The 284,378-nt window shown below is 47.0% G+C and overlaps 6 protein-coding genes, 2 long non-coding RNA genes, 1 other non-coding gene and 1 pseudogene across 27 annotated transcripts; 7 read left to right on the top strand and 3 right to left on the bottom strand.

Annotated features, from left to right (window-relative positions):
- Positions 1–13,453: 13,453 nt before the first annotated feature.
- On the top strand, positions 13,454–15,361 carry Bloc1s4 (biogenesis of lysosomal organelles complex 1 subunit 4). Its single transcript, XM_021163291.2, has one exon. It carries the CDS (start codon positions 13,472–13,474, stop codon positions 14,117–14,119), a length of 648 nt encoding a protein of 215 aa, XP_021018950.1. The 5' UTR covers positions 13,454–13,471; the 3' UTR covers positions 14,120–15,361.
- A 34,652-nt stretch (positions 15,362–50,013) lies between these two features.
- On the top strand, positions 50,014–58,702 carry LOC115031114 (uncharacterized). The gene is made up of 4 exons (XR_003836722.2): positions 50,014–50,334; positions 51,860–51,913; positions 52,547–52,637; positions 57,236–58,702. It is a non-coding gene; the product is annotated as an uncharacterized LOC115031114 (long non-coding RNA).
- A 6,438-nt stretch (positions 58,703–65,140) lies between these two features.
- Positions 65,141–129,920, top strand: Kiaa0232 (KIAA0232 ortholog). 10 transcript variants are annotated; one of them, XM_085836645.1, is made up of 11 exons: positions 65,731–65,937; positions 81,718–82,011; positions 88,595–89,089; positions 100,958–101,092; positions 110,603–110,669; positions 111,508–111,589; positions 113,777–117,071; positions 118,366–118,434; positions 122,320–122,428; positions 125,794–125,891; positions 127,599–129,920. In XM_085836645.1, exons 3-11 carry the CDS (start codon positions 88,859–88,861, stop codon positions 127,776–127,778), a joined length of 4,266 nt encoding a protein of 1,421 aa, XP_085692771.1. In that variant the 5' UTR covers positions 65,731–65,937; positions 81,718–82,011; positions 88,595–88,858; the 3' UTR covers positions 127,779–129,920. The 10 variants fall into 10 exon arrangements, with proteins under 10 accessions (XP_085692770.1, XP_085692775.1, XP_085692771.1 ...); XM_085836646.1 differs by lacking the exon at positions 81,718–82,011 and adding an exon at positions 68,979–69,082; XM_085836644.1 differs by lacking the exons at positions 65,731–65,937; positions 81,718–82,011 and adding an exon at positions 65,141–65,267.
- LOC115031216 (small nucleolar RNA SNORA17) lies at positions 90,046–90,167 on the bottom strand (annotated as a pseudogene).
- Positions 95,346–95,449, top strand: LOC115031159 (U6 spliceosomal RNA). The gene has a single exon (XR_003836782.1). It is a non-coding gene; the product is annotated as a U6 spliceosomal RNA (small nuclear RNA).
- Positions 129,921–139,572: 9,652 nt separating the features above from the next.
- Tbc1d14 (TBC1 domain family member 14) lies at positions 139,573–241,213 on the top strand. Of its 6 annotated transcripts, none has more exons than XM_085836641.1 (15): positions 139,573–139,627; positions 145,563–145,617; positions 158,565–159,306; positions 187,057–187,177; positions 205,727–205,845; positions 207,793–207,875; positions 210,156–210,273; positions 211,345–211,451; positions 217,942–218,022; positions 219,499–219,593; positions 223,612–223,683; positions 224,343–224,471; positions 226,871–226,980; positions 236,564–236,822; positions 238,723–241,213. In XM_085836641.1, the coding sequence occupies exons 2-15, from the start codon at positions 145,575–145,577 to the stop codon at positions 238,786–238,788; spliced, it is 2,145 nt and encodes a 714-aa protein (XP_085692767.1). In that variant the 5' UTR covers positions 139,573–139,627; positions 145,563–145,574; the 3' UTR covers positions 238,789–241,213. The 6 variants fall into 6 exon arrangements, with proteins under 6 accessions (XP_085692767.1, XP_021017900.1, XP_021017901.1 ...); XM_021162241.2 differs by lacking the exon at positions 139,573–139,627 and adding an exon at positions 144,208–144,386; XM_085836642.1 differs by lacking the exons at positions 139,573–139,627; positions 145,563–145,617 and adding exons at positions 148,576–148,712; positions 152,825–152,911.
- A 4,137-nt stretch (positions 241,214–245,350) lies between these two features.
- Cfap184 (cilia and flagella associated protein 184) lies at positions 245,351–247,860 on the bottom strand. The gene has a single exon (XM_021163125.3). It carries the CDS (start codon positions 247,809–247,811, stop codon positions 246,051–246,053), a length of 1,761 nt encoding a protein of 586 aa, XP_021018784.1. The 5' UTR covers positions 247,812–247,860; the 3' UTR covers positions 245,351–246,050.
- Positions 247,861–248,226: 366 nt separating this feature from the next.
- Tada2b (transcriptional adaptor 2B) lies at positions 248,227–256,371 on the top strand. Its single transcript, XM_021163681.3, has 2 exons — positions 248,227–248,675; positions 255,269–256,371. Exons 1-2 carry the CDS (start codon positions 248,406–248,408, stop codon positions 256,259–256,261), a joined length of 1,263 nt encoding a protein of 420 aa, XP_021019340.1. The 5' UTR covers positions 248,227–248,405; the 3' UTR covers positions 256,262–256,371.
- Positions 256,372–260,554: 4,183 nt separating this feature from the next.
- On the bottom strand, positions 260,555–266,579 carry Grpel1 (GrpE like 1, mitochondrial). The gene is made up of 4 exons (XM_021163847.2): positions 266,461–266,579; positions 262,656–262,818; positions 261,553–261,634; positions 260,555–261,198 (listed from the first exon to the last, which is right to left on the bottom strand). Exons 1-4 carry the CDS (start codon positions 266,520–266,522, stop codon positions 260,852–260,854), a joined length of 654 nt encoding a protein of 217 aa, XP_021019506.1. The 5' UTR covers positions 266,523–266,579; the 3' UTR covers positions 260,555–260,851.
- Positions 266,580–266,743: 164 nt separating this feature from the next.
- LOC110295334 (uncharacterized) lies at positions 266,744–277,860 on the top strand. Of its 5 annotated transcripts, none has more exons than XR_015046921.1 (3): positions 266,746–267,338; positions 268,444–268,604; positions 273,124–273,847. It is a non-coding gene; the product is annotated as an uncharacterized LOC110295334 (long non-coding RNA). The 5 variants fall into 5 exon arrangements; XR_003836703.2 differs by lacking the exon at positions 273,124–273,847 and adding an exon at positions 276,963–277,860 and having other exon boundaries at positions 266,751–267,198; XR_003836704.2 differs by having other exon boundaries at positions 266,752–267,198.
- The last annotated feature ends 6,518 nt before the right edge of the window (positions 277,861–284,378 follow it).

Genomic DNA, 284,378 nt, shown 5'->3' with positions numbered 1-284,378 from the left:
TATCAGCCCTAACGGTTACATGGCCAGGCTTCCAGAGCCTGCACCAGGCTTGTCCTCTCCAAAAAGACCTGGAACCTTAGCAGGGGGCTGGAGCAGCAAACAGAGCTTCTGTATAGGTTCCTTGGGCCCGACGGTCTGTTAGTCTTCATCCCTAATCAATGTAAGTGAGACAGCCCCCTGGCCTTATATTTGTGAAGTCTGCAGGCTTGTGGAAAACAGATACTCCCATTGAGAGCACAGTAGAGGGGCTAGGAAGATGGCTCAGTAAGTAAAGAGCATATGGAGCTGAATTGAGACAGCACCGACATAAAAGCCAGGTGTGAGGGCTTGAGACACGGACCAGCACTTGAGGTTAGGTGGAGTCCTGTCACTCCATTCAAAGCATCTAACAGCCTGTATACACCAGTGTGTCATTGTGTAGACACAAAGTGTGGCTGGCCGCCATGTGGCTCACGGGTGGGTGCCTTTCCCCTCCCCTCTGACCCTGAGGCTGGAGCTGACTGAGGACCAAGTCCCACTCTGCATTCCTGTTGCTGACTCTGTCCCTCCCTCCTCTGGCTGAGATGACACAGAAGGTCTGAACAAACAAACTGCTTAAGGAGCTAGACTCTGACGGAGATGCCCAGGTAGATTTCAGGACGTTCATAGTGTTTGCGGCTGTGTTCACCTCTGCCTGTCACCGTCAGTCAGTTCCCAAGGGAAGATGCCAAATGATTCAGAAAGATGGTGTCTGGGATGTCAGATTCCTGACAGAGTCCCCAGGAGGGCCTGGCAGTAAATCTCTGGATTCTGGAAAGTACTTGTTAGCAGTTACTTCCTTGGGCTGAGCTGGCCAGTATCCCTCTGGTTAATAAATGCTTATGAAATTCTCATTGGCTCAGAGAATCCAGACATTTCCTTTAAACCTTGAAGTCTTTGCCCAACAAAGAGACACCTCACTGGAAGGACCCAGCAGGCCATACATGTAGCCATCTTCATGATAGTCACATATTGCTGGACACATGGTCCTGCCACACAACCCAAGCCCCGCAGTTATTAAAATGGTTAGTCGTGGAGTGCTGGCCCGACAGCCACTTGAAATGTTTGTAACTGATGCTGCTTGTAACTGTTTTATAGAGGGGCCAGGTGCAGCCAGTGACAGACTGAGAGACAGCACATTACAAGGGGTGTGTGTGTGTGTGTGTGTGTGTGTGTGAGAGAGAGAGAGTGAGAGAGAACAGCCAACAGACCACGGTTTTTATTCAGGTCAGTGTCCTGACACTGTCTTTGGAAAGCAGACAGTGGCCAGGGTGAGGTCACAGAGAGACGCTGGTGACTTTGGTTTCAGGGTTTTCCCCATCCTCTGAGCAGCCAGCATGAAACCTGTCTAAGCATTCTGAAGAAACCCTGAACTTCAAGAGGGCATGATATGGGGGCTACCCATGCTAGGGAAAAGATGCAGACATATCTGTAAAAGGGATAGCCCGTGGGTTGGGTGCACACATCTCAAGGTGGATGGCAGGCGATGTCAACATGACACGCTGGGACCTAAAGGACTCACCAGAGCAGAGAAGAGCAGAGCAGAGATTGTTTTTTCTTTTCTTGTTCTGCTCAACAAGTCAGCGGCCATGCTGTGGGTGGCAATCTCTCAGCCTGTTAATTTTGGAAGGAGGTGACCCCTCAGAAGCTGCTGCAAGTGTCAGCTCCCCCTCTTCACTGTGGAGCCTTACTCAGGCCTGAGGTGAGGACACCTCACCTAGCTCCCCCAGACTCTGCCCTCACCCTGGGTATGGGATTCAGCAATTGATACGGAGAGGCAGGCCACACAAAGGTTGCATGGGTATTGTAGCAGACTGCAGGGTGCTTCAGCTGAATCCAGAAGACTTAGAGAAGACTTCTGGAACTGGGTCACTGAAGGTGGACTTCTATGTTTTCCAACTAAGCCCTAGAAGGCTGTTGCATGGAAACTGTAGTGTGCCATCTCTGCAAGCATCCTTCTCTGGCCTCTCTGACTGTACCTGGTAACTCCTACCTTCTCCTTGTCAAGACACAGGCCATTCTCTCTTAGTCTCCTCCTCCTCTTCTTCCCCTTCCTCCTCTTCCTCTTGGGACAGGGACATGTGCATACCTGACTGGCCTCAAACTCTGTGTATCTGAGGGCAAGCTTAACCTCTGATCCTCTGGCATCCACCTAGAGTGCTGGGATTACAGGTGTTCTCTATCACACCTACTTTATGTGACATTGGGGACAGAACTCAGGCTTCATGTATGTCAGGACAGCACTCAGGTGAGCCACACCCAAAGTCCCTCCTCCTGGCTGCCTGCAGAAGACAGTTCCCTTCTGTTGCCTGCAGATCAAAATGTAGAACTTTGGCTCCTCCAGCACCATGTCTGCTTGTATGCTGCCATGCTTCCTGTCATGATGATAATGGACTGAACCTCTGAAACTGTAAGCCAGCTCCAATTAAATCTTTTCCTTTAAAAGACTTGCCTTGGTAATGTTGTCTCTTCACAGCAATGAAACACTAAGACACTGTTATGCTGTTATTGTTATTTTGATGACCAAATTGTCACTAAGCTAACAAGTAGAAGGCCACCTAAGCTGTCATCTCTATGCTCTTCCCTGTGCCCAACATTCTTTGACATGTTTTCCTCACCTTGTCTCTAGGACAGTGTACTGGTTAATTTTGTGTCAACTTGACACAGCTGGCGTTATCTCAGAGAAAGGAGCTTCAGTTGAGGAAATGCCTCCATGAGCTCCAACTGTAAGGCATTTTCTCAATTAGTGATCAAGGGGGAAAGGCCCCTTGTGGGTGGTGCCATCTCTGGGCTGGTAGTCTTGGGTTCTATAAGAGAGCAGGCTCAGCAAGCCAGGGGAGGCAAGCCAATAAAGAACATCCCTCCATGGCCTTCTGCATCAGCTCCTGCTTTCTGACCTGCTCGAGTTCCAGTCCTGACTTCCTTTGGTGATGAACAACAATATGGAAGTGTAAGCCGAATAAACCCTTTCCTCCCCAACTTGCTTCTTGGTCATGATGTTTGTGCAGGAATAGAAATCCTGACTAAGACAGACAGGCCTTTTCTCTAAGCAGTCCTGAGTCCCTTTAGTGAAATGTGGTATCTTAAAGCCAAGATCTTAGAAGTAGGTGTGCTCCTGGTCCCTCTCAGTGGACAGAAGCAAGGGACAGTTGTAGGTATATACATAAGCTTCTATGCACACACAGAGCTCTACATCCTTTACATACATTGAATTCCTAAAACTTACCACTGACACCTCCTTCCTAAGTAGTGTCACAGGGTTCATTCTACATGATGGACTTTCACTTTGCTCAAGACTCTGGACCCCTGACAATCCTCCCCTTAAAAGACTCTCTCCTCATCTCCCACGTGGCAATTTCTAAGGCTGCCCTCTTCAGTTACGACCCTGGTCTTTCGGGTTCAAGCAGCAGCATGATGCTGTCCCATGTGTGGACACTGTCTTTGCTCTACTGAGTTTGACATATAGAATTCCCCTGAGAACTGGCTCCTCCCTCAGTCTGGGCTCATTTCCCAGGAAGGATTTCTGTCCTGTACCATAAGCTCTCTACCCCTCACCGTGGTCTGAGGAATCTGACACCGATGGGGATTCCTCTCCGGCCCACTTGGACTGGGCCCTGACCTGGATGCTAAGCCTTGCAGCTTCTCATCAGAATACCTTAGACATGACCATGTGTGAGTAAGGGGGTACAGCTGGTCTGTCTTTTCTGTGGGTTTTATATTTGAAGGTTGTATTAGTTTTGTTTCCTGTCACTGTGATAAAATAGCATGACAAAGCAATTAGAAGATCAAAGGGTTTATTTGGCTCCCATTTCCAGGTGCAGTCCATCATGACAAGGAAATAAAAGTGACAGGAATGAGAAGCAGCTAGCCATATCAAATCCATGGTCAAGTGTAGCCTCCCCCAGCCTGAAGTGGGCTGGGACAGACCTTGTCACCACTGAGGTGGGGCCACCTGCAGTGCAGCTTTCTGACTTGGCTGGCTTCTTTTTTTTTTTTTTTTTTTTTTTTTTGGTTTTTTTCGAGACAGGGTTTCTCTGTGTAGCCCTGGCTGTCCTGGCACTCACTTTGTAGACCAGGCTGGCCTCGAACTCAGAAATCCGCCTGCCTCTGCCTCCCAAGTGCTGGGATTAAAGGCGTGCGCCACCACGCCCGGCTTTGGCTGGCTTCTTTTGAAGTGTCAGCTGCCCTAAGATTCTGCTACCTGCCGAGAGGCTGAACCTCTCTTCCTGAGACATTCCTGTATAAGCAACAGCCTGGCGACCAAGTGCTGACAGGCTGGCTCCAAGCACCAAGAATGGAGTTTACTATTAGTAAACTCTCGGGCCTTGATCAGAGAAAAATCTGACTTGGCCTAATGCTTCTCTCGCAGTCTAAGTCTCTCTCAGCCCCAGCCTGCCTTCCAGAAATACCCGGTTCATGTAGGCCGCAGGCCGGCCTCCTACCACAGTCAAGAGCAGAGACCAGTGAATTAGTGTATGCTTGCATATGCCCAGCTCAGTTTCTCTGTTCTCATATAGTCCAGGATCCCCTGCCTAGGGGATGGAGCTTCCCACCGGTGGCAAATCTATCCGCTTCAATTAATGTAATCAGGACAATCCCTCATAGGCCAACTTGATCTAAACAATCCTGAGACTCTCTTCCCTGGTGATTTAAGATAATGTCAAGTTGAAAATTAAAACCATCCACTACTCAAGTGTACCACTTATTAACGTGTGAGCCCTCAAATCAGCAAATGGGAACAGTAAAACCTCTGACTTATCTGACACTGGAGGTCTTCCTACCTGTTCCTCCTGCCACTCTCATGATGCAAACAAGTTTCCTTTACATCACTCAGAACCAAGTGGGGCCTTTTGTGTCTGTGTGTTTGTCTATTTGGTGGGTTGTTACTTCATTGTTTAAAATAGCCATCTTGATTCTAATGCCATGAGCAAATAAAAGCATATAACACAAAAGGATTTATTTCAAAACAAGGTATTATGTAGCCCTTGCTGTCTCTAAGTAGACCAGGTTACCCCCAACACACAGAGATCCATCTGACTCTGCCTCCCAAGTGCTGGAATTAAAGGTGTGTGCCACCATCTCAGCAGAAAAATGTAAGGGTCAGTAGGGAAATGAAAGCCCAGTTCACTAAAGCTGATCTGCTGACAGGAGTGAGGTAACATGGAAAGCTGAGATCCTGAGGTAACATGGAAAGCTGAGATCCTGAGGTAACATGGAAAGCTGAGATCCTGCTAGATGGTTGAATGCTAGAGGCTTAGGTGAGGTGAAAACAAGCTGATGAAGCCAAGGTGCAGGCAGGATCCACAGGCCTCGCTGACAGACTGGAGCCAGGACATGCTGAGCAGGGGAATTGTCAAGAGCAACCCAGATTGCCTGGCTGAGGAACCTCAGTTAAATCTTTGCAAAGGTTTTCAGAAGCTGGGCATAGTGACACATATGTCACTGCTGCTATCCAGTAGAGACAGCAGGTCCCCAGAACTTGCTCGCCATCCAAGCCATGGTACCAAGCCTGAGGACTTGACTTAGATCCCCAGGACTCACATGATACACAGATACAATTGTGCAAGTTGTTCTCTGACCTCTACACTCATCTCTTGATGTACAAAACAAATACATACATAATACATACATACATACATACATACATACTTATTACACACATAATACATATACACACACATACAAATAAATAAATATGCAATTAAAAATTTAAAAATCAGATGGAGGGGGTTGGAGAGATGGTTCAGCAGTTAAGAGCACTGACTGATCTTCCAAAGGTCCTAAGTTCAAATCCCAGTAACCACATTGTGGCTCATAACCATCTGTAATGAGATCTGACTCCCTCTTCTGGAGTGTCTGAAGACAGCTACAGTGTACTTACATATAATAAATAAATAAATCTTTTTTAAAAAATTAGATGGAAAGCAATATAGAAAGATACCTAATATTAATCTCTGTCCTTCATACACATGTTCATACATACACATACTTACATATGGGTACACACCTGTGCTACACACACACACACTTTTCATGCCCTATTGGCACTTGATTGTCCTGAGTATTTAGCACTACTTACATGTCAGTTACACACCAGTCTAAGTTCTGGGAATTCGACAGTAACCAAGTCTTTCCCCAGAGGCTGATAATCTACAGAGAAAAGCCAAATGACTTTTTTAAAAAAAGATTTATTTCTTTTATGTATATGAGTACACCATTGCTATCTTCAGACACACCAGAAGAGGGCATCAGATCCCATTACAGATGGTTGTCAGCCATCATGTGGTTGCTGGGAATTGAACTCGGGGCCTCTGGAAGAGCAGTCGGTGCTCTTAACCGCTGAGCCATCTCTCCCGTCCGCCAGATGGTTTTTTAAAAATCATATTTTAAGTATTAGTAAGAAGAATAGATGGGGCTGGAGAGATGGCTCAGCAGTTAAGATTTCTGTCTGCTCTTCCTGACGTCCTGAGTTCAACACTCAGCATCCACATGGTGACTCACAATCATCTGGAGTGTGATCTGATGCCCTCTTCTGGCTTGCAGGTGTACATGCAGATACACCATTCATCTACATTGAATGAATGAATGAATGAATGAACCTTTTAAAAACAAAGAATAGAGAGAGAAGAGAAGATGGCTGTGCTATTGGATTGCAGTGGAATGGGAAGATCTGAGCAGATTTGAAAACTGGTATGGCAAGTCACATGAAGGTTTGCAGAAGAAATAGAACTCAGTGGTCAAGTCAGTCACCGGCAACCAGTGCAGCTGAAGGCAGTGGAATCTGCTGAGTCTTTTGGAAGACTGCTTGAAAGCCCAGATTTTAGAGAAAGAGGAGTTTGGGGATGACAGATACCTACAGGATGGACTAATGGCTGCTAGAGGTGCTGACAAAGCCGTGACAATATCAAGACGATTTGGCAGTTGCTCAGATTCTCCTGCTATGTGACCTAAGAAATGAAGATGTGTCAAATAAATACATATGAAACGGCACATGTCCCTAAAATCATCCATTTCATCAAGCAAAGGCTATGACAGAGTCTCACGACAACACTCTGCCCCAGAGGCCAAGGTTAAGAATGATATCAGAGTATCATTAATAGTGTTGAGATTGATGCTTGCCCGTGGGATGGGTCTCAAGTTGGGTTGGTTACTGGTTGTCTGTTCCCCCAGTTTCTGCTCCATCCCCCTGCCTGCATTTCTTGTAGACAGGATACATTTTGAATTGAAAGTTTTGTGGGTGGGTTGATGTCTCTAATGCTCCAATGGGGTTCCTGCCTGGCTACAGGAGGTGACCTCTTCTAGTTCCATATCCCCAGTGTAGTGGGTCACAGCTAAGGTCACCCCTATTGATTCTTGGGCACCTTCCTTATCCCAGGTCTCTGTCTTATCCTGGAGAGATGCCCCCCACCTCCTCAGCCCACCTTTTACGCTTGCAGACAGGAGCATGTTGTCCTCTGAGAGGCTCCATCCAGCAGCTGACTCAGTCAGATGCAGACACCCACAGCCAAACAGTGGATGGAACTTGGGGACTCTTTTTTTTTTTTTAAAGATTTATTTATTATATGTAAGTACACTGTAGCTGTCTTCAGACACACCAGAAGAGGGCGTCAGATCTCGTTACAGATGGTTGTGAGCCACCATGTGGTTGCTGGGATTTGAACTCTGGACCTTCGGAAGAGCAGTCAGGTACTCTTACCCACTGAGCCATCTCACCAGTCCGCTTGGGGACTCTTATGGAAGAGTAGGAGGAAGGATTGTGAGCCCCAAAGGGGATAGGAACTCCACAGAAAGACCAACAGAGTCAACTAACCTGGGCCCTTGGGGTTCTCAGAGTCTGAACAACAACCAAAGAACATACACAGGTTGGACCTAGGCCTCCCTGCTCATTTGTAGCAGATGTGCAGCTTGGTCTTCATGTGGGTCCCAAACATCTGAAACCTGGGCTATTCCAAAAGCTGTTGCCTGTACATGGGATATGTTCTACTAGCTGGGCTGCCTTGTTTGGACTCAGTTGGAGAGGATGCACCCAGCCACACAGAGACTTGATGTGCCAGGGTGGTGGTGGGGATAGCCAGGGGGCCCTCACCTGATCAAAGAAGAACAGGAGGGGGAGTGGGGAAGGAGTGGGGGAGAGGGTGGCTGGAAGAGCTGTGAGAGGAATGTAAAATGAATAAGTAAAAATAGATAGATAGATAGATAGATAGATAGATAGATAGATAGATAGATAGATATCAGAAAAGGCTGGAGACACCACGGCCCAGTGGTTAAGAGCGCTTGCTGTTCTTCCAGAGGACCCGGGTTTGCTTCTCAGCACCCATTTCAGGTGTCTCCCAGCCTCCTATGATTCCAGTTCTAGGGAATCCATTACTCTCTTCTGGCCTCCATAGTGATCTTCACACACATGGCAGACACGCACACACACACACACAAATATTTTTAAAAGATGACTCAGAAAGCTTAAATCTCTCAAAGCAAACAAGGTTAGGATGATGTCTGGGGTACTGGAAAATTAAAAGCAACTGTATATGAATGTTATTCATATATATCTATTATCAGCTAGTCATGGGAGACCTGCACATCTATTTATAGTATACATACATGTGAATGCCTACTTATGTGCTCAACTTCTTTTGTTTTAAGATTTATCTGGGGGCTGTAAAGACTGCTTGGTGGTTAAGAGCAGTTATTCTTGCAGAGGACTGAGGTTTGACTCTCAGCACCTACATGGTGGCTCACGATGCCACAGGATCCAACATCCTCTTCTGATCTCTGCAACCGCTAGACATGCACACGGAGCACAGACATGCAGACAAAACACTTAGACACAGGCAAATGATTTAAGGTTTATTTTTATTATCTCTGCATGAGTGTTTTGCCTGCAGGTTTGTCTATACACCATAAGCATACCTGGTGCCTTTGGAGGGGGTAACATCCTTTAGAACCAAAGTTATGAGCCATGTGATGTGAGTATGAGGAGCTGAACCCAGATCCTCTCAAAGAGCAACAAACACTCTTAACCACAAATGCCGTATCTCCAGCCCCTATGTTATCAGCTTTTAAAATATGTATATGCTGGGCTGGAGAGATGGCTCTGCGGGTAAGAGCTCTTCCAAAGGTCTCGAGTTCAAATCCCAGCAACCACATGGTGGCTCACAACCACCGGTAATGAGATCTGACACCCTCTTCTGATGTGTCTGAAGTCAGCTACTGTGTACTTATTTATAATAATAAGTAAATCTTTGGGCCAGAGCAAGCAGGGACTGAGTGAGCAGGGCCGACCGGAGTGAGCGGACTTGTCCAATGAACTCGATGCCCCTAATCAGCTGGGAGTAATTTAAAGTGACCTAGGCCCCTCCCTCTAACCTTCTTTCTGTCCTACCTAGCGTCGGTGTTGGAAGGGGTTGGTGTGGAGAAGGGTGGTAGACATCAGAACCCAAATAAAATAGACTAAAAAACCCCACACCTACATTGGGCTGAGTGGTTACAGTACTTTTTTGACTGATTGACAGTGCCAGGAAAGGCCACTTGGACCTTCCCAGTCCTCTGCTTGGGTCACACCCAGTTCCCACCTGTACTTCTGTGTGGTTTCCTACCTCCTAGTCTCCCGCTAACCCCTAAACTGAAGTTGAATAAGCTTTGTGATCCACAGGCATGAGCAGCGTCCCCCAGATAATCAGAAAGTATCGATGGCCCAGCAGTGCCTGTCCATTAAAGAACACGGGACCAGGGTGCAGGGCATGGAACATGAGGCGGAAGCAGCCACACTATGTGATTTCATTTTGCACACCAGCCCAAAAGGGGTTCCTGTGTTTATTACAAGCATGTATTTACTCTTATCAAATAATATTTATCAGTTCTAGGATCCAAAGCCTGCCTAGTTGGCTATGACTGTACACATAACTCTGGAGTGAAGAGACCCCACTCAAGTGCAGCCTTGTGACAATGAACAATATTCTCAATGAAGACCTCCTACCCCTGCATACCTCCATGGCCCTGTCTCCCAGAGCACCTCCCCTCTGTAAAATTGCCACCCAGCAGCCATTTCCCAGTCTGGAACTAGGGGCTTCCACTCAGGCTGTTGTTCCCTGCCCCTCGGATACGGCACTGTTTCCCCTTTCAGGGTCACACTCTGCCTTCAAGGCCCAGTGAAGTCACTTGCTCTGAAAAGCTTCCCAATGTTCCCGTGCAGAAGTGACTCCCTTCTCTGGTTCTTGGGATACACCATAAAATCATGCCTACTTTTCATTTCTGTCCACCTCTGGCCAACCACATCTTGTGTTTGCTGGTGCCTTAGATAGGATCGCATCTCATCAGAAACCACCCCTGTAGAAAGGGAAAGGCTTGGGTTGGTGGAAAGCCTGAAGCTTGTTCCCACCGCATTGCCATGACTCCCAAAGCCATTCTCCCCCACAGTACTTACTGGGAGTCTCATAAACTGTATGAAGTTCACTCTGCTTGACTTTGAGAACTCAACGAAGAATGTCTTTTTGTTGTTGTTGTTGTTTGTTTGTTCTTTTTTGAAACAGAGTTTCTCTGAGTAGCCTTGACTGTCCTGGAACTCCACCTCTGCCTCTCAAGTGTGGGGATTAAAGACACATGCCACCACCTCCCAGTCAAAATTCAGCTTTCTAGAGAAGTCTTTTAAGTCAAAGGCAAATGAACACTCAGCAAGTGTTCGGTTTGGATCTTGAATGCCTGTCAGATCTACTGCCTGGGCCCTGATACTCACTGTCTCTCCCCCTTTCTCCCTCATCTCTGTCCACCATCCATAATGTTTTTCTCTGAAGCTCCTCTGACAGTGAAGACTTCATGACAGTAAGATACTGTTGCTCCTTCTCCAAGCTTCATTACTATTTTGAAGAGAGAAATATAGCCATGTATTTTGCTGTCATCTGTGTGATCTGATCATTTTCTTCACAGGCTGAAAGGTGCCAGAAGATGATCAGGTCACACAGATGAACACAAAATACACAGCCGTGTTTCTGCCTTCAAAACATAGCAGAGCACGGAGAATATCTGAAACAACTTCCTCTAATGGAAGTTATCTTTGAAGACCCAAATGCATTGGAGATCTATCTTTGAATCAAGGTCACCATGCAGACACCATAAGGAAGATTATCAAACCGCCCAATGGAACAAAAATGTTGGTTCTAATAGGACAGTCACCCGAGGTGTGCCGCCTAAGCATGGTGTGTTGGGAAATAGAAGAAAACCTAGACCACACAGCAGAACAGAGGAGAGTGTGAATGTAGCAAAGAGAAATAGGCAAGAATAAACCAGAAAGACGCTGCTACTAAGCCTTTCCAGGTGTTTCTAAAAGGCAAGTATGCCACCAGTGGCTTAAGGAAGTAGCAGCCTTAAAAAAAAAAAAAAAAAAAAAAAAAAAAAAAAAAAAGTGTACTCTATCTGCAGTTACATATCCGTGCCAGGAGAGGGCATCAGATCCCATTACTGATGGTTGTGAGTCACCAAGTGGTTTCTGGGAATTGAACTCAGGAGCCAATGCCATCTCTCTCCAGCCCTGGAAGTAGCATTTTTAAGAGCAGTTATTCTTCCTTCCTTCCTTCCTTCCTTCCTTCCTTCCTTCCTTCCTTCCTTCCTTCCTTCCTTCCTTCCTTCCTTCCTTCCTTTCTTTCTTTCTTTCTTTCTTTCTTTCTTTCTTTCTTTCTTTCTTTTTTAATCCTGGGCTATGAAAGGCTGATATTTTCTGTCTCCGTGGCAAGTTCTCCCCGCGATGTGTTTCAGGTTCACAGTGATGGACTCCAGTCAGCTGACCCAGATGGACTGACATGATGGAGAACTGAAGCAGCTTGTAGCTTTCTCTATTTTGTTGCTCAAAGTTGTTTTTCTTCTCTAATTCCTAATTCCCAGTGGGAAAAGAGGTCATGTGAGCTCTACCCAGAGAGAGGATGTGTTTAACACCTAACAAAACTCCAACTGTCTCCACCACCCAGTCTTTTGCAGGTACCTGCCTGTGTATGAGTGTGTCAATAGTAAACAGCCAACACTTTTCCTAACTGTTCCCTATTGGGGATCTGGTTTACGTCTCCTGACAATGGGGTCCAGGCCATTTGGACAAAATACCCACTACAAATCCCATCAAGACAAGGCCATCTCTACCTTATGCCCGTCTTCACTTGACAACGTTGAAGAATAAAGCCCTAAGTTTCCCATGGACCTGCCAGACTGCATGGGTCTAGGAGACACCACCTTGGATGTTTCTACGAATTTTAAGAATTTTATTCGTATCTTGTTTTTTTGTTTGTTTGTTTTTCTGGTAGCATTGTGATGGAATCCATGCTTGAGTGACAGTACTTCTTTTGTGAGGAGGCTGAGATGACCACTCGTTAGGATGACTTTTGTGTTCCACTGTTCTTGCTTTTGCTTACAGTTTATTTTGCTATCGCTGGTAAAGGAAAAGAGGCAGGCTGGAGCCTCACATGGGTGCTGGTGGGTACTACACAGTGGATAGATGTGGGAACAAGTCTAAGAGACCTGTGAACTTACTGTGAACTACGGATAGGCCATTGTGTGGAATGTTCTTCCCACAAGGTGGCCTTCTAGAAAGAATTACATAAACTGTGATAAGAGGATACAGTTGAGAGCAAGGACGCGCAGGGAATGCCCTGGCATGTCCACGTTATCTCTGTGGGAAAGACAAATAGGAGGGATATTCTTGGCTCTTTTCACAAGACCAAAGATGATAACACCAGGTATATTTTCTGTACTTGTATTTGCTTAAACTAATTATAAATGTCACCTCATATTTTGCTTCCTTTAATAATAAAAATGAGAAGTTCTTTGTATTATTCTTGAGCTCAAACACCTGGAGTCCCCCAGTTCCTAAACAGGGCTTTGGAATATCCTTCCATCTATGGAGATTTAGCCTTGGCTGGCTACAGGGCAGGTGGAGAAACAGAGGTAACCTGGCTGTGAAGGTATGAACAGTCTCAGCTCTGCTTCAATGTATTTCTCTTACACTAGCATTTGTCAATTTACCGTCAATCTACTTATCATTCCATTATCTATTGATCTGTCTGTCTGTCTGTCTGTCTGAGACAGGCTCTCACTACAGGACCCTTGGTGGCCTGAAACTGGCCAGACTGGCCTTGAATTTAAGAGATTTGTCTGCCTCTGACTCCTGAGTGTTGCGACCAAAGGCCTGTGCCACTGGTCTAATCTATTTGTCATCTATTATCTATCTGCCATCTACCCATTTTTCTATCTATCCTCTAATCGTCTGTCACCCTCTTTGGATTACTAACATGTGCAAACTCTGCAGGCACACACTACGAACGCACCGACAAGCCAGCCAGAAGCACTTTGGGCTCTCTGGGCATGTGGATAGTAGGATTGGCTGCTTGGTAGGGGCGTGACGTGTTTAGGAGGCGCCGGAAGCAGGCATCTCAGACCGTAACGCAATCGCTCAGCACCGGAAGCGGCCGAGCGGGCCATGGAGGAAGGACCCGCCGTCGGAACCCTGTCTCGAGAGGTCTCGACCGAGGAGGCCGAGCCGTTGGGCGCCGCGTGGAGCGGGGACAGCGGCCACGTCTCGCAGAGCCACAGCAGCGCGTCCGGGCCGTGGGACGATGACGGCCCCGAGGACGCGCCGGGCCGCGACCTGCCGCTGCTGCGCCGCGCCGCCTCGGGCTACGCTTCCAGCCTGCTGCCCGGCGCGGGACCCAGGCCCGAGGTGGAGGCGCTGGACGCCAGCCTGGAGGAGCTGCTGGCCAAGGTGGACGAGTTCGTGGGCATGCTGGACATGATCCGCGGGGACTCGTCGCATGTGGTGGGCGAGGGCGTGCCCCGGATCCACGCCAAGGCGGCGGAGATGAGGCGCATCTACGGCCGGATCGACAAGCTGGAGGCCTTCGTGCGGATGATCGGGAGCAGCGTGGCCAGGATGGAGGAGCAGGTCGCCAAGGCCGAAGCCGAGCTGGGGACCTTCCCGCGGGCCTTCCGGAGGCTGTTGCATACCATCAGCGTCCCCGCTCTCTTCAGGTCGGCGCCCAGCGGGCCCCAGCGCGCGGCGTACGAGCCGCCAGTCCTGTTTCGGACCGAGGACCACTTCCCTGGCTGCGGTGACAGACCTCAGCTCTGAGCGTGTGCGCCTCCACCGCAGGAGGACTCCGCGAGACTCTTGTCCCAAGTGTTAAGAAATCCTGTGAACTGGCGTATGTGATGCCGGGATGTGAAAGGTTAAAGTTTATTTTCTGCAAACGACTTGACATCGTCAGTATTTGATGCTAAGGGTGTAGGTCTCTATGTCTTCCAGTTCGGATTCGAAAGCTCTTTGGTGGGGACCTGGGGAAGCCAACTGAGTTAATTTATCGGTGCAATACGGCAGAGCTGTTATTTTTATGTCCTTTATTACAGTGAACAGTGTTACCTTGTTAAGATTTATATATTTATATGATCAAAAGTGCCCAAGAAATTAAAGCTGTATTATTAAATCCTAACAGTGGTTCAGTTTTCTGTAGCCTTCTGGGATAGATAGTAAATTGTTTTGTATTCTATTCAATTTTCTATGGTGTAGACTGTAAGCCAAAGGAAAGAGGACAGTTTCTTAAGATAGAAAACTGGGCGTTTTGTTGCAGGGAGTTCTGAAGCTGTATTTGACAGTTTGACTGGAAGCTTAGTTTATCAAAGCAAGAATATTAATGTATGATTGTCAGTGTTCTATTTATAGCACATCAATTAAAATGTTAAATTTCTTTGGCAGAGATTTCCTTCTGGAGATTATTTACCATGGCTTGTTTGGAAATGAGTCTGTCGCTCATGTTTTTAGTAGTGGGGTAAGAAAAGGCCACTTCCTTCTTTGGAAGGATGCTCTTCTCACAGTTCTGCGATCCTTCCCCCGAGTCTCATAACGAGCAGAAGGGTTTTGTTCTTTCACTTTGGGGCACACAGGTCCCTTACCAACAAACTGCTATTTCCTAAGTTGGTTCCCCCAGGTAGTACTCAGCTGAGTCTCTTGCTGTCTGTCAGGGTAAAATCGGTAATGGAACCAGACATGATAGCACACATTTGCAATCCCAGCACTCAGGAGTCGGAGGCAGGAAGATCACAGTAGCAGGATAACCTGGGCTGTAGAGTAAACTCCAGGTCAGCCTGGGTAGCTGAGAAGACCATATATCAGTAAATAGATGACTTAGCCAGATATGGTGGTGCACGCCTTCAGTCCCAGTACACAGGAGTCAAAGGCAGGTGGATCACTTAGTTTGAGGCCAGACTGGTCTACATAGTGAGTTCCAGGAGAGCCAGGGTTACAACCCTCAGTAAATAAATCTCTTCTTTTGCTTTTCATGGGCCTTCTGTGTTATATGGTGACATTTTTTTTTTTCATTTGATTTGTAGTTCACATCAAGAAACAGCTAGGTTTAAAAGCTGAGGGGACAAGTGACCTACATTTACTGTTCAGAATCTAGTGGGTGCTACTAGAAATTATTAATATATTTTTATGACAGGCAATGAATGTGAAAATAGAGTTCCAGGACAGCCTGTGCTAAAGAGTAGCACCCTGTCTCAAAACACACTAAAAAAAGATTGCTTACATAAGGGTTTGGAGAGATGGCTCAGCAGTTAAGAGCATGGCCTGTTCCCACTTGGTTTTGAAGACAGGGTTTTTCTGTGTAGTCCCAGCTGTCCTCCTGGACCAGGCTAGGCTCCAACTCGGAGACCTTCCTGCGTCTGTCTCCCAAGTGCTGGAGTTAAAGGCATGGACCACCACTGCCCAGCTAGCCCACTTCAGTTTGGTGAGCGCTCACAGTGGTCTGTAGCTACAGCTCTTTTCTTAAAAGGTTGTTCACTCCAGGCAGTAGAAACATGACTTTAATACCAGGACTCGGAAGGCAAAGGTAGGCAGATCTGAGTTTGAGGCCAGCCTGGTCCATAGAGCAAGTTCCAGAACAGCCAGGACTACACAGAGAAACCTTGTCTTGAAAAACATCAACAAAAAGTTGTTTACATATCTGTACAAAAAGTTTTTAAGCAAAAAAAAAAAAAAGTTTTTAAGCATGCTTAAGGCAGAATTAGGACAAATTATAAAACTTTTAAATCTTAGATTTAATATCTGTACAATAAAACAACATAAAAGTGCTATGAAGTACACATCGATTGCGTTATTTATCTATTTACTTAGAAAATCATAAGCTAAGCTGAGGAGAAGGTGGTAAGCCTTAGAGAGAGTCTCAGTATTTTAAAGCTAATCATAACCTTCAGAGAATACATGGAGAAGTCCTGGTCCAGATGATAACATGTGAACCTGGTTTCTAAAACGTCCTGGCAGCTGGCATCCCAGTTAGTGGGTGCCTCTGGGGTTTCTAAGTAGAAATTTGTGGCCTTAATGTGGACAGTTGCTGGCTTCCAAAGTACCGGACATTAGATGAAAGTTCTTTGTTGACCTCAAAGATGAAAGTTGTAGTCATATGTGAGTCTTCCCTCCCTGTCATCCCAGCGTTCAGGAGGAATAGGCAGCAGCATCTCCAGTTTGGAGCCAACCTGAGCTGCATAGTGAGTTCCAGGGTAGGCTGGGAGTATGATCCTGTCTGTAAAAACAAGGAATGTAGGTGCTCCTGTACTGCTTAGCAAGGCCACCTTCAGGCCTCTTGGCGCCCTCTTCCAACTCTGGATCTTTGAGAACTGTTTCTTCTGCCTCTTGCCAAGTTAATAACACCTAGAAAAAGGCTTCCTGGCCCATTCATTAAATACAGGCCTGGGGCTGGAGAGATGGCTCGGCGATTAAGAACACTGGCTGCTCTTTCTAGAGGACACCAGTTCAATTCCCAGCAACCCTGTCGAGGCTGACAATCACCTGTAATTCCAGTTCAGAGGGCACCAGGTGTGCACATGATGAAAAGAAATATAGCACTCATGCACATAAAATAAAAAGTAAGACTAGATACAGGCCATCTTTGCTGCTTGGGTCTGGAGCAGCCCACTTCATATAAATGGATGGGACTGGCAAAACAAGGGAAGGGCACCCCACCAGTCACCCTTGGATCAGTCTATTTTGCGTGCAAAAGCATGCCTGCTAAGATTAGCAGGGTATAGGATGTTTCTCAGCTGATATCAGCCTCTGGCAACCCTGACTGGACTTATATGTATGAAATGCTGGCCACTGAGGTGCCAGCAAGCAGTCTGTGACTGCTTCCCATGCCAGAACTTTCAGGGGTCAATCGAAAACTGTTCCTAGTGTCTAGTGTGCACCTGATAGGGAGCAGTCAGTACTCCTGAAAAGGCCAAGGTTTTAAAATGGTAGGCATGTGTTCCCATGACTTCACCTGCTCTTGTAGTGCAGAAACAGCTGGAGATCATGTGTAAACCACCATGCGTGGCTGTAAGCCATTAAAACAGTTGTTCTTGAGACATACAAGACATGAAAGGGCTGGGTGGCATGTTTGCTATGCAAGCTGGTGACTCAGTTTACCTCTCCAGCTAGGCATAAAATCTAGGCATAGAGGCATGCATCTGTAACCCAGTACTGAGGGGCAGAGACAAGTGGATACCGGGGTTGGGGGGTCTCTAGCTATATTCCTGCTGAAACAGCTCAAGGACCCAGTAAGACACCTCGAAGGGGTGAGAGCACACTCTGCCTTCCACCCAGGCAAACTCCCACATTTGTGAGCCTGTGTACACACGTGCACTTGAACACACATGCATGAGGGTGGGGCTTAAAACCAAACAGTAGAAAAAGACTAGTAATGGCCCGGAATTTGAAGTTTGTAGCTAGCTTGGCTCCGTAACTTTCAGAAGGGACCCCATGGGAAGGTGCAAAGCCAGTTCCTAAGGATGTTCGGTTTTTTTTTTTTTTTTTTTTTTTTTTTTTTTGTTTTTTGTTTTTTTTTCTGTTCAAAGTGAACAAGATGAAAGAGGGGCTCAGGATGCCTGGCAGGGTATGAGTGTAGGTCATATAAGAGTGAGTCACAAAAGAAAAAAAAATGGAGTCCTACTTTGGGGTCTTACCTGATGAATGTCTAACTTTCTGAACTTGCTCACAGGAATTCCTTCTAGAGTTCTGTGGTTTAGAGTGGCCTGATGTTCACAAAGAAAGGGGTGGCATCCAAGTTGTCACTGGAGTGTGTCCCGGTGCACAAACCCCCATCCCATCTGCATTAGCATCGTCCCTTGCCAGCAGTGTGTTGATCCAGCAGCTCGGCAGCCCCAGGAGGTCCCAGGCAGTCCCAGGCAGTCCCCTGCTTCTTCCTTGCTGTCCATTTGTGCACACAGCCAAGGGGCTTTAGAAATCTGAGTCTGGCTGCGAAGATGGCTGTGTGTATATGTACATACTGTGTGTATGTGCAGTGTTTGACCTGAGCTTGATCCCACAGAAGAAACCCCAGGCATCATGGTGTGCACTTGTCATCCCAGTATCAAAGGCAGAGGCAGGAGGATTCCTGGGGCTTGCCGGCCACCAGCCCAGCCTATTGGGTGCACTATGAGAGACTCTATTTCAAAAGAAACAAAAACAAGGTCTCTTGAGGAATGGCGCCAAGGGCTGTCTTCTGTTCTCTCCATGCATGGGCTTGTACATGCACCCCACACACATATATGCACACATGCACATGTACCACTACCCCTCCCCCCCAAAAAAAAAAACACCCTTGAGTCCCATGCACCAGCCTTTACCCAATGCTCTCAGTAGTTGATTTGGACATAAATGGAATAAAACCAGAAATCTGCTTTGTGCGCAGACAGTTCCCCTAGGGCTCATCCCCATCCCCACAAATTTGCAACAACCTTCCTACTTCTTTTTGGATCCTGACCTGGAAGCAAACCAGCAGTCCTGTGTAATAGCGGCTGTGGTATTATCCAACTAGCTGCCTCATCACCTGTGCGCATGACTAAAGATGCTTCCTGGGACCTGCTTGGTTTGCCTGGATTCTCATCAGTAACAATGTGCTAGGGACATTCAGATGTCTGACAAGTGACTAGCAGTCAGACTGACCCAGTGAGCAAGCTATACCATAGCTGGGTACTCTATCAAAACAGAAAAGCAAAAAAAGTCATATGCTGGCTAGGAAAACACACAGGCCAAGAACACAGAGAAAATATGTGATTTCTAGCTCAAGAACAGGGCAGACTAACAGCTGAGGTTGAATGCCAACTTAGTCCAAATCATGGATCCAAGACCACACTGGTTAAACACAGTACATGTACTCCTAGGGAAACCATATGGGCTTTGTAGGAACACCAGACATAAGGGCAGGCTACATGTGGAATTCACCTTTTCTGAGTCCCTAAATGTGCTAAGAGGCTGTAGAGAACTTTTTCCAAAGTGGCTTAAACTATCAGTCCCATCAATAAATGTGAGAACATTTATTTTAGGCCCCTCACCGACCAAAGGGAGAGGGATTCTTCCCGTGTAGTGAAGCCCAGCTTGGGGTTAGGGAGTGGAGACAAGACGAAAAGATGGTTATGGAAATAAGGCATCTCTGGACCATTTGGCTTGCAGAACAGCGTCTTCCCACCAGGGGGCGATGTAGGGGCAGGGAAAGCATGAAAACTGCGAATCTAGCCATGACCTTAAGGAATTCAAACTCGGTCATCTAAGATATGCAGAAGAACTCAGCCACAACACTCCGGACCTCCATGACAGACACACAGAGCACAAACATAGAATAAGTGGAAGCCAAAGCACAATGTCTGTTCCTCTTGCGTGGAGTGGTGAGCGGAGTGAGGCGGAAGCTGCATGAAAAACATTTGAAATCGCACGGCAAGCACCATGATCGGCACGCTCCCCACCCTTCACTGTTCTCAAAGCTCGACCTTCCTCCAAAAGAAGCAGGGTCATTTATTTACTTATTCCTTGTCTCCTGGTTAAGGGAAGGACTTGAACTTTGTCCCTTTTGTCCATTCTGAACCAATGGCACCCAGGGCTAAGCCAATGATGACAGCAGGCACTATCAGTGTACCTGGAATGAATGGAAGGGGACAATGGGGACAAGAGAGCAACTGACAGGGAGGTGGAGAGGGTGCCTGGTGCCTCCAAGACTCTTGGTCCCCATTGTGTATACTGGCCTCGACTTTGGAGACATCTTCCAACCTCCTCCTTTGTGTCTTTGGGTTGTAGCCATGTCTCATCCAGCCTGATGTGTGAGTTACTTGAAGGAGCCAGTATCCCTCTTATCCATCCTGCCACCCCCCTTCCCTGGCTCCATCTCTGCCACACTGTATCAGTCAGGTTTCTCCTGAGAGGCTGAGGAACCAAGAGGATGTGCACATAGCTCTATGGGAAGGGGTTATCGGGGGAACTGGCTCTTGAGGTTGCAGGGGCTGAGAAGGCCCCAAGAAGCCAAAGGTAGGCCGGAAGTGACTTTGTCCAAGTCCAGCCCACCAGGGCAGCAGAAGGTGGGTGAGCTCAAGAGCCTGGCTCTATAAAAGCCTAGGGAAGGGGACTCTTTATTCGTCAGGAGCAAAGTACCCAGTGTTGCTTTAGGGTGGTCCAGGATGATCAGGGCCATTGGCAAGTAGTGTCACCTATACTGGGCCCCAAGCAAGGACCAAAGACATGCAGAACATGACTGGGCTCAGGGCCTAAGAAGAAGCACATTGAAAGGCCATGAGGTGGCCACGAAAGTATCATCCTGCCTCTCCATTAGATCTCTTCCTCTTCTTCCTCCTCCCCTCTCCTTCCTTCTCCTCCCTCCACCTCCTCCTCCTCCTCCTCCTCCTCCTCCTCCTCCTCCTCCTCCTCTTCTTCTTCTTCTTCTTCTTCTTCTTCTTCTTCTTCTTCTTCTTCTTCTTCTTCTTCTTCTTCTTCTTCTCCTTCTCCTCCTTCTCCTTCTCCTTCTCCTCCTCCTCCTCCTCCTCCTCCTCCTTCTTCTTCTTCTTCTCCCCTCTCCTCCTCTTCCTCCTCCTCTTCTTCTTCTCTTCCTCCTTCTTTTTGAGACAGGGTTTGATGTAGCCCTGGTTGGCCTCAAACCCTTTTTCTCCAACCAAGAATGACCCAACCCTCTACCTCCTTGATGAGCCCTGGGGGACCGGGCATGCCATTAGGTTTTCCTGTGAAGACAGACAGTGTGCTGGGGCTGAAACAGTCTCTATGTGTGGACTCAACATCTCAGTCATTTAGTCTGACTGGTGCTGGGTAAATCCGGAGAGGTGACAGTGGAACGCATAGGAGACCTCCATGTAAAGAGAAATATCAGGGCCTGGGCCAGTGTGATGGCACGTGGCTGTAATCCAGTGCTCGGCCTGATCTACATAGAGAGATACTAACTAAAATACCAGAGATTGAAAGAGAAGGTCAAGGGGTGGGAGAGAGAGAAAGAGAGAGAGAGGTCAGAATATCTTCCTTTTTCACATAAGAGACATGTATGTATGTGTCTCCTTGTGTAGAGATATATTCCTGAGAGTGAACACAGAGGGTGCCATGGGTCCAAGAGGAGGCTGCTGGGTTTTCTGGGAAGGAAAATTGTTGTGGGTTGCCATGGAGCTGTTTGTATTCTCATGCTAAATCTGCTCCCTCCAGAGAGGCTGCCCGGAGGAGGAGTGGATCAGGTACCCAGGTGATTCTGTGTGAACCTTCTCCCCATTCTAACTGGTCAAATAAAGGCTGGAACCTGTGATTGGGCAGTAGAAGGGAAAGGTGGGGCTGGAGGTTTTAGAGAGTGGGGGAAGGGTAGGGGACAACAGAGGAGAAGGACAGAGGAAAAAGAGATGGAAGAAAGATGGAGCAGAACCACATGCCCTGGAGAAGCCACAAGTAACAAGGGCTCTCATAGCTGGGGAATAGCTTAGTACAGTGATAGATCTGCCCAATCTAGACATACAACTTATAATAACTCAGTTGTGTGTTTTTGCATAGACTTATTGGGGTTGGAAGTTTACTACAACAGGAAAGAGGAAAGGAAGGAGCCATGGTCAGGTAGGAGTGGATACAAAGCGCCCCCGTGTTCAGCTCAGCCTCTCCTGTCTGTACAGTCCGTTGTGTGGGGATTTTGATGGAGAGAACCAGGTGAGGAATCACAGAGCTTACCTGGTGCAGACCCCACTTCTCATGAGCACCGACAGCAGACACCACCCAGGACTCTGCCAAGGCTATGGATTATCCACTAGCCCAGGAGGGCCTAGCTCCACTAATGCCTTAGAAGCGCTGGCCTTGTGCACCAAACATGCTACCTATGGCCACCAAGGGGCAGTATGGTGTAGCATTGCCCAGCAAAGAGGTCTTAAGCCAATTATCCAGCTCCCTGGACCACCTCAGTTTCCTCCTCTGGAAAGAAAGAAGGAGAATCCAGGAGTTCACAGCCTCCTGAGGGCATGCTGAGCCCCACCCTGTGCTGGGCTGAGAAGTCCTTTCTCCAGCTCTCATCTTCCTGTGTGGCCGACACTGGGTCAGTGTTCCTGACCAGCAGCTACTACTACTCCCTCTCCCTAAGGAGATGCTTAGCTAGAGGGCTGAGTTCTCTGAGGAAGCTCCTTAACCAGCTCCCAGGAAGCGCTGTGGGGAGAGGCTGGAGGAGGAGCTGAGGCCCCTGAGAGACCGCCTGATCATTGCAGTGAGGACTGATCAAGGCTCAGCTCCTCCAGCACAGGAGACCTCCAGCAGAAGCCCAACACAGAGGGAGGCTAGCCATCCATCCCCTCTGAGCCCCAGGATCTTCATAAACAGCTCTTTGGCTACTCGATCTTGAGTGATTTTTCTCAATAGCCAATGTGATAAAGCACTGCCGTGCTCCAGAGAGAGGAACTGTCCAACCGCATCAGTGTGAACCAGGCCTGGGCTCCGGCAGGTCTCGGCTCCCTGGCTCATCTGTCTTTTATCAGCTATGAAATTGGTCACAGGACTGCTGTTCTCTGATCCCCAGTCTCCAACTCGGTCTGAGGGGCTGCCAAAGCACTCCCCCCCCCCCGGACTGATGGAGGAGCTGCCCGCTTCACGACCTGAGCACAGAGCCCCCCAGGGTGTTCTCATTGTCCACTGGCTTTAGTTGCCTGTGTCCTGGAATGGGAGGCAGAGGGGAGGAAGCTGGGAGCTCATGCCGCTGCAGACAGTCTATCTGAAGCTTGTTTGCTGCATGTGTGCATGCCTGTGGGCCACCCAGAGCCGGAGGCCTGTCAAAGGCTGCAGAGGGATGGCAGGTGTACACACTCTCAGTCCGTGCCAAGCTGGGCCTTCCCCTCATAAAGACCTGGTACTTGTTGGCTACTTTCCTGCCCCCTCAGAGCCAAACTCAGTGATCTATTCTAAGCAGGCTGCTGTCCCTGGGCACACTCAGGCCTTCTGTTTGTCCACGGCCAGCCTGTGAAAGTCTCATAATGTAGCCTTGTTCTCCTTACCACACAGTGGCTCGCTGCTCAGAGCCTGCCCGGGGAGGAGGCCGTGCCAGCTGCATAGAGCTGGTTTCCAGGAAGACACAAGCACTGTGTGTGGCCAGAGATGGAGACACCTCTCTGTTGGCAACCCCTTCAAATTAGGGTCAATTTGTTACAGGCAAAAGGCATTTTCAACAAGCAGAGAAAGCAGGCTCCAATACTGAGCTCCAATACATCAAATGCACAGGGCCTTTGGGAAGACCGTCTGGCCCTTATAACATGGCCTAATCGTTCTTCAAGACTAAGCCAAAGTCCTCCTGTTTCCTGCCTAATGGACATACACAGCTGAAGGCCTCATTCTCTGTCATCTTGCCCTGTTGGTTTTCCCTGTGTGTATTTTCTGTCTTATCTCTAGACTCTCAAGTGCCCACCCAACCTGAGGCCCTAGGGCTGTTTGCATCAAGGAGAGCCATCAACAGAGCGTGACACATAAACTACAATATCAAATCACAATGTCAGAAGGTAGGACATCCCTGTAAAGAATAGGCCTAAGAGAAGAGGGAGGACCTATATAGGTCCCACTACCCTGGGGCTTAGTATATTTCCAGGCTCAGAGAAAGCTATGGCCAAGACTGGCTCATCAGAGGAACAAACTAGCCACCAAGTTAGTCTATGAATCCATCAAGCAACCATGGCCATCTGCTTAACTGAGGAGACAGGGGGACAGGAGCAGGAGAGGGACTGAGTCCCCATCCAGCAGGAATCCTTGCCTATAATGGGGTTTTAACCACATAATCAGGTCAGAGGCAGGGCAGATTTCTGGAGCAGATGCCAGTCCTAGGCCTGACACTCACAACACTGCACCATGAGTGTGATCTGAGCAACCTCGTCAGGGTGGCATGCAGGACCTCAGAATCCCTACGCCTGCTACTCACTGGGCCTGAAGTACCTCCTAGGATGGACAGCTCTACCTGCATTCTCTACTTCTCTCCCTATCCCCTCTGTCTAGCTCCTGCCCTGCCCTTCTCCATGGAGACAGCAATTCTACCTATTCCCATTACAAAGGCCTTGGGTTAGGCTAGGCCTGCCCTGGCTTGCCCATCCTCTGTCCCTGGTATTCAGTAAAAGCAACTCGGGGTACCCACCTAGTGACCATTTCTGTGGAGTAAACAATGAACCTGCTACCTCTAGAGGTTCATGCTTAGGCTGGGTAGGTCAGAACCTTAGTCACCAAGTGATAATGTGATAGAGTTTGTAGTTTTGTTGGTCCGTTTGGTGTTGGGGATCAAACTCTGATCTTCGGCATGTCAGGAAAGGGCTCCTCTGCTGAGCTGCACCTCAGGAATTTCTGGGTATAGAGATAGCTCTGAAGCCTCTAGCCTGCCACTGGTGATGGCAGGGAGAGGGATGGGGAGGGGAGAGCAACAAGTGAGTACTGGGTGATGGGCTGGGCCAGGGGAGGGGGCACAGGAGTACCTGATCCCTAAGCAGAATGACTGAGAAGGGCCAGGCAGGCAAGCACTGGAGTCCCAAGAGAGGGACTGTGATTTAGTAAGTAGAGGCACTAACAGGTGTTATGTGTGACAGACTGTGGAGGGGCAGGGCATGTGGAACTGGCCTTAGGTGTGCAGGGTCTGGATTTGGTCTGAGTCAGTAACAGGTGTCAGCAATAAAGATCAAAGGCACAGGCTTTTTTGTTTGTTTGGTTTGGTTTTTCCAGGCAGGGTCTCTCTATGTAGCCTTGTCTGTCCTGGAACTAGGCTGACCTTGAACTCATAGAGATCCGCCTGCCTCTGCCTTCTGAGCGTGGGATTAAAGGTGTGTGCCACTACCCTCCAGCTTGGGCACACGCTTTATTTGACTCAAAGGGCTCATTTCCCAGAGGCAGGACCATGAGACCCGGGAAATTCAGAGGCAGGAAGGAGATTCCCCTTCCTGGGCATTTGTAAGCCAAGCTGTGGGAAGAAATGGACGGCTTGCTGGAAGAAGAAGCCTGCCAAATCATTTGACCCAGAGAATCTAGAGAGGTCTGTGACTGAAAACGGCCTCACGCAGGCCCAGAGGTATTCAGCTGGCAAGATTGGCTTGGCTTCATATTGCTACAAATAAGTACAATGATAATCATTATAGTGCTTTTATTGTAATAGGAGAAGCAGTCTCAGAAATCACAGTTTCAGAAAGTCATCGTATTGGTCAGCACCCCTGTCCGCAGCTGACATCACTTGCATGTCAGTAACAGAGGGAGATTAGAAACCACCTGACTGTTCATCGCACAGGTGTGGTCTCTCTTCTCGCAGCCTCTAAAAAATATACGCAAAATAAGACTGTTTGCAGACGAAGGAATTAAAGCTAACTTTTGTCAGGTCTTCACCTTTTTTCTGTTTTCTGTTCTGTCTGCAATAAACTCGTAGCAATTTTTAATGTGAATAGTTTCAAGGACAAATGAATACTGGGGTGATAAAAATAAAAATATCCTTCATTTGCCAAGCTCCAAGAGTGATTTTAAAAGCCAAGCTGTGCCGTGGCAGCCCATCAGAGCATCTTCCAACATCTGTCTGCTGTTGTACCACAGTAACCCAGCTTGTTTGGGAAAGAAAATTATTTTCTCCAGGGCCAGCCTGCTGCCACCAGCCCTGCCCTCCAAGATGGCTTCCAGAGTTGGCTCAGGACACAGGCTCCACCCTTATCTGGGCTCCCAAGCTGTCCTCACTGTGCCCCTCCCACGATCCATTTCTTTCTGCTACTACAGATAACGGAGTCTCTGCTGGGAAAAATCCACCTTTGAATTTGGCTTCCAAAACAATCACTTTCAGGGTTGCGGGAGGGGACAGAGGGAACAACCTATTTGAAATTGTTCAAGGCTGTGAACGGATGCTCTCCTGTTCTCTTGGACAGCAAAGGCTGGACTGGTATCAAAACTACATGCCACGGTGAATGTTCATCTCCCATGGAAGTTGGGAGCTTCCTGGTTACTCCTGCAGATGTGTAAGGCCAGGCGGGCTGCCCCTTGCCATGACTCATCCTGGAAATTAGAGCTCACCTGGGGTGGGTGGATACCGTGGTCTCCACCATCCAGGTGGAAAACAGTGCCATGTAGGGGTCTCCCAGTGACTCCTACAAACAGATTCATCTGATCCTGCTTCCCCAGACTCTCCCATTCCCACCCATTCAGAAAGAAGGGTCTAGGACTTTGCAGAGACACTAAGATTGGATGGAGGAGGGAGAGGACTCCAGTGTGGGACAGGTAGGACATTTGCTGGAGGAAGGATAAGAGTACAGAAGGCCCTCTAGTGACAGCGTGAATCTGAGTCTCAGTGGGGTGTATCTGTGGATGAATGATGAATCTGTTGATGGATAGGCAGATGGATGGATGGATGGATGGACAGGTGGATGGATGGATGGATGGGTAGATGATGGATGGATGGGTTTGTGGGTGGAAAGATGGGAGCTCAGCTGTGGTGGGGAGAGCAGAGGCTTCAGAACACCCCAGAAGAACAGCCTATCTGTTTCCAGTCCAAGTGGATGGAGAAAGAGCAGGGAACAGGAGCTCCAAGTCACTGTCCTGTGAAACAATGCTGTGTCACTGAGTGCTCACTCAGGCACTGGTGTACACATACACTCACTACTACTGCTGGGCACACTCAGCATTCACACCCAGCTGCCCTCTGTCTGAGATCAGCCTCAGTGCCCTGCGCAGGATGACCATGAACAGGAGTTTTTCTTCCTTTGCTCAGGGCTGTTTCCTGTAGCTCACACCCTCCCGTGTCCTGTTTCACAGAGACGAGTACAAACACCACCACGGACTCGTGGGAGGCTCTAAGCTTCAGTGATTGAGAAGAGACAGACTGCAGGGAGAAGGCCCGGTTCTCCAGAGTGAGGGTCTAGCCAAAGGCCTGAATCCTACCCACATCGGGCTCTTGTCAGTGGGACAGCATCTTTCAGGAACATTGACTCAGGCAACTCCAGGATTCTTGTCTCCAACACAGAAAAGAATCTTAGGGCAAGCTGATATGAATCAGAGCTAAAGTTTGATTTAGAGAGAGAAAGAGAGAGAGAGAGAGAGAGAGAGAGAGAGAGAGAGAGAGAGAGAGAAGAAAGGCATTCAGGGGAAGAATAAATCATCTGAGAGTACTAGTGTGGGTTTCTCAGAGAAGGGTATGAGTTTACTAAAAACATTTAAAAAAAAAAAAAAACCTTTTCTCGTGGCTGGCAAGATGGGACAGCGGTTAAGAGCACTGACTGCTCTTCCGAAGGTCCTGAGTTCAAATCCCAGCAACCACATGGTGGCTCACAACCGTCCATAATGAGATCTGATGCCCTCTTTTAGTGAGTCTGAAGACAACTACAGTGTACTTATACAAAATCTTTGGGCCGGAGCTAGCAGAGTTGACTGGAGGGAGCAGAGGTCCTAAAGATTCAATTCCCAACACCCACAGGAAGGCTCACAACTATCTGAAGGCTACAGTGTACTCATATGCATAAAATAAAATAAATAAATGTTTTTTAAAAAACCCTTTTTTCTTTTTAAAACATCTTGGTTAACTCTTTAACAGTTTCATAATGCAAACATGTGCACACTAAAATAAACAGAGATAGATAGATAGATAGCTGTGTGTGTGTGTATATGTGTGTGTGTGTTTGTGTGTTTGTGTGAGTGGGTGGATTGATAAATAGGTAGGCAGGTTAGTAAATAGGTGAATAGATGAAGGAATTGATGGTTGGTGGATGCATGAATAGATAGAAGATAAATATAGGTAAGTAGATAGATAGATAGATAGATAGATAGATACATACATACATACATACATACATACATATATAATGTTTTAAATGGTTTAAATTGGAGTTGGAGAGGAAACTTGGAAGTTATAGGCACTGACTGGTCTTGCAGAGGTCCCTAGGCTGCTCACAACTACCTGTAACTCCAACTTCAGGTTATCTGACACCCCCTTCTGGCCCCCTTGGGCATTCACGTGCATGTAGCATACATACGCGCACTGGTCCTGATCGGTACAGCAGGGGCTTTATCCACTGAGCCATCTTCCCAGCCATCCACTTATTTGCTGGGAAAACTCATTTCTAGACATCCCTCACAAGGAAACATGTAACCTGCCAAACAGCATTTCCCAGCATCACAGAAGCAGCAAGAGTCCACTCAACGGCAGGGCTCTGAGCTGCTCCCTTGAGAAGGCTTTATCACAGGACAGCAGGCAGGAGTGGCCCCAGAGTGATGCAGAGGATGCGAAACTGGAAACCCCAGGATACAAAAGGATTCACACACTCTGTCCAATCTCTTAAAGAGGCGCAGCAAAAGTCTCCAAAAGATCCAACAGCAGGGAAACCTCAACCTGGGGTTTTTAGTGAAAGAATCAAGAGGGTCTGTGAATCCCCAGAACACTGCAGGATACAATCACAGACGTGTTAGCAGAGACTCAGCTGTGGTACAAGGAATCATTTTCTTTTTTTTTTTTTTTCTCCTTTATCTTTTTTTTTTCTTTACATTTTTGCAATGAGGTTGTGTGACTCCTTTGTAGAAAACTTTTATGTCTCTTTGATAATCCTACTCTTCTCAGATACTCCCCAACATACATCATACATGTCCCCTTCCTACTTCTCTCTCTCTCTCTCTCTCTCTCTCTCTCTCTCTCTCTCTCTCTCTCTCTCTCTCTCTCCATATAGTCCTGACTATCCTAGAACTTGCTTCCCTGAAATTCACAGAGATCCATCTGCCTCTGCCTCCACAGTACTGGGATTAAAGGTGTGAGCAATGGTACTTGGCTGTTTTTGAAAATGTGGTTTGCATTGAATACATCCTATGTGCTTGACGTTTGTAATGTACCGTTTATGCTTAGAAGGCACAGGAACTCTGCACCATCCATGCCCATGGACGTGTCCAAGCCAGACAGGCCCCCAGCTCCTCAGACATCTCTCTCCTCACCTTTCCTTTTTCCTTCAGTGTTTTGAAACGCACAGAGTGATTGTATCTGTAAGCTCTGTACTGCGCAGGTGCACTCCAGAGCATCTTCCCTGACTTGAACTGATAACTCACCAGACTCACACCTTGGCCTTCCTCCCACCGCCCCTGTGGCAGGCTCCATTTCCAGATGCAGGTGACATCAGTGAGTGGCCCCGTTGGTGCTGTGGCCTCAGTCTTGGAGCTCAGGCCCTTGGTTGGTGCCTCCTCCCTTATTGTTTTCTGCAGAGAGCCAACCCAGGGGAGGAGGAGCTGGAAAGAATGCTGCTTGGGGGCTGGAGAGATGGCTCAGCAGTGAAGAGCACTTGACTCCTCCACCAGAGGTCCTGAGTTCAATACCCAGCAACCACATGGTGGCTCACAGTCATCTGAAATGGGATCCAATGCTCTCTTCTAGTGTGTATCTGAAGATAGCTATAGTGTACAAAAAAAAAAAAAAAAAAAAAAAGAGTGCTGGTTGGGCTCCCAAAAACATCTTGCTGGAAACACCACAGCTGAGCTCACCAGCCTCATGACAACACCACAGGAAAGGGGCTCAGGCTTCTCCCTGGGGCAGAATATCCTGTCTGAGCTGTCACCTTCTGTATAGAGCCCTGGCCTTTCCAGCCTACCCTGAACTCTGAGGATGCTCCCAGGCACTGTGAGGCACTATCTTCTATGAAGGTCCTTCCCAGAGTGGGTGGACGGCAGGCATCTCTCCTGCTACTGTCCTATGAGGCCCCTTACTTCCTGCTTGGCTCCCCAGGTTGGCAGAGAACCAATGGTGGGTTTGCAATATAAGCTAAAGCTGAGCATCCCTCCAGGGGCAAAGGGGACCCACAGCATCGTACAGGGCCTGAGGCGCTGTTAGACCCAGAAATCCTGCATGAAAGGACACCTCTGGGAGGTTTGACCTTCCTCAGAAAAAGGACATAGGTGACTGTGAAGGGACAGCCACCTGCTGATGTCTGGGTGATGGAGTGAGTGGAGGGTATGAGAGATCTGCTCTGGAGCTCAGGTTGTGTGGGCTGAGGGAGCATCTGCCATGCTGAAAAATCCAGAATGTTCCAAGGCCACACTTGTACTTTAGGCTTGGACTGATAACACCCTGAGAGACCAGAGTGCTAGCCATGGCTGCTTATGTGCTGGCTCTGTGCTTGCTCCCTCCCCCCACTGCCCAGTTAACCATTGCTAACCTCCGTGTGCACAGTTGAGCAGAGGAGCTCAGCTCCCTATGTTGTGTGCAGGATGCTCAATACTGTGTCAGCAGTGCTGTGTTCTGAAGGTGCATACAGTGGGAAGCCATGCAGCAAGGCAGAGCTGTGTGTGTTACCTGTGAGAGGGGATATACAGGCGGGCTCCCAATGGGACAGTGACAAGGACATCAAAAGGTTTTCCTAGCTGTTTGCCTCCCCTCCGCCTCCCACCACCTGCCTGGGCATCAGACTTGGGCAGGGCTGACCAGGCCTAGGCCTAGAGCCTCTGGTGTTCAGGGCAAGCTGCTTTAAGATGCTTCTTAAGGCTCACACCTCCCTGTCACATGTCCCACAACCCCTCAGAGCCTCATCTCTTTCTGCCTTTGTCCCTGTTTCTGTGTTCCTTACCACCTCAGTTTCTCCCCCATCCCTGTCTCTCATTCACCTCCCTTTCAGGAGGTGTTGGCTGCAGCCCTGTCAGGACTTTCTGGCAGACACAGCCTCTCTGTCCTCACCCCTGTTGGAGGAGGGCGGGCTCCTCCCTTGTTGGTGATGTAACTCCCTGTCACTTCCTTCTTATGGGGTTTTAATGAGTCCATTCAGTCAGATGGAGCAGCAGCAGGGCGTGGGGACAAGACACGATAATTAGAGAGGGTGCCAGTAGCCAGCATGGCTGGCACCTTGGTGCTCAGGCATAAATGAAAAGGGAGCCTTGTCATAGGCCCTGAGGTGTGTCCTTTTGGGTCCCAGAGTAAGGTCTGAGCAGCTGTGGTCTCAATAAGGCTGCCACTCTCAGGCTTCTGGGAGCGAAGGCCTCTCTCTCTCTCTCTCTCTCTCTCTGTCACACACACACACACACACACACACACACACACACACACACACACATGACACAGCAAGCCTTTGTGCCAAGGCCCTGCCTTGGCTGTTCAGGCTGGGGGGAGGCAGGTAGCTGAACCAACCACCAGGCCCAGAAGTCAAGCGGGCTGTCCACCAGTGGGACATCAAACCTCCCCAGACTCTTCCTTACTCCCAAGAATCTAGAGTTTGTCATTTCCTACAGTCAAGGGGTTGTTTGTTTGTTTGTTTGTTCCATGGAGAACAGTCTGGAGCCTGATGGGATAATGTGGGTCTCTCCATCTTGTCTTCTGTGTGTCCACGTTCACCTCAACCCTAGCACTCAACAGCACTGAGATACTTGCTGTGCTGGAGCCTAGGGGCAGGCAGAGAGGAATGAGAATGTGCAAGGTGCAGAAGCCAGCTAAGGAGCCCTGAAAGGCCCAGGCTAAGGCTGCTCCCTTAGGACAGCCCTGAACCCCTGGCCCTGAGCCCTGACCTTTATGCTTTGCCCTTCTGCCCATCTTGGTGGCACTCACCCAATGTGTTGGTCACTGCCCTCCACTGGCATGTTTCTTCTGAGACCACAGCATCCAGTATGGACAGCAAGAGACCTCATAAGTAATGGGGTTCACGCATGGGGCTAGGGCTGTAGAAAGGCCCTTGAGTCTGCCTTTAGCCAGTATGCTCTTGGGAGACCAGCAAGACAAGGAGGCCTCTGGAGGCCAGGGAGTGGCCTGGCCTTGGTCTCTGAGGATGCTGCTTACGGCTACCAAGAAAACCTCATGTGGCCCTAACCTCCTATGGGACGACCCTTTCCTGAGGCTTGGCTACCCTAGAGCCCAAAGACTCCTCAGCTAGAACATTTACAGGTAGAGAAACTGAAGTTTGACAAAGGGTTGTTCACAGCTTCCCAGCCTCTAGAAGCAGAACCTGGGATTCAAATCTCTGACTCCTCCTCCTCCTGAATCTCACAGTCACCCTGCATCAACCCCAATAATAGGTTAGTAATGGGCATGACAGCAGAGTTCCCAGGCTGAGCTGTTGAAAAACACATTCTCCATCCAGCTCCCGGGGACCCAGTGAGGCAAGAGCTCCTACCAAGTGGGAAACTGAGCCTCAGAGCCCACTCTACCTCACACCTAGTGAGGGAATGAGGCTGGGCCTGCTTCCTGGCGGGGCTTTGTCAGGGCAGCTGAGCAGGGTCAGGGCTGCCATCCACCAGAGATGCCTCAGCTCTGGGACTGGCCTACAAACATGTTGGGTGGCCTGGTCCTCGGGGCGGAATGACAGATCCAGAAAGGGCAGGGTGCTCCCAGCCAGCGCCCTCCCACCAACCCTCTGGAGCCAGCAAGGAGGTCTCTAGTGTCATCCTGCCAGGGTCCGCCCTTTCTGACCTGTTTTCCTGGCAGCTGTGGCTCAGGGTAGGTCGGCCCAGCCCTGGTGTCCTGCCAAAGTCAAGGTGGCTGTGGGGTCAGATGCAGAGTTCTCTGGCCTCCCTCTTCCCTGCCTTTGCTCCTACTCAGGTTCTACTATGAGGAGACTTCCTCCCATCCATCTGTCACCCACTGTTGAGGTGGCATCTCTGCAAACTGGCCCCGGAGCTCCCAGACAAGCAGTTGCCCCACTGTAGCTCCTTGTATGTTCATGAAAGGCTTGGCTGTCCCTTTCCCTCTGCTTACAATCCAGCTACTCAGAGATCCTCAGTCCTGTGCTGGAGTCCTGACCTTTGCCCTGTAAGGGGGTGTCATGAGTGACTGCCCTCTGAGGCAAGCAATGGCCATTCAGGGGGAGCTCAGCTGCACCCCTACATACCACAAAAGGCCATCCCAGCTGGTCTATATTGATATGTACACTCCCGCATACAGGGACAGAATAAGGCTGAGGGTCTCTCCTGAGCATCTGCTGTTTCCTGTCAGATAGCAGGTAGCCTCGGGTGGGAGCGTGTATATAGAGGCCAGGGATGACTAGAACAAAGGCCCCATCTACACAGCCATGTGGAATCTGTCATGTTAGTTGAATAACACATTTCAGGTGCAGCAGGTTGAGGGAGGGGTGCCCACACCCCTGTAAGTAACCCCAAGAAGGCTCTGTCAGGAAGTTCCCTAGACTGAACTTTGGCAGCGCCATGCCTCCGTTTGTTGCTGGAACCTTGGAGGAGGAGGTAGACATTGCTTTATGCTTCCCCTAGGGAATCTGAGAACCATGGGGTCACTTTTAGTAAAGGCAGATGGTGGCACGGGACTCTGTGTCTCAAGATGCTTGCAAGATCGAAGGAATCGGTCCAATCAGGGGGTCCCAAAGCCACCCCTAAAATGAGGATGACCAATTGGCACCTGCCACTCTGGAAGTTACAGCCTGTCCCAAGATGGGCTTTTGGCAGGTGGCTCTTCCCAGCTGCTCAGCAGAGAGGCCCAAGAAGCTCTGATTTTATTTTAGCAGCAGGTATCTATCAGGTGGGCTATGGAGGGGTATGGCTTATCTTCTCCTCTCAGGAGTCATGCCAGGAAGGAGGAAATGGGTGCAGAGGGGTCAGGAAACTTGTCCAAGATGGCACAGAGAATACATGGCAGACCCAGGTTAGAGCACTGGCCATCTGGTGTGAGAGTCAACTCTCCCACCGTGCACAGATGGCTCCTTCGCAAGGAGCTCTCTGCATGTCCTTGAAGATTCATTCCCATTGGAAACCAGAACCAGAACACGGAGGGCTACATGGGGAAAGAGCTCAAGCCAAGCCTCCCACTGGCTGCACTTCCTCAGATGAGTCGCTTGAGCTCTCGTCTCAGAAATCTCCTCCTAGTACAGGGATAGCAGCAGTGTCCCCTGGGTGTTTTCTAATGCTATATGTGAGGCCCTTTATGCCTGAGGGAAGCAGGCAAGAAGAGAGAAAGCAATTCCTGACTCACAGGGAGCTGGTGAGGACCACCCAAGACAAGGGCATAGAAACACCCATCACAGGGCAGCCAGGGCCTGCACACTGTGCCTGCTGCTGGCTCCTGGGACCACTCCCCTGGGCACTGCTGGTTGTGCCTGAAGGATGATGGAGACTTGAGGGTGACCGAGCTCTGGGTAGAAGGCAGAGCATAAGCAAATAGTTGGGGGAGCAGGTGGATGGCACCAGGAGAACTTGGGGCCCAGGCTGGGATGCCCTGTATCAGAGCCCGCTGGAGGTCTGAGGTTGGAAGCTTTGATTTCCTCTGTGGACTCTGTGCTGACTCTAGATCGGGTATGTTATACTTTCTCTTCATGGCTCTGAGGTTGCTGGAGTGGAGTGGGGTGATACAGGGCCGTGTTGGGAGGTCCTAAGGGGGAAGGCTATCGCATAGCAGGTAGTTTTAGTGTGAGTTCCTGAGCTCTTGGCTGGCATGGGGTTCAGGTTCACCTGCCAGCTGGATCCAAGGCAGAGGGTATGAGGGAGGAAGTTGGACTTCCTGTGTGAATATATAAAAGGCTCTTGTTCATCTGAGGAGCAACGAAGAAGTGAGTTCTGATGTGAGATGCCTAGAATCCCAGTGCTTGAGGGGCAGAGGCAGGGGGATTGCAGCAAATTTGAGGCCAGCCTGGTCTACATAGAGTTGCAGGCAGTTAGGGCTACACAGTGAAACCCTGTCTCAAAAACAAACAACACACACACACAAACAAAAACAAAACAAAACAAAAAACAACAAAAACAAAAAAACCAAACAACCAAAACAAACCAAACAAATGAACAAACAGTCCAAAAACCCAAAACCAACCTATCAAACAAAAAAACCCAAAACCCCAAAACAAAAAAGAACCACCAAAGAAGGGTAAATGTGCAAAAGCTAAAACTATCTTATATTGTAGTCTTCCTGCAAGGCAAAGGTGCCCTGCCACCCTGCTGGTGCAGCCCACTGGGTGGGTCTGCCACGTGAGCTGGTTAAAGTCCAGCTTTTCTGGAAATTCACCTTCAGCACTTTCATTCCCCCTCCTGACTCATTATGCTTTCTGTTTCCGATTGGTCACTGTGAAAACAAATCAATGACTGAAATGAAGCAGAGAGCGAGCCCTGGGGAAAAGGAAAATGAAAGTCCTTCGGGTTACTGCCCAGGGTGAAGTCTGCATTCGTCCACTCAAGGGCGTACACCAGGAGCATGCGGGATGTGAACTGGAGCTGGCCTGACTTAAAGTTCTCCTCTATAGATAATTCCTTAGCTGACCTTGTTCCGGCCTCTGAAACTGATCACGTGAGACCCACGCCAGCTACTGGAGGGACTGAGGATGGACAGAAAACACCACCGTTGAGTGAAAACATAAAACATTCAGGACATTATGCAGTAAGTGCTCAATAAATGCTATAGTGTGCAGTCGACACTCATTGGAAACAAGGATGAGAACCACGCGCTCCATAAGGACTTTATGTGTGTAAGCATCGGGTGGCTGATCTGGGGAACTTTTACTCTACCAGAAGCCACTGAGAGAGGCCACGGGTTAGCGTACTGATCCCATAGCAGGAGGAAAAGGCAGAGAAGACCCACTGAGTGGGACCTCGGGCAGCCATGGAAGGTAGCAGAGTGCAGGTACCTGCTACAAAGCCCGTTGGCCTTCCAAACAGGTTCAGTGAGAAAAGCCAGTCACCAGAAGCCAAACAGTGTGTGACTCCCACGGGAACCCAGCAGTTGCCAGGGATACAACAGACAGGAAGATGGGGAGTGGCCAGTGGTAGAGATGGAGTTGTAGCTAGGGTAGGGGCTTAGTTATAGAGTGCTTGTCTGGCATGTGTGAGGCCCTGGGTCTCGTCCCTAGCACTTGAAAAGTATAAATAAACAGAGAGAGAGACAGAGAGAGAGAGAGAGACAGAGAGAGAGAGAGAGAGAGAGAGAGAGAAGAAGAAGAAGAAGAAGAAGAAGGAGGAGGAGGAGGAGGAGGAGGAGGAGGAGGAAAGAGAAGGAGAAGGAGGAGGAGGAGGAAAGAGAAGGAGGAGGAGGAGGAGGAATGAGAAGGAGAAGGAGAAGGAGGAGGAAAGAGAAGGAGAAGGAGGAGGAGGAGGAAAGAGAAGGAGAAGGAGGAGGAGGAGGAGGAAAGAGAAGGAGGAGGAGGAGGAAAGAGAAGGAGAAGGAGGAGGAATGAGAAGGAGAAGGAGGAGGAGGAGGAAAGAGAAGGAGAAGGAGGAGGAGGAGGAGGAGGAAAGAGAAGGAGAAGGAGGAGGAGGAGGAGGAAAGAGAAGGAGAAGGAGGAGGAGGAAGAAAGAGAAGGAGAAGGAGGAGGAGGAGGAGGAGGAGGAGGAGGAGGAAAGAGAAGGAGGAGGAGGAGGAGGAAAGAGAAGGAGAAGGAGAAGAAGAAGAAGAAGAAGAAGAAGAAGAAGAAGAAGAAGAAGAAGAAGATAGAGAAGAAGAAGAAGATAGAGAGGGAGGGAGGGAGGGAGGAAGGAAGGAAGGAAGGAAGGAAGGAAGGAAGGAAGGAAGGAAGAAATGGGGGTGACGTCTCCTTTGGAGAGCAGGACACATTTTAGAACTTCACAGAGGTGACAGTTATGCAGTGCTGTAGGTGGATAAATGCCACAGAACTGACACTTTAAATAGGTAAATATCTGTGGTGTGAATTTTACCTCAATTTAAACAACGATAGCAAATGAGTCTCAACACATAGCCCAGGCTAGAATAGAACTCACAGTGATCTTCCTGCCTCTACCTCTTTTTTTAAAAAAACAATTTATTTATTAAACTACTATGCTTTATGTTATGTTACAGAGTGTTTCTTTTTTATTTATTTATTTATTTACTAGATATTTTCTTTATATACATTTCAAATGCTATCCCGAAAGTTCCCTATACCCTCCCTCTGCCCTGCTCCCCTACCCACCCACTCCTGCTTCTTGGCCCTGGCATTCCCCTGTACTGGGGCATATAAAGTTTGCAATACCAAGGGGTCTCTCTTCCCAGTGATGGCTGACTAGGCCATCCTCTGCTACATATGCAGCTAGAGATATGAGCTCTGGGGGTACTGGTTAGTTCATATTGTTGTTCCAAATATAGGGTTGCAGACCCCTTCAGCTCCTTGGGTGCTTTCTCTAGCTCCTCCATTGGGGGCCCTGTGTTCCATCTTATAGATGACTGTGAGCATCCACTTCTGTATTTACCAGGCACTGGCATAGCCTCATACAAGACAGCTATAACAGGGTCCCTTCAGCAAAATCTTTCTGGCATATGCAATAGTGTCTGGGTTTGGTGGCTGATTATGGGATGGATCCTGCCTCTACCTCTTGAGTACTGGGATTACACATGTGCACTTCCATGGCCAGCTTAATTTCAATGTATAAAAAGACTTGTCACAAAGGCAGGCTTCAATCTGTCACTGTGTTCATCACAGTGCTCCAGCTCCCAGGCTGAGTCACCAAGTTAAAGATCACCAGGTCAAAGGTACACACACGGCCACTCATCTCAGCAGTGGCGTGGGCAGGGGCTGGTATTACACAGTTCAGAGTCACTGCCAGAGTCCCAAGGGCAGAGGGTGGGTGGTTCTTTGGCCTCTGATTTCTACATCTGCCTCCCGCCTTCCTGGGCTATGGTTAATCCTGCCTGCACACCTCTGGAAACCAGGACTCAGCACAGCCTCCTCCTCCAGGCTCCAGAGTCCTGTGGACACATCACAGAATGGCTTGGGTGGCTACATAGCATCCAAAGCTAACTCTGCTCTGTGAGCCTCTGTTTCCACAGCTAAAAACACATGTAACAGTCATACGAAGGTCGAGAGGGCACAAAGGAACTCGGAGTCGTGGGGAGCTGGGCATGTTGGGAAAGGGTACCAGGGACTGATACTCTCACCTCCTTCTTCCTTGGCAGCTCTCGTATATCTTCAGAGGTCACCTGAATTAAGATATGTCTGAAGTCACTGTAGCTGTTCTTCTGGCTATTTTGTGGGTTCTTCTTTCTCCCACCCTTCTCCATCCTTTTACTTCTTCCCTTTCAATCCCCTAACATTAACGTAGGAGAGAAAAAAGGATAAGAGAAGAAAGAGTCCACAATATCATTAGAACACTTCCTGTTAACTAAGGGCATCAAGTTCCTTGGGGCAAGTTTGATCTTTGCCATCCGGATATCTGATTTCTTCTTTCTTCTTCTTTGCTCACAACTAGTTAGCAAACTGTGGCCAACAGAAACCAACAGCATTCTGCTACCAATCAACCGTTTCCCAGCTCTTGGGACCCAAGTACTTATCCTCTAAAGAGCCCCCAGAATTCCAAACATCACACACTTGCAGAAACGATCTGCAGCTGGCAAAATCCCACCTCTGCCAGAGCACGAGGCAAACCACAGTCAACTACTGTGGGACATTTGGAAGGAGCCTCACATTCCACACCTGAGATTAAAACAAAAACCACATTTTTATAATAGCTCTGTGTTTTTAAAAGAAGCCAACATTCTTACTACAGGTCACAGCTCAGGGAATGAGCGCAGTCTGACCACTCAGCAGGCAGCCACAATGTCACGGATCCCAAGCCTTGACTGCACACATGAGCTTCCATACTCGCAGATGGTTCCCGAAGCTCACACTGAGAGCTTGTGAAGAGCCACCAAGTCCTCCTGGGAATGGCAGGGAAGGAGGGTTCTCAATGGAAAGTGTTCAGTTTTCTGGAGTGTTTCCACCACACATGTGTACTGCTCATATAAGCACATCATAATTTAAAAATCAACTAACCTCTGAGACAAACTCGGTTCTTCTATCAATGGAACAGAAGAGGACAATGACTCTTAGTCTCCCCTCTTCCAGGGCCCCTCCCCCTTCTAGCTGCCGGCTTTTTCTGTCTTAAGGGCTCACAGTGTCTGTCACTGTCTCCCTGTCCATTTCTCTCATAAAACTCAGAACTAGGAGCTGGACAGTGATGGTTGCACGCCTATATCCCAGCATTCATGAGGCAGAGACAGGAGAATCTCTCTGAGTTCCAGGACAGCCAGGGCTATACAGAGAAACTCTGCTTCAAACACACACACACACACACACACACACACACAACCCTCAGGACTAGGAGGGCTACAGAGGACTTGTCTGACTCATCCTGGATCTTCACTGACCAAAGGATTGAGTGTCAGGTTTAGCTAGCTGTGTGAGATCACAAAGTAGGTAGCTCGACTAGTCTCTGGGCGCTAATCACACCACACCCCTGACTTCTTTAAGACAGTACACTCCTACTCTTCAAAAATGTCTCCAAAGGCCTACCTGGATACTGTCCAGATGGCCTCCAGCCATTGTACAGATGCTGAGTCACTTAGGAATGGGGAGGAAAGACTCTTCTGGCCTCAAGTGGCAGCTGGAAACAGCAGCTGGGTGTGTGTAAGATTCTAGGCAGCACCCTAAGCAGAGGCAACCAGAAAAACCACAAAAGACATGTGGTTTGCCCTCTCAGGCTTCCTTATCTGTCACTTCAAAACTAAGATCTCACCCTCCCAAACCCAGGTACAAATTCTCCTGATGCTGGCAGGGTCCTCCAGGCAAAATGCAGCCGCTGCAGCCACGGAGCCCCAGTAAGGCGGATCAGTGAGAAAACAGAGGGTCAGAGGGGGAGGGGGGGGAACACCGTACCTTAGATCTCAGGGCCATCAGCACAAGACCAGGGTCTCAAGTCAGTCCTTTGGAGCTTGAAGCCTGTGTGCACAGTGACATGGCTTTGCCTGGCTGACTTTACGATGGCTCTCAGGAGGAGAAAACAGCAAAGTATACAGAAATACTCCAAGCCTGTGCCTGGCATCAGTGGACAATCCGGATCATGACTGTGGCTGATGATGCCCTCCCGGAGATGGCCTAGGGTGTCCCTCTTTGGAGCCCACAAAGAAGGCAGCAAGAATTGGGAAGAGGCTCCTTAATATAATATAATATAATATAATACATATTTACATATATATTATATTATTTATTTATTCATTTATTTTGAGACAGGGTTTTTCTGTGCAACCCTGGCTGTCCTGGAACTCACTCTGTAGAGCAGACTGGTCTTGAACTCAGAGATCCACCTGCCTCTGTCTCCCAAGTGCTGGGATTAAAGGCATGTGCCACCACCACCCTGCCTAGGCTTCAGTCTTACTTGAGGTTGGAGTGTGGCCTCTGTGAACCCTACCGATGGCAGGAGTGGCACCCAACCTGGCTCTATAGCCTGTACCCGTGCTGTACTGCCCGCTTGCCTGCTGGAACATCTGAAGCCAGCTGATGGTTACTCAGAACCACAGAAACCTGGCCTGTCTGGAGAACGCTGACCTCAGTCTTTCAATTGGACTTAGCTGATTGATCTCTGTGAACTTTCTTCCAGCAGCAAGCCTTCCCCGTGTCCTAGAACCAGTAAACTCAAATTTTGCTCCTAAAATGAAAGGACTTGAAGAAGGCTTGTGATTTCCTTTGAAAAGACTGTCCTCAATGTCCTGATCGTTGACTCACATGGGCTTCAAGATTTTGAAAGTAGAGAGTTATACCTACCTGTCTGGCTGAGACCCTCACCATGTCTCTCTCAGATCAATGTACCAGCTTTCTGCCTGCTTCTCTTACTTTCTTCTCTTCCTCCAAAATCTGACCTCGAGTTTCTCTGCTTGAGAATATCTCCAGGGAAGCCACACAGCCTAAAGATGAAGTCATCCCCCAGTTGAGGAATTTTGAGCCTGGGCCTGCTGTTATCTGGCTCTGCCTGGGCCTTCAGCCTTATTTCTTCCCAGCTCCACCCCCCACCCCCCCCACCCCCGCCTCATACCACACACTGGCAGGCTCCTGTTCTGCAGATGAGGGGCCCCAAGCACCAACTCTGCATCTGTCTATCCTCAGGTGCTGTTAGAATTAAACAAGATCTAGAATGCTGGCCCAGAAGAGGTGTCTCGTGTGTGGTCGGTGTTTATGTTCCACCCTCTAGCCACCAACCTTTCAGTCCCCATGCTGGGCCATTGTGAACTGTGCTTGCAGAATGGAAGGATAGCTGACTACAGAGAAAGGTCCTTCCTTGTCTTAGTCACGGTTTCTATTCCTGCACAAACATAATGACCAAGATGCAAGTAGGGGAGGACAGGATTTATTTAGCTTACACTTCCACACTGCTCTTCATCATCAAAGGAAGTCCCCACTGAACTATAGCCAATCGCTTCACAGATCTGACTGTGTCCTGTGATCATTTTATGGATTTGGCACTGGGGATTGTACCTAGAGCCTCGTGCATGGTAGCTAAGCACTCTACTGATGAAACTGTGGTGGTTTTAAATCATGTACCTGACGTCCTTGGTGCATTTTTGCATTGCATTGAGTCTGGGGTTCCCTGCCTTTGGTGGTGATGACTTACAATGGCAATACAGAAGACAGAGGGGACCTGTCCTGTGAGCCCTGGACAGCTTCCCAATTCATGCTGACTGTCACCCCCAAATTCACATGTTGGCGTCTCACTCTTTTTTTTTTCTCCTTTTATTTATTTATTTTTTTAATTTTTAATATTTTTATTACATATTTTCCTCAATTACATTTCCAATGCTATCCCAAAAGTTCCCCATAGCGCCCCCCACTTCCCTACCCACCCATTCCCATTCTTTTGGCCCTGGTGTTCCCCTGTACTGGGGCATATAAAGTTTGCAAGTCCAATGGGCCTCTCTTTCCAGTGATGGCCGACTAGGCCATCTTTCGATACATATGCAGCTAGAGACAAGAGCTCCGGGGTACTGGTTAGTTCATCATGTTGTTCCAACTATAGGGTTGCAGATCCCTTTAGCTCCTTGGGTACTTTCTCTAGCTTCTCCATTGGGAGCCCTGTGATACATCCAATAGCTGACTGTGAGCATCCACTCCTGTGTTTGCTAGGCCCCTGCATAGTCTCACAAGAGACAGCTATATTTGGGTCCTTTCAGCAAAATCTTGCTAGTGTATGCAATGGTGTCAGCGTTTAGAAGCTGATTATGGGATGGATCCCTGGATATGGCAGTCTCTAGATGGTCCATCCTTTCATCACAGCTCCAAACTTTGTCTCTGTAACTCCTTCCATGGGTGTTTTGTTCCCAATTCTAAGAAGGGGCACAGTGTCCACATTTTGGTCTTCATTCTTCTTGAGTTTCATGCGTTTAGCAAATTGTATCTTATATCTTGGGTATCCTAAGTTTTGGGCTAATATCCACTTATCAGTGAATACATATTGTGTGAGTTCCTTTGTGATTGTGTTACCTCACTCAAGATGATGCCCTCCAGGTCCATCCATTTGGCTAGGAATTTCATAAATTCATTCTTTTTAATAGCTGAGTAGTACTCCATTGTGTAAATATACCATAATTTCTGTATCCATTCCTCTGTTGAGGGACATCTGGGTTCTTTCCAGCTTCTGGCTATTATAAATAGGGCTGCTATGAACATAGTGGAGCATGTGTCCTTCTTACCGGTTGGGACATCTTCTGGATATATACCCAGGAGAGGTATTGCTGGATCCTCCGGTAGTACTATGTCCAATTTTCTGAGGAACCGCCAGACTGATTTCCAGAGTGGTTGTACAAGCTTGCAATCCCACCAACAATGGAGGAGTGTTCCTCTTTCTCCACATCCTCGCCAGCATCTGCTGTCACCTGAATTTTTGATCTTAGCCATTCTGACTGGTGTGAGGTGGAGGCGTCTCACTCTTAAGGTGCCATAGCAGGTGCAGGTGGGAGTAGGTTCAGAAATGAGTAAGTCATGAACTTCATGAGTGGGTTAGCACTCTTGATAAGGGAGATCCCGAGTGTGGGGATGGGGCTCAGTTGGCAGAGTGCTTGCCTAGCATGCACAGAGTCCCCGTCCTATCCTCAGCATACCGCAAGATTGAATATGGGGCTGGTAAGATGGCGCAGCACATAAAGGTGCTTGCCTCAAAGTCTAACAATCAAAGTTCCACCTCTTGAGCCCACATGATGGAAGGAGAGAGTTGAATTCTTCAAGTTGGCCTCTGACCCTCGCATGCTGTGACCATGCCCCACCCACCCACCCACCCACTCAATCAATCAATAATTTCAAAAATAAATAAAAAAAAAAACTAGATGTGGTGGCATGTGTCACTCTAATCCCAGCACTAGGAAGATAGAGGCAGGAGGATCAGGTTCAAGACCACCCTCAGCTATATGAGGAATCTGAAGATATAGGATATCTTGTCTTCAAATAAATAAATAAATAAATAAGAGCCTAGAGAGCTTCATGCTCCTTCCAACCATATAAAGACACAAAAAGAAGGTGCCCTCTGCCCCAGAAACCAGGACTTTGCAGATGACAAGGCTGCCAGCACATTGATCTTGAACTTTCATCAGCCATTTCTGTGAGGAGTGGCTGGCTAACTGGGACAGAGCTGTAGCCCTTATAAAGCCAAGGTTGTGACAATGCTTTGCTCAGAACATTCCTGTGCTCAAGGGCTCATACACAGAAGGTTTGGAGTCAGCCAAGATCCACCAGCCCATCCTTGGGCCCTAATGGGGTCCCTTTCCTTTCCCGCTTGCTTGTTCCTACCCCTGGCCTGCCACAGTCCTTCTTTCCTCTTGCTCATGCACAGCTCACCTTCAGAGTCTGTACACTTTCTCCTACAGCCCCTAGCTCAGCACAAGTGCTGAGCACTGGTGAGCAATGAGCAAGCTCTCTGGGAACATGATGTGTGCCCAACTCACCTGGCATTGCCTGAAGCTGTTAGCCCAAAGGGCCCAGGTGTTGAAGGTAGCTCAACACACTAGTGCTTTTCCCTGAGTGTGCGATGGCTGTGAAGTGAGATTTCAGGCAAGGGGAACACTCGGCAGCCAGCTCCACAGGGGAAAGTGGGTCAGTGTGCTGTGGGGAGGCTGGGCTGAGTGAGGACCCATGGAGATGTGCACATGGAGGGACATGTGGCACAGAAAAGCTGTGTCCACAGCTGGCAGAGCTGACCACAGGTGATCCTCATATGAACTTCTAGTCTCACACCACCTAACAATTAAAGCTGAATGAATGAATGAATGAATGAAGATAAGGAAAAGATCAGCCTGCATCTATTCATATGAAATTCAAAATAGGCAAAAGTAAGTGAAATCTATGGGGACATGATCAGAATGGAGCCTGCTTTGGAAGGGTTAAAGGGAAGGGATTTCAATAAATATTTCAGGTGACCGCACTGTCCCGTTTCTTGGTTGGAGGTGTGGTTACAAGAGTCTGTTAAGCACAAAAACTATGTTTTGGGGTTGTTTGTTTGTTTGTTTTGTTTGTTTGTTTTAGTTTTGCATTTAATTGTGTGTGTACGTATGTGCATGTGTTCCTGCCTGCCTGTCTGCCTAGCAGTGAAGGTGCCAAGGGGTTCAAATGCATGGGCTCTCCCAGGAGCTGGCATCACGGGCAGTCCTGAGCCACCTGACGTCTTAGGAATTGAACTAAGGTCTCTGGAAAGCCAATCTGTGCTCCTAGCAGCCCCCTGTTTTGTTTGTTTGCTTATTTGATTGTTTTGCTTTGTTTTGTTTTTAAATCTAGTCTAACTAGTCCAAAAAGGAAGGCCGAGAGAAGAAGGAAGAAGAGAAAGAGAGAAAGAAGGACACGGGGAGGAAGAGATGGGGGGAGGGTAACGGTGACAGAGGATTGAGTTCACTGACCTAGGGCCCCAGACAGGTCCCATCTTTGAAACTGAGTTTCTCTAGTCTTAAAACTGAACAATCACCTGGTCTTATGGAACTCTGTACCCTGTACCTGGTGGGTGAGGATCTTCATCATTTGTTTCCCCTCCCCCAGTTGCTCCCCAACAGCATCATCTTTGCCTATGAAAAGGAATGAAAGGCTAATGGTAGCCAAGAAGCCATTGCTGGCTGTAGGGAACCCTGTCTGCGATTGGCCTCCACTCAACTTCTGCCCAGCCTAGGCCAATCTCTGTCCCTCTGTCTCTGTCTCTCTGTGTCTCTCTTTCACTCCGTGTGTGTGTATGTGTGTGTGTATGCATGCGCGCGCACACACACACACACACACACACACACACACATTCGTGTGTTTATTGACACGGGGCCTCTCACTAAATCCAGAGCTCCCTGATTCAGCTAGACTGTCTGGGCAGCAAGCCCAAGGGAATCTCTTGCTTCCACCTCTCTGGGGCTGGGATTGTAGGCACACACTGGTGCTCCTGGGCTTGGCATGCTGGTCTTCACACTGGCACAGTATTCGCTTCAGGGACTGAGCCACCTCCTCAGGTTTCTGGCTAATCTTCACAACACAGGCAGATGCTGTGTAAAGTGCACACTGCATTCTAGATCTTTGTTTAGAATCATGTCTGCTTCTGTCTCTTACCCAGCTCTTTTGTTCCCCTGAACCTGGTTCAGAGTCCCCCAGCATCTCTCAGGCTCCTCCCTGACTGCTTCCATGTGCAGGGTAGGGTCTTGTGTAAGAATGCACAAAACCGTATTTCAAATACTATTTACAATCTCTAGGTCTATGTGCAGTTCTAGAAAGGAATAACTGAGCAGAGGGCTGTGGAGTCACCATAATGCTTTCTCCTGGTGCCAGCCAGGCTCTTTCCAGGCATAGGAAGGCGTATGCAAAAGAATAGGCTTTTAGGACCATGGCTGGCTGGGCCATTCTGGAATGTGCAGGACAGGCCAGCAAGCTGCGGACTCAGGCAGGATTCCTTCTTCCTTAGGGAAATCTCCGTTTTTTGCTGCTCAGACCTTCAGCTGCTTGAGTGAGCTACGAGGGCAATGTTCTTTGCTTAACTATGGATAGTGGCTACAAACCACAGCTGCAGAATACCAACAAACAGTGCCTCTAGTAATGGCTAAGTAGGACTACAGCTTGTCTGAGTTGACACGTAGACCAGCCTGCCCCTCCTGAATGGAGGTTGTTCCCTCTGTCTCAGACATCACTGCTAGAGCAATTTCCTTAGGGCACTATTGCCATTGGTTTCTTAGAGGGTTCTGGGGTACCCAACTGTCTTCCCTAGTCCAGGAATCTGTCAGGGCACAAAAGTTGGGAACCCACTCTCTCCTCATCTGGTGGGAAAGAATAAGTGTCCAGGTTCTAGGACTCCAGCCTCGGCAGAGAGCCCAGCTGGGACCCCATTCCCTGAGCTGTCCAGATGCCTCTGTTTCATAGCCCTACAGCTGGAGGCCTGTGGGATGCCACTGGGCACCCATAAGAACCAGTCAGCTGCTCAGAGCTGTTACTGTCTTGGCCCTATAGGCACATGCTCTGTTCCCTCCCACAGGCAACTGTTCCCACCTCCTCTCCTCCACCTCCCATGTACTCCTCCCCCAGGAATCCCTTTTACTGCCTGACTGTAGCTATCTCTCCCTTCCTAGCCCCAAAGATACCTGCTTGGCCCATTCTGAAAGGATACAAGCACAGTTAACTGGGGACAAATGTGAACACAGCTCAAAGTTCAGACTGTCCCCCCTGTAGCCCACTTTCCTACAGGATCCTGGGTGCATTGCAGGCTGCAGGCTTCCCCCTGTAGTCCTGTCCTTGAAGAAGCAAGCTCCTACAATGGAGGAGGACTACAGACTCAAACCCAAGATCTACCCAGGGCCCTTAGTAAAGGAAGCCACTATCACTTTAGTAGAAATAAGTACCTGCCACCAACCAAAGAGTACACATGGAGGGACTCAAGGCTCTAGATGCATATGATGACCTTGTGGGAGGGACATCAATGAGAGGAGAGGCCCTTGGTCTTGTGAAAGCTAGTGTAGGGGAATGCCAGGACAGGGAAGCAATCAGGGGTAGGTGGGTTAGTAAGCAGGGGGTGGGGTAAGGGGGTAGGGATTTTTTTTTGGAGGGAAAATGAGGAAAGCGAATAAAATTTGAAATGTAAATAAAGAAAATATCTAATAAAAAAGACATTAACTTAGCATCACACACACACACACACACACACACACACAAAGGACAGACAGCAAAGAGTAGAATATAGGAAGGTTTGGAGGGAGGAAAGGGAAGAGGAAAATTACATAATTATAATCTAAAAACTAAAAGAAATAATAAAACAAGCAGAAAAAAAGAAATAAGTAGCTGTCGGACTTAGTGGGAAGACATTAAAAGCCCACCTCTAAGGAGAAATATATTCATAGCTTCTGGTCCGCCTCCTTAAAAGACAGGATCTTCCTCTGTAACTGTGGCTGGTCTGGAGCTCTCTCACTCTAGAATCCAAGCTGGTCTGAAACTCATGATGGTCCTCCAGCCTTAGCCGCCTCAGTGCTGGGATTATAGCATGAGCCACCAAGCCTAGCTTGTCTCCCTTCTCCTTTCCTTTCTTTTCCTGTGGTACCGGGGACTGAACATAGCACAGGCCCTTATGTGTGTGTCCCACTGATCCCCTGTCCAACCCTGACTCCCCTTTTCCTATCACCTTGCTCACCATGTCCATGGACTAATCTACATATGAGGAGCCTGCCACAGGTGGAAAGTGTCAGAGACAGGCCTATGTGCCACCCACCACACCACCCCCCTCTTTTGAGCCATACCCCAGCCTCTTCACAGACAAGTATCCAAACCCTTTAAAAGAGATCCTAACTCCTAGGAAGGCAGGGATCTACCCAAAGGTCATAACTGAAATTTGAATCTATTCTGAAGAAGTGACCATGAATAATATTCTCTGCTGAGCAGACCCAGAATAGCCACTGGGTCCTGGCTATTAGCAAGGGGATTGGCCCTTCAGAGTAAGTAAAGGTGCTTTCTGGGAGCTCTGCCTTCTCACAAGATATGGTCATGCATAAGGGTGGTTGGGCAGGAAGGTCACTGTCCTAGGCATCCGCAGCTTCTGTGTGTATTCCCCTCTCCTCCGGCCTCTCTAGCTTGCACCCAGCCTAGGCAAATGGAGTTGTGTATCAATACAGCCCAGTAGGCATTTCATCTCCATGCATTTCCAGAAGCCAAGAGTGGTGCTGATGACAGCGTCCCTGGGTTGGTCTCTCTTAGGACAGAGCACTGTTTTGGATGCCGTCAGCCAGGCTGGCTCCCCATGGGCAATGCTGTTTCAATGGGTCAGGTGCCACTTGCACAGGGTGGTGAGCAGAGCCTGGAGCTGTTCCCTGCCACTGTCTTCTCCACGAAAGTACTTTTTCTAAGCAACCCCAAGGGGTAGCTCCTAAGCACTGCCCTTGTACAATGAGCAAACCAAGAATCCAAGAGCTTAAGTCGCTCATCTTAGGCCACAGAGCCAGTGACTCATGGAGCTGGGCTGTGGAGCCTGGAATTCTGGCCTAAGGCAGGCCACCTTCACATTCCTTGGCCCTCTGTTTCTTCATCTATAAAATGTAAGAGAAGGGTGCCTCCCTTCCCGGTCCCTGGGTGAGCTACAACATCTTTCATGAGTATGCTCAGCTGCCAGTTTTAGGAACAGGACCCCACAATGCTCTGGGGTGCCACCCATTCCTGGAGCAGGGAAGGGCAGGGCAGATTATGTTCCTCACAGTGTGTCACAGGGCAAGGCCCCTCTCTGAACATGGGACACTGTGAGAGATGTGGTCTGCCTCTGCCTAGTGAAGGTTCTATCAATCCTGGGCCTGGTGCCTCCAGAAGGCAGGCAGGCTCACAGGTAAGCTAGGGCCAGACCCTCACATTCCTCCCTGTGCTTGTTCATAGGATGAGGGGACCCCACTGGGATGGCTCAGGGCAAGTGTACTCAGCAGTGATTGTGGAGATGGGCTACTGCACTCATCCTGGGATGAGGTTCTCCCAGAGGTCACAGAAATAGAGTCAGGTGGCTCCAAGGGCAGATTTGGAGTCCAAAACCAATTGGAACAATTAGGGACAATTCCTAACTCCACCACCAACCTGCTGTGCGAGTTGTGTCAAGTTGCCTGGCCTCTCTGAGCTTGTTTTCCCTATCAATAAAATGGGGGTAAATTTCAGAAAGCAGAAGGCAATGCTGTATGGCTGCTGAATCTTGGAAAGGTCTTTGAATCCACTAATTATGAATCCGATAATGACAGGTGCCATATAAACATAGCCATCTCTGAACCCATTATGTGCAGAAGGATATAGCATAGCCCAGGTGTTCCATGACAGTCACATGTGTATAAATATGTTACTAGAGGGAACATTGGCTGACTTCCGGAGGGATAGCCACTTGGGACCTTGCGGGTTCCATGGAGGCTGGTACTGAGTAGAGGCTTTTTTGCTGTATTTTTAATTTTGCATCACGTAACTCCGTGGCTCCTCTGCTCTAGATCTAACACTTAGAGTATGGTGAGCCCTCGGTAGGGGCGAGAGAGACGGCTTGGATGGTAAGAATGTTTGCTGAGCAAACGTGAAGACCTGACTTCAGGTCCTCAGTACCCAGTTAAAGAGCCATCGGACATGTTTGCAAACCCAGCACTGTGGGCGGCAGAGATAAGGAGGCTTTCAAGGGCCTGCAGGCCATTAGCCCAGTTCCAGGTTTGGTGAGACTGTATTTCAAAGGAATAAAGCAGAGAGTGGTAGATCAGGACACCTGACACCGTCCTCTGGCCTCCTGTGTAGCCACCCTTCATCCTCCACAGGTACATATTACACACACACACACACACACACACACACACACACACACACATACACATATATATATATCATATATACTCTCACACAAAAATAAACACGAAAATATCAGTCCTAGCGATGTATCATTTGACCCTTAACATGGCCTGCCAGAGAGCTTGATCTCCATGCATTTGACAGAGAAAGGTGACCTGACTTGTTTGGAGTGACAAAGCAGGCCTACCGAGACGGGACTTCCTGGTGACTACACAGCTAGAGAGCTCCCTGGCCTGCGAAAAGGAACCACGTGGCCACACCCACGGGACTCAGGGAGGCGTGACCCAAGCGAGTGTCCTGGATCTGCAGCAGGTTTCACTGGCTGCGGGCGGAGAACCTGTCCCCCTGGGCCTCAGCTCTGCAGGGGGGAAGAAATAAAAATAGCCCGGGAGAGAGGCCAGCGGCTGGGCTGTGGACAGCATGCATGCCTTTCGCATTACTCTCTTCGGATTGCCCTGAGAGGTCCTGGGTGCCAGGCCCTCGGCTGGGCCCCAGGAGGCAAAGCCCAGCAAGCAGGGCCCTGCCTCCTGGGAGAGACAGAAGCTCGCTCCAGAACCGCAGAGAGATTTGAGTGAGACCTCTCACCCACTCCCTCCTCCCAACGTGAAAGCTTCCAGAAGAGTCACGTTGGAGAAAACGGTAGCTAACGCAGAGGTGCCCGGCCTTCCAGGAAGTGGCAAAGGCTAGCAGAGTGACAAATGTGACCCCGGAGAGAAAATCAAAGGGCCAGGGGCACACGGGGAGGATGCGCAATCCTGGTTCGGAGCCAAGAGCTTCAGAACTGTGGGGCAGTGGGGAGCTCAGGGAGGTTGAGGAGCAGAGGGTGTGGCAATCTCACGTAAGCCATCACAAGATCCAATTACTGTAACCTCCATCGGATACCTCCCTCCCTTTAGCCTCTTGAGTTCCCGGGGGCGGAGATCTCACATCTTTGCTGGGTCACTATTGTGGAAACTTGCTTGCTTCCAACTTACCACCCTCAACACATGCTTGTTTAGTGGTCAGATTCTAAGGGCCTCAAGCTAAGATACCTTACCTTGGTCCTGGTCACATGCAGGGCTCCACATCCTCCACAGGGTCTGGGCTCCGAAGGTCTCTGCAGGTGGGTAAAGAGGTTCGCAAGGCAGAAAGACAGTAGAGGAATGAGCTACTTAAAATAGTGTAGAGAGAGGTCTTTGTAACGATAGCAAGGGCCAGCCATGGCTTACAAATAAGGTAGCTGCAGGGTAGAAGGGGATGCAGGGAAGGAGGCCGAAAGCTTCCTTTCTGGGTCCTGGATGGGCCTTTGTTTGCTACTAATGAACAAGTAATTGTGAACAGCGGATGAGAGAATGCCAGATGATGAATAAATATCCCCTAATGTCCCCAGTCACCAGGAGTACACAGGGTCTGTGTGGCAGTGGCAGGGATCTCGGCTTTAGGTCTGGATTACTAAACAAGTACTGTGTTTCTGAGAAATCTTGTCACTGTGTAACCAAGATGGAAGAACTTTTCAAATGGCAAGCATTCCTGACTTGTTTCCACAGATAGGCAGGGAGGGAGGGCGGTAGAGGTCCATTCAGTTCCTCCTTTCTTGGATGAGGTCTGGCAGCCTCCTCAGGAGGCTCTTGGGACAGCTTACTAATGGAAATTTGAAAGAGGAAGCTGTGAGACAGAGGGCAGGGCTCTTCCTCAATGGCCTCCAAGTCTGCTAATCTCTGACTCGCTGCCTAATGTTCTCTGCCGGAGAGTTGACACCTTGAAGTCATTTAGGAGATGGATGGGCAGTCATCTGACTGCTCCTGATTGACAGCTTTAGGGCCTCTGTTCTTGCTGATTTTCAGGTACTGGAAGGTGGAGTTCCATTGCTACTGGATTATCAGAGTGTCAGTGGGCTGCAAACAAGGCAGTAGTTGAGTACAGGAGGCCCAGAGATTAATAGATGAATAGATCACTACTAGGTTTTAACAGACTAAACCCATTTTTACGACGAAGATCCAGGTTTGGAGCTGTTCACGGATGGGATGGTGCTATTTGGGGTGGCTATAGTCTGAGTTGTTAGACTGAGTTGCAGATAAGAGAAGAATTATTATAAAGATCTGATAAGAGCAGAGTTATCGGAAATATATGAACAGCAGCATGACCATGCCAGGAAAAACATGAGGCTCTTTTGACTTGGTTACAGCTTGGGTGGCCATGACCCCTCCACCTGGCACATCAGCAGCCCTTCTGGAGACAGGTAAAGCCATATCCATTGCTCATTTGTTTTATATTGTTACCAATTGTTTTAACTTTGGTTACACTTCCCTGCTGGGTGGCTAAGACCAAGCAGGTGGCCACAATCACTCACCCTTTCCTATCAGGGCCACGTGAGGGTCTGAGCCTCAGGGACCTCCTGTCCTCACGGACATGGGGTCCATGTGGTGGGGTCTCCACAGTCTTCCTGAACAAGATGGCAGGAAACTCATTAGGGCTAACCTGGGACCTAACTGATCTTAGATGGTAAAGGGGCAAAATAGTGTCCCTTCTAATCCCTCTGTCTACATTGGTGTAGGCCTTGGAATATAAATTGTTGAAAACCCAGGAGGTCAGCTATACTCATCTGGCACTTTAAAACTTCTGTGTAATGTATAGATAAAGCTTACCATTGAATACTTTTAAATAAATTTCAAACAGAATACATTTTTTTCTTTTTGAGCCAGTGCTTGTGTTACCAAGAATAGAACAATAACTTAAGAGAACTATTAATTTAAATAGATCTGGATTGAATTTTGACCTTAGAAAAGCTTCCATGACTTGCTTAGGTGTTCCGGCTTTCTTTTCCATGCTGGAAAAACATCCAGACTTCTTAAGGCAAAATCTTATCCCACAGAAATCATGGAGTTTGGTATTCTCTCCTTAATCCAACATGGGAAATATACGGACCTCACTACATGACAATAGAGACACCCAGGAAACATCTTGTAAGTATAAAACAAGACTGGGCGGGGCTTAGAGACACAGTTGAGTGGTGCCCATTGGGGAGAAAGTGTTTGTTTTGTGAGTCAAGTGGATCCTGGAAATGGGGGAGGGGGCAGATAAACATCTGTGAGCCTCAGTCTATCTACCTCTGGAAATGGGGGAACTCATAGATCAGGATAATGGACAGTGTACAGGGGTTCGGAAGAACCTAGAAGCTTTTCAGGGTGAAGGGAAGGAAGAGCAATGGCTCTGGTAAGGTCAGGAGCCTAAAAAGAAGGAACTGGAGCCCCAGAAGTAAGGCAAAGAGCCCAGGAAAGAGGAGATGCCATCAGCGCCTTAGCAGTAGGGCTAAAGCTCAGAGAAGCTAGCCAGAATCCCCACAGAAGGACTAAACCTAGAGCGGCCCCCAGAACCTCAACAGAATGTGAGCTTAATGAGAGAAACGGGGAGAGGCATGGCTGTAAAGATGGGCAGAAGCAATGAGGGGACAGAGAATAAAAAGGAGAGTTAATAGCAGAACAGGTACCAGGTATGCCTATGCAGTTGGATGTTTTTCCTTTAGAGGAGATCATAGGACAGACATCAGTGAGTACGGGTTTTAATAGGGCTGTTGTAGGTTTCTTTAAAGTTAAACCCCTTTAGTAGTTTACAAAATGTTGTCATATACATGGGAGGGTAACAAATTGGCTATTAAAAATATTAAGAAAACCCAGGATAATTTTGGCTTTGGGCCTGTGACAGTTTAACTCTTTATACTCATAATTGAAGTTTTGGTGATACAGGTGTGGCTAGTTGGTGTTTTAACATAGCTATAGCCTAGAAATAGTGTATTTGCCATGAAAATAATAAAAATAAAAAGATGAAGGAGACAGGTATTCTAACTTAGATTAGAAGGGTTTAAATATAGATGCCCCAAAGTGGGTTAATTAAGGTTAGGGTGTCTGGGTAAACAAACACATATCCAGGAAGATCTAAAATTGTTCTTGCTTGTGGTCTTATGAGAATCAAGATTAGTCATTATTGTCACTAAGGAACATCCTGGAAAAAGTTAAATATCATGTAAACATAGCAGTATTTACAAGGTATAAAAGTACAGTCTTTCCCCTTTAGGCTGAGGGAAGTCACAATTTATTAATAGCAATAAATATATAAACTCATGATCAGCAATGAAGGGAGTCTCCAGTGCTCTCACCGGGGTAGCAAACTGGGTGGAGATGGATTTCTCATTTTAGAAGGGCTGAGAATTCAAGACTTGCCTTGATCTAAGAGTCTAGCTGGGGAAACTGCAGATGGAGGTGAGGTGGGCTCTTTTTCCCCAGAAGGCAGGTTTGTTCCACAAGCCCATTGGGGAAATGAATGGCCACTCCATTGTGGACTTGGTGCTGGTGGTGGATGAGTGTAGAGGAATGGGAACAGAAGGTAGTGGGGAGATTTGGCAGAGATGCTTTCAGAGGGGAGGTGGGCGAAGTTCACCCCGTAGATCAGGGTGGAGGATAAGTCAGACCACAAAGAGAATCCGAGGCTCTTCATCTGATTAGATCGGAGAGTTTGGTTAAGCGTGGTGAGGTTTCCCAATAAGACGCAATGGCTGGTTCTTAGGCTGACAGCTCTAGAGATGGGTACCACACATGAAGGAAGGATGACCAAATAGTAAGTGCCCCTGCTATGCCCTGATAGGAGAAATGTAGAGTTTTGCCAGAGAAAGAGAACCTGGGTGTCCCCTGGAGAAGCTGGAACTAGGTATGGCAGGGAGATGGGTTAGGAAGCAGGTTTTGCCAGAGAGAAAAGCTATGTAGGGCATCTGCTGTAATGCAGGTGGCCTCCAGAAAGAGGTTTTTCTGGAGACACAGATCTTCAGTAGCAGGCTTTGGAAAGCAACATACAGTTGGCAGAGAAGGCAGTTTTGTGGTGAGAGAAGAACATGAGCAGGAAAAATGAGGAGGGACCAAATCTAGGAGACAGACTGATGGAGAAGGATGAGGGACCAGGTCTAGGAGACTGATGGAGAAGGATGAGGGACCAGGTCTAGGGGACTGATGGAGAAGGATGAGGGACCAGGTCTAGGGGACTGATGGAGAAGAATGAGGGACCAGGTCTAGGAGACTGATGGAGAAGGATGACCTCAGAGGTAGAGCAGGCGAGCAGAAGAATGGAAGCAGGGACAAAGGTGGGACTGCAGGAAACTTTGGACTGTATTCCATCATGTTAATAATTCAAGATCCTTTTAAATCTGGAAGTTGGACATGTTGCTCTCTGGCCAGTGGTAGCCATGACATGTACTGTTATCCGGCCAACTACATATGAGAGATTTTGAGGAGACATGCCATAAAAGACATGCCATAAAAATCCTCTAGGCGGTAGGAGGATTGCTGGCCTATGGCTGTAAGAAGGGGTGAGAAAGGGAATTCTTCCAGGCAGAAAACAGGTCTGGCATCACAGGGAAAAGGGGTCCCCTAAGCAATGGCTTGGTTCAGTGAGACTTTCAGGAGGACAGAGATGTCTCTGCTAAAGCCCGCAAGGAAGATCATAGTTCCATCCAGGAGTTTTTCACCCGATCCTGGGGCTTCTGAGAAGCCTCCCTAGCAGATGCCAGAATGAGACAGTTCCAAAGAAGGAAAGGAAATCTCAAAACTCACATAAGGTCAGAACAGACAATGGTGGATGTGTGCATGCAATAGAAAGATTGCGGCTGTTAAGTCCCTCAAGGAGAAAAGTAGGTGTGAGGAATCAGAGGGAGAAATAAGGAGTGAGGAGAAGAGAAGCAGAGGGTCCCTGTGAGAGCCACCAACTCTCTGGACAGACAACCTAGTGGAAGTTCAGCAGAAAAAAGACAAGGGAACATGTGACTTAAGACCATGCACACATTTATTTGGGGTGGGGGTTAGGGGGACGACCTGCACAGGGAGTGTGGTGGTCTGAATGAGAACAACCCCTCCACCATAGGCTCATGGGTCTGAAAACTTGGTCCCCAGTTGGTGGAACTGTTTGGGAAGGATTAGGAGATGGGGTTTTGTTGGAGGAGGCTTTCAGATTTTGATAGCCCACACCATTCCCAGTTCGCCTTCTGCTTCCTACATGTCCATAAGCTACTCCTCTAGCAGCCATGATCCTCAACATCATGTTTGTGGGCTCTCTGCAAGCAGCTGGAAGCAAACCTGCAATACATTTTTATAAGTTAGCTTGGACATGGTGTTTTGTCATGGCAATAGAAAAATTAAGAAGGTGTGTGTGTGTGTGTGTGTGTGTGTGTGTGTGTGTGTGTGTGTGTGAATCAGAACAAGAGCCTGCCATCTCCCTCCAGACAAGATAGTTGTAGAGATACCTACAGAGAAGAGAGTGCAGGGAAGGAGGCTGAAAAGCTTTCTCATTTGGCTTGAGATTGGCCTTTGCTACAAGTGAACAAAGACTCGCTAGCTGTGATGTCGGGTGATTGTTAAGCATCTCCTATGGCCAACCATCCTCAGGATATGTGGCAGGAATCTAGACTTTGGTTCTAGAATGCTAATTACTGTGGGTTTTTGAGACATTGTCAGTATTTAATGAAAAAGAAGCAACCAGTCTTCACAGATGGGGCTAGGTTCCAATCTCTTGTAGGGTGACTCTGTTGTCTTCTTGCTTTATGCCTTTGAGGAACTTGCTGCTCTCTTTCAGAGTCTATTTCCTCATCTCATAAGAGGTGAGGGCCTTAGGGATATCTAAGCATGACACAGAGTTGTGTACCTACTATGTCCCCTTGCACACAGTAGATACTTGAAAACCAAGACCCACTGAGTTGACCTTAGTTCTGTCTCTTCTGCTTTTCCCAGTGCAGAAAACCTAGGCGTTACTGTCCCCTGAGTTGTCAGCCCTCCTAGGAACAAAAGGAGCTTGTTTTGTTTCCTGGATTTCAAGTGCCAGCCAATTTCTTTTTTCAAGCCTGACTTTCTCCAGGCAGGCTCACTCCTAGTAACGCTGGTGCTGTCTAGGAGACTGAAATTTGGGAGAAGGCTTTTCTGGGCACCTCAAGATGAGGGGAAAACACAGGCCCCGTGCCAGCCCGAGGGACAGTGAGGCCCGAAGGTTTCCAGGTGGAAATGGACTGTCCTGGCATGCTGTGAATGAAGCCATCATGGGCATGGCCATGGTGACTAGGTCCCATTCCCTTCTCTAGGTCAGGCTGCCATGTGACACTGCCAGTCTTCGTTCCATTTGACTTTGGAAATGAATGAGATATTAGATGCTGTTGGGTTTGACCTTATATTGAGTGGATTTCCCGTGGATGATGTTTGGTCCTCTTCTTGATCATCCATTTTAAAAATAACTTTATTACACTTTATGTCTGTGTTGCGGGGCACATAGCACAGTTGGAGAGTGGGTGTCAGAGAACAACCTGCAGCAGCCTGTGTGTCTTTCCACGCTATGAGTTCAAAGGATCAAACTCGGGTTGTCACACTGGGCAGTGAGTGCCTTTACCTGCTGAGCCATGCCAAGGGTTCCAGCATGTATTCTTTGTTTGTTTGTTTGTTTTTGTTTTATCATGCCTTCAAAGGAGATGTGAAACAGAGCTTTCATATAATTCTTGCATGTGTTTAGTTCCTGGTTTGCTTTTGTTTTCCAACAGAACAACTAAGGAGCGTGCACTCCTCAGGGGCTGGGCGCTATTTACTCACTAAGAGGAACAGCAGCTACTTGGTGTCTTCTTCATCTTTTCCCCAGGGAATGGAGGATGGGTCTGTGCTGTGGCCCATTTCTCACCACTGGGAACACCGGGGACAAGCCAGGCTCCATGGTGCTGGCCTTGACAATGCGCTCTGTGACTTCACGAGTACATTGCATTCCAGATGGGAAAAGCCCTGTGGAGCTGCGAGGCCCTGTGAAGGAAGAGGCCCTGTGGAGGATAGATGCCTTCTGAGGAGAGAGGTTCTTCCCCCTGTGGCGAAGCCCTGTGGAGAGGAGCCTAGTAAGGAGAGAGGCCCTGTGGAGGAGAGAGGCTCTGTGCAAAAGAGAGGTTCTGTGGTGAGAAGGAGCTCAGAGGAGGGGAGAGGCCCCGTGGAAGGGAGAGAATCTGTGAGGGGAGAGGGCCTGTGTGAAGACGGGCCCTGTAGAGGAGAGAGGTGCTATGGAGAAAGAAGGAGTTCTTTGGATGGGAGGATTCCTGTTGAGAGAAGTTCCCCAGAGGGAAGACTTTCTGAGGAAAAAGCCATCATGGACAGGAGACACCCCATCGTGTGCACAAAACAGTGTTGAGCAGCTGGACATGGAGCCCTCTCTGTAGATCTACCACTTCCTGGCTGTACAACCTTGGCCAAGGTCGTGCCTCCTACCAAAACCAAGGAGCACAGGCACACTAGGGCCCTGAGCACTGGGTGCTGTAACTCCTTATAATGTGCGGTGGCTTGTCTGGCATGTGTCTTGAGACCCCTTTGGCTGGTGAAGCAGACAGCAGCAAAGTCATTCTTTAAGGATAGGAGATATAAAAGCTGCTCTACAAAGAAGGAATGACGCTGAAAAGAGAAGAGTCACTTTAGCATTATTCCCAAATAGCGATTCTGAGCATAAGTACAGGAAAGAAATACCCCCAGCCCAGTCTGGGAGTGAGGGGAGATGGCCTCTGAGTACACACAAAATGGCTGCCTCGTGGGAACCAGCGGGCGCTTCAATAGTCCCTTCCTGGGGCAAGGCTGCAGTGGCCTAACCACCTTCTTCAGACCTCCTCACGGTTCTGTCATTTCCACATCACTACACTAGAACCCAGGATGGAATTTCAGCATGTGAACCACCAGAGTTAGCCATATTCGAACCACACTAGTGGTCTGGCATGGGTAGAGCGCCTGTTCAAGGCTAGAAACCTTGAGGGTCCATGAGGCTATGGAAGCCTTTGTGCGTTGGTGGAAAAGGTGCCTCTGGTCACCTTGACTAAAGGCTTACTCTGGGCAGGCCTCATGCCAGACAGTCGCCTGGGTTGGGTGGGTTAGGAGCATCAAGTCTCCTTACCTCAGGTCACTTCTTCTTGGTAGAGACTACTTCCTGAATTGTCATAGGACTGAAATAATTATGGTGTGTAAACATAAATATTATGTCCATTTTAATAAACATCAATTATATGCACTTCCCCTATAAAGGGCATAGCATCATTAGCTGTTAGCATCAATTCTTTATAGCCCAAGCAAGGTTGTAAACCCGTGGCACTCCCTGGGTAACCACTACCCTCCTTTCCTACTCCCGAGAATCTGGCACCATGAATATCCCCAAGTCGTCCTTTAAGCCTAAGATCACACAGTGATAGGGATCTTCAGATAGCCCCTTGTCCAAGCCGCATCTGGTACTGCAGTGTCTGTCTATCATAGATTGTAGGGAAGTGCCACCCAAGTTTATGATTATCACTCAGAGTCTCTCATCAGTCTCAAGGGCACTCTTGGTGTTCTCTGGACACCCACAGATATTTAAATCGGAGAGGTCACCGGAAGGGAGAGTGTGACTGGAACATAGGACTTTGCAGATGCTAGGCAGTCTACTGTCACAACTCTGGCTTTTGTTTTGAAAAAGAGCCTCAGACAGCTCAAGCCGGCCTCAAGCAAGTAGCCAAGGATGGTCTTCAACTGCTTCCACCTTCTGAATGCCACCCCACCCTCCCTGTTTATATGGTGCAGACCTGGGACTTTGTTCCTGCTACAGAAGCACTCTACAAACGGAGCTACATCTACTGACAATCTTTTTTTTTTCTCTTCCCCCCCTTTTTTATTTTTATTTTTGGAGAAAGATCTCACTCTGAAGCCAAGGCTAGCCCTAGCCTGGAACTCACAGCATTCACTGTGTAGCCTAGGCTGACTTCAACTTTCTTCAGTCTCTCATCCTCAGTGCTGGGGTTATGGGTATGAGCCACCATATCTGGCTTACAACCCCTTTAAAGTTTTTATTTATCTGCTACTATTATTATTTTGAGATAGAGTATTGGTATGTAGCTCAGGCTGCCCTCAAAATCACTGCAGTCCTCCTGCCTCTGCCCTTTGAGTACCAGGATTACAAGTGTGAGCCAATGAACCCAGGGTGTACTTTTATTTTGAGACAGGGTCACACTAATATTGTCAGACTAGCCTTGACCTCTCAGTCCTCTTGCCTTAGCTCCCCAAGTACCTGGAATTGAGTGCAACCTCCCCCCCCCGGCCCCTAGCCCCTGCCACCATGCCTGCCTTCAACAAGGAGCTTCGAGAATGGTAGGTGAAGTTACAAAGAAACAAAATGCATAGAATTTTTTTTAAAGAAGTCATAATTTTACTCATGAGTGGTACAAGTGCACTTGCGTGTCACCTTTTCATGGACTCCTAGGCTCAAGCTAGGGTTGTTAAGTTGGCATGACATGTGCCTCTATCTGACCAACTGGCTTTTCTCCTTAAAATGTTTATTTATTTTTTATTATCACACACACACACATATATACATGCGTAAGTGAGTTTATATACACCACATGCATACAGTTGCACTCAGAGGTCAGGGGGAATCAGATCCCCTGGAAGCGGAGTTACTGGTGTTTGTGAGCTGCTTGATGTGGGTGTTGGGAACTGAGCTCAGGTCCCCTGCAAAAGCAGCAAGTTTTCTCAACCATTGAGACATCTCTGCTCTGAGTGTTTAACAGCCTCAGTGTGAAGATGAAGAAATGAAGCCGCATCTGTGGCCAGAGGTGGCTTTTGGCACTGTATAACTGGACTTCACCTGCTGAAGACATTATCAGGGATAAAGAGCAAGTCACATCTCCCTCCTTCAGAGGTTCTAGGAGCACACTAGGGAAGAGGCAGAAGTCCTGAAAGGGACAAAGTTGTCCTGGAATATCTCAGCAAGAGCAACCCAGAGGTTAGTCCCTCTTCCTGTGACACAGCTCTTTTGATAGCTGGGGGCTCATTTCTGAATCATAGCCTTGCCTAAAGGACATCTTCACACTGAGTTGTAAACTAGGCCCGAGAACACCCTCAGTGTGGTCTGAACTCAGCTCAACCACAATCGAAACTGGTAAATTGAAAGAGGACTTATCCACAGTGAACTTGGCGCACATTTTTCATCAGCATTCTTAGCAAACTTCCAACTCCACCCCTCAGCACAGAAGGCCTGGCTTATCTGTGCTCGGTATGTAGATAGACATTCCTTCCTGGTCAAAGTCACCTGGACTCCCCTCAGCTGTGTCCAGTTGCTTTCAGTTTCTCAGTGGACTGTGCCCTGTCCTACCTCAGGAGCCTGTCCTTGCTTTTCCTGGTGTCTGATATATTTATTCCCTACAGCCTGTCCTCCCTTCCTGATTGGAAAGAGTTGGGTCTCTTCCTCCCTCCCTTCCTTCCTTTTCTCTTTTTGGGTATGTGCACATGCACATATGTGTATGTGTGTATGAGCCTAAGGCGGCCAAAAGATATAGTGCCTCAGAAGCCATGAGGTTCTGATGGGGGATCAAACTCAGGTCCTCCTGCATGACAGGTATGCTGCTGTCTGTCTCCCCAGCCCCAGGAAGAGGTGGATCTTTCTCCTTCTAGTCTGTACCACAAAGGTCCTGCCCTAAAGAAGTTTTTTGCTGACACTGCCACTAAAGAGATTCCACATTTGTTTTTTTATTGTATTTCTCAGGGTTAATAACATTGTATCTTAACTTTGAATAGTTCTCTCCAGGAGAGTCCTTGGACACACTGTTGCTGCTGTGTTTATCAAATACCTCCTAAGAATCTAATCCTGAGTACCCTGCACTGTTGGAAGGAGAGATGATAGGATTGAGGCAGGACTTTGTTTTCCAGTTCTGCCCGTATACCTGAGCCATGACTTTTGGTGGGAAAGCAGCGAATTCTCTTAAGCCTCAAGTTTCCTAACCTGAAAGACAAAGATAGTGGTAGTTTCTCCTTTCCTGCGAATTGAACGAGATGGGATTGGGCAATGTCAAAGACCTGGGAACATCATGGCAGAACTGTCCCGTAAGACAGATACATTGAACCCTCACCCCTAGGACCTCTGTGTGTCTCTCCTCCTTGAAAAGCAAGACTTTGCAGACGCCATTAGTGAGGATGAGGACAGTTCACTGGACGCTGAGTATGCTGTGGGACTGGTAGGAGTGCTGAGGTATGGAAGTCACATATAGGCACCTCGTGGTTGGAAGAAAGATATGGTCATGATGGTGCCAACCTGAGAGTGAGAGTACCACTTTACCCAGTACCCTGGAATAAAGCCACTAACTTGTTTAGCTCCAGGCTTGGAGGTCCGTGAGAGGGGTCTAGGTCCAGCCCAGCTCTGGTGCTGGGAGCTGCTTCTGTGCAGTCTTCTCTCTGCCTTGCTGAGCTTAGAGAGAGCCGAAGTGGTTCTGTGGAGAGGCTACCTTTTTCCAATGAGGTCACCCAGTAGTCCTGTAGGAGCAGCCTGCTCTACAGAGGCCTGGCTGCCATGGCAGGCTGCAGGCTCTGAGGCTGCTTTCATCAGCCTCCAGGTCACATAGGGATGAGTGGAGTGAAGCAGAGGGAAAGGAAGGGACAGGGAAGAGGAAGCATCGAAGGCAAGGTAGGATCAGAGCTCTGGAAGCCTGGAGCTAATGCTGGTGTTTGGCTTACTGTGAATAGGGTACTGTTTTGGACCCGGTAGGAGGCTCATTCCCTTCAAAAGCAATCCTTGATGTCTGATACTCACGATTATTGTGAGCATTTTAAAGATGAGGATGGTATTAGCTTTCCTGTGGCAGTGAGCTAAGGCAAGTGGGGCCTGGTTTCTACCCAGTAACCCAGTTCATGCCTCCCAAAGTCCCTTGCTATATAGATGGGGAAACTGAGGCTCAATCAGGGAGATTGGATAAAGAAGATCCAAGCTCCGAGGAGACTTGGCCCTGCCTTCAATTCACCAGAGTGTTATCGAATGCCACAAAACACCCTCCAACTCTAGCCTGTCATTCTCCAGGCATATGTGTGACAGACTCTGCCTCGGCTGGTGCCCTCCAGGACCCCTACTAAGGCTGAGAAGATCTGAGTCAAATCGGGGGTGGGGTGGGGTGGTTATCATTTCCACCCATCCCTCATGTGTCTTTGTGCAGGGGTTAGATAAGTGGTTTATGTCTCTGAACCTGAGATTCTCTCTCTCTCCCTCTCCCTCTCCCCCCTTCTCTCTCTCTCTCTCTCTCTCTCTCTCACACACACACACACACACACACACACACACACACTGGCAGAATGAGAGTGAGAGAGCAAGAGAGAGAGAGAGAGAGAGAGAGCGAACAAACACAACTATGATGATGATTTTTTTCAGAGATGAATGGGAGTTCTGCCACTGTTTCTTCTTCTGCTACTCTGTTTCAGCAGGGGCCTCTGGCCTCATTTGTGTTCCCTGGGGACCATAGCTATGGCACCAGAGCCGAAGTTATCCTGAGTTCACCTCAGCTGATCTGTAGGCAGCAACTTTAAGGAAGATGCGTGTAGAGTGGCAAGTGGAAGGCAGGGTACCTCTGAGTCTGAGCTCTCTTTCCGAGTAGCCATAGAAGACCAAATTGCAGAAATGAACCCCCTGGACAAGGACACCGCTCTCCTAGAAAAAGGGTCTCAATGAGAAAACCAACACACAAACAAGATACTCTCAAGTATTGCTCAGAACTGGGAGCCAAGAAACAACGTAGGACTGGGAAGCAGACTGCTATAAATTGGCATCAGGGAAAGTATATCTGTATGGCTGACACTGGACCTGACCTTGGAACGGGAAGGAGCCAGCAAGGCAAAGATCTGGAGAGCCTGGGCAAAGGTCCCACAGGTGTAAAGGTCCTGAGACTGCAGTCCACACACCTTCCGGAGCTTCCGATCAGTACAGTCGGAATTGCAGGCCTTACTTCATTAAGACAAAGGAAACCACCTTTTCAGTCTTCTGTGACTTCCTCACTGCCTCCAAATCCTCCAAGTTACTATGATTTTTTTTTCTTTCAGGAAATTCTTCAAGGTTTAGTAATCAGTGGTTTATAAAAAAACTGGCCTGTGATTGAGTAACAAAAGTAAAGGTTTTTGTTTTTTGGGTTTTTTGGGGGGTGGGGGTTGGGGAGACTGCCCAGTTAGTAAAAGCACCTACATGAGTTTGGATCCCCAGTACCTATATTTAAAAAAATATGTGGGAGCAAGAGTATATGCCTTTTTCTTTTCTTTTCTTTTCTTTTCTTTTCTTTTCTTTTTTCTTATTGAGATAGGGTGTCACTATGTACATCTAGGTGTCCTGGAACTCACTATGTAGACTAGGTTGGCCTTGAACTCACAGAGATCAGGAGGCCTGCCATTGCCTCTTGGGTGTTGGCACACTACCACACCTGGCCTAAGGAGTGCATGTCTTTAATTCTAGCACTGGGGAGGGAGCACAGGAAGCTGCCCCACCCCCACCCCAGAGCTGGCTAGCAAGCCAGTCTAGCTGAACCTATGAGCTCCAGGCTCCATGAGAGGCAATGTCTCACAAGGTTAAAAACCAAAACACACACACAAACACAAAAGACAGAGGGCCGATGAGAGATTCTTGGTGGGTAAAAGTTTGCTGCCAAGCCTGAGAACCTAAGTTTGATCCCTGGAATTCACATGGTAGAAGGATTGAAATGGACTCTTGTGGGTTGTCCTCTAACCCCACACTCCAGCTGCGATCCATTAGTACATATCAATAAGTCTAAAAAACATAAGATGGAGTGTGATTGACGATAACTGATGTTACCCTTTGACCTCCAATCAAAGGGTACACAATCACCCGAGGAACACATACACACAGATTATAGTCAACAGGATGGCTACAAAGTGGCTGTGTTATCTTTCCTTTCATATGTTTGCGATACTTTGTTACTCTTTTAAAACTGCCCTACTATCGATTTGCCTTTACAGAAGGTACAGACTAGGAGACACGAATGTTATTATGGATGTATGTACCAAAAAATGTGTGCAAATTCTCCATATTTAGGGAAATGTTTCCCTGGTCTGTGCAACCCTGGCTTCTGAGGTCCTGAAGATCCTGACACCATTTATGCCCACCTTCGCTCCCAGATGACCCTGGATTTTCCACTCTCTCATGTTATATGAGTTTGCCTGGCTGCCCGCCCTGGAACAGGTAACCAAAAGATGTGTAGTAAATAAAACTGTGGTTTGTGACTCACCTCAAATGAACCCCGAGGCAACAAAAGGGGGAGCAAATTAAGGAAGGGTAAGACTTGGGTGAAGGAAAAGATCCCCGACAACAGAGCCAAAGGCCTGTGCTCAAATTCTGCCTCCATCCTGAGGCGCCACCCACTCCCCAGCCTGTTCTGGGTCTCTCCAGGAAGGCTTTACTTTGGGTTTCTCCGGGAGAGTGAAAAGATGTTGTAGGTACAGTATGGATTCCATGAAAGGACAGTTCTTTTAGGTTCCTGACCTTGGCTTGCATACAAGAGTCCAGCCTACCTCAGCAGAAAAGTACTTCCAGTTCTCTGCTCCTCCCAGAAGCCTGAGCTGAGCTTGGGTCTCAGACTCTGAACCCAAGAGCACGGCCTGGTGCCTGGCGGTGCTCAATGAGTTTGATGAACTACATGCAGGTCACTCCCCTACGGGACCTGCTCTTGCCTTTGTATAGAAGGCCCATCTCTGGCTTTTCTTCCTGGTACTTCTGACATCTACATCTGCTTTTCTGGAAGAGCCTAGGAGTCACATTTAGGGAAGGTGAGTAGGTGGGAAGAGGCTTTTGACTAAAAGGTTAGTGCACATTTTTGGCTCCCACTTCCGAATCTTCCAGAAGGTCTTTTATTTTTTGCCTACTTAATAATAACATAAAAAAGCCATGTCACTTTTTTTTTTAATTGAAGTCTTTATGTTAAGCCGCCCACTCCAGCCATTCCAGGACATGGCGAAGAGGGGGCGCGGACAGGTGTAACGCGGGGGTTTGTGTTGGAAGGGCTCTGCAAAGCCGGGTCTCAGTGCCCCAGCGGGGGGTCACCGACCCTGGAGCCCTCTCTCAGGGCCTGGTAAAGCTTCAAAGTCTCGGATCCTCAGGTCGGCCTCGTGGTGTCAGGATCTTCAGGACCCCAGAATCCAGACCTGCGCGCCTGCTGCTCCCCCACCCACACAGCACGAGGGCGGAGCCCCGGCGCGCTGATGTAATCCCGGCGCCTGGGCGGAAGGATATGGAACGCGGCGTTGGCTGGCTGGGCGCTGAGGCTGTTGCCAGGTAACGCAGCGGAGCGGCTGCCGCGCGCCGCCTCCCGCCCTCCGCCGCCTGGCGCTGGGGCCGCCGCCGCTTTACGTAAGGCGCAGGCCAGGGCCGCCCGGCGCTCGGCAGCCGCCTGCAGCCCTCGGAGCGCAAGGAGAGGCGCCCACCCGGTAGCCTTGGCAGGTAGGCGGCGGCCGGGAGCGGGGCCGTGGCGGGTGGCCGGCCGGAGGGATGTCCGGCTCGAGGACCCCGCGAGCGGCGTGCGATGAGTGCGCACAATGGGCCGCGGCGGGCTGAGGCGGCCCGGCCTGAGGACAGCGGCCTCGCCTCGCCCCGCGCCCTCAGCTTTGTCCTTCGGCGGTCGGGGGCGGGCGCGGCGCGGTGAGTGGCGGGCACGCGGGCCTATGGCGCGGGGTCGAAGAAGGTGATGGCCGAGGGCAGAAGTGACAGGCCCCGGAGTCGCCGGCCTGCGCGCGCCACCGCCCGGACCCTCGCGGCCCGGCTTCCGGCCGGCGTCCCGGGAGCTCCCGGTGGACGCCGGGCCAGGGCTGAGCGCTCTGCGTAGAGGCCAGGACAGGGCGAGCAGTGGGGAGCAGACCCCCGAACCTGGCAGCCCCTCCCTTCAGTGTTTGTCCTTCTGTAGACAAACCTTAAAGGTTTAACCAAGAAAAGTGAGATGGGGATAAACGGGAGGGGGACATGCGACTCCGGAGTTCTTGGGTCTAAACGGGGTTCTTGGGTCTCATCACCTGCATTGTAGACTTTGCCTCGTTGCCCAAGTAACTGACAATGCATTTTGCGTTTCTGGCTCTTGGCTTGCTAAGGAAACGGTAGGAGAGGATTGCCGAGGAGCTGGGGACCTGCAGTTTGGATAACAGGTGATGCCATGGAAAAGCCTATGCAGTGAAAACCCCACGCAAGATTTCTGCCACCAGTATAGGACCCGTTGCATGAGACTTTGTCGTTTTTAGAGACTTTAGATTTAAAAGAAGGGGAAAAATATCTGTCACTCTGCATTCTGAAGGTCAAATATTCGCCCGCAGATGTTTTGGGCTGAACCATTCTTAACTAGGTCTCAGGATCTTTACGACAAAAACCATTCTGGAACTGTGCATTTGAAATACCCATGGAGGCTTCTTGCAGTTGATACTTATTATTGTAGATTTAGTTGCTATTCTTGCCAAATGATGTACTTTTAAAATGTGTTCTTTCACAAGTTCATTTATATATCTCTATAATGTACTTTTATCATATTTCCCCACTATCTTCTCTTAGACAAACATTGAATTGTAATTATATATTTATGTGTGTGTTTGGGTGCATGTATATTTACGCGTGGAGGCCAGTGATCAATATCAGGTGTTTTTTATAATTGTTTTAAAAATATTTATTTGATGTGTATTGGTATTTTACCTGCATGTATATCTGTGTAAGGGTGTCAGACCCCCTGGAACTGGAGTTATATACAGTTGTGAGCCACTGTGTAGTTGCTAGGAATTGAACCCCGGTCCTATGGAAGACCGGCCAGTGCTCTTAATTACGGAGCCATCTCTCCAGCCCTAAGGTGTTACTTTTGAGATAGGGTCTCACTAGGTAGACTAGGCTGGCCAAGAACTTTAGAGCTATGTCTGCCTCTGACTTTGAAATGCTGGGATTTGAGTCATGGTCTCTCACTGAACCTGGAGCTCACCAGTTCAGCAAGGGTGACTGGCCAGCAAGCCTCAGGGGTCCTCCCATCTCAGCCTCCCCATCGCTAGGACTCCACAAATGTTTAATCATTTAAAAAGTAGTTAGGGCTGGAAATGTAGCCCAGATGAAGTCCGGTAGTAAATTCTCAGAATGTAAATCAAAATAGGCCTTCAAATTGACTGTAACAGGTTTTATATGAGTCTATTTTCATTAAGAAAGTAAGAGAGTTTTACTCTTATTTAGTGTCATAGAGATACATGTATTGTTCTTTGAACATAAGGATAAATATTTTTAACATGGCAACATTTAACAAGGCAAATTAAGAATTTTAAAGAAAGATTGATTTGATATACAAATTATGAACATTAAAAAAAGAAACTTAATGATGTTTTTGCTTGCTCCCATTTGTTGTGTAGCTCCATCTGTGCCTGATTTTATTCCTGGGCTCTTTAAAAGTGTTGGACTTGCTCTTCCTCTTTTGTGTGGAAATGCACCAAGCCTGAGCTTTGCCCCTGTTTTTTTTTTTTTTTTTTTTGCATCATTTGACTTGGAGCAGCTAATGGCTTCTGAGCTAGTTTTGTCATCTGTGAAATGGGAAGAATGCTGAGACCTGCCTTGCAGGATAGAGAGGCAGAGGGGGCGATGTGAAGTAATGTCATCCTCACTCAAGCTCTTAAAATGCCGCTTAGTGCTGATATGTCTGAGTCCTCAGATTCTCCTGCAGGCTGGAAGCAGTCAGTTGTCTTCAGGTCACTGTTGCTTTCTCTCTACTTTGCCTGGTTTCCAGGATTCTCTTTCCCAGACACATGGCAGCCTCTGGTCCTGCAAGCGTCTAAGCACCTGGGATTTGGAGCTTAGAGTGCAGTTATAAACACAGTGCCGGAGGTCCCTGGCAGTGCAGCGCAGTCACCCTGTCCTGGCCACCTCCTTTCCACATTATCTTGTAAGACTACCGTTGCTCTGATCACACCAAGCAGTTTCAGATGTTCTTGATTTATACTCTTTCTTCTGATTTGAGGGTCCCCCACTTCTGCTTTCTCTAGTTTCAAAAAAATTCTTATAAGATACTGTATCTTCTCTGGAGCCTTTGGAAATCCTTCAGAATGAATTCCTCCTTGCTGTAGGCCTTGTGGTTGGACGGCATGCTTTTTCTTAAAATGTTTCTTTTGTGGAAATTAAATATAAAATATTGCTTTCAAGAAGACTTATTAACTCGTTAGTACTGGATTGGAAAGACTGGAGTTACATTCCAGCCCCCCTCTTGCTTCCTGGGTCACTGTGGGCAAGCTTGTTATATATCTCATGACCTTCAGTCTCTCTGTGAAACGAGAAGTCTCATCTTATGTATGTCTTTTGCTTTGTAGTGAGCTGGCATCTAGGGGTTGAACTCAGGTTTCCAGGCTGTCTTGGCAAGTGCCTTTATCTACCAAGCCATCTTACTGGTCCTGGGAGCTGTTTTGATTACCAGTTTTTTTTTTTTTTAAAGAAAGCTTTATTTTTATTTATATGCATGTATATGCATATTCTTCCCTTAGAGACCAGAAGATGGTGTTGGATTTCTTTGAAGCCATAGTTCCAGGCAGTTGTGATCTGCCTGACTTGGGAGCTGGGATCTGAACTCTAGTCCTCCTGAAGAGCAGTGAGTATAATTACTTAACTGCTGAGCCCAGGCATCAGATTTTTCCCAGCTCTGTATTCATGCTTTTGTTGTTCCTGCTCCCTCCTTTTTTCTTTTTCTTATAGTGTTTAGGATTAAACCCTGGGGCATCATGTATTCTAGACAAGCACTCTACCAACCCACTTACATCCCCTGCCCCTCTATGCACTTTTTAATCTACCTTCCTTGAATGTTTTCTTGCCTGGTTCCCCTGCTCTACCCTCTGAAGCTATTGCTGGTCTGTAGGAAAGAATGTACACTCTCTTCCCTTGACTAAGAGGCAGTATAGAAAGGGTTAAGAATGTACCCTAAAAGCATTGTCGCCTGTGTTTATTCTTTTAGTTATGTCTGAAACTATATGCCGTCTTGTACTTCACATGCTAGGCAGCTCCCAGAACACCCTCTGGGAGGAAAGTTCTGTTCTGGCTTCCGGTTCTGAGAACCCAGTCCATCATGACAGAGGATAGATATGGTAGCTTAGAGAACTCAACCTAATGGAAGCCAGGAAACAGAAAGACAGACAAAGGGCAGAGACAGACATACAAAGAACCTGCCTCCAGCCACCTACTTCTTTCTACTAAGTTTCACCTTCTGATGTTTTTAGCACCTTCAAAAATAGTGCCCTCAGTTGGAGACCAAATGTTCAGATAAGCCCAAGGGGCACATTTCAGATTTACAGCTTTCCACCCTGGGCCCCAAAATGTATTTATATATTTACTCTATCTCAAGAGTCCCCAATGTATTATATTTCAACATTGCTCAAAAGTCCAAAGTCTCTTCTAAGAGTTGAGGCAATATCTCAGCTATATGAGTTCCTGTAAAATAGAAAAAAAAAAGTTACACAAGGGCACAGAGTAAACATTTCCATTCTAAAAAGTAGAACGGAATAGCCAGTAAGGATTGCATGGACCCAACAGGGCAAACTTTAAAGCTTGCTGCACCATGTCTGTCTTCTGAGGTATGTTGTAGGCTCCAGAGGGCTTGGGCAGCCCTGCCGTTTGGCTTTGCTGTTTGCATGCAGCCCATCTGAACTTTCTTGGGTTGGTTCCACTCAATGACGTCATAGTGCAGGGACTCTCTTCTTATCACATATTTCCCAACCTCTCAGGCTTTTCTTTGAAATCTGGGTGGAAACCTCTATGGCTCTACTTTGCTTACCTGCTAACTCAGTATCACTTGGAAGGGCAAGGATTGCTGCCAGTTGCAATAGTAGTGGCTCCCTGAGACCATAGCAACAGCAGCCTCAAGAGTACCTGGGTGCCTGAGCACAATGGACACACCCTGGGGAAACAGCTTCCCAGATAGATGGCCTTGTCCTTGTCCACTCACGATATTTTCTCTCTTCTCAAGGAAGATGTTACTCAAATTAGTTTATGCTTTACTGTCCTTAAACCTGTGATGTGTGGGTTCTGGCCAGTTCCTAAGATGCCCTGGAGACACCCTTTGTCTTGATGATAATCCTCTTCTCTTATAATTAATGGCCCTAATTTCTTCAGTAGTCACACTTTCTTTGACCCCAACTTTTCTGACCATGTTGCAAGTTTTTCAGCCTTTGCTGCTTTTTTCTCATTATAAATGCTCATAGCTGTTAGTAAGCCTCATTCCTTTGGAATTGCCAGTGGATCACTCATAAACTCAGCCTGTCATGGAGTTTAGTGTTTTGATAAATGGATAAAATTTAGGTATCTTTATTATAATGTAACATAAACAGTTTCTAGTCCAGTTTCCAGCAGTCTTTGCTGTCTGAAACCTGTCTTTAATGTCCACATTCTTAGTGACTTTTGGTCTTCTGAGCTCCCACCAAAATTGTCCATTAAGTTCTGCTGACAACACTCTTGGCTTTGGCTTGTTTTTCTTTCTTTCTTTTTCTTTTCTTTTCTTTTTTTTTTTTTTTTTTTTTTGGTTTTTCGAGACAGGGTTTCTCTGTGTAGCCCTGGCTGTCCTGGAACTCACTCTGTAGACCAGGCTGGCCTCTAACTCAGAAATCCGCCTGCCTCTGCCTCCCAAGTGCTGGGATTAAAGGCGTGCACCACCACTGCCCAGCTGGCTTGTTTTTGTAAAGTCTTTAATATTCCTCCTGTAAGACTGGGTCCAAAGGCTTCTACCTACACCAGCAGCAGACAGCAATGACCTCACTTTTCTGGGGCCAATTTTCTGTTTTAGACTTTCATCTGACATACACATCTTAAGTGGGAGAAAGGTGTGTGTTTGTTTGTGGTTTCAGTACCCTCTGGTAGAAGACATATAGTGGAACAAAGTTTCTCATCTCCTGATAGCTAGGAAAAGAGAAGGGGAGAGGAGGTGGGCAATGAGAGATGGACAGGTAAGGTATCTCTAAGGTATATCAAAGTGACCTACTTCCTCCAGCTAAACCCTCTCCTAAGATGTCCAACATTTCCCAGTAAAGTGCCACTAACCTGCAGAGGACCAGTACATGAGCCTGCAAGGGACATTGCAGATTCAAGCCACAGTACCTTATACCTTAGCATGGAATTGCTGGCTATCTCATGACTGTCTGGTTCCCTTTCCATCCATCAAGCTATTGGAATCTTGAAGACTTCACTGAAATATTCTTTGTATCTGATTTTCAGAATTAACTCTTTACTCTCTGATACATTTTTCCATCTTAATTAGTGTTGTTTATTTTATGTGCATGTTTGAATTTGTGTGCACCACATGTGTACAGGTGAAAAGAGCATCAGATTTACTGAAACTGGAGTTACAGGGAGTTGCAAGCTGCTCAGTGTATGTGCTGGGATACCTGGATCTTCTGTAAGAGCAGTAAGTGCTCTTAATTGCTGATCCATCTCTAGTCTAGTCACTCAACTTGTTTTGTTATTGTTGTTTGCTTATGACATTTTAGGTTTTTTGTTTTGTTTGGCATGGAGGCATCTCCTGGATCTTAATGTCTTAAGGGAAGAGAAGAGACTCCTACTTGATGATTCTTTCTAGTGTGCAGTATAATCTTTTTGCACAGTATCCATTCATTAGATATTTGACTGAATTAACTCAGAATCACTTCGTAATCTGATTTCAGAAGGACTGGGCTTGGGTCAAAGTAGCTTTCTGGAGAACTTTGTGACTCAATGCAGGGCCCAGTAGATAGCAGATGTATCAGTAAGGGGTAGCTTTCAGCTCGTTTGAGCAGGTGTAGAAAACACTAGAGCTTGGTGCCTTAGTTACTTTGGTGTTGCTGTTACCACAGTACCTGGTGGTAACATGGATTTATAGGATTTTAGTTCCTCTAGGGACAGCATGTGAGGACACATCACTTCATAGAGGCAGGAGCGTATGGTGGAGGCTGTTCATACCACAGCAAACCAGCAAGCAGAAAGCCAGACAGAAAATGGACAGGGATAACAGAATCCTAGAGTCACTCCTGCCCAGATGGCCTTCTTTCAAGTAGTACTGCTAGCTAGGGACGAGACATTCAGAACATGAGCCAGTGGGGGATAGTTCATATTCCAATCCAACATTTGGCCTTTGAGGCCCCAAGATTCATGGCCATCTCATATGCACAATGCATTTAATTCAAGTTCAACTTGTTAACAGTTTTAACGTTCTTTATTAGTCTGGTGCCAAGTGGTCAGCCCTGAGACCATATATACACAGATAACGTACAGAATGAACAGGTTGTATTTATATATTTAGAAAAAAATACATGTATTTGCTTATATATGTATAGTGTGAAAACAAGAAAAAATGTGAAGAAAAAAATCCATGAATTTGAGACACAACAAGGGAGTGCCTGGGCAGGTTTGGAAGGAGGAAAGGGAAGGGGAGAAATGATACAGTAATACTGTAATTAAAAAAAAAAAGTTTCAAAAAAGTCTGCTATCTCTATAAGATTCAGAGTCATCTCTTGGTTGTTAGTGCTTCCTTTTGTAATGATTAATCCTCATTGTCAATTGAATTTAGAATTACTTAGGAACAAAGGTCTTGGCCATGTCTGTGAGAGTGTTTTCACAGAGATTTAATTGAGGAGGAAAGACCAACCCTGAATGTGGGTGGTCCATCCCACAGGTTGAGGTCTATGACTGGATAAAAAGAAAGCCAGCTGAGCACCACTGCTCATCGCTCAGTTCCCTGCCTGTGGATAGCCCACCTTAGACTACTGCCATGCTTTCCCTGTCAGGATGGACTGGGTCCTCAGACCGAGCCAAAGCCAGTCCTTCTTAGATGCTTTTGTCAGGTATCTTGTCACAGCAATGAGAAAAGCACTTAATGATACTGTGTAAAATCACAAACGAAGTTACACTTTTCCATACAATGACATAGTAAACATGATCATTCTAAAAGGGAGGAAACAGAATGGAGGAATAGCAAGGAAGGATGGACCAAAGCAAAGTTGAAACCCAGGTTGGCAAACAATAAGTCCTGTCACTCCTAGGCCAGGTGGTGATGTGATCTGAGCTTCAGTGGCCCAGGTAGCTCTGATTTATGACCTTGCCATCCCACTCCATATGATCCTTTGGAACTGGTTCCACTTGGTATCTTTCTTTGGCAGATGTTCGTTGCTTCTGGCATCTTCAATATCTTGATGTCTCTGCTGTGACTTAGGCTTCCTCCTTAAAAATTTTATATACAGTCATTCAAGGAATCTGACCTTGTTACTCACTGTCTGGTCTTCCTAACAAATCTGAGTAGAAGCAAGCCTCAATATCTGTAACTGTAGCCTTCTGCATACCCGCAAAACCATTATCCATCATGTGGCTTGCCTCCAATTCAGTCAGTTACAGGTTTATTTGGAGCACGGATGTAGATGGCTTTTGAGTGCTGGCTGGACCTGGGAAAATTGTCCCCTAGGTAACTTCAATCAAAGTCTTTCACAGGAGTTTATAGTTATATTCCCCTGTAACCTATCTGTGATGGTTTGTGTATGCTTGGCCCAGGGAGTGGCACTATTAGAAGGTGTGGCCTTGTTGGAGTAGGTATGTCACTGTGGGCGTGGGCTTAAGACCCTTATCCTAGCTGCTGGAAGTCAGTCTTCCACTAGTAGCCTTCAGATGAAGATGTAGAACTCTGTCTGTATCGTGCCTACCTAGATACTGCCATGCTACCACCTTGATGATAATGGATTGAATGTATAAGCCAGCCCCAATTAATGTTGTCCTTTATAAGACTTGCCTTGGTTATGGTGTCTGTTCATACAGTAAAACCCTAACTAAAACACTGTCATAAGTGAGTTTGGCCAGTTTCCCACTCTCTAATGACAGACCTTATGGCTTCCAGTCTCTTTAACAGTAACACACTTTTCTTGTTTTGTTTTTTGTATTTTGAGACAGGATTTTTCTGGGTAACTCTGGCTGTCCTGGAACTTACTCTGTAGATCAAGCTGGCCTCAAACTCACAGATTCTGCCTCCTCTGCCTCCCTAGGTACTGGGATATTCTACTACGGCCACATACTTTTTTTCTACAGCTTCCAACTCAGTCCTGTTCTGGGTAGATTTCACATTTGTCAGGTCACTGTAAACCTGGCTAGAAGCTTCAAGCAGCAGCATTGCCTCAGCCCAGATGCTCGTCTGCTCCAGTAATTAACCCACTAGGTTTTCTTTTGTACCCCTTATTTTTATGTTATGTAGATAGATGTTGTACCAGGTGTGAGCAGCACCCAAGGAAGCTAGGAGTGGTTGTCTGATCTCCTGGGACTAGAGTTCTAGGCGGTTGTGAGGTGCCCTGTGGTGCTGGGAATTGATCTAGGGTCCTCTTAACCACTCAGCTGTCTCTTCAAATTCCAGTCACTTTTAAACTCAGCCTTCCACAGAGCCCATACGAGAATCATGTACTATGGTCTTTTACCATTTTGTAGCTTCTCTATCCCATTCTATAAACTTTTAAATTTTTGCCACCAACCAGTTTCAGAAACTACTTGAATAGATTTAGTCTTAGCAGACCCTCCTTTTGGTATCATTTTTCAGTATCAGTTTTTCATTGGTTGTAACCAAATGCTCAACAGAAACAAATTACAGGAGAAAAAGGTGAGTTTTGGCTCATGGGTTCAGTCTGTCAGGTCAGAAAGACATTGGCCAGGGAGTGTCAATAGAAGCATATGGCAGAGGCTGTTCCTATCATGGTGGATGAGAAAGCAGATGATGTATGGTCAGGGATAGCATCCTCCTAAGGAACCAGGTCCCCCTTTCCTGTGACCTAGTCCTCCAACTAGGCCCCCTTGCTGTAATTTCTACAGCCTCCCAAAATTATGCCACCAGTTAGGAACCAAGCAATTTAAACAGGACTCTGCAGAGGATATACCAGATCAAATCATTCTGTTCAGTTGGTAATTGTTTATATTTGTCTTGTTTTTGAGATAGGGTCTCTATGTAGCCCTGGCTGTCCTAGAATTTGGTATGTAGAACAGGCTAGCTTCAAACTCACCAAGATCTGCCGCTTATGACAGTGCCCACAGATATAGTTCTAACATATATATATTAAGTAGAAGTCATCTCTCTAGCTGTACCTACATTTCTTCCTTATTTGGCTTAGGGATGAACTAGAGAAGGCTTTTGTATGCAGTCAATATGGAGCCTTTTTTTTTTTTAAGATTTATTTATTTATTTATTTTCTGCATAGGAGTACACCATTGGTCTTTTCAGACACACCAGAGGAGGTCATCAGATCCCATTCCAGATGGTTGTGAGCCACCTTGTGGTTGCTGGGAATTGAACTCAGGACCTCTGGAAGAGCAGTCAATGCTCTTACCCGCTGAGCATCTCTCCAGCCCCAATATGGAATCTTGAACTATCTTGAAAATAAGGTCATCTGTAGGTAAACAGGGTTTTGTATATGGAAGTTTAGTGGGGATCAGAGTTGTTTGATACTGCCGATTGTTTTTAAACTTTAATCTTCCAAGATGTATTTGGAGTACCTGTTGACACCTCTAAAACGTTTCCCTGTCGCTAAGCATTGTCCATACCATTCTGTCTCTTGTCACCTCACCCTACCCCACCCCCACTGTTGGCTTGGGAGCAGATAAGTGAGAAATTACGTTTGAATGTTGACACTTTAAATATTGATGATGCCGTTTATGTGCCATACTGATTAAGTCTTCAGAAGTGTATCTGTTGGATCCAGTATAATATGGAGCGCCTTCTCCGGAGCAGCATAGTAGTGGGAGTTTCTTGTATTGGCTATTTTATGATTATTGCTTTTCTTAATCATTGGAATTTGTGTGTTTCTAATCTCTTAAAACCAGTTCCAGAGAATTGGGAATAATAGAATTGTTCCAGAAGATGAACTTGTGTTGCTAGTGTCTGAGTTACAAATAAAGGCATTGGGGCAGCTGATACAGAATGCTTGATAATCTTCTCTGTGTATGCATACTTCTAGCCTGAGTAGTGAATGAATGAATTCTAAGAACCTGGGGGGCGGAGGGAGGGTATGGGGTGTGGCCAAGTAAGTATTTAACATGAGTCATTCGGTTCTATGAAATGTAAAACACATAAGAGTAAATGAGTTAAAAGAAGATAAATAAGTTAAAAGAATTATGCCGCTGTGTGTGTGTGTGTGTGTGTGTGTGTGTGTGTGTGTGTGTGTGTGTACATGAACATGTTAGTGGTATGTAGTTGGGATAAAGGTGTTTAAATGAGTAGGGAGGGGTTTGTTTTGCTTTCACCCTGGAGTCTGTTTCTCACCCAGCTGTGTTTACTAAAACACCTTTGAAGTAATAACAGCCAATGCATTTCTATTTAAGAGTTGAGTTCAACTGCATCTTTGGGGAGAATGTTGGGGGATTTTCCACATGTATCCCCAGACTTGGGCTTTTCCTGCCCTATCTTCCCAAGTTGCAGTCTTTTGCTAGGACTCTGAAGGAATGCTGGGAAAGCCTAAAGTTGAAGTCCAGTTTGCTAAAGGGTATTGTGTATGTGTTAACCAGTTTCTTTTTTGTTTAATGTTTGCAAATAAAAGCAATTTATTTGGCTCACAGTTTTTGGAGATTCAAAATTAATATAGGTAGTCCCATTGATTGAGTGTTTCATATATTGCCTTATGGTGGAGAGGACTGGCTGGTGGCTAAGGTTAGTTTTCCATGATGTAGTTTTGGGTATAAGTAGTTGTTAGAAAGCTTACTCGGTTTTTGTTGTTTTTGTTTTTGTTTTAATAAAAGATTTGCTAATTTACTTGTGTGTGTACATCTTTGTATTTGCAACACATGTGCAGATGCCCAGCCTATAGGCTGGAAATACAGGTGATTGAGCTGCCTGATGTTGTTACTGGGACCTGGACGGGAGTCCTCTGAAAGACTAGCAATCTCTCTCTTTTTATAGGATAATTTTTTTAAACAGATTAATTTATTTTATTTATATGAGTACACTGTAGCTGACTTCAGACACACCAGAAGAGGGCACCAGATCCCATTACAGATGGTTGTGAGCCACCATGTGGTTGCTGGGAATTGAACTCAGGACCTCTGGAAGAGCAGTCAGTGCTCTTAACCGCTGAGCATCTCTCCAGCCCTAGTAATCTCTCTTAACTGCTAAGTCACCTCTCCAGCCCATAAAACTTATTCTTTATTTTATTTCATGTGAATGAATGTTTTGCCTGCATATATGTAGGCTTAGTATATTTTACAATTCACAGCTATAGAAGTTTTATGCCTAGGCACTTTAACAGGATACAGTTTTACACTGAAAATTATATGTACATTATGAGCTAATATTTTATGTGATAAAAGGTTTTCAACTTTGACAGAGTAAGTTTTATGGAGGAACATCCATGGCTGAGAAAACAGAAGGATAGCAGGTCCCTATGGAACAGTTTCCATAATGCAAGACTGGTCCAGAAAGACTGGTCCTGGGGGGAAAAAAAAACCCAAAAACCAAAAAACCCAAACCAAACAAAAACAAAAAACAGTACCACCTTTGCTGTGGATCAGGAACAACCAAATGTATTGATTGGATTAACAGCTTTCAGTTCATTGCAACCCTATTTTGTAGCATCGACCAGTCAAAACTTTCTTCATTTGCACGGCCAGAATTGCTTGTCTGGTCATTCCCTTTGCAAGAAGATAGCTCTTCAGTCTCTCACCTCCAGCAGGCAGGCTGGTGGAAGGTCTGGCAGGTGTTCTTCTGATCCTGTCTTCCTTGTCCTGCACTGTCCTGGGTGCTTGTCCTTTCCTGCTCTGCTGTGAAGGGTTAATTCCCATACTTGCCAGTTCTCTTCTCAGGTTTCATGCTTTACAGTTACAGACATTCTGAAAACCTTTGTTTCTAGGTAAACTTGCTTAGAAAAAAAAAAGAATTGAGATAAGGTTTCACTCTAGCTCTGACTGTCTTGGAACTCACTATGTAGATGAGGCTGGCTTTGAACTCACAAAGATCTGCCTGCTTCTGCCTCCTTAGTCCCAGGATTAAAGGCATTCATTTAAATGTATTTTTCAGAGTAAAATTTTAATTCCTCCTAATTCAAGTTTTAATTTTATAAAATTTAGTTGTTTAATTTTCTAGTAGTCTTCATCAATTTCATGTTTTTAAAATTAAAGACAATTTAATTTTTTATTAAAAAATTAATGTATGGCCGGGCAGTGGTGGCGCATGCCTGTAATCCCAGCACTTGGGAGGCAGAGGCAGGTGGATTTCTGAGTTCTAGGCCAGCCTGGTCTACAGAGTGAGTTCCAGGCCAGCCAGGACTGCACAGAGAAACCCTGTCTCAAAAAACCAAAACCAACCAACCAAACCAAAAAAAAAACCCAAAAATTAATGTATGTTATGAGTATATGTGTTGATGCATGTGCCTTGGTGTGTGTGTGTGTGTGGGTGGGTGGGTGGTGTGTGGGTGGGTGTGGGTGGGAGGGCAGTCAGGATAATTTTATGGAATTGATTCTCTCTGTCTTTCTATGGGTTTTAGGATTGAACTCAGGCTTCTGGTCTTCTTCAGCAGGCACCTTTACCTGCTGAGCCATCTCACCTACCCTCATTTCATTTTCATTCATTATTTTTCCAAAAATCTTTTAGGATTCTATCCCACTGACCTTTGTTTTGCCTTGAAATTTTGGTTGGTAGCTATGACTTTCTGCATGGGCAGAGTTGTCAATCTCAGTTATATATACATTTCCCCTTCCCTTTAGCCATCATCTTTTACTTGAGTTTTTAATTTTATAAATTGTTGAATGTGAAGTTTGCCCCTGCTAGAGAAAAGGAACATTTTTTAAATGGCACATAAACTGCAATTTTGTAGCCCTACTGAAGTACTTAGCATCTAACACATCTAAGCAAACTGAGCATCTACACTGGTCATTAAAAAACAAGAAGGTGCTCAGGTTTTCTTCTGTATGTAGCTTTCAAACCAGAGACATTAGTAGACATCCACCAAGGCTTTTAGAAGTGCTTCTAAAAACAAAAACAAACAAACAAACAAAAACCCCAAAGCTCCTCCTCCTCTTTCTTCTCTTCTTCCTCCTCCTCTCCCTCCTCCTCCTCCTCTTTCCTTCTTTCTTCTTCATGCATATTTTTTAGCTGGGCATGGTCATACTTGCCTTTAATCACAGTGCCTGCTGAGTCAGGCAGATCTCTGTGAGTGTGAGACCAGCTTGGTCTACACAGTGAGTTCAAGGACATCTCTGCCTGTATGGCAAAACCCTATCTAGACAGACAAACAAGCCAACCCTTTTATTTATTTTTGGACAATTTTATACAGTGTTTTTATTATATCCACTCCAATTCCCTGTCCTACTTCTTTCTAACACCTCCTAAAGCAGTTCGATTCCTGCTTCCCTTCTTTTCCTTATATTTATTTCTGTATCACACTGAACCCAGCAGTGCCGCTTGTTGCATGTTGCCTGGTTGTGAAGGCCCTGATCCTTGTGCAGGGTACTGTGGCTACAGCGAGCTCTTGAGTCCGGTCCAAGTCCTGCCACAGCACTTCTCCTCATCCCCTAGCTGCTGCACTTCCAGCCTCTCTTCCCTGGTTCCCTGAGCCTTGGGAGAGGGAAGTGACCCAACTGTCTCATTAAGGGGAGCAGTCAGCAGTCACTCACTCTATGAGTCTGCATCAGCTGCTGCCCAGTGCAGAAAGGAGCTTCCCTGGCCACCATCCTTATCCTGAGTGTAAAGATCACGCAGACCTACTATAGGCTTCCATTCTATAAGATATTTACTAAGTACCACATAGTAGTCTAAGACCAGTCCTGTAGTATAAAAAGAATTTTACTTGTCATTGAGGCAACTATGCTTCCTAGTGTAGATCATCAGTTTGATTCAGCTACTTGGCTGGTAAAAGTGGAGCTTCTTAATCTTCATGCAGCTCTTCCTGCCGACATGGAAAGATTGTGGCAGCATATACTAGGTTACTTTTTTTTTAAATTATATTATCTTAAAAAGAAGCTTTATTCGTTTCCTAAGACTCAATGTGTTTCTAGAATAGGGCAGAAAACTATGTCTAGAAAACTGTCCATTTGTATTTAGTTTTTCAGATACGTAGAGGAAGCAAGCCAACAGGATCAGCTGTAGCCCTTTGCTCTTTGCTGTTTTCAGTGTTAGTTTTAGTTTGGGTTGTAGATTCCTCACCAGTCTTCTTTTGGTTATACATAGGCTTTAGAGGCTGGGCCCTCCTATAAAGAATGAGAAGTGTTGGCTTCAGATTGTTTGCCAAGGTCAGGAATAGCAAACAAGATTTGTTTATGAGTATGAAGCTGCTTCATGTATGGGCACACTTCATGCCTTCCAGGCACAGAGTGTGCTTAGGTTGGGGCTAGCAAGCAAGGCTTGTTTACAAGTAGGAGAACTACATCATGTTGAGACTTCATGCTTTCTAGGCAGCATTGCTTAGAATTCTCAGACCCCTCTCCCCGCCAAAAAAACCCTAAATAAACAAAGAGCCTCTGAAAGCCTTTGTTTCTTTTCCTTCTCTTCTTCCATCTCCATTTATTTATATTTCAGAAGCACATTTACTTGTATATGTGTGTATGTTTCTGTAGACATGCATCTGGAGGAGAGTGGAAAACTTGAGTCAGCTTCTCCTTCCACCATGTGGGTCCTGGAGATTGAATTCAGGTCATCATAAGGCTTGGTGGCAAGTGCCTTTACCTGCTGAGCCATCTCTCCATCTACCTGTTCATCTAGCCATCTGTTTGTGTAAAAGTCAATTGCAAGTAATGTAGACCTTTGAGAACCAACTGTGTTAACCAGCAGTGCACTCTTTGTAGTCAGGAAGGACCAGTTACAACACAGACTGGGGGCTTGTACTGCAGAAGCACCCCATTAGATATAATAGAGAAGCATACTCAAGAGTAAAACCAAAGCCTACTAGTAGAGTTTGGAAAATACGGAGGGGAAAAAAACCTGTCGGCTGTTGTCTTTGTGTTGCCAGTGCTGTGCAAAGTGCCTGGCGGTAGGGAGGGAGCCTGTGGTACATGCAGGGTGGTAAAAGGTGAGTTTAAAAACCTGGTCGACAGTCTTATTCCACTACTGGTAGACACACAGTGTAACCACAGCTGGTTTTCCCATGTGCTAGTACATTGTTACTTCCCAAACGTCTCTTTGAGAGTTTATTCTCTTTGTTTGGATTCAGAAAGCATTAGTTCAGCACAGTTTTAATCTCCTGCTAAGGCCTAAGCATTCTGCTAAGTAGGACATGGAGAGTGTCACAGTTCCCACTTTTTTTTTTTTTTTTTTTTTTGTAGCCTCATTTGTGAAGAAATCTACCCCAGAGGCCAGAAGTAGTTTGAAAGGATGTCATAGACTCTGAGTTTCTATGACTGCCTTGTGAAGATGGTGCTGCCTGTGAGCTGGCAGAGATGATGGCCTGCAAGGGTTATGGGGAAGCAGACGACTCCCATTGCTGGTGGCAGGAGCATTTCAACAGCACTCACAGTGTTTGAAACCTTTCTGAGATTACCTTTCTCTTTTACGAATCTCTTTTCTTTTACAGTTTTAATTTTTTGGGCTACTAAAACTTCCCCTGTCTAACCAGATTGGTAATTTTTTTTGTTTGTTTGGTTTGGTTTGGTTTGGTTTGGTTTTTCAAGACAGGGTTTCTCTGTGTAGTTCTGGCTGTTCTGGAACTCACTTTGTAGACCAGGCTGGCCTCGAACTCAGAAATCCGCCTGCCTCTGCCTCCCGAGTGCTGGGATTAAAGGCGTGCGCCACCACGCCCAGCTCCAGATTGGTAATTTTTAACAATGCTATTTTTTTTAACTAATATCCTCTTACTTTGCCCCTTGACGTCACTGTGGCTGGTGACACCTGTTCTGTCAAAACAGTGGTTCTTGACCCTTTAATACAGTTTCTCATGTTTGGTGACCCCAACCATAAAATTATTTACTTCGTAACTGTAGTCTTGCTACTGGTATGAATTGTAATATAAATATCTGATAGGCTGGATATCTGATATAAAACTCTTGTGAAAGGGTCATTTGTCCCCCAAAGGGGTCAAGACCCACAAGTTGAGAACTGCTATGTTAAAAAGTGTGGCTTGGAGGCTTGCTTTAACTGACTGACTATGAACAACTCATATCTAAGAAGAAACTTTCTAGCATCAGGACATACTTTGGCACAGACGTTGATATCTCTCTCCCTGGATTAGTTGGATTCCAGATGATGACCATTTTGTCACCCATGTCCCAGGTGGACCACACTTGGTAACGATGTCCTTGAGCATCCCTGCCAAAGCTAGACGAATATGTGGCACCCCCAAATTGCAGCCCTTTTGAATTAAGACATTAAAATTTAAAGGGTTGTGTCTCTGCAGCATTGTGTACCTCCCTATTTTAACTGAACCCCTTTTCCTGGTTACACTATCAGTGAGCTTCATTTGTTTCTACTGTTCCATACAGTGTGACCTTGTCATTGAACCATGTATAAGTACATTTTGCCAGCGTGTAATTTGACCTGTTGGAATTTAGTGCTGCGAAGCATGATTTGCACTGTCTTCACAGGGAAGGGCTTGTAAACTGTTGGAAAGAGAACTAGTCATTAGCTCAGAATGGTTGTTTGCAGGAATGAGTCAAAGCCAGTGTCCAGGAGAACTTGTGTACAGAGTGAATGTCCCACATTCTCACAGTAATCACCAGCTGTATGTAGTCTCGGGGCACTTAAAGTGTGGTTGTAGCTAGTATGATAGAAAGACTGGCTTTTTTGTTGGTTTTGACAGGTATCAGCTCAGGCTGGCTTCAAACTCGAGATTCTCCTGTCCAGCTTCCAGGACACTAGAATTTTAACATATGCTGCCATACTCAGCTCAAGAAACTGATTGTAACCTGGGGGTGGTGCAATGGTACTCCAGCAGTGTGGTGACAGTGCTGCCGGGAAGGAGGCAGACATTTGCATCTGTGTTAAACACAGGACTTAATGAGATGCTAAGCTTTCAGGTGCAGAAATATGTGCTCCTATTTCCGAAACTCTTTGAAACTTACAAAAAGTATATAAGGTCAAGGAGCAGAAGGAAACAAGTGTATTGGTGCCAGAGTAGTTAGGTTCTCATAGTTGTCTTTTCCCCGCTGCTCTGAATGGCTTCACAGGAACACAAGGGAGTCTAGAAGCAGTTCAGAAGTTGCTTGTGATATCATGCCATAAACATACTGTGATTGGGAGATGGCTCAATTCATCACATGTTTGCTGTGTAAGCAGGAGGACTGTTTGGTTCTCAGCACTTTACATTAAAACGACAAACAAACTGAACGTGGAGGCTGGAGAGAGAGGTCACCAGTTAGAGCACTTGTTGCTCTTGCAGAGGACCTGAGATCAATTCCCTACACCCATATGGTTGGGTGCTCACAACCTCTGTAACTCCATTTCTAGGAGATTCAACATCCTCTTCTTATCTCCATAGACCCTAGACCTGCATGTGGTTTAGAGACATATATGGAAGACATAAATCTAAAGAAAAAATAAAAAGGGTGTGGTAGTATACCCTTTTAATCTCGGTGCTTGGGAGAAGAGGGTGGTGAATCCCTGGTTCTTATTATCAGCCAGTCTAGGTTAGTGAGCCAGGCCAGTGAGATACAAGCATTTTTAAAAAGGTGGATACTATGTGAAGTGGAAAAGCACCCAGGTTCTCCTGTCTTCCACACTCATGCATACATACCCTACCTACTGTCCATACAAATGCACACTACTTTGTGAAATAAATGTTCATGTGTTGATAAAACTGAAGTAGACTGCACTTCAAGCAAGGGAAATAACCTTCCTATTTTAACTAAGTAGGTTATATGATCCCTGAATTTTAAGTGACAAGGGAGAGTGTCTACTGGATGTGGATTTGAGGGGGAAATATCTCTCTCTCTCAATCTCTCTCTGTCTCTCTCTCTCTTTCTCTCCCCCTCCCTCCCCCTTCTCCTCCCCCTCCCTCTGTGTGTGTGTGTGTATACGTATATATATATATATATATATATATATATATATATATATATACGTATACACACACACACACACATATATATATACATATATATAATGTGGTGGTGGTGTTTTAGGATAAGGTCTTACTCACGTAACAGCGAGTTGGCCTAGAACTTGACATCCCTCTACAGCTTGGGGAATATAGGGGTTACAGATATACACCACTATACTTGGCCCTTTGATTTTATTTAGTTATTTTAGAAGCTATTTAATTTTTTAGAAAAAAATTATTGCACATTTGTTTGTATGCATGTGTGCATGTGCCTGTGTGCCACAGCATGCATGTGGAGGTCAGAAACAGCTTGCAGGACTCAGTTCTCTTCACTTTCCATGTGGGTTCAGGGATGGGACTGAGGTTTCCAGGCTTATGTGACAAGTGCCTTTACCCGCTAAGCCATCTCACTGGCCCCTAAAGGTAATTAATGAAGTGGTGGTGCACACTTTTAGTCCTAGTACTGGGGAGACAGAGGCAGGTGGATATCTGAGTTGGAAGCCAGCCTGGTCTACAGAATGAGTTTCATGGTAGCCTGGGCTATGCAGAGGAATTAAAAAACAAACAAAGACAAAGATAGCTAATGAAACAGATGTAACTGTAACTGCATCTCTGGCTGTCTTTATTTCCTTACGGGGATCCACATTTTGTGCTGGAATACTTTTTTTTTTAAAGAATTATTTAATTACTTTATGAGTACACTGTAGCTATCTTCAGACACCCCAAAAGAGGGCATTGGATGCTATTATTGGATGGCTGTGAGCCACCATGTGGTTGCTGGGTATTGAACTCAGGACCTCTGGAAGAGCAGTCAGTGCTCTTAACCACTGAGTCATCTCGCCAGCCCTCTGTGGTGCAATGCTTTTTCTTCTGCCTAAAAGACTTCGTATTTCCTGTAGGGCAGGTTTGTTGGGAATAGTTCAATTTTCATGTGTCTGAGAAATCTATTTCATCTTGGCTTTGGAAGCCAGTTTTGTAAGTATGGAGTACTAGGTTGACGAGGTCCTGGGTGTTTCAAATCTTACCCGATCATCTGCTCACTCACACTGATTTCAACAAGAGCCGGATGCTGTCCTTACCTTTGCTAGTATACTTACTGTCTCTGCTTCACCCTGGCTGCTTTAGGATTTTTATGTTGCTTAGAGGCTTGAGGTTTTTTGTGCTGTGCCATTTTCTTCACTCATGTGCTTGGAGTCTGACTATCTTGCTCATTTAGTTTCTATCAGTTTTGAAAAAGTGAATATTAATTAAAGTACAGATATCAGCTTTTAGTCTATTTAAGTGGATTTATTTTTCTCATTCTTGTCTCCTATTTTGAATAGTTGTCAGACATTGTAAATTCTAATTTCCCAGGTCCTGGTATTTTTTAATTCCTATAAATATCTTTGAGTTTTGTTCTGATACCACAGTAAAGTTAACTGAAAGCAGTTTGGTTCTTTGGAGTCTTGTAAGATTTGTTTGGGGACAGACATGGTTACTGAGACCAGGTTAGAGAGACGGAGGCTGGAGATTCAAGGCCAGGCCATTATGATCTACATGAGATGCTGTTTCAAGACATTACCACCACCACCAAAAAAAGAACCAGCAGAAGATTTGTTAGGCTGAACCAAACCAGTATTTACACAATGGCTAATTCTTGCCAAATACAAAGACCAGACTTCTGAAGTTGTGAGGTTCCTGGCTTGGCTGGAGGTGCTGCTTGCTGCTGTTGGGGATCAGGTACTGATTCATCTTTCCCAGGGATTCATCCTTGCTGTGGGGGTCTCTGTGACCACCAGACCCTGCAGAGTAATGATCTGCATGAGGCAAGAAGGGAATCTGACTCAGCATGACTCATTAGCTGGTGTTGATTCAAACTTAGATAGTTTAACACTAGACAGTTTATATTAGACATATTTAAGTACAGTACAACTTGGAAAAAAGTTTTATAGTATAATACATCCCCCATGCACAAAGAGGCATAATTACATTGAAAGTTTTTTCAAAGTATATTTCTTCTATGAAGATGGGTTCTAGATATAGCCTACCTGTGTTATCTTAAGGGATTCGGGGAGGATCTGGTGTGGTCTAGGTCATACAGACAGCATACAGGTTATTTAGACCATCAACCACCTCTGGTCCTGTTTGTGGGAGCTTAGGTGAGCCAGGTAAATCCTGGCCCTACAGATAGCACAGGGGTTTACCGAGGCCAGTGTTTCTCAACCTGTAGCTTACAGTATCCTACATATCAGACATTTACATTATGATTCATAACAGTAGCAAAATTGAAATTATGAAGTAGTAAGAAAAATAATTATGCGGTTGGGGTTACTACACCATGAGGAACTGTATTAAATGTCACAGCATTGGAAGGTTGAGAACCACTGACTCTAGGCAGTTAGACCCCCCCCCCCATTTCTTGTCTTTTGGGCAGAAAACAGGTTATACATTTTTTTCCTTTCACAAAACAGCTCTGAGTGTTTAACATTCCAGGTTTCTTTAGTGCTTATCTGTGAGCACAAGGACCTTTGTGCTCCCAACACTGTGCCTTAGTTCTTTACATGCTCAGATCTTTCGGTCCTCTGCTGTATTCTCCAGGAGAGCTCATTGCAAGTCTCTGATGTTTGTGCATGCCTTTCTCTAGGTCTCCCGTGAGTTCAAGCTGCCTGAATTCTCTTGCTCCCTCTTCAACTGTTTCAGGGCTCCTCAGTCTGGCTGGTTTTCACTAAGTAACTTGTCAGCTTGATTCAAGTGGCTATTGTTAATTGGTGGTCTGTCTAATATCTTGCCTGAGAACCAAACATTTATTAAATCATTTATGGAAAATGTTTTAATTTTGAGAGACAGCTGGGAAATATCAGCTGGTGAAAAGTAGAAAATTTTTGCTTTAATTTAACTACCTTTCAAAGTTTAATAAAGGCAGTATATTAGTGAGGATTTTTGTAAGTGGCAAAATACTTAGTAAAACATTTTATTCTAGTTGTACAATGAATTTAGAATTGTCTTCTGTGTATTTAATGTGTATAAATTTTACTGACACCTAGAGAACTCAGGCATTTGTAGAGAGGGTCTTCCTTTCACTCATGATGCTGCTCTGAGTTATATGTGGCGGCTGAATTTAATGAGCACACTGGCCTGATCAGTGTTGCTTTCCCTGTTTGCATTTCCTAGTGGGCTACATAGCTAGACTCTGCATTAAACAAAACAAAACAAAACAAACAAACAAAACCCAACCCAAACCCAAAAGATAAAGAACAGTTTTTTACTCAATAAACCCATTATTGGACATAATGAAAAGTGTTTAAAGGAAGATCGTCACTGAATCAGAGGTCTAGCTAGGAGAGGCCACCGCAGCTCTGACAGGGTAGCCTGTGGCTGTGTAAGACAAGTCTTCCATACAGCCTTAGGAACTCCCTGATTACCATCCTCAGCTTCTAGCCATACAAAATAATGACCCGTGGGTCTAAATATTTTTGTTTGTTTGTTTTATTTTTCTAAACAGAGCTTCTCTGTGTAGCCCTGGCTGTCCTGAAAAGATCAGGCTGGCTTTGAACTCAGAGATCTGCCTGCTTCTGCCCCACTTGTGTTTGGATTAAAGGTGTGTATCGCCACTGCCCAGCGTGAATTTAAATTTAAAGATTGTTTTTGCCAGTGTTTTGAAGAAACTGCTATTTAATTGTTTCCATTGAATTTAAGTATGAACCTAATGATTTTCTGTAAGCATTTTACCAGTCCAGTCTCTTGAGATAGGAAATGAATGTTTGCGTCATTGGGGAAAAGCAGAGAATATCACCTTCTTTGTTCTCATTCCAGATGATATCAAGTTTTAAATTTTACAGTGTCACTCAGTTTAAAATGCCAAATACTCCACAGGGAAAACATTGTTTCAAGTTACCAGCTACATTTTAAAAGGAGGAATACCTTCCTTTAAAAAATCATCCCCACTTGCAGGGTGGTGGTGGCTCACACCTTTAATGCCAGCACTTGGGAAGCAGAGGCCAGGGATCTCTTGAGTTTGGGGCCAGCCTAGTCTACAGAGTGAGTTCCAGGACAGCCAGGGCTAACAGAGGGCTAACCCTGTCTCGAAAATATCAAAATAAATAACTAAGTAAATAAACCAATAAGATAAAAATCATCCTCCTAACTTTGTGTGTATATATAATGTGTTCATTTCTTTTTCATTGCTGCAGGGACTGCCAGAGACTGACGTTGCCTCAATGTGAAATGAAAGTTGAAAATCGCATCTCCTTGTGTGTTGCTATCATGGTGTTGATTCACTGGTCATGCCTGAAGAGGGAAATTGTGTTGTAGAGAGCTGACTGCTGCGCGGTCACTGCCTATCCTCCATGTTCAGCTCCTCTCCTTTCTGCTGGAGTGAAATCCTCTCCGGATACCAACAGAACGTCCACTGTAGAAAATGCTTTGCATTTTAAGAATGTCAGCAACCTAAGTTCATGCGCCCTGTCTGTACAGTTGTTGTGGATGGTTTGCCATCTGAAAGCACCTCAAGTTCTTATCCAGGCCCTGTGTCTGTTTCTGACATGTCGCTGCTTCATGCATTGGGCCCAGTGCAAACCTGGCTGGGACAAGAGCTGGAGAAATGTGGCATTGATGCCATGATTTATTCACGGTATATCCTCAGTCTTCTGCTGCATGACAGCTATGACTACGACCTGCAGGAACAGGTAGGTATTGACGCATGTTAAGTGTTTTCTGACGACAGTTGATGATGACTATGTCTGTGTCTAGTTACATTCTGTTGTTGTGATAAAATACCCCAACAGAAGCTTAACTTAAGGGAGAGAGTTTATAAGTCCAGATTATGGCTCATCATGGCTGGGAAGCCACAGTGGCAGGAGCCCAAGAGAACTGGTCATGGTATGTCCAGGTGAGCAGAGAACGATGAATGCGTCCATGCTAGTGCTCAGCTTGCCCTCTCCAGGCCATTCAGTCCAGGGTCCTTTGCACAGCAAATGATGCTGCCCACGATTAAGATGGGTCTTCTCACATGAGCTCAATCAAGATAATCCTTCACACATTCTTAGAGATGCCTTAATGTAGACCAGTGTTTCTCAACCTTCTAAATGCTGTAATCCTTTAATACAGTTCTTCATGTTGTGGTAACCCCAACCATAAAACTAACTGTAATGTTGCCACTGTTAGAATCATAATGTAAGTATCTGATATGCAGGATATCTGATGTGTGACCCCCAAAGGGGTTTCCACCCACAGGTTGAGAACTAATGATCTAGGCAGTCCCTCACAAGTGTACCGTTAGGCTTGCCTCTCAGGTATCAAGTTGACAGTATTAACTGTATTTGCATATTCTTTTATTTATTTTTGAGGTGGAAGGGAACATGTGCCACAGCAATCGTGTGAAGATGAGAGGACAACTTGTAGGAGCTGACTCTCCTTTCCACCTTGTAGGTTCCAGGGATTGAACCCAGGTTGTCAGGCTTAACAGCAGGCACCTTTGAGGATCATCTTCTGTCTCAGGCTCACTCCCTCTTGGGGCCTGCCATCCCACTCAGTCTTGGGTTTGCTCCTGGCCCCGAGACCCTGGCCCTGAACTCAAGCTAGCTTCCTGTCCCAGCCCCCTGGTGCCAGTCTGGTGGTCATCTGAGGCTCACTGTTTCCAGGGAATGCTAGGCTACTAATCATCCATTCAGATGTTCACAGATCAGAACATAGCCTCTGTCCTCTCTGCCACCTACTGATGCACATGTGACACAGCAGCCACACCTGTAACACTCTAGGGAAGGAAGAACAAACTTATATTGACAAGAATTTGGCTTTACCTTTCCAAACTCACACAAAAGCCCTAGAGACAGTTGGCTGCCATGCCTGTGTAGCTTTTAACTTAGGTTGTGGAAATCTAAACTCTGGTCCTCACACTTTTCCAGCAAATGCTTTTTCCACTGAGCATCTCCCCAGTTGCCAAAAATACTTTTCTACTTAGCTGTAAGGCAGAGAATACCATGGCTTGTAAGGGAAGGTCAAATAAAAAACCAATTTTATTGTTAAATTTATTTGTATTCTGTTTTATTTATGTGAATACCCAAGAGGGCATTTTGGAACCTCTGAGCTAGAGGTACAGTCTGTGAGACACTCAACGTGGGCAATAGAACCCAAACTGGGATGCTCTTCAAGAACACAGGGCTCAGAAACCAGTATCCTGCAGCTGCCAACCCCAGGGATGGTGATAGAAACAATTTGTGTTTAAAATTAAAACTACCCATTAGGTATATGTAGAATTACCCACAGGAGCATGAACTGTTGATGGAAGATGTTAAATGAAGGAATATATGTGAGGAATGTGCACGGCAGAGCAGCATCAGAACTAATGCTGCTGGCATGAGCTTAAGTCCATAGTAACCTAGGCTGGCCTTGAGCTCACTGTGTAACCAAGGATGACCTTGAACTTCTGGTTTTTCTGCCTCTACCTTACAAGTGCTGGGATTATAGTACTACACCACCATACCCAGTTCATGTAATGGCTATTATTGAGCCCAGGCTTTCCTGCATGCTAAGTCAAGCACCCAACCAACTGAACTACCTCGTAGCTCTTTTGTTTATATTTTTTAAAAATTGTTTTTAATCGTGTGTGTGTGTGTGTGTATGTGTGTGTGTATGTGTGAGTGTGTGTGTGTGTGTGTGTGTGTGAGAGAGAGAGAGAGAGAGAGAGAAAGAGAGAGAGAGAGAGAGAGAGAGAGAGAGAGAGAGTGTGTGTGTGTGTGTGTGTGTGAGTGAGCGTGTGCCTGAGGAGATTAGAGGCGTCAGATCCTCTGGAATTAGAGTTAGATGTGTAAGCCACTCACTTGATGTAGGTACTAAGAAGAGGACCCATGTCCTCTGCAAGAGCTGTAATAGGCTTTGAATCTTACAGAGGCACTTGTTTACATTTGTGTGTGTGTTTAAGAATACTTTTAATGGCACAAAGAAGTCTTGATAAGTATTAGATTTTGAAGATTGAGTTTCTCTATTTTGCTTAAATGTTATAACATTATACATACCCACAGCATTGGGCACAGAGACAACTAAGGATGGGTTCCTGAAAGGCATTTGACAGTTTGTAGAGCAACAAAACACTGGGTTGGGCAGAGTTTGGGGACAGGGATACCAGGGGTCCATGAATGGGTTAGGAAATATGGTAAATAATAAGCAATGGGGCTGTGAGCTGAGAGCAAGCAGGGGAAGATGCTGCAGAACCAGCTGCTGTGGGTTAGAGACTAGAGACCAGCATTCCTCAGCCAGCAGGAGGAGCTACATGGTAGTGGGGATGTAGACTTCGGGTCACTGAAGTTAGGGAGCCACTGAGGAGACAACCTCTGTTTGGTGACAACATAGAGGATAGAAGTAGATCCAGTTGCCCTGAAGAGTCCACTTGGAGATTTCTGTCTCTTCTAGCAGGTATCTGTTTTTCAAGCAATGGGGTGAAAGGTTAGTGGATCATCAGACAGCTTCAATGCTGGTCATAGTTGCTATTCACAAGTGCCTAAAAGTTCTGACCTGAACTGGCCTCAAGGAAGTCACCTAGCTAGCTGCACATGCAGAAGTAGGGCTGGCCCTTGCTTGGTTTGTTTCCAAGCTTCAGTGTAACTGGGGCTTCTGCTCTGACTCTCTGGCTGCCTCTTCCTTCCAGCTTGCTTCTGACCTAGCTCTCTGTAGGGCAGACGGTGGGGACACTAGGCATCATGTTTTCACGCCTCTCTTGAGCAGATCCTTGAAGGCAGGCCTTGACTCTTCGCTTTTGGTCATCTAGGGCCTGAAGTTGATGATAGTATGGGAACACAGTCTCATTCAGACTCACCCGGCTCTGTTCATGAGGAGGCTGTTAACAGGAAGTTGTGGGAGGCAGGGTGGGTGCTTAGCAGCAGACGGCGGTAACACCAGCTGTATTTTAGAATACCGTGTCCTTTTTCTTCCTCCAGTTCCCAATCTCCTTTTTGAAAGAAGACAGCATGAAGAAGTCAGTCAGAGCCTTACTTAACCTTATGTCACCTCACCAGTGTATCTAGAAAAGCAGCTGCTAAAAGTCTCCTGAGGAGCTCTTCTGCCCCATCTGCTTTTGGTACTTGATAATCTTCTAACTTCCAGAATAGGACTGTGAAAAAACACACTTTATCTTATCAGTGTTTTGAGTAGATGTGGGGTGGTGAGCAGTGAGCAGGCAGCCTGGTCCACAGTCCAGCTCAGGCTTAGATCTGTACAGACCCAGCAAGTGACTTTCATCTGCAAGGGATAGCAGGGTTTGGCCACGCTCCTTGGATCCCTGGCTACAGCCTTCCACAGACCGTCCCCCCCCCCCCCCACACACACACACAGAGGTGTGTGGCCATCAGCACCAAGGCCTCCCACATGCAAATAAGGTTTCCCCAAGCTCTCAAACCAAGCCAATGAGAAGTACCTGTTGTCAGACCCTGACCCACCCCAAAACTGTATATAAGAATCCTATCTGGAAGGATTAAAGGTGTGTGAGTCGTCTGAGAGCTTCTGTCCTAAGAGCTGTAACACTTGGGAAGAGGTCTGCTCTCCTGAAACACCACCTTAAGCTCTGCTACACTCCTCACTGGCTAGTCGGTCACTTGTTGGCCCAGCCTGACCTGGACCCTTCTCAGCTCAGGGCAGCGTGGAGTAACTGAGACAGCACAGTGGAGACAGGTGGAGCCAACTGCAGCAGCAGAAGCAGCAGAAGTGACTTCCCCTCCCTGCTTGGAATCACTTCCCTTTGCATGAGCTCTCGCACCAGAGACCTCTGTGGAAGGCCTCTGCTCCACAGGCCCCCAAGGAAACTGGCCCATATCTACTGATTTACGTTTATCAACCAGTCAACTTTTAATGGAGCATAGAAGATAGATAAAAAGTATGTATCAGTGAACTTTCTGTCGCTATGACAAAATAAGCACATATGTACATACATACATACATCACACACACCCCCAAGGAACAATCTGAAAGGGGAAAGATTGTTTTGGGTTGGAGTTTGAGAGATTGAGTCCCTGGTGCGCTGGTCTCATTGTTTTACACTGTGTGGCCTGGTAACAAAGCCTGGCAGTGGGAAGGAAGCTTCTTTGTCTAGCGTCTGGGGAGCAGAGGAGGAAGTGAGTAGGAAGGGCAGTGGGGAAACAGACACCTTCAAAAGCACACCCCAGTGACCCCCATTCTCAAAATCGTCCCTACTTCTTTATACCCTTGCCCCACTTCAGGCCCTAGATGACTAAAAGCGAAGAGTCAAGGCCTGCCTTCAAGGATCTGCTCAAGAGAGGCGTGAGAACATGATGCCTAGTGTCCCCACCGTCTGCTCTACAGAGAGCTAGGTCAGAAGCAAGCTGGAAGGAAGAGGCAGCCAGAGAGTCAGAGCAGAAGCCCCAGTTACACTGAAGCTTGGAAACAAACCAAGCAAGGGCCAGCCCTACTTCTGCATGTGCAGCTAGCTAGGTGACTTCCCTGAGGCCAGTTCCACATAAACTCAGCAGTGGGAGCATTTATATTCAGTATAAAATAGAAGGATTTTGGGGTCTTTTTTTTACTATATTGTTTTTAAAATATTAATTCATTTTAATAAAATGTTTAATTGCTTGTAATACATTATACAATATGTAAAACAAAAATATGGAGTGGGAGAGCTCTTGAAATCAGTGGAAAGAACAGAAATCAAAGGTCTATGTGCTATGCTGTATTTTTATGTAGCGTTTGTTACAGGTTTTATGTTTTCTAGTGAATTCAACTTGAAACTTAGAGGGTAAACACTCTGCGTGTCTGTAATGCAGTAAAACTTTCAACAGATTTTTTTAAGTCGTAAATCATGCTAAGCTTCTTTGTGTGCTTCAACAGCACACCTGTGTATTAACACGGAGGCGTCAGGGAAAGATTTGGTTTTACAAATACCTTGTAAATAAGCAAACTTGGCCTTGCTGTAATGACAGAATTTGATAGTATCTGTTTGAGGACATTATCAAAGATAAAATACATAAAATCCTATGTATGACTGGCCATTAACAGGACAGTTAAGAAGAAAAGGCATTCGTATTGGAAAGGAGTCAAACTATCTCTAGTCACTAGCCAATAAGATGCCCGATAAGGAATGGATATCTGGATTGGTGTGGCGGGGCACTTGGCACTAGGGTTACATTTCAGTAGCAGAGCACTTGCTTAGTGTATGGAGGCCTTGGGTTCATCCCCAGTATTACAAAACAAAATAAGAAATGGGGGAGAGACAGATACGGGGGGTATCCTAAAAACAGTTCCATTTATAGTAGTTTCAAAGACAAAATATTAGGAATACACTTAGCAGAAGTGTGAGACTTGTGTAAGAAGGCATTAAATGTGTAAAGACCTCAAAAGCCGAATGGGAAAATGTGTTCATAATGAACAAACTCATTATCATTAAGATGGCAGTACTCGGGCTAGAGAGATGGCTCAGTGGTAAGAGCACTGACTGCTCTTCCAGAGGTCCTGAGTTCAAATCCCAGAAACCACATGGTGGCTCACAACCATCTGTAATGGGATCTGATGCCCTCTTCTGGTGTGTCTGAAGAGAGCAAGGTGAAAACATATAATAAATAAATCTTAAAAATAAAAAAAGAAAAGATGACAGTACTCCGAAGACTGATCTCTACATTCACCAGTCATTATCAGAGCCCTTGCCACCTTTATATTACAGAGAGAGACATGCTGGTCCTAAAATTTATATGGAAACACATAGTTTGCACAATAGCCCCAAATCCCTGGAAGCAACAAACAAAAAGACAGCAACTTGAGAGGGTTTACTTCTTGATTCCAGATTTTCCTACGGGGTCTGATAAGATAGGTTAGTCCTGGCTTATGACTATGAGCCTTAAGTCATTGAGAGCCCTTTTGTCTGTGGTTAACAGCAATATGGAAAGAACATTCTTTCAGCTAATGGTCCTGAGGCCCCAGCACCAAACAGAGAGTGAAGGTGTGTTCATTTCAGCAGCACATGCAATAAAATGGAGCAATGCAGAGAAGATTAGATGCCCCTGTGCAGGGATGCTATGTAGATTCATAAAGCATACTGTTTTTTTATGTCACTAAAAAAGAAAATGAAGCTTAACTCTTGCCTCCTACCACATTGAAAAGTTAGCTCACAGTAGACCAGACACTTGAATATAAGGGCTAAAACCTTGGGTTAGGTAGTGGTGGCTTAGATGTGAGATAGAAGTGTACGAATCCATAGGGTGTATAAATGAATCAGACCTTACCAAAGTAAAACCTTTGGCACTTCAGATAATACTATTATGGAGGTGAAGAGGCAAGTCATATTCTGAAAGATGTGCAGGCAGGTAGGTTAGGACCTCTTGCATAGAGAAAGGCCCCAAGGTACATTTGTCAGAGACAATGTGCTGATGAAGACTCAGTCCACTGGAAGGAGTTAGCTTCAGTTGTTACTACAAGGTGGCGACAGTAAAGAGCACAGTCACAGATGATGGCAAGGTGGTGATGTGATTGTATAGCATCAGCTTTGGAAAACAACCAAGTAGGTCTTCAGAGATTAAACACAGTTCAAATGTAGTCTAATACGTCTGTCTGTTTAATTATTTATCATCTGCCGGTCTGTCTATCTTCTATCTATACAGAAGAGCATTGAAAATCAGTGTCTATGCCAAGACTTGTATTTGTGTGTCCAAAGCAATGTGGCTGCTAGCTAAAAGTGAAAATAGCTTTCAATAAACATCTGTGGATGAATAGGTAAACAAAACACACTCCAACCATACAGTTTGTATTAATTTGGTCCTAAACAGGAGTAAAACACTGATCCATGTTATTACAGCATGGATGAGCATTGGAGACCTGTTAAATGGGAGGCTAAACCAAAGGGCAGGCATCACATGACTCTGTTGTTAGCATCTGGCACAGTCAGGGCTGTGCATGAATGGAAAGTGCTCATAGGCACGGGGTTCCTTTTAGGTTGAGGAAATGTTTAAAGTTAAATAGTGATGTCTGTGGTGTAGCTTTCTTGGTATACAAAACAAAACCTGAATCATGTTAAAAGTAAATGTTTGTATGTACAGGCTCTGGGTTGCCTATCCTTGTCTTAGGGTTTTTTTTTTTTTAATCTTTTTTTTTTTAATTTATTTATTTATCATATGTAAGTACACTGTAGCTGTCTTCAGACACTCCAAAAGAGGGCGTCAGATCTCATTACGGATGGTTGTGAGCCACCATGTGGTTGCTGGGATTTGAACTCAGGACCTTTGGAAGAGCAGTCAGTGCTCTTACCCGCCAGCCCCGTCTTAGGGTTTTTACTGCTGTGAAAAGACACCATGACCAAGGCAAGTTTTACAAAGGACAACATTTAATGGGTTATAACCTGGCTTACAGGTTCAGAGATTCAGTCCATCATCATCAAGGTGGGAACAGGGTAGCATCTAGGAAGGCATGGTGTAGGCTGAGCTGAGAGGTCTACATCTTCATCTGAAGGCTACTAGTGGAGGACTGGCTTTCAGGAAGCTAAGATGAGGGTCTTAAAACCCACACCCACAGTGACACACCTACTCCAACTAGATCTACTCCAACTGGGTCACACCAGTGCCACACCCTGGGCTGAGCATATACAAACCATCACAATCCCTGACCAAAATTAAACAAAAATTTAATTATGTGAGTTATGTCAGTGTGATACCTAACCTAAAAAGGTGGTATGTATGGATGTTTGTGGTTCCTTCCTTACTTTGTTGGTTTGTGTGTGTGTGTTTGGAGGCAGGCGTGCCACAGTCCATGTGTGTAATCAGAGGACACCTTTCGGGAACTGGTTGTCTCTTCCCATGCCATGACTCCCAGGAATCCAACTCAGGCCTCAGGCTCAGCAGCAGCCTCCTTTACCCAATGAGCCATCATCTCACTGGTGGTGTTTCTGTTTCTGAGACAGTCTCACTCAATAGTCCAAGCTGACCCAATGCTCATGATCCTCCGGCCTCAGTTTCCTCAGTACTGAGATTAAAGATATGTGCCATGATACCAGGCTTCTGAAATGGTTTATTTTATGTGTATCTTGCCAGATTTGTATCTTTCTGGAAAGGGAAAAATAATCACTTTTAGAACTGAATATTTGTGGTCAATTCTATTTTGTTTTCTTGAAATAGTCTTGTTTTGTTACCCAGGCTGGCCTGCAACTCTTGGGTTTCAAGTCATCCTCCTACCTCAGCCTTTGAGTATCTGATATCTGGGACCACAAGCTTTTGTGACTATGCCTGGATTGGCTTGTTGGTTTTCATGTGTAGGAAATGCTCACTTTGAACTCCCATCAGTCTAATGTTCTCTTCTTCCCGATGAGTTAGTTATCTTTTAGAATAAAGATGGAGTCTAGGACCTCTCTGCTAGAGCCCCTGCAGCTATGGTCCCAGCCTACAAATCACATTCTTATTAGTACACAGAATTGTTCCTGAATTAAGATTTAAAATTTCATCAGTACAAATTTTGGAAATATTTCTCTTTTTTTCTGTTATTTCCTTAAATTATCTATTCTTTGACCTATAGATATTTTTAGACAGACTTCCTACAGAAGAGCATATTTGCTGTGCCTTGAGTTAGCACATTGTTCTGCACATTTGCCCTCTCAACTGGCTAGACTTGTAGTCAGTGTTTAACTGCATTAATGACTTTGCCCCTTGGAAACCTTTATCTCCCAGACCAAAAATGGAACCTGCTTCTTAAGCATTTCTTTAATGATTGCCATCTCAGAATGGTTGGCTCAGTTCCTCCTGCTACACTGTACCACTCCAACTAGTGGAGGTGCTGTTGAATTCAGTGTGGGACCTGATGCCAAAGGGAAGACACTCTGTAAGAAGATGGCTTTTTCTCCAGGTACAAAGGCCTGCCAGACATAAACCTAAGACTTGCCAGATACCAGGTTCAGGCCTCTTCTTACTTCTGTCTACTTAGAAGCTTTGAATGTAAAGCTTTCTTGCTTGGATACGACTCAAGACAGTATATATGATAAAGATCTTGTTCCTTGGGAACTTATTTATAACATTCTTCTCAGTTGTTGGGAGTAGGGTGGGCACAGAGAAGCAAAAACTAAAATAAGATCACATTGTATGAAACTATTATCTTACCATAGCTTTCCGTGTCAGTTCATTTCAGATCCCTTAGTAGCTTCCCTGCCCAGTGTCCAGTGTCCAGTGCATGAATCACAGCTTAGTTAGCCATTGCTCTCCTATTTGACATTGAAGGTATCTTCCCTTGCTTGCCATTATTGACAGTGATAAAATTAACATAGCTTTGCTAAACTTTTACATTAGTGATTATTTCTTTAGGAATTCCCAGAAGTAGATTTAGTGGTTGAAGTACATGCTTAAGGTGTTTGACACATGCTTTCAGATTGTCCTTGTGAGTTTGCAGTTCATACTACTGAGTGTATGTCACCTCTGCTGAGCTGTAATAGATTTCAGGCTCTGAATGCTCTTTAAGAGGAAAGGTAATCTCCACCCAGATTGAACTAAGCTCTGTCCATTTTACAAATGATGATCCTGCATGTCCTCTTTCTTTTCTTCCCCCCTATTTTTTTATTGTATGTGTATGAATGTTTTCCATCATGTATGTCTATGTACCACTTGCGTGCCTGGTGCTGAGAGAGGCCAGAAGAGGGCATTGGATCCCCTGGAACTGAAGTTACAGATGGTTGTGAGCTGCCATGTGGGTGATGGAATCAAACCCAGGTCCTCCAGAGGGGCAACCAGGTCTCTTAGCTGCTGACTTGCCTTTATCTTATTTTACTTAAATACAGTGCAGACCACGGGAGCTTAGAGCACGTTTGTCATTCTTGACGAAACTTTGAGTCAAGACTGTTAAGGGTCTGACCCATGCTCTTGTTATAGTACACATTCTGTTTCCAGAAGATAGAGATAAGAAGTGTTGGGTTTCAGATGTAGTTCAGCTAAACACAGTTAATAAGTGGAAATACTGGCCATTCTTATTTGGCCAACAGAATTGTTTCCTTGGAAAATAGGTAAAATATCATTCATCTAAAAAATGAGATCTAAAAACATGGCCAGCAAATGCCCATTGAGGTTCTGAGTGTGTGAGATGTACAGGGACCGTCTGCTCTTTCTCATATTTGGCAGCCTAAGAGTCACTTTAATGTTTTGGTTCAAAGTGAAAATTGGGTTAGCAGTTGATAATTTGCATTCTGCTCTTTTCAAAGATGGTTTGAATTGTATAGTTGTGGTTCTTTTCCTTCTATAGCCCATGCCTATCATTTGCTTTGTTCGTTTCCTGAGACCTGGCCCTTCTGAATAGGAACGTCCCTCATTCCACATCATCATCTGCCCTGTCTGCTCTTTTCACATCTTGTCTTTCTATTGTCTAATCACTTTATCAAATGAAGGGCCTTGCAAGCAAAACAGATTAGCACAGGAATAGAAAACGATTTTATAAATTTCTGCTTTACGGAAAGAGCTAAGTAAACTTATATTGCAATGGTATATAGCCAAAGAATTTGTGTCATGGGTAATGGTCAGATACAAAATTATGCAAGCACTACTACAAATCCTTTAAATGCGGCTTCCTTTAAATGCACGTGGGAAACTAACCAAAGCACACCTAGTTTTCAGGGTTTTTCTGTGTGGTGGTGTCATGGCTTATGAACCCCTCTGCCTTCTTGCTTCTGAAATTGACTTTAGATTTTCATTCTGACATACATAAGCCAGGGAAAATAAAAAACTGGCAATCCCTATAAAATGTTTTACATCTGTTGGGTGTTTTTTAGACAGTAAGACAGAGGAATGGGAATTTAATAATTAAATTCTTATATTACATCTTTTACATTAGTGATTATTTCTTTAGGAATTCCCAGAAGTAGATTTAGTGGTAAGATGTAAAACCTTACCATAATCTGAATATTTACTGCAAAGTAGGAGCTATTGGAGAGTTTAGTGTATAGCATAGAATTTCTATTGGAGAAGTTAGTGTATAGCATAGAATTTCTATTGGAGAAGTTAGTGTATAGCATAGAGTTTCTACTGGAGTTTTGTTTATGCAGAAGCATGAGCTGACTTGTTTGCCAGTTAGCATTCTTACCACTGCACGGAGTCAGGTTACTGAGATGAATAATCTAAACAGATTCCAAGTGAATGCAGAGCTCTAAGGTGCTCATCTGTGAGTGAATATTTAGTAGGAAATGGACATGTGATGGCTTGTATATGCTTGGCCCAGGGAGTGGCACTATTAGGAGGTGTGGCTTTGTTTGGAGTAGGTGTGTCACTGTGGGCGTGGGCTTAAGACCCCTACCCTAGCTGCTTGGAAGCTAGTATTCTACTAACAGCCTTCAGATGAAAATGTAGAACTCTCAGCTCCTCTTTCACCATGCCTGCCTACCTAGATGCTGCCATGCTCCCATCTTGATGATAATGGATGGAACCTCTGAACCTGTAAGCTAGCCCCAAGTAAATGTCCTTTATAAGACTTGCCTTGGTCATGGTGTCTGATCACAGCAGTATAACCCTAACTGATGGTACGTGTAAGCTGTTATGTGCAGGGCTCCTTAAACTTGTTTTCTAGTCTTAGTCATCTAACCTGGTGCAATATCATTGCAGGAGAATGACATCTTGGGCTGGGAGAAAGGAGCTTATAAGAAATGGGGAAGGAGTAAGAAGAAGTGTTCTGATCTAACGCTGGAGGAGATGAAAAAGCAGGCTGCTGTCCAGTGTCTGCGCTCTGCTTCTGATGAAGTAAGTTCCTGCCTTCTCATGCTTGGGGAGAGTGGGGTGGGGATACATATAAATATCTTTGTATGTAGCAGTCTAATTAGTGATACACCATTGTTTTAGACTCAGGTCTTTGAGAGTGCTCTACTGAGCCATGTATCCGAACTCTATGCCTTTAAACAAGAACAAACCAACCAACCAACCATTTATTTCATCTTGTTGAATTTCATCAAATAGTATTACAGCAGCACTGTAACATAGCGATCACTTCTCGGTAGCTGACTTAGACCTGATTTTCACTGTGCTGTCTGGATGCTATGTGGGGCCTCTGTGGTGTGTTTGCTTCTTTTAGATATATTTCTAGAAGTAGGCTAGAATTTCTTATGTCCTGAGTACCATATTTGTTTATAACTCAGATTTGTTTTCTTTTTTTTAGAAAATGTGCTTTTACTTTATTTTTAAAATATCTTTATATAAAAGTATATTCTGCTAAATTTGCTTTAGAATGTGATCATCTGTTTAAACAAATACTATTTTGTCACCCACTCTTAAGATGAAACCTTTGAAATCTAACTTTGTGGTGAGATGGTGAAGTTTTAAATACTGTCACAGTGGAAGGTTGGGTTGAGAGGGTCCCAACCTCTAGACTGAACCAAGGTGTCCTGTGCTGTATCCAGTGCTGTGCTTGGCAGGTTGCTTCATTTGATGACCTGTGTAGTTTATTTGTTTGGCTATATCTGCTGCGCTGTATCTGCTGCGCATGCCTTACTTGCTCTGTGATAGTTCTTGTCCCAGTCCCTGCCCTGTCCTCTTACACCTATCTCCCACTGTGTTCTCAGCCAACTTACAATTGTCTGTAAAAACCTGCTTTCCTGCCTGGGTATCTGTAATGGCTATTCCTGGTTGTCAACTTGACTATATCTCGAATGAACTATAACCCAGAATTGAAGAGCTCACCTGTGATCCAGATCTTGAGGCTGGAAGACAAAAGTTTTTGACCTGGATCTTGGCATGGAGTTCTTGAGGATAGTGGCCATGAAAAGCTTAGGTCCTGTCAAGGTAGTACAGGCCTCTAATTCCAGGAGATTTCTGAGTTCAAGGTCAGCTTGGGGCAAAACAAGTTTCAGATCCAGGCATGGTGGTATATACCTTTAATCTGGGCCACACCTTCTGCTGGAGACCTATATGACATTGGAAGAAAGAAGATTCCCTGTTCTTTGCCTGCTTGCATTTAGTTGGTAGCACATCTGTTGGATTTACTTCTTCAGGACTCCAGCTTATATAGAAGACCAGGGGAAACAAGCCTGTAGGACTGAACAACTACTAGATTCTTAGACTTCCCATTCACAGCTGACCATTGTTAAGATAGTTAGACTACAGCCTATAACTTATCACAATAAATTCCCTCTATATAGAGATATTTCCTTAGTTCTGTGACTCTAGAGAACTCTGACTAACACAGTATCCTCCACACTAGCGCATCGCCCTGGGTCACAACCGCTAACCCTAGATTTTTAATTTGACTATGCTCTTTGGAAGTAAGGATGGTGTTTCTTCTTGTCTTCTCTTTAAGAGCTCTTCCATCATGGGAATCCTCTTCCCAGCTCTTTTTCTTTCTTCCTCCCTTTGGACTTTTAAAATTATAAACTGCCTGAAGTCACTGCTCTTGTGCTGTGGGTTCTGTGGACAGTGCTGGTTACTCTCCCCCGAAGTCAGGGCACTGCAGAATCTAGCAGCCCCAGTGTTAGCTTTGGTTCAGGGTTTTGGGGATTGCATTATATCAATGGTGGCAAAGGCATGGTGTGGAGAAGATTGTGGGGCAAGGAGAACTTGAGGCTTGGTGTGTTAGCTTTTGTAGAATATAAGGAGACAAAAGTTTGGTCCGGCTAGAAGCCTTCACAAGCCTGCTCATGGGCACCATGTTCCAAAGGCTCCATAACTGTGTTTGGCACTGCAAGCCAGGGGGATGTTCTCATACACATGAGCCCCTGAAGTATTTTCCAGATCCAGACCATAATATATAGCTCTATCATAGCTACCATTGCATTACTCAGAGCAAGAACAACCTTCATCTAATTTTTTTTTTTTTTTTTTAAATAGAGTATAGGGATAAGATACAGGAATGTCTCACTGAATCTATGGGCTGGAAGAGGATCCTGATCTAAGAAGTGTGAACTTTAAACAGAGAAAGCCATTGTTCCTAATAACCTAAAGTCTCCCATTGCCTTTTTCCCTGCTTGGGGGCCATTCTGTTCTTTGTGAATTCCACCTTTACTATAGCATACATGTGGTGAAAGTGGCCATTCTAGCCCCAGCTCATCATGACTTCTGGAGTATCCAATGCGTGTGTCCATTCCTACTGTGAAGAAGTGTGGTGTACAGACAGCAGAGAAAGATGGTGTGAGTAGACAATCACAGATGTGGGTTAATAAAGTGACAAAAGTGTGAACTTGCTTTCTGGTTACCGTTTTCACATTATAAGAGGTGTGACGACAACCAGGCCAGGAGCAGAGAACACTCAAGGTGCGGTGTGGTCCCAGCCAACCCTGTCTGGGAGACTGGTCTTCTTTTCCTGGGTGCTTGGTTGGAACTGATGTATGTATGGTCTAAGAGTCTTTGGCTTTCTTCTGAGAAACTCTGAAGTATTGGAGGGTTTGGAGAACAGGATAATACGGCATGACTTAATGCTTATAGCTTATGGCTGCTGCCTAGGGACTGGCCAGTGATGAACTGACTACCTGGGCAAAGTGCAGACAGACTAGGTAAAGTTGGTGAAGAACCTCTGTGGAGGCAGGGGACCGAGGGTTGGAGAACATCCTGTGCTACATTGAGACTGGGAAAGCGAGGTAAAGCAGCAGCTGTTATAGTGGCCCTATGGCAGATGACCCAGTTGGGCTCTGTATTGAGGACAGAGCTGACCAGAGTGGATGGGGGGGGGGGGGGTGTAAAGAAAAAGAAGACAGTCTGTGGTCTGAGTACCCCTGGAAGTGGAGTTTCCTGTGTTTGGCGAAAGGAACAACAGGAAGGTACCCATCTGGTGGAGGAAGTGTGGGCACCTCCTGGGAGCCTGAGGGCAGGTGGCTGAATGTGCAGGTTCACTGAGCAGCTGTGGGCTTCAGAGGCCTTAGATAGGAGAGTACATTCATGCTGTGTATGGAGCCTGGAGCTTCTCTCTCTAGGAAAGGTGGAAAATTGAGTTTTCTGCAGAAACTCTTGTTCTGCAGAAACTCTTGATCGTTCAAATAATGAAAAGTGAGGCCCTGAGGAAAGTGGGAGGGGCTGTTCTAAAACCCTGCAAGTTCATTAGCAAAGGACATGGAAACAGGCCTGTGCCGGGAGCAGGATGAGGGCAGTTATACAGCGCTCTCAGCTTGAGCCTCTTGCCCTCCTCTCCTCCCAACGCCTGCTTTCCTCACTTAGGGTTACTTCACAGTCTCCAGTCTCACATAAAGGGCAGTGAGTATTTGTTTTGTAACTTTGTTTTCAACATTTGAAATTTTGTTTTTATATTCAGTCTTTTCATCCTTAAAGAGTTATTGTAGTTATCATCTTTGAAATATTTATTCTCTTACTAATTGTGATGGTTTGTATATGCTTGGCCTGGGGAGTGGCACTCCCCTCAGTCAGTTAGGAGGTGTGGCCTTGTCTGAGTAGATGTGTGACTGGGTGTGGGCTTTAAGACTCTTCATCCTAGCTGGTTGGAAGCCAGTCTTCTAGCAGCCTTCAGATGAAAATGTAGAATTCTCAGCTCTTCCTGCACCATGCCTGCCTGGATGCTGCCATGCTCCTGCCTTGTTGATAGTGGACTGAACCTCTGAGCCAGCCCTAATTAAATGTTGTCCTTATAAGAGATACATTGGTCATAGTATTTGTTCACAGTAGTAAAACCCTAAGACACTATTGAATCTTTCAACCTTTCCTATCACTATGTTCCCTTCTTCCTGTATATTCTTTGTGTGTGTGTGTGTGTGTGTGTGTGTGTGTGTTTTGTTGAGATAGTATCTTACTTTGTAGCTAAGTCTGGCTGCACTGGAACCCACAGAGACTCAACTGCTTCTGTCTCCCAAGTGCTGGGATTAAAGGTGTGTTCCACCACGTAGGCTCTTGTATATTTTTCGCAGTACCTTTTCTAGCCTATATGTTGAGCCATTGGCTAGATTGAAGTCTTAGATTCTGGTATTTGACAAAAACTATAGACCTGGCCAGGAGGAAATGTAAGCCTTCTCTGTGCAATAATTTTCATTCCTATTAGTGACCTTCCCTAGTCATACTTCATAGATGAAAGTGTCTCCTCCAGCCTGGCATGGTGGGTCATATCTGTAATCACAGCATTTGGGACATGGACTGGAAGCTGGTAAGTCTAAGGTCAGCCTGGACTGTAGAGTCAGACCTGCCTCAAAAATAAATTAGTGAATAAGCAAGGTTAGTGGCTTTTTTTTTTTTAAGAAAGTATCTTATTGTATAGACCAGGCTGCCCTCAAACTGGCCATCCTCCTATGTCATTCTCCTGGTGGCTGGCATCTATCTCGGTGTCACCATGCTTGGCTGATGGTATTATTTTATCATCACTTATAGCAGATGGTGGTAACCTTTCTTTTGAGGAAAGGCAGTGCTGAACTGGGACCTGGGACCCACATGCCTAGGCAGATACTCTACCACTAAGCTGTGTGCTGCCCCAGATTTAACCTCTCCTCCTCATGTGCACCACCTCAGCACTGTGCAGTCCTCCCTGGCGCGTGTTCATTCAGCAGATGCTTCTCTAAGAGCTGGAGCCACTCTGGAGATCCTCCTGGGTTCAAAGATGGCAACTGTCAATCCTCATGGGGCCTTAGAGCAAAGAAACTTTGGTTTGGGGATTTTAAATTCTTGTACTGCTTCTTGGCCCTGATGGCAGGAATTTGTGAACTGGCTCTGTGTGCTCAGTCTTCAGTCAGTAGTCTTCTGTTTACAGCTTAGCACTGACAGTTCCAGATTTTGAGGGTTTTCAAACCTTCAGGAATTAAAGTCTGAGGCTGGTCCTTGGCTCTCTTGTGTGCTGTCACTAGCAGCCATTTTTCCCACACCTTGCCTTGGTCTTTTCATTCCCCTTCCAGCTCTGCTGTAGAAATGACATATTCTAACCATAAAACTAAAAGAGAGCCCTGTGCAGCATGGGGCTAAAAGGACTGTATTTGATTTCAACTCTGTAGGTGAGTGGAGTTTGCTGGGAAGTTTCGCAGGTCTTTTTTGTGGTACCTTGCAGCTGCAGTAGGGCAGGACTGACTCCTGTTCTCACAGCACTGGTGCTTTAGTAGGCATGATCTGTGGAGCCAGGAGTTGGCATTCTACAAGTCCATGTGCCCCCATTGCTAAGGAGCCAGTGCTGGACAGCATGATTTACTGTAGTACTGGAGTAAGGGGCAGCCCTCTGACACTCATGTTCTGGAGAAAAGGAACAGGCTGGGCTGTGAGATATTGGGCTCCTTTGGGAGAAAGCATGAGACTCCCTGCCCCTTGTTGGTGCCTGCTGGCCAGATACTGGCACACAGAAGGGTGATCCAGCAGCAGGAAAACAGAGCAAATAAAAGACAAGGCAACCTCTGACAATTCTAAGCAGGACAGTAAATAGGAAACAAACTTAGCTGAAAGACTTAGAGTATGCAGCCTGTGGCACTAGGAGGGACAGAGAAACAGAGAGATGAGGGACCAACCAGCACAGGAAGACCAATAATCAGCTACTACAGCTGGTTTCCAGATGTGGAAACTTAGGCTGGGATAGGTAAGTTGCTTATGTGGGGCCACCTAGTTTACCATAGCTTTACAGCGGATATCTGAGTTACCGCTTTGTGCCATGTTCAAATGGAAAATTTAAGACTGAGCTTTCAGCCTGGCAGTGGTGGTGCACACCTTTAATTCTAGCACTTGGGAGGCAGAGGCAGGCAGATCTCAGAATTTGAGACCAGCTTAGTCTACAGATTGAGTTGAAAACTCTGTCTCGAAAAATGAAACAAAACAAAAGGGATGTGCTTTCATGCTGGGTGCTCGCTCTCCAGTAGCTTAGGGATACCCATCTCACACTGGGAGACTGTCCAGTGCAGTGAGCTCTCCTTGAAAGAACAACCTAAGATGCTTACTGCAAGGCTTTGGCTATGGAGAGGGCAGACAATGAGGAGACCAGGCCAGTCACCTCATCCTGACTGATACAGCTTTAAATTGAGAAGCACAGGAAGCCTAGAGACAGTTGGAGATGTCTGAGAATTCTGTGGGATGAGAAGCAAGGGATGAAGGAAAACCTCCTAGAAATAGCAGTTACAGCAGCTGTAAGCCGTGACCAGACTCGGTTTATATCATCAAGTAACAGACCTAATCTTGTCACGCAGCCACCAGCAGAGGAGGACAGAGGCCAAGACCAGGCCAAGGAGGCTGCAAAGAGCAGCCCACAGGGGTACTTTGTTTGCTAGAGGCGGTCTTGGTGTTGAATAGGCTAACACTGATAGTAGTCGAACTCAGCCCCTGAGGTCTGGCTCCACATCCAGATCCTCAGACACTGAAGGCAGTTTTGAAGGAGTGAACATACAAAATTTAGAAATGACACTGGTACTTAAGTAACCTGGATTACAATAAGCTCTGTCTGACAGGTGCATCACCCGTGTGCTAACTAGGTGAGCTTTGAGAGAGAACTGGAGGTAGTCTTAGGTTACAGAGCTGGGAAAATAGGCATATCCCTGTATGCAGTAGGACAGGAATTCAGAGCCAGATGTGGAGAGTCCAAACTAAATCTCTACCACCTACCTCTATTCTCAGAGAAGTAAGAGATAGTACATGTACTTCTAGGAGGACAGGTCCTTGTTGTCCATGGAACCTGTTGGGCATGTGGGCTACCAGTCTATATCACTTGTACACTGGGTGAGAGCAGATGACTGTCTAGTGAGTGTCTAGCCTTGCTTCCAGGGGCTGCCTTCTAAGTAGCTCCAGTTCATGTCCACCCTGCTCATGCTAACTGCATGTTAGCATGCTCTTGCTCTGCACAGCACTTCCCAAATGCTTTGGACACTTGATGGTTGAGTTTGGTACAGTGAAGAGAGGCCAGGCAGGGTACCACAGCAGAGTCACCGAATCTTGTTCCCACAGGTACTCCTGTGGGCTTTCTAGAGCATAGTACACTTTATCCTTTGTCCCTTCTTAAGATGCCTTTAGATAAGTATTTTCTAGCAAACCTATGGATGTGATAGACTATGGCAGTATAGGTAGAAATGGAAATGAAATTTCTTAGTTTTAAATGAACTCTAGAATACTTGCCAGCATATGATAGTATGACGGATGACTTTATGCTTCTCAGTTTGCTATTAGAATACCATGATGACCTAATGATTATTAAAAATAATAACTAGAGTAGGTTCAGTCTCCAGTACTGTTTTTAAAAAAAATGTGTGTGGTATTGGTGGTATGTGTTTCTCTTGTGTGTGTGTGGGGTGGGGGTGCATACACACATGCAGGTAAAAAAACACATTAGCTAAGGAAAGAAAACAGAAACTTGGTCAGTAAAGCTTGATTTACACGAAGGAAGGAGTAAAGCACCGTTTCGTACTGCTGCTTGTATTTGAAAACATAGGCATTTTTATATATAAAGATATATACATATGGACATATACATATGCTCTATAAATGAATGATAATATATTGTTTATTGTTTGTATATATATATTGCTTTCATGTGTACTAGTTGTGTGTCTATGTAGTTTATACTAACTAAAAGATAATATGAGTACCCTGCTCACAGGTTGTCATGGCCATTCTGCAGGCCTGAAAAATAGTAGCCTATTTTAGAGGTTGGAAGGAGTTTGGTAAGCAGTCCCCAGAGGTTCCATGTTCTGCACTGGAGATAGCCCCAGGTTTGCAAGCAGTGACATAGGCTTGTTGTACAAGACAGCGTGTGGCGTGTCAGCTGACACCCGTGTTAGTTTCCGTATCCTGGAGAAGTAGATTATAATTGCGGGCCTCATCACACCTTGACCGTTATGGTAAGCAGACTTCAGTGATGGATTGTGCAGTCTACCACTGTTGAACAATTGTCTGCCTGTTTTTTAGAGCTGTAAGAAAGAGGCAGCTGTCCTCTGACCTATTTTCTCTTTTCCCTCTTAAAGACTGGGATATTCTGCAGATAGAGAGTAACTGTGGGTACTTACAATTTACCTTTCTATCTGAAATCTGTTTCTTCTAGCCAGAACTCTGTAAAGGGGGCTTTTTTTTTTTTTTAAAGAAAAAGGAAAAAAGAATATCTGCCATACTTTGCTGAGTCATTTTGAGTTCGGCGAATGGGTAAAGTTTATTTTTAGCTCTTGGAGTCACAGCGGAGGCACAGGAACTTGGGTGGCTCTTCTGTGTGCATCTGGCCAGCTGTGTCCTTTCAAAGAGACAAAATCCAACCCAGACATAGCATGTCCCTGAGTAAATCCAAAGTTTCTAAGAAACACTGTAACTCTTCTGTCCATTGTACAATATTTTTTCTGTTTTCTTGTAGAAAAAAATGAGAATTTAGAATGAGTGAAAGATATGTACTTGTGCTGTTTCAAGTGTACATTTTCTTTGAAGCTTGCCTCACTTTATCCTCAGTACCAGATCCTTTCATGCCCTCTCCGTATGCCTGTGGAACTTTAGAAACATGCTCTGTCCTTGCACACTTGTTGGTACTGGGCATTGAACTCTGGTTGTCTGCTTGGTGGCGAGTATCTGTACCACCAGCCAAACCGCCTCACTGGTGGGCCCTTGGCCTTCCTTTATAGAAGTGCGGCTGGGTCCATCTCTTAAAATAACCGAGAGCTCCCATGTGTGCTTTCAGCATTGGCCTGTGCTCTGTATGGCTCTTTCTGCTGGAGTTGTGAGAGTTCACTCTAAAAAAAAGAAAAGAAAAGGAGAAGACAAGGAAGGGAAAGGGGAGGGGGACCTACTTTGTTTTCTTTGGGCTCTAATCTTCTAGAGACTAAGGAGGTTTTGTAACCCCTGTGTTAAATTTGTATAAAACCATGATTATAAAGAATCTTAAGGTTGCTTTTGTGGGTGACTAACTTTTGTCCAATGATGGACACATAGATCTTTGGCCTTGTTGAGCAAGACAGAAGCCTTTCTTGGAGAGCATTCACATTGCCACAATGTATCAGTAAGTCCCACTTAGTGTCCTTCATTAGTAAGATGCTTACAGTAAGCTGGGCAGTGGTGGCGCACGCCTTTAATCCCAGCACTTGGAAGGCAGAAGCAGGCAGATTTCTGAGTTCCAGGACAGCCTGGTCTACAGAGTGAGTTCCAGGACAGCCAGGGCTACACAGAGAGATCCTGTATTGAAAAACCAAAAAAGAAAAAAGAAAAGAAAAAATGCTTACAGTAGGTTAGCTTTACAGGTTTTTAAGTTTGACTGTTTTTTAAACTCTGGGATTCATTTAAGAATTGATAATGTATTCCTTTTGGAACATGGAAACTTGTGGTCCTCCATAGTGACATTAAAATAATTGCCTGACTACTGCACCTGGTAGAAAGCTGACTGTCTTCTCTCTCACACAGAGCTCTGGGATCGAGACTTTAGTAGAAGAGCTCTGCTGCAGACTGAAAGACCTACAGAGCGAGCAAGGTGAGCAGACTGGGGCAGCTAGAGCCCTACAGGGTCCTTTTCAGTGTTGAGTGTGTCACCAAGCCAGCATTCCTCATTACCTCAGCTCTGCACGAGGCTTCAGTGAAGTCCTTAGTGGCCACATGGGAAATCCCTGCTTCAGAGGAAGGCTGTAGTCCATGGGCACCTTCTAAGGCTTCACTTGGGGGTTCAGTCATTTAGGTTCCTAAGTGTTCCAGGACTCCAGGAAGGGGCTGCATACTCTGAAACCCTGTTCTGTCCTTGTCAAGGTCATTGTCAGCATATACTCTTGAAGCCTTGTGTTAAGGGTACACCTTATTTTTAATTTAAGGCACTAGCCTGGACCAAGTTCAGTGGCTACCCTTTGTTTCTGTTGGTACTGAAGCACAGAGTGTGCTTAGCGCCATGTCACGTCACAGGTCTAACTGTAATGAGGAGTTTTCTTTACAGATTAGTATTAATCAAAATGAGTCAGTACAAAGGCTGTGAGTCAGAATTTTGTGAGAATGTATTTTTGGAATCTAAACAGATGTTCACTCCTTCTGGTCTAATTAATAAGTACACAGGGAACGCCAGGCTCTCAGTTAAGAACCTCCACAGTGTGGCTTTGTGATGAGTTAAAGCACTCTCATTCAGCCTGCAGCCTGGTGCATATGTAGGTTAGCCAAAGAGTGCCTTCTGCACACTCAGTACGTCAGTGTTTATTAAACTGGCCTGGAGTTCTCTCTGTAAGCCACAAAAGCCTGTATCATACCTGATTAAAATTACTTGAGAAATGAGTTTAATGTTTACTAACTGCATATATGTTAACTTTTTCTGAATTTTTGTCTTATAACAGAAGAGAAGATTCACAAAAAGTTAGAAGGTTCTCCTTCTCCAGAGGAAGAATTGTCCCCTACAGCAAAAGATCAAGTGGAAATGTATGTAAGACTGCTCAGTCTGAAGTATGTATTGTTAAAACCAGTCTCACTACTGCCACACGGTTTCCATTTCTGTCATCTGTATGATTTCTTAATTTAGGAAATGCATGAATACTTAGGTGCTTCATTCATAGTGAGAGTGCAAAAGTGAGTAAAACAGTCTGATTGCCTAATGTGTCTGCAGTCAGTGTTTGTGAATGAAGGAAACAGGATGGCGGCTGCTGCTTACTAAAGCACTTGCCGTGCATTCAGACTGACACAGTCTTTGAGGCAGCTGAGAGAGCTCATGACATTCCCTCTACACAGACAAGAGAGCTGGTGTACCTTATCCCACAGAGGACCTGGTCAGACTTGGTCCCTGTGTCTTTAGTTCATCTCTTGTGAGTGATTAATAGCACTGTCATCTCTACTATAAACAGACTTCCTTGCTAGACATTTTATTTTAATCTTCTGAATCTCTACTGAAGAAAAAAATTGCATTCATTTGGTTCCATTGTAAGTGTGACATTCTCAGTAGAGATTAGGAACAGAATAAAAAATACAAAACAGTGCATTAATCAGTTTAATATCAATTACATGTGGAAGTGATAACATAATGCTGATAAGTTATTAGAATTAATTTCACCAGTTTCTTCTTAGACTTCCAATATGAGTGCTAGATGTTGAAAATTGTGTGTGGGACTAGAGAGATGATTCAGCAGTTAAGAGCACGCGCTGCTCTTCCAGGTCCCAGCCCCGTGTCAACTGGCTCACAACCACTCGCCACTCCAGCTCCAGGGAATTCATTGTTGTCTCCTGGCCTTCTTGTCTAATCTCACACACAGACAACATACACTCACACACACACACACACACACACACAAATAAAAATAATTTTTAAAGAGAAAATTATCTATAAAGCTTTTAATAATTTGTACTATACAGCTTTACTACAGATAGTCGCATTGAATACCTTTGTAAACATAGCCCTTGCCACTTAGTGGGTGGCCTTAACGTCTAGAAGAGCAATACCCTAGAGGCAGCATAGCTTTGGACATCCTTTGGGGATCTATTTTGCTCTCAAATCTTCAGCAATTGCTATTTTTTTCTAGCAAGTTTCTTTCTGTGGTATTCTAAGCATGTTTAGGGGGTTATGGTCCAATCAGGCTTCCATCCTGGAGCACAGCATGTGTGTAGGTCTCACCTCTCCCTGTTCACTAAACCCAGCTGTGATCCCTGACTCTGATTGCATCGCATCCTCACTTATGACCAATTGGATGTAACCATCCCACCATTCCTGAGCCTGCGTAAATGCCAAGTTCCATGCTGTTGCCCTGATAATCTATCAGGAACGAGGGCATGGAGTGGGTGATGGTCTAACTCATTTCTTGTCCTTTACTCCTGCTTCTGAGGTGGACTCTTCTTGGAGTGCTTGGAGCCACTGCAGGGTTATGTAATGGCCTAGGGGTGCCTAGAAAGTAAACAGGAGAGCAGGGTCAGACTTGGGGAAATGGCTACAGAGCTGTAGTCCTGAGTCATCTGCTCAGTGACTTTCAGTAACACTTATTTCCACTATTCACTACTGTGAGGTTCTTATGTGTTCACTATTTTAGAGGGAGGAAAAAGACTCAAATATCAAATAGTGAGTTTAATGTCACAAGCATTGTAAGTGGTCAAGATGAAATTCAAGTTCAGACATGTCCTATTAGCCTAGTACATTCTTCCTATTACATTGTTTTTGTCATTTCTTCCTAGATGAAATTGAAGCTTTGCTTTGATGACAGATCTTAGGTATTTTCATAGTATTTGCATAGTGCCTCTCACAGTCCAACCAGTGCTAAAGTGCTTGGTCTGGAGGACTAATTTTTTTTTTTTTGTTTGTTTTTTTAAGACAGGGTTTCTCTGTGTAGCCCTGGCTGTCCTAGAACTCACTTTGTAGACCAGGCTGGCCTCAAACTCAGAAATCTGCCTGCCTCTGCCTCCAGAGTGCTGGGATTAAAGGCGTGCGCCACCACGCCCAGCTGGGGGACTAATTTTAATGCACAGCACTGTTTACTGTTTGGTAATTCGTTTCAAATTCTCGCTTCCTTGATGGTGTGATTGCTGACACTAGTGAGCTAAGGCACTGCCTCTCAGGCTGACGTTGCTGTCTGTGTCATGGTGACTATAAAGTGTGGCTTACTTCTGAACTCTTGCTCTGTTTTGCAGGTACTATGAAGCATTTCCACCACTGTCTGAGAAACCGGTTTGCCTGCAAGAGATCATGACCGTGTGGAACAAGTCCAAACCCTGTTCTTACTCCAGCTCCTCGTCATCATCCACAGTCCCACCAGCAAGCACAGATACATCTTCTCCAAAGGACTGCAACAGTGAGAGTGAAGCCATCAGAGAGAGAAGCAGTGTCGCCTCTGTCACCATACATGAGAAAGCCCAGAGCAGGAGCAGACACGAGAAGGAGAGCAAGCTGAGCAGTAGCACCATCGAAGAAAAGCCTGCCTTTTACAAAAGGCAGATCCGACACAAACCTGAAGGGAAGACGCGCCCTCGCTCATGGTCATCTGGCTCTAGTGAAGCAGGTTCAAGTTCAAGTGGTAACCAAGGAGAGTTAAAAGCATCCATGAAGTACGTTAAAGTCAGACACAAGGCACGAGAAATTCGAAACAGAAAAGGGCGGAATGGGCAAAACAGGCAGTCACTGAAGCATTGTGGAAAGGCAGAGAGAGGAGTCCATGCAGGCAGTGGTGGCAGCAGCAGCAGCAGCAGCAATGGGTCCATCAGGCAGCTGTGCAAGCGGGGTAAAAGACCAGCAAAGGAGACGGGAAGGAGCGACTCTGGGAACACTGCAGTGAAAGACCTGTATGTGGAGAGCAGAAACAACAAAGAGTACAAGGAAGAGCCACTGTGGTACACAGAGCCCATTGCTGAGTATTTTGTTCCTTTGAGTAGAAAAAGCAAACTAGAGACCACATACCGAAACAGGGAAGATACAAGTGCTCTGACAGCAGAGGCAGTGGAAGACTTGTCTGACTCTGTGCGTGGTCTGTGTATCAGTAACAGTAATATCCACAGAACATACCTCGCAGCAGGTACTTTCATTGATGGTCATTTTGTAGAAATGCCTGCAGTTATAAACGAGGATATTGACCTCGCTGGGACCTCATTATGTTCTCTACCAGAGGACAATAAGTATCTAGATGATATTCATCTATCAGAACTAACACACTTCTATGAAGTGGATATTGATCAATCCATGTTGGATCCTGGTGCCTCAGAAACAATGCAAGGAGAAAGTCGGATTTTGAATATGATTCGACAAAAAAGCAAGGAGAATACAGATTTTGAGGCAGAATGTTGCATAGTGTTAGATGGTATGGAGTTGCAAGGGGAACGTGCAATATGGACAGATTCTACCAGCTCTGTGGGTGCTGAGGGCTTCTTCCTGCAAGACCTTGGCAATCTGGCTCAGTTTTGGGAGTGTTGTTCATCTAGTTCTGGTGATGCTGATGGAGAGAGTTTTGGAGGAGACTCTCCAGTTAGACTCTCTCCTATCTTGGACAGCACGATGCTCAGTTCACACATGCTTGCTGGCAATCAAGAGCCCTTTTCCAATATTAATGAAGGATCTGGTATAAACTCTTGTTTTTCAGTATTTGAAGTGCAATGCAGTAATTCTGTTTTACCATTTTCTTTTGAAACACTCAACTTGGGAAGTGAACATGGAGATTCTAGTGCTAATATGCTGGGGAAAACACAGTCTAGATTGCTCATATGGACCAAAAATAGTGCCTTTGAAGAAAACGAACACTGTTCTAATCTTTCAACAAGAACTTGTAGTCCGTGGTCCCATTCGGAAGAAGCACGCTCAGACAATGAGACACTAAACGTTCAGTTTGAAGAATCGACACAGTTTACTGCGGAAGATATTAATTATGTGGTTCCCAGAGTCTCGTCAGATTTTGTAGATGAAGAGCTTCTAGATTTTTTGCAGGATGAAACTTGCCAGCAAAACAGTAGAACTTTAGGAGAAATTCCTACATTAGTTTTCAAAAAACGATCTAAGCTAGAATCTGTGTGTGGTATTCAGCTAGAACAAAAGGCAGAAAGCAAGAACTTTGAAACTACACAAGCATGTAGTGAAAGCAGTCCACATGGAGATGGCTACAGCTCAGGGGTTATTAAAGACATTTGGACTAAGATGGTAGATAGGAGTTCTGTGGCTGCAGTAGAGACAGAAAGAACTGGGGAGGAATTGTTTTCCACAGATGTAAATAACTACTGCTGCTGTTTGGATACTGAGGCTAAGATGGAAGCCCTTCAAGAGCCTAGTAGGGCTGTGCAGAGATCAGAGTATCATCTCTGGGAGGGACAGAAGGAGAACATGGAGAAGAGAGCATTTGTCTCTAGTGAGCTGTCCAAGGTGGATGGTGGCGATTACACCACACCCTCTAAACCTTGGGATGTGGCCCAAGATAAGGAGAACACATTCATTCTTGGAGGAGTTTATGGAGAGCTCAAAACGTTCAACAGCGATGGGGAGTGGGCAGTTGTACCACCTGGTCACACAAAAGGGAGCTTGCTACAGTGTGCAGCCTCTGATGTGGTGACAATCGCCGGTACAGATGTCTTTATGACCCCTGGAAACAGCTTTGCTCCTGGTCACAGGCAGCTCTGGAAGCCCTTTGTGTCATTTGAACAGAATGACATGCCGAAGAGCGGGGAAAATGGAGTAAACAAGGGGTTTTCTTTTATCTTCCATGAAGACTTGCTAGGAGCCTGCAGTAACTTTCAAGTTGAAGATCCTGGCCTTGAATACTCACTCTCTTCCTTTGACCTAAGCAACCCCTTCTCACAGGTTCTCCATGTAGAGTGCTCATTTGAACCAGAAGGGATTGCATCTTTTAGCCCCAGTTTCAAGCCGAAATCAATCCTCTGCTCTGATTCAGACAGTGAGGTTTTTCACCCCAGAATATGTGGTGTCGACAGGACACAGTACAGGGCTATTCGAATCTCTCCCCGGACTCACTTTCGCCCGATTTCTGCATCTGAACTATCCCCTGGAGGAGGAAGTGAGTCAGAATTCGAATCTGAAAAAGATGAAGCAAGTGTTCCCATTCCTTCCCAAGTTGATGTATTTGAAGACCCACAAGCAGATCTCAAACCTTTAGAGGAAGATGCAGAGAAAGAAGGTCACTACTATGGAAAGTTAGAGCTTGAGTCTGGGAAGTTCCTGCCCAGGTTAAAAAAATCTGGAATGGAGAAGAGTGCCCAGACATCACTGGATTCCCAGGAGGAGGCAACTGGGATTCCGCCAGTAGGAAAACAAAATCAGTGTTTGGAATGTAACTTTAACCAATCTCTAGAAATAAATTTAGAAAGCTCAGCAGCAAACTGTAAAATAATGACACAATGCGAGGAAGAGATGAGTGAGTTTTGCAGTTGCAAAGCAGGTTGTCAGTTCCCTGCTTGTGAAGATAATCCAGTTTCTTCAGGACAATTGGAAGAGGTATGTGTCAGTATTGAATAAGGGATTTGATCAGACCTTAATGAAAGGCAGCCTTATCAGACAAGAAAAGTGGGACTGGATTACTAGGAAATTAATTAAAAATTTTTTGAACTTAAAAGTCATAGTTTACATTTAAGGACTTAAAATGGATTTGCTGTTTACAAATTTGAAGTAAATAATTGACTCTGCATGGAAAAGGCATACTAACTCTCAGGATGCGAAGTTCTTGTATAGTATGCATGCAGTGTGGACAAAACGTAAGGCCTGTGTGTAAGCATTTTCTCGTTCAGAGTCAGGGAGCCAGAATGAGGCTGTGAGTAAAGAATGCTGGTTAGTTTTATTATAGTTGTGTATTCCATGTAAAATACTTTACATCTGGACACCATTCTCAGACGTGCGTTGTGATTCATGTGTAAAGGGACCAGGTGAAGGGACCCGTCTTCTTGGTGCTCATCGAGAAGGGGCTCTGGGTGGGGAGTTTCGTGTGGACCTGCTAGGTGATGTTAGTGTTAGCAGTTTTGTTAGTGGAGTCATCATTCCCCTTGAATGTGTTTCTAGGAAGTCCCTTGAAGTTAAATTGGCTGTACCAGAGCAGACACAGCAATAAGCTGTTCCACCGGAAAGAGCAGAGCTGCCTGCCCACTTTATTTGATGATTAGTTCATACAGCAGTGCCTGGCTTTTTTCCAGAAGCAGGTTGTTAAACAGTGTTGGAGGCAGTCTCAAGTCAGAGCCACCTGATGCAGATGGATATGTGTGTCCTTCCTCTCATCCACCCTGCTTACTGGCTCCCACGCATCCTGTGAGGCCCTCAGATCTACCTCCTTCACGGATACCTCCCTACATCCTGTTCAGTCCTCATCCCACCTCATATCAGAATTAATTTCTCCCTTTTCTTAATTTACCTGCACTCTCAGCCTCTTTTTTAATTGCATTTTATGTCTCATGAGTTCCTTGCCCTTTTGCCTTTACCTTTTTCTTTGGGGGAGGAGGGTGGTACTTGGCTATTGGCTTCTGTAGCTGGGAACTGGGCGCTGAGTCATTGGAGGCAGTGTACCTAGAAGTACAACTGCTTGCCTTTGGATGGTTGCAGACCCTCAGGGGAACTTGAAGATTGCTGCTCTAGTTAGCATGCGCCTTGGTCTATAAAAGGCCAGGTTTAACCCCATTGAATCCCTGAAATCTGAACTGTTAAGGAAACCCAACAATGTTGTTAGCCTTTATGTGTTGTTGTGTTGCCCCCATTTCCTTCCTTAAATGTTCCTTTATGTACTTTGTATTTCACCTGGTTCCAGATTGGGAAGAAAGAAAATGAGGAAAGAAGCAAGATTCTACCTACTACTACCATATTCCTTCGCTTTCTAGTATGTTGATGTATTTCCGTGTTCTCAGATTTGGGGTTCCTTTCTTTCTTTCTTTCTTTCGTTCTTTCTTTCGTTTTCTTTTTTTAAGAGGTCTAGCTTGCTGCAGACTTGTGGGGACATCTTGAGCGTATGGGTGCTGTCATGCTGTTAGTATCACTGCATCACCGCAGTTGGAGCTCACTTCATAGGCTGGCTTGAGGATCAGTGTTGAGAGTGGCTTGAAGGAACAGTTTGTGACCAGGCTGAGGCTAGGACCTGTGTCTTATCTACCCATTGTAATGTCCAGGTCAGTTATGAGGAGGTCCTAAGACTGGCTCCACTTAGGCAAAGGCCTTCTGTTTCAGTGCAAGAGAATAAAAATCGAGGATTTTCCTTAGAATTACCAGTTAGGAGGACCTTGGAAAGAATTGGGTTTACTTCAAAGTTGAGTCAAAGTGGGCAGACATGATTTGGATTCCTATTGTGTGCCTATCACTAAGGGGAGGACCCAAAAGTGTGCGGTGCCATCCTTGTCTGTGAGAAGTTCAGTCTAGGCAAGAAGCCCAACTTGTAAATCTCATCTCTCATCTGAAATGGGCTGTTCATATGAAATTACATGAGGGCATACTCATAGTGATGGCTCCTCTCACCAGCCCTCTGGTAGTACTGGCTGTGGTAAATCCCACCAAAAGTACTTCCTGCATGGTATATTTCCCTTTCAATGGCCTTTATTGTAATCACCCTTCCTTTTATTTCTCATATACTGTTCGCTGTAAGGGTTTTGCCTCAGTTTCCTTATCTTTTAGGACATCAGGGCCAGTGTAGTTGTGGGTGAGGTGGTAGGTGGAGCAGTTGCAATGAGCCCTGGAGCTGTGAGAACCTCACCAGAGCCGTCCTGGGGTGTAGACACTGCAAGTGTTTTGAACACACCTGGACGTGTAGGAGAGCAGAAGGAGGGGCCATGGAGCAGAAGGCCAGGTCGAGAACCTGAGCTGCAGGAGTGTTGGTCGGGTACTGGTCATCCAGTTATAGCTAAGGGCAAAAACTAGCACAGAAAGCGCACCCCATGTGTGTCTTGCACAGAAATACGGCTCGGGTGTCCTCTTCTCTTGGGCTTTTAATGCCTGCTTAAGGCCAAGCCCTTTGAAAATAGAAAGCCAGATTCTTAGTCCCTATCCTTAAGGACCTTGCAGTCTTGTTCAGGAGATGAACTCGTTTTGTACCAGTGTAACCAGGAGTGTTACATTGTAAAGGTCAGCAGCTCTGGAGGTGGGAGAGGTAGCAAAGGTCACTATGGCTTGTGGCACACATCTTCCTGGCCCAGTTTGTCAGTGTCATCCTACCAGACAACCAAAGACTGGTTTCCTCACCTGATAGCTAGGGATGTTTAAACTTCAAAAAGAGACTGACCCAGTCCCACAGTGAGGAGCAGACAGCACTCTCCTGGCTCCGCACCTCCGGAAGTAGAGAGCAACAGCAGGCCCTTCCAGTCTCCAGTGGATGTTCTCTATCTACATTTCTTTAAAAGAGAGGTCCACAGCACACATTCTCTGCCATTTGGGACCCAGTAATGAAGAAGGACCAGTGGGAAAGGGGCGCTGGACCCCCATGAAAGGAAACCTTCCTTTTCAGCAGAAATAGACTAGTTAGTGGGAGTGTGGACAATGGAGTCTTTATCCCCTGACTGCCAGCTTCTGAAGAACTTCCAAGAATTGCTAAACCATCTGTGGTCACTCTTTTTGGATGTAGTTTGTGCCTTCCCTCCCTTTCGTTGTCCTGGTCATTGCATGTGTGGAGTGCCCTCTGCCCAGTGCTGTTGCAGGTGCTGGAGTCATTAGCTGTGAGCCTGTGAGAAGTTCTGCAGGCTTGGGGCTAACAGCAAACATGCTAGGTTAATGCTGTGTGAGGATATAAATAAGCATTTGAAGAAAGACAGAGCACTGGATGAGACACTGAGTGGAGAGAGTGCTGGAAGCAGCTTGCTTTGTTAAGTAAGGAGCCAGGCAGGCTTTCTCCCAGAGCTCCCTTTGAGTATGCACCTGGGCAGAAGCAGCTTCTGTGGATGGTAGGACTCTGTTCTGTCTTTTCCCAGTTCTTTCTGTTCTTCTCATGTGTCCCATCCCCTGGCTCTATCTCAGGCTGGCCTTGAACTCACTATGTAACTAAGGGGTTACGTTGAGTTTGTGATCCTCCTGCCTCTCCTCAGTAGTCTTTATATTCATTGAGTTAAAACATTAAACAGCCTCAGATGAGTGAACTGTTGTGGAGTTTGCTATGCTCCCCAAAAGCTGGGAATAACTGAGTGGAATGGTACTATGAAATTGTGCACACGTATGGAATATGGATGGAGAAGATAAGTCTTAGCCATAGGAATTGGCACCCAAATGGGAGATTCAGAAAGGACTCCTCAAATAATGCAGACTCTTGCCTTAGAGCCACAGCAGAGTGAAGAGAGGACTTGATGTGCTCTGGAATCAGAGACATCCTGGGAGCCAGTTTCTGTAGTTTGTAAACAGAGTGCTCTGCCTAGAGATGCGGAGATAACCCAGATAACAGTCTTGTCCTTAAACTTCCAGGGCTCTCACATCTGACCACATCTTGGTGTGTACCTAGCTCCTGGGTGGTGTCTTGACTGGTCAAACCTGTTTCCCTCACCACACCTATCTTTGATTGACTTTGTGTCTCTTTCATTTCACAAGGGGATTAGAAAGTAGCATAGTTAATCATTCAGATAAGAACTCAGCAACCTGCTGCCTCCTGTCTATTCAGAAGTACTATAGGGTAATAGAGATACCTCTGGCCCCTCTCCCTTGCTGCCTGCCCTAAGGAGTGCCAGCTCATGTCCCAGAGTACAGAAGGCCTTCACATATTGCAAATTGGTATCAGGTCCTGGTACTTACTTTTACTGCAGACCTTGTACACTGCTGGCTGGCTTCATTTGTATTTAGCTCCCTCAGCCTTCAGAGAACCTTGAGCAGTACTTGTGTTTAGTAGACCCGTCATACAGGGAATAAGAAAGGCTAGTTAACTACTCTGGGCAGACAGTACAATTTTCTTTCAGTTCTAAATTTGGAACTATTTCTGAAAAGTCATGTTAAATGAAAATAAAGGTTTAAAATATATTCCCCATTTAATTCTCAATATATTCCCATGTAATTCTTAACTTATTAGATAATGCAATTTTAGACCCATAAAATAATTTATAGTTCAAACCACAACAAAACCCCTTGAGAAAATATATGATTGTTAACTCTTGAAACAAGGTTTTGAACTTGGACAAATGATGTCATGGAATTGTACACAGTTCACAGGCATTCTGGCAAGAGCACGACGTAAGGACTGGGGAGGCAGGGAAATGGAGAGCCAGGCTTTGCCCTGGGGAACTGTTGGCAGGCCTCTCGGGCCCAGTGAAGAAGGGGGCCTCCACCAGCGTACCAGGATGCATTTGTCAACAGAAGTTGCCTGTGAGGTTCATGACCACTCTAAGGACTTGTTGGTCACCAGTGACAGCTTCTGGAACCTGTTCTCACTATCTAGAGGGCGAGCAGGGTCTGAGCAGCCTTAAACATTCTACTTGGAAGGGTGGAGCCTGTCTCTCCACAGCACCTCAGGCTCAGGCCTGAGTCTACCTGTTGCACTTCAGTAGGCTAGGAGAATTTCCTGTCTGCTGTTTTAGGTCTTGTAAGAGGTTCTGTCAAGATTTTTGTTCCACTTAGAGTTGAAGTACTTCTTACGGTTTCCTTTATTTACAGTAAGGCCTTTTTCCTGTACAACAAAAAACTTTAGATTTTTTTTTTTTTAACTCACCAACCTAAAGGCACTAGGTATGTAGTGCTTCAGTAATTCTTAAAATTTTCTGTCCTGAAGGTTTATAAACATGCTCTGTGTTTGGCTTCATCTAAACAGTTTCCTGTACTGAACACTGATGTGCAAGAAGTAACAAGAAATCAAGAAAAGCAGAGCTGGTGGGAAAAAGCTTTGTACTCTCCCCTTTTCCCCACGTCAGAGTGTGAAGGTAAGGAGACTGTGCCATTATTCTGTTCACATTTCTGGTTCACCAAGAGCAACGGGTTCTTTAGGTATGAATACAGTCCAGAAAACACCAAAAAAGTTCCTATGGCCAGCACTTTGTAAGACCCTAGGGACACCTGGGTGATTGCAAATCGGACCCTGCTCTTAAACCTAAGCACTGACTGGTAGAAGGGTTTGGAAATTCATTAGAAGCATAAATGGCATGGACCTTTGAAGAGATGTGTGTAACCATCTTGACCATAGCGAAGGGAGTCCTCAAGGCAATCTTTGTGCAAAGAAGGCCACAGGGTGTGAGGCAGGGTGAAAGAACCACGTCCTATCAGGCTTAGCTTGAAGGTGAACCAGAAAGTCTGATGAGAAGGAGCCTACATGTATGAGAACCTGGCTTCTGGCTCCAGTTTGGTGTGCATTGAGGGGTGGCTGTGGGAAAGACTTGTTTGCAGGGTGTTTAGGTCAGATGTGTGCTGGAAGACTTGTAGCAACAACAGAGACAAAATTTAAGCTGGGGAGTTAGGTGATGGGAATAGGATGGGGAGATTCTGTAGTGGTTGCACCTGCCCTGAGCCTGCAGTGTGAGCAGCAGGAGGGAGTTAGGCTCTAGAGCAGTGGTTCTCAGACTGAGTTAGGAAGTACAAGGCAATCATTTTATGGTTGGGGTCACCACAACGTGAGGAACTGTTAAAGGGTAGCAGCATTAGGAAGGCTGAGAACTCCTGAGCTAGAGAGAAGGGTGGTGAGGAAGATGTCAGGGCCATGGAGTATCCACCCAGCCTCCTGAGTGATCCTTCTAGAAGCTGGATGAGTTTCAGACAGGTGCACCTAAGAGTCCAAGTCAGAGACCCCCATAGCTGTGCCTCAGAAGCTCCTCTGCATAAAGAGTGAGGAGAGGAAGAGGTCTATCACCGTGTAGCAAAGACGCTACTTCCTTGGGGATGATTTTTAGAAGCACTGCCTCAGTTTGGTTCACTGTGTCATTCGTTAGTAGGAGCCAGTTCCAGTTGAGCTCTGCATCTTGGGTATGCAGTCTGTTGTTGGCAGGGGCCAGTGAATGGATATAATGCTTTGTATGTGTATGCGAAATGCTGCATAGGGAAGCTGGGTGGAGAAGGAATGGTAGCCAGCCTTCTGAGTGGCAGCTGTGAGTTTAATCCTTGGGAAGCTCCCTAAACAGTGACGTATGAAGTACTCTTTCTGTTACCTCACATGGAGGCTATGCAGGAGGATAACTAGCTGTTCACCCCCTCGAAAGGATAGGCATTCCTGAAGCTTCTAGTATTAGAAATGATTAGTAATCAACATGTGCTGCTCTGGACACTGGCTAACTAGAACTCTGAGCATCCCAGGGGAGAAAGACTGTCTCCTTGTTGAGTAGGCTGAGGAGACAGGGTGTGTCCTGCTGAGAACCCTGCCCTGTGTACTTCTGTGTATATGTGTCTCTGATCAAAGTGCTGCTCTGGGGATGTATAAACACACTAGCTGCCCATCCTGGATGTGTGTCTTCTCGGTGGGGTTGGAGGCAGGGCACAGAGCACAGCAGCTGGGATTGGAGGAGCAGTGCGGGGTGGGGCACAGGTAGCGTGCTGAGGAGACTGCAGAGGGCTTGGTGGTGTTCTCCAGTGCTTACACTCTGGCTGTGGTGTGCTTGGACGCTTAGTTGCTACTGGCATGCATTGTCCAGGCTGTGTAGAGTGAACCCTCTGGGGAGCTGCACAGACTGTGATGGGGAGCAAGGCTAGCTGGAGCCTCGTGCCTCTGTGGGTAATTGCTGGGTTTCTTTGCTCTGTTGTTGTCTGCATTTGTAAAAGGAAGCCATCCCTATTGGGATGATAGGAATAAAGATGCCTCTTCAGCAGGCAAGGTTCCTGTAACTGTAACCCACATACAGTGATTGCTCAACAAACTATAGCTGTCACTGGGAGCATTAATAAGCCCATGGGATGAGCTCAGTATGATTCTTAGCCAAACCCCAGAGTGGAGGTGTGAAGATGAACATAGCATTTCTCAACCAGAAAAGAGCCACCTTCCCTTGCACAGTCTCTCTTCTGGCCCTGCTGTGTGTATGGAGTGAATGGGATGAAATGAGGCCACTCGAGCTCAGTGGCTTCCCAGCCGCCCAAAACCCATGTTCCAGGTTGGTGGTTATAGAAAATGTTGCTGTACCTGTCCACTTCTCACATAGCACCTCCTTGAAGAGGATGATGTTGCTTCTGTTTTAAAGAGGATGGATATGTGGCTTGGAGAGTCATGTCACAAGTAAGAAGCAGAACCTGGCATCTATTATGGCTTTTGTCACTCCAAGCCAGGGTTATTCAAGTAATGCCCAGGACTGATAGGTTATGAAGAATATCCACATGGCAAGCAAAGTCTGCACTTGGTGCCCAAGAGTATAGCACTCACTAAGGCTGGCCTTGTCTTCTGTGACTCGGGCACATGGGAGCCAGAGCATCCATTGACACCTGTGGTATAACTCTATCGAGCAGGGATGCTAAAGGATCAGCATTTCTGAGCTCTGTCAGAGCCAGGTCTGAACTAGCTTGGTTGGAGTCTCCATCCTTCTCTCTGACTCCATCACAGCTATCTTCTTCTTGGGTCAGTGGACAAGAGGCTAGGCTAAACCAAGACTAGGTTCAGCACAGGGGCTGTGCTCAGGAGTCACCTGGAAACTTCTCAGAAAGACTGATGGTCAATCTCCTGAGGCATAGGCTTCATAGTTCCTTAGGTGGCTAAATATCATAGTGCATAGATAAAACACAGTTGAAGCTGCTGCTGGATTGGATTCCTCCAACTCCAGTCCACATTGCCTTCTCATTCTGTGAGCCTTGGCTAACTGGACCATGAGCCTCCATGTGCACAGGTGTTAACAGGCTCGTGGGCATGCTGTTGAGTTATAACAGGCCAGCTGGTGACCTGCTTTGCTTTCTCATTGGGCTGCCTGTCTGGAACCTCTGCTGTTCCATGAGCATATCTGTGGTGCATTGACCGTCTCCCTCCACTTGACACTCATTCTTGAGAGCATGGGTCTCATGGTCTTTTCCCCTGTGTCCCAGGACCATTACATCATAGATCTGTGTATATATTTGTTGAATTGTTGAGATAATGTTTTACAGTAGAGTATGCTTATGCTGGCCTGGTTTTTATTATTCATTACATACTTGTAGCTGAAGTTTTCAGCTAATGTCATGTTTTCTCATACACTTCAGACTGGCTGTGCTTTCAATGACAACCTAAACCTCCAGAGGGTGGGGAGGCCTAGCTTTTCAGTGAGGTGAAACAAGGGTGTGTGTTTCAACTGTCTTAATTGAATTTCCCCCTTTCCCTCTTTTCCCTTCTCCATTCAAAATGATTAAGAATGTTATACAAATGCCAAGGGAGAGAATGGTATAGAAGAATGTCCAGATGCTAAAGAGACACCCAGTCGTGAAGAGCGTCTGTTAGATTTTAATAGGGTAAGTGGACTGTCCTCCTCCCTTCCATTCTAGTCACACACTTGAGGGTCCTGTGACCCACCCCTGGCCCATGTTCCCAGATCCTGAGTGTTGCCTTTCTCCTCTTGGCCCTTTTTTTGGATCTGCCTAACCCTAACCAGAAGCCCCAACCATTTGCCAGACCTTCATGAACAGCCCCTAACGTCCCCACTGACACTACACTGCTGGCACAGGGGGTCTTAAATGCTGTACTAAGCTGTTGTTTCTTGTTCAATCCTGGGCAGCATTTTCCTTCCAGTATACTTTTCCAACCTTTGTGGGACAGACCCTGCCCTTTCTGTGCTCTTGTGTACTCTCTGGGTGGAGTCCCACCATCCCAGACACTTCTGTCTCCCCAACATGCCTGTGAGTACCATGAAGGCATTCAAGACCTTGACCTACTTTTAGCTCAGACTCAAGCCTTCCACTGTTAGGCAAGTTAAGACCAGTGAATTGAAGGAAACCTGTTTTCTTCTCAGAGTTATCAATGTTAGCTCAAGCTCTGTAAGAATTTTCCAGAGCACCATATAGTGCTAATCCCACTGACTTACCAGTTTGTGTTAACATGTCAAGCCCACATGTGAGGCCTCCCCATAGCCTTCCTCCCTCAGGGTGTCTCTTTACCTGTCTCTTCCTCTCACCTCTGCCCACAGTGTCTGCCGGCCTGTTAATGTATCTCACCTCCACTTTCCATCCATTTCTTTATTCCACACCATCTTTTCCACTGCTACTCCTCAACAGCAGCCACAGCTTTTCTTGTCCTTGCGTCTGCTTGTCCTTGACAATTAGTGCCATTCTGCAAGACAGTGACCTAAAAACACCCCTGTGCACACTCATTCTTGGCACACTCATCCATTTTCAGAGTACAAAATGGAGGTATGTGGAGATGGAGCATAGGGCTGCTTACCCCAACAGTCTGGCTGTGGGATCCGTGCTCCCATGCTGTGCACTTGGAAGATTCTCTCCATGCCCGGAAGCCTTGTGTGCTTTGCTCTCACATAGCTTTTCTGTGTATCCACCTTGAGCTCAGAAACAGGGATTGTGATGGGGTGATGCTAATGGTGGATATTGTGATGCACTGGGAAATAGTGTTAGTTACTGTAACTGATGAAAGGGCTACTATTGCCGTCGAGTATTTTGGGGCTCCAGATGCCAGCCTTCCTATAAACACAAGAAGATGCTCTATACCACACTTGGTGATCCCGGCACTGCTGTGCAGAGCACCAGCCTTTGCTCAGGAGTGCCACCTTCTGGAGCACTCTGCCCCTGTTCAGAGTGCCCCTTAACCAGTATCCTCATGTCTACAGTATGAACCTCTGTCCTTTGGTTTGTTTGTCTGCTGGAACTGTGAGCCCCTGTGTATTACCATGTCTGTTTACTTATGGGAGCCTGGGCAAAGCTTCATGGGCTACCCTGAACCAGGTACTCAAAGACTTGCTGAGAGTTAAGGAGTCCCGTTGTCCTACCCTAATGTGGCACATAGATTCTTGTGGCTAGATGTGCAGAATTAGGATTGGACCCTTCAAGAGCAAAGAAGAGGTTCCTCTGAAACAGTGCGACTTCACGTTTTTATAGATTTCTATAGGAGATATCAGTGATTGCTACTTCATCTCTGTCTATGAATAGGATCAGCCTTTGGGGGGGATTGTCTGATTTTTGGTGTATTGAAAATTGTTTCTTGAATTGTAGGTGTCTTCTGTTTATGAAGCAAGATGCACAGGAGAGAGAGGTTCTGAGACAAAACCAAATGGCCTCCACAGGAAGATGTGTTCCAGTGCCAGCTCTGACACGGGCGACACAGGCTCCGAAGCCGGCGGAGAGTGGGTGGGCCCCAGCAGAGAGGAGCTCTTCTCCCGAACACATCTCTGACCCTGCAGAGTAGTGCCAGTCATTGAAAATGGCTGTGATGGGCAATTGCCTTGTGTGAGGCCTGTTAGTCTAAAGCAGCAACTTAGGTTTCTTCTTCAATTAACTGATCCACATCAGTGATTACCTTTCTCTTCTTGCTTATTTTAGCGTTGAGGACGGCTGTCCTGTTGAAGATTTGTTTCCAAGCTGTTAAGTTCTTGCTCTCTGAAGTAGACTAGACTGTGCTGTCCATGAGGAATGGGTGTGCATGTGCTTGTCCTAGTGCGTCCCGCTTCTGCATCGCAGCTGCAGGCCTCCCTCTGGCGGCTGTGTCGCCATCACCTTGTCAGCACCGTGGCGACAACCGCCACCGTCCAGAGACTCTAGCTCTGTTCTCTGAGCCAGGAGATCAGTCCTCCCCTGCAGTGGGTCAGGGCCTTGCTGAAGGAGGAGGGAAGCATGGTGACTCATCTGCAGGCTCATTCAGAAGATCTCATGGACATTGCTGTAGGAACACAAGGGTGTGCTTTAGAGACTTACAGGATACTGTGCTTTCTCTTAGGATTCCCCTAAAGTACCATGGAAGTTACTGTGGCTTGTGACTTTCTTGCTAACTGAAGAAGCCAAGGATTTGAGGCCCGGGTTAGGATGGGTGAGTTCTGCTACTGCAGTATGTCCATAGCAGGCACAGTGGAGTTCTCTGAGCTGCCTCTCCAGTGCATAGTTGAGGACCTTACTTGTAAATTGTTATCTGGTGACTACATTGAACTTAAGTCTCCAAGTGAACTTCAAAACATTGGACATGCAGTGAGGCCACCTCTTACCCCCAAAGAAATCTTTGGCTGCTGCAGCTAGCTGCTCTCGTGGCTGTGATGTAGTGTAGCTTGTATCTCATTTTGTGTTTGAGAGAATGCTCTGGGCAAGTTCTGCTTGTGGGCTGGGGTTGGTAGAGGAACTTCCCACACACTTCCCTGTGTGATTGCTGTTCTGATTATCGCCTTGTGGGACTTGGTGCAGCAGGCAGGCAGCAGGCCTCACACAGTTGCATCTAAGCGTGCTGATCACCTCGGATCTCTCTCGCAGCACTGCCACAGGTGCTACTAGGGCCAATTGTGTAAAACCTAAACATCCAAAATTATTTTTCTCTTTTAACCAACTTGTTGTTTTTAAAAACACCTTGTCTGTGACATGAGTTCAGCATGTCCAGTACATCAGGAGTGGCGGAGAGGTCTTAAGTAGTTGAATTGACCTCACCAGTAAGTGGGACAGCACTGGACATGTGTGTGGCTTCTTAGCTGGGAGTGGAGCTGCCCCTCAGGCCTTGCTGGGAGTACTTGAGTTTGTTGCCTGTTTCTCAGGAACACAGGAGACACCGTGGAGCCTGTGCAGGCACTGTCGTTCTGGCTTGCTGGCTCTTGCCATCTTAGGGTTTGTTTCATACAGCACATCCTCTGACACTGACAGTGGTGTGTGTGCGTGTGTGCATGTAGAAGGGTTCATGTTGCTCTTATTTATTTACAGGTATCAGATACATTTTATGTATTTTTTTCTTCTGGAGCTTCCTAAAATCTGATTAACATCTGCACTGAAATATAACCTATCATCAAAGGCAAAAAGGATTCGAAGTTGTAAATTCCTAAAATCAATGCCATCAAGATTACCCTAGAAATTGTTGCTATGACCAAATGGATTTCATACTCAGCCATGAGCTTGGGTGACCTGGACAGCCAATGTTTATCAGGAAAAGGCTCCAGGTGGCAAAGAAGCCTACCTCCTCAGCTGTGGGTGTGGGGAGAGGCCCCCCACAGGGGATACGGTGGGTCATCAAAGGCAAAGGGATAACTAGAGTCTGTATTTGGTTTCTTTTTGTAGTAAGTGGCTAAAGCTCAGAAGCTTTGGCACAGAATTAAAGTGTGGTTTTAGTTTCATGAATGGATGATCACAAAAAAAGCATTAAAAAAAAAGTTGGCAAACGCTGAAGCGCACTGTGGTATGAAGCGCGTTGCACATCCGTAGCACTGAAGTATCAGCTCCATTCCTGGGCTGATTTTCCCCCCGTGGTTGTATTGTTCTGATTTCACGTACACCAGAGTAACTGATTTTTTTTTTTTGTTTTGTTTTGTTTTCTTGTGGAGTTAACACCAAATAAAAATTTCAAAAATGTTTGTTGTTTTTATTTATCATAGCAATCTTTTAAAGTGAATAAGCAGTTTCTTCTGAACTGAGAAGAACAAGAGAGAGCCCGATCCTCTCCTGAGGACAGTTAGCCTCCCAGAGCTGGGAAAGCAAGTAGGCAGGGCCATATCCCCAACAGGTCCTGTCCCTCCCTGATAGACAAGTCTTCTTCATTGTGTTTTATTCTGGGAGGGGAAAAAGTCTCCATGTTAATGTGAATAGAGTCCATTGTACACAGAAGTCAGCAGGATGGCTCAATGGGAAAGGTGCTCACTGAATGGAGCTTGATCCCCAAGATCCACGGAAAGATGGAGACAGAATGACCTACAAAGTTAGCCTCTGACTTCTGAATGCCTGCCTGCCATGTACTGTACTCACACACTTACGCATGTACACAGTAACACATAAACACAATGTGTATACACAACAACAATAAACAACCAGTCAGTGTTTGAACAAGAGTAAAGGAAAACTTTGTAGGTCCCTGTAGGTATCCTTTAGATACCTGTCTCTAGGTCTGGGTGCCCACAGGGGCACAGCCATGCTACAGACTTCCTAGGCTGCCCTGCAGTCAGAACTGAGGCTTGAAAGTCTGTTACCCAGCAAAGATTGAGCAGGGGCCTCATTGACAGATAGAACATTCCTTTTTGTCTCTTTGATCTCCTGTAACTGATACTGAACTTCCTAGCTCAGTGCGGGACTAAGGACATGACATTCTTCCTGGGTACCAGCAGGCACATCCCATGAGGTGGCTAAGCCCCTTTCCCTGTTGACTTGCCCTGAGCCCAGATGTGCCCACAGGTTGTATTGACTGCCCCCTCTGCTTTCTATGTGGTTTCTTTACAGACTGTCAGCTCAGGTGCTTTACAGATGCTCTGCCTACAAGAGCAGGGACAGTGCTAAGTAGCAGTTAACCAGCCTTCACCTGTTCCTGTCCTTGGGAGTATGACCATCCCAGCATCCAGAAAAACCTCCACCTCTGTTGTCTAAGCAGCCGGCCACTTCTGTAGCCACCAGTGCTCTGACACTGAGCATCATATGGTGGGTTCTAGACATATGGTAAGTGGCCAACTACAGTTCCGGAACTGCAACCTGCTAACCCCCCAGGAGCCTAGGAACAGAGAGCATGGCCCAGACCTTGAAAGCTGCTCATTGAGTGCTTGCTTGTTGAAAGCACCAAGACCAGGAAGCCCTGCTGGCCCAGCACTGCCTTGCACTGTAGGCTCTTGAGTATTTTCAGAATAGTCACCTCACATGGTCAGGCTGGCAGTCACTGACTGCTCCAGTGACACTGATGGTACCAGCTGGTTCTGGGGCTCAGGGTTCTAGGTGTAAATGGTCCACATGGCCAAGAGGATTGAGAGATGGTGTGGCTACCAGGTGCTTGTTCAAGATCTTGCACCTGCCCTCTGCAGTCCCAGTGGCTTTGACATGCTAGAACTGCCTCATCCCAGTTCATGCAGTGTGAGGGGTTTGGTCAGGCCCTGTAGCAAGAATCTGGTCAGCTCAAGGCCCTAACAGGCCATACTCAGTGGCTCCTTTGGTTGTCCCTGACTTTCGAGTAGTAGTGGCTGTGCTCCAAGGCAGGGGTCAAGGACAACAGGAACCAGGTATGCAAGGAGAGCCTGGCCAAGGAGCTCAGAGCACCACGCCACCCTGGAGAGTAAATGGCACAGCCTGGTACCTGGACCATAGTTCAGGTATTACTTGGAGACCAGGGGTGGGAAGGCCTTATATCCCTACAGGCCCTGTCACAGATGGAGATGGTGTCCCCATCTACGGTATCTTGAAGGTTAGTTGAGAAGCACCAAAGCTGCCAAGGATATTGGTCCTCAGGAGAAGCCAAAAACCAGGAGCCCATATCATAGGGGTGCGCTGTCCATTCGTCACCTTTGTTGCCACCTGGTGTGGCATGGTGGAAAGACCCTCTGCCCTACTAGCTGTTCCTCCCTCCCTGCCTTGCAGCAAAAGTTTCACCTCACCTTGGCTGAGCCTAACAGGCTCTGAAGCATTCCTAGCCCTTCCTATACATCTTACCCTAGGAGGAGTCATGTTCCTGCCCTGCACCCCCATTCCCACCAGTGCCCTACTATAACCAGTGCACAAAGCAGATCCACCTCACACCCACCAGTGCCCCCAGCAAGCTCTGAGGCTGCGAAGTCTCAAGCACAGGGCTATGCCTCACAACAGAGAATTCCAAGCTGGAAAGAATTCCACCATTGGTGCCAGGGTCCTGGGGTGTAGGTCTCCCTCAAGGGCTTCGAGAACTTTGCTGTATGCCTTGGACACAGGTTTGTCCTCCAAGAGACCTCAGGCTGGGGACACATGGGCAGTAGCCCAGGACGTCTGTTTGCTGAGAATATTCAGGAAGGGGAGTGCCAGCTGGCTTCAAGGACAAAAGTCCATCCTTCCTCTGCTGAGGACGTGGTATTGAAAGAACCTGAATCCTGCCACAATCTTAGGCTGAAAAACCAGTAGAGGGGAAGCTTTTGTAGAGTGAAGAGCTGGGTCTGGTGACTCTTATCTATGGAAGTATTCAGGTCGGGTTTCCTTGTGGTCACTGATACCAAACCATCACTAGATCATCCCACAGCAAGCTGCAGACCAATGATAACCATCAGCCCCTTGTGCACTTAGGCCCAAGGCTGCCTGATGTGAAAGGTCTGGTCACATGCACTCTCCCCAAGGGTTCCTACAGCAGGGCAGTGAGTAGGGTGCCAACTGCTGGGAAGGGCAGGACCAATTAGATGGGAATGGTGCAGTGGGCACCCTCTGGAGCTGATCTCAGGGACATCCCAAGAGCCGGTAAAGGCCTACTGGCAGCACTCTGCTGCCTCATCACTGTGGTTCCCCGAGGCTTGGGATTTCTCAGAATCCAGACTTTGAGTCCTGGATTTGCCTGACTTCAGTGGAGGGAGGGGGAGACAGGAAGAGGATTGGAGCGGCCTTCACAGGCCTCCAAGGTTGAGTAGGGATCTGAGCTCAGGCGGAGGAGGCAGAAAATGCCCTGGGAGTCTTCTAATCAGGGACCTAAACCACCCTAAAGTTGCACCCTTTAACACAGTTCCTCCTGTTGTGGGGACTCCCAACCATAAAATTATTTCATTGCTAGTCCATAAGTGTAATTTGGGCGGGGGGGGGGGGGAGGGGGCTGGAGAGATGGCTCAGCAGTTAAGAGCACTGACTACTCTTCTGGAGGTCCTGAGTTCAATTCCCAGCAACCACATGGTGGCTCACAGCCATCTGTAGAGCAGATGCCCTCTTCTGGTGTGTCTGAAAAAAGCTACAGTGTACTTACATATAGTACATTTTAAAAGTCCTTAAAAAAATAAGTGTAATTTTGCTGTGGTTATGATTCATAATGTAAATATCTGATTTGCAACCCCAAAGGGGTCATGACCCACAGGTTGAGAACAACTGCTGTGCACCAACCACTTCCCCAGGACCTGTGAAGGAGCAGCATGGGTGCTTTTGTATCCCTCTCATTCATGGGGATGTGAGGGGTTTTGCGGGTGGGGGTGGGGGTGAGATGAAGGGAATGTATCCCCCTTATTCAGAGCCCACAGGGCTTAGCCACTTAGTTCACTGGGCAAGCCAGGGCCTGACATTCGGCATTTTGCACCCCCACCAGCTGGTTTCCCAGCTCCTGAGGGATTGACTCTAAGGGTTTATAGGCTCTCCATACTTCCAGTTTGCTCTGTTCACTTCCTCAGTGGTTAAAAGCAGTCTCTCAACTTTCTGCCCCAGCTGTCTGTTGCCATGCCCCCCACCCTATGCCCACACCCGCCATTATGGACTCCGAGACCCTGAAACCAAACTTTTCCTTAAATTGCTTCTGGTCATGCTAATGCAGACTCTTTACAGAGAGGAGAAGGAGAGACAGACAACAGAGAGCTGAATAGCAGGAGAATGTGCTTAAACCTGCTTAAGCAACTTAGCCAAGGAAACTCTTAAAATAAAAGGTCTTGGGGCCAGAGAGATAGATGGCTCAGTGGTTAAGAGCACTTGCTGCTCTTTGGAGGACCCAAATTCACTTCCCAACTCCCACATCAGATGGTGAGACTCACAACCATCTGTAGTTCCGGCTCCAGGGGATCTGACACCTCTACCTTTCTGAGAGCAACTGCACTCACATGCACAAAACCACATGCATATGCATAATTAAAAATAATAAAAAACATTTTTAAAAATAAAATCTTGCCAGGCGTGGTGGCGCATGCCTTTAATCCCAGCACTCAGGAGGCAGAGGCAGGCGGATTTCTGAGTTCGAGGCCAGCCTGGTCTACAAAGTGAGTGCCAGGACAGCCAGGGCTACACAGAGAAACCCTGTCTCGAAAAACCAAAAAAGGGCTGGTGAGATGGCTCAGTGGGTAAGAGCACCCGACTGCTCTTCCGAAGGTCCAGAGTTCAAATCCCAGCAACCACATGGTGGCTCACAACCATCCGCAACGAGATCTGGCGCCCTCTTCTGGAGTGTCTGAAGACAGCTACAATGTACTTACATATAATAAATAAAATCTTTAAAAAAATAAATAAATAAAATAAAATCTTTAAAAATAAAAATAAAAAACAGGGTTCCAACTTACTCTCCACTACCACAAAAGATGGAAAAAAGAAGAGGAGGGGAAGAAGGAAGAGAAAGTTGAGGATGATGATGATGAAGAGGAGCAGAAAAGAGGAAAAGGACGATAAGGAGAAGGAGCAGGAGGGAGGAACAGGAGCGTGAAGAGGAGGAGGGGGGAAGAGGAGGAGGAGCAGGAGGGAGGAGAAACAGATGACTGTGGTATTAGAAGACAGAACTATCCTATGTCCTTAGTTATGTATGCTGGCAGTGTAGGAATAGTGCCAGGAAAGCTGTCCTACTTCGGGATTGTGTGGAAGAAGTGGAGATGTTTACTGTGGACTGGTAACTCTTGAGATGTGCTCCAGGATTCAGGCAAAGTGAAAATGTGTAACTACGAAAAGTGAGCAGAGCTCTGTACCATGGCATGGCATGAGCTTTCCACTCTCTAAGTGTATTTGATATTCTCCAGCATAATGTGCCCTGAGACACATCTTGAGGTGTTATAACTGAGCCTCTAGGTTTGGACCAGCAGCAGAGCTGGGTTCTGAAACATTCAGCTGGAACAGGAGGAGCTACATCCAGGTCTTGCTCGTAGCTTCTGCCCTCACAGACTGCCACCAGCTCTGCGGGGAAGAGATACTACAAAAGCACCTTCTTCCACTGAGCCTCCACAAGTCTTCAAGCTGTTGCAACAGGCCTGCCTCTAGGGCAGCCTCTCCCAAGGTCAGAACAGAGCCTATTTGCCACACCTACTCACTTCCAAGTTAGAGTGCTGTGCTTCTGGGAGGGTAATTCGGTGTCCATGGCCCTCTGAGTTTCCTGAGCCTCACTAAACTGAACCCAGGGCTCTCTTCTATTCCCTGCCTCCAGCTGCTGAGACCCATTTAGGGCCTTTGCAGGGTGTGTGTGTGTGTGTGTGTGTGTGTGCTTCCTCCTGCTGTTTAGCATCTCAGTCCTGGCGTTTATCTGCATACCCTGGGGACATGCATCCATTTCTTCACAGATAGGGGCTGAAAACGAGTTCCAGCCAGCTCTCTAGCTCCTGCAACCAGAGCAGTGGCACAGAGACAAGAGATAAAAAGCTTCCCTTAGCCGGGTATGGTGGCAGCACTTGGGAGGCAGAGGCAGGTGGATTCCTGAGTTCGAGGCCAGCCTGGTCTACAGAGTGAGTTCCAGGACAGCCAGGGCTATACAGAGAAACCCTGTCTCGAAAAAAACAAAAAGAGAAAGAAAAAAAAAAAAAAGAAAGAAAAACTCCCCTTGAAGCCCTTCCTTGCCATGCTATTCCAGAGCATTCCTCAGGGCAGGTACCCTCCTTTCTGTGCAGACACTAAACAATGCTGTACATCATATAGGTCACCCTGTCCCAGGGGAGCCCAGTGATGCTGCCTTTTCAGCTCTGAGCAGGTGGAAGCTGGTATCTGCACTGGAGAATGGGACCAACTTATGCAAATATGTAAATCCGACCTTACTCCTTCACCTCAGCGCTATACATAGGTCCTTCCATTGCTGTTCCCAGTAGCTGTGACTGTGTCACTTTAAGTAATAGACTTGACAGAGAATCTCACTGTGTGCCTGAGCTGGCCAGTCACTGCCATGGGACCATCATGCACAGCAGGGGAATCTAAGGGGGATTCAAAGACATTGAGGCCACGATGGATCTAGGAGAGTAGAAGTGAGGGGCAGATACAATTGAAACATGAACACTGGATCCATAACTGGGGAAGTTCTGTTCCAGGCTAGATGGGCCTTTGTGGGGCAGACACACCTACCTGCAAGGTGACTGTCAATCACTCTACCCTGTGCTTTCTGTGGACTGAGGCTTGCCTGCCTAACTGAGCGATATAGTTCTTCCAAGGCATTATGGGTAAGGTCACCTCCTTTACAACCTCCTGACTTGATTTCTTGAGTATTGACAAAGCAATTTTATTTTTATTGATAATTTTCCCATCTGTGTTCTTCCCTCCAAATTAGTATGCTGAGTCTTCCAACCTTGTGAGGATCAGAAGATGGGGTGGGTTAAAGGCACGGGTCGTCTGGTTGGCAGCAAACACCTTTACCCACTGAGCCATTATGTCAGCCAGTCAGAGAACCAGCTTGTGAACAAGATGACCCTTGTCTCATTCATCTTCCCTAACAGGAAGGATCCAACTATCTGTGAAGGTCCCACAAGTTGGCCCTGCACTCAGCGTGGAGCTGCCCCTCTGGCTATAAGTACAAGGTGGTGACCTCTGTGTTACAACAGCCTTTTTTTTTTTTTTTTTTTTTTTTGGTTTTTTGAGACAGGGTTTCTCTGTATAGCCCTGGCTGTCTTGGAACTCACTCTGTAGACCAGGCTGGCCTCGAACTCAGAAATCTGCCTGCCTCTGCCTCCCGAGAAAGGCGTGCGCTACCACACTCGGCTTTTTTTGTTTGTTTGTTTGTTTTTTTTTTGTTGTTGTTTTTTTGGGGGGGTCAACAGCCTTTTTAATAGAGCTGCGCTAACACCTGCCGCTGGGGGGGGGGGGGAGAAGGGGAAAGCCACGCTGATGGCTTTCAGGTGTCTCCAGGCCCTGCAGAAGAAAGCCAAGCCCTTCAGAGGAAAGCCAGGCCCCTTCAATAACCACTGCTGTGGGAAGCTTGGCTGTAGCCAATCAGCACATGCTTATGAGGAGTCTTTCAGGAAGCTGGGCCAAGGGCTGGGGGAGGGTCTTGGGAGGGAGTCTTAAGTGTTTCTCTCCTCCTGGGGTGGATGTGACAGCAGAACCTGTCTGCAGTGAGCAGCAGAGGCTAGCATTGAGCAGTAACTCAGGTACCAGCCAGGAGGTTCCAGACTGTGCCAGTCCTGGGGGCCTGTCAACCTCTTCTCTTGTTTTCCGACTCCGAGGAGGTCAGGTGAGTGGCCTTTCTCTTGCCCTCCAGCACCCAGGCCAAGTTGTGCTTGGCATCAGGTCAACCTTTTCTGGTCCCCCTTAGGGTAAGGTTAGCTTCTGTCTATTGGGTGATGTTTGGCTCTCAAGAGGGCTGGGACCCCTGGGCTTGGGGTGTCTGGAAATGAGACTTCATAGCTGAAGGAAACAATCCTCCATTATTTTATTTTCCTTTTCCTGGTGGAGACAAGAAGACACAATACAGAGAAAACTGAGTGGGGCCTAGGACAGTTAGTACAGGCTGAGGAGGATAGGAAAGGGCCATCCTGAGAGAATGCCACAGGGCTGCACTTGGTGCCCTAGATGTGGCTTTTTGGTACATATCCTCCCCCTATTTTGGAGGTTTTGTTTTGTTTTGTTGAGACAGGGTTTCTCTGTGTAGCCCTGAGTGTCCTGGAGCTCACTCTGTAGACCAGGCTGGCCGGGAACTCAGAGAGATTCACCTGCCTCTGCCTTCCAAATGCTGTGATTAAAAGCCTGCACTGCAGCCAGGCATGGTGGTGCATGCCTTTAATCCCAGCACTCAGGAGGCAGAGGCAGGCGGATTTCTGAGTTCGAGGCCAGCCTGGTCTACAAAGTGAGTTCCAGGACAGCCAGGGCTATACAGAGAAACCCTGTCTCGAAAAACCAAAAAAAAAAAAAAAAAAGCCTGCACTGCTACTGCCTGCCCCCACCCCTATTTTGGAGTTTAAAAGAGGAGGCAGATGTGGTCATTTAATGGGTATTTCTGATTGAGCCAGCTTGGTGGGGGGCACAGGGTACATTGGGCCACAGACTCCATAGGAATAACTGATTCTGCCAGGGGTAAGCCCCTCCCTCCAATCCAGGGGACTGTCACAGAGCAGCACTGGTGGGGAGATGGGCCAGACTGTGGGGAGCAGGACTGACTGATGCTGGTGTGTGTGGGTGCTTTATGGCTACAATGAACTTTGCTTATCTGGCTTTATAGGGAAGGCCACTGGAAGCCCTGGGAACATTCTGGAGGCCATAGGTTGGCTGGAATCAAAGCAGCAACTTCTTGGAGATGGGTTGTACCCTTAGTCTTTTTTGTCCCCTTGGTCTGCTTCATCCCCGTCCCCCGATACTGTTGGGGCACAAGCACAAAGAAGGCCTTCTAGACACCAGATACTGTTGGGGGGCACAAGCACAAAGAAGGTCTTCTAGACACCAGCTACTACCCTGTTCTTCACCCTTCCAGGACATGTCCTCTGGATCTCCATTTTCCATTCAAACAAGGCCAAAGTAGGGCACAGCGACGCGTGCTTATAAACAGCATTCAGGAGGCTGTAGCAGGAAGATGGCAAGTTCAAGTCCAGCCTGGGTTACATTGGAAGCTCCTGTTTAAAAACACAGAGTTTACTCCCCTTTTCTTGTCCTGCAGGTAAGCATGTAACCTTACGGGTAGGGTGGCCAGTGCTACCTAAGGTTCTGAGAGACTGGAGAGGAGAGGGGCCCAGGCCTTGCTTGTTTTCCTGTCTCTGGTGTTAAGCACAGTGCCAGGCACAGCGGCAGATGGGAGGGAGGAAAACGTGCAGGAGTCAGACCGAAAGGTCGGTTGGCTTCAGCTGGTTAAGGGCTAAGACCTGTGGATTGAAGAAGCCGAGATCTGTTTTTGACCCAAAGATGAGGGGCAGCATCTGTGGAGATAAAAGGCAAGAACCCCAAGAATATTTGCACTTTAGCCCCTATTCCCATTGGATGGACCCAGCTATGGCTGCGAATCTGGGATACTGGGAGGTAAAATAATGTGCAGTGTGTTGTAGGGGAGGCTTGAGAATGAGGTTGGAGAAAGAGGGGAGAGAGGTTGGAATGGGTAGATGGGGCAGGGAGAGGTCATGAAGGATGGCAGCAGTCACTGACCACCGCCTCTGAGTGAACTGAGACCCCCAAACTGAGACAGGAGGAGCACCCTTTCTGAAAGAGAAAGCCAAGGTTCAGAGAGTCTGAATAATTTCCCCAATGTTACACAGGACATACCAGAGCTGGGGTTCCAGCCTAGGATGTGACAGGTACCTGTTCGTGTTCAGCCACACACTGCCCAGACACTACCACAGCTTTCTAGCTCTCTGCAAGCCTCTTGATTCCAGGGTCCTGGTTGGGTAGGAAAGCTCCCCAGAGAGCCTTCATTTCCCCACGTGTGCTTCAGCGAGTATGAGGAGAAAGGAGGCTGCACAGAGCGAGCCCGCAGAGGGTCTTTGTGAGGGTATCCTTCTGGGGGGCAGGTAGGTGATTAGAGAGTCGGGGCTGATTTCATGAGGGTCGCAGCACCTGGTAACAACCTGAGCAAATCATTTAAGGGAGGAGGGAGATTGGGAAGCAGGTGGCAGGCAGAGCAGACGCAAGGGTATACCCAGGAGTCCCTCCTGAAGTAGAGCCTGGAGCGTGGGTGTGTGGGTGTGGGTGTGGATGTGGATGTAGCCTGGTGAACAAAGCCCTGGGGGTGGAACTGGCTGTGGGCTAGCAGGTGGTGGTGGTGGGAGCTGGGCCTTTGTCTCCTTCCACCTCCTCACCTCCATGGTGCCCCACATGGTGCTCCACATGAGACCAGCTTCCTGCACACATCTAAATCGGGCTTTACTCTCCCTGGTGGCAGTGGCAGGCAACTGGGTGATGCTTTTAAAAGCAAAGCTGTTCGGAAAATTCCACTTTGGTATGCTGTGACACAGAGCCCCATTCTTAGCTAGAGTCTCTCAAGCCCGCAGGCTTTCAGCATGGTCACTTCCTGGTGATCGTGAGGCTTAGCCACAAGCTATCTGCACCCCTTGCTCCCCATCCTGACCTACCCAGGCCATAAGGCAACGCTTTAAGAGGACCCGTTCCTTCTGCTGTGACTTAGTCTTTCTGTCAGTGACTTGTGACATACAAGATATAAATGACCTGGGGTTGTGAGTCAGCCCTGCCTGGATCAGGGCTCTCAGGTGGCCCGTAGGTACCACTGGGCTCCTGGACTGGCTAGAGTCTGGAGTCCCCCAACCCAGCAGGCACCCTGCTTGGATGGTTCTCATGATGGAAGTCAATGTTGTCAGGTTCTCAGGTAGACCTTTTTCCTGTGCATTGAACAGGCACAGGGCTGGGCTTGCTTACTGAAGGCTCTGGTGTGATGGACTGAGAACCTCAGCCTCATGGCCTCAGGTGGCTGGGTGAACCCAACATTGCTTCCTCGTGAAACAGCACATGCCATGTGGAAGTTTAAAAGTTACAACACATGTGCATACCCAAGACGCTCAGATATGGCTCGGCTCTTGGTCTCCTCCCCCTCGACCCCTGTTTACTCTTGGAACTGAACTCAGGCCACTGAGCTATTCCCCAACCTCTCTCTGTCTTCTTTCATCCCTAGGGACAGTGTGCATTTCATAGCCTTTGAGTATAGTCAATTTTGGTCTGTATTAAGATTTGTGCAAAGGTCTGGCCAGTCCTCTTTGTCCCTATTATATTGTTACACATGGACATTGGGAGGTGTCAAAGCATATTGACACACATTTGACAGAGTTCTTCAGGGGTTGAACCATCACCTCAAACACTTATCATTCCTTTGTATTGACGACTAAGTCCTCTAAATTAGCTGTTTAGGGACCTGGAGATATGACTCAGTGGCTAAGAGCACTGTCCCCTCTTCCAGAGATTCTGAGTTTATTTCCCAGCAACCACATTGCCAAGAGCCATCTAGAAGAGGCTAAAAACTAGCAGGTGCTATTCCTGAGATGGTTCTGCCATGGATTAAAATGGATGACAGATTTGCTTCTCTAGGCAAGGGTGAGAAGAATTTCAGTTTAGGAAAGATTCCTGCTATTAACATGATTATCTGTTATTATTAAATATAGAACACTCACTAGTTATTGACCCACCCATTTGAGCAAATTTATACAGACTTATGAAGATGTACATTCTTATAGTGTTGCTAGATAGACAAGTAGATAATGATTCTATAGAATTCCTGACTGGATTCAAATAATCTTAGGAAGAAAGTTTTTTAGACATGGTCTTGGTTGCTAGAAAGATGTAATAAAGTTAGAATCAAGAATAGAATGTGCCCACTCCTCAGAACAGTAAGTAAAGGCTGCATAGTAAGAAATACAATGAGGTTTCATAATCACACTAAGAAAAGAAATAGACTTGGGACAATTTTGTGTTCAAGGAAAAACATTTAGGTCTAAGGATAAAGCCACAGGTGTGCACTTGATAAGCCAAGGCCATAAGAAACTGTTGCTTTGAACTTTTTTTTTTTTTTTTTTGGTTTTTCGAGACAGGGTTTCTCTGTATAGCCCTGGCTGTCCTGGAACTCACTTTGTAGACCAGGCTGGCCTCGAACTCAGAAATCCGCCTGCCTCTGCCTCCTGAGTGCTGGGATCAAAGGCGTGCGCCACCACGCCCGGCTGCTTTGAACTTTTAATGAGTATATTATAATGAAACACTGCTTTGAACTTAGTATCAACATCCTTCTGTAACTCCCATTTTACATAGCAGTTTATCTCTGAGATAATTTTCTAAAGAAATTTTAGTCTAAAAAGGTATAAAAGATTAGAGAAAAGAAATAAAGTTGTTGGTTGAATGGTTTGGCTTGGGGAGCTTTGCCCCATTCAGTCATTCAGCCATCCAAATGTACATGTCTGTTTGTCTGTTTGTGTGTAGGTATATGTGAATATATGTAAGCATGCATGACTACTTGTGGAGTTAATTGTGACAGACGGTCGGGCCCAGCCAAAGTGGATATATGAATATTTGAATGTATATGTGTCTGTGCATATTTGACTGTATAAAGCATCTTAATGCTCTTCCTCTCCTTCCTCTCTGGTTCACAAAGAGTTAACCAGCTTAGCCAGAGAGGCTTCTGGCTGACTCATCAGAGAAAAGAGCACTGAGGATAAATCCTTTTCCTTAATTCCCTGCTGCTAAACGGCATGTGTTAGCCACCAGATATTAGCACTTATTAAAGCACAAGTAACAAGGAGTTAATAAAGAGTTAAGACTTTAGTGCTCAATGAAGCACAAAACAGTAAGAGCGAGTTAAGTTCTTAGCACAGAACAGTAAGAGTTACATTTCCCTAGAGCTTATTTGAGCATAAAGAGTTAAACAAAGCACAGAGAGTTATAATGTTCAGTAAAGCACAGAGTTAAAGAGAAAAGAAACCAGCATTTGTTTAATAATAGGATATGCAAGGAAGTGTTCTTTTTAAAGATGTATTTATTTATGATATCTAAGTATACTGTAGCTGTCTTCAGACACCCCAGAAGAGAGCATCAGATTTCATTACAGATGGTTGTGAGCCACCATCTTGCTGGGATTTGAACTCAGGATCTTTGGAAGAGCAGTCAGTGCTCTTAACTGCTGAGCTGTCTCTCCAGCCTAGCAAGGAAGTTTTCAGAATCTTTTAGAAGTCATCAGCAAGCATTCAGTATAGTTAGAGAGCTAGAAGGCCAGAGACCATCAATCTTTAAAGCAAAGTCGGATGCTGTGTCTCACTTCAAGCTCATTTCAGGCCAGGGAGGCTCCTGGCACCACATGGTGGCTCATAACCATCTATACTGGGATCTGATACCTTCTTCTGACATGCAGGTATACATGCAGATAGAGCATTCATACATAAAATAAATCTTAAGAAAAAAGAAAGAAAGAAATGAAATACACAATTAAACAGGAGTGGTGATATAGTCCTGTAATCCCAGCACAGGCAGGTCAGGAGTTCACAGCCATCTTTGTCTAGGTAGCAACTTTGAGGCCAGGCTGAGCTCCATGAGACCCTGTCATTTAAAAACAAACGCTTTTTAAAAAACGAACTGTTATCAGCCATGCTGACCCTACTGTCATGTGATAGACCATTTGAGACTATGCCCCCTCATCAGCTACAACCCTAAAGATTTCCTTGATGGCTGTGTATTTCATTTCATTTAGTAAATCTCCCTGTATTATGGGGCATGTACACAGTTTATCTTTTTTGTAAATGACACCATGGTGATGTCTTGTTACCAAAGAAACTGGGTTTGCAGGTGATATTGGGTATTTCTCCTTTAAACATGCCATCAAGTGGTGGCCCATGCCTTTAATAGTGATGGCACATGACTTTAGTAGTAGTGGTGCATGCCTTTAGTCCCAGCACTTAGGAGGCAGAGGTAAGCAGATTTCTGATTTCAAGGCTAGCCTGGTCTACAGAGTGAGCTCCAGGACAGCCAGGGCTACACAGAAAAACCCTGTCTCGAAAAAATAAAAAACAAAAACCTATGTCTTCAAACTGAAGGGATTCTAAGACATAAATAAATTGCCCTTTGTGTTCTTTGATGGGGTTGGATCTCTGAATATCGATGTTTCTGATCTGTTTTAGGCCAGGAAGCTGGTAACCATACTGATTTTTAAAAATGAGGAAAAAGCTGGTAATGGTGGTGCATACTTTTAAATCCCAACACTTGGGAGGCAGACAGATCCCTGAGTCAAGGCTAGCTTGGTTACACAGTGAATTCTAGGACAGTCAGGACTAAACACACACCCTGGAAAAAAACAAAAAGGAAAATTCTAGTTGATAGGCCCTGGTGTAAGAGTTCAAGTGTAGAGAGGGGTGTGGATTGCCGTAGCTACTCTGGCTGCCAAACGCTGTTCTGTTGGCACTCTCTACCTGCCTCAGGTTGCTAATCACTAGTGCACTAGCAATTCCTGTCTTTTTTGTCTTTGTTTTTGTTTTTCTTATACAATTTTAAGAACCAACCGAGAAATCCAAATTCCAAGCATTGTGTCCTAAAAATGGGAACTGTGGTCTCCATGGTGTAGGAGGTAACACTCCAACAAGATGGGGAGGGAAAAGACTGGGTTTGGGAAGGGCTCTGAGGGCCTTCTGGCTGGAGACGATGGACAGAGACAGCAAAGCCCCGGGGTGGCATGTGAACCTACTATTACTGTAACCATGCTATGCCAGGAGCCAGTGGCATGGGAAGCAGGTTTGGGCTGGGCAGGACCTGACCTGGGGACAGTGAGCTAGATCTGCGACACCACGGGTGAGTGGCTTCACCTCCTATCCTCCTCTGTAAGGTGAGAGGCACTGAGTGAGCTTGGCAGGTTGTGGAGGTCAACCTCTTGTCACAGAGGTGAGGTGCTGGCCACTGCCAGGATGACTCAAGGTAAAGCCAAGTGTGAGTGTGACTTACGTAGCTCATGTGTTGGTAGCATTCACAGAGATTGAGAAATATGTATGTGTTCAGGAGATGAGATCCCTCTGTCTCTGGAAGGGAGGTTAGGGATTCCTAAAACAGCTATTTTGTGCCTGCTACCCTTCACCTGACTGAGGATTCTTCATCTTTCTCTCTTGACCCACTTGCTCCCCAATAACTAAGAGGGCTGCCTTCAGGTCCTAATGAGGACCCTCCTGGTTAGATAACTCTTTTCCTTATAAGAAGTCATGGCTATAAATTGCAGAGCACTGCGTCTGTCTGTCCCAGGAGCCTCCATGAAAGCAGTTGTTGTGAGTGGTGTGTCCTGGGTGTATAGCAGGTGCACAGAGATGGTTTCTATGGATACTGGACATCTTGAAGCATTCCTGCTTCTCTAAAGAGATGCTCAGCAGAGCACACGGAAGTCATCCCTGGCAAGGTCTCCTTCGTCCTACAAGGCTCCTTTGTTCATGTTGTATTGTTAGGGGTGGCTCAGACAGTTCTAGGAGGGCTCCAAGAATGGGGGAAACTGACAAAGTTGGACAATTTTTCTTCTTGTATGACCATTGCTTCAACTATTTTGACCTTGTTCAATCTTCAAATAATGTGGGGAAGGGAGAGGCTGTGTGCTTCAGAGATGGGGATGGAGACAGGGACAGAATCTGAGGAGTTAGTCAGCCAGAGTCTCTGAGGAGCTGGTATTTCTGTCCACAAGTGAGAGGTTTGCAGCCATCAAAGAAACCATGCACCAGCACCAGGGCAGTCCTTCTGGAACCCTCCAGCAGAGCCTGAAGGGGAAGAGGTGGAATAGCTCCCCCAGGGTTCTGCTGGGAGAGCTGTCAACTTGAGAGGGGTGTTTTCTCTGTATCTGGGAGCTAGAAGTGTAAGGTTCTGAGGGGGATAAGTGTTAGGTTCTAAGGGGGTAAGTGTTAGGTCCTGAGGGCGTAAGTGTTAGGTTCTGAGGGGGTAAGTGGTGGAAAGTGACCACAACCCTTAGTGTAGTTCACTCTGTTTTTGTTTCAGACGCAAGTTACAATGAGGCTTTATCTAGACCACTTCTGGGGACTGATGGCAAAAGGTAAGACATAGGTTACATCAAAGGGATGCAGGGTAAGGAGGAGTTCCCAGAGAGACACCAGGGCTCTGGCACCAGGCTACTGAGGGTGAGGCAGGGTCAGAGGGTGCCAGCTGCAAACCTTCCCACCACAGAGAGTTGTTGATTCCAGAGACAGGACAATGGTCCCTTGTCATCTCAAGGTTTGGTGTTTGTTTGTTTGTTTTTTCTAATATTTAAAAAAAAGTTTTTATTTCTTTAATGTATGAGTGCTCTACTGCATATGCATCCACAGGCCAGAAGAGGGCATCATATCCCCTTGTAGATGGTTGTGAGCCACCATGTGGTTGCTGGGAATTGAACTCCGGGTCTCTGGACGAAAGGACAGTGCTTCTAACTGCTGAGCCATCTCTTGCCCTTTGAGGGCAGGTTTTTTAAACTGATACTCGAGCATTATGGCTGGAAGGTGAGGAGTTGTGAGGACTCCTGTGCGTATCCAATACGAACGAATCCATTGTGCTGAAGTTTGAAATGAGACTGAAGCCAGTTCCTGCTTCCCAGTCAGTGTTTAAATCCAGCTGTGAGGGCACCAATGGGTGTGATGGAAACCTGGCATTGTTTTCACTTCAAACTGCCAGGAACTTAAGCACCTTTGAAATTTCTATTATGTAGCAAATCCTGAGGGATGCCCTGCAAGTCTCTCAGCTCTCTGCAAGCCGACAAAGGACTGCCCAGTCCATTTAAGCCTCTACCCTCCTGCCATCGTAAGTTGGTGCTAAGAGTAATTACAGTCATGATCCAGGGAGGGAAGTTGAAGCCAGTGTCTATCAAGTAGTTTGTAGGCTCCTAGAATGGCTAGTCTGGAGTTCAGCCCAGCAGGCACCCTGCTTGGATGGGTCTCACGACGAAAGTCAATGCTGTCAGGCTCTCAGGTAGACCTTTTTCCTGTGCATTGAACAGGCACAGGGCTGGGCTTGCTTAGCTGAAGGCTCTGGTGTGATGGACTGAGAACCTCAGCCTCATGGCCTCAGGTGGCTGGGTGAACCCAACATTGCTTCCTCGTGAAACAGCACATGCCATGTGGAAGTTTAAAAGTTACAACACATGTGCATACCCAAGACGCTCAGATATGGCTCGGCTCTTGGTCTCCTCCCCCTCGACCCTTGTTTACTCTTGGAACTGAACTCAGGCCACTGAGCTATTCCCCAACCTCTCTCTGTTTTCTTTCATCCCTAGGGATGGTGTGCATTTATTAGCTTTTGATATAGTCTTGGTCTTGTAAGCCCTTCCTCTGGACTGTGTTCAGATTTGTGAAAATATTTTAAAATATTTGAGAGAGTTGTACAGAGGCTGAACCATCACCTAATGTTTTGAAATGAATGCACAATTGAAACAAAAGTGGTGGTGCATTCCTATAATCCCAGCACTGGGGAGGTAGACTCGGGAGGATCAGGACTTCAAACTCATCGTTTTCTAGGTTGCAACTTTGAGGCTAGCACAAACTGAGAACTGTAACCAAGACAAATGGATTTCCTCCTGCATGCTTCCAGGTACCTGCCAGGGCAGGGAAATTCCTCTTCCTGTAGGACTGTGATGGTTCCTGGCTGAAATGCAGTCAGGTTTTAAAGGGGCTTGTTTGTGTTTGTAAAATTTCGGGGTCTGACAACTCCTAGAATAAACCCAAATCATCCCAAGTACCCTTTGTATGGATCCAACAAACACTCTGTCTCTGCTTTTTGAGGCTTAGGAAACAACGAGTGCAGGTGAGTTCAGGAAGGGAAACGCAGCTCAATGACCTTGCCTGGTAGAAGACATCCTCCATAGACGTCTGGCTTAACTCTTCTCAGCTCTAGCTGACTTCTACCTCCTGAATTATACTTTTTCATAGATAATGTCTCTGTAATTTTTGCTACTTAAAAAGGTAAAATGTGCATAAAGCCAGGTGTGGTGGCACACACCTTTAATACATAGGTGGATCTCTGTGTCTCAGGCTAGAGAAAGATGCTGTCTAGTGAGGCCTCATCTATTTCCTAAGCGAGTCCATCACACAACTTTCAAAACACACTGATGATGAACCCTGTCTTATCACCTCCTGAGGTCCAACCTGCTGGGCGTTGTATACTGAAATATTAAAGTGAAGACAAAAGTTGGCGAACTACAGCGCTAGGCACTAAGCGCAATGAATCAGTGATCCGAAAAGCCCGTTTGACAGGTGACAGGCTAAGGCTATACCGGGAGGGCATTCCAAGGTCAAAGATCTGTAACCTGAGCTCAGGTATACCCCTACATACTCCCGTGGGCTGTTAAGACTCCCCCAGCTGCTGGACAGGGGCGTCCCATCGATGCGCTCCGCTGCTCGGCTCCCCACGCCTGGACCAGCCCCATGCGCTGCTTCCCCCCTCCCTCCCACTTCCCACTTCCAAGATGGTCGCGGGCGGAGCCGACCAGGTAAGGGGCCCCCGCCGGGCGTCTGCAATGCCAGTGTGGACACTGTGACTCTCTCGGAGCTTTCCTCGCAGCCCTTCTTGGGCCTGAGGACAGAAAAGGGCCAGGGACACAACTCCCGAAACCCAGGACAGATACTTGGCAGGCCGGAGGAGCAGCGGCAATAAATAGCAGGCTCCTAAGCTCTACGGAGCTGCGGCGGGGGGCGAGAGCCCTGGCGGAAGAGCAGTGGAAGCCTGGCGGGGGCGTGGCTAGGGAGCGTGAGGGCGGCGATAAGGGAGCGCGGGGCGGGGTAACGCTCCTGTCCCCCCGGAGTGTGGCTAAGGACGAGCGTGGGGTGTGGCTAGTGAGCTCTCGGGGGCGTGGCTATGGAGCGCGGGGCGTGGCGGTACGCCTGAGGCCCTGGGAGCGAGCGATTTGAGTTGGGTGTTGGGCTGAAGAGGCTCAGCGGAAGGGAAAGAGCAGTGGCCTTGTGGGGGCGTGGCTGCGTGGCGTGGGCGTGGCGGGGGTGGGGTCTGGCGCTGGCTGCTTTTAGCCGCGGGCGGCCGGCAAGCACCTGCCGAGGCCGGGCGTCTGCGGAGTCTACGCTCCTAGCCCAGCGAGTTGCGGGCCCCACGGGGCCTGGGCTGCGGGCCACGGGCCGGGGAGATGGCGTTGGAGCTGCGGTAGCTCGGGTACTGAGGGGGCTCTGCAGGGTCAAGCTGAGAGGTTGCGGATGGCTGACCGCTGCCACCTGCTGCTGCGTCGGCCAGGCAGGGCGGTCTGAGAGGGCGGCTGGGAGGGCTGGTGTCCGGCTGACACGCGACTGCCCTCGGTCAGCGCTTGTCGCGACGTGCGCCTTTTCCAGAACTTGGTGAAAAGTTTTCTCCTCAGATGTGGTGCTGCGAGCTGTAGAGGTGTCTGCTCTGTGCGCCCTGAGCCAGCGTCCTCAGACCCCTGTCCTGTCAGATCTCTGCCTTTACTCCTTTTCAGACAGACCCTGTGGTATTCAGATCTCTGTCCTCCCCAAACCCCTTTCCTGTTCAGATCCTGGTGCTCCTCAGACCCCTGGCCTCTTCAGATATGGTCCTCAGACCCCTGATGTGTCTCGGATCTCCATCCTCCTAAGACGTTTTTCCCCAAATCTTGCTAAAGTTTTCTCAGACCGGAGGCTATGACTGGCTCGTCCAACTTTCACGGGGCTGTGGGCTGCCAACCGAGTTTGCTCTGAGGGTCTGAGCCTGAATCCTCCTTAGATCTCTGACCTGTTCAGACCTCTGTCCCCTTCAGTCCTTCCTCCTCAAGCCTTTGTGGTGTGTTCAAATCTTCCTCCCCATGCCCAGTTCTTCTCAGACTGTCAAACCTCTTAAATCTCCTGACCCACTGGGTCCTCTCTGACCTTAGGCCTCCTTATCCTGGTCCTGGACTGCAGAAGGTCCTTCAGGAAAGGACCGTAGACCCCACTCTCCTCAGACTCATTTCCTGGGTTATGTCCTCCTCAGATCTTCTACTCTCTGGCTGTAGGACCCGTTTTATCTCTAGAGACCCTCACAGTACTGGGCATATTGGGAGGCTAGAGGAACAACCTGACCTCTGCCCCAAGCCCTACTCAGGATCTTGTCACCCCTTCTGGGGCTTGGCTAGATTTCCAGAGGGTGCTAGCCAGCACAGACTCCTCATGGAGCCCCAGTGAGGCTGAGAATGTCAGAGATACCTCCTGGCCAGGCCTAGTGAAACTTGAAACTGCCTCTCTCTGAAAGTAACTTAGATAGGATCTTTATCTTCCAGGAGGAATTATAAGATTTGCTCTGTAGGAGTCTGTGTGCACTATTGCAGTTTGTCATTTCTGGAGGTTCTGGGTTATTCTATGAGTATTTTATGTCCTCTGACTGAGGAGGGAGTCCTGGTGTTTGGGGGCAGACTTTGGGAGGCTGGGTTGCCTGTGGCTGTTGGCAGATCTGCTAAAAGGACTTAGCTAGATTTTGTATCAGTCTTGGCACACTTATGTGCCAGTGCCAAACTAAGACTCAAGTTTGGTACTGCCTCCCGTCCTCCAGCTCTTAACACCTTTGTGTTACAAAGCCCAGGCAGTTACTCTGTGCACACAGGGCTTCTTCCTGCTGCTAGCATCTCTCCTCACACATGCTCTGCTTGCTCTGTTGTGTGGGTTTGACCCATTGAGATCTGAGCTCCGTGATCCTGATGAGACCCAGCTGTAATGAGAACCTGGCGAATACCTGCTGCTCCTGGGGTTATTGGGTGCACTCTTCTGGAACAGTTAAGAGAAGGAAGCGTGACTGTGGGAGATGAGGTGAGGGAGACAGGGATGCAGACTGAGGCTGGTGTTACAAGACAAGGCTCTGCTTACCCAGATGTCCTCGGTGGCCCCAGCTGGCCATGGTGTGTGTGTGTGTGTGTGTGTGTGTGTGTGTGTGTGTTTAGCACCTTTCTTGCATGAGTTAGGCTTGCTTTCTTTTTGATTTTGTCCTCTGCCCTCAGCCCATCCTCTCACATTCAGCATCTCACTTGGCTCCTGGGGCTCTGTGTCTCTTTAGCACCTTCAGTTAGCTCTGACTCCTGTTATGCAGAGAGAGTTTCTTCTCTCCCTCCTCTACCAGGCCTTGTGTAAGCCTCTCTAATAGTGAGGAGGACATGGCTTCAGGGAGCCTTGTCTTAGAGTCTGACTCCTGATGGGTCAGAGATCCTTAACTTCGTGTTCCCATCCTCAGCACTGAGCATCTTTGCCACATGATGTGGGACCTTGGAGAGGATTTGCTAGAATGGGCATTTATATATGAAAAGAGTTTAGGAAGTTGTGTATGTATTATCCTGATGTTTGCTTTAGGACTAGATATAAGTAAATGTCTTAGGCCAGGAGTGTTGATACTTTTTGACCGTTGAGCTAGAAGACTCTCAGGAGTAGATCAATGTGGGTAATTTCATTTTTCCTTGGGAAAATTGAGGCCCAGAGTTCAGTCATTGCCACAGAGCATGCATGAGGAGAGATGCTAGTAGCAGGAAGAAGCCCTGTGTACACAGGGTGACTGTGTTGGGGCTTTGTAATGCAAAGGTGATAAATAGTGGGCCTGAGCTGGCTGTCCATCTTGTGCCAAAAAGATGCCAAGATCGTCTAAGGCTTAGCTTAGGCCAGGCATGGTTCTGAAAGCACTGTGTGACTTTGTTCCCCTAATCTTGCTAACTGCCTGATAAGGTTAAGGTTCCTCTTGACTTCATTTTGCAGTGGAACAGAAGCACATGAAGTTAAACTAAACTGAGGTTACATAATTGGCAAGTGGAGGAGCTGGGATTTGAATCCAGGTAGTCTGTTCCAGAGTCTAGAGCTCCTCCCATCCTACTTATTTTAAAACTATCTTATAAAATTACATTTATTATTTATTTGTGTGTATGTGTCAGGGGACAATTTCTAATCAGTTTTCTCCTTTTACTTGTGGTCCTTAGGATCGAACTCAGGTCATTAGGCTTGGCAGCAAGCACCTTTACCAACTGAGCCATTACTATGGCCTTAAAAACGTTTATACATTTTTACTATTGTTGTGTTTATGTGGTGTGTGTGTGTATGTGTATCTGTGGTCGAGTGTGCCTATACTGCATATGTAGAGTTGGAGGACAGCTTTTGGAGTCAGTTCTCTTTGTACTTTTCTGAGCATTCCAGGGATGGAATTTAGGTTGCCAGGCATGCACAAGAAGTGCCTTTACCAACCGGGCGTGGTGGCGCATGCCTTTAATCCCAGCACTTGGGAGGCAGAGGCAGGCAGATTTCTGAGTTTGAGGCCAGCCTGGTCTATAAAGTGAGTTCCAGGACAGCCAGGACTACTGAGAAACCCTGTCTCGAAAAACAACAACAACAAAAAAACAAAACAAAACAAAAAAACCAACAACAACAAAAAAAAAGAAGTGCCTTTACCCACTGAGCTATCTTACTGGCCCCACTTTTAAAAGTTTTGGGGCCTAGAGAGATGGCTCAGCATTTATAAGCACTTGCTGCTCTTCCAGAGGGCCTGGATTCAATTCCTAACATCCACATGGCAGTTCACCTGTGTAACTTCAGTTCTAGGGGACCCATTGCTCTCTTCTGACCTTAGTAGGCACCAGGAACTCTGGTGCACAGACATATATGGAGGCAAAATACTCATATGGGTACAATAATGTTTAAAGTTCATTTCTATTAGTACTACCATATAAAATAGTAAAAATTGTTAAGTGTTTGGCTTACCAATTATCACAAAGTTGAGGATGTGTATTTTTGAGTATTCCAGCAGGCCTTGTGTGGGGCTCTGATGTCATGCCTGGCATGAACTATACCTTCCCTTCAGCAACTTGGAACAGGTTGCTTTCTTTACATTTAAGTGTCTACAGTGTACTTAGCATACTTGTGACTAGGTTGTATGGCCCTCACATGTACAGCATATGGTGAGAGCTCAGAGTGGTCTCTTCTGTTAGGAGTTAAGCACGCCTTACTCCCAGTGCCCTGGAAGTAGAGGCAAGCAGATCTCGGAGTTTGAGGCCAGCTTTGTCAATTAGTGAGCTCCAGGCCAGCCAGAGCTACTTACTGAGTGAAAGAGACTCTTTCTCTCAAACAAAGAATTAAAGAGTTTTAATTACTGTTGCCTTTGTGAAGTGGGCTGCATAGCTTCCTAATCCATCACAACTTCACAGGTGTCTGTTTAGTCATTAAATGTGGCTAGGGAAGGAACACTCCATATATTCTCTCCTTAACCTTAAGGGTCTCATGTTGGTCTTTTAATTATAGCACCTATGGCCAGTGTAAGTTAGTGTCTTTCTTTAGGGCTTTGAGGGAGCCTTGGGGATTCTCAACAGTTTGAAGTCTGCAATGCTGAAATATACGGATGAAATGGTTCACCCAGAACTTCAGGTACGTTGCCACTCACCCTCCAGAGGAATATATATGTTTAGGAAATGGTTTTAGGACTGTTTTTGCCTGAAAAATAACCTATGTAAAAAGAAAAAGACTTTTATAATCGACTTCCATTCTGCACAGTGGCAGTACAAAGAGTGACCAGGGGGCTGCCTCCCACTCGAGTCAGATCCAGGTTAGCCCAGCATGGCTGCTTTCTTAGCCCCACCCGGTTCTTAGTCTGGAGCTGAGATTGCTGGCACTTGGCTGAGTAGATGAGTGTGAAGGTAAAAGGGTGTAACGCTCAAGCCCTCGAGACCTAGGACTATCCTGGTCCCTCTGACCTTCCTACTTAAAGAGACTTAAAGAGGACTTCAGAGAGACTCTCCCCCTGGTTAGTTCCTGTGGTGCTCTCTGCAGTGCAGGAGAATTCACACAAGTGAAATGTCTCTGTGGGACTCTGGTGTTAGACCTCATTCCTCGCCAGTCCTGAGCTAAAGTTTGTCCTGAACACCCTGTGTTCGGGGCTGAGATGCAGCCTGGTGGAACCACCACTTCTGCGAAGAAGCAGAAGGCCTCGTTAGAACCCTCACTGTTAACCACGGGGTACCCCAAGAGGCTTTCTCTAGACTGTTGCGGGCATTAGATACAGAAGACTTGTGGGGCCTGTTCAGCTCAGAGCACCCTGGTGTGTATTAACTGGTAGCTATGCAGGTAGAGCTGTTACAGGTGATCCTGCTTTCCTGGTACTGACCCTGCTGTATGTGCCCTCAGGCATGGCTGAGGAGAAACAAGCTTTGAATGTTCTGCCCTTAGAATAGGGACCTGGAAATCAGGTAGAACTGGACTGAAGGAAGACAATGCAGCTAAGGTGAGTGTACTGTCCTGCCCTTTGATGGTCAGAGAGAACAGCAGTATTCCTTTGGTGGCGGTGCCAGGAACCCCCTTTCCCCAGGAACATCCAGAGAGGGGCTGCTTGGGCCCATAGCTTTTGGGGTGGGGGCAGCCCCCAGGATTGGTGCTAGGGGCAGTTTGTTCTTTTACAGCCAACAGGGAGGGGATTTCCCTTCCTAAGGACAAAACTAACCATTTGGTTTTTGTTTCAGAATTGATGTGTGTGTGTGTGTGTGTGTGGTGTGTGAAGATTCTGGCTATGTCCCAATTCCTGGATTTTGGGGAGGAGAAAATCAAGTGGTTGTGACTGGATCAGACTGTCTCACATTGCCCTGTTCACATCACTAGTAGAAACTGGTTCTCTTTTCTTTGTTATGTGTCTTCCACAAAAAACTGCTCTATGGGGTGAATTTAGACTATTCCAGAACCTCAGACAGTTTCCTCTTTGCTTCCTGCAGAACATATGAAACTCACATGGTCTTGCTATGTGTTAAAAACAGCCTTCCTCATATGCCTGCTTCATATCTTGTGTGTTCGACTCTGGTCTGGAAAGTGGTGACTGATCACCATGTACCCTGCATTTTGTCCCTCCCCTGGCAGTGTGCTCCTTCCTCCCCAAATGGACTCAGTTAGAGCCTTGGTCTGCTCAGGTTAGAGTGCCTGCTGTAGGCACATTGTGTTGCTCTGATGTAGATGCCAAAAAATGACTATCATTGTGGATAGTGGTTCCCATCATTGGTCTACATGTAACCTGTTGTACTGAGTGGACTGCCCGGTTGCAGTGTCTGGTATGTGCACGTGTTACCAGGACTCAGTGGGATTTTCCTACTTGTATTGCTTCTGTTAGGGCTGCCTTGTTCTTAGAATATAATCCAGATTTCAGTTATGCTCATGGGAACAGTCTGGGAAACCTGCCCACTTGAGGACTTGGCTGGTAGCAATTAATTCAGCACATACTTTTAAAAATCCTTAATCTATGGTAGATGCTGAAGTCCAGAAATGAGTAGAACTGTTCTTGCCTGAAGTTTAGGTTCTAGTGGCAAGAAACCGAACTGTTGTAAAATCTCATCATTTTCGGTGGGGTGTGGCAGAAGAGCATAGAAAGAGCTTTATAGCTTCCTGCAGGAGCCAGAGATGGAGCACTGTGCAGAGGAGGAAGGAGGTGGCTAGTTGGAGCTTTCCATGCCATAGATTGCTAGAACCCAAAGCCCCTGATGACCTTGCTGGGCCGGAGCTCCTTGCTTCCTACAGTGGCCCCAGGTGGGCTGCGTGTTGAAAGGTGATGGGAGGGCCTTTGTATCTGCTTAGTGTGGGGAATTAGGGCTCAGTCTGTGCTTAGAAAGCATGTGACTTGGAGGCAGGCCACCTCCTTTAGGCCAACTTCCAAAGATCACCCTACAGCCTTGTCTCGGAAGCATGCACTTTATGCAACCTCTCCTTACTGGGGCACTGGCAGAAGGCAGGAGGCCTGGAGCGTGGCCTCTGGTTTTATGGCATTGGTAGAACCAGGTGGAAGGGCTCAAGGACCAGATGCCCTTGGCCCTTTGTAGAAGTTGGTTCTAGAGTATAGTTTTAGTTAGGATTAATATTGCTGCACAAAACACCATGACCAAAAAACAAGTTGGGGAGGAAAGGGTTTAATTGGCTTACACTTCCTTATTGTTCTTCATCATCAAAGAAAGTCAGGACAGGAACTCAAACAAGGCAGGAACCTGGAAGCAGGAGCTGATGCAGGGGTTTTGTTTCTGTCCTGCTCCCCTTGGCTTGCTCAGTCTGTTTTCTTTTAGAACCCAGGACCACCAGCTCTGGGATTGAACCACCCACAATGGGCTGGGCTCTCCCTTGTCAATCACTAATTAAGAAAATGCCCCACAGTTGGATCCTATGGAGGCATTTTTCTCAATTAAGGGTCCCTCCGTTCAGATATCTCTAGTTTGTCAAGTTGACATAAGAGTAGCCAGCACAGATATGCTGCAAGCTGGCCGGAGCACTCTTTCCCTTTTAGGTTTATTTCCTCAAAGACAGACACTCTATTCCTGAGACTTAATGAGTCACCAGAGGCCTCAGAGTTCATCTGGCTTTTCCCTGAAAGAGGCCCCAGAGACAGGGTACAGCATGGCTCTGGGCTCACAGCCCTGCTCTCTTTCCCACTTCTTGGTTAGGTTTGAAAGAAGGTCCTTGAAATCAATTCTGTGAATGAGGCGCCGTTGTCTGAGTAAGATGGTTTCTCACCCTCACAGACGGCAGGCATTAGCTAGGTGCCTTGTTATTTGTCCAGGCAGTGACTGCTGTGCACTCTGAGAGCAGAATCTCTTGATGACACTTGAACTGCATGTCTGCAGACTCTCCCAGATGCAGCTAGAAAACAAGGAAAAGTGGCTGTGGAGCACCTGTGAGGTCTGGTGTCTAGCTTCACCACACCTCCTTGTGTCTTTTGTCTTCAGACCAGCCTGTAGTATAGTATTATTAATATTCACTGCTGGGGAGGCAGGAAGTTGAAGCTCAGAAAGGTTAAGCACCTCTTGGTAAGTGGCAGAGCCAGAATTTCAGCTGGGCCTGTAAAGATTTCCTCTTCCGCCTGAGGCCTTGTGCCAGTTTCATCTGCTGGAGTCCGATGGTGTTTTGATATAAAGTAACCTTTGCCTTTGTCAAAGATTAGCTCTTAACTATGTGATAAAATGTTTCTTCTTTTATTTTTGCTTTAATTAAAAAAGACTGCAACTTCCAATTTGTGTGTATTTGAATCTACTTGTTTCTTTTTGCGATTGTTTCTTAGCTTAACAATTGGTTAAGTTTTCCCACAGCAGGGAACACAGATAGTGTGTGGTGTCCTTGAGAGACACAGGGCTGTTGGACTCCTGGCGGACATCAGGGTGAGCCATGCAAATTAAAATATGCTAACACCTTCTGAGGGATGCTCAACTCCCTGAGAATACATTGAGTTTTTGTCTGTAGGTTTAAAAACTTTTTCAGCCCTTACATAATTTTGTTTCTGTAACAAACTAAATTTGCCTGTGTTTTTCTTGCATTGTGGTACACTGTGGTTCTAACTTGTAAGAAAAATAGGTTATTATTCAGAACACCTCTGGAGTTAAATGAACTTTACTCGCAGGATCATAGTTTTCTGTGGCTCTGGCTATTTCTGAATTCTGCCTTTCCATTCACTCCCTCCGGTTTCCATTTTTGCTCTTTGCTGCACTGTCTGCCTGACTCCTTCAGTTTCTGGGAAGAGGAGATTACTTCCTTCCCTTCCCCCCTTTCTGCTTTTAATCAGTTTGCTTGTGCTGCACTTAAGAGATTGGCTTCCTGAGGGCTGCAGGAGGTTTCTTGTAGACGCTAGGATGACATCTTAGCAAGTGAACTTCCATGTCTGCTGTGCCTTGGAGTCTTGAGCAACTTCTTGTTTGATGAGAGCAGTTGCTCCTCCAGGGCCGGGTGCCCATTCATTGCTTTCCTTGCTACTTAGTTCATTTCCCCAAGGCTGTCTGGAGTGGAGCTGGGGTTACAGTCTGGAAGTGGCTGGAGTCTGGAGTTCTGGTCCTCAGATTCTACTCTGTGGTCAGGTTAGGGTGTACTATCCGATCTCTAGTTTTGACATTTTAAAAGGTGAGGGTGACAGTGTGCTAAGGGCCATGTTCTTCAGACTGGAATTTTCTCCTGACTTGTGCCTGCCTCTTTGACCTTTGAGGTGTGTGTGTGGCCAGTGCTTTAGATTCTTCTCTCAAGCCCTGGCTTTTGCTTTTCTATTATTAACATATCTTCTCTGAACTAACCTCCTGTCCTGGATTTAAGGAACCTGTTCTAAGCCATTTAAAAGTAGGTATGGCCTTTCCTCTGACCCCAAATCCTCCCTCTCTAGCTAAGTCTGATCTTGGACTATTCTGAGTGCTTGGCTTCTGTTGTGAAGGAAAAGCATTAGTCTTGGACTTGAGTGAGCCTGGTAGCGCTGTGAAAAGGTGTGGCCAGTTGGGGTATGCTTGGGCAGTCTTACTGTAGATGGCATGTTTGTAAGTGAATAATTCACTTTTGCTGTTACTTGTAAGAATGAAAAGCTTATTTCAGCTCATTGTTTCAGAGAGTTCTTCAGTCCATGGTATTTTGGCTTTGTTCCTTTGACCCAGGGAAATACAGAATGTCATGATAGGAGCAGGTGACAGAAGAATCCTGATTGGCTCATGGTACCCAGGAAACAAGAGAATCTAACTTCATCCATCCTCCTAAAGGCTCTGCCTCTAGTTGCATGGCAGCCTTGGGACCAAGCCTCCAACATGTGGGCACGTAAGGTCCAGAATGTAGCCTATTTCCACAAGAAAATATCTTTCCCACCTGGCACAAATGTTTTACCTTTTACCTCCATTGCTGGCTTGGATGCCAGAGATGTGACTGGGGTGGGAGCTGATGATGAAGCTGATAGTTTTCTCTAGATGATCTCTGTGTGGGTTATTGTCCTGCTACTTCATGTCATGAGAATGTTCAAGCGTTTGCTCTGGGCCTCAGTTAGAGCTTGAGTGCAGAGGACATCTTTTATTTATTTATTAAAATTCTTTTTGACATGGGGCATCACACAGGCTGGTTTCAAATTTACAGCTTCTTGCCTCAGTCTCCCAGTGCTGGTTTTCCGAGGGTGTGCCACTACGCCCAACTTGTAGGACTATTTCAAAGGTACCTTTTAAGTGGGACCATCCAGCCTTTGGAGTTCTGTGTTCAAAGATGCCCAAGGGATGGCAATTTTGGATTTATATACACATTTTTAATTCCCATGTCTGTATTTCTCTAGTTTCTTCTGGGACCAAGATGACTGATGGAAACCTTTCCACCTCTATGAATGGTGTAGCATTGATGGGCATCCTAGATGGTCGGCAAGGAGACTCCCTTCAGGACCTACAACACCTTAGTATCAAGGCGGCACCCAGATCCCTTTCAGTGCCTGACTACGGACCTTCACTAAAACTTGGTGCTTTGGAAGATCGACACAGCCTTCAATCAGTGGACTCGGGCATTCCTACTCTGGAGATTGGCAACCCAGAGCCTGTTCCCTGCAGTGTGGTCCATGTGAAGAGAAAGCAGTCTGAGTCAGAGATCGTCCCAGAGCGGGCCTTCCAGAGTGCATGCCCCCTGCCATCCTGCACACCCTCAGCTCCCACCTGCAGCGAGCCGGAGCAGGTTGTGCGGAAGTCTTCCACGTTTCCTAGGACAGGCTATGACTCTGTGAAACTCTACAGCCCCACCTCCAAAGCCTTGAGCCGAAGTGACAATGTCTCTGTCTGCAGTGTGTCTAGTCTTGGCACAGAGCTGTCAACTACGTTGTCGGTCAGCAATGAGGACATCTTGGACCTCATGGTCACGAGCAATTCCAGCGCCATTGTGACCCTGGAGAATGATGATGACCCACAGTTTACTGATGTCACCCTGAGCTCCATCCATGAAACCAGTGACTTACACCAGCAGGATTGTGTTGCTGAGACTGAGGAGGGGAGGAAATTGAAACTATTGCAACCATTCAGTCACTTCTTTACAAGGTAACACCTTTGCTATTTGGAGCAGAGACAGGGCAACAGATGCAGACCTGTTGCCTTGTCCCTCCTTGCTAACTGTCTGTGTCTCCTGTGCATTGTTAATAAGAGCTGCGTCCTACAGACAGCTGTGCCTTTTCCCGGTGCCTTAGTACTGTGGAGTAGTGTGTGGCCAGTTGTGCTCACTCTGCTGTTTGGCTGCTCACTGCCATCTCCCCTTCTGTGTCCTTGGCTCACGGGAATAGTCTTGGTTGCTTTTTGACCTCCTGCCTTTTGAGGGTGGAGTCTCCCACAGGCCCTTAGCTCCCTTACTTTGTCACTCATTCATTAGTTACACTAATTCACTAAGAAACTAAGGGTTTCTTAGGTCAGGCAAAAGGGTGCTGTTAAGATTGGCACCAGCATTAGCAACTCTGTTTCTAACACTGCTGTTAGTGGCAGACACTGGGGCTGGCATCTCCAGATGCTCCAGTCATGCTGCCAGTGTACCTGTCTGGCCCTGCTGGTGAGGGCATGTGCCTTGGCTGCCCTGCAGTCACACATCTTACTGTGTTGATCCTGCCATGTGCATCCTTCCTGTGGTGCCCTGTCACCCAGGTCCCCAACAAACCTGCTAGACTTCCTGTAGTGTGCTATGAGGAGTGCTGCTTCCATTTCTTCCTCTTATTTGTGTTTTTATGCTTTTGTTCAGCAAGAGTCTGTTTAAGGCTCTGTTCTAGGCAGGTCAAATGGGAGTCATAGGGTGATAGACATGATCGTAGGTCGCGGTGGAGGGTGAGTTTACAATCCAGGGTTAGTATACCCCCACCAGTCAGTCACAGAAACTGAGGTCCTCTACAGAAGGGTGGTGGTTTACCGGTTATATATTTAGAGTTGTAACCTGCCCCATATTCGTTCTTTAGAGGCTTCTGGGCTATGAACTTGGCAAGTAGGAACACACAGCACATGTTTCTAGCAAGTCATTGTTGGACTTTGCAGTACTTGGTGTGGCGTGCTGTCTAGAGTTCACCAGAGACATCTGGGTCTGGGGACATGTAGTAACTTAGATTTCCCAGTTGCTTCATCGGGCAAATGTGGAGTATCTCCGGTCAGCCTAAGGCCAGTCCTGAGTGAGATGGTCTTCCCATGGCACACAGTCTTCTGGGGATACCTTTGGTCTTGATGTGCCTGATGGAGGTACCGTGCACCTCCAGTGGATTCCTGGTCACAGAACTTGTTATTCAGTGATTGCTCTGGAGCCCTTGTGTGTCAGAATCCTTCCGAGGCCTCCCATGCAGGAGTGCTTGGGGTCTCATCTGTGTAGCTGGCTGGATCCAGTTACTTGGATAAGTGTTTGCAAGTTTTCCATGTTGATGAATACCAGAGTGCCTTATGTGTGAGTCCTCATCTCAATCTCAGAGGGGAAGTGCTCGCCTAGGAGACAGGTTTTCATAGTCACCTAGGAGACAGGGGTTCTTAGCAAACCTGGAAACCCTTTTTGAAATAGAGGTGCCTGGGAAGTCGCACAGTGGGAGCAGCTTGGGTTCGGAGGTCAGTTACATCCTAGCTATGAGACCGTGAGCACCACTCACCTTCACTGAGGTCTCTGAATCCCTCACAGAGCACTGAGGAGGGCCATGGGTGCCTGATGTGTCTTTGGCTTTGCTTCACTCATCTCTTGTCCCCTTTGTCATGGGGCTTGCTGCCTCCGCTTATTTTCCCCAGAATTGGAGCGAAGAGTTCCTGTTGTGGCTGTGGAGTTAGGTGGGTTAATACGTTTAAGGCTTAGTACAGATGGACAAACTGACACGTGGACGATGTCTTCATTAGGGTCACTATTACTGTTAAAAGCCCATGACCAAAGCAGCTTGGGGAGGAGAGGGTTTGTTTGGCTTATACTTCCACGGCACTGTTCATCACTGAAGGAAGACAGGACAGGAACTCACACAGGGCAGGAACCTGGAGGCAGGAGCTGATGCAGAGGCTATGCAGGGATGCTGCTTATGGCGGCTTGCTCAGCCTGCTTTCTTTCTCAGAACCACCAGCCCAGGGATAGCACCCACCACAATGGGCTGGGTCCTCCCCGCATCAATTACTAATTAAGAATTAATCAATTACAGCTGGGTATTATGGAGGCTTTTTTTTTTTTTTTTTTTTTTTTTTTTGGATTGAGGTTCCTTCCTCTCAGGTGACTTTAGCAAGTTGACATAAAATCAGCACAGATGACTTTACATATCAGCAGCTTGGGTGATCATGGCCATTCCCTGATCTGTTGCTACCTTTGTCTTATGGGGAAATGGGTAGAGTTGTCTGTTGAAGCCTCTTCCCCTTTAGAGAAAATACTTTGCATTTTGCAGTTTCTAGACCCTCCTATTTCTTGTTTCCTGCTTCTTTATCCTTGTTTGGCAGCTCTGACACTGTGACAAGGAGCCACACTGAAGCGCTGAAGCAGGGGGATATAAAACTCAGTGAGTGAGCGTGCTGCAGCAGCATACTGAGTCTAGCGTTGCCCCATGGAAGCTGGAGGTGTAGCTGCTGTTGGTTTGCCTTTCTTGTTGTAACATACACCTGTGCATCAGATTGCCCTGAGCTCTGGACTGCTTCCTGCTCTCCTAGACATGGTGGATCTTCTGGGAGGGTGGGCACCACAGTTGGGAACACTGGATCAGGGCTCAGGTGAGCTAGGTTTATTGTCTGCTCTCTTAATAACTGTGTGACCTTGTATAGCTTTAGTGGGGAAAAATGGCTCAAGTAAGATCAAATAGCTAGGGCACCTGGCTTCCTGAGATCACTTACATCTGGCTTTCTCTGGTTTGAACAGAACATATTTTGTTTCTTAATGCTCTTGTAAGCGTTTGACCCTGTATTGTACATTTCTTCAGTTGAACCCACTGCCCAGTAACTTAGAACAGAATTTCTGCACCACACACTGTTAATGTTTGAGATGTGTACTCCTGTGGGCAGCTGCTCAGTGTATTGCAACATTCCTGACCTCTGCCCACTAGATACTGGCCCCATTCCGCAATGGAGGAGACCAGAGTGTCTCTAGACTTTGCCACATGTTCTGGGATGGAGATGGATGAAGTCTTTCAGATGCACTAGGTTAACTGGTGACAACTTTGATGCTGAATAGCTTTCTCCAAGATTACTTATAGTGTAATTTGAGCAGAATCCTCATCGGACATGGAAGAGCGCTGTGTTAGGGGATCCTCTGAGTCCGGTGTGATAGAACTCAGAGGTGGCATGCTTGTGGTGTGGCTGTTTTCCTTGGGCTATGGGGTTGGTTTCCATGAAGTCAAAGGTTTAATCTGCTAATCCACATGGGTATAGGAAGTAATAATTAGCTTTTCCTGCTAATTATTATGGGGGTAGACACAGCCTTTGGGGATGCGCTTGCCTGTGCTTAAAGGTCTAGAGCAATAGATTTTTCTAGTCTGCTTCTTGACCTGGCAGAGAGCCCTCTGGGGGCACAGTCTGTGTCTGGCTAGCTCTGTTTTTACTTGTAATTCAAAGATAAAGTGCAAGGATCGTGGTTTGAGAATGGGGCTGGGGCCTCACTAGCTCTGTCATTTTGTGCTGTGTGACCCTGAGAAAGTCATTTAACCTCTGCAGCCTCTAGTGTGTCCTTGGGTGACCTGGGACTAATTGCTCCTCTAGTAAAGAGCTAAAATGAGAGGGACAGAGCTATAACTCAGTGTTAGAGCATTTGCCTGGTGTGTGTGCGGTTTCCATCCCTGGCGCTGCAAAACAACTTCAAAAACCACTCAAGCAAAGAGCTAATAATGCCAGTGTTAAGTGAGGAAATAGAAGTTAACTCTCAAGGCAGCGTGAGCTCGATACATATGCTGATTTTGGCTTGCTTTTCTTTCTTTTGTTGAGGTTTCGTATGAGATTTCAGTGTTATTTTTAAAAATTGTCATCTGTGTAAAGATGTTTGCAACCACAGTTTAAAAGTGAATCTTCAGATAGATACTTTGATACGATATGAATGTGTCTAACCACGTTTTCAGTTCCTGTACAGAGCTAGGCTTTTGGGATTTGACCCATTGGCTGGTGATCATAGATAAATAGGAAATTTGTGGACCGGAGGCAGCGTATGAAGAGGAGGTGAATTCATTTCCTAGGATGCGGTGCACTTTTGTGTGCCTGGCGCTGTTCTTTGTTTTGCGTGGCTGCCTTTTTCAGGCTGCACAGTAATAGGAGTAGCGTAAGGTCGGACTCAGGGCTGCCTGTTGATCTGTTGGGCTGCTTTCCTGGACTTTATTAGCTGCAGAGCAGAAGCCTGTTCCTAGTCTCTTGCTGCTAGAGTTTTGGACATGACTTAGGACCATGCAGTTCTCCCACTGTGGGAGGTTTGAGGCAGAAATGAGGTGCAAGCTGTTTTCCTTCTCTTTGCTGCTCTCTGGTACCTACTGATGTTAGAGAGGTGGGAGGCTTTCCTGTAGAGTTGACAGTGTCTGGTTGCCGCTTCCTGGATGCTGAGAGCAGTTGCTGTGCAGGAGAGCCCTGTGCTCCCTCCCAAAGGCGGTGATTTTGATTGCCTGCTGGGTTCTTGAGTTCAGCAAGTCCAGTAACAGCTTCCGTTTGCACCTCAGTTATATCAGTTTTATGTTGCTCAGGGACCTGTTCCTAGGGTCAGGGGATCATTCAGAACCAACTTCTTCCTATGATCTTGAAATAATCTTATTCCTTGTGTTAAATCCATTTCTGCTTTAAATACCTAGAATTTTTTTTTTGGATTTTGCATTGGAAACTTACTGATTTAAGAACATGCTGGTAATTCTGCTTCTCTGTGTAGAAACCATGTCAGAGGTTGATTAACTTGCCACGGGGTTCACAGATGGCGCAGGGCTTGGCACTCTGACCTTTAGGTTTATGAGAAGAACAAGTTCACATCAAGTGTTGTTGGATGAATGAGAGGAGGTATACCTAGGTGTGGAATAGATGTGTGGCCAGAATAGTCATAGTGATTCAGCTTTATGTTGTTTGACTTATTTTCTAATGCTATGACCATTTTAGAATTAGCACTAGAGAAATGAGAGGTAGCATTGGATTTATAATTAGGACTTTCTTATGCACTCTGCTTGCTGTTGTCCTGTGTCCTGAGCTTTCTAGGTGCACCAGATCACGGGCTGTGGAGCTGCTTCTGGTGTGGACACACGCTTGTGCATTGCTGAGAAGCCTGGGAAGGAGGGCTGGCCAGTGATTTCTTAGCTGTGTCATGGTGTGCTGACCTGTGGTCTTGGGCAAGGTAGGCACTCAGGCTCAGTGTTTGTGTGCTTGTCTGTGAAATAAGCTGAGGTGTTCTACTTAGGGGTCTGTGAGAATGAAAAGAGCCATCTCATGTAATCAGCATGTTGAGCTCCGAGAGCCAGGCCGAAGAGAAGGGAGAACATTTCAAGATGGGCAGACTGGTGCACAGGTCACTGGGTTAAATCTTCCTGCTGTGGGATGAGGACAAGGAAAAAGATATAATAACAACATAAGACAAAAGCTAATAGACTGGAATAGGACAAACCAAAAGAAGGAAAAGAGCCTGAGAGCAGGGACACAAAGCAGGAACAGATGCAAAGACCATGTATCATCCAATCAGGAGTCCCACGGGAACCCTAAACTGGGTGCCATCATATATATGCGGAGGACCTGTGGGGTAGAGAGGAAAAATGTATATAAATAAAATAAAAGTAAAAATAAACCTGACATGGAAAAGGAACCTCCAGGGAGGCTGTTGAGTTTGCCGCCTGCTGACATCTACCGCTGGGCATGCAGCCTGCCCTTAAGAGGAGTTTGTTCCCCAGTGAGACTGCCTGGGAGAACTAAATTTTCATTTGCAAGCTGTTGTCAACTGGAGGTAGCTTCTGGGCTAGGGATGGGGGCATGCGTCCATTTCTTTCAGTCCTACAACTCAATCTGCTACAGACCTGTGCAGGCGCTCAGTCTCTGAGTCCATCTGTTCTCCAATCCTGCTCTTTTTTAGAGGGCAGAGCTCATGTTTAAATCCTGAGTGATATTCCCCTGTATGGATTTGACATAGTTTATCTGTTTGCTCATCAAAGGGCATCTTAGTTGCTTCCAAGTTTTGGCATATATAAACAGCTGCTGTTGTAACAATCCGTGTGGGTGTACGGGTTTCAAGTCTTTTGGGTACATCCTAGGGAATGCAGTTGCTCTGCTGTAAGATAAGCCTGTTTGTTCAGTGGTGAAGAAACTGCCTGTTTTCCAAAGTGGCTTCACAGTTTTATATTCCCAGCAGCAATGAATGAGAATTCTTTGGTTCTGTCCCCACATCTCTCTGGTTGTTTTGTTTTGTTTTGTTTTTGGTCAGTAGGAAGCAGGGTTCTCAGCTGAAAATGTTCTGGTGTACGTTATTATAATAAGCTACCATTGCGAGGGTGGTCTGGGCGCACCAGTCCTGGAGGCTGGGAGGGTCAGTAGTGGCGTCAGCAGATGTGGTATCTGTGGACACACCAAGGTTGTGTTGACGGATGGTGTATTACTTACTTTCCTTGGTGCTGTGGCAAAGAGCAACTTAAGGAAGGAAGAAGATAAGCTGTGTGTTCTGCCTCACAGCTTATCCGTATAGTCCATCATGGCAGGGAAGTAATGGTGACAGGCGCATGTGGCAGCTGGTCATATTGCATCTGACGTCAGCAAGCAGAGACAGTAAGCCCGTGGAATAGTGCTACTCATATTCAGAGTGGCTCTTCCATCTTCCATTAAGCTTTTCTGCAAACACCCTTATATATTGGGGATGTATTTCTGTGGTGATCCTAAATTCTATCAGAGAAAGGTGTTGGATCCCTTGGAACTGGAATTACAGGTAGTTGTGAACGGCCCAATGTGGGTTCTGGGAACCAAACTTGGGTCCTCTGGTAGAACAGCAAGCACTCTTGACCACTGAGCCATGTCTCCAACCCCAATAGTATCCTCATGTGCTAAAGGGGCAACTCTTTGGGGCCGCTTATATATGGATATCAGTCTCAGTCATGATGCCTTTTGCCTGCAATTCTTCCTAAAGCTGCCACTCAGTACTGTCAACTTGGGGATTGGATTCCAGCATGGAAATTTGGAGGTGGAGAACACAAGCGTTCAGGCCTTAGCCTCAGGGGTGGAGTATTGTGTTTGAGGAAGAAGGTGGTGCTGAGGTTATCCTGACCGTGGATATTTGGGCAGAGGAGGAAACAATGCTGGGTCCTGCTGAGAGACTGACTGGAAGGCAGCTTGTCTGTGTTCCTGGTAACTTCCTCAGCCCCAGCTTTGTTTCCCCTGAACAGGCACTCGGGTGGGGCAGTGTTGTCATTTTCCTTATTACAATGAAGTAAGTAAGAAGTAGAAGTTGAGGTGTGATCACAGTGGTGAGTTTTGATTTTGTGCTGGGCAAAATAGGCCCCTTGTAGGTGATGGACGCGAAAGGGAGGGAGTCGGAGGGAGCTCATGGCAACTTTGAGGTTGGTTTCCTCTATGAGGTTTTCCTCTATGAACTTGTTCCACTCGACTGGTGAGTTAAGCTGTGCTTGGAGATGCTAGCAGGGAAGGTTGAGAATACACACACACACACACACCCTTAAATGTTGGAGATGAAGAAGGCAGGATGCCATCTCAAGTTCCATGTTCTAAGAGGTGCTACTTGGCCTTGATAAAAGAGTCCCATGGTTTAAGAAGATTCCATTTATGAGTAGTACCTGTCTTTCAGGGGGAGGTTGGCTTGGGCTGGAGGATGGTGCATGAATCCTGTGGAAGGTGAGGACTCTGAATAGCCCCAAATTTAGGCCATGCAGATGCCCCTTTTCAAGGACCCACTAGTGACTGAAGTGTTCAGGAGGTATATGGGCCATGGTTGCTCCGTGCACTCTGCACGGTGTTTGGTGGGCATGACCAAGCACTGTTTCTAGAGAGGTCCAGGTTACTATGGCAAGAGAGGAAGTGAATGCTAAGAGGAAATGCTCCGGAGGAACACGGACCATCATCATGTGGGCACGAGATGCTACTTCCTCTTTTCTCTCCAGGGACCCCACCCTTACTCACAGCTGGTTGTCTACATTTGATGTTCCCTTCACATTCCCTGCTAGGTAAGAGTCTATACAGCGACCCCTCCCTAAGGCAAGCCTGCAGAGAAGAGGACTTACTCAGTGACACAGTTTCTGTACTTCCCTTGAGAGGCCCCATCCCAGAGTCATGTATGTAAATGCTTAGCCCAGACAGCATGTTCTTTCCAGCTTTGGAGGTCATTGTATGCCCCAAGAAGTTTATATCCTCAGTAGACCAGCTCATGGAGGGTGCTGGGGAAGTGCGTGTCATCTCAAACTCCTCTGTGCCAGGGCTTCCGCTGTCCTGGTGGGTTGTGTTTAGTTCCTTGGGTATTCCCTGTGGCCGCACTCAGCAGGTTATCTGTTCTGGTTGGAACCCTTCGCAGACAGCATGGGGCCTACAAGAGGGACTGAAACCTTGGCTGAGTGACTAGGATGGCTGTTCTCCTGAGCTTCTGTGGACTTGCCTGGAGTAAGGGCTGAAGAGACAGTGAAGCCTTCCAGGTGGCTGATGGCAGACTCTTCTTTAGTAGCAGAAGCTGTCTGACCATGCCATCCCTTCTTGTGGAGAAATTGCTTTGTAGACTTGGTTTTCCTGTGTGCTAAGTAGAGATAGCGCAGCTAGTTTCAGAGTCACTCGTCCCTAAGAGCTTTCCTGAATCACATCTCAGCTGATAGCCCCTGTCTTTCTGCAGGTCTGGAGACCCCCTCCTGCAATGGCTTCCTTCTACCTCTTACTGCTGTGCATACTTTAGCAAGAAAGCCTCTGGGATCAGAGGGCTCCCTTTACGGTGTTTTGCAAGTCCTCACCTGTGTGTTGTTGCTATGGCATGGTTGTTGAGCAGTGTCGACTGGCTGGGTCCCGTCTACTAGACTGAGAAACCATTTTTTGTTCATTCTGTGCTTGCGGTAGAGAAGAACTCAGTGTTTGCCAAGCAAAGTCTGGATTCAGACATCATACATTTCCACAGAGAACGTTCACCTGAGGACCCAGCTCTAGAGTGAGCAGAACCTGCTTGACCCCACATAAGATCTCATTTGCCTTGTAGTCTGAGTGCATCTGCAGAGTGGTGATTCACTTGCTGCCGGACTGTAGGTGCAGTGGAGAGAGAAAGCAGGGTGTCAGGGAGGATGGGGATGAGAAAGCTGAAAGACTGTGTTTAGATAGGGTATTGGGGCTTGCTGAGCAGGGGGCATTCTAGTAAAGATTGGAGTTTGGGTAAGGGAGAGTGCTCTCCAAGGATATCACTGTTGGAACAATGTTTCTAAGGCTGGTGGATGGTGCTCGCCTTATTTATTTCATATCTGTCTTGCAGTTGCTCAGGCCCTGCGTCAGAGCCTTACTAAGCAGCTCACCAGCTCCTGATCCGAGGCCCTCATGGCAGTTTGTGCTCACTTTGGCTGTCTGGAGTCTGCTTTGCAGTCTGGCCCTGTGCTGCCCAGTGTGTTAGTCATTAATTAAAGCCAATTAAAATAACCTAAGATGGAAAATTGAGATCCTCAGCCTTACTAGCCGCTTTCAGGCACTCAGTAGCCACGTGGGAGTCAGCCACTACTGTAATGAGTAGCTCAGATGGGTACATTTCCATTGTGGTGGGAAGTTCTGTTGCCAGCCTAGTTTAGAGGACAGCCTGTGACTTTATTTTTAAATTTGTCCCTTTGATGTATAAAAGCAACACAGAGTGACTGTCTAACCGGCACATCATAATAAAGGGGGTAAAATAACGAAGCTGAGAGAAACCTGCAGAGGGTACCATGCACAGGGCAGGGGCATGCTGACATTACTCTTTTTTTTTTTTTAAAGATTTATTTATTTATTATATGTAAGTACACTATAGCTGTCTTCAGACACACCAGAAGAGGGCATCAGATCTCATTACGGGTGGTTGTGAGCCACCATGTGGTTGCTGGGATTTGAACTTCGGACCTTCGGAAGAGCAGTCCGGTGCTCTTACCCACTGAGCCATCTCACCAGCCCGCTGACATTACTCTTGACCACTGAGCCATCTCTAACCCCTAAATATACTTTTTTTTTTAAATAAAAGATTTATTTTTTTCTGTATAAGTAGCTGTCTTCAGACACACCAGAAGAGGGCATCAGATCCCATTACAGATGGTTGTGAGCCACCATGTGGTTGCTAGGATTAGAACTCAAGACCTTTGGAAAGCAGTCAGTGCTCTTAACCACTGAGCCATCTCTCTAGCCCCCTAAGTATACTATTTAAATAAGCATCTCTTCTTTAAAAATATGCAGGAATGCTTTGGGAATTATTATTCTTTCATACCTACTATAATTTTTCTTTATTTCCTTACAGACTTTTTATGAGTTTTAAATGTTAAAATGAAATAGACTGGTGCTGCTGGGATCTGCCTCAGAGGCAGAACACATGCTTGGCATATATGGGGCCTTGGCTCTGGTCAGCACCGTAAAAATAAAACAATAGTATCAGTAACAAAAACTCAGAGGCTCTTTCCATGGTTTGCTGTTTTACAGTTTAACTTCGAGAAAACCGTTTCTTACATAATTAAAAGTTGTTCCCAAATTTATTCATTAATATACTAACATATAATGATAATGTATAGTAACTAATGTATAGTAATAATATCTTTGTGGTCTTCCTCCCTATGAATCATTTACTTTCCTATCAATAAGGAAATGGGTTTTATTTCCGCTGTGTGTACTACAGACTGCTTGGTCCACATTTTAGATAATGTAATAGGGGATTGGTTCCCAGAACTGCTGCTTCATGAACATTGCCCTTGACCATTGGTCAGTTCTGACTGCCCTCCACAAACCCCTTCACTGAGGGCACAGTGCTATATGCTAGGAGCCTTTTTTCCTTGGGGGACGCTTGTAAGCAGTGAACACCCAGACTCTATTTTATGAATAATGTACACCTAGAAATGACTGGAGGCTATTGGAATTTGCCATTTCTTTGGCCTCTGATTAGTATAATATGGTTTGGAGAGGGCTTCTCTCTTTAGCCTTTGTTTTTTCTGATAGACTGTGGCTCTGGTGCTCTGCCTCATACTTCCTGCTTCTGCCTGAGATGCTCCCTCCCCTCTGCTTCTTGACTCTGCCCAGTTGCAGCATACTTAAGGAATAGCACAACAGACACCCTTCTCTGAAGCTTCTCCAGCCCCGGGGCAGCTCCTACCAGAGCACAGTACACAGTACCCATCTCCAATTGTTACTCTGTCATTCTGCCTTGTCTTCTACAGGCACCCTGTAGTAGTCTATTATTGTCAGCCTGTCCTGTCTTCTGCAGGTCTCCTGTATTGCCATGTGGCCTTGCTCTCTCTGTGAGCTCCCCCAGGACTGAGCCTGAGTCTTAGTCATGCCTGATCTCAGCTCCTCCCAGCTATGGTTCCTCAGTCTCTGAACATCAACAGCGTGTAGTGGCTTGGTTCTCTTCAGCCACACCAATAGACCCATGTTTCTGGAGCCAGTGTAAGTGATACTCTATGGCTTGGTGTTTGCTTTATGAGAGAAAACAAGGGAGCTGTTGGCTTATGGGGAGAGTGGCCCAGATTTGTTGGGGTACAGGGGGAATGGCACATTGTGTTTTAAAAGCCCATTGGGTTAGGAGTTACTTCCAGCTTGGATCAGTGAGCTAGAAGAATCTGAAGATACTAGATAGCACACGTACTGCAGGGCAGGGCTTGCTGTTTGACTTTACTGTAGTGAGTAGAAATGAGGCACAGATTTAAAGCAAAGTCTAAAGATAACTTCTCTCCAGCAGTTTCCATAAACACAAAGTTATCTTAAATACATACAGAGTAAAACATCAATTAAAGAAGTAGGAAGTGTGTATTGGTTAAAGAGCAAAGTTCTTAGCACAATAAAAGTGTCAGGGACACATTAACAAAATGTTCAGCAGGAGATACTCGATGACCAAACAGGTATCTGGTATGTGGAGGCCCCAGACTTAGCCCTTAGCACTGAAAAATAATAATAATTATGAAAACATCACTTACTGAGAGAAAGCATCCAAGTTCCACTCTTAGAGGTTAGTCTTACCTGGATTAGAGTGAGACACATACATCAGAAGCTGTAAGCACCCTGCAGGCAAATCTGGAATGTAGTGCAACCAAGGCCAACTCTCAAGTGAAGGCTGTGCTCAGAGAGCTCTTCTCTCTGCTGGGTGCCACAGGCAGGCAGCTTCCACATTGTCCTCTTTGGGGAAAGCCATCCATTATGGTATAAATAATAAGCCTCCCCGTGGTAAGCCGCTTGGAGCAGGGGACCTAGACTTGTAGTCCTCAGTAATCACTTCCAGTATTTGGCACAGTGTGTAGGATATAAGTTGATTCAGTATGCATATGTTGAATGAAAAAATAACTCATCAATACGTTTCCTGTTAAACGAGATGAGATGCTTGGTCTTATGTAATTAATCAATTATTGTCTGGTTAATAAGCACATTGACAAATACAGTCCTGGGAACTGAGTGGTGACATCATTATAATATAATATAAGGAAGGCTGTGGGGCTCATTTCTGCCTGGAGTCAGGTAGGCTAGGCAGCTGGGGTTTGAGCCACGTCTGTGTGGAGTCCATATCTCAGGAATACACTTTCTGCCCCCTTCAGTCAGACCTTCCTTCTTTCTGGGGCTAAAGGAGCACAGTCTTCTCAGGGCTCTCCTGAGATTGCTGCAGTTCCAAGATTACTCTGAGTACTGTGTGGACAGACTCGTGACTATTGACCGATTTCCCCCCTCTTTTTCTTAGTATTCAGTTGGAGATTAGGAATAGAGTGCATATTTCTAGTCAAGCACATTTTATATTTACATAGCCACTCTCATGCTGCTTTCATTTTTAGATTTAGTTTGATAATTTTTAATTATGTGTAGGTGTGCATATCTGCATGTGAATATGTGTGTACCTGAGTTCAGGTGCCTATGGAGGTCACAGGCCTTTTAATCCTGGGAGTGGAGTTACAGAAAGTTAGGAGCTGCGTTATGTGGATGCTGGGGACTGAACTTGGGTCCTTTGGGAGAGCACAAGTGTTCTTAATGGCTGATCCATTTCTCTAGCCCCCTTTGCTCTGCTTTCTTTTGCTCTTCATAAAAATCGAAGTTGATATTAGAAGAGAATGGAATCCCTGTTTAATTTTCCCTTTCCGTGTTAGGGAGCATTTAGAAGACTTGGGAGGTTGTGGATAGGGAAAATACGGGTCTTGTGGACTCTGGAGACTTGCAGAGGAGTCATTTCAGGGTTAGATTAATGAGTTACCCAGTAGGTTTCATGCCCAGCCTTGGGGTACAGAGACCAAGTAGGAGGGCTCTCACCATGTAGTAGGAGGTAGGCCAGTTAGAAACTAGAGTTCTGGGCCTGTAAGGTGTCTTAGCAGGCTAAGGTGCTTGCCTCCTACCAAGCCTGGTGACCAGCATCCACATACTGTTCCTTTGATCTCCACATGCAATTGAAAACAACAACAAAAATTTCCTTTAAAAAGGAAAGAAGAGAAAGAAAGAAAGAAAGAAAGAAAGAAAGAAAGAAACAAACAAACAAACAAACAAACAAACAAACAAACTAGGCCACACGCTGCCAGCTCTTTGTGTAAAAGACTGGTGGAAGTGGTTTGGGAGCCTTGCAGGGGCTGTGTGGGGCGGGACTTCCAGCTGAGCCACAGAGGAGGGTGGCAGAGCTGAGTTCACATTGAGTAAGCACATTCATATCAGTGCTGCTGTAGCAGCCTGCAGAAGCCTCTTTGGGCCACTTCCCCCACAGTATCTGTCCTGAGAGGGGACCACTGTTGAGATAAACGGAGTAACCTGGTGTGCACACCTGGGTTTGGGCTCCTTGGCTCACACTCTGCCTGTGCTCCTGTGGATGGTACTTTGCTGAGTTTCAGCACGCAAGGGTGATGCCGATCATAATACTTCGGTGCCTGTGCTTTGAGGCACACACATCTAGGCAGAATCCCAGAGGCTGAGTTGTCCATGCCAGGCCTCTTCCCAGCATGGCTATAGCACTTCGCACTTTACTGGCTCTATTGGGAGTCAGTTTGGTCAGTAGCCTCTCTAGACATGGGTATTGCCAATTTTGTTTTCATTGTTCATCCTGGTGACAGGATAGGGCTGTGCTGGTTTTAATTTGCTTTTCGAGACAAGGTTTCTCTGTGTAGCCCTGGCTGTCCTGGAACTCACTCTGTAGACCAGGCTGGCCTGGAACTCAGAAATCCGCCTGCCTCTGCCTCCGGAGTGCTGGGATTAAAGGCATGCGCCACCATGCCCAGCTTAATTTGCATTTTTATTTTAACAATAGGCTGCATCTTTTTCTATTGTACTTGACACTTGGAATTTCTTTTGTGGTGGTTTTTATTATGTTTTTTTTACTGTTTTTCCTGGGAAGCTGGAAGGAACTTAGGCCTTATGCATGCTAAGCATGTGTTCCATCTCTGGGCTGTATACTCATGACAATTGATTTGTATATTCAGGATAGCATCCCTTGTCAGATACATGTGCCACAAATACCTTGTCCTTCACCATGGCCTACTTTATTTTTTTATATACTGCTTATCATGTTGCCCAGATTGGTCTTAAATTACTGGATTCAAGTGTTTTTCCTACGTGATTGGAAGTACAGATATACTCCCACACTCGGCTTATAGCCTACATTCTAATTTTCCTGATGTTTGTTATGTTTTGTTTGTTTGTGTTTTTGGTTTTGTTTGTGAACAAAGGTATTTTAGGCTGTAATCAATTCTACCTTACCTGTCTTCCTTTTATGGCATGTGATTTCTTGTTACCTTTGTAGGATTCTTGCTGTCTTCTGGAAGTTTTGTTGTTTTGCCATTACCAGTAGATCTTCACATGCAGTATGCAGATTTTCTTTCTCCCTGAACCTTTGAGGGTACCCAGGTGACTGTCTCCCGCCCTTACTTTCTCCTTCACTAACGCCATGGTATTCTTAGGGCAGCCATGTGAGAGACCGGGTAACTGCCTGTGCTCTCCTGCTTGTTCTTCTGTGACATTACCTTGGCAGCTTTGCTCCTTTGCATTTCCATAGCAATTTTACAGTTTGGCAGTTTCCTTTTTGTAAAAATTCCCCAGGGTTTTTTTTTTTTAATTGGGGATTTTATTGTTATAGATCAATGAAGATTACTTATCCTTGAATGTTAGTTTCTCAATTAGTTTAGGGTTTTTTTGTTTGTTTGTTTCTTTCTTTATGCTTTTTTTTTTTTAATGTAAAGGTTTTGTGTTTCTTCCATTAAATTTATTAAAAAAAAATGGCTGGTGCAATGATCAGGAGATACAGGCACCTGCAGCCAAGCCTGCCAATCCAAGTTCCATCCTCAGGACCCACATGGTGGGAGAAGATACCTGAGTTCCACAGGTTATTCTCTGACTTTCACGTGTGCGCTGGGCCACATGCTCCCCCTAGTAAATACATAAATGCATAAATAATAAGTAATTTTTAAAAATTCAAAATTATTCTGAGATATTTTTGATAGTTTTATAATATAATATATAGTTGTGACTCTGAGTAGTGTTAATTTTTATGTATACAATTTGAGTCCTGTGGTTTTGCTAAGCTCAGTTACTCTAATAGCTTATGTGTAAACCCTTTGGATTGTCTCTGTAGCATGACTCTTTCTGTCTGTTACCTCTCTTCTTACCTCGTTGCTGCTTCTTCCCTCCCTCTACAGTGCCGTACATTGAGGTGGTACTGGCAAAGTCCCTGGCGTCCTGACCCCTGAGATGTGGTCAGCATTGCCGTAGCTCTGCTCAGAAGTATGGCTTTCTGTTGGGGATCTTTTCTCACACTAGGGCGTTCCTTTTTATTCCTAGTTTTAAGGTATTAAAAAAAGGCATGCTTGTCTTGCACTTTATTGAATGGCTTTTCTTTATCCATTGCTGGCTATGTTTTCTCCTTTAGCTTATTGTAGTGTGTATGTGTGTGTGTGTGTGTGAATGTTATTGCATTTTTCTAATGATTTCATATTCTTTCTGTATTCTCAGATGGTTTCTATGATTTTCTCTGGGGCTGATTGGATGGCTCAGCTGATGGGTGGTTGCTACAAATCATGACAGCCTGAGTTCAGTGCCAGAGACCCCTAAGGTGATAAGAGAACTATTTCCGTAGGTCTGATGCCCACAGGCACGCTGTAGTACATACGCCTCCTTTACACACAACATTTAAAGAATGTAATAAAAAGGGACTCTTGGTTGGCAGTTAGAGACATGTTATAGATATATGGCTATAGATATGTTAAAACTTACTGACCTACATATGTCCCGAAAGTCAGCTTTGCTCTCTCTGAGTGCCATAGTAAAATACTCCAGTGCAGCACAGGGGACTTTAAACATTTGTTCATACTCCACATATACCCTGGCCCCTTCTCCCTCACTCCAGAGCGAGCCCTGGGCTGCTTGTAGGCTCGGCAGGGGTTCTGAGGCTGAGGTACTTTTCTTAGTAAGTGATGTCAGTGCATGGGTTTGTTGAGTGGCCTAATACATTTCTTGGGATGAGCCTTGGAACGGAGAAGGACTAAGACTTGTTCTTTAAGCATCTGTATTTCTTCATTCCATGTTTGGAAGACTGCCAGTGAGGCCATCTGAACCTGGTTATTTTCTTTGTGAGTTTTTAAATGATGGAGTCAACATTTTTTATTGTCCTATACCATATAAAATCACCTTCCCCCTTCCTTTCTGCAACGTATCAAGTGACATTGCATTCCTTGGAGTCACCAACTCCTTGTCCCAGACAAGGTCACTGGCTGTTGAGCAGATGTTTCTGGTGCAGCTACAGACACAGTGTTTCTCTGTGAAGTGTTAATAGAGCTGACAACTGCCTGTGGAGGGCCTTTTACAGGACTGACAGTTGGCAACCCCCAGAAGAAGCAACCTCTGGTAACTGCTGGTGGGTTTAGAGTTTAGGTGCTTGTTGAATTTGAGGTTGTTAGATCGTTTTTGTTTTTGAGCCAGGGTCTCATCACTGTGTATCTTGGAACTCTGTATAGTTCAGGCTGATGTCATATGCTTGGCCCTCCCGTCTCAGCTTCTGGAGTGTTGAGTTTATGAATCATCATATGTAGGGTGTTTCGCTTTTTTAAGACAGGGTCTCAATAGCCCAGATTGTTAGATTTCTATCTGCCAAGGAGGACCTTGAACTCCTGCACCTGTGGAGGCAAGAAGACGTCAGGTTTCCGGGAGCTGGAGTTGAGAAACCAAAGTCAAGTCCTGTGGAGAAGCAGGAAGTGCTTTTTACCACTGAGTCATTTCTAGCTTCTGTTTTGTTCTCTTTTGTTTTGTTTGAGACAGGGTTTCTTTGTGTAGCCTTGGCTATTCTAGAACTCACTCTGTAGACCAGGCCGACCTTGAACTCACAGAAAGGTACACCTGCCTCTGCCTTCGAAGTGCTGAAATTAAAGGTGTGTATCACCATTGCCTGGCTTGTGATTTTCTTTCTTTCTTTTTTTTAAACAGTACCTGCAGTTGTGAATGAGAGGGACTTTCTCCAGTGTTGGTTGTCAAAGGGGTGTTTGGACATGACACACGCCTTGACACACTTGTATACCTAACACTTACTTTCTTCTCCTTCCAGCTTAGTGTGGTCACAGGTATTGCTTGGATGGCAGTTTGTACTGTGCTCTAGTGCTTCCAAGTGTGAAGTGACAGTGGGCCTATGATCAGAAACTTGTCTGTCCCATCTGATTTGACTTGTGCTAGAACTGTGCCCTGGCTTGGGGACCTAAGCACTCAGGCTTTGCTGTTCAGCTTTGCCTGCCTCTCTGCCTCCACCCTTCCTGTGACATGTAAGGTGTCCCACCCCTGCCCTTCCAGCTGATCCACTCCATCCTGCAAGCCTTCGTCTTTCAGAACAAGTAGAAGGAGGACACTGGTGTGGCCCTGACACTGTGGCTTGCCAGGTATGAGGCACCAGGAGATTCAGAGCATCTGTGTCCGGTCCCTGAGGACTGTGTGGTCACAGTAGAATCATGGCTGTTTCCCCTTTGCTTCTGCTCATGGACAGGTGAGTGTCTGTTATGCCTCTCTGTGTAACTAGGGACAGCCAGAGCCGGGGCTTTCTCATTGTGGTGGAGGATTTGGTATGAGGTAACTTGATGCCTTGATATGGTAGGGAAGTTTCCTTGGGTGGCCCTGTTTAAAATGGACACACTCACTTGTGTTTAGGGAGGATGTTGGGAATGTACTCTTTGGGGCATGTTAGTGCAGACATGCCTAGAACTCTACTAGTGTTATTACTTGGTCTCGGTGTAAGCGTGGGGTTGCTGAGGAAAACGTGTCTCTGTGTAGCAGCCCTGTAACTAACTGTTCCTTGCTTTCTCAAAGCCAGGCTAGAGATGACTAGCTGTAGATGTGCATACATGTCAGACTTGAGGGTAGAGGTACAGTATAATGGGCAGGAGAGGACCAGTCATGTTCTTTCTGTCTCTCTAGGTTCTTCTGGGCCTCTTCTTGTTTATTTGGTGGCTGGATGCTGGGAGGGGACTGTAAAATGTGTGACAAGTGCCTGGTCAGCTCCAGGCTGCCAGAGAGTGACAAGTGACCTGTAACAGGTAGCTGTGCCTGGAAATGGGCCAGTGGCTCTCCTGGAGATGAGTGCTGCAGTTCAGCTTTGGATTCTGATGTTGTGAGCCAAAGGAGGGAAGGGATAAGGAATGATGGCCGAGTCCGGTGGCAAGTGCATGCCTCTCACATACGCAGTACCCGAGGGTGGGGCCTTTTTGGAGCTTCTCTTCCTTGACACCTCAGCAGAGTTTTAGAAATCCCTCAGGAGTGCCTGGCTGGTTGAACCTGCTCCACCAGGCCAGGGGCTGTCATCCGCCCACTCAGCCAACCTCCTCCTTGACCGATCCTAGTTCCATGTGGCTGATGTCTCCTGGACAGCTCTAGAGCCTGCTTTCCTCTATGGTAGTATACAGTAACAGTCTTTCTGGAACCCTTAAAAAAAATCCCTTGGTCAAGATTTTTACTTTTCTATTTTTAAGATAGTTTTTTTTTCTTTTAAGATTTATTTATTATTATATCTAAGTATACTGTAGCTGTCTTCAGACACTCCAGAAGAGGGCATCAGATCTCATTACGGATGGTTGTGAGCCACCATGTGGTTGCTAGGATTTGAATTCAGGACCTTCAGAAGAGCAGTCAGTGCTCTTAAGCACTGAGCCATCTCTCTAGCCCCATCTAAGACCATCTTATGTAGCCCAGGCTGACTCCAAACTTCCCATGTCGTCAAGCATGACTTAGACTTCTGGTCCCTCCGTTTCTACCTTCTGAGTGCTGGAATTGCACTGGTTAATGCTGTGTTGGGAATGGAGCCTGAACTGTGTCCTCAGTACCTTGAAAAGCATGTTCTATGTACCCAGGGCCTGGTTTGGGCTCTAGAGATGAAGCAGTAACTGGCAGAGGCAGCCTCGGGAGCTTTACACCCTGGTGAAGTACCAGGTTGACATTGTCCCTATGTTTTCTGTGACTGCCTTCTGAGGACAGGGGCAAGGTACAGCCCTGCATGCATCTTGTTGTTGTTTTTGAAGCCATCTTTTGTTTTCAGTCTATCCCAAAAGTTAATGAGGACAGGAATACTTATACAATACTTATAAGGCCAGAGGCATTTAACAACAGAGTATATGCACGTTGGTTCTCAGTACTTGCTAGAGTCTTTCCGGCTGCTGACATGCTCCAGGTTTCACATGATAGAGTGCTGGGACTGAATGTGGGGCAACACTAATGTTTCTTAGTCTCCAGAAGCACTCATTTACCCCTAATTTTGTGTTCATAATTAATTTTTTTTTTCTTAAAGGATCTCCTGTCTAAGTTATCAAAGCTTAGAGAGTCCCTAAAAATCTGGGTCAGATCCTCCCTAAAAACAGGTGATGGAAATGCTGGTGTTAGCTGTGTGATAAATGTGGGGGCAGTGCTGGGTGCTACAGGCCAACACACCCTATAGGCTGCCGTGGCTTTGACTCCCTGTGCTGCCAGTGTGCTCACATGGGATACTTCAAGAGAAACCAGAAACCTCTCACTGTGTGTGTGTGTCTTTCTCTCTATGTATGTATGTGTCTGTGTGTGAGAGAGAGATTTCTAAAAAAACCAACCAACCAACCAACCAATATTCAACCAGTAGTTCACATTGAAGAACACTAAAAAGAAAACGGAGCTGTTTCCACTGTACAGCTGTCTTGAAGTAGATAGGTGCCTAGCTGCTTGAGTTAGTGTGACTAGCTTCTTACCAGGAAGACCACCTCTCTCTTCTTACCCATTTGATTCTACAAGCAGGGATAGAGGAATGATAGTGAGAAAGCTGCATTATCACCGTCCTTTCCTCTGTCTTTTCTTAGAAGTTGAAGGAACAGGACACTGGTTCCCTGTGCCGCAAACCTCTTCTGATAGGAGTCAGCCATTCTCCACATGCACTGAGAGAAAACCCAGCCTAGTGGGCCATGTCCAGTGAACAGATGCCACTTATTTCCTCACTTGACTTGGGGAGGCCTGACTGCTAGGTGGGTGGCCTTGGGAATTTACCCAACACCTTGGAATCTTACCATCCTTAACCAGAAGCCACAGGTGATGTTTACAGTACCTTCTGTTGAGCAGGAGATCCATGCTAGAGGACCATGCAGAGAAGGTCAGTATATACCTGGACAGCTGTTTCAGTCGGGAAGTGTTTGGACAGATGGAGGTGAATCTCGCCATGTGAGTCAGGTTTCCTTGTGATACCGTGATGGGCATCCTCTTGAAGCTGTGCTCCTCTTTCTTATGCCTGTGCAAGGCTCTGGCTCCTGTTGTCTTTGAATACGGCCTCCTCGGCCATCATGGAGGAATCCAGGCTGGTGGTGGAGCAGTGCTCCGTGCATTCCTGGGAGGAGAACCTGTGGTTTAGGTCCAATCTTGGAAAGTCAAGGGGTGAAGGCTCAGTTAACATGAGAATCTGAACAGCGTGGGCTGGCCCTGTGGTTTGCCCACACTGTGAGGTTCCCAGGGCAGATACTGCCTCCTGTGCTATGCCTCTCCAGCAGCTGAGCAGAGTGTCTGATACACATCTGTTGAGATGTGCTGCTGTCCAGATAGCTGCTGTAGATGGCCTCCACGGGGCCTGCAGTCACCTTGGCAGCCGCCTTCCCAGCACGACTTTGTATTGGTGGCTGGATCTGGGTAGGTTGTTATCTCTTGAGCATCCTGATTTTAGTGGCTCTAGGAGGTGGAACTAGAGGTTAATAGATGAATCTTACCTACACACAAATAAGACAAAAACAAAACAAAACACACTGAGTAGGGATGGAGAGGGAAAGAAATGAGAACTGATTGATAGCTTACCAGGTCTCATGACCTCTGTCTTGTCTTCCCTTTCTTCCCCTGTGTGGATGACAAACAAGAGAAAGGGTAGAGCTCGGGTACAGGTCCAGCTCTGGCTAACCCTCAGATGTCCTTGACTTTCTTGGATCTGCCCCACTGAAAGCCTTGCCCTTGGTCCCTGCCACCTCTGTCTAGGCTTTGGTATGAAGGCTGGGGCCCTTCTCCCTGCTACTTCTGTTTTTAGGTTTGGGCACGAGCTCAGCCTCCTGGAAGTACAACATGAAAGTTGCCGAGGTGTTCTCCATCTAGCCCCCTCTCCAGGCTGCTCACACTGCCCATGAGGCAGGGCAAAGGATTATGCCTGAGTGAATGATTTAGCCAAAGCTTATACGTCAGCAGCTGAGCAAGCTTGTTTAGTTCCTCTTTGGTCTGTGGTGCCAGTGGAGTGTCACTGAGTAATTTCATTTTGCCTTTAACTTCTCCCTTGTTTAAGGTCACGTCTCATGGACTCATTTATACTAACTGGTGTGTGTGTGTGTGTGTGTGTGTGTGTGTGTAGAGATGCAGTGAGGGAGTGATACAGTGTGTGTGGAGGAGAGATGCAGTGAGGGAGTGATACAGTGTGTGTGGGAAAGATATGCAGTGAGGGAGTGAAGCATTGTGTGTGTGTGTAGAGATGCAGTGATGGAGTGAAGCTGTGTGTGTGTGTGTGTGGGTGGGTGTGGGTGTATGTGTGTAAAGATGCAGTGAGGGAGTGAAGCTGTGTGTGTGTGTGTAGAGATGCAGTGATGGAGTGAAGCTGTGTGTGTGTGTGTGGATGGGTGGGTGTGGGTGTGGGTGTATGTGTGTAGAGATGCAGTGAGGGAGTGAAGCAGTGTGTGTGTGTGTAGAGATGCAGTGAGGGTATGATGCAGTGGGTATGTGGGAGAGGTGCAGTGAGGGTGTGATGCAGTGGGGGGGGAGATGCATTATTAGGGAGTGATGCTGTGGGGGAGAGATGCAGAAGTGTTTTGTTTTCTAGTGACAGAAATACCTGGCTTTGCAGTAGCTGTTTCTTGTTTATAAACCTCAAAACAGCTAATACATTTGCATGGTTCACAGTTCAAAAAGTACGGTGGCGTTTGTGGTGGAAAGTTGCATGTCATATCTAGTAACTTGTTTCAGAGGAGTGGTTGTTAGCAGGGAGTCCACCCCTGGACAAGCAGAAGCTGACACCTGACCAAATGTCTTAATACTGTTAGGACTCTGGCTTTTGCTGTGACACCAGATAATTCTCAGTCTCTAAGAAAATGTTCATTGTCCTTCTTAAAGCTGTATAAATATGTCTCTAACTTTTGACTTTCACTTTTTATGACATTTAAAAAATAACACTGTGTTTCAGTTCGCTGCAGTGCCTTCTGTGTTTCAGGTATTTAGCAGGAGCAGTGGGTGGTGGCTCCATTGTTGTACAGGGCTGGGCCCAAATCCTTTGACTGTAGGTCAGGAGAGTTTCTGTCTTAGATTTGGTGCTGTTCTCAACACCTGGTTCTTAGTCTCCCTTGCCATTTTGCTGGTGTCTGTGTTATATCTACTTCCTGCTATACAGAGAACCCTAGGTGGCCTTCAGAGTAAGGTGCCAGCATTGGAGGAGGCAGTGCGCACTGGCCTATACCTTCATGCTGGAATCCTAGTAGGCCCCTGGTAAATGTGTCAGGAACTGTCTTGTTTCCAATTCTAATGACACCTTGTGTGTTTCACACATTGCACCTATGAACTTTTTCCTGGTTTCCCAGAAACTGACACACTGCTATTTTGAACATTACTTTGTGTTGGGTGACTGTATCTTTTCCTGCTTCATTAATGATGTACTGAGATGAAAATAATGACTTTCCCAGCCACTGGATAAAACAGGTACAGCTCAGCTTTGCCTGTCCATGGTTATTTAGGCCTCACTTCCTGCTGTTAGCATCCTACTTAGTCCTTGGTGTGGCTTCGTCACTGATAGTTCCTCCACTGCCACCCTAGTCTGTGTCTGAGAAGTTGAGACTGCTTCGGTGGGACTCTGGAGTTGCTTTGGTGCAGGCGGCTTCTGGGGCTGCTAGAGATGCTCTGACTGCTGCTTCTGAGATCACCTTCTTTGGGAACACCCTGTTCTCATGAACTAGCCCATTCTCTGCAGGTCTCTGTGTTTGGGGAGTGCTGACTACTGGTGGTGGGATTTGCCACCAGGAGTCCCTGCTGTCCTGTGCCTGCTCAATGGAGAACCATGGAAACACATTCTCTCCTGCAGGCCAAAAATATGGCTATACTGAGCTCTGGCCTCCAGCTCATTTAACATTCATGTCACCTATTTGCAAACACCTCTTTGCAAAACTCCCCAATGGTCATGGGGAGCAGTCTGTGGAATAGGGATGGAGATGGAGCCAGGCCACATGCCCCCTAAAAACAGGGTCAAGTCACTGGCAAGATGGGAGAACAGCATTAGTGTGAGCCATTTCTGCCTTCAGGGTATGGTGCTTGTTAGATGTGTTTGGGCCTCGGGTCCAGGGCTGGACAGTGCCTGAAGGATAGCTGAAGAAAGGGCCAGGACTTGTACATAGGTAGGCCAGGGCTCTTCTTGGGTCCTAGACAAGACGGCTACTGGAAAGAGGCCTTCCTTTACCTGGGGCTTTCTATTTCTGAATACAATTGAGGCCCCAGGAACTATGGCAGGAGTGAGGCCTGAAGGCTGCTGAGTCCCAGCCTGCAGAGGGGCTTCTTCCCCAGACTGATGCCTTTAGAAAGAGGTTCCGTGCCTCCTCTGTGGAAGGGGGATTTGAGTGAGCATCTGGGAACTAAGGCTTACTCTAAGCAGAGGGAACCACACTAGTGTGTGTACATGAACACAGAGGACTTGTAATCTGGAGTCTGAAGTGGTCAGGGAGCCATGTAGGCAGTGTGGTGGAGGAGTATATGGACTGGAAGCAGGGCTACAGGCCCTTGACTGCCTGTTGGAGGCTAGCTTAGGCCGCTGCAGGGGCCTGTAGCTATAGGTCCCTAATCCTTCAAGGACAGTAGTTTTCCTCTTTGAGTCACAAATATATATTTTCACCAAGGAGCCATAATTTTCTAGGGATACAGAACAAAGGAGTCCAGCAGTTATGTAAACTGTTTTCTCTCAAGTACTTCTCTGTAGTGGACACTTCCCCTTTGCAAACTGTCCCCACCTTTCTGTTCTCCCCAAGAGCATAGTGCGTGCTCTTTTTCCCTGACATCTCCAGTCCTCACCTTCTCTTCTTTTGTGTGTGTATGCACACGTGCACGTGGAGGTCACACGTCAGCCTCAGGAGCTCTCTCTCCACCTTGCTTCCTGAGTGTGCTCCATGCCTGCCATTTCATTTCACTTCTAGAGCTCTGACTGGGGTCCTCATGCCTGTATGGTGCACTGGCTGGTTTTGTGTATCAACCTGACACAAGCTGGAGCTATCACAGAGGAAGGAGCCTCCCTTGAGGAAATGCCTCCATGAGATCCAGCTGTAAGGCATTTTCTCAATTAGTGAGCAAGGGTGGGAGGGACCATTTAGGTGGTGCCATCCCTGGGCTGGTAGTCCTGGGTTCTATAAGAAAGCAAGCTGAGCAAGCCAGAAAGCAGCACCCCTCCATGGCCTCTGCATCAGCTCCTGCTTCCTGACCTGCTTGAGTTCCAGTCCTGACATCCTTTGGTGATGAACAGCAACATGAAAGTGTAAGCTGAATAAACCCTTTCCTCTTGAACTTGCTTCTTGGTCATTTTTTGTATTGGAGTAGAAACCCTGACTAAGACATAAGACAAGCACTTCACTAAGTACTTCCCTCAGCCCTGCATTGCCCCTTCTTTCCTAGGTTGTTCTGCCCCTGCCCTGAGGTCTTTGTTGATCTTGTGGTATAAGCAGGGTTGCCGACCCCTTATCTTCAGCGTGTAGGCTGTGTGTACATGTATGTTAGTCATGTTTCAGGCTCTGACAAAACACCTGAGGACAACAACATGGGAGGAGGATTTATTTTGCTTCAGAGTTTCAGAGGCTTTGCTTCCAAGTCCAGCCAGCTCCATTGCTTCTGGGCTGTTGTAAGGCAGGAAGCAGAGAGAATAGCAAGAAGGGTCAGGGCTTAGATACACCTTTCAAGAACACACCCCCTTTGACCTACTATTAAACCTCACCCCACCTCCTAATGACTAGTCCATGAAGCTGTGAATTTAACAGTGGGTTAACCCACTGATGAACTCAATCACCTTTCAGTCATGCCACCAGCTGGAGACCAGCCTTCCACACATGAGCCTTTTGGTGGACATGCAATACTAAACTCACAGAGAGTTGTTAACTATGCTTTTTCATCCCCCTGCCTTTGCCTCCTTGCAGACACACATGGTGGCCACTCCAGTTGCCAACAGACATGTTGAGCACCTACTGCCTGCTAGATAGACTCTGAGAGTACAGAGGTGACTTCCTGCCCTCCTGCTAGGGACAGAAAGCAGAGGAGAGGGAATCAAACCTGTGTTGAAGACAGCAGGAAGTGATGAGTACTATGGAAACAGTGCTAGGAGCCTTGGACAAGTGTGAGGGTCTACTGCTAGGCAGAGACTGGCTGCCTAAAGTCAGCCTAAAGCTTGAATAGAGCTGTTCCCAGTTCTCTGTCTCATGGGCAATGTGGGCAGATGGTGACATAGCCTTGGAAAGTAGCTATTGAATACTAGGCAAGAATGGTACTATGGGTGTATGGGTTCTAAACAATGTTCTGAAGGTGCTGTCAGACCCTTGGCAGGAGGATTGCCCAAGGGATACAGGGTTCTGGCTTGTGTCTGCCTGTTCCTTGTGGGCTTACAGTGCCTGGCTAGGCACTGGCTTTGATCATGTGATACACACTAGACTGAAAAGCACTTGTGTGTTTAGAGCACTTGTGTGCAGTACCATTTTATATGTAGCTTGCGGTGTAGGGTTTTCAAGGTGTTAACTATAAAGGTGCTTTCTGTGAGTCTGTCAAGTTTTGGTTTGTTTGTGAGCTTAAGATCTTAGGTTGACACTGACTAAGCAGCTTTGAATCTGGATACTCTTTAGTTTTGTCTGCACTTCCATTGTGCAGTCTCAGACAGCGTGCCTTCAAGTGCTCCTTTTCATCTCTGGTCCTGTTGTTGCAGTGAATAGCACTCCCAAGACATAAATGTAAGAGCCGGGCCCCATCCCTTTACTCATCCCATACGCTGGTTGCTCGGTGAGGGCTCAGATTCTTTTCCTGAACAGGCAGTACTGTCCTTCTGGCTGCTGTTGGTGTGTGGTCTTCCCTTTCCTGTGGCTTGCTTCACCATCTCTGCCAGCTCCCCTTCAGGCATACGTAATCCTTCCAGTAACTCAGGTTCTAGGTATCCCATGTTCTTAGCATTCGTGGATGCCTGGGGCTTTTCTTGGTTTAAATTGCATAAATCCTTCGATGGTGAATATGTTGAAACTCTAGAATGCCCAAAGTTCATTTGATTGTGTTTACAAATATTTTGGGCTGTGAAACCATTTCTGAAATGGATTCTGTTACAGTCACAACAGAAACATGGGGAGAAAACAGTGAAAGCAATTCATTCTCATGGCCCTGCCCCCATTCATTTTCCCTCTTTTTTGACAGAGTCTTGCTATAATGTAGCCCAAGCTGGCCTCAGACTCCTTAAAGCTCACGCTAGCCTTGAACTTGAATTAAAAGTAGTCTTCCTGCCTCAACATCCAAAATTCAGGAATTATAGGTGTATGGTACCATGGCTGGCTATTGTTCTTTTTTGAAGCCTTTGTTTTGATATGTTTTTAAACTTACTGGAAAGCTACAGGCATGTCTTCTTTTGAGGGCACCCTGGAAGCCATTTGCATTAATGCCTGCACCTGACTGTACCTGTACAGTAGAGCTGAGAACCGGATTTATTTGTACTGCCAGTTAGGACTTGGAGTTTCTAGAGCTTTGGTTTACATATTGCTGGTAGGAAAGACCTTGTGACCATCTCACGAATGATTTTCTCTGATCCTTGGAGGCTGTATAGATCATCTTATAGATAATTTAAGCAGAAGGTAGCTACTAAAACAATTATGATCTGAAAGACTGCTGCTGTCCTTGAAATGTCTGTTTGTAAATGAACTTGGGGATCACAAGTGGGGTCTCTGTCACTCATAGGAAACCGAGACTTGGGCTACTTTCCTGGTCCACATTCAGAGCTAGTGAGCGGCAGAGCCAGACATTCCGCTCATTTTGGCTGACTTTTGCTAATTTACTTTATTATTGGATACATTGTTAAAATTCTAAGTAGTGGAATTGGTACTCACAGTAGTTGGCTACAGCAAGCTTGTATCTAAGATCTGTGTCTGTGTAGTTCTGTGTGAGTACAAACCAAGTCTGAAGTGTTAATGTGTGCTCATTGCACAGAGTCCCTCTCAAAGCAAAGTTTGATTTGTTCTTGTTAGCCTGAGTGTCTCTGTAAACACCTAGAAATGGCCTAGCCCTTTTCTTTTTTTTCTATAGGAATTTGCTTGCTAGAAAACAAAATGCAAGGCTTGATAGACAGAGAGACTTGGGATGGAAGCTGTTTGGAAAAGTCCCACTCCGAGAGACTGCTCAGAAAGATTCAAAGAAGACCCAGAAGGTAAGGCATGAGTGCAGCGTGTGCTCAGCAACCACACTGCACCCTCACTGAGGCTGGAAGGTGTAAAGCTCTCTGTGTTCCCTGGGTGCCTGGGATCATAGACTGAAGTCCGAACACAGTGTGTGCTGGGATCTAACTCTCTTCACCTCTTTACAGATTGTAGCATGCATACAGGGAAGTTCAGCAGGGCTTTAGATATTTAACCTTGATGCGTTTTCGTCAGTCTTTCCAGTAACAGTTGCAGATGTGTTTTATAATCTAGCTTTATTGTGCTTGATACTAAAGCAGTCTCCACACATCCTGGAGCTTAAATCCTTCATTTTGCCCTGGAACATGGATAGGCCATCATGCTCCCAGGCTCTGGGAGGACCTTGCCCCTTGCTTACTTAGATGCTGTCTGCTTTGAGACTCAAGGCTCGGCTAGGCCAGGCCTGCACCGGTATCCCACTGACTTTTTGCTCCTCGTGTCTGCAGCTGGAGCACCTGCTTAACTTCACAGGGAGGGGCCCAGGACAGATGGTGACAGCTCTTAGGCAGCCTTGATTTTTAGCACCAGCAACTTCTCTGAGGCTCTGAACCTGTTTATCTCGAAGGTCCGCTGTCAGCCAACTGCTGTGGCCTTGAACCTGTTGAACTAAAGGTCCACAGTTGGCCGAGTAGTTGTCCTCAGCAGCAACCCCCCTTAGATCTCTGTTCACTGGCAGTTAGCTATTCTCTGAGGCCTCTTGGGAACCAACTAAGTGGTAGTCCTCAGGTCTGAGAGAGGACATAGCCCACCTAAGGCTATGGAAAGTAGACAGGTCTTTGGAGCTGAGCCTGGGGATCAGAAGGGAGGCTGTGACCTGAGTCACCGGTGTGCTCATGCCTCTCTCTGGCGGGAGGACCTTCCTATGCTGAGCTCACTTGCAAGTCCATGTTGGAGAAGAGGCACCTCTTGGGGCTGAGGTCATGAGTGCCATGAACAGGACTGATGACTGTTAGATGTAGGAATAAGATGGCTATCCACACAGTGCATTTTCATGTCTTTCCAAATTAAATTTGTTAGAATATTGTTTATCATTTCCCTGGGAAACTCACTAAGGTTATCAATGTTGGGGGAATAAATGTTTTTCAAGACAGGGTTTCTCTGTGTATCCTTGGCTAGCCTGGAATTCACTCTGTAGGCCTTTCCGACTCTGCCTCTCAAGTACTGGGATTAAAGGTATGCACCACCTTGTTTGTAAATTACATTTTGATTTTTTTAGTCATTATGGAGACTTACTAAGTGAGCATACGATTAAATATGAGTTTGTATGCAAAACTCAGTTGTAACTTTCCTAGGAGATAAAGTAAGGTAATTTCATCTGCAATTAAGAAGGAGTGACAAGGGCTGGTGAGATGGCTCAGTGGGTAAGAGCACCCGACTGCTCTTCCGAGGGTCTGGAGTTCAAATCCCAGCAACCACATGGTGGCTCACAACCATCCGTAATGAGATCTGACTCCCTCTTCTGGAGTGTCTGAAGACAGCTACAGTGTACTTACATATAATCAATCAATAAATAAATCTTAAAAAAAAAAAAAAGGAGTGACAAGTATGTTAGTAGGCATCTGTATGACTCTGGAGATCACTTGCTTCATGCGTTAACTGCTCTGGAACCTTATTGGGGAACTGAACTGTAGAGGCCAGCTGGCTGTGCAGGAACACGGTTCTGCTGAGAAGACCTTTGGCTTTAACCATCAATAATGAAGAAAGTGACTTCATTATTCTTCAATAATGAAGAAACCCTATGCATGAGTCACACAGTCCTGCCTGGGACTGGTTTGTATATACTTTATGTCTCTGTTCCTCTCATATTTTAGGTCTGACTCCTACCTAACAAAGCCAGAGAGGGAGAGAGTCAGGGTGACTACTTTGGGCACCACTGCCTTGAGCTGGCTTCTTGTCACTCTTGCTGGCTCTGTCATTACAGAAGCCAGAGTTAGACCCTTGATTGTCCATATGTGTGATCTGAGAAAGTGACGGTAACTGTATTTAGAGCTAAAACAGAACCAAGGATTCTTAGAATTCCCCATTCTTCTTTCTGGAATTATTTTCGTTGGAGAAGCATCATCAAATGGTGCTTTAAGAACATAACTTTGGGCCAGGTGATGGTGGTGCAACACCTTTAATCCCAGCACGTGAGAGGCAGAGGCAGAGGCAGAGGCGGGGGCAGGCTAATCTCTGAGCTAGAGGCTAGCCTGGTTTACAGAGCAAATTCCAGGACAGCCAGGCCTGTCTTGAAGGAGTGGAGGGTCTACCAAGAAAATGAAGGAAGGAAAGAAAGAAAGAAGTCTAATTCCCTGACTGCAGTCTATGAGGACTCCACTCCACACAGTGGAGGAGAGAACTGACTCCTGCAGTTGTGTATGTGCCTCTGCCCACAGGCACATAGTGCACACTGTGCTGCATCAGGTGGTGTCCCAGGCACCAGGGGCGTGAGAGTGTGTGTCCTGATGTGGCTGCCAGCTTTGTGGTAGAGCAGTGGAACAGATGTGTACACAGTCACTTGTGTGACCTTGGGACAGTTGTCTCTTTTGGGTCTCCTCAGGTGTGGACTGGGCATTAGAATACAGTGTTGCTCTAACATAAGACATAATTATGTGGTGTATTTTGCCTGGAGTTGGTCAAGGGATGCTGTTGCAATTTCCAGCTAATAAATAGGCCTACGTTGTAATGGAAGCACTCTCTGTGCTTTGCCCAAGGCACCTGACCTCATTCAGTCTGAGTGACATTTCTTGGTTTTGCCTTAGAGACTTCAGTTTCTTTGGAAGTATGGGGGACAGACGGAGAAGAGGGATGTTAAAATGTTACTTACCTTTTTCTTTTACAAATTTCATAAAAACCTTGAAAATTGTCTTGTTCTCTATCAGCTTACATGATGAGTTTGGAGACACTTTTTTAGGGGAATAAAAAATGACCCAGGATAAGAGAATAAAACCAAGGCCATGATTCTTGAAGTGAGATGAGGCCTGTCTTTGTTACCTGTATGTGAGAAGCGCAAGTCTGTAGGCTTTGTGCCTCCAGCACACTGAAGTAAACCTGCGTTTTGGGACCCAGAGCCATGTCCTAGAAACTACAGATTATCCCAAGGGTGATGGCTTTTCAGTGAGAATGTTGGCTATTGGTGGGAAGTAGCCATCACTGTGGCCAGCTCCACACAGGGCCAGAAGTTCACCCAGCAGCATGCAAACTCTCTAGCCACTAAGCTACAGAGTGAGGTGCTGCCTTCCGTTCTCCACCCACCGGGCTTGAGTGACAGGGCTGTGACCACTCAGCAGGGTTGGTGATAGCATTTCAGAAGTGCAGTCCTGTCCCTTGTGAATAAGGTGAATAAAATGGGGTGTCTTGTTCTGTGTGCTCTATTGGCTGTTTGTTAGGAATTCACATAGTTCTCTGGGAGTGAGGTTGATCAGAAAGCTGATGCGTTGCTGGTTCTCACTCAGGCTGGTTACCGTAACCATAGGCTTACAGGTTTGTTGTTAGCTTTGTTTACCCAGGATCATCTTGTATGGTTTTGCAGAATCAAGTCAGTTTTTAGATGTTAGAAAATGCTGGAAAGTGGTAAATCCAGGGCAGCTTAGAGTGACATTCATTCTTCTGAGCTCTGGTTTCTGAGAGGTCTGGGATACAAAAGATCACACATTACAGGAAGAGTGTGTTTGGGTGCTCAACAGAGGTAGCTGAAAACCTACAGACACATTTTAAAACACTAAGAAATGAATACAGCCTTCATTTTCATCAGCACCCTGCCTCATTTCGTCAACTTTACTAAGTATGATTTGTAACCCAGGACCTACAGTTGGAAGGAGAGAAGGGACTCCTGCAAGTTGGCCTCTGACTTCCTATTGTGTGCTATAGCATGGGCATGTACATGCACGTGTGCACAGGCACGCATGCACACAGACACGTATACACACAAACACAGTTTGTGGTCCCAGTTTTAGGTTGGTAGAGTAAGCATACTGTGCCTCTCCAGGCCCAGTGAACACACTGCATGGACAGAGTGCACAGAGCATCCACTCGCTAGTGAGCACACTGTATGGACAGAGTGCACAGAGCATCCACTCGCCAGTGAGCACACTGAATTGGACAGAGGCACAGAGCATCCACTCACCAGGGCTGGGGAGCACATGGTGGCAGGGCTGTGCAAGAAGACTATAATTCAGAGTGCTGCTGAATGGAAACTGACATTTTTAGCCTGAACTCAGGCAGACCAACCCCAGAAAGAGAACACCAGATGGGGCTCTGTGCCTGGGTAAAAGAGCAGGTCCAGTACTTAGAGATAGGCAGAGACCCTCCTTTGTGTTATTTTCCCCTCTGTTCTTTAAAAAAAATTATTATTTTATGTGTATTTATATGCATTTTATGTGTACTTATAAGCATTTTATATGTATTTTGCCTGGCTGTATGTATATGTACCACATCTGTGCCTGGTGCCCAAGATGTAATAGAACTTCTGAGGCTGGAGTTACAGACTGTATTGAGCAGCCATGTATGTGGGTGCAGGGGGTTGAACCTGGGTGAGCTGAGCCAACTCTCCAGCCATCATTACAGTCTCATGGCAGGCGGCACTTGTGGTGTCTGACAGGAGCCTAACACTCTCAGGAGGGGAAGCTGGTGAGAAAAGGAGATTGCACCTCTCTCGCCAACACAGTTATGGGAAGTGTGTGGCTATTTAACCACAACAAGGAGACTCAGGGAACTTAGAAGGCACTTGGTAATTGCAAAGAGACTTGCCGGAAAGTGATTTCTGTAAGGTTGTTATGACTGCCTGCCACTGTCTGTCTGGGTACGTGGATCTGACCCTAAGGAACTTCAGTAGAACTGGATGGATAGAGCATGTAAATCTCTGACTGGCCACTGGGTGGTGCACATACAAGACAGAGTCAAAAGTGCTGAAAACTGAGTTTAGAACTTGAATTTGATAGAAAAGCGGGCTGGAACTTGTAAATCTTTCTATCTGGAATCCAAATAGGTTATAATAGCGTCAACATTTACACAGGCCATGTCTTGGAACATAATGTTAGAAAAGCCTGTGGGCTGGAGAATTGGTCCAGTGGCTAAGAACACTCATTCTTGCAAAGGACTTGGGTTCGATTCCCAGCATCCTCATGGAGGTTCACCACTTCCTTGGCATCAGGCACACATGTGCTGCACAGACATACACTCAGGTAAAACGCACATACACAAAATACAATAAATTTTAAAATATTAAAAAGAAAGGTCTAGAACATTGTTCAGAATTATTGGGCTTCAGGACTAGGACGTCTTTTGGTGATCAGTAGACACTGATCCTATGATCAACATGTGTTGGGATTGTGTAAGACCTTAAAGAAGCAATTAGAAGAATTGCTTCAGCAAATAGAGTAGATACTCTTGAGAGTGAAAGACAAAAACAGTTGAGAAACAGAAAATATAAGAAATAAATGGACATTTATAATAGAAACACACAACTGAATGCAGTCAGTCTGACAGTACAGATCAAAGTAAAGGCAATAAAGTAATATAATCCTGAACACAGGAGAAACCACTAAAATGTTTTAAAACCCAGCAAGATGGAGATGGCTTAACAGGTCCAGGTGCTTGCGGGCAGGTCTCACAACCTGAGTTGAATTCCTAGATTCTGTATGGATGTGCCTGTACTCACCTGCAGTCACATACCCAGTGAATAAAGCAAAAATTAAAAAAACAAACAAACAAAAAAACAAAAAGAAGCCAGAATCACTGGTTTGAATTTATGTCACTGCACTGAGATCCCCGGAGAAAGAATTTATAACAACAACAACAAAAAAAAATTATTAGAATAAGTAAAGGAATCTGTCCCAAATTTGGCAAAACACCACAAACCTACAGATTTAAGTCAAGTCAGTGACTCCATAAACAGGGTAAGTTCTAAGAAGTTCATGGCCTGGCAAGTTATAACCCAATGTTGAAAGTGAAGGCAAAGATGTCTACAATCATCAAGAGAAAAACAGTGCATTACTTATTGAGGAATAATAATTTGAATGTCTATGAATTTCTCATCAAAAACAGAGGGGGCTGGAGAGGTGCGAGCCCAGCAATCAGAGCAGTTACAGCGCTTGCACAGCACCAGAGTTACCTTCCCAGCGTCTAGGCTGGCAGGCTCATCCACCTGTAGCTCAAGTGCCCCTTTTGAGCTTCTGCTAGCACCCACAAACACCTGCTCATAGCCCCCACATACACACAATTAAAAATGCAATGAAAATATTTTTTAAAAACTCATAAAGGGAATCAATAATTTTAGACTGTTAAGAAAAAAACTGTCATCCCAGAGTCTTGTATCAAGAACAAAGGGGAAAAGAAAGGGCTCTCAGATGAAGACTAAACGTGTTTGCTGGCAGGAGCCTCGTTGTAAGAGAGTTGGCCAAAGACTGTACTTTCAGGGATCATTTCATACAAGAGTTGGCCACTGCAGGGTCATTGCACTAGAAAGAACCTTGGAACACAGGAAGAAAGAGGAATAGAAATGGTAGACATAAGGGCAGAAGACATAATTCTAGATCGGCAGTTAGTTCTCAGTGGGTTCTTTAAAAGTGTGTTAGGTTAATGGTAAAGGTTAGTATTGTTTGGGTCTTTAACTGTATATAGAAGTAACATATAAGACAATCATGTACCAAGGGAAAGGCGGTGGATTCCTACTTGAAGTCATAAAATACTGATTCCAATCAGGTCATGGAAAATTGCACATATCATTCAGCTCCTAGGCCAATCAGTGAACTCTGCAGAAAGATGACCAAAAGCATGATAGAGAGATTAAAATGGAATTACAAAATTCAGAAAACTCAAAATGAAGGCAGAAAAGAGGAAACGGGAAAGAACAAAAGACAAGTAAGGCGGTACTTGAACTTAGACCATATTGTTAAAGAGGCTTGAAAAAATAACCCAATTCTGTTTTCTACATGGAACTCTTCAAATACAGAACATGTAAGATAACACATGTTAGGATAGGACAGGAAGAGATAGGGCTGATAGTATAGTTTAGTGGTAGTTTGTGCTTGGTGTGCATGAAGCCCTGGGTTCAGTCTTCAGCACTTCCCTTAAGGTAGATATTAATGTCATAAAAAGTAAGAACTGGCCGGGCAGTGGTGGCTCACGCCTTTGATCCCAGCACTTGGAAGGCAGAGGCAGGCAGATTTCTGAGTTCGAGGCCAGCCTGCTCTACAAAATGAGTTCCAGGACAGCCAGGGCTATACAGAGAAACCCTGTCTCAAAAAAAAAAAAAAAAAAGAAAAGAAAAGAAAAAGAAAAAGAAAAAGAAAACGGGGGGTGGTGGGGGGGGGTGGTGGAAGTAAGGACTGTGTTTCAAAGCCAGTTTCCAGAGATAAAATGGGCTCTTGCCTAAGGAAGACCAGATAAACTAGTGACTGCAGCAAATCCAAGCAGAGATGCAGAAAACTGGACCTGTCTACTTCACAAATGGAGAGTCAGTGCCGCTCTGCTCTGAGACACATGAGAAGAACCAGCTGCAGACAGAGCAAGCCAGGACCTGGAGGCGCTGAATGACCTGTCCAGACATTCCACCCTTCAGTGGTCGCCAGTCCAAGTGCTTGTGGAGCACTCACCAGGCAGATCATGTGTGGATCATAAAAGAAACTTTCAATGTTCAAAAGGACTAAAGTAAAATATGTTACTCATCACAGAGAAACAAAGCAGTAACAAATATTAAGAACTTCTCCCTAAATGTGGATATTAAATAAGTAGCAAACTACTGAGCAAGCCACAGGAAACTCAGAAAATATTTTGACACAGTAAAAATACAACATACCAAAGCTTGGAAGATACAGGTTGGGTAGGAAATATATAACATTCAAATGAGAGAAGGAAGGTCTCACATCAGTAGACCGGGTTTCTATTTTTGACTCTAAAAAGCAGAAGGAAACAAATGATACAGAGACATAGGAATGAAATTAGAACTAGAAAGGAGAGTGTGTGAGAGCAGACTGGGCTCTTTGAATGCCCCTGTCCTGATCCACCTTAGTGGAACTGCCAAGGAAGAGAAACACATTTCCTCCCCTCCCCTCCCTTCCCCTGCCCTCCCCTCCCCTTTTTCTTTTTTCTTTCTATTTTTAAAAAAAGATTTATCGATGTATATGAGTGCACTGTAGCTGTCTTCAGACACACCAGAAGAGGGCATCGGATCCCATTACAGATGGTTGTGAGCCACCATGTGGTTGCTGGGAATTGAACTCAAGACTTTTGGAAGAGCAGTCAGTGCTCTTAACCACTGAGCCATCTTGCCAGCCTGAGAAACACATTTTCAATAAAAGGGATGAGCAAAGGGGGTAGCACCTGGATCCTGTAGAACTGAGAGGGGAAGTGGAATTCTTTGAATAACTCTCTACAGGAACTTGTCATGTCAGATAAAATAGTCTATTTCTTTGGCAATTAGAAATCACCAAAACTCATCCAAGATATAAGATTTACCCTGCACTTTTTATTTTAAGACAGGAACATTACAGTTCAGTACTGTGGTGGTTTGAATGTGCAATATCCCCCATGGGCTCACATGTTTGAAGACTTGGACACAGCTGCTGAGCTGTTTGGGAAGGTTGTGGAACCTTGAGGAGGAAGTGGATCCCCAGGTGGGCCTTAGGGTGCTGGGGCTCCATTTCTCACTCAATCAGTGCTTCCTGTGTGTCAGTGCAGTGCCATTAGCTGGTCGTCTGCTCTTGTTCCGTGCTTTCCCCACCATGGTGGCCTCCATCCCTCTGCAACTGAGTCACAACAAACCCTTTCTCCTTATGTCGCTTTTGTCAGGGTATTTGACCACAGCAAGGAGAAAGATAAGACAGATACTGTCCAGGCCCACATGGTTTCACTGGTAGTGTGTTGTTTTAAAACACTGCCAAATTTAGAAGGAAGAAGACATTTCCCAACTCCTCCTTGATGCTCCGGACACTGACCCCAGCCCAGTGTCCACGATCCTCAGATCTCACTTTAGCAGAGTGAACCCCAGACACTTCTTTCAAGCCAACACTGAGGACTAGGTCATGTTCATCCTAGGAATCAAGGATGGCGTGATGTGTGAAAACAATCACTGTCATCAGTTGTATTATGACCTAAAGAAAACCACGTGGTCCTGTTGAGGCAGAAACAGTATTTGACAAAATCCAGTATTCATTTCTGATAAAAACTCAGCAAAGTAGAAACAAAACCTTTCACTTGGTAGAGGATGCTACAAAGACAGGCACGGCAGCTGAGAAGGACCATGTCCGTGGTGGGCTTCTTACAGTATGAAACCTAGAGAGTTGTGCCTTAGTGTCATGTGGGAGATTTGTTTCAGAACCTTCTACGGATCTTCAGATCGTTGGATACTATAGTCCTTTTTGTAAAATGGTAACTTAACGCCGCCATGTACTTAAACTATTTCTACATTTCTTACATTTCCTAGTACAGTGTAACTACTGTGTAAGAAGCACTGTGTTGTCTGGAGAGTCATGGTGTGCTCAGTCCAGGCATCTTGGCTTTCTGATATTTTTCTTTCTTGAGGAATGCTTTTGATCTACAGTTGGTTGAATCTGAATGCAGATTCTGCAGACCACCTGTTGTTAATGAAGAAGTTAACATCCGTGCTGGTACACACTCATGATACAGAGTCAGTGCAGACTTCCTCCTGGCTAGTGATCACATTTGGACCGAATACGTAGTTTTTGCTATGAATATGGATGGACCACCTCCGCCCAGTGCGCCCCAGCATACATTTTCCCTTCCCTGTTCAGGCTTCTCTGGCTTGCTTTCTGTTGCCCTAAGCTTTTGCTTGTGCCCTTCCTTCAGTGTGGTTTTGAAAGGTGGTCACAGCTCAGGTGTGTCTTCTCAGGTTCCCCTGACCATCTAGTCTAAAGGGAGTTTATCAGGCTTCAGGGACTATTCAAAAATAGTCCCTGTACAGCATCTTTCTCCTTCCTTCCTCCCTTCCTCCCTCTCTTCCTCTCTTTAAAGATTTATTTATCTGTTTATTTTATATGAGTACTGTCTTCAGACACACCAGAAGAGGGTATTGGGTCACATTACAGATGGTTGTGAGCCACCATGTGGTTGCTAGGAATTGAACTCAGGACCTTTGGGAGAGCAGTCAGTGCTCTTAACCGCTGAGCCATCTCTTCAGCCCCACAGCGTTTTCTAAATTGGGAATCCTTGTCCATTTGTTTGTGGCTTTACTATGTGTCTCTGGGCAGCACCAGCTTGTGTTCAGGAGAGCAAGGGTCAGATTACATTAGTTAATGGCTTAGGAGGATGCTCAGCTTTAGTATGTGGTTAAGACCAGTTCAACTTTTTGAAAACATATATTTCTCTATAGTTTTATATATTGTTGCATAATTTCATTTTTTACATAGTGGCCTTTGGAGTTGCTGTTTAATAATTTACTGACCAGCATCCTAGATTGGACATTGAAGTTTTTCTTACAACTGTCATTTGATTCTTATGGTATTCAGTATCCCGTGAGGCTTTTGAAGCCTTGATCTACTAGGAAGTGAACAGTGAGTCAATCTTGCTTCCCTGACTTCAATGGGTAGAGATATATCAGTGTTACAGATGCACAAACTGAGCAGATAGACCAAATACACTAACGGGGGAGGCACGAAGCCTGGTTAATGCAGGATTCTATGCCAGTGTTTGATGGAGAAAAGCCCTGAAAGATAAACTTGGTCCTTTATGTTTCCCATGTTAGTAGAAGTCACCCTGCTCACTATCTCCTGGTATAATATGTAGTCAGTTTATAAATGATATTCAGTTCTAAAATACGGTATAAAAATCACATGAGCCAACACTGTTTTAGGGCATGTTTATAGTCATCTTGGATTTAACGTGAGTGAATCTGAGGACTCAGTTCTGGCCCCAGTTGGCTAACTTGTAAAATGTTGGGTGGGCACTAAGCTTTGAAAGTCTGAGTGATGGTAGCAGGATGGACAGGCTAAGAACTTGCTCTTGTCACTGAGAACTGTTCTTCACAAGTGCTTAACCCGAAGGTTAGTCCACAAGCCTTTTTTCCAGAATGGTGCTTTTAGCTGCCTTCCTGGAGACTGCGTTAGGGCGTGTCCTTTCCCAGCCTCCATCTTCTGTCCTGTCTTCTAGCACTGATGTAGCCATTGCCTGTTTGCTTGTCTGTGAGTGACTTAGGGCGAGGCCCTTGTTCTGCTTCATTGTGTACTTGCTAGATGACAGGCAGGAAAGCGAACGTATGGCTTCTTGTGACAGCACACTGACTCCACAAGTACTGTGTGCCTCTGCCACGTGCTCACTGGACCCTCACCAGCTCAGTGAGAGAAGGTGAGTCTGTTGAGCATGGGATGACTAGTTGTCCATGCCACTGAAACCAGGCTGCGGGACCGTACTGAGTCCCACACGGAGTATTTCTGTAAGGGTGCCCATGTTACCCAGCCTCCTCTCTCCTCTTTACTATCAGGAGCAGCTGTGAAGTCTGCAACTTCTTTCAAAGGGTAAATGTTTTAAAAGTAAGGTGAATACTGTAACATTTTTACTTTATACTCTGGGTAGAGCATGCGTATGTGTTCATTAAATTATTTTTTGAGCATTTGCACAGGTTTGAAAAGTCACACCCTCCCCTTTAAAGTAGTGAAATGGATCCCGGTGCCTCCCACACTGGACATGCATGCTCCCCGTGAACTCCATGCTATCTACTCACTGTAAATGCACAGTAGTCCCTAATGTACAGATACCCACCTGCCATCGTATGCAGTCTTGGAAGATCTCTGTCATCAAATGTTTGCAGCCTGTCCCCATCCCTTCTCCAGACAAATACCAGCTATATATTTGCCTTCTGAAGAGATTTTATATACGTGGCCCCACCCTGGCTGGCTTCCTTCTGGCAGCTTTTGCTTACACCGTGTTTCTGAGGCACACTGACCAGCAGCACTGATGTGTCAGTAGTTTCCTCTTGTCACTGGTTCAGGGCTGTTCATGCATTCCTCAGCTAGTGGACATTTGGATCGTCTTAGTGTTTGGTACACAAATGCTGTCAAGTTTTGCAAGTGGGGCTTTTTATAGGTGGTTTCTTTTGGAGAGCTGCTCAGGTGTGTGGTTGTTGTATGTTGAAGTGTTAAGAAACTTGCTTCCAAAGTGGCCCTCCTGTTTTTGTATTGCCCCAGAGAGTCCCAGCTTTTCTGCATGGGAGCCACTGTGGGCTATGCCAGTGTCTCCTTTTCTGGTGGGCTATGCTGGGCTCCTGCTTTGTGAGGAGGTTCCTGTTGGAGAATGAATAATTAAGTTCTGGGTTGTCAGAAAACCAGTGGTGGGTGAGGTGCCTTGTAACTCCTACTCCAGGATACGTGTGTGTCCGTGCGCGTGCGTGCATGTGTGTGTCTATGTGTGTGTGTGTGTGTGTCCAGGAAGGAAAGAGAACTATGTGGCGCTCTTGCTGACTTTGTTCCAGTGCTCTGGACTAGCCTACTCTCTAGAAATAATTTTGGCCCTTAATACAGATTTGTGAAAATGTTTCTAAGGTGTAATTTAGAGCCCTGGAGCCCTCTGATCTAAAGTTAATAGTTTTAATGAATGCATGTTCAGATAATAGTTCAGTCACTCTGGAAAGTGTCAGATGACCCTCCAGGTAACTTTCCAGAAGGAAGCTCTATCAGTATGTACTTTATGCTTGTAACCGTCCAGCTTCTGAGAAGTGCTAATTATATTTATGGAGTTTCTTTTGCTGACACATATTTCTTGCTTTTTTTTTTTCCTATAATCTTACAAAGTAGAACTTAGGCCTTTCTCTTCAGCATGCTGTCTTTTGCTAACTCCCTTTTCTGTAGTTAGCACCCCCAAGGTTTCTCTGTGGAGCTGGGAGCTGCACAATTGGCAGGGAGGCCTCTGAGCCTTGACTCAGCCAGCCCCGCCCCGTCTGTTGTGGAGGAGGTCCTTGACAGCTTGCCCAGCCCAACCTAGGAACACTGAGCAGGGATCCGGGAATCGCTACATCTGTGAGCGATTGAGTGTCCTGCCGTTCCGGCCACCAGCCCGCCTCACCCGCCCAGTGTGGAGCTGCGTGTAGATCCGTGGTCCAGAGGCAGGAGCGAGGCTGGCCTCCACTCACTGGGCATGGAGCCGCCGGCCACGCGCCTCTGAGGCCTGGCGTTCATGGTGAGTCTTATGCGGGTCTGCCATCCCAGCTTGGCTTCCGCTAGTGTCTCGGCCTGCCCTTCCAGGCCTGCTTGGTCCTGTGCGGGGTACGTGCGGCTGTGTGCATGTGAGCCTGAGTGCAGGTGAGCGCACATCACATGCATCTGTGTTATCCACTAGCAGGAGCTTGCCGGGGACACCAGTGAGGCACCTCCTCCCCAAGGCCTGCCTTCTTTGTGTCTGCTGCTCGCAGGATTTTCTTTCAGGGTAAATTGTCCAGAGAGCTCACTCTTCAACCCCATTCTTATTCCAAGAGCCACTGCTCCTTATCCAGAGTCAGGTCAGTTTAGGCCAGGGGCCACCTAGAGATAGGATGGTCTTATTGAGGAGTCTGGAGGACAGGAGACTCAGGACAGACAGGAGCTGGGTTTCTCAGAGCCCAGTGCAGTTTTGGTACAATTCAGTTCCCGGTGCCTGTTTAACTTTTGTGTTCTTGATGTTTGTAAGTAATTTGACCACCAGAGAAGGTCTCCTGAGAGCGGCTGTGCCCGCTGCCAGCATTCCCAGGAACTTAAGAGAATGCTTTCTGGGAGGATACTGTCCTAGGTAGAGAGCAGAACCCGGGAGGAGGGGCTTTCCCCGGTGTTCAGAGCCTTTACCTACTTGCCCTGTGTCCAAGGCTCTGTCACCATCACTGTCTTCTGGAAAGCTGAGCACCTGTAAAACCTGAGTGGGTCACTTCCTCTTCAGATGGTAATACAGCTCCATGTCCTACAACAGCAGTCTTCTCTCAAACACTTGCTTGTTACAGACAGCGAGGAGTAAAACCAGCCTGCCACGCCATGCGAGTCTCCTTTGTCTTTCTTACAACCCTTTTCGGAGAAATGTTGCAGGAAGTGATTTTATAGTAAAAGTGACAACCATGCGCCTGACGTTTCTGGCCTCTCCTTTGGGTACATGTCTCATATGCCTACTTGTTCCTGTTTAATCTTCCCCTTAACAGACAAAGGAGCAGGCATGGAGGGGAAGACAGTACTCAGGGAGGTAGTCCTCCGGGATGGCCCATCCTGCAGCTCCTCCGTGCTCCCCGCCTTGCTGTTGGCAGACTCGCCCTGTGCTGTCTCTTAAGTTAGTTTATGCTAGCCCAAGTACCCCATGGGATAGCCTATTCCAGACATAGGTCCTGAAGCCTGGACTTTATCAGCAGACAGATCCTGCAGCTGTAGATGGCTGAGTCAGATATGAGCAGAGGCCTGATTGATGTCCTGTCTTCTCAGTGGACTAATTGAGGAAGCTAGTGGGGGTCTGATCAGATTATCGACATTCTTGCCTATCTTTTTAGTTCTCTGGATAGTATTGATAGATAGCCATCTCTCTTCTCTTCCTCCTGGGAAAGATTCTTCTATTGCCTCAGATCCAATCTTCTCTCCCTTTTAATACAAATCTGTCTGTTGCTGTGTGTGTGTTTGTGTTTGTGTATACACATGCACTCACACACACACAAGACATGCACATGTATGTGTTTTGTCTCTTTTTTAAAACAAATCCCGTTGCCTGCTGACTTTTGTTTTCTGGTTCCTAGCCTTAGGCAGTGTGCAGATGAGATTTAACCATGTTTACACTCTCCTCCTCTTCTTCTTTGGATTGTTCCACCAGCTGTGGGGAGCTGTGTGTTGAGCTCCCCACACGGCCAGGCAGAACAATTTTGACTCAGTATCAACTGTTTAAAATGCTCTTGCTAACCCATTGACCAGGGTGTGTCTGAAGTAGGCCATTCCATGAAGGGGAGACTTGGGCTAGCATAAACTAATGGAGGAAACAACATGGGGAAGGTCTGCCATGATCAGCAGTATCCAGGGAGGGCCATCCCCACCAGCACTGACTGTGTGCACTTTGGTTATTGCTTGTCAGAAGGCCTCTCTCTCCCCCCTCCCCTCCCCTCCCCCTCCCCCTCCCCCTCCTTCTCCCTCTCTCCGCCTCTCTCCCTGCCTCTGGCTTAAACCTTATCTGTCTCTGCTTAAACAGCACAGGTACCGAGATGCTGTGTCTTGTTCCTTCTGGCCCTTTACTTGTTGTTTCTCACCTCTCTGCATCTCTCATGGTCTGTGTTGTGCAGTAGCTTGTGCCTGTACTTACTTTCCCTGTATAGGGGCCTCTGCAAGGCTGTGGGTGAGGGTCTCATCCTCATGGTCTTTTCACAGATGAGCTTCTCCTTTTGTGTGATCTTCTTCCCGTTTTCCCTGTTAAATTTGCTTTGCTCATAGGCCCCGCCTGAGCTAAGGCCTTGCTCAGGCTTCTTGATGCTGCTTCTCTGAATTTACTCATTCATCAGACTGCACCCTACAGATTCTCCCACGGTTAGCAGCTGCACTGGCCAGGTCCCATCCTTACTGGGATTTATTACCAAATGCTCAGTTCAGAAAGTTCATCAAGGTACTTCCAAACCAGGGGGCTTGCAGTGTTTTTAAGTCTTTGATAACCAATTAAACTGACCTGCAGTAGGACTTTGAAGAACACTGTTCTAAATTGCTCTCTACTGGGATAATCAGGGTGGGCGAGGCCACAGCTGATTGTATGGGCAGTTTATTTTACTCATTGATCTCCAGGGCTTTTGATGAGCCCATTGGTACAGAGAAGCATTGCTCAACTTAAGGCAGAGAGACTCCCTAGCTTGTTTCCCCGCTGTAACGTTCGATGGACAGATCCCAGAGATTTTACCTACTGTACAGAAAGCACTCAGCTCATCAGAAGACAGGCCGTCATTACAGTATACTACTCTGTTTAAGTCTCACAGTGGTCTGTCTTACCAGTAGTCCCTTCTGTTTATAATGATGGAGTGGAAGCAGGAGATAGTCCAGACTTGCCTAAGGTAAAGGCAGGGCTTAGATCTTGGTCGTTTGAGGCTTTGCTCCTGCTGCATTGTGTATGGCCCTAGTCAGCACTAGTCAGTAGCGAGCATTCTTTCTCAGGCCTTAGAGTGAGCATTGTCCTCCTGTATCTGGAGCTGGTTTGTCTGGCTGCACAGAGAGCCTACTGTGGACATCTCTTGGGGCTGTAGAAAAAGAACTCGGTTTGGGGCAGGACTTGTGATCATGCCAGCACCGTTCTGTTTGTACCGAACAGGTGCCGTTTGAGTTTTTTAAATTGATTTATATTTTTATTTTATGTACATTAATGTTTTCCCCACATGTATGTCTGTGTAAGGATGTAGGATCCCCTGTAACAGACAGTTGTGAGCTGCCATGTGGGTGCTGGGACCCAAACCTGGACCTTCTCTCCAGGCCCCCATTTGGGTTTTTCAAAGACTCTACCTGGGATTTCAAGTTTTGGCAGGCCATGCTCTATCATTAAAGCATGTGTCACTGTGTGATGACCCTTGCCATTTGACCCCATTTGGCATGAACTGACTCAGGATTACAGGTTGTCAAGGTTGGAAGCTTTGTTGAGCTGAAGGCAATGAGATTGCTTCCTATGGAGGCCTCCCTGTGAGCAGCTCACTGAGTTGGTGAGAAATGTCCTGAAAGAACCCAGTGTTTAGAGTCTGATCAATTTCCCCGTTCTCTGAAGAGCCAATCTGAGGGCCTCCAATATCCATTAGGATTGGGGTTGTGGTGGCGGCATCTTTTGCCTCCTGGGCTTGGTGTGCAGATTAAATCAACTCTACTTGGGAGGCCCCTGGAATGTTCTTGGTACATCAGCCTGATCAGCTGCCACTGCCACTGCTGTTACTTGAGTTAGTAACAAGTGCCTATTAACAAGTCCTGATGCTTTGGCTTCAAATCAAGGCATTCCCTTCATTTTGCTTCTGTTTCCCATATCTTCGACTTGCAAACTTTGCTGGACTCTCTGATCCACGGTGTTTTGAACTGCAATGTTTCCCCTTGCATTCCACAGTCATTTCAGGTCTGAGGGAAAATGGAATGGTGCGTGCAACCCCGTCCCCATGCTGTAGGGCTGTACTTGCTGACTGACTGACATATGCTTGTCTCCCTGTTGCTGGCAGCAGCCTGCTCAGATAGTGCTTGTGTCCACCTGGTGGCTGTGAGCTTTCTTTGCCTGGATTTTAGCTGCTGGCCAGTGGGCCAATGTGTTCTTCAAGTTTCACCTCTGAAACCCGTGGAGGACTTGGTGTTTTCACTCCCAAACTACACATTTGCTTGAGTATAGTCGCCAAGGAGGCCAGCCCTCCTTAGGGTGGCAGTGCAGAGGGCCTGCAACCCCAACCCTGCACTTTGAACTTGTGTCCTGTCTATAAGGTGGGTGACATACTGATTGTTGGGGAAATCAGGTCAGACAGTGTCTGGAGCCACAGCAAATGGGAAGAAGCATCCAGACTCTGTGGCACCTGACTTGTGGTGGAGCTTGCGGGCCTTAGCATAAATGGCACTAGATCAGGCTCAGCAGATAGGCAGCACCCAATGGGATGACTGCCAGATGCCACTTGAATTATAATCCCTGTCAACACAGAGCCTTGGGTAGATTTCCTGTAGAGCTGAAGATGTTGATACCTGCTTACTGGACTAGGAACATCCTGCTGCTAGCAGTGGGCTGTCAGCACTCAGCCTTGTACCAGGTCCATGAGCAGCATCAGTCTCTCAGCTCTGGGTAGTTAGGTAACTGGAAAGGATTTCCCTCTCCAGTGGGATCTGCTCAGGGTAGGCAATGTAGGAGCCTAACCCTGGGCACCCAGTGCTCTTGTACTTTAGAGAAGCTGTAGCTGTCTTTTCTGGGTGAGAGAAAATTGCTTGTGAAATAGCTCTTCTAGCTAGTGTCAATAAATCCTTTTCATAGAATCTTGTGGCTCTTGTCATCCAGAATGGCATGAATCCGTGGCAGCTCCACACTTGCTTCCCAACCGGATCATCTCCCTTAGAGATGCTTCTCACCTGTGATAGACAGCCAGAGAAGAACATGTTTTGATTCTGCAGGGAGCCCAAATCATGCAGTACTCCAGAAGCTGACTCTCCTGAACCCTTCCACTTGGGGGTTGGAATCTGGGTCACTAGGTGTGACTAAGCTGCTATGGCTGCAGTCCGTGGATCTAATTAGTGACTCAGTGGGTTTGGAGGCCACTTATAAATTCCCAGGGCATGATAGAATTACTGACAGGACATTGTGCAGTGATGGCATAGCAATGGCTATCACAAAAGCCATTCATCTCTTACCAAGAAGTACCACACTATGTGGGGATTGTGGTTCAGGGTCTGCTGACCCTTGTAACTTTGTAACCACCACAGGGAAGTGTGTGGATCTGACCTAAGGCATCACCACAGCAGGAAGCTCTTGGAACCCTTCTTCTGCCCAAGGCTTCCCTTCTGAACAGCAGGGAAAACTTGAAGTGCACTCACCCTTACAATGAACTCAGCTACAAGTAGCTCCTTTTTTAATGATATAAAACTGGTTGGGCCCAGAGACACCTGATGTCTTTGTTCTAGGAATATGAAGACAAGGCTGGAAGACCGAGCAGGCCGCCCTCTCCCAAGCAGAATGTGAGGAAGAACCTGGATTTTGAGCCACTGTCCACCACGGCGCTCATCCTCGAGGACAGACCTGCGTGAGTCTGAGGAAGAGCCTCTGTCTGTCTGCTATGGGGGTGCGCCTTTCCTGGAGGCAGGAGAAGGGGAGAAAAATGGCTGGGTCTCTTGTTACCTCCATGTTAGCCTTCACTCAGTGTGACATCACATGGTGATTTAGGAAACTGTCCTGTGTCATAGAAACCAGGCTTTTCCTTTGAGGCAGTATTTGCTTGTAGTTTATTATACGGGTTTGCATTGTGTGGCTGCTTTAAGCACACGGTTAGTTTGGCAGTACAAGGAACCCTGCAAGCATGCTTCAAAGTAGTGCTTTGGGGGTGCCTGGTTTTTGTTTTGTTTTGTTTTAGGATCCCTCTTAGAGTGGCCTGTGGAGTTTTGGGGTAGTTTGAGTCAGAACTCCTCTCTCTCTGGGCCCTTGCATCCGCATTGTGTGATGAGGCAATCCTGCTTGGAGACATGCCTGGAGAAGAAAGTCCTAGCTAATCTAATTACCGAATTTACACAGAACAGTGCATCAGGGAGAAGGTTTCCCACTTGAGAAAGAACAAGAACAATGGCAGGTTATCCTGCCCTGGGCTAGTCCATTCCAGCCTCCTGTGCATCCCTGGTATTTAAAACTGTGAAGTCAGGCCAGTCATATGGTCAGTAGGTAAAGAAAGATGCTTGCTGCCAAGCCTGCTTCCTGGTAACTGAATGGTGGAAAGAGACAGCTAACTTCTGCAAGTTATACCCTGACTGACACACACACACACACACACACACACACACACACACACACACAAACACACACAGGACAGAGAGAGAGAGAGAAGATAAAGTAATTAAACAATTAAAATGTGAGGTCTAATGAGGAGTATATCTTCAGGATTGTAGAAAACCGTGAAGAGGAAGTTGGAACTCTAGCATAGAGAGACCAGCTCTTTTAGTGTGCTGAGAGGTAGATTGGGCTGGCCACTTTTCGCCAGTGGCGGTGGTTGCAGTCTCACAGGGAACATGGCTATAGTACTTGTGGAATGCAGGTGAGGTGCCATCACATCCCATTAAGTCAGCTGCCAGAGTCCACTGACATTCTCTATGGGATCCATATAGCTCCTGTGTGCGGCTGCATAAAACAGCGAAGGAACTACAGCACTATATAGATTATTGCTCCCATTACTGTGACAAACACCTGACCAAAAGAAAGAAAAAGCTCAAGGGAGCAGGTCTTACCTTGGCTCACAGTTTGGGGGTATAGGCCATCATGGTGGGGAAGGCATGGCGGCAGGAGGTGCTGATCATGTAGCATCAGCCGGCAGGAAGCAGATAGTGCTGGGACTTATCTTGCTTCCTCCCAGCCTTTGGAATGGTGTCACCCACATTTCTTCTTTAAACAAGTCTGGAAATACCCTCACAGACACACCCAGGGGAATGTTTCCTAAGGGGTTGTAGCCAACAGTGTGATTAACTATCACAAGAGCTGATCTGAAACTAAGCACTTAAGCTGCCATCTAATATATGCTGTGAGGTCATCCTGATGCAGGGATCAGCTGTTGACGCTGCTGCTTTGCAGTAAGAACAATTTCTTTGAAGAATAGGCTGACTTCTTTTTTTGTATCTTTATAACCCAGTGTTTCACAGTGAGTGTCATAGTTTGTCAGAAATGTCTGTGTGGGGAGATAGCTCGGTGGTGGAGCCCTTGCTTGTCTAGTGTGTGTAAGGCCCCAGGCTCAGTCCCCAGCTGGGCAAGGTAGCACATGGCCGTGGTCCCAGCACTTGAGAGGCTAAGATAGTAGGGTCTCCTGGGCCATGTAAGTCTCAACAAAACAAATATAGTTTCAGTTTATGAAAGAACATTTAAAGAAGTTTAAAAAAAATGACGTTTTTAACCTTGGGTTTTAGAACTTCTATGCATAATGCTTTAGGTGATTTTTTTCCCCTCAGACTTTTATCTAGTTGTAACAGTGCAACCCTGTTTATTTCCTGTCAAGAAATCTCCCAGCCAAGCCAGCTGAAGAAGCTCAAAAGCACAGACAGCAGTATGAAGAGATGGTGCTGCAGGCCAAGAAACGAGGTACTGTGGCTGCCAGCCAGCTCTGGTCTCCTCTACTCTGCTGAAGTTCATTAGCTTTAACCTTGCAAAGGCATTCATACTTTGGAATATATGACTTTTCCACTAAACAGACAAGAAAGGATGCGTCTCATTATTCCTGGAAGCATAATGACCCTACATAAGAAGAGCGAGCTGTAGTAGCACACACCTACTAACCTAGCACTTGGGAAGCTGAGGCAGGAGACTCAGGAGTTCAAAGCCAGTCTTTATAACAAGGTGTTGTGACAGAGTACATAGATTTACATGAGAAAAGAGGCGTGTGCTAGAAAGAGTGGCAGCTGAGCCAGTGTGGTAGTGGTGGTGCCTTTAATCCCAGCACTCGGGAGGCAGAGGCAGGGGGATTTCTGAGTTCGAGGCCAGCCTGGCCTACAAAGTAAGTTCCCAGACAGCCAGGGATACACAGAGAAACCCTGTCTCCAAACAAACAAACAAACAAACAAACAACAAGAAAAAAAGAGTGGCAGCCAATAATGGCATGCCGCTCTTTCCCCTCCTTTCTTCCCTTCTTAAGCTGTGAGGGATTAGATGTGCTGTGACTCTGGAGTGTTTTAAGTAAATGGAATATCATTCACCCCGTAAGAGGGAAATTCTGACACATTACAAATCCAACGTGAAACAAGCCAGTAACTAAATGACAGACAGTATGATGTCGTTTCTTTGGGGTGTGAGAGTCTTTTCAGCAGAGGGCTACCTGAGGAGGGGCAGACAGGGGGTTAGTGGTTAATGAGGACCAGTTTAGTCAAGGAAAAGACAAGGAGGTTCTAGATAGGATAGTGGTGGGAGTGTATCACAGTAAGAATAAATGTTACGAGGTTATACAGTGAAGATGGTTAAAATGGTAAACTCTGTGTTATGTCTCTCCATAAAAAAAAAAACTATACCTGTTCCCAAGGATCTGTGAGTGGATGGTTCCAGAAGCTCTTGCTGCTCCAGCATCTAAAGAGGCTCAAGGCTTGTGTATAAAATTGTTTACTCAGTATGCATATAAGCTATGTACACCGTCCTGTACTCAGGTCATCTCTGGATTACCCACAGTGGTTACGTGCCACATAGACACTTACCAGAGGATTGCTCAGGGAAGAATGGCATGAAAACAGTGTGTACATGTTTGGTACAGATGTGATTTGGTTGACTGAGAGAGCCCACGGATGTAGACTTACCGTGGAGTAAACTAAGGGAAAGATGTGCTTAGTCTGCCTCAGCACTGCTGCTGGTTTATGAAGGGTGAAGCACCTGGGGCTGGAGCCATGGCTCGGTGCCAGAGAGCACTTGTTGTTCTTGCAGGGGACCCGAGCTTAGTTCCCAACACACACTTGATAACTCACAACCCCCTGTAATTCAGTTCCAGGGGTTTGTTGATGCCTTCTTTAGACCTCTGAGGGTATCAGGCATGTACATGATACACAAATATACATGCAGGCAAAATACTGTACACATAAAATTAAAGAGTACTGCACAAGATGTTAGGAGTGAGCTTAGGGGGTCACATTCAGAAGAGTGGGATGGAGAATACATTGGGCTTTCAGTGTTCTGTGATGAATTCTGTTGGTTTGGTTGGATACTTTCATAGGCTTTTGTGTGTTGTATTCATTGAATTATATTTGTGATTTTATTTTGTTTTAAAAGAGCAAGCTATACTTAAAGCATTTACTGAAGGATGGATAGAATGTTCTGTAGTCTATGAGGAGTAGGGTATGATGCATATACCTGTAGTCTCAGCACTCTGGGGTAAGAGGAAAATACTGAGTTTGAGGCCAAACTGGACTACATAGCAAGACCCCGAGTTCCCACAGTAAATCCATAGGTTATGAAGTGAGTGTCAAGAGCAGACATTTGCTGCCTACTCACACCATCCATCTGTCTCTGTCTGTCACTCTCCCTCTCTCCCTGCCCCCAACCCCCTGTGTGTGTGTACTCTCACAAACATGCACTCAGGCTAGAGGGGGCATCCATCAGGTGTCCTGTCGCTGTCCATCTTACTCTTGCTGATCTTGAACATTGTGGATTTTGCTGGACTGGCAGTCCGCAATCCTCTTGTCTACCCTGCTCAGTGTTGGGGTTACAGGCACGCACTCATACTCAGCCTTTACAGGGGTGCTGAGATCTGAACCCCAGCCCCATGCTTTTGCAGCAAACACTCAACTACTAAGCCCCATCTCCAACTCGTCCTTCTCTGTTATTTTTCTGACATGGTGAGTACTGGCTGCTCAGCGTTTTCTTTCTTTTAATCACAATATTCAGAGCTTAAAGAAGCCCAGCGTCGGAGGAAGCAGCTGGAGGAAAGGTGCAAGGTTGAAGAGAGCATTGGGAACGCCGTCCTCACCTGGAACAATGAGATCTTGCCTAACTGGGAAACCATGTAAGCATTGCCTCACTGGGGCTGCTTAGTGTGACTACTCCGTTCTGGAGTCTGTGGGCAGAAGCTGGAGTTGCTGGATATGGTGATAGCCTCTTCCAGTTTATCTTTTGAGGGCCTGAGCCATGTTTGTAAAGCTTATGCCTATGTCACTCCATACTTAAAATTTTGGTAGCTTGTTGTGAGTCTCCATATGAGACTGAGTGTGAGATGGCCTGCCCTGTCTCTGCAGACTGTTCCCAGGATTACCCAGTAGGAACTGCTAATCTGTCACCTCTGGATCTTTGCCTGCCTTCTCCCTGTCCACAGTGTCCTGAACCTCTTCAGCCTTCTAGATCCTGTTTCCTCTGGCTTAGTCTTCACAGGGAAGAATTTCCTGCCCCAACCTATGGAACACTCCCTTGAGTCTCATGGCACTGTCTGAGCATCTGTCTCTTTCTGAGGGTGGGAACCACTTGTCTTTGATGTCAACCTGCAGTGCCAGTACAGAGTGGCACCCCACAGTGCCTGGCAGCTATGGCATCCTCAGTTCTGAGGATCTGCTGTACATCTTGTTTTTTTCCTGCGTGGCCAGTACAGGCAGGGTCATTGTGACCAACACAGTTGTAGCATCCTGTCTACAGTGGTGTGTGGCTGCCCTATGAGGCCTCTTCCAACTACATTTCTGTGGAAGAGAACTGCCTCCCCTGTGCCCTGCACGCTTCCCCTGTGCCCTGCACGCCTCCCCTGTGCCCTGTACCCCTTACCTGTGCACAGCTCTTTGCAGTCCTGTAGGAGTCCACTCTGTTTCCCTGTCAGTGTTTTCTGCTCAGAGAATCTTTTCAATTCTTCATGTATGTAAATTCCTACTAATCAGTCAGAACCTGGTTCTGGAAGGTTTCTTGGTCCTTCGGTCTGTGGTGTTCCATGCTATGCCTTCAGTACCTGTCACAGCCGTAGAAGTAGTGTCGATTTCAGTAGAGTCAGGAGGGTAAGCTCCCTGAGGGGAAGGGAAAGTAGGGGTGGGGCTTGTGTGCAGGTAAGCCTTCCTCCATTGAGAACAAACTTAGAAACTCATGCTTCCATTCTGTTCAGGTGGTGCTCTAAGAAGGTTCGAGACTTGTGGTGGCAGGGAATCCCTCCGAGTGTAAGAGGCAAAGTTTGGAGCTTGGCCATTGGGAACGAGTTGAACATCACTCACGGTGAGTGGCTTGTGTGATTCTAGCCCTTGAGGTTCACCCTGGGTTTCTGGGGTCCCTTCTGTTCCTTTTGCCACGTTAGAGCGTACGGTAACCACTGCCATGAAGCTCTGGTGGAAAGGCCAGGGAAATCTGCCTTCTCTGAGAGGGTATCTGGGTAGTGGGTTGATGCTGGCTGCTCCAGATTCCTGAGAGGTCAGAGCAGGCTTCCTAAAGAGGATAGCAGACACAGGGCTCTCAGGCTCAATGGGCTGGGCAGAATTCTCCTCAGAGTCAGGCAGGAGAGTGGAGGTGGGTTTGGTGTTTTTTTGTTTTGAGCCCTAGAGAGGCTAGAGCTGGTATCTGTCTATAGGGCATAAACATGTGAAGCAACGGAGAGACGGGTGGGGGGGCTCTTCCCAGTGTTTACGGAGTTTATGAGGCTTCTCAAGCACCTAGCTCCATGGTCCAGTGCTTGACCAGCATAAGCTAAGCCCTGGGTTCCATCTCCAGTATTGGAACTTGGAGGGAAAACAAGTGGGCATGGTGGTACACAGTTGTAGTCCCAGCACTTGAGAGGCTGAGGCAAAAGGGTTGTGAGATCAAGGTCAGCCTGGGCTACAGGGTGAGACCCTGACTCTAAGACAAAACAAATCCTCAAATTTCTCAAGTGCTTGGCTTTGGTGGCTCTGCCCCACCAGCCTAGATTGACATACTCATGTATTTGTAGTACCCAGCAGGGCTCTGGGTGTCAGAGGTCTAGAAGCACACAGATCAAACATGAAGCCTTAATACAGGGAAGTCCTGTTTCCTTCTGTTGAAAGTAAGCTGTTTTGGCAGGCAGGCGGGCCTCTCCTTCCTTTCATTAAGGTCAAGCTGCTTTTACTGTGGTAGACCCTCCAGTTTAAGGCAGATTGCTTGCCCCTGACCCCTCTACTTAGGTTAATGTGTTCATCTTGACAGTGTAGCTTCTGCCATGGCAGCAGCTGTGTTCTGAGCAGAGCTGTCAGTTAGGTGGTGACTGGCTTCCTTCAAGGAGGATGGCAGGGCAAGGAACCTTCTTCTCCAAACTCCTCTTCTGGCTAAATACTGCTGCCAAGATTTCTCTGTAAGAAGCCGGGCGTGGTGGCGCACGCCTTTAATCCCAGCACTCGGGAGGCAGAGGCAGGCGGATTTCTGAGTTCGAGGCCAGCCTGGTCTACAAAGTGAGTTCCAGGACAGCCAGGGCTACACAGAGAAACCCTGTCTCGAAAAAAAAAAACCAAAAAAAAAAAAAAAAAGATTTCACTGTAAGATCTTTGTATGAGAAGATGTGTGATGTGTGACTTGAAGTCGATCTTAGCTTTGCTGAGCATGCAAAGACCTGGTTGCTTGAGAGTCTTCTAAACTCCACCAGCAGTCCTGTGGCTAAGGGGATGCAACGTATAGTGCGGATGTATTTAATATGTGGCTCTCACTGATTGATGCCGGGGGTTAATTTACTTAAATTAAGACCCATGATGAACTAGATGATGAGCAGATGGTATACATCTTGTCCAGGACCCGTGCCTTGGTCCTGGCTCACTCTGTATAGCTTATGTCTGTCTGTGAATGCTGCATCCTGTCCATTGTCCCCACTGGAATGGCCTCACTGCAATGCCATCTGCTCTGTCGTTTGTGACCAGACTAATTTTCTGGATGTGGCAGGTGCCTCTGAGGTGTTTGTTGAGTGAATGAAGGCGGCTTTCTGACCTTACCTTACTGTTTCTCCCAGCCAGTCTGAGACAGTGATTTGGGTCTGCTGGGTGCCAAGCACCAGCTGCTGTTCAGTACCTCACGTCTCATTAAACACCAGCTGTGTTGGTCTCAGGCAGCTCTTGGGACCTCATTTTCTTCTTGAAAAAGGTTAGGCATTGTGTTCCATATCTGTGGCCAGTGTGTGGGGGGCCAAGGTTCTCATTCTACTTTTGGCAGGTTTTGAAATTCGTTCTGACTTGGGAAGACCCAGGGTCCAATAGCACTAGTAAGCTTCACTCTTGAGCAGGATTGGTGCTCGTGCCTGCATCTTAGCCCTTGAGCTGTGTGTGTGTGTGTGTGTGTGTGTTGACAACAACAAAATCCAATAACAAATAAGCAACCCCTTCCCCCAGAAAAGCAAAACATCCAAACCTCACACCTAGGAAAGACAGGCTTGTACTTTGAAATTGGGGCTGGGGCCTGGTAGCATTGCTTAGCAGGAAAAGCACATACCATGCAAACCTAGTGCTCTAAGTTTGATCCTGAAATACATACAAAGGGAGGGGGGGGAGAACTGACTCCCAAGTTGTCTCTGGCCACATGTATGTTGTGGCACATGTGAGTTCTTCCCCCATCACACACTTGTGTATGCACAATAAGTCGAATTTTAAAAATAGGTTGGGGTTGGGGGTCCTGAGAGAAAAGTGTCACCTTTCTACCACGACTGTACATGCGACAGTAAAACTGTGGGGGAGGTTCTGTGAGCTCAGACATGGACACATTTATACCCAGTCTCTCCTTCTAACAGGTTCTTCACTTGTGAGGTAGAGCCCTAATGGGCATGTGCTGTTGGAATAGCATTCTCATACACTATATGAAGGCTCTCTTTGTATTCTTTTATGCTGATGTCTGTCCAGTAGCTGAGGACCGTCCAGATGTTGGTATTGTTGTTCTTATGCACCATCACCTGCTGGGCTTTTTTCAGGAATGGAGGGTAGAACTTCCAGGCAGAGATGAGGACTCTGGGAGAAGAATTGAAGAGGCAGGAAGACTCACCAGTGGGATGCAGAGGAGGTCTGACGTGCCTGGAGGCACACAGAGGGTTCCAGAAAGTCCGGCAATAAGCAGGCCCTGTAGTAGTTTTGTGTGCTCCTCTGAGAGTGACAAAAATGTTTTGACCCAAGCCCTAATTTAGATTCTGAGCCTGACTTTTCCAGGAAGTCTTAATAGAGACTTAGGTTAAGTTGCAGCAAATTCCCAATTGTTCAGCTTTTAAGAAGAACGAAGCTGGGGTTTCCCAAATCGAACATGTGCTTCTAAACCTGCCAGCCAGCCCACCTAGAGATTGAGTGGGCAAAGGTCCCAGTGCATGCTCTCGACCCCAGCCCTGGACACTTCTGTGTTTCTCTTTAGAGTACAACATACTAAAGTGTCATAACTGTGCTCCTTTGCCCTGGCATGCCAGCATTGGTTGCATGCACGTTAGAGCTGTCATAAAGCCAGAACGGGATCATTAGGACGAGTTACACTTAGTACAATTCGTGAAGGCAGCTGTGCTTGCCTCTACCCTGCAGAGTACAGGATGAAAAAGGTAATGTGGCAAACACACAGAGAAAGGCAGTGATTGGTCAGCAGTCCTCAGTGTATGGGAGCTGGGAATCAAATAAGCCAGAGGTATAGGGAGTAGAAGTGGCAGCACTGAGACAAAGCCAGTGCATGGGACATGCGTGCTGTTGACTCGTGAGCATGGCTTGCAGTGCTCCAGGGGCCCAGTCTGCCGGCTTGCGGTGCTTATTGGGAAGCTGAAGTTACCTGATTATTAGCAACTGCCCGAGGGGCAGGGCTGCTGAAAACAGGTTCTGAATATGGAAGAGATTTGAAAACTATCGTGACAATTCTGACAGCAGGTATCGCCATTCTTTGAGAGCTCTGCCTGTTCAGAGCACCAGTTTCTACACCCCTCCCTCAGCAGCAAGATGAGGAATCCTGTGCCATCTGGGTAGCAAGCTGCCCGTGCCCTTGTTTGAAGGCAGTGTGCATCTTAATCCCAGAAATCATAGGTCTGAAAGTTTAAAACTCTGAATATTGAAATCCTGGAAACTGAATTCCAAAAGCAATTCCCTCGGAGAAGAGGTAGAAACCCAAATTCTCTGAAAGGATTGCTCATGCAAAACAGCAGGGTCTAAAATGCCAGTTTTGCAGGTTGCTTTTTTTTTTTTTTTTTTTTTTTTTTTAAGCATTGTCAGCAGTGGTGTTTCTCCAAGCTAATGACATTTAGAAGCTTTTAAGGAACTCAAGTGGATTTATCTGAAGAGGTCAGCAGTTACTAGTTGGGATACTTCTAGAAGCTGGCAACAGTGTTTCAGGCTGCTGGGTAGAACTGCTTCTGCAGCTTCTGCTTCTGCGGTTTGTCGAGTGCAGGTGGAGTAGGTACGGGAAGTACTGTCCTGGGGGCCATGCAGCAAGTGTCCCAGGGACAGCTACCACTGGGTATGGTGAGGCCTAGAAGCACTTGAGAAGGAGCAGGGACACCCAGAAAATGGGTGTGTCCCCCGCAGGAGAGCGCAGCTTGATGTGCTGTCAGCTTCTGTGGGCTACCTTCGTGGAGCTGGCCTTATTCTACTCCTGGAAAATGTCTTCCTGTCCTTCACTCTCTTTTGTCTTTTAGCTACCCAAATTGTCAGCATTTTTTTTGCAGTTTGTTGTGTTGGGGTGTGTGTGTGTGTGTGTGTGTGTGTGTGTTCGCGTGCTTTAAGATTTTATTATTTTTTGTTTTATGGGTGTAGGTGTTTTGCTTGCATCTATGTCTGAGCACCATGTTTGCAGTGCCTGCAGAGACCAAGAAAGGGTGTTAGAGCCCCTGGAACTGGAGTTACAGATGCTTGTGAGCCATATGTGGATGCTAAGTACTGAACCGAGGTCCTTTAGAAGAAGGTCAGTCAGTGCTCTTAACTGCTGAGCCATCTCTTCAGCCCCTGTGGTCTGTGCATTATCTTCAAGCCATTTTCAATTTTCAAAGTAGAAATTGTCTATAAACTTCAGATGCCCTAATTCATTTTACAAATTTCTTACAAAATTTGACCATGTGAAAGTGTCTTACTATGGTGTTGCCGATGTGTGAGATTGTGTGCATGCATGAAGAATCTTCTTAGTCCAGAAAGATATGTCCTTTCGTTTTGTTTTTCATTCATTAATTAATTTATTCACTTTTCATCTGATCACTGTCCCCCTCCTCCTGATCCCCCTGTCACATAGCTTCTCCACCCATCCCCTTCTCCTGTGAGAATGGGGAGCCCTGGCACATCAAGACACTGCAGAACTAGGTGAAAAATCTCTCCCACTGAGGCCAGACAGTGGGCAGCTTGGTTAGAGGAACAAGATCCTCAGGCAGGCAACAGATTCAGGGACAGCCCCCACTCTAGTTATTGGGGGACTCACATGAAGACCAAGCTGCACATCTGCTACATATGTGCAGGGGGCGGTTAGGTCCGGTCCATGCTTGTTCTTTGGTTGGTGGTTCAGTCTCTGGGAACCCTCAAGGGTCCAGGTTACTTGCCTCTGTTGGCTCTCTTGCGGAGTCCCTGTCCGCTTCGGGTCCCACAGTCCTTCCTCCTACTGTTCCCCAAGACTCCCTGAGCTCTGTCTAATGTTTGTGGGTCTCTGCATCAGTTTCCATTGGCTGCTGGATGGGGCCTCTCAGAAGACAGTTATGCTAGGCTCCTGTCTGCAAGCAAAGCAAAGTGAGCTGTCCTTTTGGACATCTGCATCTGTGAACATTCTTTAAAGTCTAGGCTCTTTGGATGACTGTATGCAGTGGTAACCCATCTCGGTTTGGATTAAAGATTTAGGTATCCTGGCCAGTGTTTAATATGGCCACAGTTAGGAAGCCCAGTACACAGTTATGAACCATAATGATAGCTATTCATATACTTTGCTTTTCAGCATTTTTCTGTGCACATAGGTCATCTGCTTGTGACTTAGGTGTATAATGTCCTTCATCCACTGTGATGCTTACAGTAGCATTGATGCCTATTTTGTTACACAAAGCAACACATGAAGTATTCTATTGTTTTTATGTTTTTCAAATCTCCCTCTTAAGATGTAAGTAAATTCTCGCTTCTCGGCCTTTTGGCTAAGATCAAGTGAAGATGTAAGTAAATTTCTTTCTTTCTTTCTTTTCTTTTCTTTTTTTTTTTTTAAGTATTTTATTTTCAGGATTTTAGACCTTAAGGATTTCAGATTAAAGCTTTTTTTTTTTTTTTTTTTTTTTGGTTTTTTGAGGTAGGGTTTCTCTGTATAGCCCTGGCTGTCCTGGAACTCACTTTGTAGACCAGGCTGGCCTCGAACTCAGAAATCCGCCTGCCTCTGCCTCCCAAGTGCTGAAAGCTTTTTTTTTTTTTTTTTTTTTGAGATTATGACTCAAACTTGTTAGAAACCAGATAGACTCTATCCACCCACCCTTTAGTCCATAGATGAGACCCTGACTGACTGTTCTCTTCAGCCCCCAGGCCATTAGTCTGGATCCTGAGGTAAGCAAGAGACTGGTCATCCGAGAGGCAGTGGGCCAATCACAGAAGGTCAGAGCAGGATATGAATTAGGTGGCTGTGCAGCAGAGGAAGGCACCAAGCCCCTTGGCAGTGTGCGTGTCTTCCTGTGTAAATGGCTGTCTTTCAGGCTAAGCCGGGGGAATTGTCAGAAGAATGCCTTCCTCTGTTTAGAGAAAGGGATAGTTGTGGGTTCTCTGCTGGTGTCGAGGGACCATGTACATGTAAGACTTAACAGGAGCTTTTCTTTCAGAGCTCTTTGACATCTGTCTTGCTCGGGCCAAGGAACGGTGGCGGTCCCTCAGCACTGGAGGCTCAGAAGTGGAGAATGAAGGTACAGCTCTTCCATCACTGAGAGGCTACTCACGGCAATACTCCTCACCGGCTAGTGTGGCCTGGGGCAAAGGGACTGTTAAAAAACAAAAATGGAAAGGAAATAGCTTTTAGAAGAAATAGAAGCCCACAGCTCCTCTTGAGAGGGTTTGTGTCTCCGGCTCACAGCCAGGTGCTTCTAATTCAAGTTGCCTGGTAGCCTGGTTCATTGAGTGTTGGCTTCCAGAGGCCTCGCAGTGATCCACCGACACAGAGCAGTGCATCTGTGGCTAGGCAGTGGGACTTGTGCCGTTATGAATATGTGAACATAAGCTGTTCCTATTTTTATTTTATAAATTGACAACATCGTGTGTGTCTATCATGTACATATTTTGAAACATTTATAGCATGATAAAATGTAAGTAAAGACCTTTAAATATGTTTTTAGAAACTCAGGATTATATTTTCAGGATTTTATACTTTAGAGATTTCAATATTTAAGATGAAAGTATAAATTTAGGTAATCTATATTAGATAATACACATTACCTCACATAGATCTCTCTCTTGTTCTATCTCACCACTTATTTTCCTCATTGTTGTTGATGGTAAGTAATATCAAATCAGATGCTAGGTCCTCTTCTGTTACTGATCTGTGTCCCTTCCTTAGGGTTTGTTAATGGAAACGTACTTTACCTCTGTTCCTGTGGCCTATTTCAAGGATACAGTGTATACTTAGCTACAGCCATCATGTTGTGGGATTTCCTCCTATCTGAAAGTTTGTTACCTTTTAACCAGTATCTCCCTGGTTCCTTCCTGCTTCATCCTCCCCTGCCTCTGGTAAACCTGTTCTGTTTTCTGCTACTTGGAGTTCAACTTTTTTAGACTGCGTGTACAAATGACGTCACACAGTCCTTATCTTTCTATTTGGCACAATGCCCCTCAGCCCATCTGCTGTCCATACCTGCTACCTTTTCTTATCTGTTTCCCTGCAGACAGACAAGTAGCTTATTGAGTTTCTTGACTACCATGCATAGTGCAGAAGTGAACACGGACACGCAGTGGTCTTTGTAGATACCACTCCTTTAGTTTAGTGTCCTTTAGTTGCACAGCCAGGAGTGGGCTTGCTGGATCATGTATGTTTTGCTTTTAAGATTTTGAGGCAACATATAACATTCTCTTCAGAGATTGTTTAGGTGAAAGGCTGTCTTTGTTATGATTCCTCACTCCTGGTTCAAATACCAAATTAGATTTTGATTTTTAGATTCTAGAAAATAATCTGATGATGTTCCAGCTCATGCCATGAGGCATTTTGATCCCCAGAGTGAGAGATTCTGTACTTGCCATGCACACCTTATGAAGATGGGCACTGTAGGCAAGGCGTAATTGATCTGTACTTGGGAAACACTTCTTTCCATGTCTCATGTTATAAAGCTTCAGGGCCTGGTAATGGCCCATGTCTGTGCTGAGGCACGCAGTGACTTTTGCTTTTTTGACAGATGCTGGGTTTTCAGCAGCAGACAGAGAGGCCAGTCTGGAGCTTATTAAACTGGACATTTCTAGAACATTTCCTAATCTCTGCATTTTCCAGCAAGTAAGTGGTGGGGATTTGTCACGAGTGTGCCTTAAGTTTTATGACTACTGAGCCGCATGTATTTGTAGTCATGTTTGAAAGGTTAGTTAGGGTTTCTCGGGGAATAAAGTGGGAGTCAGGGACAATGCATCTAGATGCTTACAATGTGAACAGCTGGCTCTTCCTGAGCACACTTCTGCCTTAAAGGCAATTGGGTCTATGTAAAGTGTGCATGCCAGAGCTTTGGCAGGCAGTGCAGAGGGCTTATGGGTGGTTGTGGTCCTTGGTGCTTTTGTACTTTTAGGACTGTAGGTAACTGTGTCCATTTTGTTGGAGCCTTAGTGTGATTTCAGGGACCTGCTGAAAGGAGTCAGGAAGGAGTGCCCTGTAGCCTTGGTGTATGCAGGATGGGTGACTGAGCAGAGGTGGTGGGGTTTCTGAGATGATGAGCCATGAGGTTTGGGGATGGATTCTTATCTGGATGTTAGTGGATCTAGAAAGGCCTCTCCTCAGCCATTTGGGAACAGATGAGAGGGGGGTTGGACTTAGAGTCCTCTCTCAAGGCCTTGTGTTCTTTTGAATCAGGAGATGTGTATCCAGAGGTGACCTTTGAGGCCTCTTTCTTGTAAGCTAGGAATATCACCAGCTCTCCTTCATAATATTTCTCCATCTTTCCCCTCTCTGTTCTCACTGCTTTATTCGAGAGCCCAGACAGTGTAGGTCGCCACTGCAGCCTCCCTTACCTCTCCTGGCTGCCCTGCCCCTTTCCACTCACCTTGCCTGCTGATCCTGTTGGGATCTCCAGTCTTGCATCGTGGTTCCCAGTTTGTTAACATGCCTTGTACACAGTGGCTCACTAGGGAAGGGTGGTGTAACAAACTAGAATGAGTTGGTTAAGTGGCTGTAGAATGAACAGGCTCAGAACATTGAGTTTAGGCAGGCTTGGGGTGAATGTTGGGCTGGACAGCCTTGACAGCACAAGAGAAGCACTGTCCCCTTTTGAGGGGTGGAGAATCAGAGGTGATAATCTAGGAGGAAGGGAGCAGTCTTGTCTGTGCATACACTAGGTTTATTTACTGTAGTCCGGCAGAGAGCAGGTGCCAGGCAGAAGTACAACTGGGGCAGAGTGTTGGGACCCTATTCTGTGCAAGAATGAGTGTGGAAGACCCAGTTGTCCCTGCAGCCTCCCTAGAGGGGTTCTCAGTTTAGTGAATGCAGCACTGGTGAGGACTGCTCCTCATCCAGACCAGAATATGTGGAGGGCAGAGTTCTAGGACTCTGGATTGTGGCTGAGAAGCAGGCAGAGCATGACCTGGCCAGGCATCAGGGACTAGCCAGCTTCCAGGGCAGCGCCAGGCTGAGAACTGTGGGGACTTGGGGAGGGGCCGGTCAAGAGGAGTCTGTAGGTTCCAGTGACGGGGTTAGTGCTATCTTGGTGATTCCACAGAGCAGGGATCCCATGTCTAGGTGTGGAAGAGCTTAAGACATTGGCTACCGTGAGCTGCCAGTGAGCATATGGTGTCCCTTGTCTGCTTTGCTTCCTACTTGCATTCCCTTACTATTTCTTCTGCTCCCTGTGCCTCTGGATTGGATCAGGGGAGTAAGATGAGGACCCTGGTGGTACCTGATAGGGCTTTTATTTTCTCTTGGCTTCCTGTATCTTCGTTCATTTGGAAATGTTCCATTGAGCATCAGGGCTCTTGCCGTCAAGGCAAGGGAAAAAGTCTATATAGCTATATAGCTGTTCAGGATTTTGGCCTATGCTCAATCCCTGGGAGTACTGCTCGGACTTGGTGGCAGGTGTGGACTCAGCTGGGAGTCGTCTTCAGAATATTCCTTTCTCTCTCTGAAGGATTGTCTTTCTCCTCCTAGCTGGCTTCTGCAGACCTCAGCCCACACCTTGCAGCCCACTTCCTGGTCCTCTTGGAGGCCTTCTGCTTCCAGAATACTGGGCCTTCCCATCTCAGTGGGGATCCCTGTAGCTCCAGCTCTGAGGGGGATTAGGCAGTGCTGCTTTAAGAAGGGGCTGACTCTGGCCTCACAGATTGGGTTTGAGTACAGGCAGCTGCCTTTGTGCTAGTACTTTGGCCTCAGGTAAAACATTTAATCTCTCTGCCTCTTAATCTATTCATCTGTAACTAGGGATGACTTCCACAGCCTGACAGGGTTGTTCATAGTCCTTGACGCACAGAGGGAAGCCATCGGTGCTATACTGACTGTTCATTATCCTGGACTATATTTGAAGCTAAATGACAGTGAGGTCCACCAAAGGCTGAAGACTTTTCACTAGAGACAGCCCAGAACTGGGGCCACAGGAGTCTTTAAGGCGAGCGTGTGGTGCCTGGTCTCTTGCCTGCTGGAGAGAAGCTTCCTACCCTTTCTCATTAGCAGAGGTGAAACTAGAGATCTGAATCAAGGAAGCAAGTATGCCTCAGGCTTCCCGGCATGTTCCTGAAGGTCACACTGCTGCGGGCAACACGGCAGTGTCATGGAGCCCTAAGAGCCTATAAAGGCTCTGCAGTGGCTGAAGGCCCAGCTTTGCATTACTGGGGTCTGAGGGGGCTTCTCCTGAAACCTGGTCCCTGAATTATGCTTCTGAAGTGTTGAAATGGACAGTCCTTTGGTGCTTACATGGGAGCAGCAGATGAGCTCAGAAGAGGGGCCGTGGGAGCTCTGATCCCTTCTGGGTTCGTTGTTCTCTCAGGCTTCCTTTAAGTGAGACTTATTTGGTCAGTGGGCCCCAGAGGTTTTTAGAATCTTGGGAATAGAGAACAGTAAAGTGAAGGCTTGGGGGAACCTGAGAGTCTAGCAGAAGCGAGGTCACTCAGGAAAAGGAGCTGGCACCACTATGAGGGGATGGAATGACAAGGTGGAAAATCCTCCAAGGAAAGATGAGTATAATTTCCTCAGTCTCAGATCACATCGAACCTCTCTGTAGTCACACTAGCCCTCAGGTCAGCTCGTGGATCTGCCATCATTGTATTGTCCCTAGCCCTGCAGGTGGCCCTTCCCCCACCTCACTGTATTTTCCTTATTTGGCTCTTTGTGCTTTGAAAGTATCTCTTCTTTGATAAAGCTTTTTTTTTTTTTTTTTTAAATAGGAGAGGAATGTAATAGTGTATGCTGTGCATTGTAAATCCTGCACTTGCGAGGCTGAGTCAGGATTAACGGGGTTTGGCTATTTTGGGATATACAGTGAGACCCTATCACCAACAACCAACCAAACCAAACCAAACCAAAACAAAAAGTGATCATCTGGTTCCTATCATTCCTTTGTAAGCCACCCAGAGGCACCTGTGGAGAGACTACCTAGTTATATAGCAGAAAGCATATTTATTCCTGCATTATCTGAGGCTGTGTGGTAGGTGATAGGAGCTTCAGGTGGGTCCAGCCAGTCCCTTTAGAGTGTCTCTGGCACACTAACAACAGTGTGGGGCAGCTCTGGCCTTGTCTCCTTGTTCAATTAAGTGGGGAAAGCTGACAGTTTTGTAATGAATTACAAGAGCAAATGGAGATCGTAGCAGGTTGTGGGGAGGGTGCTGGGAGAGTGCTTGAAAAGAAATGTCGTCTACTCGGAGCTAAGACTTAGAGCATGCTTTCCAAAGCTGCTGTTCTTCAAAGAGGTGCAGAGGAGACAGTGAGAGGAAGGAAAGCGAGGCACAAGGTTGAGTCTCAACAGCCTTGTCACTTGCTCTGAGGAGTCCTGGCCACCTGACTTACCTACTGAACTTGAATGGAGCATGACTTTATAACAGGGGCAAAGGCAGGGTATTTCTCGAGGGTCTTGTGCACAGCTGACCCTTCAGCTTTTGTAGAGCAGCTTCATAGAGAGAATTGCAGACTTCTCCATTAACAGCAAGTTACTAGCTCATTTATTAATTGCGTAATGCATCTAGAGCTGCCAGCATAGTGCTCAGCAGAGTCCCTCGTGCGTGACCAGCAGGGTGACAGTAGCAAAAGTAGCAGCAGTGTTCCTAGACGCAGTTCTGAGACTAACAGTACTCATGCATGTGTTGATCTTGTGTGTCAATCCTTTTAGGGTGGTCCATATCATGACATGTTGCACAGTATTTTGGGCGCTTATACTTGTTACCGGCCGGATGTGGGTTATGTAAGTGATGTTTTCCAGTTTTGTTTTTTATGATGTTATTATCTATAAAGAAAGTCAAAACATTGCCCATCTTTTATATTGAATGTCACTGTGGCTTTTTGAGGAGTATGAAAAATCTTGAGATGAATAAGTTGGTTCAGTGTCCTTGGACAAGTTGGGCTGATGCAGCTGCTCTGTGGCATGCGTCGCATTTTAACTAGATGTGATGGTCACTTTTTGCATGTGATTTACCCCTGACATTAGATAGAAGAGGCTTTACCATTAAACATGTTTCTAAAGTGTGCTGCCGCTATTCCTGTGGTTTAACAGATGTATATGTGTGCATGGTCTTAAGCCTGCTAAATTCATATGTGTGACCACAGCACCACACCCAGCATGGCACATACCAGAGGGCAATATTTCAGATGCCAAAGGCCTATGGTAGGGTTGGCTTAAGGTTTTCCATTAGGAGGGGGTAGGGGATGGAGGGGAAGCAGGTAGTAATGGCCGCAGCTGTGGCTCTGTGGAGGGTGGGTCTGGTCTGACGGGTTTATTTAGGTGGTAGAAGGGTAGCTGTGTGGGCCTTTTTAGTGAGAAGGTGTTTGATTCCTCATGATAAGTAAAAGCTGCTTTGACCTTTTGGCCACATTAGCTAACATCACCTTTCTCTCCTTCCTCAGGTCCAGGGCATGTCCTTTATCGCTGCAGTGTTGATCTTGAACCTTGATACTGCAGATGCCTTTATTGCTTTTTCTAATCTTTTGAATAAACCCTGTCAAATGGCGTTTTTCCGAGTGGACCATGGCCTTGTGAGTATGCTCTTTGTATATCCTAGTACCATGACTTTATGCAGCAAGAACTAGCCAATCATTCTGTCTTTTCAAGGCCTGAAATGCATGTTCCCTTTCTAATGGGCTGTTTATAATGAGTTCACGTGCTCCCATCGCCTCTCGCATGCACAGATTAATGCACTCTCCTGGAAAGAGTGTCTGGAACACCGTACTCTTTGTGAGGGTGGACGGTGACTTCTGTGCATGCACATGCTCTGTGGGTTAGGGAGATACAACAGCAGCGGTCTCAGCTCTGTTGAGTAGAGGGCCGGGGCTGATTTACACTGCTGCTCACTGTCACAGTGAGCTGTGTGCACAGGAGTAAGGTGTGCTCCTGACCAACGGGGCAGTGCTTCAGTATGCTGTGCACATAGATGGCCTTTACCACTGGTGGCCTTTAAGAACCTCCCCCACAAACTTCACAGCTGCAGGGACAGACTGAGGAGAGAAGTGGCTTGTCTGAGGCATATCTGGTACGTGGGAGAGCTGAGGTTTGAATCCACTTCAGGTCCCAAACCTTGTTCTTTCTGTGAGAAAACTCACTAATCCATCAGCTTCTAAGTTGGCGTTGCTTTGAATTCCCGTTCATTACCACTTGTCTGTCCAGACCCCAAGTCTCTGATGATACATGTCAGCTGGGCACTTCTTCCTCAAATGACTCTTGTTCTCAAGCTGCTGCTCACTCTGGCTGTTAGGGGAGTGTCGGCTATGGCCCTACAGGAAGATTATTTGGTATTCCATTTCTGTAGCTGAGAGTGGCTTTGGTACAAAGTTCTTGTAAGAATTGGTTCTGAGAAAAGTCATAATTGTGAAGAAAGCATTATATAGAGAGATTGTTATTACCTAAGTATTTATAGTTGTAAATATTAGAAGGGTTTAAAATGGAGTAAGGGGAAATGGGTGGTAAGTAAATCTGCCAAGACCCCCCAGTGCAGCTGTGTCACACTGCTTTCCTATTAGGAATGGGAAAGACACCTAGGGCTGCAGTCACTCTGTATCATAGTAGGGAATTAATCTCATAACCACCATCACTTATAGGCAGGACCTTCATGAATTGGCGTTTTTGTCATAGTTTTGTTAAATATTTTGAGGCCAGGTCTTACTGTGTGGCCCAGGCTAGCCTCAAACTCCTGGTCCCCTGCTGTCGTCTCCCAACTTGTGGGATACGGGGCGCACCCCAGGCCTGGCTTGCCTTGTTTTGGTGCTTTAAGTTCTCTTAACTGAGTAGTTACAGGAATTCCTTTCACAAGCAGATGAAAACTTTCTAAGAAAAGGAGTGGCGTCTTTAGGAGAGATTCACACCCTGAATAGCTTATTGCTGCTAACTTACTGACTTACTGTCTACATTAGTCCTGGCTATCAATTTAATTTGTTTGGTTTTGGAAAAAGGTCTTATTTGATAAGCCAGCTGGCCTTGGATGCAGAAGCCCGCTGTCTCAGGCTCCCGACTGCCAGAGCTATAGGTGTGCGCCATCCATCCCGCCACACTCCTAACTTTTCCCATTCTCTGTAGAGTCAGACGATACCTGCTTCGGCCAGTTTGAGCTTTTTCTCTTGAATACAGACTGAAGAGAGGGAGAAGCAGCAGGTGCTGCTGAGTGGGACCTTTGCTCTGGGCAGCACTGGCGACTGTCAGGCCAGGTGACTGCTGTGGGCTTTCCTGCTCACTGGAGGCCTCTACACACAAGTATCTCTAGACGTTGCCTCCTGTCCCTGCGCACTACAGTGTAGTCCTTTCAGGAAAATGAGTAAAACGTCAGGGCTGGGCTCCACCTCTGCCCCTGGTGGACTTGTAGAGCAGACCCCCAGCCCAGGCGTGGCTGCTCCCGCCCAGCAGGAGCTCTTCCTTTATGTTGGTTGCAACACACTGTCTCTCCCCTGATGCTGCTTTCTTTCTTTTCTTACAAAGCATGTACGAGCCTAGCCTCTTTCTGCTTTCTCCTTGTGGGGTCTTTCTTCACAGTGGTCAAGGCCTGCATGTTTAAGCTGGTGCTATGTTGTCCTTCCCTCATACTCTAGTCTCTAGACTCTCCCTCTGGAGGTGCTTGCCCTAGGCAGCAGGCAGCCTTGCTTTCCCAGCTGTCCCACACAGCGCTCCTGCGGCTTTCATGCATTCCAGGGCGTGGTTCAAGTCCCAGCTCTATCCTGACTGGTACTTTGCTCCTGTGTGACAAGTTAAGCGCCTGCTGTTGTCTCCCCTGTAACTAGAAGAAATGATGGGATATGGACAGAGCTGCCCTGGGAAGCTGAGAGGCAGTTATACTTATCTGCATGCTACCTGGATAACAATTATTTATATTCTAAGTGTGCAAAGCTCTTGTGGATTGGAAAATCATGCTGACGACTAGTTTATTAGTGTGTTTAACATTGTCTCCTAGATGTTGACTTACTTTGCTGCATTTGAGGTATTCTTTGAAGAAAACTTGCCGAAATTGTTTGCGCATTTCAAGAAAAACAACTTAACTGCAGACATCTACCTAATCGATTGGTAAGACTCGGCTTTTCTGGTTTCCAGAGTGCTTGTCATCCCTGCTTGCTTCCTGTTGTCACTGCCAGCTTCTTGGAGGACTCATCTGAGTTCCCTTCTCCTGCTTCCCAGTGCCCCTCTGTTTTGAACACCTATTGTTTATTCTCCAGGCTCTTTGTCATAGTCTGTGACTTGACTGGCCTTAAGAACCTATTAGTTCTTAAAGCACCATTGCCAATCCATTAAATAAGATGTCTCTGGGCAGCAAGTCTGCCAGACCTTTTACAAGAAGTCCACTATGTAATATGGGGGCTTGAGTAAGTGTGGCAGGGAGAAGCGGCATGTGGTCCTCAGCTTTGGATACCACCCAGCTGCAGAGACTGAGAGAGAGGAGGCAGTGCACCTCAATGTAGGCTCAGGGAGGTGTGGGGAACCACGTGTGGGGCCTCAGAACAGCAGAGCAGCTAGGCTGATGGTGTTGGGGACATTGCAGAAGGATAAGGATAAGGGTGGGGAGTTTGGGAAGCCAGAACATCTGGGTCTCAGAGGCCAAGCTGTGGGCCCTAGGACATGAGGCAATTTGTGCTTGTTGTCTAAGTCAGCTTGAAGCAGCTTGGGAGGCAGGAGTTCCTGGGTGAGAGCTCAGAAAGGAAAGCAGGGGTGGTGGGAATTAGGGAGAGGAGTTATTGGCAGGTTTTAGGATGTGTTGTGGACCTGCCAGGGGATCTTGGTGCTGATGAGGGTGCTCTGATGAGGGATTGCTGGTGTCAGTGGCTGATAGCTGAAACACAGAGGGGCCAGATTTGACTTTGAGCATGAGAATTTTGAGGGGCCTCTGGAAGACTTGAGATAGACGTTTCCAGAGAGCTGTAAGTAGGAGGCCTCAGAATTATGAGCATAAGAAGTAGATCAGCTAAGTCTTTGTAGAGAAAAGTTGTGTCATCCTCAAGGTTACCAGGTTGAGGGCCAGGTGACAGGCCTGGACCTGAGTGCTGCAGGGGACAGTTGTCATGTGGTGGAATAATGTGCCTCAGCAACCCTGGGTCGCATCCGGGCATTACATACTGCACCATGCTCTGCAAGGACCAGGGAAGCTCTCTAATCATGCTCCAGCAGAGACCATGATCATTGGCTTTTCAGGGTGACTAGAGTAGTCTTGGAAAAGGGGCTCTTTGGGGGAGAGATGTTACTTGGCCAGAAGGCCCATGTGGACCACAGCACTAACTCAGAGAGGTAAAATAAGCTTGTTAGCTACTCGGGACAGAGTGCTGGCTGGTTTGGGTTTCTCCTCATTTCTTTCTTCAGGGGGCAAGAGAACTTCTAGAAGATAACTCTAAATGCTGACAAAGTCTAGGCCAAACCACTTGATAGAGCAGACCTGCGTACATCCTTGGGAATGAGTGCCAGCTATCCATTGTGTGCCTCGTGCCTTAAGCTGGAGACTGTTCTGGGTTCGACTTGATGTATGAGGGTTTGGTGGTTGCACTTGCAGCAGAAGCCACTGGAGCTGATGTTGCTGTAGACTTTAAACACCAACCTTGGATTGGCTTCCATTTAGGATTCTCTGCTGTCCCATCTGCCAGTCCTACATATAAATGTTTCGGATGCCCTTTTAAAAGGATACCCTTGCTTAACAGATGATTTCCCCCCTCTCTTAACAAACATTTTGAGTGTACAGGTGGATTCTTGCTGTCCTAATTTATCTATATTTGACTCTCACCCCGGAGACTGTGAGTTTTGCTGACTTAGAGCAGAGAACAAGCATCACTGAGAGGCAGACCCTCCGCACAGCCAGAGCCTAGATAGCTACCTGGTCTTAGAGAAGCCTTGCACAGGAACCTTAGAGTCTAGGTTGAGGGTTCAGATATCTTTCTAACTGTGACTTACAGAATGCTCCATGGCAGGACACTAGAGGGTGACAGTAGAACATTAACTTGTGTGTGTTGAGACAGAGGCTCCATGAATCAGAACCACCATGACAATGTGGACAGGGTTCTGAAATGTTTTGTTCTGTGGATCATGGTCTACTCTCACTGACAATGGTGGTTGTGGCCCGAAAGTCATGGCCTAAAGGGCAGCTTTATTTGCTCCTGTCCCAGCCTTCAAGACTGTGGGTCTAGGGTGTCCACAGGAAAGGAACCTTGACTGGGTTTTCCTTCTGAGACCTTCACCATGATGTGGCTGAGACCTGAGGCCTTCTGGGTACTGTGCTTCCTGAGAGTGTGTGCCCTGTTCCTGATGTCATGCTCTCTCTTTCTGGAATAAGGGCCAAGTAGGATACCCACTGTGTATGCAGTCCCCATGCTGGGCTAGGTACACAGGAAGGCTCTGGGAATGCTGTGCTAAAGTTGAACCACGTTCAGGGAGTGCCTTCTGTTATCCTTACTCTCCTAGTCGTCTGTAGAAAGCCCTGTTGGCTCTCAGTGGGTGCTGATGGTCAGGGCAAGTTTTACTCACTGGAGCCTGCCTTGTGAAAAATACTCAATGCTTTGTCCCTGAAGCTTTCTCACCCAGTGTTACTCTCTAGTGTGTGTACTGTGTAGTGTGACTCTAGAGCCTTTTTCCTGTTGTGTCCTGCCACGTCCTCAGGCTACATCCACATTCAAAATTACTGGGCCTGCCTTCATATCACTGTGCTCTGCATAGTGCATAGGATGTATGAGGAGTATCTGGGCTCAGGGATCAGCAGCTGTGCCAGCTCCTCCTCCCCTGCATGGCTGCTCTGCTGTCCTCCCTGCTACAGCACCCAAGCTCTCAAAGCATCTTATTTTTTGCCATTCCTCTTGGAGCCTCATGGTTCACTCTGTATCCTCAAGTCCTGGGCTAGACGAGGACATTTCTATTTCCAAGGGTCCCTAAAGTCATGTGTCCACTTGTCCTGCTGCACAGACTTCTCCCCTACTAGCCCTGCAGGACAGAGCTTTATGAAGCTGGAAAGGGCCCTTGTTTCTCTGTAGACTGTCTGCCTCTCTGCTGTAGATGTGAAGATCAGAGCAAGGCCCTGTCAGCTGTCTTCATTTCCTGTGGAGTTTTGAGTGTCCTGACTATCAGGAATTCAGATGCTATGGGGGAGCTGATGAGAAGCAGTTTAACTTCCCAAAAGATTTCTCTCTTGTGTCCAGTGGCAGAGTTATTTGGGGATCTGAGTTGGTTTTGTAACAATAATCTTAAACTAATCAAAATACCTAGCAAAGTGTTCCATAGATGACGACACCTTGAAATGAAGAGCTGTCATGTGTGAGTTTTCTCCTTGTAGGGCAGGTTCAAAGAAGTGACTGTCAGTGATTTGGGTTTCCATTGCATTTTGTATGAAGTTCATTCATGTGCCTCAGCTTCTAGGCTATGGATCTGTCCTGCGACACCTTGGGAGTAGGAAGCACATTGTAGTCTGTCTGTGTGTGAGGGGTGGGGGGGGGGGGGTGGCGAGAGAACACACACACTCCCGCACACTCTGGAAATGTGCTGGCTAACTAGGACTTTGAGTGTGGTAGAAAGGAGTAGCAACTGTAGCAGTACTGGCATGCAGCCCTTGGGAGGTCAGGCCTTACCATCACTCCTAGGTGTTGGATCAGAGAGGATTCTGCTTAATCCTCAGGCTAGGGCTGGCCAGGGCTGCCTACGGCAGAAAATGGTTTTCTGATCACTCTTAAGACCAGGAGTGTTTCTAGACTCTGCCTGAATTTGAACTGAATCTAGCTGTCCTTGGCTTTGCCTGTATGCAAGTCTACACTGGGAGTTGGCTGCCTCAGGCCCAAGAGTTCTCAACCAGCACCCCTGTTGTACCAGTTCTTAACTTTCTTAGAAATATGGAGAACTTGGATAGGGTAGCAGCTGAGGGTCTTCTGAGCCCAGTGCTGGGTGAAAGGCTCATTTCTATAAATCAGTCAGCTTGAGGAAGTTGCACAAAGCTAAAAGTTGGTGCCAGGGCCTGTAGATCTAAGTCTTCAGCCATAGTTTCTCTGAGGACATGGCAGCTAGGTGACATTTCCTCCACCCTAATCTTTGATCAGGTTTCCTACCATTCCCTTTGTTTTCAGTGTCATCCTTTGCAGAGTAGAGGTGAGACTGCCTCTCTTTAGGGTGTAGTAAGGAGGCATGCTCCAAGTGCAAGGGTGCTCCCAGGTCGCTGTTTGCAGCCTCACATGTAGCCAGTGTCTCTGCAAGGAGGACTCGAGGTACAGCTGATGGGGAAGGGGCCTGCACTCCCTCCACACTTATCCCTGGGCCTTCAGTTCTTTTCCTAGCTAACCTAATACAAGTTCAGATAAGTGATTGGGTTGGACATGGCTATATAAAAATATTTCTCTTAAGTTGCAAAGTCTCAACAGGAAAAATTATTCCTCTGCCCATGTGTATTTTAGAGAAATAGCTCACAGCTCTGGTGTTGTTATCTTGAAAGCCCATGCACTGGCACAGCAGCACAGAAATGCCTTGCTTTGCAGTAGTTGGACTCAGCCCTCAAAGTGCCTTGCTCGATAGGTAGGTCAGTATTTGCAGTGGCCTGGGGGAGGGAGCAAAGAAAGAGTTCTTGATTTCTGTCTTCTCGCTGTGGTAAGAGCTCCAGAAGGTCTTGGGAAGGTCAAGGGACTTAACTGTCCACACTACTTCTGTACACAGTCACTGACCTGGAGCAGGATGGAACCTTAAGTCATAGAGAGGATGTTAATATGGGCCCCGAGATCAGGGGAAGGCTATGTGCATACATCAGCCCTCCCACTCCATCCAGTTCTGTAGGACGAGGGCCATCTGGCATCAACTCCTGGCCTGTGGCTGAGCCAAGTAGCTCACTAGCCTGTGAAGTTTCGGCTCAGCTCCTTTTCAGTGACTCTTGAGTCTGAATGTGGTCTGAAATCCAGCTAAACGTGTGCAGATTCCTGGCACTAAAAGATAGAGAATAGGGATACCACCTCCAAGCGTCTGAGCTGGGAGAGGGGAGTCTGAGGGGGCTGCTGAGCACTGAAGGTCTGAGCCCGAGGAGCACTTGCAGCCCAGAGCAGAGGACAGGAGAAGGGAGCTCATGACTTGATGGCTATAGATGGCCCCTGACCTAAGCAGAGGCACTTTTAGGAGTATGTTACTGAGATGTCTGCTGGAATCTGCAAAGCCCTATAGGGATGCAAGGCACAGAGAAATAATTCAATAATGACAGATCCCCTCTTGCCAGCACTGTACTGTCTCTGAGAAAACTATGGCTGCTTTGAATGGCAGATAGGGAAGGGATACATGAGGTACAATGTGAACATTGACAAGAAGCACTTGGTTATGACCATGTGAAGACACAGGGAGGAGCAGGCAGACCTTCTATAAGCCAGAAAGAAGGCCTCAGAAGAAGCTGTGCATCCGGCTTACACCTTAATCCTACGAAGACACCAAATTGTGTGGAAGTAGATGTCCGTATTTAAGCACAAACAAGACAAAGCAAGATGCCTCCAAACAAAACAACAAGCAAATAGGAAGATTTGCCTACCCTTTTATGACTCCTAGTGTCAGAAACAGCCTCCCAAGGAAGTCACCATGGCTGAGACTTAGATGATGTCTTAGTCAGGGTTTCTATTCCTGCACAAACATCATGACCAAGAAGCAGTTGGGGAGGAAAGGGTTTATTCGGCTTACACTTCCATACTGCTGTTCATGACCAAGGAAGTCAGGACTGGAACTCAAGCAGGGCAGGGAGCAGGAGCTGATGCAGAGGCCATGGAAGGATGTTACTTACTGGCTTGCTTCCCCTGGCTTGCTCAGCCTGCTGTCTTATAGAACCCAAGACTACCAGCCCCGAGATGGCACCACCCACAAGGGGACCTCCCCCTTGATCACTAATTGAGAAAATGCCTTACAGCTGGATCTCGTGGAGGCATTTTCCCCAACTGAAGCTTCTTTCTCTGTAATAACTCCAGCTTGTGTCAGAAAATTGGACGTAGTACTACCAGAAGATCCAGCAATACCTCTCCTGGGCATATACCCAGAAGATGTTCCAACTGGTAATAAGGACACATGCTCCACTATGTTCATAGCATCCTTATTTATAATTGCCAGAAGCTGGAAAGAACCCAGATATCCCTCAACAGAGGAATGGATACAGAAAATGTGGTATATTTATACTCTGGAGTACTACTCAGCTATTAAAATCAATGAATTTATGAAATTCTTGGGCAAATGGATGTATCTGGAGGATATCATCCTGAGTGAGGTAACCCAATCACAAAAGAAGTCACTTAATATGCACTCGCTGATAAATGGATATTAGCCCAGAAACGTAGAACACCCAAGATACAATTTCAAAACACAAGAAAATCAAGAAGGAAGACCAACATGTGGATACTTCATTCCTCCTTAGAATAGGGAACAAAATACCAATGGAAGGAGTTACAGAGACAAAGTTTGGAGCTAAGACAAAAGGATGGACCATCCAGAGACTACCCCACCTGGGGATCCATCCCATAATCAGCCACCAAACCCAGACACTATTACATATGCCAGCAAAATTTTGCTGAAAGGACCCTGATATAGCTGTCTTGTGTGAGGCTATTCCAGTGCCTGGCAAATACAGAAGTGGATGCTCACAGTCAGCTATTGGATGGAACACAGGGCCCCCAGTGGAGGAGCTAGAGAAAGTACCCAAGGAGCTGAAGCAGTCTGCAACCCTATAGGTGGAACAACAATATGAACTAACCAGTACTCCCAGAGCTCGTATCTCTAGCTGCATATGTAGCAGAAGATGGCCTAGTCAGCCATCACTGGGAGGAGAGGCCCCTTGGTCTTGCAAACTATATATGCCCCAGGACAGGGGAAACACCAGGGCCAAGAAATGGGAGTGAGTGGGTAGGGGAGCAGGGCAGGGGGAGGGTATAGGGAACTTTCGGGATAGCATTTGAAATGTAAATGAAGAAAATATCTAATAAAAAATAGTCAATCATCAACACACATACACACACACACATACAAAGGCGATATAATAATCTAAGCCTTAATCATTGCACTCTCATATACAACAAGTGGTATCTCCTAATAGTGAGGTCAAGGAGACTTCTATGTGTGGTGTAGGCTGGGAGCAGTTTGGTAACCTTCCCTTTTTGATCCTGGTGGTCTTTTCTTGGCTTGGTGCTTTCTCCACAGACTGTTTGCACAGCTATGTTACTGGCACAGAACTTTCCTTTGAGCTGCTAGTCAGTTCATGTATCACTTGAATGTCCACCCTTCATCATATAACATGTCTCAAACTCAGATTATAAAATGACAGTTTCATTCTTTGGGTGGCTTAGCTGGTGACCTGAATTCTTGGGTTTCTTCTTTGCTTCCCTACAACTGCCCAGGTCATACCTGAACTAAGCCAGCTCCCCTGCTCCCTCTCTGCTCCATGTCCAAATTCAAGACAGCAGCTGTCTGGACCATTTGCCCAGCCTGCATCTCTCTAGGAGCTGTCCGCATGCTGCTGCCTCAGACTCTGCCCGGTCACTCAGGAGAAATTCCAACGCCTGTAGAACAGCCTGCCCTGCCCTTTCTGAGCCCTTGTTCTTCCCCAGACAGCCTTTTCTCCAGTACCTCTTTCCTCATCCACTGGCACAATCTGTCATCATGCTAACCTCACAGTTGAGTTGTCATGAACTCTTGTCACAGGCGTGGGGAGCATCCCTGCACCTCCTCTCCTGGCCACCGGCTTCCTCTTCAGGGTGGATGGAAGTATCTCTCCTCAGCAGCGTGTTCTTTCCTGATCAGCTGAAGTAGAGAATCCGCATGCATTCAGCTCTCTGTGCATGCTCAGTGCATAGCCTCCTGATGATCCCTTTCTGTCCTTAAGCCCCACCTGTCTGTCCCTTCTGTTCTGGGTTGTCTGTCTGTCCAGTGCTTTGTATCTTCATTGCCAATGAATAGCAACTTGCATATATATAGCAGGCTTCAAGAAAGTATTTATAGCCTAGGACTCTTGAGTCTTGACACAGGAGGATGACAAGTTTGAGGCCATCCTTGGTCTACTTTGTTCTTTTTAAAAGAGGCCCAAGGGCCTGGAGAGATGGCTCAGTGGTTAAGAGCATGTTCTACTCTTCCAGAGGACCCATGTTTGGTTCCCAGCACCCACATCAGGTGGTTCACAATCACTTATAACTCCAGCTCCACGGGGACCTGATGCCTCTGGCTTCCACAGGTACCTGTACTCATGTGTACATACCCCACACATACACATAACTTAAAATATTAAAAAATAAATCTTGGGAGAAAAAAAAGCTGTCTGGCCTGATGTATTTAGAATCAGAAAGGATGGGTACACATCCCATGCTCAGGGAGACCTGGCCTTGCTCTTCAGTGCTGGCCAGTACCTACCTGCAGGATTTGATAAAGAGCCACATGCAAAGACAGTTTCAGATTTGTATGCTACGTGAGAAAGAGAGAAGAGTCAAGTTCACTTCATGGGTTTGGGAATGTGCAGGGAATCATTTTTGTTGCTCTCGTTGGCCCCATCAGTCTTTAAGGAGACAGGAGACATGGTTCCCGTCTGTGGACTGGTACCTGTGTGCAGAAGGTGTGGGTAGGTTTCTATATTTTGATTTTCAGTTATGTTTATACAGAGTGCTGCTTTATAACTCAGACTGGCCTGGACTTGCCATCCTTTTGTCTCTGTCTCCTAAGGACAGGGGTTACACATGTGTGTTACCAAACAAAGTGCATGTTCTAGATCCACCTGGTGACATAGGCATAGTCCAGTTAGAAGTGCTTGACCCCAGGACACAGTTGTTACACTTTGGATTGTAATTACCACTTGTATTTGAGTGCGTACACTGTGTGGGCCAGAGGTCAGCTCCAAGGGGTCGTTCCTCAGAAGCTATTCAACTTGTTTTAGAGACAGGATTTCACATTGGCCTGGAGTTCATCAAGTAGACTACCTAAGCTAGCCAGCAAGCCCTGGGGATCTGTGCCATCTGAGATTCCAGGTACATCCCAGTGCACCTGCTGCTGGGCATCAAACGCAGGTCCTCCCCTCACCACTAAGTCATCTTAACAGCTCCCAATTGTCATACTTTTAAGAGAATATCTTTCATCTGATGGTTTGCATTGTTAAAGTGTAAGGTCAGTTTTTAGTATTTTACGGTGACATTTATTGAGAAAGCCAGGCATAGTGGCATACGCCTGTAACCCCTTCACTCAGAGGTTGTTAGTAACAGGAGAATAGTGAGTTCTAGTCCAGCCTAGTCTGCTGTGTAACTTGATTCTTTCTCAAAAACCCAACAATGACAACAGAAAAATTGATACCTTGTTGCTTTGCTGATCCCTACTAGGAAAATGGTACTCTCCTCTTTGTTCTGATTTCCTAGCTCACTCCAAGCTCTACTGAGTGTGTCTCAGACACGTGTCTTACTATGTGGGTCTTACTAGACCCAGTATGAGCACCTGTCTCAGCAGGCACATAGTAGGAGTGATTCAGGATCTGATTCAGAAGCTGTGTGGTGGTGGTTGATAACACATGGATACTGAAGTGCTGTTTTGTGTAAAATGTAAATTGGCATTCCGAGTGCATGCAGGCCAGTGTCCTCTACAGTGTGTAATGATGTGGACTCAGGGTGCTGTGCAATGCCTTATTTGATCCCAAACCTGGAATTCTATCTCTCCCCAGGATTTTCACCTTGTACAGTAAGTCCCTGCCCTTGGACTTGGCCTGCCGCATCTGGGACGTATTCTGTCGAGATGGAGAGGAATTTCTCTTCCGCACAGCTCTGGGCATCCTGAAGCTTTTTGAAGATATCCTGACCAGGATGGACTTCATCCACAGTGCCCAGTTTCTAACCAGGCTGCCTGAGGACCTGCCCGCAGATGAAGTGTTTGCAGCTATCTCCACAGTCCAGATGCAAAGCCGGAACAAGAAATGGGCACAGGTAAGCGAGTTTGTAGCACAGCCGTGAGACTGAAGCTCAAAATAGTGCTCAGGCTGGAGGTGCGCAGCCTGGTGCCAGGCTGGGTTCTGAGAGCTGCAGGAGTGTGAGTAGGAAGGCCACCTCCATTCTGAATGTCTGCAGGACTCTGCCAGGATGCTCCGCTCCTCCCTAACCATTCCCTTTCTTATTTTCTGTGTATATGACTCTCTGAGGGAGGAGCAGTGTATGTGCCCCACAAGAGTGTGTAGGTCAGAGACAACTCATGGGAATTGGTTCTCTCCTTCCATTGTGTGAGTCCCAAGGCTGAACTCGGGTCTTCCGGCATGGCGGCAAGTTCTTTTACACTCTGAGCTGTCTCAACAGCCCAAAAGTTGACTTTTGGTGAGGTTTGCACACACCTTTGAAAATCTGGAAAACCACTGACTTGCATGCTTTATGTGAGTGAATTGCCCATGAGTGAGAGTCCAGCAAAGCCATTAAAAAGGTGTGCACAGTCCTGCTCATGTGGGAGCAGGACTCACTGTGCTGTCATCAGTGATCTAGGAACAGAGGAGAGCCTTTCTCTGATTAATAAAGAACAGTGTGGCCGGGCGTGGTGGCGCACGCCTTTGATCCCAGCACTCGGGAGGCAGAGGCAGGAGGATTTCTGAGTTCGAGGCCAGCCTGGTCTACAGATTGAGTTCCAGGACAGCCAAAGCTATACAGAGAAACCCTGTCTCAAAAAACCAAAAAAAGAAAAAAAGAAAAAGAATAGTGTGACTAGAAACATGGGGTCCTGGCTCTGAAGCTAAGCTGAGAATGTAAGATGTGGCAACAGAGCCTGAAGATAGAGTCAACTTTGAAAGCTGTGTGGGAGGCCTGTGGGAGGGGTTTTGGAATCTTCCGGCCTATCGGTTATGCTGGTTTTGTGGATCCAGATGGAAAGGCAGGCCTGCCCATTCCTGGCTACCTGCTCACACAGCCACAGCTGCCCATCTTCCACAGTGTTTTCAGAGATAGCAGGGCTTATGCCTCACCTACAGCATGCAGAAGGAAGGAGTCAGTCCAGGTTTTGGTTTTTGTGTTTTAGGGATTAGGTTAGAACTAGAGCATGGGCCATTTGCAGTGAGACACTGGGTAGTGATAGCGGGTAATCTGATGGTAGTGGGCACTGGAGCGTTCTTGCAGTTCACGTGGTTCTCACCGGGACATGCACATTCATTTCAACTCTGTGCCGAGTATATGGTAGTGCAGGCTTTCCACAACACGATACTGTAGGCTAGGTTGGCAGTCGTGCTCTTTTGAAGAGAAAGGGTGCTTTTGTCTGCTATTGCTCCTTTTGTCCAATTTTCTTGAGTCTCACTTAGTAAGTTTCTGCTTCACTCCCATCACTTGTGCTGCAAAATAAGTCCTGTGCTGTTGGGATTGCAGGGCTTTGGAATTGGACAGGCCTTTCGGTGTATTTGACAGCAGTCCAGGGCCCTCAGGGGCACTGACCTTCCTGATTGTGTGCATGAGATGCTGAGTCGGAGGAGATGGCAGCCCTGCCTTACAGAGGCTCTGCTTGGCACATAATGGGTGGGTGTGCAGCAAGGGAGCCTCTGGCTGTCACTGCTGCTGTTAGGCAGCAGTACAGTGGAATGCTTTGGAAAGGTGTCAACCAAGAGCTGGGGGAGCAGAGGGGGGCACAGTCACCTCAAGACTGTCACACCTCTGGCCAGCTTCCCAGTGAGGGACCAGTTGTATGTGCAACCAGTGGAAGGGTCATGTCTGAGCCCTGGGGAAAGCCTGGGCCTCAGTGCTGTGCTCAGGAGCTAGCAGGCAGGCATGTGGGGCTTGGGGGTGTGCTGTGAGATGGCTGCTGCTTTTCTACTGTCTCGATGAGATTCTCAGGTCTAACCAGTGTTGTCTGTGATTCCAGGTGCTGTCTGCACTGCAGAAAGACAGCCGGGAGATGGAGAAAGGAAGCCCATCCCTCAGACACTGAGGTTCAGGGTAACTCATTCCCACCGGTCAAGAAGCAGAGCTCAACATGGCACCTGTGTGCTTTCAGACTGAAGCCTGCCTGGCAAGAACAGGGGCTCTTTCCATGTTGGATTTTCGATGCTGAAGTTGGCCTTACAACAAAACAGAATTACATCCAGGTTTAGCCTTAAGCAGCTCAGTGGACCCATGCACTGGCATTGGTCATGGCTAGCCACTGCATTTTCTACATGGGTTCAAGAAAGGGCAGGCTGTCTCCTGCAGCAGTTAATTAAATTGTGATGCTATTATGCCAGCTCCTGGAAGGTACATTACAATCTTTCTTAGCCAAGATGCATGAGAAATGTTATTAGGAAACCTCAGAGTTGTTTTTGGCCCATGTGCTTGTAAGAAAGGAATTACTTAGTTACTGAGATAATCTTTCCAGAGATGAAAGGTGTGTTTTAAATCTCCCTACCAAGGACATTGTAAGGAAGATGGGCCCTTGTAGGGTAGTTGCTGGTGAATCTCATAGGCTCCTGGAAACGCACCTGACTTTTGTGCTGACATTGACCCATGGTTGCCTTGACACTTGATAGCAAGAAGGCTGAGAGTTCATATCAGGATCCTACTCTGCAAAGTAGCACTCATTGCATCCTGGGAGCTAGAGTGGCTGGAGCAGGGAAGCCATACGCTGTGAAGGGACAGAGACAGGCCCTGTAGAGAGATAGGAAGGACGAGACTGCAGAGTTTGTTTCTCTCTAGCCTGCTTGCTCTGGGGAGGCTGGGCACGGCAGCCTCTGAAAACACAGTGTGTAGGAGATGGTTTCCTTGCTTTAGCTCAATGTCCCTTTTTGCCTTTGTCACCTGAGTAGCTGGATCCCTTCTAAGTGCCAGTGATTCTCCCCTGTCCCCGTCTGGCTTTAGAAATGAGCTCCACGCACTGCTGTAAGGACAGAAGAGTAAGGCAGCCTTCCACACTCTGTGTCCTGAGCCCTTCCCCATTGCAGCTGATTTCTCTCAGCTCATTGGTGAGGTGCTTGTTGCCCTAGCTTTTCCTTGACTTGAGAACTTTGTATAAGAATTTGATTATCCAGACTCACAGAAATGAACAGTTGCTACGTAGAGTAGAACAGTCCAGTATCTGTGGAAACTGGTTACCTTCTGATATCCATTGGCATTCTGGTTCCTGAGGGTGCAGGAAGGCCAGGGTTGAGAATGTATTTTCCAGCAAATGCCTGTGTGGTCTGTAGTCCACAGCCCTCCACAGCCGTACCTCCCACCCCCAGAACTCACCATTTCCATCGCTGTGTTTCTGAGAGCCGTGGGGGAGCCCTTGACTGACTACAGCATGTGGCAGGGAGGCTTGGGGTCAGCCTCATGGCGCTGTGTTTGCATGGGTTCCCTTCATCTGCTATGCCTGTTGGTGACCGTCCAGTGTATCTGCAGGCTGTCATATTCGTGCTCTTCACCCCATGCTCTCACTTTCCTCTTTTCTTGGAGTCTCATTTGTAGTCTGTGACTTCTTCAGGGAGGCCACAGAGCACCCTCCATGGAGCTCTCTGCCTTAGCGTGAAAGGCTGATGTCTGACCTCTTGGAGGAGGATGTCTTCACAGCCATCCATGGCCTCCAAACCCAGCCATTCCTGACATTAGACACTGAATGTAGCCCAGGCCCAGCTGACCATAAGATGCGCACTACCCAGCCCTGTCTGCTGTCCTTCCTTGCAGATGTGTACTGAGTTTTCTCCCATAACATGGGCATCTGTTCTCTCAAGATGTATATATTTTCTTACTGTACATAAAGACATTCCTTACGTCATACAGAAAGTGTTGTGACAAGGGGACTTGGGCACCTTGTTGTGAATGCCATTGTGGGATTCTCTGTGTTCACAACCCAGCCCTTAGCTTTTCTTGTTTGATATAAATCTGTGGGCATACATGAAGTTCTCCAACAAGACTCCATGCCAGCCGAGCACTGACTGCATCTCTAGTCCAAACAAGGTCTTTATAGACTGACTGGGACTCGTGTGAGCCTGATGTACCCTCCTTCGAGGCTATACAGTTCCACGTTCCTCTACTTTGAGGGCGTCTCTCATACTTCTCTCATACTCGTTTTGGCAAACTGGAAATTGACCCTGCAGAGGTCTGTACCTCCCACCTCAATTGCCATTGACTTTCAGTCCCAAACTTGAGGGTGCTGGGCAGCTGGCACTCTGGAGGGAGCTTGCAGGAGAGAGTTCCTGTCACCTTGGGAGCAGTGCTTACTTCAGAGGTACTTCTAACTGCTCGGTTTGCCAATAGGAAACTCCTGATAACACTTGCTACATATCATGTTTTAATTGCTTGTACAGTTAACCTTTAATTTTGTTTAGTAAAGTGTATCAAACTAGGACTTTTTGAATTGTAAATATGTGGTTTTATTAAAATAAAGTCATGTAAAATTGTTACTTACGTTCACTGTGTACTTTGGTTTAACTGACATTTTTGCTTTGAAGTGTAGCAGAAAATATTTTAGAATATACTCAGGGCTTGTGAGACACAAAGCAAGGTGGGGGATTTACTCTTCTTGGGGCTTTCCAAAGTTCAGCGTGTCCTCTGGGAATCCCAGTTGTGCTGCACTTCCTGAACCCTGAGCCTTGACCTCCCCACCGTAAGCCTATGTGGCCATGAGAGCAGACACCCGCCATTATTTATGCTGTATTAGCTCCTCACACTCTGAGCTTTACATTTACCCACCCACTCCCCACCCCCAGACAGAGTTTCTCTGTGTAGAGATGGCTATCTTGAACTCACTCTGTAGACCTCGGCTGGCATCGTGCCTTCCAAGTGCTGGAATTAAAGGTGTGTGCCACAATACCTAGCTATGAGGTTTTACATTTTTTTCTTTTGGTTTTGTTTGCCTCCAACTCTGGAGCTTATTTGGAGTTTGGGGTGCAGGGGATGAGCTCCTTCCTGTAAGCTACGTAGGAAAATGGCTGTGGATGTAGTAGGATCCATAGGCTACTTGGAACCAGATAGGACAAATGCCTATATATGTCACTCTCCAAACCCCACTGCTGTCACTTGTAAACCTTCTAAGACCACTGGGAGATTGCCTAAAGTGTTCCAGCCTCCAGCAGGGACCTATACAGAGCCCGCCTTCTCCTTAAAACCAGTGGTTTCATTCTCCATGCCAGCCACTGTTCTCTGCAAGTGATACACTGTGGGATTGCTGAGAGCTGGCTGGCTGCTCTAGCTACACCAGGCTCTGGGCCAAGTGTGATACCTGAATTATTAGCCTCCATGGCAGCCCCATGGAAGAGACTTGTTCCAATTCCATGAATATGACACAGAATGCTTGTTCAGGCTCTGACAGCAGATTGGTAACAGCTGGTCCATACCGTCCCTGAGAGAAGTGCTGGCTTCTAGATGCTTTCTGGAGAGGTCATAATTGCTTTGGGACTTTTGGAACCCGAGCACAGAGCTGGGTAAGGCCTAGATTCTTCATACTTTCCAGTACTTCAGTGTGCGTTGCTGGCTGCCTTCATGTGGGGCTGGCAGTTCAGACACCCTGTCCATCATGAGCCTGTCTGAAGAACCGGGAGGAACTGCTGCACAGGAGTATAAGTGATTCCTGAACTTTGAGCAGAACTTTCAGGAGGACAATGGCAAAGGACTGCCCAGCAGAGGGCAGCCTCAGAGCCTAAAACCAGTTCTGAGATGAGACCTCAAGACCTTGAAGTGCTTGGATGGATTTGAATGGAAAAGAGTAGATATGCTTTGTGTGGGACTAAATATGTATGCTGTGAATATTTGGTGGTATTCAAGCCTGCTACCCAAGAGACATGGTCATGACATATATCTCTTCTGTCAGCATTGCCTATAAACCCCCCACAGCTAGCTCATACTAGAATGGTCTCTTTACAAAGCCCATCCCCCCCTTACCCCCCCCCCAATTCCTATACCTTGCAAGGAGTTTCATGTGGTGTGAGGGAACCACCTTCTCCAAATAGCTTCTTGCCTCTGTCTTAAAGTGCCAGTAGGGCTGGGCGTGGTGGCGCACGCCTTTAATCCCAGCACTTGGGAGGCAGAGGCAGGGGGATTTCTGAGTTCGAGGCCAGCCTGGTCTACAAAGTGAGCTCCAGGACAGCCAGGGCTATACAGAGAAACCCTGTCTCGAAAAAAAAAAGTGCCAGTAGACCTACTCCTAACCAGAAATAAACCCAGGCTGCAGGTAGTTTGGCTAGAGAGCAAGAGTAGGGCCCTGGTGCTGAATCTCATGGTCAGTGGCCAAGCATTGGTATTTAGCAGCTCTGTGATGTTGGAGAATTCCCTGAAATTCTCAAAATCTTTTTTCTCCCCTTATAACTGAAGGTTAAGGGACCTAGCTCTTTTCTACTGGCTTATGAAAGATTGATAAATAGGAGACTGAAATTGCCCCATAAATCCATGGATATTCTCCAGGCAGCTAGATTAGTGCCCTTAGCCTATAAACTATTAGTATCTTGCGTATGTGAGAGAGAATGGGGAGGGAGAGGGGAAAAGACACACTCACTTTGTAGCTCATATTAGAATTACATGTGTGCAGCAAGCCCAGCTTAAACTGGTATATGGCTGTTCATTTTTCACTTCAGCACTGGGGAATCAACTCAGGCCCTTCTCATACTAAACAAACACTCTTGCCCCTTAGCTACATCCCCAGGACTCTTAGTATCTTCTGCTTGTGAACTCATAAATTTAAAAATATTCCCTTGAATGTTTTTATAATATTTATATCTTATATGCATACCAGTATATATTATATATATTTGTATATATATAAATACATGTATAAATACAGAAAAGCAGAAAGGAAAAATTCCTCTTAATTTTACCACTCACTCAAAGGAAGGCTTGTCCTTTCTTTTCTCGGATGCTTCTCCATTTCATGAGGCTTAGACAGATGTCCATCCTAGGTCAGTTGGATTAAAGTTTGGGCATTTTTGTATCTTCTAGGTATATGTATAATTTTATTGCTTGGGATGGTGGTGCATGCCTTTAATTCCAGCACCCGAGAGACAGAGACAGATCTCGGAGTCTGAGGTTACCCTGGTCTATAAGAGCTGGTTCCAGAAAAGCCAGGGCTACACAAGGAAACCCTGTCTTGCTTGAACAACAAAACAGAACCTTAAAAAAAAATCCCTAGTGAGTTCACTTTTATTAAAATATGCACATTTAGGTAAAAGTAAGGATATTTTGAGAGGGAGACAGACTGGTCACTACACAACTCTGAGGTGCTTTCCTTTCATGGAATCTATGTCGCTTACCCTGGGCTGGAAGGCATTGCCTGATACTTTATGGACAAGTAGCTCATACCATTGGCAAACCCTAAGCTATAGCTGCAGATGAATGTCCACAAAACCTACTTCTACTTACATAAGTTTAAGAATCTTAATTGTAGCAAGTCACCAAAATAAAGTCCCCTTTCCCAGAGACCTTGGGCTGTCTCCGAGTAGGTGGCTGGGTTATAGACCCTCCTTTGATACTGAAGGAGACACACTAAATGTCTTTAGTACCTACACTTTTCCAGGTCCTGAACTACTTGATGGGATCTCATGATCAAAATCTCTCATCGAGATCTAATTAGAACAAAACTAATGGGGAGGCAACCAAGTGAAGAGTGTCTTGTGATTGACTACAATGTCTCCAGCATGAGGGGCTGTGATAAAGAACCCACTCGGGCCCGGCGGTGGTGGCGCACGCCTTTAATCCCAGCACTTGGGAGGCAGAGGCAGGTGGATTTCTGAGTTTGAGGCCAGCCTGGTCTACAAAGTGAGTTCCAGGACAGCCAGGGCTATACAGAGAAACCCTGTCTCGAAAAACCAAAAAAAAAAAAAAAAAAAAGAACCCACTGGGGACTTATAATAGTTACTTAGGATACATTTGCAGTTTAAGGCATGCTAACCTTGGTGCCCTACATGATCCACTGCCAACCATGTTCAATGTTCAGGATGAAGCATTCAGTTGCATAGCTGATGGGTAGGAATCAGCAGAATGAATCAAAACTCTGTAGGATACCATCACAGTGGAAACGCCACTGGCACCACTGACAGTTTCACTCGGGAGCCTCCCCAGCTACATAACCCTGTGAGTCCCTCTGCTCTTGGAGGCACAAAGGCAACTGCTTTGGCCTTGAAGGATAGGGTAGAAGAAACAAAACTAGCAACTAAGTGAGGGGGATGGATGAAGTCAGCTTTTTGAACTGTCTGCAGTAATGCATTTGTATGGTGCGATATAAAATGTTTTCAAGCCATGAAAGTGAAAAGGGACTTTTAACTGTCATTGACTTCAAAGCCAATATATTTCAGCAAACAAAGTGTGTCATGCCATCTGAAGGAAGCAGAGTTAGGCAGTGCCAACAGTCAGATTGCTGATGCAGGTTTTGGCTCAGAGAGTAAGAGCACTTGATTTTTTTTTGTTTTTGTTTTGTTTTTTGTTTTTTTCGAGACAGGGTTTCTCTGTATAGTCCTGGCTGTCCTGGAACTCACTTTTGTAGACCAGGCTGGCCTCTAACTCAGAAATCCGCCTGCCTCTGCCTCCCGAGTGCTGGGATCAAAGGCGTGCGCCACCACGCCCAGCTAAGAGCACTTGATTTAAAAGCATGAGGATCTGAATTCAAATCCCCGGCATCCACATAAAACAGCCAGACGTGGCCTTGCATGCCTGAAACCCGGTGTTGGGGAACAGAGACAAGCAGATCCCAGGATCATCATGCTAGCTGGACTAGCCCAAACTGCAAAGTTCTAGTTGAGTAAGAGACCCTGTCTGAAAAAATCAAGGCGGCATACAGGAGATGCCCCATATGTTCCTCAGGCCTTCATATGACCACACACACCTGCACGCTGAGAGATGGGAATTTGTGAGCTAATCAGGTCAGTGATTCAATACTCAAGTTTAATTAGTACAAAGATGACTTGAGTCATCAGATCAGTGCATAGAGATTTTCTGTACCTTGCCCACTCATTTAAGCCATCCTTAGACATAGGCAAGAGACAGTTCTAACACTCCTTTAGACTGGGGCTTCTTGGCTATAAAGGCTTTTCACTAGAAGTCAATTTAATCACCCCACTCTCTAGATATATTTTTCTTAAGCTCATGTAGAGCTACTGCTAGCTGGATGTGTTCAGCAGGAATTTGAAAGCTGGAAAACAGACAAAAAATAAAGTTGCACCCCCAAATTCCACAGAATGGACAATCAGAGGCAGAAGAGAGTAAGAGAGTTTCTGGGGTTGCAGAAGTTTTTGCCAACTGTCCTGTCAAGGACTGTCAAGAGGGGAGGAACGTTTTGGCTTCCCTGATCTTTTGCTTCACCCCTTTGCAGGACAAGGCGAGCCCGGCATGATGGCGCTTCAGGGATTCCAGGCGCCTGTTGAGCATTTCTGTCTTCTCCACCTTTTCTTCCAAATCTCGGAGGAGTGATTCCTTACCCAGAAGCCCACATTTCTGACTCAGCTTGACGTTGTCGATTCGCAGGCTGTCTCGGGCTTGTTTTGTCTTCGTCAACAGGTCTCTTCCTAGGGCCACCTGGGCATCCACTTCCGAAAGTTGTGCCTTTTTGCATGAGTTCTCCGTATCTATGAAAGACAGCTTTTCCTTCACGTGCGTTATAATCTGCACGTTGCTGGTCACCTTAGTGCGCAGTTTTAAAAGTTCCTCGTTTCGTTCCTCTACTTTCTCGTTGAAGGTCTGGTTCTCAATTTTGAGCTGTTCAAAGTCGATGAGGAGCAGCCCCTCAGCCAAGTCCTCCTGGGCCTTCATCCTGGTTTCAAAGTGTACCAGGCTCTGCTTCAGCTGCACATTCTCGAGACGCACGGCGCTCATCTCCTTCTCCTTCTTATCTTCCAGGGCCTGAAGCTGTTCCACCTCTCTCAGGGCAGCCTGGCGCCCACCTCGCATGCGGCAACTGCCCATGACCTGCATCACCACCTGCTTCTTGAGGGCCTGGAAGCGCCGCCACTCTTTCTCCACCCTGGTCTGCTTCTCGTGGCACTGTTGCTTCAGCTCACGTACCTCCTGACGGTACCACTCTAAGTCGTCTGCCTCTTGTTTCTTCAGTTCCTCCAGCATGGCCAGATAGCGCAAGTATGCTTGCTCTTTCTCGGGAGATTCGGGTTCAGCGCTCTTGTCCCCAGGTTCCACCGCTGCTTCCAGCCCCTTCTTGCGTAGGGCCTCGTGAATCTTCTGCTGTAGGTACATGTTGTAGCGCTGATAACGGTTCCGCTCCACTAGCAGGGAGTGGTACTGTTCCACCAGCTCACCGCGCAGTTGCTGCTCTTGCAGCTTCTGCATGTCCGCTGTCCACTCAAACTCTTCAGTGGACGCCCCTTTCTCGACTTTTTGTTTCTCCTCCTCCTTGGCCTCTCCAGGGTGAAGTTGCTCTTCTGTGATTCTTTTGTGTCGTTCTCGATCTGTCCCCTCGATCTCTTCACTGTCTCTCTTCTTCAGTGATTCCCTTGCTTTCTCTTTCGCAGCTCGTGGGCCTGGGGCAGCCCCCTCCTCAACAATCGTGGTCAGTGGTAGAGAGGGCCGGAACCGTGACTCCTTCCTCTTCTCCCTCTTCCCCTTGCCCTTCGGCTTCTCTGGCCTGTCCCGTTCCTCGTCCTCATCCTCATCTTCATCTTCGTCCTCATCCTCGTCCTCATCCTCATCCTCATCCTCGTCCTCGTCTTTGTCCTCTGGTTCCTTGGACTCCGGCTTGGTCTTGGGCTGGGTCTGTGGCAGACTCTCTGGCTCTCGGGACACGGCCTCACCCGCGGTCTCAGCGGCCCCCGGACTTTCCGGGACCTCAACATGCGCGTAATCGCTCCCCTCCGAAGCCTTCGCTTTTGAGCTGTCCGACACCGGCTGGGTCTCGCTCTCAGGCTCCTGACCTCGCGTCGGCTCCGGCTCTGGCTTCGGCTCTGGCTCCTGCTCTACAGGGTTGGCCGGAGTCAGAAGTTCGGAGCTAACCTTGATCTCGAGCGACTGCCTGGCCAGGTCTTCCTCGGCTCGGTCTTTGCCCTCGATGTCCCCGTAGTGGTTGTCCATTTTCGACCCGCTGGCCCCGGTCTGAGGCCGGCTGACGCCTGCTGTTAGGTTTCCCGGGGCAACCAGGGCGCGCGGTGGGCCCCGCGATTGGTCACCCGCCTTCCATTTCTCTCCACCTCCCGGCAATATTAGGCCAATGAAGATCTGCGAACAGGTGAAGGGAGGCGCTAATTGGACGCTGGTTCGCGAGAGGCGTGGCGTGCACGGCCTACTTCCGGTCCGCGCCCCGCCGGCTGACAGGCTTAGGGAGGGGCCTCGCGGCTCCTCCAGTCCATGAGGCCGCAGGAGGCGCCGGCGCGCAGGCGCAGAGCAAAGACTCCGCTGTCCGCGAGGGGGCGCGCGCGGGGCGCCTGCGCGATGCGGCGGGGAGACGGCGGCGGCGGCGGCGGCGGCCGGGCCGGGCCGGAGGGCGCCTGCGTGCTGAGGCGGGACGCGGCCCGCCTGGCCGGCTCCGGCGGCGCCTGGGCGGGGGCGGCCGTGGCAGCGGCCGGCAGCGGCACGGGCGCGGCGGGCGCAACGAGCCCGGCAGGCGGCGGGGCGCTGACGGCCGGGGGCGCGGCGGCTGCGGGCCGGGCGGCGGGCGAGCGGGGGAAGATGGCGGAGCTGGGTAAGAAGTACTGCGTGTACTGCTTGGCCGAGGTGAGCCCGCTGCGCTTCCGCTGCACAGAGTGCCAGGACATCGAGCTGTGCCCCGAGTGCTTCTCGGCCGGCGCGGAGATCGGCCACCACCGCCGCTACCACGGCTACCAGCTGGTGGACGGCGGAAGATTCACACTCTGGGGTCCTGAGGCGGAGGGCGGCTGGACCAGCCGCGAGGAGCAGCTGCTGCTGGACGCCATCGAGCAGTTCGGCTTCGGCAACTGGGTGAGCGGCGGGCTACGGCTAGAAGGGAGGGCTTGGCTGGCTGGCTCGGTGCACGCTGCGGAGGGCCGCAGGTGGTCGGATGGTTGTGCCCCGAACGTGTTGGTCACCAGCGGTCACACAGCTGGTAGAGCAGGGCCTTGACCCATTGCCCCGACACGGAGCTGTCTGCCCTTCACACTCGTCCTCAAGAGGTGTGCATTGAACGCGGGTAGAGGGTAGGCCCTATGCGTTGCCAGGCTTATCCTTGAGTCAGATGGCAGCAAGCTAGATCCCACTGTCCTTTGCTGAGTTCCCCTAATACGGTTGCGTTCTCCTGGGCATAGTGGTGGGGAAGGCCAGAAGCCTGGACTGCTCGTCCCGCCTGCACTTAGTCTGCATTCAGGGCTTCGTGTGCTTTCTGTGGGTGTCAGCATGTGCCCTGTGTAAGGTTCTCAATGAGTAGCAGTATCTTGTTTAAGTCTTAGTCTCCACAGCACCCAGGACATGGTGTGATGGGTGGGCAGTAAAGAATGAACAAAGGCGTGTTCCTGAAGAGGCATGGATCCTGGGGTCTGCTTTCTAGCTGTCAGGTTTCTGTAGAGGTGGCTCACTGGTAGCAAGAGACTTCGTGTGTGCCAGCCAGATAGTGTGCTGGGCTCCTGGTTGTTCTCTGGCTGTCTCTAAGGAGCTCTCCTTTCTATTCCTCAACTCTGTTAGGGATGAGATCTGGCTGCATTGTCACCATTGCCTCCAAGAATATGTCACATCTTCAAGCTTTCAGAGAAGCAGGGAGCTCGGCATGACCCTCTCCTGTCCAGACTCTTCCCTGGTATGTTAGGGCCCTCTGACCCTAGCTTCCCCAAGCTTCCCCTACTCCAACCCTACTGCCCTCCTGTTCCAGATCATCGTAGAATGAGTGACCTTCTGGACCCACTTCCCCACTTAGGAAGGAGTCTACTCCACAGATGTCTTCCCAGTGAGCAACACTGGCTCCTGCTCTCTAAAAACAATGGGTTATTTGGTCTCTAAGTGGTGTTTATTGGTGTGGATTGAGCATATGCTCTGTACAGATCAGGCAGCATGAAGGACCTTGAAGAAGAGCCTCAGTGCAGAAAGTGTGGCATTCATTTGCTCTGTTCCTGGAGCTTGTCGCATACCTGGTGATCCCTCTCTACCTGATTGCCTGTGAAGACTCACTTGTCCTCTCTACACACAGAGCCAACCTAAAGCCATCAACCACATCCAATTGGTCAGTGGTCATGTATTGAAAAGATGTGCATAATGTAGCTACTGACCTACTCTTCTGGCCTGACCCATGATGGTGCTTACCTCTTGTGATCACTTCTCATGGTTTTACCGTTCTCTTCCTTCTGTTCTGTAACCCTTCTCACACATGAACATAGGGCATTCGGAGCATAAGCCGCATCTCGTTGGTCCTCAGTAACTTCAGTTCTGCTTCTTAGATTACACTCCAGTGCCTGCAGGGCCTGACAATGTCTATGGCTCTCTGTGAGCTCACGCGGATTCCCTTGATCATTTCCTTTCTTCTGCCTGAGGTGCTCTCACCTCAGTCAGGACTACTGACTGATCTCTGGCCTGCGTGTCACTGCTTCAGAGAGCCTTTCTTTCCTCACACCAGTCCTCCAGCACTTATTTCCAGAGGAGACACTGAAAAGAGTGAGAGTGTTAGTCCCAGGGACCCCAGCACTGCACTTGCTTTAGCTCTTGAAATCTGGGCTGTATTCAGGGAACCCTGCAGAAGAATATATATAAGAGCCAGAGGTCAGGAGGACACCAGGAGAACAAGGCCCTCTAAATGAGCTGAGCAAAGCTCCGATGAACTCAGATGAACAGAGGCTGAAGCAGCAAGCACGGGGCCAGCATGGGTCTGGGCCAGCATGGGGCTGCACCACGTCCTCTATGTATATAGTTTACTTTTCAGTTTAGTATTTTTATGGGACTTGCAAGTGTGAACGAGAGGGTCTCTGATTCTTATGCCCTCTCATTTGCTTCTGTTGGTTTGTCTTGTCCAACTTCAATGTTTTGGTTTTGTTCTATCTTACTTTGTTAAAAAGGAAAAGCAAGCCCAGTCTGTAGAGTCTTTAGCTCAGATAGTGTTTGTGCCCATTTGTGCAGCACAGTCAGAAGCCCAGCACTCAGGAACTAAAACATGTAAAATGTGGATGAACAGACAGGCTGGGGAAGGCCTCTTCTGAAGCAGCTCTTTCAGGCTTGAAGGCCAGAGGAGCTTGTTCAGTGTGCAGGTTCTCATGAGGCCCAGTCTCAGCGCTGGAAGAAGTAAAGACCAAGGGGAAGAGCACTGGGGCTTGACTGCCTGTGTGTGGTGCATGGACTGCTACCTGCTGAAGCAGCAGGAGTCTCAGGGTCAGGCCGAGAGATGCAGCCACTGAGCCTTCACTCAGGAATAGGAGGCTCTGTGACCCCTCTGTATGTGCTCTCTTAGGCCAGTTGCTTTACTCCTCTGCACCTTTGTTTTCTCCACCAGAGGCAGTACAGCTTGGATATGTGGCTCTTTTCTGAGCTTGTAGCCTACTTCACCGAAGCAGGTCTCAGTTTGGACCTGTGTAGAGCCTGTGCCAGCTCTGTTGTACCCTTTATGTACATATCATGTGACTTGCACAAGTAGCACTGTGGGGGTGAATTTATGTTCTTAGTTTGCAGTTGAAAGATGGCAACTGTGAGAATATAAGCTACTTGCGAAGAATTCCATAGCTTTGCCCATGATGGCTAGGTGTGATTATAATTTGGGCCTCTGCTACAGCACTAAGAGCATTAAGTAATGTAGTTGGAGACCAGGAGTTTACTGGTACAGTTGGAGGTGTGGCACCACCAGAAGGCTTTCCACCAGCCCTAGCTGGGACCTGTACCACAGAGAAGTCACAGAGGGGCTCATTCCATAGAAGGGAGGTTGACTGAGAGAAGAGGTGGTCCTCAGCAACACACACAGGTCAGGCCTACCCAGGTGCCTTAGAGGCTCCAGACAGCTGCTCTGTGGTGGGCTCTGGAACCCATGAGAACAAGCATGGAGACATTCAGAGCTTCAGAATAATCCAAGCTTTGGTAGATGAGCTACCAATTTTGTTTCTTGGCTCTAAAGACACTGGACTGTCACAGAAGAGGCAGTTTGAGAGGACCAGCTCCTCTACGGGGGCATCCACCAGGGGAAAGTGGGGCTCATGCCAGCTTATGTGGTTTTGAATGTAGTAAGAGGAACCAACGGAGAAAGTACTTGTCCCTAGGGACAGATGGGGCACCCTGGGTATAGCACATCTACACCTGGGCTAAAACATGTGCCAGGTGCTAGACAGAGTTGTGGTAAGGGACCTTTAGGACCATCATTCTTTTCACCAGGGTGGAAGACTTTCAGAGTTAGTAGCAGGAGTGAGTCGCCAGCCTATGTGTCTGACAGGATTGGTAAACATGATAAGGATAGACTAGAGGAGGAAAGATCCTGGGTAATTAAACAGCTTGGGGGTCACATAGAGCACTAACTCCCAATTGTTAGCTGAATCAGACTAACGAGGGGAGTGTATTTAAACACAGAAGAGGCTGGAGCAGTGCCCAAGGAAATGAGGTCTTAAGGTTGTCCAATACTCAGAAGAGTAGTGTGAGTCGGCTGTCTCAAAGGCCAGCTGTGTCCTGTAAGGCAGGAAGAAAAGTCATGGCTAGATGTCCCTTTGTATAACTGGCTGAGCTAGTGGTGGCCCAACCTGCCTTTTTCCTGGCCACACTGTCCTGCTGCCCCTCTCAAGACTCTGGGAGGGTAGTCTGATCCTGTACAGTCATGATGGGGTAGCAGGTGCAGCAGTGGCTTAGCTGTGAGAGCTCACTGGGGGCTTGAGAGGCTGACAGCAGCTTTGGCTAGCACTGACCATCTGGGGATGAAGAGAACGAGGTAGAACTGCCTGGGAGCACTTTATTGGGTATGTTGTCATCAGTGCTTTGGACCTGCCTTCCCCTGGTGGCTTCAGAATGCTTTCAAGGGCATTATGTTTCCTCCCCACTCCCCGGCCTTGTAGGTGCACCTCCCCAGGAAAGGGGGTTGTGGATTTTGCACCTTTTGATAGATGCTCCTTCATTTGAAGAGGGGAAAAAGGAGCCAGGGCTCCCTCTACACAGAGGATACATGGTCCTTCCTACCCCAAAGTCCAGCCTCAAACCTTTTAGGAAAGAAAGCCCAGCCCCTGGTTATGGCCAACCTCAGCCTGATTTGTGCTTCACAGTCCAGTTGCTGGAAGAATAGAGACAACAATGGAGTTAAGTGTCAGCTGGGTTGTGGTGGGGTTGTCAACTGAAGAGGAAGGACAGGAAGGAAACTGTAAGGCCCGCCCAAGTCAGTCAAGGTGCTGGAAATGTCGGGAACTGTGTGCATAGCACCCTTCCACCAGTCAGATTCAGGACCTGCCATCCTGTGGGGCTTGAGAGCTGGTTGAACCGGGAAAGAGCAGTGTCCAGCCTTGCTGTGTGACCACAGTGTCAGTGAGTCTATAAGGCAAACTCATCAGTCAGGAGAGGCCTGGGGTGCCAAGCATGTGGTGACAGGCAGCACTCCTGACCTGACTGCTAAATTTGAGATGCACAGTGGTGACTGGCCACGTGCTCACCCAAAGGTTTATTGACCTTGAGCTGTGGGCAGTGAGAGCACTGCTTTCTTGGGGACAGCTGTGAGGTCTCAGTGAGATGACATATGCAGGTACACTTACCTGTTACTTTTAATTTGACTACAACAAAATTCTTAAGAGGAACTGTCACAGGCTAGGAAGCAGCAAGAGTGAAGGGAAGAAGAGGTGGAGCCAGAAGGAAAGCTTTGGAAGACTGTGTGCTTGGACCACATACACACAAGGACACTCACAGTTTGAGTAACCCTGATAGTTCCTAATAGCAGGAGTGGTGTTGCAGATCACAGACTGCCTAGGCCCTGGGTACTGTGCTCGTGCCTCCCAATGCATCTGACCTTTCCTACTGCCTTGTGAATGGGACCTCAGCTGAGAATCTCAAGTTCTTGGGCTAAGTGGTCAGCTAATCCAGCCAAATCAGTGACCTCTAGGTTCTGTAAGAGACCAAAGAAAGTGGAGAAGGATTAAGGAATAGACCTGATGTCATCCTCTGGCCTCGGCACCACATATATGTGCATGTATGTAAGTCTTTGCAACTGAGAAACCTTGTATGCCACTCTCTGAACCCCTCACCAAGGCCTAGAGAAGCATCTCTGAGAAAACCAGACTCTATCTGGCCTGAGTGATTTTGTCTTTGCTGGACAGGATCAGAGGCTCTGCAAGGATCAGCAGCAGCCAGCCATAGTGATGCCTTGGTGCTTCCTGCGAAGAACAAGCTGGGCTGAGGCTAATAGAGACATTTAAAGTTGGAGTCTTGTAAGCCTACCCACCCACCCACCCACCCACCCAGAAGACCAGAAGCTATCCCTTGCTATAATCTTCACTTTTATCCTTAGGAGTCTTTGGAGAACCTGCCTCCATGTGTCAGAATTGCTTTCTTCATTTTGCTTTGTTAAGGTTAACCTACAATGACTCAGGCCAGTGGGAGGGTCCAGGGGCTCTATGCTCCAGGTATATGTCCCATAAAAGGCCCAGATGAAGGGCTGCTTAGCTGAATTGGGCCTTTTTACCTCACACACTACCTAGCTTATGATCCGGACAGCCATCAGCTCCAACTGGCCATCAAGGGCATAGAGATTGGATCAGGCATGACCATTTGGGGCCCAAAGCAATTGACCCCCACTAAACTCTGTATAGCCTGCAGCTCAAAAGAGGTATTGCTGGTTCTGGAACTTGTGTTGAGAATAGCAACTGGGAAATGAGTGTGCATTTTGAGCAATTACTTTCTGAAGTGGCTTTAGTGGTTGACTTTAAGGAAGAGGCCTCTTGGCAAAAGGAAAAGATTGAGGGAGCCATTCAGTTTCCTTTCTTGCAGAAGTGGAGAAGGCTTTCAGCAGTGGCAGCCCGGCAGTTAGCTTCTGTATGCCCATCATCTCCAGCCATCTAAGAGAGGAACAAGCTACAGTCTAGAACCTAAGGCTGGAACAAAGCTAAGGAGTCCTGGCCTTTTGTCCTAGGATACACAGAGAATCAGTCCCTTTTGTAGTCGTTCTGCATGGACTTGCTTTGCCCTCTGGGCAAGTTGGCAAGTCTTCTTTTTAGTCTGAGTGAGAAGTATGTCCTCTGACACCATATTGTCTTCAAATGTTCTTCAGGATTTGCAGTGGGTAAAATGTCCAATAGCACATGTCTGGCTTCTCTTTAAGAAGTCAAAGAACCAAGAATGACTTTTAGCCAGCTGTCACCAGCTCCCATATAGCCTTGCACAAGTCTGTAGCTCTGGATCTTTCCGCTCAGGTACATTTATATAGGTTCCTTTGTTGGGATGCATACCTGAACATCTTTCAGGGGCTAACTGGTGTGTGTGTGTGTGAGAGAGAGAGAGGGAGAGAGAGGGAGAGAGAGAGAGAGAGAGAGAGAGAGAGAGAGAGAGAGAGAGAGAACAGCATTGATAGGAAGTAGCCCAAATAAAGCTTTGTGAGATGGTGGGACGAACTTGAGTGAAGTGGCTTGATGGTCTGGCTTTTGTCATTATAGGAAGACATGGCTGCACATGTTGGTGCTTCACGGACTCCCCAGGAAGTGATGGAGCACTACGTTAGCATGTATATCCATGGGAACTTGGGCAAAGCCTGCATCCCTGACACCATCCCCAACCGGGTGACAGATCATACCTGCCCCAGTGGAGGCCCTCTCTCGCCTAGCCTTACCACACCTTTACCCCCATTGGACATCTCTGTGGCTGAGCAGCAGCAGCTGGGCTACATGCCACTGCGAGATGATTATGAGATAGAGTATGACCAGGATGCTGAGACGCTCATCAGTGGGCTGTCTGTGAACTATGATGATGATGATGTGGAGATAGAGCTCAAGCGTGCCCATGTAGACATGTATGTGCGGAAGCTGAAGGAGAGGCAGCGCCGGAAGAACATTGCCAGAGACTATAACCTGGTACCAGCCTTCCTGGGCAAGGACAAGAAGGAGAAGGAGAAGACATTGAAGAGAAAGATCACCAAGGAGGAGAAAGAGCTGCGGCTGAAACTACGGCCACTCTACCAGTTCATGTCCTGCAAAGAATTTGATGACTTATTTGAAAACATGCACAAAGAAAAGATGCTTCGCGCCAAGATTCGAGAGCTGCAGCGCTACCGGCGCAATGGCATTACAAAGATGGAGGAGTCGGCCGAATATGAGGCCGCCAGACACAAACGGGAGAGGAGGAAGGAGAACAAAAACCTGGCCAGCTCCAAAAGGGGGAAGGAGGATGGCAAAGACAGTGAGTTTGCAGCCATTGAGAACCTTCCTGGGTTTGAGCTGCTGTCAGATAGGGAGAAGGTTCTCTGTAGTTCATTGAACTTGAGTCCTGCACGCTATGTGACTGTGAAGACTATTATAATTAAAGATCACCTCCAGAAGCGGCAAGGGATCCCCTCTAAAAGTCGCCTTCCCAGTTATCTGGACAAGGTCCTAAAGAAAAGGATTTTAAATTTCCTCACAGAAAGTGGGTGGATATCCAGGGATGCTTCCTGAGGCCAGAGGATGCTAAAGCAGCTTGTGAGCCAAATGATCTGGGGTCTCCCCCAACATTGTTGCTCTTTTAAACAAATTGAATTCTTTTTTCAAGGCTTAATTTTTTTTTTTCATGACCTGGAAGAAGCAATAGTAGCAATCTTAAATTTGACTCATGGGGGGAGATAAGCGTGTGTCTTTTTAACTTAGTCCTAAGGTAATCCTTTCAGAAGACAGCTTGCCTTTGTGTTCCTATGAAGACTGTCCCCAACCTTGGACGCGTCCCCTTTATTTCATGAGCCTTTCCCCATTTGGGTTAAGAAGCTGTTATGCTGTGGGAGCCAGGAGCCATGTGTTCCTGCCATCAGCTTTTCTCTGGTGACACAAGCTTTACTCAGGAGGGCTGTTGTTGGCACCCCTTTGCTGAGCCCACTGCTGCCCCTCCCCCAGCTGACACCCCAAGCACAGCCCCGGCACACCGCACTTTACCGGGAGGCAGGCTGTGCACAGAACCCTCTGCTGTGGAGGCCAGAGACCACCACCAGGCCCGCTCCCCACTGAGCCACTTAAGATGAGCCCCTCATTTGCACACAGTGACCACATGAGCTTCCACTTACCTGACAACAGCCATTTCAGGCCCTCAATAGTGCTTGCTTCATCTTAGCCTGGCCCAGCCTGGGCTGCCTGGACAGGCTCTCCTGGCACATTCCTGTCCCCTTTGAATGGGAAAGCAGTTAACGGAAGGGCCACAGGGTCAGATGAGGGCTGCCTTTCGCTGCTGTGAACACATACAGTACACCTGACTTGGAAGACCCTTTTGAGTTCAAGGCAGAGTGTGCAATGTTGAAATGGAGCAGTAGGTGCTGAGGACTTCCACTACCATTGCAGATCCCCTTTCACTAAATATAAGACATGCTAGCTAGCCTGGCTCAGTGAGCTGATTAGCATATGGCAGGGGGCCTAGGAAGTACAGAGCATCCTGCCTGTGCCTTGGAGCCTGCGCACTGCTTTTGTATGTGATCTTGCAACAAACTCAGAAATGGCTCCTTCCCAGCCCTACTGAAAAGCTTGTTTCTGGGGCCTCCTTTACGGATTCATATGGTACCTTCCTTCTAAACTTGAGGAAGGCATTTGTCTTCCGGCTGCTCAGGGCTCTCACGCCCAGACCCTGCTTTAGAGTCCTGGAGTGACCACAGCCCCTGCCCCCTGTCCCTGAGAGGTACAAGAGCCTGTTTACCTCATAGAGTGTTTGGGCTCGGAAGTAAAAGTGAAGTTATTTTGAAGAAAACTCATTTCCAAGGACGACATGACGACGTGCCTTTTCATTTTACATCCTCTGTCCCCTAGGGTAAGTTTTTCAGCATTAAATAAAACATTTCAAATATACTGTAAATGGCTTTAGTTGTAAAGTGCATTGTGGGCCAGCAGGCCCAGATTTCTCTTGACACCAGAAGATGCTGAGCAATGGTGTCAAAGGACCAGCTCCACACTGCCCCCTGCAGTTGAATAGTGGACAGTAGCTGGTGTGACAACAGCAATGGGGTAGCTGGTGCTCAGTGCCTAGGTGAGCCAGTGGTTCTCAAAGTAGGGTTCCCCAGGCACTGTCAGAAATACAGTCATACCCCAGGTTAAATCTTGAAGGAGAGATTTGGGGGCTTCATTAACAGGGACTAGCAGGGTGTTTTTCAAACCATCCCAGTGGCTGGGATGCAAGCTCAAGTTTGAGAACCACTGGTTTTGTCCTGGTGTTTCCAGCACCAGAATCCCAGCTTGGTGAGGTTTGAAGTTTCAGTGTGTCTTCTACAAAATGACAGCCAGATCTACATTAGCTTGAGAAGCAGAGGATTCTGTCAACATGTGGCCAAGGGCTGTTGGACAAAAAGCTGTGCTTAAGCAGGCATATAGTGTGTGTACATCTTTCGATGATATAAATTTATTTGGGCGTGACTGTTTTAAAACACCATAATGAATGTATAATTAATTTATGTTCAAGTATTAATATTGTTACAAGGGAAAAGTAATATTAGGATTGTTTGCTCTCCTGTCTGCCCCAGCTGTTTCTGGCATATAATTTTTTGTTAGCTGAGACATTGACATGTTTGTATTTAATTCTCTTGATAAATTAGCTACTACAACCCCATGGAACCAAGTCTTTTCAAATTTCAACAAACTGTCTTTGAGTCAGAAAAGTTAGATAACTCTTCAACTGTTTGAAATAATGCTCTCTGGGAGGCCAACATTCCAAGAATGTATTAAGAACTGAAACCCTACCATTTTTATTCTTCTTTTACATTAAATTGTTGAGAACAGAGTTGTGTCTGTTTGCTTCTTGATCCTCCAACTTTTCAGCACACTCTGCTGTTAAACCAGCTTCTGACCCAAGGTGACAAGCTGCTGTAGCATAGCAGAAGGCCTTGAGGGCCATGCAGCTACACATCACGGTGAGTCTGATCCTCAACGTGCCAAACATGATTTCCATGGAGCAGGGCCCATTTCCAGCTGCCTCTGGCTAGCCAAACTCAACAACTTTGCCAGCTATGACCTTGCTGCTTCCAGTCACTAGGCTTGCATGTGGCAGAGCAAGACCTGAATGTCCAGGAGAGATGTGTGCACATCTCCTGTTAGTGTTGACTGATTAACTTACAAATGGCACATCTAGGCTGGTCATAGCTACCTGATGGTGCCAGGTCACCAAAACCAGAGTATGCAAGTGGCTCCTACAAAACAGCAGGCAGTCTCCATAATGCCATACAGACTTAAAAGTCCTCTTCATGTTCGCTGTCAACCATTCTGAGACTTCATTATTGTGGTTTAGTGGAACTCTTCTCCCTGCATGGGTTTCCAGAGACTGAACTCAGGTCATTAGGCTTGGCAGCGGGCACCTTTCCTGGCTGAGTAATCTTGCTGGCCTCTGAAAGCTTGTCTTCAGTCTGACATGGAGCTGACGAGACCTTGCAGAGCTCTGTGCTGTTCAGCAACTTTAGCTGAAAAGGGCCGACATGCAACCATGGGAGTCTAATGGTGTATTCACTTACGCAATGTGAAGGCACACTGCCTTTGCTGTCAGGCTGCCCTCCATCTGGCTATTGTTTTGTTTCAATAGTTCAAGGCAGCTTAAAGGAAGAAACTCGGTGATGAGGGAAGCTTGAATTTGGGGAAAATTACTTGTATTGTTCAAATTTAGTAACAAAACAGAATACCCCTACCTCTGTGGCTTTGCCTGTTCTGCCCTGGCTTCTACACAAGGGTATACTCAAGGCCTTACTCACTGCTGTCGCAAGGCTTCCTTTACATCACCATTTCATCAGCTTTTCTGAGCTTGCAATAACAGGGAAGAATCTTTTGGCTGGTGGGAGCCTAAAGTCAGCTTTTCTGTGTGTCGTGGCTTTGGCTGCCTGGCTTTCTCCCATGAGCTGTATTATAACTATATGTAAGGCCAGTGTACAGTCCAGGCTTCTGTAGCTCCAAGCTTGAAGAGCTGAGTAAGCCAAGGTTTCTCCTCAGGAGCCTACCAGATCTTCATTAGATGACAAAATCCAATACCAGAAAGTGGGAAGATAAAAGACGAGCCTTCTAATCTCCTTGACCACAACCTCCCAAGTGGCAATGTCTAAGCATGCCAGCCATGCAGCTTTACGGTCAACATGGTCTGTCTGGATAGGGCTTGATGTCCTTAGCAACTACTTAGTTATAGCTTAAGAGTATAAACAGGGAAAAAGCTAAACATGTTCAAATTCATGGCTTCCTTTCCCAGTCTGAAGGCTAACATTCACAATAGCTAAATACTGTCTGATGGGGAACAGTTGTGAACTGTGTTCAGATGCTGACGACTATGCTGGAGATCTGGTTGCAGCCCAGATGCTGGCATCATCAAGCATCTCCTGTCTGTGCTGTGTAAAATTGCTTTCTGTCACCTGATCAGCCAGTGGCTGGCCAGAAAGTCGGCAGAGTGTCACTATGAGGTTGAATGGAGCAGGAGCAGGAGCAGCCAGGGCAAGACTAAGATAGCAGGTAACTGGGCACATGACTGGGTGGTAGGCAGCATGGTCGGGTTAGAAGAGATAAGAAAGAACCCTGCCTTGGTGTAGTGCAAGCAGCTCATCACTAAGTACACCAGGACTCCGTGTCATTTCAGAGCAAGGGCAGGTGTCCAAATTCCAGGACTTTTACACCGACCTGTGAAGGAATGCACTCTTGAAGGTCTTACTTTCGCTGGCAACAAGTGTTCCTGCTCTGGCTCTTCCCTTCCAGGGAGGGCCACCACCTGAGTGATACCAGTGCCTTGGCACTCAGAGGTAGACTGTGCAGCATAGATATAGCCAAAGACCTTTTATTTGTGTAAAGTACTTAATCACCAGGTGGAACAGATACAATGTTAGCATACTACTCCCGAGGTCCTGCTGGCCCTCTTCTGAAGTAGGTAATGCTAAATTCAGTGACCAGACTCCCAGAGTCCCTAACTGTGCAAGCAGCTTCATGTTCTGCTTAGCTTACTTAAGATTTCCAACAAGGCTGGGCAAGGGTCAGATGTATTCACAGATGAGAAATTACAAGCCCGCCCTTCGAGTTCTAGCAAGTGACCTACAAAGTCCAGAGCCTTGAGGGAGGGAGCTAAGCGTCCTTCACCACCCCCACCAAAGCTGGCCTCAGCGTGCGTCCGTGCAGCTTGTAGCCCACCTTACTAACTAGTGCCACAGTGCCTGGTTCTTTCCCCTCCACAGGGGTGTGGAACAAGGCCTCATGTTCGTAAGGGTCGAACTTGGCCCCAATTGGGTCAAGCCTGAGCAAGCCGTGTTTTGTGAACACCTTCTGAATCTGGACTTCAGTCATCACGAGCCCTTCATAAAGACTCTTCAGGTGAGGGTTGTTGTTGCTGATCTCCTCCTTTGGAACACTCTGGGTTGCCTTCTCCAGGATGTCTGCAACCTCCAGCAAGTCCTTGCAGAAACCCTGGATGCCTGCAGGGAGGAATAGATGGTCTGCATGTAAGTCTCAATTGCATGGGCTCCTTACACAGGGATGGTCAAATCATTAAGTAGACCACAGTACTTTAATAATTTAAAACACCCAAAGGAGCCTTCTCTGGGATAAGAGCAGGTAACATGGGCTAAAAATGGGTAGGAAAGGAAGAAAACAGGTAAAAAGGGAAATTAGTGTAAAGTGTCCTTGAGGCTCCCAAACCAAGGTGGCAGGTCATGGGCAGCTGAGCAGTAGAGCAGCAACAGGTGAAGGCAGTGGAAGACCCATCACATTACATGCTGGTCACAGCTGCAGCCCTGCTCCTTCCCCTTGAAACCACAATGTCTGCTTACCATATAACTTGGCCTCCTCTACCAGCTTCTGGCTTCTCTGCCGTAGATTCTCAGTATCTGCCAAAGCACGTTTGTATTTTTCCTAAGGGGGTGGGGGGATTATATAACAAAATGTGTAAGAAAGCCATTCTGATTTTGAAATGATTCAACATACTCCAAATCAGAACATAAATAAAACCTGTCATTAACTGAGATTTTAGACAAAACCAGGACAGTTTAGAAGAGTAATTTATACTTGTGCTAGGGTCTACAAGAAGCAGGGAATGTCCTACCCAAGCCGACAATGGGAAAGAGCCAAAGTCCTTAAGTGCTGATTGATACCTTTGTCACCTGTGAGGGAAGAATGCTATTTTCCTGTCCAACTTGAGGGTGTGGAAGCACATCACTAGTGGTCACCAACCTCAGTTCCTGCCTCCCAGGAGAGGAAGGAGGATCACTTGGTAGGAAATCTCAAGAGGTCAAGCTCACGTACCTAGCCAGATAATTACCGTCCTTGCCTCTCTCCACTGTCCCTGTCGCTACCTATTCTGACCATTTCCAGCTTAATGTCCATTGGTGGACTCCAGAGGTCTCTACTATACCTCTGATCTCAGTTTTCAGGCAGTCTTGGAGCAAGGCTCTAAGACAACTCGTTCTGTTCTAGCCTTGGTGACTTGGGAAGTTCTGCTAGCTTTTCTGTGTCTCATTTTCCTCATCCATGAAGGGACCACAGTGCCAGCTAGGTAAGTGACACTACAAATCGTCCACACCCTTAAGGAACTTGACTGGTGCCTGCTTTTCAACATAGAGTGGTAATTGCTACCACTGACTCCCATACTCAACTCCTATACATAGAATTTTCTGGTTCCCTTCCTGAGTCCCAGCTCAATCGTAACAAGTATTCCCCATTTGTAGAGAAAACATTGCAGAGTCAACACAAAAACTCCCCAGGTCAGAAGAAGAGCCACAGAGGGTTTGAATTCTAATTCTCGTTTGACAGTTAGCTTGCTACCTGGGTCTGCAGCAGGAAGTAGACAAATTATTAAATGACTTTGCTCTGTCATCTGTGAACTTGGCCCATGCAGGCAGCAATCCAGCAGTGTGCACACCCTGAGGGTCCTTACCATGGTCTCCCTTAGCTGCTCTTCCAGCTTCGCCTTCTCTTCCAGGAGGGTCTTGTCTGCAGAGGGTGGATCCGTCTTTGGCTCACAATGACCCAAGTCCTCGTCCAGGTTCTGGCCATTGTTCTTCTGTTTCGTAGCTGTGCACAACAAGCGAGGAGAAGGCCTAGGAAAAAGCCCACACATAAATGGAGCCAGCCTTTCAGCTTGCTAAAGATAAAAAGCAGATTTTTAGAAATTTGGGCTTTTGAGATGGCTCAGTGGGTAAGGATACTGGCTACCAAGCCTGACAACCAGAGTTCTATTTGCAGGACCCACATGGTAGAAAGAGCCAATTTCCCACAAGCTGTCCCAATCTCCACACACACTCACTGTACAGATATGCAAGCCCCTTCCCCTACCAAAGGGAATATTTAAAACAAAATTATAAATCTGGGTAATTTCAAACTACTTACTAGAAAAGACTTATACCTCACAAAGGCAACTGTGACATACAAAAGGCGTGTGCTATGGGGCTGGGGGAAGTGCCTCAATCGGTGAAGACCTGCAGTGCAGCACCAAGACCTGAGTCTGTACTCCCAGAACCCACATAAGAAAGCCAAGTATGGAGGCACACCTGGAGTCCTAGTGTTGAGGTGGCAGAGACAGGCAGATTCCTGAAGCCCACTGGCCACCCACTCTAGTTAAATCACGACCTTCAAGCTGGCTTATTGGGTTAAGGTACTAGCAGCCAAGACAGTCATTACCTAAGTTCAGTCCCCAGGACCTATATAGTGGAAGGAGAGAACTAATTTCTTCGAGTTGTCCTGATTTCCACACATTTGCTATGGCCCCCCAACAAATAAGTAAATGAGGGTGGGATAGAGGCAAGATCCCTGATGCTGACCTTGGGCCTTCCCAATGTGCTCACATCACATACACCACACAAAGAATGTGGATGCCTTTTTAGGTATGTCAGTATGAGAGTATGCCACAAGAGTGAAGTGTCCTAGGAGACCAAAAGAGGGTATTAGGTCCCCTGGAGCTGGAATTACAGGTAGTTGTGAACTGTCCAATATGAGCTTGGGTCCTACAGAAAAGAAACAAACACTCAACTATAGAGCCATCTCTCTACTTCTGCCCCTATCCTAACAGTCTTTAACAGTACATGGCATAGGTGGCTGTGGCTGCCCCATTAGGTGTTATTAATGCACTCTGATACCCACCAACTAACAGGATCATCTGACAAAACAGTTCACAGAAAGCAGCCCTGTCATTAAGTGACATGTGACTATGTACAATCTGTAATCCACCCTTGGCCTGTGTCCCCTATCTATCTTCTCATGTATTCTATGGTGTCCCCTTGAGTCCAAGCACCCAGCCCCCTTTCATAGAATAAGACCCACTGTACATCCTGCTGATGACAGTGGCCTAAGCAAAAATCTTGTCACCAGACAGAAAAAAGTAAACACCCAAAACACAGTGACCTATGGCTGCAGGGAAACACAGGAGACTGTTTTTCTTTTCTGAGCAAGGACCTCACTCTTGTAACCTTGGCTGGCTAGGAATTTGATATGTATAACAGGTTGGCCCCAAACTCAACAGGGCTCTGACTCCCTCTGTCTCCCAAGTGCTGGGGTTAAAGGTGTGGACCACAATGCCCAACAAACTGATATAACAAAAAAGAAAAAAAAAATGTATTGCTATTATATTTATTATGTGCATGTTTGTCTGTCTCTGTGTGCGTTTGTGTGTGTGTGTGTGTCTGTGTAAGTATATGCCACCTAAGTTTGTATGTGTGTGTGTGTGTGTGTGTGTAAGTATATGCCACATAAGTTTGGGTGCCTATGAAACCACTGGATACTCTGGAGCTGGAACTGCAGGCAGTTGTGATCTGTCCCAGTGTGGACGCTAGGAACTAAACTTAGGTCCTCTACAAGAGCAGCAAGCATTCTCAGCCACTGAGACTTCTCTCCAGCTCCTATTTTTCTTTTCTGATGTATTTGTTTATTCAGAGATTGAGTCTGGCAATAAACTTGCAGTCCTTTGGCCTCGGTCTCCCAGGTGCTGAGTCCTGGGATTACAGTGTGTGTGCTCTTGTGCACAGGTCCACAGCAGGCCCAGGTGAGCTACAGGCGGGTAAGAGAGATACATCTCAGGAACTGGGAATCACTTGGACAGAGAGATGGAAGTGGGAGTGCTATGCAGAGGAAATGGGAAGAGAAGTCCAAAGGAGTCCTGGAAGTGAGCCTGAAGAGGTGTGGGATCTCCTGGGGCTGGAGTTACAGGTGGCTGACCTACCCAGTGTGGATGATGGGAATTAAACCCAGGTCCTCCACAAAAGCAGCCAGTACATAACCACTGAGCCCCATCCATCTCTCTCTGGCTCCAGCAGTGATCTTTTAATTTTATTTTTACTTTCATGCTTTTAAAAAGTCTAAGAATCTGGGCTGGAGAGTTGGCTCGGTGGTTGAGAGCATGTTCCTCTTGTGGAAGACCTGACTTTGATTCCCAGCTAACAACTACCTAACTCTAAGAGTTCCAGGGTATCTGACACTTTTCTGAACTCTGAAGGCACTAGGCATACACATGGACATACACATACAAGCAAAACATCCACACACATAAGTTTAAAAAAGAAACATCAGTAATTAATTTTGAAAAACAAAATTATGCTAAGAATATAAAAACTTACAAAATGTGAAGGCTGCCTTCACTATGAATTATTTCCACCTCTAGGAGTGACCACCACAGCCTTTCAGCAGATCAGTTTTGCTGTCCTAGGGCTGTGTCTTGGAGGGAAGAGGGAAGCCAAGCTTATGGGATACTGTGGAGTTACGACTTCCTACTAGAGCATCTTTCTTCAAAACCACAATTTCAGAGACAGACATGAACCAAGCTGCCGGATGGGACAGGGCCGGATGGGATGGGAAATGGGGGTTCTTTCCTGTCAACTCTAAACAGAGCACCACAAATAGGAAGTGCGTCCCCCGGAATACTTCAGACTCCTCCCCGCTTTGCACAACATAGACCTGTTTTCATCTTGTAGTCACATGTACGAGATCATCCTCCTGGTCACTCTCACCAGCTGAAAAGGCCAGCACCCGTTCGCTCAGTTTCTATAAGACTCAGGCCAAAGTCTCTCTTTTTTTAATCAACCAAAAACTTGGTCCTAGCAGGGAACAAGCTAAAGATACCGAGCCTAACTGTGGAGAGGCGATTTAAAAACCTGAAGCCACGGGTAAAAGTAAAGATGGCAAAAATGGACATTTGTGTAAATAAACTGCACACACACTGGCTTTCTTGCTCCTTGGACCCCACATTCGGCGGAAGGCAAAAGTGGGGGAAGGAATGTGAGGGACAGTGGAAAAAGCCCACAAACCAGGCAGTACACATCCTGGACTGGATTAGGGATTAGCAACCCCAGCCTCTGGACAGGCGGGCTTCTGCCTGGCTGCCTGACCTTGGGCAAGTCTCCCGCTTCTAGGCTTGACTTTTGCAATTCCAGGAGGGGTGGTGCCCCTATGCCCGAGAGAGTGCCGGGTGTCGCCAGACAAGCAAATGGCGGAGCCTTCCACCTGACGCATCACCCAGATCCCCGCATTTACGCCCCAGCGGCCCCACTCCTCGGTCTTGAGCCCAGTACGCGCAGTGCCGCACAGTAAATACCGGGACAGCCGCGCGTTGAGGCCAGGCACAGGGACTCGATGGTGAGGATGTGACTTCAGGGTGCACGGGCACCGGCTGCGGGGACCAGACCTGCCGCTAAAGACCCCACCAGAGCTCTCGGCCGTGAGTGAGGCCGACGCAGGGGAGTGAGCTCTCTTACCTGAACGACAGTGCCAAAGTCGGGAGACTGCGCCGCGCCAGCCTCACACACCGAGCCGCCATGACTGCCCCCGAGGTCGCGTCACTGCGCCCACACTGAGCATGCGCGGACGCCCCTTACACCGGTTTTCCCACCTACTGCTGCTTTTTAGCTAATCCGTGACCGCTGTTGTTCTGATGGACAGGCCATTTCCACCAATAATTACGAGTCATGACGGAGTTCTGTTTCCCCCTTCTCCGGTGGGCGGAGACTGAGGCTTCTGGGAGCCCCGGAAGGTGAGGAGGTGAAAGGTGAGGTGGGAGGAGTGGAGGAAAACGGAGCTTCTGTGGGCGTGGTCGCGCCGGGGGACAGCCAATGAAGAAGAAGAGCGCCGGGGCGGGGCAGAAGGCGGTGAGAGCTGGGCGGGGACCAGGGCACTCGTGCCAAGTGACTGGTGCTCGCTTCAGGCTCCTGCTACCTTCTGCGGGCGGAAAGTGGGTGTCCCGGGAAGGGACGGACCCCATCTCTACTATGCCGCAAGCGCGTTGTGTCAACAGGCTGGCTGTGGACGGCCCGATGAGCGTGACTTGATTTTGTACTTTCTGCCACCTCCAATTTTCTCAGAACGCAACATAAGAAAAAGAACTAACAGCGGTGTGTACAGGATTGCTTCGAAGATATGGGTGCTGATGTTTGGTCATTGCTATGGGGGAGGTCGCAGAGCTGAGAGTTTCGGAGGACGCTTTCTGTCTTGTCTAGGTATGTGCAGCTGCTTCCTTCCTCCCCGGGCTTCCGCAAACCCCGAGACAGAACGCTTCGCGTCCGTGGACTACGGCTTGTGTGTGCCCTCGGCGGATCTCTGAGTTCAAGGCCAGCCTGGTCTACAGAATGAGTTCCAGGTCAGCCAGGGCTACATAGAGAAACCCTGTCTCGTAAAACAAAACAAACAAACAAAAAAGGGACCAAAATTCTATTATTTAATTTCGCTCTTTTAAAAATCATTTCCTCAGCACATGCTGCCTTTTGCCGGCCGTGGGCGTGGGGCAGAGCATGCCCACACAAAAAGCACAGCTCACACCTCATAGGGAATAAGTTTATTCTGGAGTCATTTATGAATGACTGGCCCAGAAACAGTTTTAGGACACCCCAAATCCTATGTTCCAACGTGAAAACAGTTTCAGGACGTTTGCATTAGTAGCAGAACAAAGAAAGCCACAATTCAAGACATAAAATATATTAGTGGAAACATTAAGTAGGTGATTATAGCAAACAGGAATCTCAGCTGTAGGCCGCAGATGCTATTTGATAGCAATCTTAGCCCTTTGGTGGAGATTAGAGTTTTGTTACTATGTTACCAAGATTTTAATCTTCTTTTCCTGATGTTAGGTCTGACACTGAGTGGGGCAGGGAATCTATTTAATGAACTAAAGATAGCCCAAGATAAATTGTAACTAGGCTCTGCACCTGCAAGATTCAGCATCTCCACAGTCATTGAGGTTTTAATCTGTCAATTGGCCTTTGCAGACAGTTTCTTTCCAGGAATCCTGGTTCACTGGGGTTTTGTAGGACAAGTGACCTGATTTGTTAATTCATTAGGGCTGGGGTCGAGTAAGAGGAGAAGGGATACCGTTAGAGCACCAATGAAATCAAAAGACATAATTGGATTGAGTCTATGGCACTTGGTTATGATGGAACAGACCAACTGTGAAAAGGGCAGGGGACTGGAGTGGGACGGGTATAAGATGGTAATTCAGTGCCACTGGCCCTTTTGTTAGGGAATGATATGGGCCAATGGGCAGAGCTCTGGATGGGAATATTTATGGTAAATTGTCATATTGGCTGGCAATGGCTTTAAAAAATACTCTAGTTTTAAAAGGTGAGATTTCTTGTAAGACTGTGGAAAAGTGATGACAATGTTGAAGCCGGTGATGAGTACTGTGGGGCTTATTCAGTTTCCTTTGAAACTTTCTGAAATAAGACTTAGACCTCCTGTGACTTTCCCAGGCAGTAACACCAGCTCACCAGATTGCTTCTGTCCTGAACATGGTTCCTCTTAAATCTTGGGTCTTCTCATTGGCTGAAAGGCGTCAGAGAAATGAGAATGCCCGTGACCAGCGCATCTGTAAGCAGAGACAGATGAAGCGTTAGAGCTGCTGTGTGTGGAGGTATGGGTCTTCCCAGGGGTGAGGACCCTGGGACTCTGAATCCCTTCTCAAGCCGGGGTTCTCCTGCCAGGAGGCATACCGGCCTGTGCTGCCACCTGGTGACCCACTCAGGAACTACTTGAGTGGGGGCCATCTCCAGAGGTTACCATCTTAGGCAGTTCTGTAGTCCCCCTGAGGTCCAGAACTTCACCACCCACCTGGGCAGCAGTCTACACAAGGAGATGGAGCTGCCTGGGGAAAACACTTGGGTTAGCTATCTGCGTTCACATTTAGCAGTTGTCATGGATGGCCCAGCAGAGACAGGGATGCTGGAAGATCAAATGAACACCTGGGGTGGCCCCAGAGAGGATGAAATTGGTGTTTACAAAGAAAGCCAGTCCTCAGAAGGTCCTGAAGCTGGCCCCACAGCTTGATTGTGGGCGTGATATGCATTCCAGCATAATGTCTGCTGTGTGCCAGGAGCTTTAAGATGTCTTCTTATAGATCAGACCCAAGATTTGCTGGGCAGAGAAGTGGTTGGCCAGGTTAGGTGAATCACAGCCAGAAGAAGACAGGGCTCTTGAATATTCCTTTATATTGCCTAACATTCACTGGGGTGGGAAGCAGAACCAGCGCTGTCTCCAAACGGTGCCCATCACTGCCTTCAGTGACGTGGTGGTGGTGCCTCAGGTAAGGGGTGGCTCTTCATCTCCTCATGCAACCTGGAGTCGTCCAGTTTGGAAACATCTAGGATTGAGGGATGTGGGGGTTCACCTTCTTTACTACCCTGACTGGATTGGAATCACCTAGGGGAGAGACACGTGGGGGTGTGTCTATGACACTATCACAGAGAACCCCCAGAGAGGTTGAACTGAGGGAAGATCCACTCTAAATGGGAGTGGAGCATCCCGTGGACTGAAGCCAAAGACGAGAATAAGAAAGCCTGCGGAGTACCCGCTGCTGTCTGTTGCCCTCTGCTTCCTCGTCCTGGAAATGTGAGCGGGCAGCCTTGAGCTCCTGTCGGGGCCTCCCTCACCAGGATGGACTCTAACCCTCTCGAACCAAAACGAGCCCTTCTTCCCTTAGGGTGCTTCTTGCCAGCTGTTTTGTCACAGCAATGGGAGAGGTAACTAGGAAACTAGGAATAGCAGGCAATTCTCTAGATGGACTCCAAGGACCATCCCACACCTTCCCCATCACCCAGTCAGACACTCTGTCTAGGTGCTTCTGGGCAGGAGCTTGCACTTGGTTATCCATGTCCCAAGTCCATTGTCCTTGAGGTAGAGATCGACTTGTAAGTTTGAGGTTTTAAGTCCTTTAAAAGTAGCCAGCAGTAAAGTCCAGGTGAAATCGGGAGAAAGTCTAGAGTCCCCATCACTGTCTGGAAGGTGGACAAGTGCTCCTAGAAACAGAGAGGCAATCCCCAGCCTAAACCAGTCAGAATATGAGCACTTCAGACCTGCTGCCTGGAAGAGTGGAAATAACCAGCCACTGGGCGGAGCCAGGGAGTGAGCCCTTCCCCGGGGCCTGCTGAGCTTTGGAGAGGAGAGCTGGTTTACGTCACAGAAGCCACAGCACTGCCTTCTCCCCATTTGTCATACCCTTACTTGTGGGCTTTGATGCAGAGCGTGGAAATGTGTCTTACACCTTGGTTGCCCTTATGACCCCTGACTCATAGAAACTTGGCTTTCTCCACCCCACCCAGATGCATGGGTTCCAAATGGAAAGAGATGCTCTTGGTAGGAAAAATACCACTGTGGGGAGGAGGCAAGGCTGTGGATGATCAGGTTGCAGTCACCTGCTCCAGAGACTTCCTGTGAGGCCTTTTATTTGGGTTGGCAGGTGCATGGGAGATGAGCAAACGCAACATAAGCCTCCATTTCCCTGGGAACATTTCGGTGATGGTGGCATCTGGATTCCCAGACACATTCAGGATAGTCACAGGAGTGGATGTCAAGTGGCCTTAGCTGGACCAAAGGAGAGTTGGGAGGTGCTAAAGTCCCAGGATCCTGACGACCCCATCTTATAAAGCTAGTGGGTGTGAGAGAAGGTTTGACTATAAAACTGGTTACATTGTCTGGCTGAAGGCCCGTGCCCCATGAACCTTCCCGTGTGGTGATCAGATCAGTGAGAAAATTTTCAGAATTGGGAAAGTGCAATGGGCATACAGAAGGGTGGAGGGGTCCTACACAATAGTGAGTGCTTACCATGGGAATGCTGGAAACTGACTCATGGGGTTACTTAAGGATGACAGCTTTTCCCTTGTGGCTTCCCTTTCTTTTGGTTGCCGGCCTTGGCATGCCTGCCATCCCAGTTCACCCACTGTGAGGGAGATGGCTGCATAGACAGTCACTACACACAGCACTGTGAAGAGACTGACATCTACTCCCTCACTCTGGGCTGCAGACAGGGCCTTCTTAGTTCTGTGTGTGTGTGTGTGAGGCCCTTGTATCTCCCACCACAGTCCCCTGCCCTTTCCTCTGGCTTCCTCTAGCCCTCCTGGAGTCCTCTCATAAGAGCTCAGTGCTTATCCTGAGCCCTCAGTGATTTAGATGATCTCAGTTCCTTCATTTAACCACCTTCGCATAGTTCCATGTCTATAGGCCAAGTGCTTAGGATGGGGCACATTTGGGTACCATTGTTTAGCTCTGAGGCAGGACAGGGCCAGAGTTTGAATCTGCTGTCTCTCAAAAGTGTATGTGTAGCCGGGCGTGGTGGCGCACGCCTTTAATCCCAGCACTCGGGAGGCAGAGGCAGGCGGATTTCTGAGTTCGAGGCCAGCCTGGTCTACAGAGTGAGTTCCAGGACAGCCAAGGCTACACAAAGAAACCCTGCCTCGAAACCCCCCCCCAAAAAAAAAAAGTGTATGTGTTGGAACCTTGGTTCCTAGTGCAGCGGTATTCAGAGGCTGGGGGATGACAATCATGGCGCTACTTCCACATTTGTTTGTTCATTCACTCATCCTTCCTTCCTTCTTTCTCTCTTTCTCTCCTTTATTTCTTGTTTTGGATTCTGGGATTGAACTCAGGTTTTCATGCTTGTCCAGGAAGCATCTTATCTCCCCAGACCACATTAGCACTGTTTTTGAAACACCTGTGGATGGTGGTTGGCTCATCATGAGGTTTCTGACCTCTAAGTGTAAAACTACAGTGATATACTTAGAGGCTAGTGGGTCTAGAGGGCGGGACTTGTTATAAACTCACCCTTGTGGCTCTGGCATGTTTCTCTCTCTCTCTCTCTCTCTCTCTCTCTCTCTCTCTCTCTCTCTCTCTCTCTCTCTCTCTCTCTCCCTCTCCCTCTCCCTCTCCCTCTCCCTCTCCCTCTCCCTCTCCCTCTCCCTCTCCCTCTCCCTCTCCCTCTCTCTCTCTCTCTCTCTCTCTCTCTTTCCTGAAGGCCATTAGGTGAGCATGTGTCCCACCACATGCTCCCAGCAGTGCACTCTTGCCTCGACACAGGCCAGAATGAATGGAGCCTAGTGGCCAGGGATGAAACCTCTGAAACCAAGTCAGGAGAGACCCTTTGCCCTTTCACTGGTTGCCTTGCCGTATTTTATCACAGCCATGGGAAACTGAAAACACACAGGGCCTCCAGCAGAACCCACAGATGAACCCTACTCCTCAGTGTGTTAGGAATATTTCAAAAGGAAGTAGGGTGGGAAGCAGGCTTTCCACCTGCTCAGGGCTAAGAAGACAGGGGGATGTGTCTGCAGGGGCTGGACCTGGGAGCCCTCTGTTCCCTGTGGGATCACTCCTGCATATTCAGGCTCCTCTCAGAGTGCTCCTCTGTCCTGAGTCACTGTGAGGCCGAAGCCTGCCATGGGGTAGGATCTTTTTTTTTTTTTTTTTTAAATTGTGTGAGACAGGCTCTCATGACACAGTCATGACTGGGCTGAAATTCATAGATATCAGCCTGCCTCTGCTTCCAGAATGCTGGGATTAAAGGTGTGCATCACCACCCTAGTGGAATCAGTGTTTAGAGATAGACCTGGCTGTCTGAGTTTGATTCCTGGATCCTGCAGTAGGTGAATAGAACCAAGTCCTGGGAGTTGTACACACACACACATTTAAAATAAATCTGACAATAACACATATGTTTAATAGAAAGGTGTATTTCTTTGTAATTAATTTCTTGTGCCTGTTGCTTCCTGCACCTGTCAAGATCAGCCTAACAGCCCCTGAGTGCTACTGCCATCTGGTGGCCACACCTTTATTTTATTTGTCTTATCAGTATTCATTGTTGCCACTTAAAATTGTTTTCAGTCCATTAGTCGTGTATATGTGTGTGTGTGCACATATGTATGTATGCTCACAAGAGTGTGCATGCCCATGTATATGCGAGTGCCTATGTGTGAGAATGCATGTAGAGCCCACATGTGGCATCAGATGTCAGACAGACCCTGCTTGCTTTTGAGGCGGAACCTCTCACTGGCACCCCAGGACTCGCTGGTGAGGCTAATTCCACCTTCCCATTCCGTTCCTGGGATTACAACCGTGGTGCTACTTGCTTTCAGTTTTGTTTGTCTGTTTTTCTTTTTCTTTAGGATTCTGGAATAGAACCTGGGTTCCCACGCTTGTGCAGCCATCTCCCCAGCCCCCGTTAATACTGTGCCTGAAGTAGCTGCTCTTCTGAAGTCAGCTCTGCCTTCTACTTGACACGCCTTCCCTTACTTACTTCTCACTTCATTTTCTGACTGCATTTGCCTCAATTCAGTGTTGATATTTTAAAATTGAGATCTGTTATTATTTTGTCATGTAGCCCAGGCTGGCCAAGGTCTTGCCTCCCTTTAAGCTTATTTTAGGAAAATTATGCTTACTTGTGGAGTGCTTGTGACAGTGTCACCCATATACACACACGGTATGACATTAGATTATGCTAAGCCTGTCATCTCTAGAAATTCTTAGTTGTGAAACTCAGAGCCTCTCCTTTAAGATTTTTTTGATAGAATTGAAGACCCAGAAATGAACCCACACACCTACGGTCACTTGATCTTCGACAAGGGAGCTAAAAACATCCAGTGGAAGAAAGACAGCATTTTCAACAAATGGTGCTGGCACAACTGGTTGTTAACATGTAGAAGAATGCGAATCGATCCATTCCTATCTCCTTGTACTAAGGTCAAGTCTAAGGGGATCAAGGAACTTCACATAAAACCAGAGACACTGAAACTTATAGAGGAAAAAGTAGTGAAAAGCCTCGAAGATATGGGCACAGGGGAAAAATTCTTGAATAGAACAGTAATGGCTTGTGCTGTAAGATCGAGAATTGACAAGTGGGACCTCATGAAACTGCAAAGCTTCTGCAAGGCTAAAGACACCATCAATAAGACAAAAAAACCACCAACAGATTGGGAAAGGATCTTCACCTATCCTAAATCAGATAAGGGACTAATATCCAATATATATAAAGAACTCAAGAAGGTGGACTCCAGAAAGTCAAATAACCCCATTAAAAAATGGGGCTCAGAACTGAACAAAGAATTCTCACCTGAGGAATACCGAATGGCAGAGAAGCACCTGAAAAAATGTTCAACATCCTTAATCATCAGGGAAATGCAAATCAAAACAACCCTGAGATTCCACCTCACACCAGTCAGAATGGCTAAGATCCAAAATTCAGGTGACAGCAGATGCTGGCGAGGATGTGGAGAAAGAGGAACACTCCTCCATTGTTGGTGGGATTGCAAGCTTGTACAACCACTCTGGAAATCAGTCTGGCGGTTCCTCAGAAAATTGGACATAGTACTACCAGAGGATCCAGCAATACCTCTCCTGGGCATATATCCAGAAGATGTCCCAACCAGTAAAAAGGACACATGCTCCACTATGTTCATAGCAGCCCTATTTATAATAGCCAGAAGCTGGAAAGAACCCAGATGTCCCTCAACAGAGGAATGGATACAGAAATTATGGTACATTTACACAATGGAGTACTACTCAGCTATTAAAAAGAATGAATTTATGAAATTCCTAGCCAAATGGATGGACCTGGAGGGCATCATCTTGAGTGAGGTAACACAATCACAAAAGAACTCACACAATATGTATTCACTGATAAGTGGATATTAGCCCAAAACTTAGGATACCCAAGATATAAGATACAATTTGCTAAACGCATGAAACTCAAGAAGAATGAAGACCAAAGTGTGGACACTGCGCCCCTTCTTAGAATTGGGAACAAAACACCCAGGGAAGGAGTTACAGAGACAAAGTTCGGAGCTGTGATGAAAGGATGGACCATCTAGAGACTGCCGTATCCAGGGATCCATCCCATAATAGCTTCTAAACGCTGACATCATTGCATACACTAGCAAGATTTTGCTGAAAGGACCCAAATATAGCTGTCTCTTGTGAGACGATGCCGGGGCCTAGCAAACACAGGAGTGGATGCTCACAGTCAGCTATTGGATGTATCACAGGGCTCCCAATGGAGAAGCTAGAGAAAATACCCAAGGAGCTAAAGGGATCTGCAACCCTATAGTTGGAACAACATGATGTACTAACCAGTACCCCGGAGCTCTTGTCTCTAGCTGCATATGTATCGAAAGATGGCCTAGTCGGCCATCACTGGAAAGAGAGGCCCATTGGACTTGCAAACTTTATATGCCCCAATATAGGGGAATGCCAGGGCCAAAAGAATGGGAATGGGTGGGTAGGGAAGTGGGGGGCGCTATGGGGGACTTTTGGGATAGCATTGGAAATGTAATTGAGGAAAATATGTAATAAAAAATATTAAAAATTAAAAAAAAAAGATTTTTTTGGGGGGCACTATAGTTGTAAGGGAGGTTATCCCCCTCAGAAGCAGTACAGGACATACCCAGACACAAAATTCTTAGCACAAAGGAGATTTATTACTCTGGGGTGGGGGTGAGGTGGGTGCGGCAAAAGCAGACTGAAGCAGCAGCACCCCTGAGCAGGCGTTTCCACAGGAGTGGGGTTTGAGGAGGGAGAGGGGGAGTAAGTGCTAGGGTGAGTTGGTAAATCCTGACTGGACGCGTTAGCCAAGTAATGAGTTTTGACCTTGGTGTTTTGTCTCAGGAATGAGTTAGTGGGGCCAAATAAGGGAATGGGCCTTGGGAGCTAGCTTTAGGAATGTCATCTAACAATTTTTAATAAGGGAGAAAAGGGTCAAAGACAAAACCAGTGGGCAGCATGCTTGCCATGCCGGGGCCTGGCAGAGCCCTTCAGCAGTGTATTGTTAGTCACCTTGTGGGCTGACAGTTGCTCCACATGCTGACTCGGTGCCCGTCCATCTCTCCCAGCCTCCTCCACACTCAGTTCATATTGAATGGGAGCTGTGATGGTGTCCACCCTGCCTTGTCTCTAACTTCAGTGAGGTTGCTTTGAAAGCTTACTAGCACAACCCTTGCTGTGAGCTCCCAGCATTAAAGGGCACTCTGTTCACACATGTCCAAGAAACTTCTGTCACAGCAGTGGCCTTTCTTTAAGCCGGCATCCTCTCCTGGGATGGATTCACCAAGCTCTTACCTCCCCTCACTCTTACACTTTAAAACCCTATCCCACCCCTTCCTACCAAAAAGCTTGACTCATAACTCATCCCTGGCTCTTTTATCCACAGCCTGATACTGGCTTTGCATCACACCCAGCACTGCAGGACCTCAGCAAGGGCTCTGAGGATAGGCTGAGATGCAGGGGTGAGGTGGGCTCTGAGGATAGGCTGAGATGGAGGGGTGAGGAGGGCTCTGTGGAGGGACTGAGATACAGGGGTGAGGTGGGCTCTGGTGGGATTGAGATGGAGGGGTGAGGTGGGCTCTGGAGAGGCTGAGATGGAGGTGGGTGTGTGCTGCTGTAAGGATGACTAATGTAAAAGGAAGGTCTCTGGCATTTGGGCAAAGGAGGAACTAGTGCAGCCCAGGCAGCCTGGAATGGAACGTCACAGTGACTGACTGAGCAACAGATGTGCCCTATTCCCTCAGTCTTCCCCAGATCTGGTGGTTTTGGAAGGGACAGCAGGGCTTCCACTCATTCACGCTTTGCTGTCTCCAGGACTCCATTTCTGCCTTCTAGAGGCCCAGCAGCACCCTCTTCAGGGAGACCCATGGGTGGGACACCCTTTGCCCTGAGTAGGAACTTGGCTGCCTGCAGTTCTCAGGGTCACAGGCTTTTGGTAAGGAGCAGTGGGCAAGCACTGAGCTGCCTGCAGGCCCCATGCTCTGTTGTCATAGTTCTGCAGCACAATGCTGCCCACAGCCCTCACAAGTAGACGGGCACCACCAGTTCCAATAACACCGCACAAAGGAGAAGATGGCTGGTGGACAGGCAAGCCATAGCTTGCTGCTTCTGACCTAGGCTTGTGCGGTTGTGGCTTTAATTTTTTTAAATGCTTCCACCCAGATTTTACTTTTTTTTTTTCTCCCTTCAGCTGTTCAACCCAGGGTCCAGACTTTTCAAGGGCTACTCTGTTAGTCCGAACTACTCACTGCTGACACTTGGCACCTAGTCTTCACTCTGGGACCCCAGAGACATTCTTCCCTGCTGTGACTATGCATGGGGAGGTGTGTCCACTGCCCGGTATTTCAGCTTCACAAGAGGTCCCACAGGCGTCTCTCACTTGAAGGACAAGGGCCAGGGAGACCATGTCAATGGGAGTTACCTGTAAGGTCACGTGCTGCTGCTTCTGGTTCACTCTCTGACCTCTCCTGAAGAAGCCAAGCTGCAGAGATGAGCTACAAAGGACATTCTCAGAGCTGTCAAAAAGGATCAGAGGAGAAAGGCTTCAAAGAAGACTCCGAGACCAGACCAGCTGTTTGGAAAAAACAGAAGCCAGCTGAGCTGTCTGGAAGAAGTTTAGATCAACTGAGGCACCTGGAAAGGACAATCCATCTCCAACCTGCTGAGCCTCATGAGTGCTGTGCGTTCCAGGCACCCAGCTTTGTGAGCTGTGGCCCATGCTGGGGTAGGCTTTGGTGATACTGCTGGTTTTGAGTCTTTTCTACTCCTGTAAGTAATTCTTCATCCATACTCTTGTGAGTAACCCCAATAAAACTCATTGGTCCACCAAACTAGACCTTGGTGGTATCATATTTGGTCTATTTTGGGTTCCCAGTTTGGTGTGAGTGAACATGGGTGTTGCATCTCCCCCCAAAAAAGTTTTGTCACACAAGTGGTATCATCCTAAAGACTGGGGTGCTGGGGTGGAATAAAAAGGGAAAGTCAGTCAGCCTCTCCCTCCCTGCCCGGTCCCCGCTCCTCCCTCTCTAGTGCTCACAGGCTTGCTTTCTCCACCACTCTCTCTCTCCTCCCTCCCTTGTTTCCTTCTCTCCCCCCCCGCCCCCCCCCCATCTTTTGTTAGGAGATAGTTTCCTGAGTTCAGCCATCTCAGGAATGAATTCCACTTTGTTGGCAGGATCAAAACTGAGCTCCTATTCCCAGTCCCCAGAACCCAACTCCTGTCCTGCTTCTTCAGATGTTTCGTGTTTGTCTGCTAAGCAGTAAAGGGTATAAAGAGGGAAGATGCTGTGACCCCATTATCTAAACTAAGGCATGAAAGTCCTAAATGTGCTGTCTGCCTCAACTTAATTGAGTACATGCAACTTGCCACTCCTTTGTTCCCTGGTCATTCTAAAATTCCAGATCAGAGTCCAAGAAGGGATTTGAGCCAGCAGCTAACTCAAGGTGACTCAGATAAGTCTCAGTTACCAATGTTAACTTCCTTGTTTAACCCCCTGTGTTAAAATATGATTGGTCAATGGAACAGTTCACTCCAACATCCTCCCTTGCTTTGTGTTTCTGTCCTATAAAAATGTGCAATCTCCGTTTGGGATACAGTTCAGTTCCTGAACTGGCCGCCTCCCTGAGCTCTCAGAAAATAAAACCTTCATTTCTAAGCTTCTGTCTGTGAGGTGCATTTTCTCAGCTTCCACCCTGAACCCAACACTTTCACACGTTCTCCTTCTCTCCCTTCCCTTCCCCCCACTTCCCCCTTTGCATCCCTCTCTCTCTCTCTCCTCTGTCTCTGTCTCCCTCCCCCTCCCCCTCCCTCTCCCACTCCTTTTCCCTCTCCCTCCCCCCTCCATCTCTCTTTGCCTTCCTCCTTCCAGACTTCCTTAAGGTAAGCAGACTTTCCACAACTCCACCCACCAAGATGTTCCACCTCACCGCAGGCTCACATCAGAGCCAAGGTCTGAACCCTAGGAACTGTGAACAGATCCAACAGTCCCTCTAAGATGTTCTTCTGTGTGCTTATCACTGTAGTGGGAAACTGAAGAAAACAGCGTGTTCCAGAAAAGCAGGGCCATTAGAAGCAAGCTTTTCCTGCAGTGTCCTTCTTGATAAAGCTCTTTGAGGCATGACACTCCAGGGTGGGGAGTGAACCACCTGTCTTAGTTAGGATTTTACTGCTGTGAACAGACACCATGACCAAGGCAAATCTTATAAAAAAAACAACATTTAATTGGGGATGGCTTACAGGTTCAGAGGTTCAGTCCATTATCATCAAGGTGGGAGCATGGCAGTATCCAGGCAGGCATGGTGCAGGAGGAGCTGAGAGTTCTATATCTTCATCCAAAGGCTGCTAGTGGAAGACTGACTTCCAGGAAACTAGGGTGAGGATCTTATACCCACACCCACAGTGACACACCCATTCCAACCAGGTCACACCTATTCCTACAAGGCCACACCTTCAGATGGTGCCACTCCCTGGTCCAAGGATATACAAACCATCACATTCCACTCCCTGGTCCCCATAGACTTGTTCAAAAACATGAGTCTATGGGGGCCATACTTAAACATAGCATAATGCAAAATGCATTTAGTCCAAATTTCAAAGTCCTCAGTCTACAGCAGTCACAACAGTGTTAGAAGTCCAAAGTTCAAGGTCTCTTCTGAGATTCATTCAACTTAATTAACTGTAATCCCCAAAGCAAGGCAGGAAACCAGCTGGGCAAACTCCAAATTCTGCATCTCCATGGCTGATGTCAAAGCAGTCTTCAGATCTCCACTCCTTTTTCATCTTTGTTGACTGCAACAAACTGCTTTCTCCTGGGCTGGTTCCACTCCCTGTTAGCAGCTTTCCTCAGTATGTATCCCATGGCTCTGGCATCTTTAACATCTTTGAGTCTCCAAGGCAATTTCAATGTTACAGCTTCTTGTTTCAGTGTCTGGGATTCCACTTGATCTTTTGGACTCCTCCTAAGGGCTGGCATCACTTTTCCAGCTCTGCCCTCTGTAGCACTCTAAGCTCAGGTTGATCCACTCCACTATAGCTGCAGTTCTTGGTGATCACTCCATGGTTCTGACATCTCCAATACACTGGGGTATTCCACTCCAACTAGGCTTCACCAATAGCCTCTCATAGGCTCTCCTCAGGGTGCCAAGCTTCAAATCCTTTGCATGACCCCTTCAGTCCTGGGCCATCAACTACAGCTGAGACTTCACCTTCTCCAATGGCCTTCCCTGGCCTCTCACAGTGCTAAGCCTCAGCTTCTCTCCATGATCCCTTCATTCCTTCACAAGCAGTACCGCCTGAGTGACTCTTACACATTACCAAGTCCAGCCACAGCAGGAGGTACAACCTTGGGTATCTCTGGAACACAGCTTCTTTGTGCTCCCAGAAAACAATTTCCAGAAGATTTCACCTCAGTGATGCTGGTCTCTTCTTAATCACTGCTAATTCCTTAGCTCCAGCTAACCAGCATCAATTTTCCCAGTAGTTCCTTCCATTCTTAACTCTAGAGTCAGAGCCACATGGCTGAAGCTGCCCAGTTTTGCTGTTAACAGGATCTAGAACATGATCCCCTTGTACTATTACATTAACACTGGCTTTATGTTTTCTAAATCCTTCACTGCCTAAGCTTGGCTATCCTGGTCCTTGCTCTGTAGATTGACCTTGAATGCAGAGATCAGCATGCTTGTCTCATGGGATTAAAGGTGTGTACCACCATGCCTGGATTTAATTAAACTGGGTAGAATCTTGCCCCAAGGTCCCACTCCCTTAATCTGTTATCTCCTAGAACACAAAATTTTGCTCCATTTCACTTCCTGGTATGCCTTTAATACTTGAACCATATATTTTATATTTGGCCTTTCTAAGCTTGCTATGCTTGTTCAAACTTCTCTTTGTGAGACTTAACCAGAGAACAAAGTCTCTGCTGGGCTTTTTTGAAACTTCTTTTGTCAATGCAATTAATGCAATTAATCCAAGTCTCTTCACCTTAGTCTCAGGCAAACTTTTCAGACAAGGGCAAAAAGTAGCCACATTCTTCACCCAAATACCACAAAACCAGTCTTTATGCCACATTTCTGAAATTCTTCTCCTTTGAAATCTCTTGGGCCAGAACAACACAGTTCAAATCACTCCCAGCAACAAAGTCTTCCATATTCCTACTAGGATGACCCATTAAGCCCCATTTAAAGCATTCCACTGCTTTCCAAATCCAAAGTCCCAAAATCCACATTCTTTCAAATAAAAGCATGGTCAGGCCTATCACAGCAATACCCCACTCCCGGTACCAACTTCTGTCTTAGTTAGGATTTTACTGCTGTGAACAGACACCATGACCAAGGCTAATCTTATTTAAAAAACAACATTTAATTGGGGCTGGCTTACAGGTTCAGAGGTTCAGTCCATTATCATCAAGGTGGGAGCATGGCAGTATCCAGGCAGGCATGGTGCAGGAGGAGCTGAGAGTTCTAGATCTTCATCCAAAGGCTGCTAGTGGAAGACTGACTTCCAGGAAACTAGGGTGAGGATGTTATACCCACACCCACAGTGACACACCCAATCCAACCAGGTCACACCTATTCCTACAAGGCCACACCTTCAGATGGTGCCACCCCCTGGTCCAAGGATATACAAACCATCACACCACCTAAGAAGTGATCTGTGGGTAGGGGCAAGGTTTCTTTTCTTTGGACTTGGCTATATCCAATTTTTAAAGATGCACATGCATTATTTAAGCATTATGCTAATCTACAATCTCTACAACATAAAGTGTGTGTGGGGTGGGGTGGGGGTGGGAACCCTACCTTATAAAACTGCAGCTGGCAGACCAGGCTGTCTCCATGCAGGCCCCTCCCAGGACCCCTGCAATTTGATTTTCTGGAAACACCTGCAAAGCAGTCTACCTCACAGTTCTGGAATAGTGTGCATGTACCAGACCCGTGTTCCTCACAAATACCAAGTTTTACCTACACTACATTACTCATTCCTCCTCCTAACTAAAACCCCTCAGAGCTGTTCCAGTTTGCGAGGGTGCTTATGCTGCCTGCTGCCTTGAATGCTGATTCAGCTTGCCTGACCCCCATCCAGGGACATTCAAAATGCTTCCAGTCCTTACCAGCCAGGCATAATGATATATGCCTTTAATCCCAGCACTTGGGAAGCAGAGGCAGGTGAGTTGCTGTGAGTTCAAGGCTGGCTAGCTGATCTAATTAGTGAGTTCTGGAATAGCCAGAGCAACATAGCAAGACCCTATCTCAACAAAACAAAAATTTTCCAATTTGTTTGAACACGCATCTACATAGTTAAATTACAGAATTAATAAAGAATTGTCATAGAGACTTCTGGCCATCCAGGATATAGAAAGCAAAAACATAAAGGAAGCCTGGCTGAGAAAAAATGGCCTTCACCAAGAATGCTTGTCTGCCTCGTGTCCGCTCAGAAAGTGCCTTCCACACAGTTGCAGATCTGTGTGGGATGTGAAGACAAAAAGCCCCTAAGCCTTAAAAGGGCCGCTGTTCAAGTGAGCCATTATCAACCTGGCTGAATTGAAAAGGAGACCTTCTGCGATCAAAGAGGGAGAAAGAAACGCTTAAAGGGAGGGTCAGTTGGTTCTAGCTGTAACCTGGGTGTGCCCAGAAACAGAATCATAGTTCACGGAAAAGACAGCCCCACAGACAGAAGCTACACATCACAGAATGTGTGTTATTTTTCTAGCTACCTGACAGAGCAACTTAAAACTTAGTTTGTTCCGGGTCTGGGTTCAAGGGTTCAGCCCATCCTGGTGAGGAAAGTGTGTGCCTGTAGTCAGGAGGCAGAGCCATGGGTGCTGGTGCCCGGCTCACTTTCTCTCTATTCACTCTAGGACCCCAGGCCATGGCATGGTACCACTCATCAGACTGGGTCTTCCCACCCCAATTAGACTAATCCAGAAACTTCCTGGCAGATAGACCCAGAAGTTTGTTTCCACATTGAGTCTAAATCTCAAGTTGACAGTCAGGACAAACCATCACACAATGATGTTGGCAAAGAATGCGGAAAAGTGCTGTGTTTCAGCAACCATGAACAGGAAGGATGCAAAGGAAATCACAGTGTGGAGTCACTCCCCACTCCACCAACAGCTGAGATCACACAGCACTTTTATGTGGGGCCTCATCTTAGGCTATTACACTTGGGATTATTTGTTCCACAGCTGTAGCTAGCTAATGCACTCATTTGGGAAGGCTTTTAGGAATGGTTCAGAGGGTGGCAGGGATACCTTTGGGGATCAGGTTTTTAGAGACTTACTTTTAAATTATATGTGTGTGTGTTGTGTGTGTGTGTGTGTGTGTGTGTGTGTGTGCGCGCGCGCGCAGTGGGTGCTGGTACAGGAGAACTCCAGAGGCCATCAGACCCCTTGGAGCTGGGGTTACAGGTGGTTGTAAGTCACCGGATCTGGGTACCAGGAACTGAACTTAAGCCTCCTGCAAGAGCAGTGCATTCTCTCAGCCACTGAATCATCTCTCCAGCCCACCGGGACTCGGAGTATAATGTTGACTGATATTTTCTATTCTGATATAATGTGCAGGGCACCCTGTAATCCTAGTCCTGGAAGGCTAGGCAGGAAGACTGTGAGTTTGAGGTCAGCCTGGGTTACACAGTGAGACATGTCATAAAAAACCAAAAAGCATTGAACACATTAAAGTTTTTGGTGGGCTTTTAATGTTAATTGAATTTCTTCATAATGGCACTGATTGCCACTTTCCCTGGCTGAGGCCGACTCTGCTTCAAACTGCAGATTTCTTCTCAGCCCTGGCGAGCTCTGGCTACTCTGGGTCAGTGCCCAACTGAAGCTTCTGTGCCCTGTGCTAGATGCTGAGGAAGAAAGACAATTCATGCGAGAAAATGCTTGCAGGCAAACGCACACCAGTGTGCCACAGATATGGGGGTCTGACCTTTAAAACCAATTATCAGCACAGTCTCAAGCTGCCACCTATGGGACACTGCACAAGCTTTGGGAAGCACACCAGCTGCTTAGTCTGCCGCTACCCTTTGCACAACTAGACCATGCTGTGTCCCTAGTGCCTTCTACTTGGGGCCCAATTCATTGCCACAGCCTTGCTTGCCCACAGATGCCCTGACTCTCCTTGATGGGACCCAGCAAGGATAGCAACTGGCCCTTGCACTGGCTTTTTGACTGGACAGTCTGCCAGGCTGTTCCTTGGCTGTGCGCTGTTTTAAAGAGCAGGGAATCCTCCACTATGACAGCCATCCCAGACTCAGGGGTGGGGAGTGTGAGTCTTGCAGCAGCCCTCAAGAGGAGGATCATGGCTTCTGAAGTGTATGGCATTAGGAGGCCATGGTCAGAGGGAAGTGCTGTGGTACATGCCTATAACATAGCAGCCACCATGACAACCTTTGTGGGCCCCACAGCCTGCCAGGACCAGATTGCATTTTAAACAGGAAGTGCTCCCCTACATTGACCAAACTTTCTAGCATGCTGGAGAAGATACATGCTGCTCACTGCCACTTCAGACCAGAAGGTACCCTGTCTCATGACCTTAGGGTATTCCCGTCTGTGTATGAAGTTGGGGCTCTGCCCCAGGTCACGCAGGAGTCCAGGTGGATAGAGGATTGACT

The sequence above is a fragment of the Mus caroli genome, unplaced genomic scaffold (genome assembly GCF_978045245.1).
Source record: "Mus caroli unplaced genomic scaffold, Mus_caroli_1 scaffold_4, whole genome shotgun sequence".
In the NCBI taxonomy this organism is placed as follows: domain Eukaryota; kingdom Metazoa; phylum Chordata; class Mammalia; order Rodentia; family Muridae; genus Mus; species Mus caroli.
The sequence above is the reverse complement of the archived record's forward strand: the minus strand, read 5'-3'. Positions and strand labels throughout refer to the sequence as shown.

Bases quoted from the DNA above. Each gene is read 5' to 3' on its own strand.
- Bloc1s4 (XM_021163291.2), top strand. From the start codon at position 13,472: ATGGAGGAAGGACCCGCCGTCGGAACCCTGTCTCGAGAGGTCTCGACC.
- Kiaa0232 (XM_085836644.1), top strand. From the start codon at position 88,859: ATGCGCCCTGTCTGTACAGTTGTTGTGGATGGTTTGCCATCTGAAAGC. The intron at 101,093-110,602 runs GTAAGTTCCTGC...TCTCTCACACAG, and splicing joins TGCGCTCTGCTTCTGATGAA to AGCTCTGGGATCGAGACTTT. The intron at 110,670-111,507 runs GTGAGCAGACTG...GTCTTATAACAG, and splicing joins AGACCTACAGAGCGAGCAAG to AAGAGAAGATTCACAAAAAG.
- Tbc1d14 (XM_085836641.1), top strand. From the start codon at position 145,575: ATGAGGCTTTATCTAGACCACTTCTGGGGACTGATGGCAAAAG. The intron at 210,274-211,344 runs GTAAGCATTGCC...CATTCTGTTCAG, and splicing joins TTGCCTAACTGGGAAACCAT to GTGGTGCTCTAAGAAGGTTC. The intron at 223,684-224,342 runs GTAAGTGATGTT...CTCCTTCCTCAG, and splicing joins ACCGGCCGGATGTGGGTTAT to GTCCAGGGCATGTCCTTTAT.
- Tada2b (XM_021163681.3), top strand. From the start codon at position 248,406: ATGGCGGAGCTGGGTAAGAAGTACTGCGTGTACTGCTTGGCCGAGGTG. The intron at 248,676-255,268 runs GTGAGCGGCGGG...TTGTCATTATAG, and splicing joins AGTTCGGCTTCGGCAACTGG to GAAGACATGGCTGCACATGT.
- Cfap184 (XM_021163125.3), bottom strand. From the start codon at position 247,811: ATGGACAACCACTACGGGGACATCGAGGGCAAAGACCGAGCCGAGGAA.
- Grpel1 (XM_021163847.2), bottom strand. From the start codon at position 266,522: ATGGCGGCTCGGTGTGTGAGGCTGGCGCGGCGCAGTCTCCCGACTTTG. The intron at 262,819-266,460 runs GTAAGAGAGCTC...GCTTTTTCCTAG, and splicing joins ACTTTGGCACTGTCGTTCAG to GCCTTCTCCTCGCTTGTTGT. The intron at 261,635-262,655 runs GTAAGGACCCTC...CCACCCCCTTAG, and splicing joins AGCAGCTAAGGGAGACCATG to GAAAAATACAAACGTGCTTT.